Raw genomic sequence first — 288358 nt, forward strand, 5'->3', positions numbered from 1 at the left:
TTTTGTTCCCACTGCTGAGTATTTCCGACTTCTTTTGAAGGTTATAAATTTACAACTTAGTATGTTTTATGGTGTGGTGAATATTGCGGAGAATGATCTGGCCAGATGAAAATGGGATTCTGTTGGCCCTCAATGTTCTTTTCTTGAGAGACCTACTCTGCATTTTAATACATGTTATACTATCTTCAAGTTTTAACCAAAATGTTAATTTGATTTTTTTTTTCTTTCAGTCAGGAACTTTTTGATGACATATTTGTATTCCACATTTCTTCACTTGTCCCAGTGTTTTATTGGGAAAGTGTTGAGGTGTCTTGGGATCTCTTCTGACTCGTTAAGCATGGAGAATGATTGGTTGTTAAACGCAGTAGGGGAATATTAGTAGGAAAAAACTGATTTTGGTTTTATGAATGGAGATGGGTGCCTGTCGACATTTAGAAATAAGGTTGGAGCACTATACTGGTGTATGTGCTGAAGATTTGGAGGTCATCAAACAACCTATATGTAAGAGTCAATGAGATTTAAAAGAATTGAAAAGAAAATCAGATATAAGAGAAGAACAAAACAGGAGAAACAATGTCATGGAAACTAAGGGAGTAGTTTTACTACTTTAATGTATATTTCTCAGAAATTGCTTTTTGGACATTACTTCCATACTTGAGAAAATATTTCTGTAACATACCTATTCAAGTGTTTAGATTAATTATTTTTTTCTGATTAAAACATTTTGCTCATGTATCTTTTAATTTTTAATTTTAGTACAATTGTATATTTACAAGATTATTGAAAAGATAATACAGAGAGCTCCCCACACTCAGTTTCTCAAATCTATCATATTAGTATGATATATTTATCACAATTAATGAAACATAATTGATACCTGGTAACACACCAAAGTCTATATGTTATTTAAATCTCCTCAGTGTTTCCCCAACACCCTCTTTCTGTTCCATGATGACGTGCAGGGGTACCACATTCCATTTAGTAGTCGTATCACCTTAGTCTATTCTTGGTTGTGGCAGTTTCTCAGACATTTCTTGCTTCTAATGACCTTTATAATTTTGTGGCTTACTGGTCACTTGTTCTGTGTAACATTCCTCAATTGGAATTTATCTGATATTTATCTCAGGCTTAGACTGGAGTCATGCATTTTAAGAGGAGGACCACAAAGATAAATTGCCATTCTCATCACCTGTTATCAAAGATGAATACTATCAAAATAACTTATCATTATTGATGTTGACATTGATCAGCTAGCTTGTGGAAGTGTTAATCAGATTTCCCCACTGTAAAGCCAGCTATTTTCTTTCTCTCTCTTTCAACATCGTGCCTATATATATATATATATATACACACTTACACACACAGACATATATATGTATTTTTATTACACTTTAAGTTCTAGGGTACATGTGCACAACGTGCAGGTTTGTTACATATGTATACATGTGCCATGTATACATATGTATACATGAGCCATGTATACATATGTATACATGTGCCATGTATACATATGTATACATGAGCCATGTATACATATGTATACATGATATATATATACATGAGGCATGTTGGTGTGCTGCACCCATTAACTCGTCATTTACATTAGGTATTTCTCCTAATGCTATCCCTCCCCACTCCCCCGACCCCACAACAGGCCCCAGTGTGTAATGTCCCCCTTCCTGTGTCCAAGTGTTCTCATTGTTCAATTCCCACCTATTAGTGAGAACATGTGGTGTTTGGTTTTCTGTCCTTGCAATAGTTTGCTGAGAATGATGGTTTCCAGCTTCATCCATGTCCCTACAAAGGACATGAACTCATCCTTTTTTATGGCTGCATAATATTCCATGGTGTATATGTGCCACATTTTCTTAATCCAGTCTATCATTGTTGGACATTTGGGTTGGTTCCAAGTCTTTACTATTGTGAGTAGTGCCACAATAAACATACGTGTGCATGTGTCTTTATAGCAGCATGATTTATAATCCTTTGGGTATATACCCAGTAATGGGATTGCTGGGTCAAATAGTATTTCTAGTTCTAGATCCCTGAGGAATCACCACACTGTCTTCCACAAAGGTTGAACTAGTTTACAGTCCCACCGGCAGTGTAAAAGTGTTCCTATTTCTCCACAACCTCTCCAGCACCTGTTGTTTCCTGACTTTTTAATGATCGCCATTCTAACTGGTGTGAGATGATATCTCATTGTGATTTTGATTTGCATTTCTCTGATTGCCAGTGATGATGAGCATTTTTTCATGTGTCTGTTGGCTGCATAAATGTCTTCTTTTGAGAAGTGTCTGTTCATATCCTTTGCCCACTTTTTGATGGGGTTGTTTGTTTTCTTCTTGTAAATTTGTTTGAGTTCATTGTAGATTCTGGATATTAGCCCTTTGTCAGTTGAATAGATTGCAAAAATTTTCTCCCATTCTGTAGGTTGCCTGTTTACTCTGATGGTAGTTTCTTTTACTGTGCAGAAGCTCTTTGTTTAATTAGATCCCATTTGTCAATTTTGGCTTTTGTTGCTTTTGGTGTTTTAGACATGAAGTCCTTGCCCATACCTATGTCCTGAATGGTATTGCCTAGGTTATCTTCTAGGGTTTTTATGGTTTTAGGTCTAACCTTTAAGTCTTTAATCCATCTTGAATTAATTTTTGTATAAGGTGTAAGGAAGGGATCCAGTTTCAGCTTTCTACATATGGCTAGCCAGTTTTCCCAGCACCATTTATTAAATAGGGAATCCTTTCCCCATTTCTTGTTTTTGTCAGGTTTGTCAAAGATCAGATAGTTGTAGATGTGTGGTATTATTTCTGAGGCCTCTGTTCTGTTCCATTGGTCTATATCTCTGTTTTGGTACCAGTACCATGCTGTTTTGATTACTGTAGCCTTGTAGTATAGTTTGAAGTCAGGTAGCGTGATGCCTCCAGCTTTGTTCTTTTGGCTTAGGATTGACTTGGCAATGCGGGCTCTTTTTTTGGTTCCATATGAACTTTAAAGTAGTTTTTTCCAATTCTGTGATGAAAGTCATTGGTAGCTTGATGGGGATGGCATTGAATCTATAAATTACCTTGGGCAGTATGGCCATTTTCACGATACTGATTCTTCCTATCCATGAGCATGGAATGTTCTTCCCTTTGTTTGTGTCCTCTTTTATTTCGCTGAGCAGTGGTTTGTAGTTCTCCTTGAAGAGGTCCTTCATATCCCTGGTAAGTTGGATTCCTAGGTATTTTATTCTCTTTGAAACAATTGTGAATGGGAGTTCACTCATGATTTGGCTCTCTGTTTGTCTGTTATTGATGTGTAAGAATGTTTGTGATTTTTGCACATTGATTTTGTATCCTGAGACTTTGCTGAAGTTGCTTATCAGCTTAAGGAGATTTTGGGCCGAGACGATGGGGTTTTCTAGATATACAATCATGTCATCTGCAAACAGGGACAATTTGACTTCCTCTTTTCCTAATTGAATACCCTTTATTTCTTTCTCCTGCCTGAATGCCTTGCCAGAACTTCCAACACTATGTTGAATAGGAGTGGTGAGAGAGGGCATCCCTGTCTTGTGCCAGTTTTCAAAGGGAATGCTTCCAGTTTTTGCCCATTCAGTATGATATTGGCTGTGGGTTTGTCATAAATAGCTCTTATTATTTTGAGATACGTCCCATCAATATCTAATTTATTGAGAGTTTTTAGCATGAAGGGCTGTTGAATTTTGTCAAAGGCCTTTTCTGCATCTATGGAGATAATCATGTGGTTTTTGTCTTTGGTTCTGTTTATATGCTGGATTACATTTATTGATTTGCGTATATTGAACCAGCCTTCCATCCCAGGGATGAAGCCCACTTGATCATGGTGGATAAGCTTTTTGATGTGCTACTGGATCCCGTTTGCCAGTATTTATTGAGGATTTTTGCATCGATGTTCATCAGAGATATTGGTCGAAAATTCTCTTTTTTTGTTGTGTCTCTGCCAGGCTTTGGTATCAGGATGATGCTGGCTTCATAAAATGAGTTAGGGAGGATTCCCTCTTTTTCTATTGATTGGAATAGTTTCAGAAGGAACAGTACAAGCTCCTTCTTGTACCTCTGGTATAATTTGGCTGTGAATCTGTCTGGTCCTGGACTTTTTTTGGTTGGTAGGCTATTAATAATATTGCCTCAAGTTCAGAGCCTGTTATTGGTCTATTCAGAGATTCAGCTTCTTCCTTGTTTAGTCTTGGGAGGGTGTATGTGTCCAGGAATTTATCAATTTCTTCTAGATTTTCTAGTTTATTTGCATAGAGGTGTTTATAGTCTTTTCTGATGGTAGTTTGTATTTCTGTGGGATCGGTGGTGATATCCCCTTTATCATTTTTTATTGCGTCTATTTGATTCTTCCCTCTTTTCTTCTTTATTAGTCTTGCTAGTGGTCTATCAATTTTGTTGATCTTTTCAAAAGACCAGCTCCTGGATTCATTGATTTTTTGAAGGGCTTTTTGTGTCTCTGTCTCCTTCAGTTAACATCATGCTTTTTGAAAAGAGGTCACTACACTCAGCCGCCAGTTAACAAACAAGTGAAAAACTATGTTCTACCTCTTTAAGAATATATATATATATTCCTAAATCCTATATATCAGAATCATATATATATATATATATATATATATATGTAGAAAGAGAGAGAGAGAGCCAGATGCAGTGGCTCATGCCTATAATCCCAACAATTTGGGAGAGAGAGGTGGGTGGATCACTTGAGGTCAGGAGTTCAAGACCAGCCTTAGCAACATGTTGAAACACCATCTCTACCGAAAATACAAAAATTATCCAACTTGATGGCAAATGCCTGTAATCCCAGCTTTCCAGCTACTTGAAAGGCTGAGGCAGGAGAATCAGTTGAACCTGGGAGGTGGAGGTTGCAGTGAGCTGAGATTGCACCACTGCACTCAAGCCTGTGCAACGAGAGTGAAACTCCATCTCAAAAAAAAAAAACAACAAAACAATTTTCTGCATGGAATATCTGTTTATTCTCTATATGTTTATTGTTTATTCATCTAATCATTTACTTACATCAGTATGGATTCATGGATATTTATTTTATACTTGAGTTATCAACCAATACTACTTTATTTTGTTGTTTAAATTGTTTCAGCATTAGTAATTGGGACTTCTTTCAGCTGTCACTTATACGTCTTTTTTAAATATCCCACCATTGTTTATTTTTATTTTATTTTTTAGCACTTACTTTCTTTGTGGCACTATGCTCCAGGTCCGCCTTATATATTTCTTGTCAAGTCCTAGAATCAAGCATTTCTCTAAGGAGTCCTAGTGTCTTTGATTGGAGAATGGTATTAGAAACTAGTATCTGGTTTCTAGGTATGCTCACTTCCACGGTGCTGTCATTGCTTCTAGACCCTCTCAGCTGACAGAACATGAACATAGATTTATTTAGATCTTCTTTAATTTTTTTATCAGTGTTTTGTAGTTTTGCACATATACATGCCATACATATTCTGTTACATTTATATCTAAGTACATAATGTTTAGATTCTATTATGAATAATATTTTTAAAATTTCAAAAGTCAAGTGTTTATTTCTGGTAAAGGGGAAAGCATTTGACTGTTGTGTATTAAGCTTGTGTCCTAAAACCTTGCCAAATTGGCTTTGTTTTTTGTAATTTATTTGGGATTTTCTATATAGACATATCATGTGTGACTAGACAGTTTTATATATTCCTTTCCAATATTTATGTTTCATTTCCTTTTCTTGTCTTATTTCATCAGCTAGGACTGCTGGTATGATGCTGAATAGGAGTAGTGACAGGGAACATCCTTGTCTTTTCTCCGTCTTGGGGGAGAGTATCTAGTTTCTCACTGTTAGGTATGATGCTAGTAGCTATTTTGTAGATGTTCTTCATCAGTCTGAAGATGTTCTCCTCTATTTTTAGTTTGCTAAGAGTTTTTATCCTTGCTTGAGTGTTGGATTTTGTGAAATGTTGTGTCTTGTGTCAATTGATATGATCATATTATTTTGTGTTGACTTTCAAATATTGAACCAACCTCGCATATATGAAATAAAGACCACTTGGTCTTCGGGTATAATTATTTCAATACATTGCTAAATTATACTGGCTAATGTTTTATTAAGGATTTTTATGTCTACCTCCATGAGGGATAAGGGTGTACAAATTTCCTTTCTTGGAATATATTTATCTAATTTTGGCATTAGGAGTAATGCTGGCCTCATTCAATGCGTTAGAAAGCGTTCCTCTGCTTTTATATTTTGGAAGGGATTGTGGGAAACTGATGTGAGTTCTTCCTCAAATATTTGGTAGAACTCACCTGTGAAACCATTTGGATCCAGTGGTTTCTTTGGGGAAAGATTATGAATTATTATCTCAACTTATTTTAGATATATGGCTATTAGTGTCATCAATTTCTCCATGTGTGTTTAGATTGTTCTTAATCTTTCTGAAACTAAAAAATATATTTGATAAAATATAAAAGTGCCTCTAGAGATTCCCTCAAAAAAAAAAAAGCAGACTTATAGGCTTAGAAAATGGAATGAAGCTGGTAATGGTTAAAAAAAATTATACTGAGAATGCAAAATCATTTTTGAAATTCTGGTCAAATTAATAAGATAGATATCTTCCCTCCATTACTTCAATGTACCATATTTTTGTTTGTTTGTTTGCATGTGTCTGTGTGCCTCTCTGTTTGCTAAATTAAAAAAATTTCTATTTTGACAATTACATGTCATATTATGTTTTATTTTAAATTATTTCCATATGACCTTTGTGGAGAAGATTTACTTAATCATTTAAGCTTATTTTCTTTATAATAGTTTGAGTTGTTTCATGATCACATTCAACTTAATTTAACTTTATTTGAAATTGTTTCTCAATGTATTCTGGTTATTCTCATTAAGAAATAGGTGTTCAAAATACCATGTCATTATTAGCATATCTTGCTTAAAGTGAAAGCCATTGTAGCATGGTTTGCAATTTATTTTGGAGTAACAATGGGGTTTTGTGAAGAAAGATTATGTCTCAGATTTTATTTTAAAATGTTAGAATTTCAAGAGATAAATAGTCTTCTTGGTCTCAACTAGCATGAGAAGTAGAGGGGAAATATTTTCATAAAAAGGTAAAAGAGACTAACAATTGTAGTTTCACGCAACCAATATTATATTTAGTTGTTTTAAGACAATGACATCACGTAGCTGTAGGATGACAAAAAAAAATGGCATTTTTCAAATAGCACCTTTCTCCATAATTTGTTTATTATAATTATTTGAATATGTGATAATTACTAATATTGTCGTAATATTCTGCCACATTTACGAAAACACTGGACGTTACCACCTCAGCATTTTAATTGCTCACCACTGCCATTTTCTTTAGGACTGGTTGTTTTGCTTTCAGTTTGCTTCCTAGACTATCATCATGAGATCAAAAGCTGTGTTTTTTATACCACATGACAGCCCGATGCCCCACACAGGGTCAGCATTAAACAGAATTTTTGATAGGATCAGGTGAGCCAAAGGATGAATAAATGAGTACTCACGTTCAGGTGGCATCAGGTGGGAATTGTGGCTAGGTAAAATGGCATCTTGTTACAATGGTAATTTCAGTCACCTATTCCTTACCTCTTCTGGGCGGGCGGATTGATTTGCAATTGGCTTCTTGTCTTCTTTCTCACTCTACTAATACTAGATGGAAATCTCATTGACTCTTAACAACAAAGCAAGTATCTTACCATATTCACAGGTTCTACCCCACCTACTAGGGAAGTAAAAGTATACAGGGAGTGGAAATCTTGGGGCCATCTTAGAATCCTGCCCACCACAAGCAGCAAAATATTCCTACTCCAGTATGTTTCCCATAGCTACCTTGTGTCTTCCAACTTCGTGTGAGTGGTGTGTTTGTTGCTTTGCTTATGGGCAAAGATGATTTTTTGGGGGAGATATTTGATTAACCTTCTAACTTCTTTTATCTTTGACACCTTCAGTCTTCCTTCATTTACCTTTATACAGACTTTATTATAAGGCCACTTTTCTTTTCCTTTTTCCTTTAGAGTCTCTTCCCTTTGCATAGATTATTGGAACTCTCCACTTACAAAGACTAGCTTTTATGCTTCCAACTCTTGATATAAAGTTTTTATCTAGCATCAGACCTTGAATGTGAGTTGTCCATGTGTCAGAACTGTCTTTCAAAATCAAAAGTTTCACATACCATTTTCGATTATCCCAAAGGAAATGCTAGGCACCTATTTATTCCACAATTATTTTTAAAGTCTGTATGTATTAATTGTGCACATACTATTTTATTATTTACAAAGTGAGTTAAGCACAGTATTCCTGTTCAAAATATGAAAATAAGTATCATGGAAAAGTGGCAACTGTGTCTTCTGTTCCTTCATTTTTAGCACCTTGTTATTCCTTTTATATAAAACTCTGGTGTACACAGTTTTTCCTCTTTTCTGGAAAATGTGAATAAATTACATTTCCTTTGTACATTCCATGCTGTCTTGGACAAAATCAAACACTTGAGTATAGAAATGAATTGTATTCCAGTAGTAGATAGGACAATTTTTCACTCCTTTCAACTTAGGTATTGTATTAGTTTTCTACAAATAACAACTATAGACTGAACGACTTAAACAACAGGAATTTATTTTTTCACGATTCTGGAGGCAAGGAGTCCCAGCTCAAGGTGTTGGCAGGGTAGGTTTTTCTGAGCACCATCCTTTGCTATGCAAATGGGTATCTTCTCCCTGTGTCTTCACATGGTCTTCTCTGTGTTTTTGTGTCCTAAACTCCTCTTCTTATAAGGACACCAGTCATTGGATTCAGGCCCATCCTACTGATCTCCTTTAATTTAATTACCTCTTTAAAGACACTAACTCCACCTACAGTCGGATTTTGAGGTACTGGGAGTAAGGACTTCAGCATCTGAATTGAGGGGGAGACAATTCAGCCTGTAACAGTCATGATATGAATTAACTAACTGCTATTGTGCATGAGATGTCTAACGAAAAGACAGAAAAGAAGTGTAAAGAAGTGATTACTGAGATCAACAAATGTTACTATAGGACTGCCAGTCTATAGCTACCGTATATATATATATACACAATGTGATAGTGGGTGATTTGTAGTTGGTAATAGACCATTCAGAGAAACAAGTTGAATATTTTCTTACATTGGAAAAAAAAAGGGGACACAAAAGAAATGATTTCCCAGCATTTTATTAGATTCCATAAGAATTCTGAGCATCAAACTATACACTGCTATATATGAAGCCAGATCCAATGGGAATCTTTTGATTTTACATATCGATCACTTTCAAAATAAGGATACTAGCCTTATTTGCTGTGCAATATTATCATGACATGCATTTTTAATTTATTGGGTCTTTCAGTTTTTGTGCATCTATAAAGCCTAATAGTTCAGCCTCTCTGTAGGCATCTTTGCTACTTCCTATCTGAGGAAATAATGTTTTATTATAAAATTACAATTTTTTGTAATTTAGATCTCTAGTTTCTAAGATAAGAAAACAGATCTATCATTTGGGGCAAGAATAGAAACAAAATAAACTCTCCTCTTAAAGCAGGGGAAACAACTTTCTGAAAAAAAAAATTGAAGACACACCTTTCGTGTATTTTAGGAACATTTCACTTTTGCTCATCTTCTGACTGCATTGTGAACCATCATAGCTAGATCAAAATTAGTTATGTTAATAAACAAAAACAAAAATTCTGTCTATTTGCCTTACATTAAGAGATATCCTTTTGCCTGATGCAACAACAGAAACTAAAATCTCTAACGAAAAACATGCTGGCTTCTCTCACCATTGTTGTCCAATAGGAAGGAATTTGGTCAGGAGTAAAAATAACTCAGTTATGATCCATGTTATTACACTCCTCTGAGCTTCTTTCTCTCTTCCACATGTTGAATGACTTACTGGTTTATTTTTGCCACATACATAATGTTTGGCTCCTATCTCATGTGCAATCAATCTTAATTATTGGATCTCTTTCCCCCCTACAATCAGATCATTTTGATTATTACTTTAATTGTACATTCCCTAACTAACTTCTCTCTAGTTTGTTTTTAACTTCAGGCTACCTGTGGGCATAACGTTTTACAATTCAGAATGTGAATTTTACACTTAGCCTAATAACTAAATAAGCTTAGAAATTTAGGTACGGTAAATTAGGTCACTTGGTACCTTTTCATACAAGGAAAGCAAACTTCTTGTGTGCCTAGGTGTTGCTTTTGGAGAAACTTTCCTGAGCATTGAGGAGTCAGTGCTAACTCCTGCAACCATGTGAGTCTCTCCGACTCTGTGATGCCAACTTACCATCTTGCTGTAGTCGAAGAGCTTTAGGTTGAAGTGAATGGGTACCATCTTTGTTCTTAGAGGTGGACTCTAAGGACCTTGTTTGTGTAGGAACACACAAGGGCTATTTTAGTGTTAATTTGAACACATCAGAAGAGTTTACATCAGAATTTCAAAGAAACGTAGGAATCCTTGTTACCTTTAAATCTCAAATTTTCTCCATGATATAAAATATCAGTCTTCTTTTAAAAGATCAGAAATTACCCCAATGACCAGATCCAAATGCTGAACAACAAACAGTCCAGATTTACCATGAGGAATAGGGTTAATATTTGCTCCCCAATGACAAATCCCAACCCGGAACAGATTTCAGCCAGGCAGCTAGCAAAGCTCGCGGGTGAACTGCACAGGCCATGGTGGGTGCAGAGCTCAGAGCCGGAAAGCAAACAGCTGCTGTAGCCTGATTTGAGTTAAAATAGTGTGAGTGTTTAGTCTGGCGCACGGCTTCAGGGGAGATTGGCAGCTGGGTCAAACAAAGTCCTTCCATTGGCTCCCTTCCCAGGCAGCTTCTGCTAGTGTTTAGGTACTAGTGCAGTGTAGAACCCTTTTCTCAGGCAAAACCTAACATCTGACCGCACCCTTTTTGCTATTAAAAAAAAAAAAAAAAAAGCTTCTATTTTTTTCCTCCTGTCGTTAAGATAAATTCTCCAGTAGACAACCTCTCCCACTAATTGTGTATTAGCAACGTATTTTATCTTGAGAGCTTGTACACTGGGCTCTCAACGTGGTGTGGAAGGTAGCCTGTTACAGTGCTGGATTCATAAAAGGGCCTTTATGGTTTGTGAAAGAATATCTGTGTGCTTAGGGAGGAAACTTTTTGATCTGCAGAAAAGCCAGAAGACATCTAGGTAAGGCTACGATATCAAATCTACTTTTTTGGGGGAAAGTTGGGCAGTGAGACTGCTTAATCGCAACCAATGTGAGTTTAGAGGGTGCATGTTCACTTTTGTAGAAGTTCAAAATGTACTGACGATTGTTTGCTTATTTTTTGTTTGTTTGTTTAAATCTTAAAGGAATACTGTCGTCTGCATTTTTACGATTTTGTTTTCTTCTATTGAACCCATTACAGTGGATATGGAGTTTTATTATATAGCGAAATCTCTGTAAACTGCCACAGAAAGAAAGTGTTATTTAGAAGGGAAATTGACAAGTTTTAAAGAGTAATTGTACAATCATTTGAGGACAGAGGAACACTGCATTATACTAATAAGGGTTTAATTACCAAAAAAAGTTTAATGTTGCTTTGGAAGGAATATTAAGTAAGTTGTCTTTGTCTCTTACTTTTTAATTTTAGTCGCTGATTTAGCCTGTTGGGTCACATTTTTTGTTAGTGCTGAAGGCTGCCATGAATCCGTAATGAGGCCCCTTTGCACATGATTTTGGCACTTGGCCAAAATCAACTTCCCAGCGGCAAGCTTTCTCTAAAGAACCTGGAGCAATTTCTTTTTTTTTTTTTTTTTTAATCAGGAATCATGTCTGAAAGCTGCCACAACCAGTTGTATAGGCATGTCAAAATGACTTTATACAGTCAATATGAAACAAGCATTAAATATTTTTTCTCATGTTGTTGCTTTTATCTTTATGAATTCCTTGCTTGTTGCCACCTAAGATACGATGGAGCAAGCACAATCTTAAAGAAGATTTGCTGATTTTTTGTTTTTCTCAGCAGACCAGAGTAGGTATGATCATCTTATTGAGAAGTATACAGTGCAAAAAAGATTTTTCAAAACACTACAGGATAAATAACAAATGAATTCTTAAAACTGTTAATCTCTGTAAGTAATACTCAGTGAACAGTAAGTAATGGAGTTTTCTAGAAGTTTCATCGTGCGCGCAATTAAGCTTAACATTTTTATAGTGTTTTTGTCTATGTTAAAAGGTAGCATTTGGGATTTTTAAAAATGTCAGCATTTGTTATATAATTTTAAAAACGTATTAACACCTTGATATTATTTCTAACAAATGTTTTAATAGAAATGCTTGGTATATAAACATGGCTGAATAACTTTTAAGTAATTGTGTTTAATTGCTGTTTTGCAATAAAAAGATAATTTTTCATGAAAGAAATTCTGAAGCTCAAAGGTACTTAACATCCAATTTCTGGAACTATTATTAATTTTGATATTACTATAACTGAATTTTGTTCTGTAAGCCAATTTTATACTCTAGTGTTTTAAGAGTTAAATTCACGAGTGGCAATGAAATACTATAGCAATCAAATATTAACACCTCAAATTTTCTATAGCCATTTTCAATAATATCTTTAGACATTAAACATAGGTACTCTACAGAATAATTAGAAGTAGAAAAGTGTAATATCAGTTGCTCTATTTTGTTTTTTTAAAAGAAATTTTATTATCACTATCGTAAATACTATTATGCCTTGTGTGTTAATCTGTAGTAATCCAGAGTGCAACTTTACTTTACTAGAAACAGTCATATTTCTCTTTAAAATATTGATGAGAATCAGATACATTATTTTTTCAGAGTGACCTAATTAAGAGATTTCTTAATAGGCATGTTTATTCTGTATTTATCTTCCCTTTACAGTATAGAATATTGCAAATTTTGGTGATAGAAAAAATCATATTAATTTTAGGTAAATTTTAGGATTAGAAAATGCCTCCTGATTTCCTTCAGGTCATTTTTGTAAATATACAATTTATATTTGTTTTGCTGTGGACCGAATTATGATACTGTAAAAACCTTGCTATTAATTTAACCGAGGAATGGACTGTTTGGAATTTTCATACTAGTGAACATTAAAATCCACAGAAGTTATAAATTGTTATTAATAGAAATTTACCTAGATAAGTTCTCTTTGTATGTGAGTTTACAGCTGAATTCTCATTTAATGTAATCTTTGTAATTTATACAAAAGCAGTTAATAAAGGTAAATATTTCAAAACTTGGATTAAAAACCAAACATTTTCACATTTATTATCATGAAACAGGTGCAGGAAAAATAAGATAGCTTCTCTTGTTCAGCATGATTCTCACTTAAAAATTAATTTTGAATTCAATTTTAATTTTAGCTCTTACACACATCTTCTGTTTTTATTTTTTGATTATTTTGAATCAATTGTACTTAGCATTTGAAATTGATAGATTATTTTTCTAATATTTACTAAGAAATGTTTTAACTGAAAATTATAGGGTATTCTTTGTTAATTAGAGCCCATAGCAAAGTAAATGCCATCAAATATAGAACTTTTGGAGTACACAGAAGTGTTAGTTTGCGAGTTCAGAAGAAACTTACTCGTACACGATTACTGACAAATGTTTTTTAGTTGAGGTAGAAACAAGTAAGTATTAAGGACAATTTAAATTATCTTCCTTACTGAAATAGCTAAAAAATTTGCTTTCTTTTGCTATGGCAATGCGTCGTAATTATTTCCATAATCTAGGCTTTTTAGCAGAATTATTAGCTAAGTTTCCTTAGGACCATAAATGCAAAACACTGATTACATTTCCTTCATTGAGTTAACATTTTAAAAATACTATATGGAAATGTGATTACTTTTAAAAAGAAAAATATTTTAATATTTTTGTTGAATTTCTTCAATTTATAAAGAATAGCTCGAACAAGTTTTTTTGTTCATCTTTTCCCTCATACTTATATTGGAAATATTAAAATCTATGAAATTTTACAATGTGGAATCTCTTTTACTCTTCAGAAAAAGTTAAATTCATTTATAGTTGTCAATTCAAATTATGGACTTTTACCATTTTAAATGTGACAGGGTTTTTTGTTTGTTTATTTTAATTATGCAACAGGCACATAAAATACTTTCTTTCCCTCCAATTAAAAGAGACATTAAATAATTAAACATCAACTTTTATTCTGTATTGAAAAGAAAGCTTTACCATTGCAGTATTTTATCCACAATTGTTTAAATGTGAGAAATGTTTACAACAGGGTATTTTAGGTGAGCATTTATCATTTAAATGAAGTGCTTTGTTCTGAGGAGTCTAAAATTCAGCAATAAGATAAATGCATTGCTACATTAGATTGAACATCATTGTTGAATTTTTGGCACAACTTCAGTGACCTCGGCCATAAAAAACTAGTATAGTCAGGATGATTTGGAATTTGCAGTAACAAAACTAGATATAGAAGCACGTGAAGACACCAACCTTTGTTGTTTTGGAGAAAGTATGCACTAAAATAAAAGATGATACCTTTCATATAAACTGCTAATAATAATACTTTGTTATTTCATTAATACAAAAATGTGAAATATTAAAACAGTAATTATAATTTGTAATGCATTTGTAAGGCTTTTCTCATAAAATTAACTGCCATATTTTACTCTTTTATTAGATGAACAAATGTCATATTTCCAAGCAGCCAACATACAACTATAGCTTATATAACCAAATAATTTTTTAATGTTACTTTGATTTATATACAATTCATATTGTAGAAAGAATCACGTTAGCTGATTTTAAGTCTTGTTCAAATAAAAGAAGCATTGATTTGCACTTGTTGCAATTTTTTTACTTTATATTGGTTTCATTTTAAAATTATCACAAAGTAAATATTACTGTTTGATATCATTCTTAAACATTCATTTTACAAGCCACCTGACCTATTAGCTGTTTAAACAATGATGATTTATATCTTGCTATAAATTCTCCTCTCAAAGTCAAGACAAATAGATCAGTAAAATTACCTCTTTTTTAATGCTCAAAATTTTTTCTTAAAAAACTGAAAGAATTTTTTTAGTTTTCTTTTGTTTATGTGTTTATGTGTATTTGCCAACCTGTGTTTTTGCCTACATCCTGAGATATATGTCTTTTGAACTCAAGGTTGGAAAGTCTGATAGCAGGCTCTAAGTTTATTCTTATTCCATATTACTTTTTATAAACAAATTTATTGAGTTTCTTACTGAGAGTAAGTCGATATATGAATCAATATTAATGATCACATCAAATCTGAGGATTTGCTTCCTTTAAAGCACTGAATATTCAGCATAAATTTGTGCTAATTTACGTGTTTATAGAGTGATTCTAAATATTTGATTAGTATTCGTTTTAAAGATTTACTAATTCTTTGAAAATCTGGAGAACTATCGTTTGCTTAAAAAACTAATATCTACTAAAGTTGTAATTGTCTCTGCTTTGCTATTATTGAAATATTACATAATCTGTTGTTTAAAAATATCATGAGACCAAGCTATCGTGCCTTTCTTTCCATTTCTCCCACTAACATCTGAGGTCAAAGTCTTTAAGAGGAAATATCTGAAAATATTTCAAAAACATTTTCTTTCCTGTGATAATCAACTGCTTTATCATTTGCAGAGATTTTGAAAGGAGTAACTGTTTTATTTGAATGCTTAGATAAATGTGAGGAATATATGGGCTTTCTGTGGACTTCAGTTTTAAAACTAAAATAGTAAGATGGAGAGTAATAAAATGATATATTTTATAGCAACTAATTACAACTTGCTGTTCATACATAAACAACGCACTGGAAAGGTAGACAGTGGGCTTTGAGAGCAGCTTTCATTTACTCAGTCTGTAAGAACTCTTGTGAAAATGGTGTCAAAGGGATGGTGGTGATCCATTCTGTATGGTCCATGGTGCTTTAAGCTTATGCAGTCATTTACCATATTTAAATCCCCGAGTCTTGCCTCAGAGCCCCAATCACCAATCTCAGATATTTTTACAAGGAGAGAGGAGTTACACACTCATTCTTGTTCACTGGAGGATCTGTGATAGCGTTTCCTTGGCAGAAGCAGGGTTCTTCTCTGTATAGTGATTTTTTTTAAATCCCTGTTTAGGTAGTTCAGCTCGTTCAGTTGGACAAATCAGCATTATAACCAAGCTGACTCAGCCTTAGCAAGGATCACTAGTTTTTCATTTTGCCCTAAACCTGGGCATTTTCCTGAAGAATATGGACAATTGTGCATGAAAGGTCAAGTTGCTAAAAATTATAGAACATGCATGTTCTACTTATGAGTTACTAAGTTGTGTTTTGTGTTCAAAATAGTATATATAAATACATGTTTTGTGTACAGAATATTTAAACAGTGATAGAAACAGTTGTTCTGAAATTTAAGTTATGGGATTGGCTTTATTCCAATTCTACTTGAGATGTCATCCAAAATTACTTTTCGAAAGCACTGCTTTGAAAATTTCCTGTTACAGTCTTCATGAAGTATAGTGATCTGGATATGAATTTTCTGCTAGTACAGGAGTTTGGGAAAAATACAAGTATATGACTATTGCATGTTCTGTGGTATTCTAATCTGATCACATGCTCTTTCCTCTCCATTCCTTGGGCCCATTCATAAATATTCTATGGAGAGTTATTTTTTTTTCCTGTCAACAGCCAATTTTAGTCTTTATTTTAATTTATTTCTTTTTAGAGATAGGATCCTACTATGCTGCCAGGCCTGGAGTGTAGTGGCTCTTCACAGGTGTGATCATGGCCCACTACAGTCTTGAAGTCCTGGGCTCAAGAGATTCTCCCACCTCAACCACCAATTGTAGATGTATTCAGATAGCATGACATTTGAAAAAGTTGATGGAGAGAAAATTCCTACTGAAGTGTGTTATAGATATCTCTAAAACATCTTTGGTTGTCAGGAAATGAATCAATGATATAGAAACAAACAATGATTTGTAATCTTGGCAGATAAACAGAGAAATAATCAGTTCAGAATATTTATGGAATGATAACATTTTCCTGTTGATATATTTTTGTGCCAACAAATTTAATTTGGAAACTGGTATTTGTTACTAGAAGGCAGTAATCAATTTTGGTAATCAGTAGTTTTAAATGCTTTATTCAAGACCAAGGACTGATTTATTGAATGAATAGGTCTTAGATAAAATGTAAGCTATTAGGCCAACCCATATCTGGAATTTGTTTTTATTTTCAATACCCAAGTCATTAAGTGTAAATGTAATAGTATTTGCATATTTTCAACTTTCAGATTAGTCATGTCTACCTTTGAAATTTGTTTTCTCCTTAGATAAGTAACTTATGAGTAATCAAATATCTTGCAATTTCCATTTTCCATCTTAAAGCCCATGCAAGATCAAATTTGCAGTTGCTAAATCACATAAAAGTCTGGATTAATAGCAAAATGAGATTATGTAGCCCAAAATGAAATTATAAATAAAGTGCAGGTGTTTGCTAGGATTTGTGTGGTCAGATATACAAATAGAATCACAGGTAGAATTTCTCATTTCTCACTTGAGAAAAGTGCAATTAAAAGTAATTTCCAGATGTTCAAATGCACAGCTGCTTTCTCCTAAACTAAATTTTGCAGAAATGAGCTAAATTATAATGGGTTTAAAAGTCACTACGTTTTAATGGTTTTTAAATTGAATTTGAAACATCATTACTAGGTTTACCAGATGAAGAGAGTTAATGCTTATGAGTACCTGGTACAATTTTCATTTAGGTGGCAGCAGAGCCATTAACGTATTGGAAATTATAATAAGACCAAAACTTACATTGGGTTTGAAAAAATTGATTAGTATGTGTGTTGATACACTCCATGCCTTTATGAGATTTATATTATATACTCTATGACACTATGAAAGTTATTCAGCTATAGGTGAAAGAAACGTGTGTATATGTTCATAAAATGGTATGTGTGGGGGGGAGGTGTGAGTGTGTATGTGTGAAAGAGACTTTTACATTTTCTTTGCCTAATGAAAAGGAAAATATCAAGAGTAAGATGTAAGTACACTGTTTGAAATATGCAAGTCTGTTAAATTGTTTTTACATATCAAATTATAAGCAATGACTATGAACCTACATATCTGTAATATCAACTTAAAAAAATCCATCTATTTTACTCAGAGTTACTTACATGCCCAATAGCAATAAGCTACTGTCATAAATATTATCCCATTAAGTAAAGTCCTGTTCTTGACTAAGTTTTCTTGGGCTTGAAATAGGCTTTTCTTTGCAGCCAGGAATAGCCAAGTTTTTTCTAAAACTCTTACGGGAAGGCGTGTGGATGGTTAAACGAAGAATGGGAGGTAAAAAGTGGGGGCATTGCATTGGAATAGAGAATTAAAGAGCTTTTACCCTACGTAAGCTCGGAAATTTATCATTAAACAATCCATTGGTATTTCCACAACAGTTTTCAAAGCGCACTACTGAAAGAATTTCAAAAATTTGACCTTGGAAGTGATTAGAAAACTGACGCATTAGTTTTGAGTATGATCGGTAGAACCCTTTATCCTATGTACGACGTTCTTTCAAGTGACTGACTCGTGCCCTTGAAAGCATTATCCGTGGCCAGTGATTGATGGACTTGTTCAGGTCCTATGCAGAGTGCTTCATATATCTCATCTCAATCCTCTAAATAATCATGAAAGTTGATGATTATCTCATGGTACAGATGGGAGGCTAAGAGTGTTTAATTTTCCCCAAGTTCCAGTGCTAGTAAGTGTTGATGTCTGGATCTGAAGCTGTGTTAATGGTGTTTCTAGTCGTTGCTGTTATCTGTTGCACCACATTTTGAATAATCTTGGACTTTCAGAGTATGAAGGACAATTAAATATAACCCTTTGGTATAAATGTTCTCTCTCTCACTCCTCTGTAACAATTGGAGAAACAGAGTTCTAACAATATTAAAATCAGCCATAGACAGAGAGTAGTGAGAAATATACTTTTTTTAATACAGAAGGTTTCCTGAAGTACTTTTAGTATTATTCTAAATTAAGCAATAACCAATGAACAATTTTGGTCATAAGCAGTTTCTCTCCAGAAAAAAAAAAAAAAAACAGATAATATCCATGAACGAAGGTTCTATTTCTAATGTGAGTCTCTTTTGCACATCAGTGGCTTAAAATAATGAGTAGTGGAATAGCACAATAGGGGGAAACACCTCTCAGACAGGAAATTGCACTAGCTTGTTTTGTCAACATATACATTACTATACCCAGAGACATACAAGAGTTAGAGACGCACGGTGAGTTTTCACTGCGGCCATCTGTGCCATCCCGTGCAGGACTCTACTGTGGCATTCCACAGAAGCAAATCCTCAGAAGCCTTCTCAAAGTGCTTAACTGCCTTGAAACAGGTGTTTCTCACTAGACAACAATGTCCGTTTACTTTAAAATTCAGAATTTCCCCATATCACATGCTTATGAAGAAAGAAATTTGAACTCTATTATAGTCTAGTTGTTGGCAATTGTTATAAAAATTAGATTTCTAACCTCTATTGATAGCACTATACTTGAAATGAGAATGTGGGCATAAAATACTTCTTATAAACTTATTTTTAAGTTTTATGTAATGTTGGCTGTTACGAGTCAAGATATGAACACTGAAAATTTTGGGCCAAAGTCACTTTTTCAACACTGGCCCATTTGAGTTGTTGATTTTAGAGCTGGGATCATTGAATGTTATTTTTTCACACCTTTATTTTATGCAACAGAAAATGAAGACTTAAAGAGGGAAAAATGGCCTTTCTGCTCATGGTCATAATACTAGCGCCTGGAGAGTTGGCTTTGATCACAGATTTTCCTTCCAGTTTTCTATTCCTTCATTTATATAAGGCCATTTACCCTCCAAATCATTTACATCTAGTTATAAAATATTTTTTTCTTTTCCTAAAACTTTAGTAGCACAGAAATACAATTGAAGGAGATTTGGCTTCATTGGTAAATGTAGAAATAACTAATAAGAGGTATTGAATATAAACTTACCCATAAGTTATTGTTTCTGTAAATGCACACAGTTAAAATGTCTAGTTTGTAATTTCATTCTTGAGGTATGTTCTAGGGCACGCTGACATTTTAAAGAATTTTGTTGAAACGCCCACTGAGCATGCTTTCTGAAAAATGAAGATTGTCTTTTGTTTTTTTCTTTTTTATGAGCTTTAAAAAGTTTTAAATAAGTTTCTAAGATGCATGATTCTTAAGCATACATCTGGATGAATGTCTTACATATGCATCCATATGTAGTTATATACATTCATACATCTTCTCCCAGATACCAGAATATAAAAATTTCAGCACTCCATAGGACTCTCTCATCCCCATCTGACACCTGTCACCATATATATTAGGTTTCCCAGTCTTTGATTTCATATAAATAGAATTGCACAGTATGTATATATTTTTGTCTGGCTTACGTTACTCAATATTTTGTCCATGTGATTTTCCCATGTTGCATATATTGGTTGGTTGTTCTTTTTTGCTTTGCAGTATTTATTTGTGTGATTATGGCACAATTTTAATCTATTGTGCTGTGTTAGTACACTTGTTGGGTGTTTTCAGTTGTCCGTTTACATAATTTTTTAAATGCAGAACTGGTACCAGAAATATAGTAGTCAGTTGTTTTCTTTAATAGATGAAATATAAAACTAGAATCACTTTAATTAAAGTACTACAGGCAGTTATTGCTTTACATGGTCCCATGCTAACTGAAATTCATTTATATTTGAACTCTGAAAAGTGATAACTCAGTATTTCTGAGTTATCTATGAAAAAAATCCTGGAAAAAAGAATTAGTATGTGTTATCCTAAGTAGATGCTGAAGAACCAGTCCTGCAATATTTAAACTTTATCATCACCCATTTGCTCCTGTTATTTATTACATATATACAACTGTAATTATAGTTTGGACCAAATATCCATGTAGTTAAACTCAGTTGTCACTTTATTTTCTAAAACTCCTTCTGGATGGCAAAAATTTTCTGGTTTAAAGCAAAATAATTAAGCCATTGCATTTTACATAGGATAGTTAGGGATGATTCTTAAATTTTTTTTTTTTTTTTTTTTTTTTTTTGAGACGGAGTCTCGCTCTGTCGCCCAGACTGGAATGCAGTGGCGCGATCTCGGCTCACTGCAAGCTCCGCCTCCCAGGTTCCCGCCGTTCTCCTGCCTCAGCCTCCCGAGTAGCTGGGACTACAGGCGCCCACCACCACGCCCGGCTAATTTTTTGTATATTTAGTAAAGACGGGGTTTCACCATGTTGGCCAGGATGGTCTCGATCTCTTGACCTCGTGGTCCACCCGCCTGGGCCTCCCAGGGTGTTGGGATTACAGGCGTGAGCCACCGCGCCCGGCCGATTCTTAAAAATTTTAAACTCAACATTTTATGTACGATATGAGTGAAATGAGACCCAATATTTTTGACAATAGGGATAAATATTTGTTTGAAAGTAATGGGAATAGTTTTAGAGATATTTTCCAACTATTTTCTGTGATATTTTTTAACAGTTCCACCGTTGGTGTTACTATACTCAAATTTAAGATCTTTTCCTCTGCTAGGATAACACAAACATTGCTAATACAAAATTGTAAAGATTTTTAAATTTTTCCTTTATTATGGAAAAAAGATTAAGTTATTTAGAAGTTCTTAAGTCACCAATCGAATTTATTTATAAGCTTCTATTGAGTGTATCATCCAAGAGCTAATGAATATATTTATTACATTGACTGTATTGATAAACAGTCTGGGGTTGTCATCTGGATATTTTTCACACTTGCTAGTAAGCAACTGCTTTAATAAAATAAATAATATGAAAGTAGTATATTACAATGTGGTTTGCAAAGCCGTTTCACATATACATATACACATTAACATTGAGAGGGAGAGGATATCACAGTCTTCCACCCCAAACAGTAAAATAATTAGTATTCTGTAGCTAAGAAAGACTGAGCTATGACCTGCACTGAAATTATTTTTCTACTGTAAATCTGTCATCTTTTATTGCAACAAACTACATCTCTGTAAATAATGGAACTCCATACAACAGATCCGTCGTGAACTAGTGGCTTAATATATCTCTCAAAATATTTTTTAAACAAAATATATTTTTTATTTGTATCTATAATGCTACAAAATTCTCATATGATCTGGAAAGTTTTCAACCATATATGATAAATGATTTATTTATCATTTAATACATTTTCTTGGAGGTTGTGTATTAAATACATTTTAGCCCCTAAAAATGGTAATATCACTTTCTAATTTTTTTGTTTGTTTTAAATAATCAGTTCAAAGTTGGCCAAGGTCAATGATTCTTAAATCCTATTATTATTTTTTGACAACTATACAATGCCTGATATTGATTCCATTCCTGATACCAGCTGGCAGTAAGCTTCCCTCTCAGATGAAGTGATAGATGGCCTGTTCATAATTCATACATGCAGTGGACACTACAAAATTCCACTGCTAGGCTTCTCCTTAATTAGATGTATTTGCATCTAATAGGAAGAGAAGACTAACTTTCCACCATGCTTTGTCCCTGTAATTTTATTCTAGGTATTAAAAACATTTTTAAACATGCGCGGTGTCTGAAGACCTGAATTAACAAACTCGTGGACATTTGAAAATGTATACCTGTTTGTCCTACTATTATGCTACATATGTTTGGTTTTGTAAAAATATGGGTGAATTCATAGTATTGTTCTTTTTCACTCTGGATGTCACCTTGTATCTATTGGTTTTTACTGTCCCATGAAAATGGCTGGAGTTAGTCTGATCTCACCATGTAGTAAGGTCAGGTTCATGGCTTGGATTTGAGAAGAGCAGAATAAATCAACTTTGAGGAAGAAGCTGATTTAAAAAAAAAGAAAATGTCTATTTACATTGAGCTTATAAGAAATAGGTAGAGATCAAGAAGAAAACAAGTATGGAATTACTTCAGGATATTTTAAAAGGACTTCCATTTAGGTATCCTTGACTAAATCTGTCAACTTTGTATCCATTTTGTCATGAAGAAAGTGTTGAACTTTCCACTAGAAGTACTTTTTTTTTAATTCCTCAGTTAAAACATGCCTGTTATTCTTTTTGTAATACTTAAGCAATTTTATTTTAAAGATATACTACTTAGTTCATCCGTCTCCACTTCCGTTTTTTTTTTTGCAATTCTGTGTTTGTTTCCTTTAATACAACTGCTATAAAAGCAATCATGTTCATGAAGAAATAAGTATAATTCATAAAACTAGCATGCCTTGCAGAGATACAAGTAAAAATATAGTTGTGTGTGTGTGTGTGTGTGTGTGTGTTTATTTACTGAGATGAATTTAATTCCTGGAGATTATTTTAAGCTTTGGAAATGATCTCTGGAGTAAAGAATAATATATTTCACTTTTTTATTAATAGTAATTTTTATTTTGAAACATTGATATTTATAATCTGAAAATCCTATTTATTTATTTGTTTGTTTGATATATACCAAGAAACAGTACATTGATAGGTGATCATTTTTTTCACTGAATTTATTTATTTTTGGTAAGAGAAAGTAAATTGATATTTAATTATGAAATAACTAAATATGTTTTTCTTTAGACTAATTGTGAAGTGATAAAGTACATTTCTTACCAAATATAACATTTTAATGCATAGAACTTACTATCTATAATAGCTATCTTACAGTCATGGTAGTTATTAATGTAATTTATCAATAAGCCTTCTTTTGGACAGAAGGGATACATGTAATTTTTAAAAATTTCTCTTTGTCTTTTACTAAGAAAGCCTCATTTATAGAAAACCAAATGAGAATTCTGGTCATCATGGACCCTAAGAGCTCTCAAATCCACTAAGAAAATTGCCATATGTGAAATATTCTCTTGCCCAGTTAGAACTATTCATTCATTGTAGGCTCTGATACCCATTTGATAAGAAATAATATTCTGATGCATGGCTAATTTGAATCATATTTAAAAATTAAGTTAAATTTGAGCCATAAAGGATTAAAGAGATGTAGATTATCTCATTTTGTAGCAGGAGATTTTTAAAATTTGATTACAAAGAAAACCAAATACTCCTATAATAGGAAATGTTACAAAATTAACTGAGAATCCTTTTTATCCTATTTTGTTATTCTAGTCTCTGACTGGCATGAAAAAGCTACTAGTTAAATGATTCAGGAAAGAATAAGATAAACAAAGGGCATACACTGTCCATACACCATAGTAGTTCCTAACTTCTCTCTGGAATAATTAAAATCAATTTACAGTCAGAGCAGTTAACCAGCTCTCAGTAGTCTTCCATGTAGTGAATACACTTCTGTACCCTTATTAAAACACGATTTGTCAGTGCTTCTGTCCTCATGAAAATTATAGCTTGGTTGAGAATATTAAACAGAAATGAACCAACATGAGAAAAATGGAAAATAGGCTAAATTAGTTTAACTAAGCAGCTAGATTTTCTTTATCATGTGCCAATCATGGCCAAAAATTGAAGCCAGCACGGATCTCTCTGAATGGCTTTCTAGGGAAAACACATTTTTAATTACCACATGAGCCTGTTGGAAGGTAACCGAATTCAACAAAACCATTAATTGATATTCTGTTTGAAACCTTTCCTGATAATGCTTCTAGCATCTATCACCCTATTCCTATTTCTCTTGAAGAACAGAACATAGCATATAATAGGTGCTCAACAAATATATGTTAAATGAATACATGAATGAAAAACCCTAATAAAGTGAATATTTGTATCTCTAATTGAGTTTCTCTTTCTCAATATGGCTCATTTCCTCAAATGCTAAAAGATTCTTAAAGCTCCTTCTGGGTCGCTTATCTTTCAATGATTTAGTTACTTTACAAAGAAATAACATCTAATTAAATCTTAAGCATCCAGAGAAATCACTTTATCATTTTGTAATAATATCAGTCAATGAACATGACAGTTTCTGAAGATATATGTGTGGTAACTTGTGATCATTGTGCTTATATCTGGTCCACAAGGGAATGAAGATTGTTACCAAGGATGTAATAATTTAGTGTGCAATACAATTTAAAAATAGATTAAAAACTGAGATGTAAAAATGGCACTCAGCCTGTTTTTGATTTTTTTGTGTTGTATTATAGTCTCATATTTTGTTTTCAAAAGGTAATCGTCTGTCAATGTGTTTAGTCATTTCTTTGGGCATTTTTTGAACATGGTACATATAGATCATATCTTCATAAAACGAACAACTTTTATTTTTGCCATTTATAAATTCAAGTGTACTCATAATGTATATATTTGTATTCAGTTATTCAGAAACCTTAATATTTAATGAAGATGTACAGAGAAATGGCATAATCAGTAATGAATTGGTATAGCACCTATGTTGGAGCATCTTTTATTTAGTGCAGTAAAATGGAGCAGATGATTTCTATTCCTAAAAGTATTTCCCCACTTGATTTAATGGTAAATCCTCCAGATCATAGTATTACTATTCTAGCATTCATATCTGCTGCCTTTAGCTTTCTGTGTGAAAACTTCTCATCAGGAAATTTCTTAACTAATCACCAGGAAGATTTAATCAAAATCAGTTTAGTTACTAACTAATATAAGCTTAGGGGAAAGAGAGAAGCGAAGTGTATAACGATTTAATTATTTGACTACATATTGTTAACACAGATATAAAATCCATGACTTCTCTCCCTTCCTCCTCCACTAAAAAAAGAAATTGAAGATAGTTGGGAACAAATAGTTGTTAACAGCAAAAATTAAAAAGAATACTAGCAACTACCACTGCCTCTAGAGAGTGTACTGGGTTCTAGTAGACAAGTAGAGCTTTTTTAAAAGAACTGATGCTGGAGACGGTAACACCAATTCAAACCTCACCTCTACCACTAACCAGTTATCAAATCTTGACGTTTTTTTCTTACCTTTCTTTTTTATCTGTAAATTGGTAATAATAACAAACTTGATTTCATAGTATTTGTTAAACAATCAAAAATTAATAATGTTTCTTCCAATTAAATGAAGATGTATACAATTTAATCCAGATTTAGGAGTGAATATGAATGAAATGGGAAAAGAAGCATGTTCCTTTGAGATGTTACACTTTTTTAGTATAACATCATTGAAAAAAGCATCAAAGTATTCAACATGTTGCCATTATGAAGGTAAAAACAGAAAACAGAGTGGCAAGTTTCTGAGAGTATTAAAAAGTAGTAAATGTTGACTGCTTCATGTTTCTTTAAATCATCATCAACTGGAGGATATGCCAGCCATATCTTCCATGAATATTTTCTTTTGAAACATTTCTTCAAGGAACCTTAAGTACATTAATTAAACTAGGGCAAAACTTCAAAAGACCTACTTCACTTTTCTTTGTGCAAGTTCACATAAGAAAAAGCAATTAATTTAAAATCCAAGTTTCATGTATTCCCAGCTTTCCAGTTGGGAGAAGATGAAATATCCATCCTCAACTCTGCTATTTCTTTCTGAACTCAATCTTCTCATTCTCTTTTTTCTTTTTTTCTGGCATAATGGGTTATTTTGATTACCATTAAAAGGCTGAATGGTGTTGACAATTATCTTCTTTTTACTTCTGACGCTAATTCCATTGTTCAGTAAATTAAGGGAAAGGAATACCAGATGAAACTTGGTATGATTTTTAAAGTCTGGAAAAGAAATCAATATTTAGCTTAATTATTGTCTTTTATGTACAGGTCTGAGTATTTACATTTGGAACAATCCTTGAGCTTAATTCTGCTGTTTAGACGTGAAATAGAGTTCCAAAGTCAAGTTAACCTATTTCTCATTAAGATGTATTAGTTGCAGTGTATCTTGCCCTGCTAAAAACAATCTTTTTTTAATGCTCTATGTTTTGATCTATTTAAATTTTTAAAAAAACATAATAGGAGTTTCCAGTATGGAAAATCTGGTTGTCTCTAATTCAGTCTCTTTATACTAAGTCCACTAGATCCATTGTAAGAGCAGGATAGACCTTTTTAAGGTGAGTATCTTTCAGAGGGGAACACAGTATCTGATGTATGCTGATCTAAATCTAAGAAGTTTTTTCCAATCTGAGATCTCTTGCCTTACAGATACTGAAAGCATCAGTGTTTCTCTTTTCTAAAATTTTCACACAAATTTCAGTCCTGATGGTGTGATATTTTTTTTCTTTTGCCTTCAAGAGCTAACACAAGACATAAATCAGAAACAAATTAACTGAAAGGAAAACTCAAAAAAAAAAGAAAAAAGAAAAAAGAGGATGCTTTACGAAGGGAGATGATTTGATGGTGGGTGAAACTGTAGACTAGGTTAATGCAACCAGGTTAAAGAAACTAGAGGGTTGAAGTACAATAAAGGGTGTCCAGAATTCTTAAATGCAGTGAAACAAACAAACATGTAGCAGAGGGGCCTTGTCTAGGGTATGGATGTTTTTCGATTCAAACAAAAAGGAGGAAAAATAACCAAATGATCTAGCAATTCCTTAGAACGTCTGTATACTATCTATCCAATGTAATAATTAATCCAAATCATCTGTCACTATGCACTGCCACTCCATTCTGATAACAACCCTCTAACCACGTCTCATCAGGAAATAACATTTTTATTCATACAAGTTGAAGGTTATTTTCAAGACAGACTTCCTCTGTGCTGTTCATCATGCATACCTGAGCTAAAGTATTGTAGCTAGAATATAGCAGCAATTTTCCAACCGATCTTCAAGTCTTTATTCCTTCAGGTATGTTGTGTGTACTCTTTCCATTTGCCTAAATTTTCTCTCAAAAATTAAGATCACATCTCAAATTTTCTAGGAATCTTTTATGACTTTGTTGCTTTGATGTCCATGTCCCAACTGCACAGGTAAAGGTTCATCATAGCCTTACCTAAACCCTCTTTCTGGTCTTATTTCTCTGATGGTTATTTCCACAGTTAGAGCTGCAGGAAGCCACTTCTTTCTTTAACACATCATATTAACTTCCATCTATTTTAGTTCATGCTGCTTCTGCTATAAAAACTCTTACTGCTCTTTGTCTTTACCTAAAATAATTCCACTTCTGATTTTTATTAACTATATCAGTTTGGGCAACATATTAAATTGCTTCGTGCCTCACTATGAAACTCTTTGGTTCCAGATGTATTTAGAATAGTTTGAATTTTAGAAAAGTTAGAGTGGTTATGCTATACATTATGTAACATCCCCAGCAAGGTCTTGGGTGGCCAAGGACATTAATATGTATGAATAATAACATTAAAGCCAGTAAATAGATAGTATAAGTAGTTTTTGCTTTAATGTTAATTGATTCCAAACTTGAAAAGTCTTTCATGTTTAGAAATTATTGTGATTTGGAATTTCAGAATCCAAAAGGAGCCATATATCTCTAGTGCCAATCTCACAGACTTGAGGTAAAGATTAAGGGAGGCGACACATTTAAAGAACTTGCAGGCTATGTGCAGTGGCTCATGCCTATAATCCCAGCACTTTGGGAGGCTGAGGCGGGTGGATCACCTGAGGTCTGGAGTTCTAGACCAGCCTGGCCAACATGGTGAAACCCTGTCTCTACAAAAAATACAAAAATTAGCCAGGTGTGGTGGTGTGCACCTGTAGTCCCCAGTTACTTGGGAGGCTGAGGCAAGAGAATTGTCTGAACTTGGGAGATAAAGGCTCCAGTAAGCCAAGATTTTGCCAGTGTACACCAACCTGAGCAATACAGTGAGACTCGGTCTCAAAAAAGACAAAAAAAAAAAAAAAAAAATTTGCGAATGGTCAAAATCATTATCTGTAACTATTATTATCACCATCACCTGTCTGGTGTTTCATTTAAAAACCTTGTCGCCTGCAAAAATTCCTTCTAGCCAATCAGAATTTATTATACAATTCTTATAAGAACATTACAGATGTTACTTTTTGCCTGTTTGTGTGATTCGTTTTTTATATGTTTGTTTTTACCTACCCCAAACTTCAAAATATTTGATAGCAACAGTAGTTTATGTTTTCAAATCCACATCACATTCCCAGCTGCATTCCATAGCATCTCTATCTCTTCCCTCTGGATTTGTCCTCCACTTCCAGTGAAAAAAACCAGTAATATTTTGGCTTTGTGGAAAAACTTATTTTTGTTCAGAGAAATTGTGACTTCCTCCATTTTGCCTCTTACGGACAGGAACTTGTCATTAATGTGCAGTAGAGGCAAACATTCCTTCTTGGAACAGGATCTCTGCTTCTGGCTGATAAGCTAGGTGCTGCTAGAATGTAAATGCCTTCTAACTTGGGTAATAGTTCTTAGTACCTTTCATAAAGTCCTTTCTTACTTCAGATAAAATTTGAAGGAACAGTCACAGATATTTAAAATTATCAAATAAATTATACCAGAAAAACTGCTTAAATTTTAATAAAGTTTGTTTTTAGTTGAGAGTGTAAAATATGACATTTCATTTTCTTAATAAGTTTATGTGGACTTAAACTATGAAGGTCTAAGGTTTTTTGTTTTCCTCATGTGTATAGACCTCCAAAATTCTTTGCAATTTTAATTTGGGAGAGTAAAAACTTTGTTCAGGAGAGTAATTTGGTTCAGAGTATTAAAAAAAACAAAGGTAAATTTAGAACTTTTGTGGTTAACATAAACAAAAATCCCTTGATTCATTGGATTTATAATAACGAAGAGAAAATTGAAAATTAGTTAGGTTGTTTGGAGTTAGGAAGGTAGAATGATGAGAGAGGAAAATGGAATTCAACTAACTTTTTTGAGGGCATAACCTTTATTTTATTTATTTATTTATTTGAGACGGAGTCTCGCTCTGTCACCAGGCTGGAGTGCAGTGGCGCGATCTCGGCTCACTGCAGCCTCCACCTCCTGGGTTCAAGCAATTATCTTGCTTCAGCCTCCTGAGTAGCTGGGACTACAGGTGCCCACCACCACGTCCAGCTAATGTTTGTATTTTTAGCAGAGATAGGATTTCACCATGTTGGCCAGGATGGCCTCTATCTCTTGACCTTGTAATCCACCCACCTTGGCTTCCCAAAGTGCTGGGATTACAGGTGTGAGCCACCATGCCCGGCTTAACCTTTATTTTATTAATATTTGTTTCTTCCCCAAAACTTGCATGATGAGTATCAGTAACTGATAATACTAAATTGATCTTGGAAGGACTTTCTGTGAGGAAACATTACTTAGTGTTGCCTATAGGTATTTATAAGCACCTATAATAGCTCAATTGAAATGTTGCAGAAAAATTCTGAAAGACCTTTACGAGGTGTATGGAAATGAGTGAAGAATAAAGTTGAGAGAGAAAACTGATGGCATTCTGAAAGGGAAACACATTGTATGGAATTTAGTGGGTTGTTTGTTTTCTTAACCTGGCTTATTGAATAAGCTGAACTTTCCCAGCCTCCATCCTTTAAAATATGAACACCACAAATAACAGGAAAGATAATAGCATTGGTTTCCAAGAAGAGCTCTACATGTAAGCCATGCATTGGGTCTCTGAGACCAGTAACCATAGCTTTTGAAATTTCAGGAATTCTCTTTAGAGTCACCATCTTCAACCTTAAAAATATGAATCTAAAGACTGAAAAGAATAAGAAACTCTTTAGTTACCATAACACAGAAATTCTGTTGTGATTTTAGTTGTATGTTTATTTTTTAAGAGTTCAAATTAAAAAAGGCAAAATTCCCATCATTTCAATAACATTTTTCTCATGGTTATTTACTCTATAAAGAAGTTATTGACTAAAGTATTTCAATGCTAATAACTGCAACTCTAACATGATAAGTATGTATTATTTGAACTCACTATGCAAATGTAATCCAGAATAATGCATTAAAAATTTCTAAAAATCAAATGAGTCTGCTTTTAAAATATTTTTGCTGGCAGCCTTTATAGAATATTGAAAATAATAGATTTAAAGTGAATATTCTGATTAATAATAGATGTCAAACTTGCCAAGAAAAGTCAGTAGAGGATACAATTTTTGAAATCTTATGTTTACAGAAAGATAAAATGAATAAAACAGGAAAACAAGCCTTACCATTCTGGACTATCACATTTGTCCACATTAATGTCCACATTAATGTCAAATTTAATGTCTACATTAAAATGCTCAATGTAGGCTGGGTGCGGTGGCTCATGCCTGTAATTCACACTTTGGGAGGCCGAGACAGGGAGATGGCTTGAGCCCAGGAGTTCAAGACTAGCCTGGGCAACATGGTGAAACCCCACCTCTACAATAAATTTAAAAATGACCCAGGCATGGTAGTGTGCGCCTGTGGTTCCGTCTACTTTGGAGGCTGAGGTGGGAGGATCATCTAAGCCCGGAAGGTGGAGATTGCAGTGAGCCATGATTGCACCACTGTATTCCAGCCTGAGCAACACAGTGAGAGAAAAAAAAAAAGTGTTCAATGCAATTTAAATAACTTAAATGTTATTGGGGAAAAATAGTGTTCTTCAGATATCATATTTGCTTCAAGCAAAAAAATAACTTCAGTTAGAGCTAGCTGGAATAATGACAGATTTCTAGATTATGGTCAAAATAATGCCATTACCTTGTACCTGATTGCTGCATGTAATTTTTGAAAACAATACAAATTGTTTTACCTGACCTTTTGGGTATCAAAGCCTTCTCCTATCTAAATGCAATTATGATATTAGGTAAATGCAGAATAATTCTGAAGTTATGTTTTAGACTTAAAACTGTATGTATTTAGAAGCATGACCAATTTCATCTTTAGTAAAGCAATACCTGAAAATGGGGGTTTTAGTATTTTAAACATTGTCATTTGAGCTTAGAAGTAACATTTTTTCCTTCTCTTATTTATTTATGTATTTATTTATTTATCCTTTATAGGTCTTATTCAATACTAAGAATTCCTCAGGATGTCCATTTTTTTGTTTTGTTTTGTTTCTTATTATCTTTGTTTTTTTTTTTTTTTTTTTTGAGATGGAGTCTCACTGTGTTGCCCAGGCTGGAATGTAGTGGTACAATCTTGGCTCACTGCAACCTCCACCTCCCTGAGGTTCAAGTGATTCTCCTGCCTCAGCCTCCCAAGCAGCTGAGATTACAGGCACTTGCTGCTGCACCCAGCTGATTTTTGTATTTTTAGTAGAGACATGGTTTCACCATGCTGCCCAGGCTGGTCTTGAACTCCTGACCTCAAGTGATCTACCTGCCTTGGCCTCCCAAAGTGCTGGGATTACAGGCATGAGCCACCGCACCCGTCCAGGATGTTCGTTTTTAAATAAGTCACCACAGCTTCATATTTAAAAAAAATCTTTAATTAAATTTCAAATCTTGAGCTGAATTTAGTATAATATTAAACATACTTTAGTAATTACATATCATTTATTGTTGATAGTTTTGCATATGAATCTATGTATAGCTCATTTAAAAAATGGCTTTAGCATGAAGTATAAACAGTTGAACAAATAAATGAGAAAAATGCTTGCTTAGAAGGAATGGAAATTGGGTCAGCACAGCCTTGCCTTTGCCCAAGCAGTGGAGTTGAGGAAGTATTTTGTCTACACAAAAGCCAGACAGCTTCTCTAATGCCCAGTGAATTCTGACAGTATGTTACAGTTTAATGTGATGAATGATGTAAGGACCCGCCTAAAATGCTCACGCAGCTTCCCAATGTCTTACCCTGACCTACAAACCAGCTCATAGGTCTCCATGCATGTGTTGTAGAAAGTGATGTAGATGGCCAGGCGGGGTGGCTCATGTCTGTAATCCCAGCACTTTAGGAGGCTGAGGTGGGTGGATCACGAGGTCAGGAGTTTGAGACCAGCCTGGCCAAGATGGTGAAACCCTGTCTCTACTAAAAATAAAAAAAATTAGCTGGGTGTGGTGGCAGGCACCTGTAATCCCAGTTACTTGGGAGGCTGAGGCAGGAGAATTGCTTGAACCCAGGAGGCAGTGGTTGCAGTGAGCCAAGATCGCGCCACTGCACTCCAACCTAGGTGACAGAGTGAGAATCTGTCTCAAAAAAAAAAAAAAAAAGAAAAAAGAAAAAGAAAAAAAGTGTTGTAGATTAGTTGAGGATATATATAGGGAGAAGTTACTTCAAAAATGTTATTTTTTTATAAAAGTCTTTTTGACTGTGTTTCTCACCCACTTAAACACCTCCAGGGTAGAGACTGTTTCTTATTTATATATATTCAGTCTTGTATATAGAGGATCCTTTCCTCATGAATGTTTATAGAATAAAGTTAGACATTAGAAACAAGAATGAGCCTTTTGCTTCTTGTTGCCTGCAGGGCTAAGGCGAAGCTCATGGAATAAGTCTAGGATGTTTGTTTTTTATATGAACTGTGGTGTAATAGAAAGAGAGCAAGAAAGAACGGCAGTAAGTAGGACAAGAATTAGAAGCTGATAAGTTAGTCCTTCTACCTTAGCTTAGCATTTAAAGCCCATCCCACTATTCTTCAGCATATGATTCAGTTGATGTGAAACTCTCACTGGCTTTTCATAGCTCTATACATTTGCACATACTGTTCTATATGCATAAAAATTCTTTTATTCCTTTTTCACCTGAAAAAAAATATCTGCTGATCCTTTAATACTCTGACACCTCATTTGAAAAAGCTTGCTTTACTCCTCCAGGCAGAGTTGATTGTTCCTGTCTGAGATGTTACCTATCTGTATCATAGTGCTTTTCACTTTGACTTACAAGTATTCATTTACATACATGTCTGCTCTCAAGCTAAATTTTCAGCTCCTCACAGCCGGGACCATTTCTTGTTCATTTCTGTATTCCAACCACCTTTTAGTATGCCTTTCACAGTTGGCATTCTATGAAAGGCTGGTTAATCTTTCTAAGCATTAAACCAGCCTTTTGGAAAAATAATGTAATATATTTACAGAGAAATGATATATGATGGCGAACAGTAGTTTATGCTCTCTGTTGCCTTGTATTTCTCCACAAAAGTAAATAACAATGACAAAAACACAGTATCAAATTTAGAAATGAAACAAGATTTGTTTGAAAGCATTTATTTGAATAACTTAAATGAAATAGCCAGAGCAGTATAAATAGCATACTACAAGAAAATAAAGTCATAAGGAAATTTTCAAAACTCTCTGCCAGCTTTTCATAGACAATAGAAAATTAGAATAGAAAAAAAATCATTATAGGACATCCTATTCAATTACATCATGAATGGACATTGAATAAATAAATGGATGACTGAAGCCTAGAGGCTGGAAATAACATCCTAAAGTCACATTTATTAGCATCTGTGCTAGGATTAGAACCCAGATCACAATGCCAAGTCAAAAGTAAAATCCTCACTTTTAAAATGCTGTGTCTTTTTTAACTTCTATTTTCATGTAATAATTATAGACCTACGGAAAAAGTTGTGCAAATAACATAGAGAGTTTACATATATCCTTCACCTAGTTTCCCCTAATGGTAACAAGGTACATAACTATAGCACAATTATCAAAACCAGAAATTAATATAAAATTCAAGATTCCACGTTGCCTTTTTTTGTTGGGTCTCTGTCTTCTCACTATGTTGTAGTTTCTCAGTCTTTGTCTTTTATGACATTGACACTTTTGATGAGTACTGGTCAGTTATTTTGTAGAATGTCCCTCAATTTGGGTTTGTCTGGTGTTTTCTCATGAGTACTTTGTTGTTGTTTTTTTATTATTATACTTTAAGTTCTAGGGTACATGTCACAACGTGCAGGTTTGTTACATATGTATACATGTGCCATGTTGGTGTGCTGCACCCATTAACTCGTCATTTAGCATTAGTTATATCTCCTAATGCTATCCATCTCCCCTCCCCCCACCCCACAACAGGCCCCAGTGTGTGATGTTCCCCTTCCCGTGTCCAAGTGTTCTCATTGTTCAATTCCCACCTATGAGTGAGAACATGTGGTGTTTGGTTTTTTGTCCTTGCAATAGTTTGCTGAGAATGATGGTTTCCAGCTTCATCCATGTCCCTACAAAGGACATGAACTCATCCTTTTTTATGGCTGCATAGTATTCCATGGTGTGTATATACCACATTTTCTTAATCCAGTCTATCGTTGATGGACATTTGGGTTGGTTCCAAGTCTTTGCTATTGTGAATAGTGCCACAATAAACATACGTGTGCATGTGTCTTGATAGCAGCATGATTTATAATCTTTTGGGTATATACCCAGTAATGGGATGGCTGGGTCAAATGGTATTTCTAGTTCTAGATCCTTGAGGAATCACCACACTGTCTTCCGCAATGGTTGAACTAGTTTACAGTCCCACCAACAGTGTAAAAGTGTGCCTATTTCTCCACATCCTCTCCAGCACCTGTTGTTTCCTGACTTTTTAATGATTGCCATTCTAACTGGTATGAGATGGTATCTCATTGTGGTTTTGATTTGCATTTCTCATGAGTACTTTGAAGTTATGCATTTGGGAAAGAATAACTGCTATGCCCGACTCAGTGCATCCTGTCAGCAGGTACATGTTTTCAACATATCTAATTACTGAAGATGTTAACCTTCAGCACTTGAGTGAGGTGGTTCCTGTCGGGTTTTTTCCATGTAAGGTTACTATTTCTTCCTTCATAATTAATATATATGCAGGAAATAGTCTGTTTTTCTTCCATCTTTCACCTACTAATTTTAACATTAATGGTAGATCTTGTCTGTAACAATTATTAATCTTGTGTTTGCTTTATGTGATTTTGTTATGTTCTTCATTCCTTCTACATTTATTAATTGGGATTCTTTTAAAGGAGGTGGTTCTTCTCCCCCATTTGTTTGGTTATTTAATTATATAATTTACATCAGTGTGGACACATAGCTGTTTATTTATTTTAGGGGTTATAATCTCTAAATAGTATCATTATGTATTTTGTTGTCCAAATTATTTCAGCTTCTGCCATTGAGAATGCTTTTCAGGCCGGTTTCAATATCCATTCAACATGTCCCCCATTTTTTCTAGCACTTTCTTACTCCTTGCCATCACAAGATATTCCAGATTCATTTTGTATTTTTCCTGCCCAGTCATCTCTGATTTTATTCTAATGGGATAGATTAATTCTAGTCTTCTGCCTTTCCTTGTTTCTAATTTTTTTCAAACAATGAAAAATTAAGCTCTCATTATCTCCAATATGTTTACTTATTTGTTCAATCCCGGTACACACATCAAGTAGTTACAAAGTTGCTAAACCTTGTCTCTGTAAAAACAGATTGACTGATCATAGTAATGTAATAGAGTACAGTATATTCAAAATATTTTTACTAAGTGCTAATATATTTAAAGTAGTAGTAATTAGTTTGTTATTTTCTTCCCACCCCATTCAGTGTGGTGATGTCATTCATTTATAATATAGCTGGCTTCATTTTTTACTATTTGTATTCCACTCCATGTCCACCTGATATCCTGGTTTATTTTGATTTTTTTAAGTTTTGGGGGGATATGTGAAAATCACTATGGTTCTAAGATGCAAAACTATTTTTTAGAAGTGACACCCAGACAGGTGTTGTTCCCTGTAGCTCCTTCCCTCCGTGTTCCCATTACACCCTTTTCCCTACTCATTTCTTTTCCACTCCCTGCAGCTTCTGGGCTTTCCTTCCTGTATTTCTTTTGCACAAAGGAGAAGATACATATTTATTTTCTTATATTCCTTTCTTTCTTACATGAAAGGTAGCTACAATAGATACTCATTTACAATTTGCTTTCTTCAATTAAGAGATTATCCTGGAAACCACTCCAAATCAGTTCATAGAGACCTTCCTTTCTTTTTTACAACTGCAGATTACCCTGTTGTGTTGATTTAACATAACACAGTCATGCACTGCATAATGATGTTTTCGTTAACTATGAACTGCATATATGAGAGTGGTACTATAAGATTATAATGGAGCTGAAAAATTTCTATCACCTGGTGACATTGTTGCCATTGAAATGTCATGGCACAAAGCATTACTCAAGAAGTTGTGTTGATTCTGGTGTAAACAAACCTACTGTGAGGCCATTTGTATAAATGGGTAGCACATTCAATTATGTACAATACATAACCCTTGATAATAAACAACTATGTTACTGGTTTATGTATTTGCTATACTATACTCTTTCTCATTGTTTTAGAGTGTACTTCTTCTACTTATATATTTTAAAAGAAGGTTAATTGTAAAACAGCCTCAGGCAAGTCCTCCAGGAGGCATTCCTGAAGAAGACATTGTTATTACAGGATGAGATGAGAGCCCCATGCATGATATTGTCTTGAAGACTTTTCTGTGGGACAAAATGTGAAGGTGGAAAACACTGATACTGATGATTCTGATTCTGTGAGAGCCTTGGCTAATGTATGTGTTCACATCTTCATTTTTAATAACAAAATTAAAATATAAAAAGCTTATAGAGTGGTGATATAAGGAAAAATATTTTTGTGTAGCTGTACAGTGTGTTCGTATTTTAAGCTAGGTATTATTACAAAAGAGTCATAATGTTTAAAAATTGTTTATAAGCAATAAAAGTGACAGTAAGCTAAGGTTCATTTATTATTGAAGAAAAAATTATTTTTAAATAAATTTAGTATAGCATAAGTGTACAGCGTTTATAATGTTTATAGTAGTGTACAGTAATGCCCTTGGCTTCACATTCACTCACCACTCACCCACTGACTCACCCACAGCAACTTTCATCCTACAGCTCCGTTGATGGTAAGTGTCCTGTATATATGAGCCATTTTTTATCTTTTACACTGTGTTTTTACTGTATCTTTTCTATTTTCATGCTGTTTAGATGTACAGATACCATTGTGTTACAGTTGGCTACAGTATTGAATACAGTAACATTCTGTACAGATTTGTTCCAATGGGCTATACTATATAATCCATGTGTGTAATAGGCTATACCAATAGGTTTAAGTAGGCTATATTAAAGTAAGCCATACCAATATGCTTAAGTATATATACTTAAGTAGGCTATACCAGTATATTTAAGTATGTATACTTAAGTAGGCTATAGCAATAGGTTTAAGAGGTCTATACCAATAGGTTTAAGTAGGCAATACCAATAGGTTTAAGTACACAAGTATGATGTTTGCACAATGATGAAATCACCTAACAACCCATTTCTCAGAACATATTCCTGATTACTTGAGTGATGCATAACTGTATATTCAACAAAATTCCTTTCCATTAGCAATAGGTTGTTTCCAATATTTGTCAATGAAAAACAATATTGCAAAGTATATCCTTGTGTCATGTATTTTCTAATTGTTTACAATATCTTTAAGATAGAGTCTTAGAAGTTGGACTGATTTCTCTCCAAAAGGATTAGACCAGTTTGTATTTCCACCAATAATGCTGGGAGTGTGTATGAATGAGTTAATGATGCTTAAAGACATAAAAGTAGACTTGAGCAAATGGAAAAGACATATTCTGTTTAAATCTACTGGTATAGCTATTACTACAGTGCCTGTTTTCCCACAATCTCATGAACAGAATGCAATGTCACTAATTTTGGTTGATCCAAGAATTGAGAAACAATATCGCAGTGTTTTAATTTGCACTTCACTGATTATGATTGAGTTCAAATATTTTAATATGTTGGGGGGCTGGCTAGGCTCAGTGGCTCATGCCTGTAATCCCAGGATTTTGAGATGCTGAGGCAGGCAGATCACAAGGTCAGGAGTTTGAGACCAGCCTGGCCAACATGGTGTAACCCCATCTCTACTAAAAATACAAAAATTAGCCCGGTGTGGTGGCATGCACCTGCAATCCCAGCTACTCGGGAGGCTGAGGCAGGATAATTGCTTGAACCTGGGAGTGCCACTGCACTCCAGCCTGGGCAACAGAGCAAGACTCTGTTTGTATACCTTTTGTAGAAATTTTCAGTTTGTTTGTTTTTCCAGTTTTTATGTTTTTGATGTGTTTTTTGCGATTTTTAAGAATTCTTGATAAATCGTGGATATTAGCCTTTTGTCTGTGGTTGTGAATATTTTCTCCCAGTTTTTCAGATTTATTTTAACTTTGCAGATTTTATCCTGCAGATTTTTATATTTTGTATGTAGTCAAATTTATGAATTTTTTATTTCATTGCTTCTGAATTTTGATTTGTATTTAGAAAGCCTGTTTTTAATCCAGTTCATATTCATTCATATTTTCTGGTACTTGTGTTGTTTCGTTTTTGCATTTAGATCTCTAATTTGTTTGGAGTTTATTTTAGTGTATACTATCAGATATGAACCTAATTTTATCTTTTTTTCAATAGCTAGCCAGTAGTTCTAGCGCCGTTTATGAAAAAGTTTATCTTCCCCCTAAGGGTTTGAGATGCCACCTTCAACATGTGCCAAGTTTCAGTATATACAAGGACTGTTTCTGCATTCTATTTTTTTTGGATTATTTGTCTATTTATATGCCAGTACAACAGGCTAGTATCAGAGACTTCATAGTATATTTGAAAGTATAGTAGTGTTTATTCCTTTTATAGTTTTTCTTTTTAGTGTTTTTCTGGCTATTTTTTCATGTTGCCTTTTAAAATAAACTTTAGATCAACCTAACTTCATAAAATAGCTTGCTGGAGGTTTTATTGGAATTTCATCAAGTTTACAATTTAACTTAGAACTGAGATCTTTATAATGTTGAGTTGTGTTAGACAAAAACAGGATATGTCTTTTCCATTTGCTCAAGTCTACTTTTATGTGTTTAAGAAGAATTAAAAATTCCTTAAATTAATATATTAATTCCTAAATATTAATTCCTAAGTACTTAATCTTCTTTATTGACATTACATAAAGGATTTCTCTATCATTACACTCTTTATTCATTTATTAGTATATTGAAGCTACTTATTTTTATATGTTAATGTGCATCAAGCTACTTACTGCTTCTTTAATTGAGTTTGCTTTAACACTGATTTTATAGGGGTTTCATAGTATACTGTCATATCATCTGGAAACAGATATCGTTTTTGCTTCTTCTTTACCGATTCTTGTGCCACTAATTAATATCTGTTATCTAATTATATCGGCTAGTATTTCAAGTACATTGCTGAATATCCATAAATAATGGCCAAGCTTACCTTTGTCCCAATTTCAGTGGAAATACTTCTTCTCTTTTCTCACTAAAGAAGATACAGGTCTTGGACTAACATATATATGTGTGCGTGTGTGTGTATATATATATGTATATATATAGACACATATGTATTGCTTCTGGAATATGTGTGTGTTTGTGTGTGTGTGTGTGTATATATGTGTGTGTATATATGTGTGTATATATATATACATACACACACACGCACACACACACACACACAAAAATATGTGTTAGTCCAAAAGCTGTATCTTCTTTAGTATAGGTTTGAAAGTATTCCTCCATTCCTATGTTCTTCAATATTTTTGTATCATAAATGGTTGTTTAATTTTGTTGAAGATTTTTTCAGCATCTATAGAGATAGTCATAATTTTCACCTTTAGTTTTCTAATATAATGTATGACAGTAAGAAATGTTTTTACATTCCTGAGATAAATCCCATTTAGTCACAGTGCATTATTTTTAAAACATATCATTGAATTCTGTTTGTTAATCTTTTATGTGGAATTATTTATGAGTGATAGTGGTATTTTGTTTTCTTCCTTACAATGTCTTTATTTTTAGATATCACTATTATACTTGTTTCATAGAAGGAATTATGAAATTTTAATTCCTTTTCAGGGCATTGGAATAATTTTTAGACCCTTCAGGCTATATGGTTGTTGAAATTAGTTAAAAATCTCCTGTGAAACCATCTGGGCCTGTTGCTTTTTTGTAAAGTAATTCTTTGATAGCTCTCTTTGTTTTTATGCATTGATCTGCTAAGATTTATAATGGAAGTTGAGTCAATTTGGTAATATCTGTTTCCCTAGGGAAACTATCTAGCTTTTCAATTGTATTTGACTAGAGCTCTGAGAAGCAGTCCTCTGGGGGCGTGTGCATGTGTATGTTTTAATTTCTTTACTTTCAAAGATTATTTCCTTTTTGTCATTTCTTATTTTGAATGTTTATACTTTATTGCTGCATTTTCTTGATTAAGTTAACCAGTAGTTTTTCTCTCATTTATTTTCCCTAAAAATAGGATAATATATTAGATATAGTTTTTCAATTATCTTATTCTCAAATCATTTTCTTCTTTTATTTTTATTATTTCCTTCATTATGATGCTTTGTTTTTGTTTCCTTTTTTGTTCTTTCTTAAAGCTTTTTGAGAAGGGAATTTAATTCATTGCCTTTTATTATTTCTTTGTGATTAATAAAGCCTGACTTTTCTTCGTAATTAATTAATCTTCGTAAGGATTTTGTTAAAGATGCAGATGGATGGGCCCCACCCATGTATGGAGACTTAGTTTCAGTAGGCCTAGGTGTGACCTGAGGACCAGAAGCAGAATATCTAGAACTACACTGGAGAACCACTGATGCAATATTAAAATTTTACAAATGTTCCTCTCAAGGAATGTTTAATTCCTTATCCAATCATTTTGTTATTCAGATGCATTCAAACATGTTATGGTGTTTTGCTGGTAGGTGTCCTCCTTCTAGACCTGTGGTATTTTGACTTAATAATCGTGACTCATATTCGACCATTTAAAACTTGCTTAGGTTGACAATAGGCAATACCAAGAGTCTCCCTTAGATAAAATATCACAGTTTCCTAAATCTGTCACTCTTATCTTCTAAGGCAACAGAGGTCAGAGGAGCTATACTAAAATCTTAACTAACATTTTAAAATACAACTGAAGAATGTAATTTGTAACAAATTTGTTCACAATAATTTTTAAAAATCCCTTTGTATGTACACTAAGTAACTGAACATTTTAGAAAGACTATCAGTGATGAGAAAAATACAAATAACATGAAAATAAATTATTTGGAAAATTATGCTACAAAACTATAACCACTGAACTCATTCAAGCATCAAAAATATTAGTTAGAAGCCTTGCTCTAATGTTTTGGAGGTTTCCCAAGACTTTCAAACTACTAATCTCACTTCTTAATATAAGGTAGAGCAAGATTCTGAAAAGTCTTTGAGTTTTTAGTTTTGCTAAAGCTGTTGTTTCAACTGAGCCTAGGTTATACAATTGTTAGGCTGAGGTCTCATCAAATAACTGAACAAATGGACTAATGAAAGCACCTCATCTCTATAATTATCCACAGAACACAAAGGAAAAGAATGGGTAATTTCACCGTCTATATTACATTGGGCTGGTACTTTTTTTGTGAAGCTGGAATATTGAAGATGCAGTGTAATAATTCAGACGTTATTTATATATCCTTTAAGACTGATACTATCTGTACATTGCACATTGGCATTTATTTCTACAGATTTATTTTGGTGTAGCTGGTATGGGAGCCATAAAGTACCAGTGTTCATTTTTCTAGGGATGAAATCAGAAGAGTGTTAGAGAGTGGTCTTCTTCCTCAAGCTATCAGTGTGAATCTCTGAGATAACTAGAGTCTGAAAAAGAAGTTCAAATCTGTCTTAATTTTTCAGGCCAGGATTTCTCTACGAAACTAATCTTCAATTTAGATAGAAATATGACCCTTGATTTTCTTTCATAATGTTTATAAACGTAGAGCCTCTTTTGTAATTTTTTCAGAACTCCTCACCTTATGCTATTGGGGACAAAGCAAAAGTCAGGAAAATTAGACTAATTTGGAAAATGACCACATTACTATTGCTCTGGAGTAGGACACAGTTGGAGTTTATCACCAAGTCATTTTATGTCCCCTAGTAATGTTCTCATCTCCCAAATCCTCTGCTAATATTCCTGTATCTTTCAGAGAAGAGAGAAGCAACTCTATAGAAGAATTATCAGCAAAGTTGCTCTATGCAACGAAAGTATCTTAATCCACTGAAAGTAAAGCAAATCTTGTCAGTTTCTACTTTGATTTAGAAGGTTAAAAAAAACAAACAAAGTTATACATAACAGATATTAATGTTAATGAAAGGAAGAATTACAAGCTCTTTCCGTAATTTGAAATGATATGAAATGTCTGACCATTATTTTGTTATAATTCTTTACTATAAATAAGACTAAAGGAGGATCAAAAAATTTTTCACTTAAGAAGTAATCATACATTTCTATAAATATTTAAATATCAATTAAAGTACAGGTGTTTTGCTATTCAACAGATGCCTTATAAGGACATATACAACACAACTGCATTCATTTCAGAGTTTTGAATGTGTCAAAAATGTCCTGGTACCTTGCTCAGTAGTTACAACTAGTAAACTGATTTTCACGAAGATCTGAGTCAAGGTTGTTGTTACCAGATCCTTGTTCAAAGACACCAGATACTGTAGTTATAATATATTATACACATTTCAGCAGTCTTTTAATTTAAGAAACTATTTTGAGCTGTACTTAGTGCAAAGGGCAAGCGATAGTGACTGTTACATTGTTTCTTCTAGAAACAAACATTGTAGGCAGGAACACACTAAATACAATTTTAAGCAATACTGGAACTAAATTTGGTCATGTATAATTATTTTTGAAACATTAGGTTGGTTAGTTGATGTTCTAGATTTACAATAAGCAGTGTCTATTAGAGAGAGTTTCAGGGTTTTTTATTTTACTGTGGAGGGGAAAGAAAATTTGGGGGAGCCTAAGTTCTGCTATGATCATAATTAGTTGTGTAATTGTAATCATAATTTTGAGAATAGTAGTATATCAGTTACCACGTATTCCGTATTTACTTGTGGCCAGGCATGTTGCTGTATACTTTAGATTGATGATGATGGGATTGAAAAACCAAAACTAGTATTATCTTAGACATTTTTCACATGCAGAAACCAGTTTCAAAAAATTAGGTAACATCCAAGGTTAAACTTCTACATAATTTAAATTTATTTCTAATAATGACTTCCTTTCTTTGTTAAGCTAAGTTTTTGAAAATCTGCTTTGATCATGCAATGTAATTGTGCTGTAATATGGCAGGGTAGAGTCAATTCTTTGGTATTTCTGGATAATAGTAAGAAAATTACTCTAAACAGGGACATCTTTGGACTCTATCACTGAGTCCAGTGTAATTGGGAGCAACTTGGTAATGGGCTTTGATTGTACCTCGTTTTCTACATTGCTATAATGAACAGGACTGTGTATTTGATGAGAGTCACAATGGTATGATGAGATTGGAAAACATGATATTACAGATGCTGTCATATGCAAACCATGACAGAAGTACTTAGTGAACAATGACTGTAAGCATTTTATGTTGCCTTTCATTGAAAATGTTTTATAAGAAAGAATTTTTGCATTCCATGAAGTGATGATGGAATAATTACATTTTCGATGATAAAATTGTGCAGCAAATACATCGCATAAAAGCTAAAGAGATGACTATAAAATTGAGTAAAGATGCCACCTTCTCTACATTTGTATATGTATGAGTACCTTCTCCAATGTTCTCTTTTTGTCTAATTGAACTGTGGGAAAGTGTAAATATCCACTGAGTTGAGTCAATATTAATGTGGTTCCTAGTTTCTATTTTTCATTTGAACTCAGGTTATTGAGAGGATGATGTTAAAGTCTCTAACTCATAGCTTTGACTTTAAAATAACTAAAAAAATGTATATGCTCTAACTGTATTGAGTACCAACTCTGCTATATACTCTGCTTGAGACTTGAGGACAGAAATAAATGATTTCATATATTGGTTGAGATATACAAGTATATAATTAATTGATTATCCAAGTTTTTTTTACATGAAGTGTATGGTCTATAAATAGGTTTCAAGGGATTCACAGAACCCTAAAATTATATGCAAATCACTTTCTGTCTATGGATGTGAACATTTTCATAGGCAAGGTGTTCATGGATTTCATCAGCTTTTTTAGATTCTCAAAAGGTTCATTATGTTAACAAAGTTAGAAGTTATTAACCTTCTTTCTCCTTGGCAATGGAAATAACCTAGTTTGAGGGGTATATGTTTTCATATGTGATGAAATTTTGGTTCAGAAGTTTCGTGACTTGCCTAAGGTCAAGTAATTGTTTAATGACAGATCTAGAATAAGAATAGTAAGTTGTCGTGTCACCTAGTCCAGGCTTGTTACCCACCATATAGTTTTTATCTCATTGACATTATCTCATTGTTTCTTCAAACTCTAGCCATATAGCCTGAAGCATTTGTTTTCTGCATTTTCCTATACTATTAAATGGAAACATCGCCTTTTATGTGCTTTCATGTTTAATAGGGAAAAATTCCAAATTGCATTAGACAACCAAATCCTAATTCAGTTTTTATTTTGGCTCATTCTTTATAAGAAGCAAATGACAACCAGAATTTTCCAGTGTAATTTCCCAGGGGAGACCTAGTCTCAGAACATTGTTTACCCAAATCACAGTATCTTTGACATCTAATGATCATTGATTATCACAATGATAAATCACAAAAGAAAAATTCCATTGTATTTACTGTATGCTCTACCATCTAGGGCAAGGGCATAAAGAAATGATTTTGGATACTTCAACAGAATTGGGACAAGATATTCTTGTTAAGCCTCTACATAGGTATTATTGTAAACCTGAGGAGTCCATTCTCCATGCATTCAAGTCATAGGTGCTCCGGTTTTCCTTTCTTTCTTTTTGTTTTTTTTTTTTTTTTTTTTTTTTTTAATCACTGGGGTTTGGTATCTCTATGGAAATAATTAAAAACTCTCAGGAAAATGGCACTTCTCTGCTCTCAGTTCAAATGATAGTAAGTCAGTGCATTCTTATATGACTTCAGAAGCTCACTTTTAACAATGCATGTGTGTATATATGTGTGTGTATGTGTGTGTGTGGGTATACACTTGAAGGTTGATTAACTCATTTATAATTCATATATGAACACAGTACTAAAGCGTTTACTTATTTTTAATTAAAAATTGGAAGGCATGATCTTCTCACAAAAGGGAATGTATCACTCCTATTTTTTCATTAGGAGAGGAAAATTCATGCTACACTTTATGTATTTATCTAACATTTTGTAATTCTGGGGCTGAAAAATAGAAGGAAATTAGGTCAGCGTTAGCCTTTATAAAAGACACTTTTACTCTGACATACCACTGGGTGGAGTACATTGCTAGCCCAGACACTAATATTACTCTATTGAAAGGTAAGAATTTCTGTGCCAGAAGAAACTCCTGATCAATTTTGAGGTTTTATGTATTGCTTCTAAAATCTGGACATGTTTAACAATGGCTAAGTGACTAGAATATAATACCAACATTGACTATGCTCTGGCATTATAACTTTCAAGTTTCAGTCCATCATCCCTACACCTTTGGGAGATATGCCTAGAAGACTCTGAGAGAATTATGTGGATGAAGGCCATTTTATATTCTGGTCAAAAGAGCAACTGCAATTTGGTCTGAATTAGTGTTTTAACTCTACATGGAAAAGCATAAAGCTTCTTTTTGATAATGAAATCAAACTGTACCCAGGTATTGAATTTGACTTTTTATTTCATGTTGCTTTGATATAGCTTATTTTGGAGCTGAGCCTAATCTTATAATAAAATGAGCTTCTCTACAATGCCCTGTGGGACTATTATTGTCCATAGCATTTGCCTGAATTTGGCCTTCAGGACTTTATGAATGAGAATAATTTCCTAGTAGGCATTAGTTCTATATTATTTTCAGTTTCCCCCATTCCCCTCTCCTCTCTTTAATTTTTTCTCTCTAAGTGCTGGGAAAAGGAACTCTACTAATCAAATCTAAAAATCTCCAACCTTAGAAATATATTGTGCTTTAAACTTTATAATCTAATAAAATTGAGTCATTTTTACAGAACTATTTAGGATCTATAATTCTAAATATATGTCTTTATATTTCAAGTAAAGATTATGTTATATGAAAGAAAGAATTCTCACATTGATCATTCTTTTGCCTTGTTTCTTTTATTCCTTTAATTTCATTTTCCTGCTCACAGCACCCCTTTATTTTTTCTTAGCTTCCAGCTCTCAAACCTCGCCCTATAGCTTTTATGCTTCCAAACTTCCCCTCCTGCCCCATTTCCATTCTAAATGGAGTTTTCTTTCATCTTTTTTTAACAACCTCATATTCTGCACTTTACTTAATTTTTCTTCCCAACACTATTAAAGATTCTTTATTTCTCCCTTCACCCAAGTATAGCATCTCATCTATTTCTCTATACTGAAGATGTGGTTTACCCAGGGGAGGAACTTTCTCATGCACACTGCTCAGTGCTGGGATGATTTCAATGGTGCCAGCATATTTTAACCACATCATTATCATGTAGTCCCAAAGCCTTGCTCACTGAAAACACCATCTTTAAAAGGATTTAGTTTCCATTAATCAATTTCAGAACTTGAAATTCAAGCACGGAAAGCATTTATTAGAATGTTCCCTACTTGTTCCCACATTCATTTCATTCTCTTGACTATCCAAGAAAAAGGAATTGTGCAAAGGTCTTTTCTCTCTCCGTGCTTACCTCTCCTTTCTATAACCCCCGAGCCCCCCAAGTCTATTCTTTCATACAGTAGTTAAATCAGAGCATGCGGCAGGAAGGCATTGTGTGAACTGGTGGCCACACAAGTACTTTGTATTCACTAGAGGTTTAGAAGTACAGCAGCTGCATATAAATATGCATAGTTGAGAGATTCATGATGGTGCCTCCTCATTCTAGTGCTGGTTGGCTGCAGTGCAGGCACTACAAATCAATGAACATTTTCCCCATCCATCAGCTGCTCGCTTGCAAGCAGACAAAACACTTACAATGCCAGAAACCCACAGAGAGCTCCTTAGTGAACGAAACCTCACTGTCACAAGATTCAAAATAGCCTTCTCCCTCCCACCCTCAACCTCCACAGCTCTCGACCTCAAATGTCTTTTTTTTTTAATCCAACGTGGATCGCAAGTACTTAAAAAATGATGCCAGGAAAGAAACTGGAAAAAAAGGAGCAATGATAAATCAGGATTTTGAGGGTCCTCACATAACACTTGTCACAAAACAAAGGGTTCTTTGAGATTTAACCCTTTTTAGAAAATAAAACCCATCATAAAGATGAATCTGCTTATGTTGACTGTACTGCTTTACAATTGTAGAGTTTGAGCGTTGAAGCATTTAAGTATGCAAAGCATTATGCCAAGCTGTGTCAGACATTTGTAATTTATCTATAGTTACTAAATGGCTTTGGGTATTGAAGGAATTATGATTGATGATATGAGAAGAATAAATCATAGATATATCTAACAGTAGAAATCATATTTCTCCCTTTGAGCAATTTTTTGCAGAGAACTCAGATGTATTTATATTGTAACAATTCATGTAGAAACTTCAAAGCTTAACGTCACTTAATAAAATTTCATATGCAATATATTAGTGAATCAAATGTATATTTCTTGGTGAAAAGATATACATTCATTACATCTTGAGAACAAGTCTATTTCTCATTTTTAGATAGATTAACATTGGTAATAAAAATAGTTTATTCTTGTGTAGCATGAGCTATTAAACAATTTACAATGCTTTATCTGACAACTTGCCAACCCATCTTCCAATAGCAATAATAATAAATTTAATTTTTCATTCATTTAGGTTTTCACTACTTTGTAAATACACACCATAGCACCATGATACTATGTGATACATACTATATGATAATATCTGTAGTCCCTGTTTTTAAGATGTGAATGTTCTGATTGGGGATATAGGAAATACAGTTACAAAATGACCACGTGACTTTCAAGTGTTAGGAAAGTCTAGTTCAGTGTTCAGTACGTTGAAGATAGTATGTATGACATTTATTTAAAACTTATCTATCCAGTTAATATGTTTTGTTACCATGTTAAAGCAAGGATAAAAACAAATATAGGCAAGATAATTATAATTATACTTAACTGTGGCTCAGAGAAGCTGACAGACATGTCCAAATTTTATTTGCATGTGTGCAGCAAAACCGAAATTTGAACTCCTGTCTGCTTAACTTCAGAGCTCATCCATTCACTTCTACTAAGCCATGTAGAATTACAAGGCAGAATGTGATAATTGCTCTAGTGGATCAGAAGAGGTAAAGATCACTTCCAGCAGGGAGGACCAAAGAAGACATCATTAAGAAGGAGTAGCATTTGAGCAAGCCTTTGAAGAATGGGCACAGGAACAAAGGAAAAACTGCAGACAGGGGTTAGCATTGGTGAAACCTTATGACTCTGGAAAATGAGTTGCCAAGGCAGATGAAGGACACCACTTTGAATGAAGTGGATGCCGTAAATAACACTACTATTTAAAGAATTGCCAGACGGACTTCTTAGTTATTAGAAATGGAATGCAAAAATAGACTTATATTTCAGGTTTCGAATGAAAGTCAGTTAAACTCTCTGGACCTCGGTTTCTTTGTTTCTAAAGTAAGGACTTGAACCTAAAAACCACTGAAGACTCCTCTTAGGAGGTCCATTTTGCAATACTTTCATTTTCATTTTTTTTCGGAATATAAAAATGTTAGTAGTAGTGAATTCAATGTGTAGTAATTATATAACCTGTATATATGTAATTCGTCTTAAAACAAAAGGTATACCTATGTATTTACATATTCTTTTAAAACAAAAAGTATACCTATGTATTTACATATTCATATCTCTATATACAAACAAGATATTTGCATTTGACTGGCTTATATAAGCTCTCAACTTCATTTCAAGAAGGCTTTTTTTTTGGCCGTGTATTTATCTCTAGTTTGCTTCTTAGTGTTTGAGTGCAAACTGATTCTTATAATAATTTAGTCAATACATAATAAGAAAGTATACATGTACTAAGCAAGTGGTAAAGACAAGATTTGGGGATTATGTGCTCTCTCATGATATCTGTATATTTCAACCTTTGGAGGAGATGTGGAGACTGAAATATTATATATTAATTCATCAATAAAATGGCAAATTTTTGTGATGTTCAAATGCTCTTGAGTAGATTCACAAATTCCACTTTTCTATCCTGTAACCCATGCAGAAGTCAAAGTAAGATTTTGGCAATGTTTATGAAATGAATGTGTGTGTGTGTGTATGTGTGTATACACTTGAATGTATATATACATATACATATATGTTCAAGTATATCAAATACATATACATATCTACAAATATATATGTATTTGAGACATATATATATCAAATCAATATAACGTGTATGTGTGTACATGCTTGCGCATATATAGACAATTTGAGGAAACATAAGAACGTAAAAGATAATACAATAATGCTTATTTTTTTCCTGACTTCAAAGCATTTTTTTCCATTAGTACTTTTTCTGTCTAATTTCCCTTTCCAAATAAGAAAAGAGAACCCAAAAAACAGGAGTATTTTGTTTGAATTCATGGTGAGAAGAAAACCAAACCTTGTTTTTTTCCATAATTTTTGCAAAGGTTTCTAAGGGATTTTAGTGAGGACCTCTTCCTTGAATAGAATTGCCCAGGATGGAATTCCATCCTGCCATTGTTGCTGCCAAACCCATTCAGGGGAACTTGATGTTGTGAGAGTTCCAGACTCTTTCATTTTCCATCTTACACTGTCTCTCATGTCCTAAAATAGAATGTTTTGGCAAAAACTGATTTGGATTCCAATGTATTTGGAATTGACCTTTGGATTTGGATTCCAATATGTTTGGAATTTATTAGGTTTGTTTTAATGATTTGAATGAAATTGAACCTCGTTGGTAGCAAACAATGCAATGCTTTGATCATATTAATTCTGAGGCTGATCTTAAGTAGGGATAGTTTAAGCTCATTTTGGTTAAATCAGTTCATGGTCAAATTAACTAATCTTCTTAACAAATATTTACAGAGCACTAACTATATTCATTAGTGTTGAGTGTTGTTAAGATGAAAGGAAATATAAAAAGGTTTCCAACCTTCATGGCTTGTATTTTATGTTGAGAAGTCAGATTAAATCTTTGAAAAGTTAACCAATTTAAGGTCTTACATACATAAATACTAAATGAGTGTTAGAGTGTACAAGTTCTTTGGAAATTCAAAGACCTGGAATTTGTGTGAACCCCCTGATTTTGTTAACTAGGTAGTACCAGCACCGCTTTCTAATGGGAGAAAAGTCTCAAGATGAATTTGCCCTCAGGTACATTCTGAGCAGATGGAAGTTGAAAAGCAATGAAAGTAAATGAAAAAATTGAACTATTTTCACTTAATAAAGAGAAGATAAAACTGGAGCAATAGGGAAATTGCAGTAAATTTTACTATTACAACAAGAAAATCCTTCCCTTCAGAAGACACCAGTGCAACAATATAGGCTGATCTTAAGTTAGAAGCATTTAATTTCATATAGGCATTTCTGCTGGGAAGACTGGGTATAAGTCCATTTTCATGCTGCTGATAAAGACATACCCGATACTGACAATTTACAAAAGAATGAGGTTTAATAGACTTACAATTCCACATGGCTGGGGAGGCCTCACAATCATGGCAGAAGGCAAGAAGGAGCAAGTCACATCTTATATGGATGGTGGCAGGCAAAGAGAGAGCTTGTACAGGAAAACTCCTGTTTTTAAAACCATCAGATCTCATGAGACTCATTCACTATCACGAGAACAGCACAGGAAAGACCCACCCCATAATTCAATCACCTCCCGGTTACTCCCGTAACAGGTGGGAATTGTGGGAGTTACAATTCAAGATGAAATTTGGGTGGGGACAAAGCCAAACCAAATCAGCCAGAATTACCTTTAAAGGGGATATTGATTTACTTGAAATAAAATTACCAAGTTTATATCATGTAAGAATTAAGAGCAAATATTCATTTGTAATCCTAAAAATCAGTCACAGAATTGAATGCTTATATTTCAAGAAAAATGAATATTAATAAATATCAAGATAGTAAAAAAATCTTAAGTCCAGAACTTGAATAAAATGTTAACCCAATGACCCTTAAATATTCCTTTTTTTTAAGGTACTATATATAAAATATAATAAAAATGATCTGGTTGAGAAATATTGGTCTGGAAAATTAAGATAGATTAAAACTTCTTTCCCAGCCTCTAGTTATTGCAAAGATTCACGCTGATTGCCTAAGGAAGAACATTCTCTCACACTATGGCTAGAAGAGAAGTGAAAGGAAATTAAAAATAATTACAAAATCAATCACTAGGAAAGATTTAATTGTGGACAAAATAATGAGAAAATAACACAAATTAATGATTAGAAGGTAATTGGTGAGTTTTAATGTTTTATTGGACTCTGGATTCTAAACCTTTTCTAAAACCTAAGTCAATTGCACTGGTTGAAGAACAAATGCCTTAAGATAAAAACAATTTTTATATTTAAAACCTACCATTGATTTCACAATAAAGTGCCATATAGCAGGAATATGATTAGCTAAACAAACATATATTGGCTGAAAAAAGTTAATTTTGATCAAATTGTCATTCTGTTGTCAGTGTCCATGCTCTGCATACTCAGCCTTCAAATGAAATTTTGATCATCTCCAAAATTTAGGTAACAGGACACCATCTGATGTGGTTTGAGTTTGCATTCCCACCTAAATCTTATATTTAATTGTGATCCTCAGTGTTGGAGGAGGGCCCTGCTGGGAGGTGACTGCATCATGGGGGTAGTTTCCGATGGTTCAGCAGCATCCCCCTAGTGGCTGCTCATTTAGAAGTGTGTGGCACTTCCCCATTTACTCTGTCTCTTCCTCCTGCTTCAGTCACGTAGGATGTGCCAGCTTCTCCTTCACCTTCCTCCATGATTGTAAGTTTCCTGAGGCCTCCCCAGACAGGCTTCCTGTACAGCCAGTGGAATGCTGAGCCAATTGAACCTCTTTTCTTTATAACTTACCCAGTCTCAGGTAGTTCTTTATAGCAATATGAGCACGGACTAATACACCATCTAACCTATAGAATGATTCATTTGTTTCTTCATAGGCTACTTGGATCTAGGTGATAATTTGGAATGCTATTCATCTCTGATTTGAAAATGATTTGGGTTGCTTGTAATTGGTCATTTCCTAACTCATTTACTTCCTGGTTCTCATGCACAAAGCCAAGAAATATCCATCTATGTAGTCAGAGTAATTCTTTGGGTCTTAGAATCAGACTTAAAAATCAATGAGAATAGACTTATAGATATTTACAATCCTATTTGCAAGTCTCCATCATTTTATAGGTAAAACCTAAATTCTTCCTTTTAAAATTTCATATAGTTCCTTTTTATTCTGTCCTTAATGGAGAATATATTATATATGTTTAAGTAAATCCGATGCTTTTCTTTTTTCCATCAAAGAAGTCCAAAATTCATCTTTTTTGTCTTTGTTGATTTCTGTTTCCCAAGTTCTCAGAATGCAGCTTAAATGAAAAGCACCAAGAAAGGATGATTTAACAGCTTAGACAAATTTGTATTTAAGAGCAGATGAATCTGGGAGGGGTTGGATTCCGTAGAACAGGAGTTCTTGTGGGAGTATTTGTGGGGTGGGTGAGGTGCTGCAGCAGAAATAGGATGAATATTTTCAAGAAGCTGTCCAACCCTCTCTTCCTGCCCTTTATAGTCAACCAAAAAGTGAAAGATTACTTCCTCAGGTAATGTGCTCTGACTCCATAGACTAGGCCATGTACTCCCCATTAAAGCGCTCACAGCTCCCTGTCTGACATTTCTCAATGATGCCTACATTATGTTTCATTCTCCTTTACTGACAGGGAAAGTATTAAGTGGTATGTGGGTTAAACATGGTAAAAAATAATGACGATAGTGATTACATTTGTGAAAAATCTTAAAGCATATTATGGATCAGCGAAACACCAATATATTAGAATCTCTCTCTTTCTCTATTTGTATCTCTAGCTCTTTAAATGATTGTATTATAAGCAGTTCACCCTTTCTGTGATTACTAGAAATACAGCTTCCCCTTCACCAGGAAGGAAAATATGTTCTGCTGCACAGACACACACACACACACACACACACACACACACACACACACACACGCATTTTGCCAGTGGATTCTCCCACAAGGACAAGTGTAGCTGACTACATTTCAGGGAATTACATGGGGAGAGTAAGTGAGGAAGTGAAAGAAGGGAAGAGGGGACACGTAGCTGTGTGTTCATCTAGACCCACCTAAAGTTCCATTTTATCATTCAAAAAAAAAGGGTGTGGCTAAGAGATGGGCATAATTAATAAACTGTTTTAGTCTTTTGGCCATTTTAAATGAAGCAATTCATGTAATATTTAATATTCTTGTTATTGAAATTATATTACTGTATGTTTTTATATAGTTCTTACAATTGTAGTATGTTTCTAAATAGCTTGTGTAATATTGACTAAATTCAATTATTTTAAGTCCACCTTTTATAAACATGCTATTTGTTTTGTTTTATCTTGGTGTACCACTGATGTTGTTTGGCTCTGTGTTCCCACCCAAATCTCATCTTGTAACTCCCCTAATTCCCACATGTTGTGGGAAGAACTCAGTAGGAGATGACTGAATCATAGGGGTGGGTCTTTCCCGTGCTTTTCTTGTGATAGTCAATGGGCTTCACGACATCTGATGGCTTTAAACATGGGAGTTTGCCTGCACAAGCTCTCTTTTTGCTTGCCACCATCCACATAAGCTGTGACTTGCTCCTCTGTGCCTTCCACCATGATTGTGAGGCTTCCCCAGTGACGTGGAGCTGTGAGTTCTCCATTAAACCTCTTTCTTTTGTAAATTGCCCAGTCTTGGGTATGTCTTTATCATCAGCATGAAAATGGACTAATACAGTAAACTAGTACCAGTAGAGTGGGGCATTGCTGAAAAGATACCAGAAAATGTGGATGTGACTTTGGAACTAAGTAACAGGCAAAGGTTGGAACAGTTTAGAGAGATGAGAAGAAGACAGGAAAATGTAGGAAAGTTTGGAACTCCTAGAGACTTGTTGAATAGCTTTGACCAAAATACTGATAATAGTATGGTCAATGAAATCCAGGCTGAAGTGGTCTCAGATGGAGATGAGGAATTTGTTGGGAACTGGAACAAAGGTGACACTTGTTATGTTGTAGCAAAGAGACTGGCAGCATTTTGCCCCTGCCCTAGAGATTTGTGGAACTTTGAACTTGAGAGAGATGATTTAGGGTATCTGGCAGAAGAAATTTCTAAGCAGCAAAGGATTCAAGAGGTGACTAGAGTGCTATTAAAGGCAATCAGTTTTATAAGGGAAGAAGAGCATAAAACTGGAAAATTTGAAGCCTGACAATGCGATGGAAAAGAAAATCCCACGTTTTTGAGGAGAAATTCAAGTTAGCTGCAGAAATTTGCATAAGTAATGAGGATCCAAATGTTAATCCCCAAGACAATGGGGAAAATATCTCCAAGGCATGTCAGAGGTCTTCATGGCAGCCCCTCCCATCACAGGCCTGGAGGCCTAGGAGGAAAAAGTGGTTTCATGGGTCTTGCCCAGGGTACCCGTGCTGTGTGCAGCCTAGGGACTTTGTGCCACTCTAGCTAAAATGGGCCAAGGTACAGCTCAGGCTGTTGCTTCAGCTGGTGGAAGCCCCAAGCCTTGGCAGCTTCCATGTGGTTTTGATCCTGCGTGTGTGGAGAAGTCAAGAATTGAGGTTTGGGAACTTCCACCTTGATTTCAGAAGATGTATGGAAATGCCTGGATGCCCAGGAAGTTTGCTGCAAGGGCAGGGCCCTCATGGAGAATCTCTGCTAGGGCAGTGAGGAAGGGAAATGTGGGGTTGGAGCCCCCACACAGAGTCCCTACTGGGGCACTGCCTAATGGAGCTGTGAGAAGAGGGCCACCATCCTCCAGACCCCAGAATCATAGATCCACTGACAGCTTGCACTGTGTGCCTGGAAAAGCCACAGACACTCAACACCAGCTTGTGAAAGTAGCCAGGAGGGAGGCTGTACCCTGCAAAGCCACAGGGGCAGAGCTCTCCAAGACTATGGGAACCTACGTCTTGCATCAGTGTGACATGGATGTGAGTCATGGAGTCAAGGGAGATCATTTTGGAGCTTTAAGATTTGACTACCATGCTAGATTTTGGACTCACATGGGACCCGTAGCCCCTTTATTTTGGCCAATTTCTCCCATTTGGAACAGCTGTATTTACCCAAAGCCTGTACCCCCATTGTATCTAGGAGGTAAATAACTTCCTTTTGATTTTACAGGCTCATAGGTGGAAGGGACTTGCCTTGTCTCAGATGAGACTTTGGACTGTGGACTTTTCAGTTAATGCTGAATGAGTAGAGTTTGGGAGACTGTTTGGAAGGCATGATTGGTTTTGAAATGTGAAGATATGAGATTTGGGAAGGGCCAGGGGCAGAATGATATAGTTTGGTTCTGTGTTCCCACCCAAATCTTATTTTGTAACTCCCATAATTCCCATGTGTTATGGGAGGGACCTGGTGGGAGATGATTGAATCATGGAGGCAGGTCTTTCCAATGCTGTTCTTCTGATAATGAATGGGTCTCATGAGATCTAATGGCTTTAAAAACAGGAGTTTGCCCGCACAACCTCTCTTTGCCTGCCACCATCCATGTAAGATATGACTTGCTCCTTGCCTTCCACCATGAGTGTGAGGCTTCCCAGCCATGTGGAACTGTGAGTTCTCCATTAAACCTCTTTCCTTTGTAAATTGCCCAGTCTTGGGCATGTCTTTTTCAGCAGCATGAAAATGGACTAATACAGCCACCCATTTGACTTTTGCTTAACTGGGAAACCTGGAAGGTTACAAACTGAAATTTTAGAAACAGTAGCTGAAACCTCGCAGAGGTGCTCCTAGGATCTCTTTCAGTTTCCTACTAGAAAAGTGGGAAATTCATACCAATCTGTTGCCCAACTTGTAGCTCTTCTAGTCCAGATGAAGAAAAGTTTCATTCGTCTGTGGATGAAGAAACTTGAGGAATAATTCTATCTACATCAAGACTTTTTTTAGATTAAATTAAGAATGGGGGCTGTGATTCTGTGGGTACGCCATCCTTGCTCCCATGCAGGACACTAATTTTTACCTACATTTGCACATCAGAGCTGCCTAGAGAGCCTTTGTGAAATGCATGTGCCCTGGACCTAATCGTGGATGCTTCTGTAGGCCTGGAGAGGGGCTGTGCCATGTGCATTGTTACAGGAGTTGGAGGTCATGCTAATGTATTTTCTGGATCAGTAACAACAAACCAGGGCTTTCTTCTCACAGTCATGCTGTAAGACCCACTAATATTTGAATGATTCATTGTTGGACAAAATGTCCAGAGACCCCATTCTCTAGAAAAGTGACCTGCTTCCCTATGAGCTTTGGATGTAGATTGACTTAGCTTGGACTGCCTGTCTTCATATTTTCACCTATGATTCAGATGTTAAAAAAAACTAAAGCCCTAAATTTCTTGCCCATGTTTAAATAATACTTCAAAGGTAATTTTTATAACATAAAATATCTCCAGCTTCTAATTCAAAATATTTTGAAAGATTATTGTTTAAGTAATACATATTAACATACCCTGTATGCTTCTTTGAGAAATAATTTAGAGAGTATTTTCTAAAGGCAATAATAAAAAAAAACAATAGTCATAAATAAATAAATAATAAACACATAATAATCATAGGCATACAGCATCTTCATATCTGGTGTCTAACCCATTTGACTACAAGTACCTTGAAGCTCATAAATATTTTCATTAACATATGATGTATCAGCTGCGTATTTACAATGGCATAGAAATGAACTATTTTCAAATTAATATTTTATTCATACAAGGAACAGACCATAGCCTTTCTTTTATTTATTCCATAAACATGAGAAAAATGTTTTTCTTCTTGCTTATATAGACGCTATATTAGAATACATTCTAATATATATTATGTGTGTATGTGTGTATGTATGTATGTAAGATGCTATTGAAATGACTCCCATATCTGTGTTCACCTGAAAAACTCTTAATTTTGAAACCCAAGGGGCATATGTAGTCTTTACTTTATTGGACTTCTTCAATGTGTTTGACTTGGTCTACCACCCTGTTTGAAATTCCCATGGCTTCTGTGAGTCTCTCCACTCTTTTCCTTCTAATCTTTCATCATTGCTCCTCTCTGTCTTCTTCAAGGGCTGCTTTCTCCTATGAACGATTTATTATTTATCATTCTGGGATTCCTTATCCCCTCATTCTAAATACAGGTTTTAGCTGAGCAAATCAATTCCGTCATTTCAACTCTTGCTAGTATGCTGCTGTTTCTCCCAATTTTTGTCTCCAACAAAATGACTTCATACCTGAGCCACATGGCCATTTCCTCTAGATAGCTCTACTAGTATATCTTAAATCTCAAAGCCATACCTCAGCATTTTCTTCTTCAAGTTTATGGTTACTCTTATGCTGGCTCTCCTAGGTGATGACTTCAGAATGAGCCAATTTACCAAGCTGATATTTAGGAGTCATCTATGACTCCTCCTTAAGCCTCATCACCCATATCTGACTTTTTCCAATATAGCTTCCTAAATATTTCTTGAAAATTTCCCTCCTCTCCCTGTGTATTTCCACTGCCTTGTTTAGGACTCTCATCATCTCCCTTCTGAGCTACTACAAAGGCGTCTTATTTTTTTCTCCATTCCGACTCTTGCCTTTTCTTCAATCTATATTAAAGAAAAATCTTGGCATAGTAATTCAAACATACACTGAAAGTCCACCATCCCTGTATGGCAAAAATAGCACATATAGCATCAATGTCATGACTCCCTATTTTTGTATCTATGAAAAATATTACTAATTAATTAAAATATTCTATTTTGTTGTTTTAATATTTATTTAGAAAGATTCTGAGGAATTCTCAAAACAGAAGCCACCCAATCACATCATGTAAGATTTGGCAAATAAGAGTAAATGCATTTGCCATATTGATTAGGATAAACCCCATAGTGCAGCACTGTGTCATCCATGATCTTACCTTGGTCAGATTTTCCTGCTTTGTCTCCAGCCATTCCCTGCATCATATTCTGTGAAACACTTTGGTGATAGCAGTTTCTTGCTTACACCATGCTGTTTCTTCTTTCCGGGCTTTTACTTATATTTCTCCCTTTGTTTGGAGGCTTTCTCCTTACACTCCTACCTTTTTGCCAATTCCAATTCCAATTAATTTTTACCTGTGTTGAAAAGAGTCAGCCCAGTTCTCACCCTTTTCTTGAGTCCAGCCAAAAATTATGACTCTAGTCCATATTCCTGTAATAATCTATGCATATCTCTATCAATTCCTGTTATTGTTCTTAGTATATCTATACTTAGTCATTTTTCCACTTATGTGTTTGTTTAGCCTACTGATAGACACTGAGAAACACAATTTTATTAGTCTAGCAATTTTCAGACAACTTATATAGTAACTAGCACATCAGCAAGCACTGTATAGGATGAGTCAATTAACTTTGAAAGTATTGCTGCACATGTAAAATATCAGATTTATTTAGGAGAGGTATTTATTTGTCTTTTCCTAAAGCACAGTTCACAAACTTCTATCATGCACTCTTCAGGCAATCCAGTCTTCCCTTAATCCACACAATTAATTTACATTGCTAGGCTGCTGTGGGAATTTAAGTTTTAAACTCCTGTGTAAAGCATAGAAATACTAAATACATTTTCTGATGAAAATTATGTGTTTTAAAAAATAAGAATAGTTAAAGACTGTAGGGAAAACCAGCTTTTTTTGGGAAATTGTTCCCAAACACCTAAATTCTGTTTTCTTTTGTCATGAATTATTACTATACATTATATATTAAAGCCATGTATACTTTATATTTATTTTCCTTCCCAATGTTTAAAAAACACATATTCACTGTATATACTATTGATTCACCACAGAGATATGCTTTGGTTTTATATGGTTGAGAAATATCTAGTAAAAGTGTTTCAAAATTGTTTATACTGTAATTCATACTACTTTTCTGGTCTTCTTAGTCATAAACCAAAGACATGATTCGCAGATTTAAAAGTAGATATACTATCTCTATATGGGTCGAGCATGGTGGCTCATGCCTTTAATCTCAGCATTTTGAGAGGCAGAGTTGGTAGATCACTTGAACCCAGGAGTTCAAGACCAGCCTGGGCAACATGGTAAAAAACCATCTCTACAAAAGAATACAAAAAAAGTAGCCAGGCATGGTGCCATGTGCCTATAGTCCCAGCTACTTGGGAGGCTGAGGTGGGAGGATTGCTTGAACCCGTGAGGTTGAGGTTACAGTTAGCCGCAATTGCACCACTGCACTCCAGTCTGGGTGCTTGTGTGACAGAGCAAGACACCATTCCAAAAAAGAAAAGACAGAAAAAAGCAAAACAACTCTATATGTCCTGGAGAAATTTGCTGTTAAAATTTATTCTTATATATCAATATATTTTAGAGTCCTTAGGTTCTAAAACTTTTTTCTCAGTTTTCTTGAATTTTACTCATTTGGTTTTTATAAACCTAAACAGAAATAATCATATGCTGATAAAAGGATTTCCATATTGTCCGAGTCTCAATCAAGGTGTGTATATGCGTATGTTGTGTATGTGTCAGTACACATTGTTTGAAAGAAATGTAAGAAGAAAGAAGCCAAAAGAAAAAGGGCTCAGTGTCAAAATATAAATGCTCTGTAATGTGATCCAATAATATGAAAATTTGAGCAGGAACTTATATGAGCAGGATCCCATATTTTTCATGAAATTTTTTGAGAATCATGAGACAGCAATTTGAAATATTTGTACTTGATTCCCTGAAACATCAGTAAATAGCACAAAGTAGTCTTCTCTTAGGTGCCTGAATATAATTTGGTGACTACTAGATTTAGAAGGTGTTGAAATAAATTTTTTTGCCTTAAAATACAAAATACTGTGTGAACTGGTCTACTCATAGAGATGAATGGAAAGCTCCCCAGAAGTATAATAAAAAATTATGTGGAAAAGTAGTCATGTGGTAAACAGAAATAGTACCTTGTTATCTTTGTTTCAGGTTAGCCAGACACATGAATTTCATCTGCAGGAAAATGGAGAAAAGATATCTGGCCATGGGTTTGACTGATTCCTGTTCTTATTAAGTATGTATCTTCATGTGAGAGAGAAGAGACAGGAATCATTTCTTATATATTACAGCTTAATTCACTCATCCGCTAGTGTGTCCTGAGCACTTTACACATGCCAGGAATAATAAACACAGAATTGACCACTTTTGTAGAGCTTATAGTCTAGTGGCAGAAGAGGCAGATTATTCAGTACCCACACAAACAAAAGTAAAATTTTTACTGTCACAATTGCTGAGAAGTGCACAGTAAACAGTGAATAATCAGGGTGGTGGGGAAGGCCTGTCTAAGGAGGAAGCACTTCGGTTGAAATCTGGAGGATGGGTGGACGTTAACCAGGCAACAAAAGGAAAGACAGCTGTGCAGTAACTTTATTACGGATACACGCTTTCTTAGAAAGGTAAAAGCTACATATACAAAGCACATATGCTGACTTCAGACCGTTGTTGGTATTTGCGTGGGATAGAGGGGAAAGGGAATGCATTGGGTGAAACTTTGGTTGTAGTAAGACATTTGTTCAGCTTGCAGCTTACATTCTGGAAAGTCAGCCAGATAAACATTTTATCATTTAGCAAATACGTAAGATAGACAGCAATAAACGATACAAAAAATAGTAAAGCAGAATAAGAAAATGAAAGGTTAGGAGTGATGTCGTTTTAGATTGACTGTTAAAGGAAGTCCTTTCTGAGACGATACCTGAATGAAGTGAGATAGTAAATAGCGAGCTGGGTTCTTTTAGCTTTTTTTAAGAGATAGAGAAAAAGATAATGAAAGTGAGCATGGCAAAATGGTAATACCTATTCTAGATTTCATACTTACAGCCTATTTTTTTTATTATTTTTGACTCTTCTGAGCTTTTGCATTTTGAAGTATTTAAAAAGTAATTTTATAATGCATATGTTTGTGACCAGTTGGGGCCACATTCAGCCTATGTGAGCGATTGAGGAGTAGGCTAGGACTTTGTGTAGTTGTGTTTGGTTGAGTCTGCCTCAGCCGCCTATTAGGATGGATAATATTGCTATAGACAGAGGGAAGCTGGTGTCTGTTAGGTCCTGAAAGAATCCAGTTCGGCATTGACAGGTAAGAGTTACATGTGAGAGGAAACTAAAGAATTGGGTAGGCAGTAAGCCAGCAGGTCCTCGTAGATTGTTAAAAAGTTCAGTCTCTTTTCTAGGAGCAATGGGAAGATGTTGAATGCTTTTTTTTTGCAGGGGTAAAAGTGATATGATTGGTTTTGCATTGAAGAATTTAACATTTTCCATTCATTCAAGAAATTTTAAGCTTGCAGCTACCATTTGTCAGGTTCTGTTCCAAATATGTGGAGATATATTTGTAAAAAACCAGATAGGCCTTTACACTCAGAAAACTTGAAGTGCAAAGGTAGGTGAAGTTTTTGCTGTCATCTATGGATGAACTTACTAGCTAAATACTTTGAGATCTCCTTATAAGCTGCTTTGCACCTTCAACAACCCATATAATTATCACCTTTGACAAAGATTGGGCAACCATCTTCATTCTAATGACTGAGAATTTTGATAACTCACTAGTTCGTTCATCGTGAGAAAAATCTTTTTGTGTGTGTGTAAAGTGGTTTCTTATATTGTTTTGTCTGTTTCCTATTGTATCTGCAATGTTTATGTGATTATTTTCCAAGCTTAAGGATTCTAATATTTTAAGGTCAAGAAGGCCTGGGCCAAGGACAGAAGAGCCACATGAGGTGCATGTTCATTACTAAAGCCGAGCCAAAAAACACAGTCCTTCAGAGTGTCATTCGAGAACTGGAATTTTCAGCCCTTGCCAAAAAGAGCATTTAAAATTCAAGTATTAGTGATAGGTATCCTTTTAATATTTTGGAGGTAGTCTGTGTCTTCTGTACAAGAAACGTGTTCTAAGTGATTAGTTATTATTGAGGACTTGGAAGAAGTGATAAAGATCCATTCTCAGTGAGGAAACATGAGCATAGTTAATGCCATCCAGTTTAAAAGATTGGCTTAGTAATTTCCTTTGAGCAGTTCCCTCCGATATTTCCCATTCATTTGACTTCATTCTCCTGGAGTTTTGTCATTTTCCACAAAACTTAATTGATCTATCTTTAGAGACAAATGAGGTCCATTCTTTGCCGTGGAGACAATGTGGGTGGTAGTGAAATTTGATTATTGACTCTTTCTCTTTAGTTACATAGAAAATGGGACTACCAGGTTACTCTAGTATCTCAGTGGTTTATTGGACCTAAGTTGGTAGCAACCAAAATTTTATGTAAGTACTTCAAATTGCTCCCTATATTTATTGTAAAACAAAAGCAGTTATCTTAATATACGGCTCTTCTAACATTCAGTTTATCATATAATGAAAAAAGATGTTAGTGCTCAGACCGTAGTATCTATCAATGAATTCTGAAGAAGAAGAAAAAAGCCAGTAAGTATTTATGCTTTTCTTAATTACCAATTTGATAACTGCAGGCAGATAAATCTTCTTCGTTTTTATAGCCAAGTAATTAAATGTTTTTACAACAAATCTGGTGTGCCAAATAAAGACAAAATTGTTTTTAAAATTTAAAAGAAATGTTTAGTTTTCAAGGGATAATATATAAATTTAGGAGTCAATTTAGAGCTTAATATTTCTTTGAGTTTATCTTTCATTTTACATTACTAAATTTCTTTTTAGTTATAAATATTAGTATTCATATTTTAAAATTATATATTTATACAATAATATAGATGTTTGCTTTTAAGATAACCATGGGTGATAGAAACAACAAATCATATATATCTTTGCAAATGCCAGAACATTAGCAGAATTGTACCAAGTTGAATTATATCAAGTCTAGCACTGGTAGAATTACATTGAGGACAACTTTATGTGTTCCCAAATTAGAGTTGATTAAGTTGGTTTGTTTGATTTTTTTGTGTAAAGTGGTTTCTTATATTGTAAAGGAAGAGTTAAATGAGCTTATGAGAGATAAAGAGTGAAAATGCTAATTTTAGAAAATGCAAGAACTTGATTTTCAATTCTTTTATTTGTTATTACAAAGGTTCAACCCCAAGGGAAAAACAGGATTGAGTGTCTCATTCGGAGAGGCTTTCCCTCACTTTTCTGTTTGAAAATGGCGGAGCTGGGGAACTGGGCTTGAGAGTGACAGGGACCCAGGTCAAAACTCTGCTGTTCTCCTTTACAATCTTTGTCATGTTAGGAAGTTACTTAATTCTCTTAAGTATCTGTTTCCTTATCTATAAAATGGAAATAATACTTACAAGTTTTAACTAGTATATGTAAGTGTCGTTAAGTGTCCAAAACTCAGTGAAGCTTATTATGCTATGAAACTATTCCAGTCCTTTCTCTAATCACTGTGTTTATTTTACTTTTTAAATTTTTTATTCTTAATTTTATGACTATATAGTAGCTATACATATTTATGGGGTACATAAGATACTTTGATATAGGAATATAATGCATAATAATCACATTAGGGTAAATGAGGTATCTATCACCTCAAGAATTTATCATTTGTTTGTGTTACAAACATTCCAATTATATTATTTTAGTTATTTTTAAAGGTACAATAAATCTGTGTTAACTATAATCACACAATTATGCTATCAACTACTAGATCTTATTCATTCTAACTATATTTTTGTACCCATGAACCAGCCCCATATTCCCCATCACTGTGGGTTTGTTTTTAGATATTTACCTATAGTATTTGATCAGATATTTAATTTAATATTTTAAATAGAGATGGGATCTCACTATGCTGCCCAAACTCATCTCAAACTCCTGGGCTCAAGCAATCTTCCCACTGTGGCCTTCCAAAGTGCTGAGATTACAGGTGTGAGCCACCGTGCTCCCCCATCAGATATTTTGCAATCAAGCATGTGTTAAAAATTTTGCAAAGTGTCTGTTGTTATCCATTTCACAGAAAGATCAGATGGTGACATAAAGGAGAATCTCAGGTCCAAATGTCCAAAATAGCAGAAGCAAGGTGATAATTGATAGCCTTTAGGAAGCATTATGACCTCTTATTTTGTTCTTTTCCTTCGTAATCTTCCTAGTTCTTCTAAAAATGTGATCCCAGCCCCTCACTTCCCTATTTGCCTGTATTATTTCTTTTCATAGCACTTCACCACCATTGATGGTACATATTTATTTATCAATTTATTACTTTTGGTAGTATATAACGTCTGTAAAGCAAGAGTTTGTTATTTTGTATGTAGTCTTCTCTTAATAAAAATTATTAATTATTTTGTATTTTCCATGATATAATTTGGGATAATTTTTAGAAATGAGATATCCTACATTCCATTAATTGCGGTCAAAAGAAAATGCATTTAAAGAGGATATGTGCATGTGTGTTTTTCAACAAGTAAGGTTAAACTTACTTTGTAACGTATAAAATAAACATAGCTAAAAACTATACTAAAAGTGTGATTTTAAAACTGTGATTTAAAACTACAGCACATTTTACTTAAATGGAGATTTTTATTCTAGAAAGGTATTGAACATGACAATCAGACAATCTGTCCTTGGGACACTGTCACTGCTATTCTCAGATCAGCTGACGAGACCTCAGCTGGGCCTCTGCAAGTTGCTTAAGAACACTTCTAGAACCATCCTAATGGGCATGTTCCAACTGTCACTTGGAAAAAAATGATCACTTGAGATCAATCTGTACAGCAGGTCTTTTGGCAGAAAACCAGTCATATCATTCTCTCCAAAAGAGGCTTTGTGGGGAAAAGGCCTTATCGCATTCCTTGGACATGAAGTTACTGTTGGAACCATGCTCGTCTCAAACCATTCTATCACCATGCCAAAAAGCTGCAGCTTCTGAAAGGTCAGAAATGGCCTTATAATGACTTAGACCATCTTATGATCGTTAGGAAGTGAAGATAGTTATAATACTATAAAAGCTTTGGGTCTTTTACCCTTTCATGAGCAGAAACTGTGTGTTATTAACTAAACCACAACTTCCTGATATAAATATCAGAGAGACCAAAGCTAGGAGACTCATATTAACTCTAATCCTATCCTGGACTTGGATTCAAAGTGTAGAATTGGGTTATTCAAATTGTAGAATATTAAAGAGAAAATGAAGTGCACAAAAGGCTAAGAGGAAAAAATATATATTTCTTATGAACAAAAATTCACAATTGTTGCATATGCATTGTTAATAATTAATGTGGGGAAATTTATATTTTTAATTAAGCTTTATTTTTTAACCTGGTGTTTATTCTTCTGCATTAATTAAATAGAAGAATATATGTTTTGAATTTTAAAATATACTGCTAGTAGGCATTACTTGATTTGAATCATGAAGAGGAGCTGGGAGGTGAATCTCAAAACTGAAAAATTGGAGCATTTCAATAATCCTCATTTTTAAAGTGGCAATGCCAAGCTTTGCGGAAAATCAAAAGAAAGCATGTGCTGTGATAATAAAATTAGACTTTACTCATAAATATTATAGTGCACATCTTAATTCCTTTATGCATCTGTAAAATAAGTGGACTTATCTAGACAATCAAAAAGTTTTTAACTCAGTTAACCTACGAATGATACTATATTTAAAAATACTGTTTTAATAAACATGTTAAGTATAATTTCCTATGTATTCATTATAAAGAGTATGTTGGTTTTGTGTCAAAGGTGCATAGTATAGACATTGTAATATTGTTTATTTGCTCCTATGCACTTTTGTAAAAATGCTAAGGTCTATTTTGTCCCTATTCTTCAACTGTGAGCAACTTGCTTTCCTTGTAGAATATCAACTTCTTATGACCGCTTATCCTGATGAAAAAGCTAAAGCTTTTTGTAATGATAGAATACAGTTGCGTGATATTTTAAATTCTTTTGATTGTTCAAACGTTGACTTTCTAAACTAGGAGATTGTTAATTTTTTAAATAGGACATTGTTTTGAAGATACTTTTGGTTGCATCTTCATAAACAATTCTCTCTTCAGTGAAAGAGAAAGGGAGCAGAGAACAAGAAGAGAGTTTCTAAGTAATTTATATAACAAACTAGTAACTTGATTTATCTCTTTGTCCTTCAACTGTCTGCAAAATCTTGCCTTCCACATTCTGGTAATCTTGTCTTAAATTGGTAGTCACTTACACCATGTATGTCACTTTGAAACTTGCAGGTGTGTTTATTTACCATCATCTTTATTTTGGAGATAGTGAAAAAGCCAAAAATCTCACCTCCAATTAAGAAAAATATTCTTCTAATGCATTCTAATGCATTATGTGTTGTGTGTTCTCAAGTACTCTTTTTTTTTTTTTTTTTTTTTTTTTTTTTTAATTTTTAAGACAGAGTCTCGCTCTGTCGCCCAGGCTGGAGTGCAGTGGCGCGATCTTGGCTCACTGCAAGCTCCGCCTCCCGGGTTCACGCCATTCTCCTGCCTCAGCCTCCCGAGTAGCTGGGACTACAGGCGCCCGCCACCACGCCCTTCTCAAGTATTCTTAGCTTGAGATGATGGATCAGAAGAGTAGATTTCAGTGTTTAAGCACATTTGCTTGTGCAAAGCATAATTGTGTCCACCTACAGTAGTGTGTGTATGTGCATAAATTTATATATCTATAAAATAAGAATGCTGAACTATACTCACATGACTGTTCATAGAAAAATGTAGACACACTTTGTACTTTACCAATTACTGCTATTTCAAAAAACACATTTCTTTATAATTCATTCTGTGACTTTATTCCTCTTAAATATGGTTGGGTCAAGTTACTTAAACTTTGGCACAAAAAATGTTTGTCTCAGCATTCTTTTTTAATGATTTAGGCAGAATTGAAAAACTGGAGTCATAAGATCCAGTGAATACACCTCATTATTAAATAATGCTGTTTCTTGTTACAGCTACTAGCTGCTCTAGCTGGGTACCCTGGCTCGAACTCTCAAATCATTTAAAGCCTACATTTTAAAAACAGTTTTAAATCTAATCTCTTTTTTATATCTGATATGACTTTTAAGCTTACTACATTCATCCTCTGACATTCTGCAAGGGAAACATGAATTAATCATTGAGTTTGTCCAACAAGGAAAGATGCATCTTACTGATACTGTGAGCTTCCAGTGTGGTACACACAAGCTGTTTCTGAGATTATAGCACAAGCAAACATTCCCACAGCTATTGTGTTGCTGTTTGCTCAGTTCCCAGTCTCTTAGAATTCCAGGTTGTGATAGTACAGCAGTGGAATCTATGCTTATGTAGTGTTGATTCTGTTATTGTACTCACTGCAAACCTAGAGGTTACTATCTGTTAATAGCAAAACAAACTTGGCCAAGGGTTATTATGATGTATCTTCTGAAAGCATTTACCAGAAACAGTTTGTTAATTGTTACAAAAATTGTATTTTATTTCATAGTCACAAATGTTTATATATTTTTAAAAATATGAAATGTAGCCAGAGAGAAAATAATAATTCCGTTATTGCTTATAATTTGACAGATCGATTTAGAATGAGGAAGCATATTTTAAAGAGCAAATGGTACATTTTCTTTGTCTGAAGTCTGCCTAGAAAACAGATTTTATGTGACGGACTACTGGGTGGCTTCTTTCATATCCAGCTAATAGTGTTATTGACTGATTTTGCCAGCTCTGCAGCTCATGTGCTTTTTAACTTAATTTTTGTTCCCGCTTTCTCTCATTGATTTGTAAGCAGCTTAAGATCAGAATGCTGTCATCTAATTCATTGGTATCTCCCTCCATCAAGGAATGGAGTTTTATTTTATGTTAAAATTTTTTTCTGGGTACAGAGTAGGTGTGTATATTTATGTGGTACATGAGATGTTTTGATATAAGCATGCAATGGGAAATAAGCACATCATCAGGAATGGAGTATCTATCACCTTCATTGAGCTGCAAACAATCCAATTACCCTCATTTTAAAATGTTATTCTTCAATATAGTCACCATGTTGCGTTATCAAATAGTAGCTCTTATTCATTCTTTCTATTTTTTAAAAAATGTTTTTACCCATTCACCATCCCCGCCTCTACCCACAATCCCCCACTACCACTTCCCAGCTTCTGGTACCTATCCTTTCTACTCTCTCTGTCCATGACTTCAGTCTTTTTGATTTTTAGATCCCCAAAACAACTGAGAACATGGGTGTTTGTCTTTCTGTGCCTGGATTATTTCACTTAACTATCTCCAGTACCATCCATGTTGTTGCAAATGACAGGATATCATTCTTTTTTATAGCTGAATAATACTCCATTGTGTATATGTATATGTACCACATTATCTTTATCCATTCATCTGTTGATAGACACTTATGTCGTTTTCAACTCTTAGCTATTGTAAATAGTGCTGCAACAAACATAGGTGTGCAGATAGCTCTTCAATATTCTCATTTCCTTTCTTTTAGGTATATAACCAGCAGTGAAATTGCTGGATCATGTAGTAGCTCAATTTTTGTTTTTTGAGGAAACTCCAAACTGTTCTCCATAGTGGTTGTACAAATTTACATTCCACCCAACAGTGTACAAGGATTCTCTTTTGTCCACATCCTCGCAAGCATTTGTTACTGCCTGTATTTTGGACATAAGCCATTTTAACTGAGGTGAGATGATATCTCATTATAGTTTTGATTTGCATTTCTCTGATGATGAGTAATGTTGAGCACCTTTTCGTATGCTGCTTTGCCATTTGTATGTCTTCTTTTGAGAAATGTCTCTTCAAAACTTGCCCATCTTTTGACTGGATTATTATGTTTTTTCCTAGAGTTGTGTGAGTTCCTTATATATTCCAGTTATTAATTCCTTATCACATGGGTAGTTTGAAAATATTTTTTCCCATTCTCTGTGGATTGTCTCTTCACTTTGTTGATTGTATCCTTTACTGGGCAGAATCTTTTAAACTTGGTGTGATCCCATTTGTCCATGTTTGCTTTGGTTGCCTGTGCTTGTGGAGTATTGCTCAAGAAGTCTTTGCCTAGACCCATGTTGTAGAGCTTTCCCCCATGTTTTCTTGTAGTAGTTTCACAGTTTGAGGTCTTAGACTTAAGTCTTCAATCCATTTTGATTTGATTTGAGAGAGACAGGGGTCTAGTTTTGTTTTTGCATATGGATATCCAGTTCTCACAGCACTATTTATTGAAGAGACTGTCTTTTTCCCAGTGTATGTTCTTGGCACCTTTGTAAAAAAAAAAAAAAAAAAAATGAGTTCACTGTAGGTGCGTGGATTTGTGACTGAGTTTTCTATTCTGTTCCACTGTTCTATGTGTCTGTTTTTATGCCAGTACCATGCTGCTTTTGTTACCATAGCTCTGTAGTATAATTTGAGGTCAGGTAATGTGATTCCTCCAGTTTTATTCTTTTTGCTTAGGATAGCTTTGGCTATTCTCGGTCTTTTGTGGTTCCATATTAATATGAGGATTGATTTTTTTCTATTTCTTTGAAGAATGTCATGGGAATTTTGATAGGGATTACACTGAATCTATAGATTTCTTTGGGTAGAATGGACATTTTAACAATATTGATTTTCCAATCCATGAACATGGATTTGTTTTTTCATTTTTTTTTTTGATGTACTCTTCAACTTCTTTCATCAATTTATAGTTTTCATTATAGAGATCTTTTACTTGTTTGGTTAAGTTAGTTCCTGCATATTTAATTTTATATATGATTATCATAAATGGGATTTTTTAAATATTTCCTTTTCAGATTGTTCACTGTTGGTATATAGAAATGCTACTGGTTTTTATATGGTGATTTTGTATCCTGCAACTTTACTGAATTTATCAGTTCTAATAGTTTTGGGGGGAGTCTTTAGATTTTTCCAGATATAAGATCTTATCATCTGCAAACAAGGATAATTTTACTTATCCTCCTTTTCAATTTGGATGAGCTTTATATCTTTCTCTTGTTTGATTGCTGTAGCGAGGATTTACAGTGCAATGTTGAATAACAGTGATGGCAATGGTCATTCTTATATATTCCCAATCTTAGAGGAAAAATTTTCAGTATTTCCTCATTCAGTATGATACTAGTTATGGGTCTGTCATATGTGGCTTTTGTTATGTTGAGGTATATTTCTTCTATGCCCAGTTTTTTTAGGGTTTTTATTATGAAGGGATGCTAAATTTTATCAAATGCTTTTTCAGCATCAATTGAAATAATCACATGGTTTTTATCCTTCATACTCTTGATAGGATGTATCACATTGATTGGTTTGCATATGTTGAACCATCCTTGCATCCCAGGGATTAATGAGTGATTTTTGTAATATATTGTTATAATGATTGATTTTTGTAATGTGTTGTTGAATTCTGTTTGCTAGTATTTTATTGAGAATTTTTTCATCAATATTCATCAGCAATATTGGCTTGTAGTTTTCTATTTTTGATGTGTCTTTGTCTGGTTTTCATATCAGGATAATACCACCCTCATACAATGTGTTTGGAAGTATTTTCCCTGCTTTTATTTTTTAAAATAGTTTGAGTAAGATTGGTATAAGTTCTTTTTTTTAATTTCAATAGGTTTTTGGGGAACAGATAGTGTTTGGTTACATTATTAAGTTCTTTAATGGTGATTTTTTGATGCATCCATCACCCAAGCAGTGTACCATGTACCCAATGTGTAGTCTTTTATCCTTCATCCTTCTCCTACCATTTTCCCCAAGTTGCCAAAGTCCATTGTATCATTCTTATGCCTTTGCATCCTTATAGCTTTGCATCCCACTTATGAGTGAGAACATACAATGTTTGGATTTCCATTCCTGAAATATTTCGCTTAGAATAATGGTCTCCAATTCCCTGTGAATGCCATTATTTCATTCCTTTTTAATGGCTGAGTAGTATTCAATGGTATATATATATATATATATATATATATATATATATATATATGTATATATATATATATATATATATATATATATATAGTAGTATATATATATACACCACAATTTTTTAATCCACTGGTCGATTGATGGGCATTTGTGCTGGTTCCAATTTTTGCAACTGCAATTTGTGCTACGATAAACTTGTGTGTGCAAATATCTTTTTCCTGTAATCACTACTTTTCTGCTGAGTAGATACCCAATATGGGATTGCTGAATCAAATGGTAGTTCTACTTTAGTTCTTTAAGGAATCTCCACACTGTTTTCCATAGTGGTTGTACTAGTTTTCATTTTCATCAGCAGTGTAAAAGTGCTCCCTTTCCACCACATTCATGCCAACATCTATTTTTTTTTTATTTTTTGATTCTGTGAAGAATGATGGTGTTATTTTGATGGAAATTGCGTTAAATTTGTAGGCTACTTTTGATTCTGGCCATTCTTGCAGGAGTGAGATGGTATTGCATTGTGATTTGGATTTGCATTTCCCTGATCATTAGTGACGTTGAGCATTTTTTCATATGTTTGTTGGCCATTTGTATATCTTCTTTTGAGAATTGTCCATTTATGTCCTTAGTTCACTTTTTAATGAGATTGTTTGTTTTCTTCTTGCTGATTTGTTTGAGTTCCTTGTAGATTCTGGTTATTAGTCCTGTGTTGGATGTATAGCTTGCAAAGATGTTCTCGCACTCTGTGGTTTGTCTGTTTACTCTGCTGGATGTTTCTTTGCTATGCAGAAGCATTTTAGTTTAATTAAGTTCCATCTATTTTTCTTTGTTTTTGCTGCATTTGCTTTTGGGTTCTTGGTGATGAAGTGTTTGCTTAAACCAATGTCTAGAAGGGTTTTTCCAATGTTAACTTATAGAATCTTTATGGTTTCAGTTCTTAGATTTAAGTCCTTGATCTATCTTGTGTTTATTGTTGTACGAAGTGAGAAATGAGGATTCAGTTTCATTCTTCTACAAGTGGCTTGCTAATAATTATCACAGCATCATTTCTCGAATAGAGTGTCTTTTCCATACTTCGTGTTTTTGTTTGCTTTGTGAAAAATCAGTTGGCTACAAGTATTTGGCTTTATTTCTGGGTTCTCTTTTCTGTTACATTGGTCTATGTGCCTATTTTTATACCAGTAGCATGCTGTTTTGGTGACTATGGCCTTATAGTATAGTTTGAAGTCAGGTAATGTGCTATGCCTTCAGATTTGTTATTTTTGCTTAGTCTTGCTTTGGCTATGTGGGCTCTATTTTGGTTCAATATGAATTTTAAGATTTTTTTTTATAGTTCTGTGAAGAATGATGGTGTTATTTTGATGGGAATTGCATTGAATTTGTAGAGCTTTTGGCAGTGTTGCCATTTTCACAATATTGATTCTACCAATGCATGAGCATGGGATGTGTTTCCCTTTATTTGTGTTGTCTGTGAATTCATCCAGCAGTGTTTTGTAGTTTTCCTTGTAGAGGTCTTTCACCTCTTTGGTTAGATATACTACTAATTATTTTATTTTATTTTATTTTATTTTATATTTTATTTTATTTTATTTGCAGCTATGGTAAAAGGCATTATTTCTTATTTATTTATTTATTTATTTATTTATTTATTTATTTATTTATTTTATTTTATTTTATTTTTTGAGACAGAGTCTCACTCTGTCACCCAGGCTGGAGTGCAGTGGTGCGATCTCGGCTCACTGCAAGCTCCGCCTCCCAGGTTCACGCTATTCTCTTGCCTCAGTGTCCCGAGTAGCTGCAACTACAGGTGCCCACCACCATGCCTGGCTAATTTTTTGTATTTTTAGTAGAGATGGGGTTTCACCATGTTAGCCAGGATGGTCTTATCTCCTGACCTCATGATCCACCCACCTCGGCCTCCCAAGGTGCTGGGATTACAGGCGTGAGCCACTGTGCCTGGCCAGGGGTTGAGTTATTGATTTGATTCTCAGCTTGGTCGATTTTGGTGTATAGAAGAGCTACTGATTTGTGTACATTAATTTTGTATCTGGAGACTTTGCTGAATTCTTTCATCAGTTCTAGGAGCTTTCTGGAGGAGTCTTTAGGGTTTTATAGGTAAACAATTATATGATCAGCAAACAGTGACAGTTTGACTTCCTCTTTACTGATTTGGATGCCCTTTATTTCTTTCTCTTGTCTGATTGCTCTGGCTAGGACTTTCAGTACGATGTTGAAGAGGAGTGGTGAGAGTGGGCATCTTGGTCTTGTTTCAATTCTCAGAGGGAATTCTTCCAACTTTCCCCCATGCAGTATTATGTTGGCTGTGGGTTTGTTACACATGGCTTTTATTACATTATATGCCAATTTTGCTGAGAGTCTTAATCATAAAGGATGTTGGGTTTTGTCAAGTGCTTTTTCTGCATCTATTGAGATGATCATGTGATTTTTGTTTTAAATTCTGTTTATGTGGTGTATCACATTTACTGACTTGTGTATGTTAAATCATTCCTGCATTCCTGATTTGAAACTCACTTAACTGTGGTGGATTATCTTTTTGAAATGTTGTTGGATTTGGTTAGCTAGTATTGTGTTAATGATTTTAACATCTATGTTCATCAGGGACATTGTTCTGTAGTTTTCTTTTTTGGTTATGTCCTTTCCTGGTTTTCGTATTTGGGTGATATAGGCTTCATATGAATAGAATAATTTAGAGAGGATTCCCTCTTTCTGTATCTTGTGGAATAGTGTCAATAGATAGTACCAGTTCTTCTTTGAAAGTCTGATGTAATTCAGCTGTGAATCCAACAGGTCCTAGACTTTTCTTTCGTTGTTGGCAATTTTTTTTTTTAGCACCATTTCAATCTTGCTGCTTGTTATTGGTCTGTTCAGAGTTTCTATTTCTTCCTGGTTTAATCTTGGAGGGTTGTATATTTCCAGGAATGTATCCATCTCCTTTAGGTTTTCTAGTTTATGCATTTAAAGGTGTTCATGGTAGCCTTGCATGATCTTTTGTATTTCTGTGGTATTGGTTGTAATATCTCCTGTTTCATTTCTAATTGAGCTTATTTTGGATCTTCCCTCTTCTTTTCTTGGTTAATCTCACTAATGGTCTATCAATTTTATTTATATTTTTAAATAACCAGCTTTTTGTTTCATTTATTTTTTGTAATTTTTTTTGTTTCAGTTGTATTTAGTTCTGCTCTGATTTTTGCTATTTCTTTTCTTCTGCTGGGTTTGGTTTTGGTTTGTTCTTGTTTCTCTAGTTTTTCAAGGTATAACCTTAGATTGTCTATTTGTGTTCTTTCAGACTTATTGATGTAGGTATTTAAGGCTGTGAACTTTCCTCTTAGCACTGCCTTTGCCGTATCTCAGAGGTTTTGATATGTTGTGTCACTATTATTCAATTCAAAGAATTTTTATATTTAAATTTCCATCTTGATTTTATTGTTGACCCAGTGATCATTCAGGAGCAGGCTATTTAATCTCCATGTATTTCCATGGTTTTAAGGTTTCCTTCTGGAGTTGATTTCCAATTTTATTCCACTGTGGTCTGAGAGCACCTGATATAATTTCAGTTTTCTTAAATGTATTGAGACTTGTTTTGTCTCAATTATTATATGGTCTATCTTGGCGAATGTTCCATGCAATGATAAATAGAGTGTACATTCTGCAGTTGTTGGGTAGAATGTTCTGTAAATTTCTGTTAAATCCATTTGTTGTAGAGTATAGTTCAAATCCATTGTGTCTTTTTTGACTTTCTGTCTTGATGGCCTGTCTAGTACTGTCAGTGGAGTATTGAAGTCCCTCACTATTATTGTGTTGCTGCCTATCTCATTTCTTAGGTCTAGTAGTAGTTTTATAAATTTGAGAGCCCCAGTGTTAGGTGCATGTATATGTATATGCTAGGTGCATGTGTGTGTGTGTGTATGTTATATATATGTTATATGTATGTTATATGTTATATACATGTTTTTATATGTTTTTATATATGTTATATATATGTTAGGTGCATATATGTATATATATGTGTATATATACAGAATTGTGATATTTTCCTGTTGCACTAGTCCTCTTATCATTATATAATGTCCCTCTTTGTCTTTTTAATTGCTGTTGCTTTAAGTTTGTTTTGTCTGATATAAGTTTTATCAATTTGGGAGCCCCAATGTTAGGTGCGTGCATATATATATATGTTAGGTGCATATATATATATATATGTTATATATATATTATATATATGTTTTATATATATTTATATATATGTTTTATATATGTATGTTAGGTGTGTATATGTATAGGTATATATATTTATACATATACGTATATATATGTATATATATACGTATATATATACGTATATATACACATATATATAGGATTGTGATATTTTCCTGTTACACTAGTCCTCTTATCATTATATAATGTCCTTCTTTGTCTTTTTAATTGCTATTGCTTTAAAGTTTGTTTTGTCTGATATAAGAATAGCTATTCCTGCTTGTTTTTGGTGTCCACTTGGATAGAATAACTTTTTCCACCCCTCTACCTAAAGTTTATGTGAGTCCTTATGCATTAGGTGAGTCTCTTGAAGACAGCACATACTTAGTTGGTGAATTCTTATCCATTCTGTGATTTTGTGTCTTTTAAGTGGAGCATTTATGTCATTTACACTCAATGTTAGTATTGAGATGTGAGGTACTTTTCTTTCCATCATGCTAATTCTTGCCTGAATCCTTTGTTTGTTTTTTCAACTGTGTTTTTGTTTCATAGGTCCTGTGAGATTTAAGTTTTAAGGAGGTTCTATTTTGGTGTATTTCAAGGATTCGTTTCAAGATTTAGAGCTCCTTTTAACAGTTCTTGTAGTGCTGGCTGGCTTGGTACTGGCAAATTCTCTCAGCAATTGTTTGAAAAAGACTATTTTTTCTTCCTTTATGAAGCTTAGTTTCGCTAGATACAAAATTCTTGGCTGATAATTGTTTTGTTTTAGGAGGCTGAAGATGGGGCTCCAATCCCTTCTAGCTTGTAGGGTTTCTTCTCAGAAACCCTCTTAGATATTCGTCTTAAAGCCTTGCCCTTGTGAGGGTATTTTCCAGATTCTGTATGCATGCTTTATTGTTTTCTATTCTTTTATCTTTTGTCTCCTCTGACTGTATTTTTAAGTAGCCTGTTCTTCACACTCACTAATTTGTTCTTCTTCTTGATCTATTCTGCTATTAATGGACTCATGCATTCTTCATTATGCCAATTGCATTTCTCAGCTCAAGAATTTATGCTTCTTTTTGGTTATTTTGATCTCTTTGTTAAATTTTTCTGATATAATTTTGAATTGCTTCTCTGTGTTATCGTGAATTTCTTTGAGTTTACTCAACACAGCTATTTTGAATTCTCTGTCTGAAAGGTCACATATGTCTGTTTCTCCAGGATTGGTCCCTGGTGCCTTATTTAGTTCACCTGGTGACATCGTGTTTTCCCGGATGGTACTGAAGCTAGTAGATGTTCTTCAGTGTCTGGGCATTGAAGAGTCAGGTATTTATTGTAGTCTTCACTGTCTAGGCTTATTTGTAGCTGTCCAGAATTCTTGGGGAGGCTTACCAGATATTTGAAAGAACTTGGGTGTTATGACCTAAGGCGTTTCTGCTATAGGGAGCATCCCAAGCCCAGTAACTCTGTGGTGCTTGCAGACTCATAGAGGTACCAACCTGATGGTCTTGGACAAGATCCGGGAGAATTTTCTGGATTACCAGGCAAAAACTCTTGTTCTCTTTCCTTGCTTTCTCCCAAACATACAGTCTCTCTCTCTCTGTTCTGAGCCACCTAAAACTGGGAATGGAGTGACACAAGCACCCCTGTGGCCACCACCACTGTGACTGCACTGAGTCAGATGTGAAGACAGCACACTGCTAGGTCTTGCACGGGCCTGCTGTAACCACTCCCTGGCTACTGCCTATGTTCACTCAAGGCCCCACAATCAGCGGGTGGCAAAGACAGCCAAGAATGGTCAAGGAAAGGAGTTTTAAATGAGGTGGATACAGTAAATGTTGATGACATAGATTATTCAGGCAGAAATATGATGTTTCATCAAGCGGATGGAACTTATCAAGAAGAAAATACATAATTCTACTTCCTTTACTTCTTTCCAATCTTGGAAATTATGAAGGGTTAAAAAACTTAGTGTTGTGAAATGGGTATGAGGAAGAGAGATGGAAATTTTACCCTTAGTTCTGCCGTGAACTAGTGATGTGATGTTGCTTTGCTTCTCTGTAAAGTGAGGAAGTTGAGCCAGTTGATTTTTAAATTACCTTCTAGTTATAAGACTAATGCTGTTTTAATGAAGGGCATCATAATTTTTAATAATAATTCTCTATACCAGATAATAGTCTGTTACATTTCTAGAATGTAAAACTTGGGCCACTTAAGCTGAAACCTTATGATCATGTCCACATAATGGATTTCAATCTCAGCACCTATTTTTTTAATAATTTAAAAAGATGTTATTAAATCTAAAAGTCTTAGTTTTGTCATTTTGTTATTTTTTAGCTGTTATTTTGTTTTATTGTAGCAATATGGAGTGATTTTTCTTTTTTCTTTTTACCTTTACCAACTGTCAATTTAAACATTACTAAATTGACTAATCGTTTTGAATAACAATGAGTCTTTTTTTTTTTTTTTTAATTTTGAGATGGAGTCTTGCTCTGTCACCCATGCTGGAGTGCAGTGGCATGATCTCAACTCACTGCCACCTCTGCCTCCTGGGCTCAAGTGATCCTCCCACTTCAGTCTCCTGAGTAGCTGAGGTGCCACCACCATGCCTGGCTAATTTTTGTATTTTTGATAGAGATGGGGTTTCACCATGTTGCCCAGGCTGGCCTTGAGCTCCGGAGCTCAAGCAATCAACCTGCCTCAGCCTCTCAACATGCTGGGATTACAAGCATGAGCCACCATGCCCCACCAAGAGTTTTAATCATTACATTCATGCTCTACAGAGCACAAACATACTCATGCTTTTATTCTAATGCTCATGTGCCCTTTGTCACTATCGGTGTTGCCAGTCTCATGTATGTATGAGAAGGAACAGAGAATGCCTTGCCACAGTGTATCGTTACCAAACAAATACACCACTAACACTCACTGTGTATAATAATGTTAAAGCGGTTAGCTATTTTTTTAATTCTCTATTTCATCTATTTTCTGTTTCTTTTCCAGGACATCCATAAAAATTCATCAGAGAGCATTTTACTACTGAGCTGCAAAGGTAGGAAAAATAAATTTTTTTTGGTTAGAAAATATACTTCTTTCATCTGCGTTTCAATAATTTATTCCCCTTGTTAGATATACATAGAATTGATATTGCTTATTCTGACTAAGTGAAAAGTGTTATTTCTACTTACTGCTCAATTAGAAACATGTAGTGTTTAATTGTCAGTTTGAATTTTTCTTTCATACTATTACAGTTTATATTTTACTATAGACAGAATTTCCTCTTTCTCCTAAATTTTGATATTCTCCATAATTTCATCGTGCCTTGACATTGCTGAATATAATTTCTATACATCAGGAAGGCAATTCTGTGTGCGTGTGTGTGTATATATATAGTTAGAAGTTAGAAACTGAAACTCTTTTTTGTCTACCATCATTTCATATTTTTCTTGCTATTTCAAACCTATAATTTTTAAAGAAACGACTAAAGTAATCATTCATATAATATGCTGTCAGCGACTTAACAATATAAATGTTAACATGGAGGCATTTAGTTCAGCATTTGCTTTACTTAATAGAGTGCAGAAAATGTGGCCCTTTTCTCAGTTAGGGTATATGTGAAGATAAATTTAGAATTTCTAGACTAGTAAATACTTCTCTGATAATAACTTAATTATAGCTATTTCAAACCAAATTGTTTAATTGTGGTGAATCATATGCAAATTGTTCAGATGTAGGTCAACACCCACGCCCACATTCTAGCACCTCTTTCCTAATTCAAGACAACTTTGCAGTGCCTAAAAGAGCTGAACAGTGCAGATTAGAGACATAAGACAAAAAAAAAAAAAAACAATGGTAACATAAAAACCAACCGTGTCAGAATGGTAACACAAAAACCAACCAGGAGTCAGAAAGTCTCTGTAATAATGAATAGGCAGGTTGTATTTATTTAGACTTTGCTTGATTATTTCTTAGGCTTTATATGTTTGTAGATAACAGTTTCCTCACTGCTCACGAGATTTGTGGCAAGCAAACTCATGGTGCTTCTAGGATATTAAATTTTCTCATCTGTAAAGTACATGCAATAGCATCATTATTGTCTACTCATTGAACTGAAATAAGGATTAAACAAATCAAGGACTGTAAAATGAATGTGTGACTCCTCAAATCCCATACGGGAAGAACATGCTGTTTTTCTTGATCTGGTTGAGTCAAAGATCACTGATGGCAAGAATGCCTTCTGTAGCTGCAGGTGAGGACAACTGAGATACAGTGCAATTGCAGAAAGTAAATAAACTTTTTATTTTTCGAGCTGTTACATTATAGTTCTAATCTATGGATGCCTTTGTGATGCAGCATTGTATCATTTTCTGATGAATGGCTAAGGTTTTATGATTCTATTTTATCTTTATATATTGTCTGCTGTATTTTCAAATATTTTATTTCCATTTATAGATGTGTTGAAAAATCATAAAGCACATTGCATAAATGTGTTACATTTGTTTTTGCTTATTTATTTATTTGAGACGGAGTCTTGCTCTGTCACTCAAGCTGGATTGCAGTGGTGCAATCTCAGCTCACTGCAACCTCCGTCTCTCAGGTTCGAGCAATTCTCCTGCCTCAGCCTCCCGAGTAGCTGGGATTACAGGCGCCCGCCACCATGTCTGACTAATTGTTGTATTTTTAGTAGAGACAGGGTTTCACCATGTTGGCCAAGCTGGTCTCGAACTCCTTACCTTGTGATTTGGGAGGCCTACCTCAGCCTCCCAAGTACTGGGATTATAGGCGTGAGCCACCATGCCCAGACTGTTGTTGCTTATCTTTAGGTGATTATTGCTGATGTTTTTGGTATATTGACAGAAAATAGTCTTGCTGCTTGTTGACGTAAACTACTTTTTGGCTTTAATGATAATAAAATTATAATTTTGCCTTAATATAAACTTAATTTTTATTGTCACTTATCACGAGAATTTGTTCAAGGATTTGAACTTATATCTGCATATAATTTATGATTTTTGACATTTTCTAAAAATTAATTATTGAAAAAAGTGGCAATTGTTTATTTTAATTCTTAGAGGGGTAAAATAAATGGTGTATCCTTTGCGCTTCTTTCAATATGAGTATCTTTGTTGTTTTAATTATTTAAGATAAAAAAATAAGAATTATACTAAACATAAAATGATATATCCCTCAAAGTTAGCTACTACAAAAGTTTTCGTATTTATTCTTTCAGGTTCTTTCTTTATATACAGAAACATCAATATCAATATGAGCATATAATGTTTCCATATCATGTATATGATCCTCTGGATTTCTTTTGGTTTTTACCATTTTAATTATGGGCATTCTTCTAAGTCTATGTATGTTCTCTATTTCATCCTTTGTAATGGCTGCACATTAGTCAATATTTTGGATGTATCATGATTTATTTAATAGGTCCTCTAAGATTTTGTTTAAAAAATAGAACTTTAAAATAGAATAAAAAGAGGCCTCTCTTAATTACAGGTTTGGCAGGCATACAAAAGAATAATTCTCACTTGTATACTGAATCAAGAAATTAAGGAGTAAAGAAAAAGTGTTACAGTAAAGAGTCATTGAAAATAGTATTGAGTAAGTGTGTATTAGTGGGCTGGCTAAAGGAAAGCTAATAATATAGATATTCATGCAAGTGTGTTGTAGGTGTATAAAATGGAACAGCTACCCATTTCTTCAGAGTTTATCTCAAATGGCACCTCCTTCCATAAGCACTCAGATACTTTTCCCTTCATTCCCACTCTCACCAGTTGTCTTACATCGCTATAAAAATTCAGGGAAAAATAGACCTTTTCATGTTATGTCCCATGTACAAATTCATTTTGTATGCATCTTTTTTTTTCCTCACTAGGCTGTTAACCCCTGGAGGGTAATGACTGTGTGTTATTCATCTTTGAACCTAATAGATGCAGAAAAAATATTCATTCAATTAAATTGGAACAAAGTGTAAGAAAAGTAATCGGCAGGGCACAGTGGCTCACACCTGTAATCCTAGTACTTTGGAAATCCAAAGTGGGTGGATCACCTGAGGTCAGGAGTGTGAGACCAGCCTGGCCAACATGGTGAAACCCTGTCTCTACTGAAAATACAAAAAATTAGCCAGGAGTGGCAGCTCACACCTGTAATCCCAGCTACTTGGGAGGCTGAGGCAGGAGAATCGCTTGAACCCGGGAGGTGGAGGTTACAGTGAGCCAAGATCGCACCACTGCACTCCAGCCCGGGCATCAGAGCAAGACTCTGTTTCAGAAAAAAAGAAAAGTAATCAAGTAGAACTGTTAAATCTTACACAGATTTTATAAGATGCCACTATATGCCTTGCTATTAGGCCTGGAGTAAATTATAATCAATTCTCCTGATGGATGAGACACAAATAATATAAACACATGGGTTTGATATATAATGGAAATTATTTTAAATTGAATTTTAGTGATTTTTTGTGGTATTTATGTTCAAAAACCATACCGACAAGTCAAGCATTTCAGAAAAATGTTTATAAATGTATGAAAAAGTTGTTTGTGTGGTGCTGAACTTGGATATATGTTACTGCATATCAATATGAAAACATTGTGTCAGCTTCAAAGCATTGTGCGTATGGAAGACATTATTGCTATTGTTAATACTGTAATAGAATTGCCTCTGCAGATTAAAAATGTAGATGTTTATGTACAAAATAGCAGCAATAAGTAAAAGAAGAAATTATTTATATGGATTCTATTAAATAAAAAGGGAGTACTGTTTTCAGTACTTTGTGTAATGCAGATTGCTACTCATGCCATTTAAATCTCTGACATCGTCTTACCATTTGAATCATGCTTGAAAGAACCTGTTTCCACTTAGTCTGATTTCACTGGTAAAATAAATTAGAAAAAAAGCAAAAACGAAACAGTGAACAGATGTAACAATTGCAATTTCATTTAAAGAAAAATTAGAAAATAGTGGAAGTAAAATATCCCTTTGAAACAGAATGTAATGCCTAGTGAGTTCTTTTTCTTATCTCACTTGCAAAAGTCACTAGCTCCTACGCTGATTTCACATGCCTGTTACTGAGCAGGTCAATAAGTCATTGGGAAGAAGGCAAGTATCTTGGTCAGTCTTTTCTAATTTATTTATTTTTTTTAGGCTGTTGCTGAGCTTTGTAAACCCAGAGCCTGAAACTTAGTGTTTCAAATGCATATCTTAGCAATGCTTTTTTGTTTTGTTTTTTTTAAAACAACAACAACAACAACAAAAAAGCTCTGATCTCCTCATTGTTTTCTATTTTGCTACGGATACAAATATAAGTACCTCTAGCCCCTATGGCATGCAAAAAAATGAGTGTAACAACAAATATCAGATAATAGAAAATGGTGGGTACTGAGGAACAGGTGATCGTATGGTTAACATCTGTGCTATAAGGGCTACTTCTAGAATACTATAATGAACATTCTAGTCAAATGTTCTGACAAATTGTGTGTTCCAGTGGCTACCACTTCTGAAGATTTAGGAAGTTGAGTATCGGAATTTTTATGTAAAATTTCATGATTTTGAATGTTGGCTCAAAGATAGAAAGGAAAAAAGAAAGAAAAGGAAGGAAGAAAGGAAGAAAGGAAGGAAGGTAGGTCGGTCAAGGACTAGGGACTAAATTATGCCCCCTGCCTTGCAATTCATATGTTAAAGCCCTAACCCCCAACGTGATAGCATTTGGAGGTGGGGCCTACGTGAGATAATTAGGTTTAGATAAAATTATGAGGGATGTTCATGATTAGATTATTGTCCTTATAAAAAGAGATACAAGAGGGCTTGTTTCCTTTCTCTTGTTTCCCACGTGAGGGTGGAGCAAGAAAGCCATTGTTAGCAGGCCAGGAGAACCCTCGCTGGGGTGTCTCATTGGCTAATATCTTGATCTTGGACTTTCCAACTTCCAAAACTGAAAGAAAAAAAAAATACTGTTGCTTAAGCCACCTAAGCTATGGCATTGTGTTATGGGAGTCCAGCCTGCCTGGAAATAGCAATGACTACCATCTAATCCTTAGATTCCATTCGAGTTTTATGGGCTGTCCAAGTGAATTCCGATGACTGTCCTTTAAGGTGTAAGAACTTGTTTCTGAGTGATGTGCGCTGTTTAGTAGTCATGTTTTATTAGTTTCTGTCAGTGTAGGAAAGTGCCACAGACTTTTCTTGAGTTTCTTGACCCTGACACTTTTGAAGATTACATGCCAGCTGTTCTGCAGAATGAATTTAATTTGGGTTTAATTCAGGGATCAGGTTTTATACCAATTTGGATCCTAGTGTCTGGGACAGTGTCTGGCATAGAGATTGTGTTTCATAACTAATTGAGGAATGGATTATGATTGAAAATATCTATTGTGCACCTCTGAATCACCAGGCTAATGCTAAGTATTTCAAAACTTTGTAAATAAAAAAATGTCAAAAATAGAAAACACACAAGTCTAAAATCAGAAAAGAAACCCTAAAAAACACAGACTCTGGTGTCTTCTCCTAGCAGCACTGGGATCTGTTCTTTAATGTATATAGTGAGCAGGCAGGTGCTAGCCACTGTGTAAGTGAATACTAGTTTCTTTAGAGCAGGGCTTCTGAAAGTGTGGTTTGTGGTCTGCTTCCAGGTCACAAGTTGTTTCAGATTCGTGATGACATAAGAAGAGAAATTGGAAATGAGAATTTAGAAATCTTTGAGCATTTTGACAAAATAATTTTGTTTTTGGTATCTAATAATTCCAAAACCATCTCACATTTTATCTGTATTTTTATTACACTAAGCTGATTCTTAATTTACATTGTATTTTTCCATTGTATTGATCCATAATTGAGTGGAAATTTTAAAATGTAATCATTTACCACAGTTGGTGGCCATTCTTCGTTGCTTTAGGGGGATTAAAGTAGAGTGGTGTAAATGTGATCTAGACCATGGTGGGATTTGACGTAGACCCCAAAGAATGGATAAAATCCACCTAGAACATAAAGTATAGAGCTCGACAATTTATGCATAATAAAATGTTAGAATATATGTGTATGCATATATGTGTGCATGTGTGTACTTGTATGCCTGTTTGTATGTGTGAACTTTCTTTTATGCACTGTTATCTGTGCACATGTACTCTTGTGTATGTGCACATATATCATACATGTGGGTGCACATGGGTGCGCATATATATGTTTGCATGTGCATGTGTGTGTATTTGGGAATGTGCATGATATGTTCATAGAACTGGGTAATCATGATCTTGACTAGTTTTTTAGCTGTCCAGTTTTGGACATTAAATTTGAGGTGCCTGTAGAAGAAGAGAGAGGGGGCCGGGCATAGTGGTTCACACCTGTAAAGCCAGCACTTTGGGAGGCCAAGGTGGGTGGATCACGAGGTCAGGAGTTTGTGACCAGCCTGACCAACATGGTGAAACCCCGTCTCTACTAAAAATACAAAAATTAGCCTGGCATGGTGGCACATGCCTGTAGTCCTGGCTGCTCCGGAGGCTGAGGCAGGACAATCGCTTGAACCCTGGAGGCGAAGGTTGCAGTGAGCCAAGATCACGCCATTGCACTTGCACTCCAGCCTGGGCAACAGAGCAAGACTCCATCAAAAAAAAAAAAAAAAGGAGTGAGCGAAGGTCAAACTGGAGAAATGTATGTATGTACTTTTGTATGTATGCATACGTAATATACAGCTTATGCATATATCTCAAGAGCTCTGTGTGCCAGTTCTGCCTGTGCAGAATCATATGGAGGCTTTACTTTCTCATTTATTGCTGTCACATTAATTTATTGCCTGAACATATCATTTGAAACTCCAGTAATTTGTCCCATATTTCAAAATGTAGTATGGACAGAGAAGAATGACATAGCTTAAAACTGGTTCCAGATGTGTAAAAACATCTTGTGTCTCTACTACCAAAGCAAGGAGGAAAATTGTGCCAATTAAATGCCTGAACCTGTTTTGGTTTCAATTACCTGGATTATTGAGGCAGAAACGATCTTTGTGCCTGATATATGCTTATAATTGCCTTAGTCTTCAGCTTTGACTTGCTTTGGGAACATGTGCATGTTCTATTAATACCATTGTTAGAAAGGATAATTTATTTCCTTTTTTGATGGTTCCATAAAAGCTTTAAAATATATTTTACAATTCAGAGAACTAACATTTTATAAAGCCTCCATAATGGAGAATAGTATATGGAGCAAAGGGAAAAGAGTTAACTAGTATTCACTTCACAGTCATCATGTGATAGTTGAGTTACCTCTTACTCCTTTTTCGCAACAAACGTTAGTGATTCAATCTTATCTGTAGTGACCTTTGAGCACCTTCTGATTTAAGACATCCACGGAGACCAAACACACTCTTGAATTCTCCATATATTAGGGTCAGTATTGTGAAGATCAAGCCTCCAGTCAATTCAAGCACTTTCGAGTGAAGCTCAAAATGAATTAGAATCCATAGGAAGAGAAGACCCACCTCTCTATCCCCCAACCACAACTTCAGCTTTTCTATTTAGCACCCCAAACCTAAGGACTTCAACTAAATGGAGATTTTTCAGCACAGACATTATTATACACTTCATCCATAATACCTACTTAGTATTTCTATTTCAACTCAGTTAATGAAAAAGCCAGAATAGTAAGGTAGTGCATGAATAAATAATGACCATCTCAAAATACCTTTTTGGACCTTTTTTCTATGAAAGAAGTAGACAAAATTTATGTAATGACACTCCTTTTCCCTGCACAGTCAGTAAAATAGACGTCAAGTTTTAGTGGTCAGCATCACTTAAATATCTAAAATGTATAGAATCCAACATATGTAAACCTAAATTGAGCACATTAAAAATAAAAAATATTTAACATTCCTATTTCATAAAACATGTAGGTAGTCTCCACCATTTATTTTGATCTACTAAAGTGTCTATTAATTTATGAGTTAAATCAAAAAGCATTGAGCATAGACTACATATTAGGCACTTTAGCAGGCTCTGAAGACTCAGTAGGTATAAGTTATATTATCTGTCCTAGAGGGAAGTGCATTATTCCTAACCTGGAGTGAAAGCTTCAGGTGTAGCCTCTCAGAGGAGGGAATGTAAAGGAAAAGATTTCAAAAGTCAGGCATTTGGTCCAAATGGATAAGGGAGCTCCAGGCATCATAACAAATAATAATGGCACTTGAGAAATAGCAATACGATGTGTTTGAAATGTAGAGGGGAGGAGGAGGAGGGACAAGATAAGTAGGAACGTGCCAGATCACAAGAGCTTTACATGCAATAACAACTTTGAACTAAAATTTAAAGACAGCAAGGAACAAATGAATACATTTAAGAATGAGCATGAATTGATCAAATTTACATTTTAAACTGATATCTGGAAGTGTGTGCAATTTTGATAGCTGTGTAAGTTGATCAAGCAAGAAAGATAAAGGAAGAAGAGCATGGTCAAAGAAGAGAAGAGTGAGAAGATAGAGTTGAGTAGGTTAGCCAAGAAATGTATTTTAAATATCAAATTGACAGTACTTTACCATTCATGTGTGGTAGGTTAGCACAGCTGTAAATCTTAAAACTCCCAAAGGTTTGCAAGAAAAACTGGGTAGATGAAGGTGCCAATAAATTACTACAAAGAACAGATTTGAGGGGTAGATGATTAGTTCAATTATGGACATATTGAGAGGTTGGTGTGTCTAGGGTATATTCAATTAGTTATTTAAGTAGATTGTTCTGAATAGACAAATCTGGTTTCTTTCTTAGAGAAACTTAGACTGTAATCATTATAATGATATAGATGGAAGTTAATTCATTGATGTAAGTGGATTAAGTATGTATATGGCAGGAAATGAACAGAGCTTGAAACCTGGTAAGCCAGTAAATTACATAAAATTACAAATGCAGGACCAATGTGACAAAAGTCTCAACCATAATCCTAATGTCTTCGAATGTTAATGTGGGATGATTTCTTTAATAGATGCCTTGTATTTTTAAAGACAAAAATGCAACATCTAGGAAAAATATTTTTTAAATAAAAGGACGAGTACCCAAATCTTGATGTTTGTCATATTTCTGCAAATCTTATTTTTCTTAAATCCACTTTTATTTTGACTTGCAAATTTTCAAATCAGTACTGTTCAAATACGAGTTTAAACAAGAAAACATGATTAAAATTTTCTCAGCACTCAGGATATCACTCCTTCCTACCAGATTTTTTTGTTTTTTTATAATTTTATAGCACTCAACTTGCTTGAAGAACAGCCTTCTCAAAGTGTGAAGTTTTCAGTGATCTAACCCGGATACAGCAATGTTTTCCTGCATTAGCTCATCGGAAAGAATGCCAATGATATAAAAATAAATTGGAGCAAAAATAAGTTAAATATTTGACCTTAATAACATATTGCTCAACTCTTATTATGTTTATGTCACCTTCATATGAATTATCATAATTGACAAATAAGAATGATTTTATTTTCTATGCTGTAAAACAAAGTTACAGTAAGGTTAAATAACCACAGAAAGAAATGCACTCTGAGAAGGTATTTTTTTCTTTGAGAATTCTACAGGTTTTAGGCAGTTATTACATCGTAGAAAATATACTTTAGGCCAATATTTTATTTAAGCTATTGTTAGACTTTTGATTAGATCTGTAAGCATTAGTGAGGTCTCTTTGGGGTCAATATTAGTAAAGGAAAATGGAGTTGAGTGTAACAAAGATGAATCAATTTCATTGTCTAGAAGTCTTTTAGGATTCATTATCACTTGGATTTTATTATAGTTCATCATCATTGCCATATTATGCAAGCAAATCAATGAACTTTTAACAAAACCAGAGATAAAAACCTAATTACTTAATTTGATAATAGTTATTTTCTAATTTATACTGCCAAAAAATTTATATCATATTTTATTACAGAATTGTCATTTTAAAATACATATGTTGAGTCATGTCCAAGTCATAAAGAAACATATAAAGCCTCTATCTTTTATAAGTCATTTTTATAGTCACATTCAAAAGCTGAATTTTTAAAAATTTTACAATACAAACAAAATAATATACTTTGAGATAATTTGAAGATCAGTCATAACTCATGAGCACATGGGATTGGTAGATCTTTTATTAACCTAAATCCTTACCTCATTCCCCTTCAAGTCCTATCCCCCTTCTCCCTTTAAGGAAGTATTTTCTTGACCAAACAGAACAATAGCTCTGACGTGTGTATGGCCAACAAATACCAAGAGCATTTGAACGCTTTCAAAAGACAATTAAATATGTTTGTTGGCCATTTGTGTATCTTCTTTTGTGAATTGCCTATTCATGTCCTTGGCCCACTTTTTGATGGGATTGTTTGGTATTTTTCTTGCTAATTTGTTTGAGTTCCTTGTAGATTCTGGATATTAGTCCTTTGTCGGATGTGTAGATTGTGAAGATTTTCTCCCACTCTGTAAGTCTGTAGGTTATCTGTTTACTCTGCTGACTGTTCCTTTTGCTGTGCAGAAGCTCTTTAGTTTAATTAAGTCCCACCTATTTATCTTTGTTTTTGTTACATTTGTATTTGGGTTCTTGGTCATGAGGTGTTTGCCTAAGCCAATGTCTAGAAGGGTTTTCTGATGTTATCTTCTAGAATTTTTATAGTTTCAGGTCTTAGATTTAAGTCTTTGATCCATCTTGAGTTGATTTTTGTTTGAGGTGAGAGATGATGATCCAGTTTCATTCTCCTACATGTGACTAGCCAATTATCCCAGAACCATTTGTTGAATAGGGTGTCCCTTCCCCACTTTATGTTTTTGCTTGCTTTGTCAAAGATCAGTTGGCTATAAGTATACAAATGCCAATAAACATATGAAAAAAATGCTCAACGTCACTAATGAGCAGGGAAATGCAAATCAAAACCACAATGCAATACCACCTTACTCTTCCAAGATTGCCAGAATCAAGAAGTAATGGATGTTGGCATGGATGTGGTGAAAAGGAAACACTGCTACACTGCTAGTGGGAATGTAAACTAGTACAACCACTATGGAAAACAGTGTGGAGATTCCTTAAAGAGCTAAAAGTAGAACTACCATTTGATCCGGTTATCCCACTACTGGGTATCTACCCAGAGGAAAAGAAGTCATTATACAAAAAAGATACTTGCACAAACATGTTTCTAGCAGCACAACTTGCAATTCCAAAAATATGAAACCAGCCTAAATTCCCATTAATCAATGAATAGATAAAGAAATTGTGATATATGTATGGAATACTACTCAGCCATAAAATGGAACAAATCAATGGCATTCATAGCAACCTGGATGGAACTGGAGACTATTATTCTAAGTGAAGTAACTCAGAAATGAAAACCAAACATCTTATGTTCTCACTCTTAAGTAGGAGCTAAGCTATGAGGATGCACAGGCATGAGAACGATACAATGGACTTTGGGGACTAAGTAGAAAGGGTGGGAGGGGGACAAGGGATAAAAGACTACAAATTGGGTTCAGTGTCTATTGCCCAGGTGATGGGTGCACCAAAATCTCAGAAATCACCACTTACTCATGTAATCAAGAAGTTACTCATGTAACCAAATACAAACTGTTCCCCAAAAACCTATGGAAAAAAAAATTTTTTTAAGTAACACAATTAAAGAAAAAACTTTTCTAAAGGAGGAAATTCTCTTCTGCAAGAAATTTGACTTTATTTTTATTAAATCTCAACATAATTTTTATTTCAAGTTCCCGTTTGTCCTCAAGGTAGTAAAAACCAGCCACAGTCAATTCAGGCTTTCTCCTTATTTTGCCTGATGTCTAGTCTAAGTTCTAGTAGGGGACCTCAGGTCCATTCAGTCATCTGTCTACTCAGTTATTCACCAAGGATTCCATGATTCCATCTGGTTCTTAGTCACTAATTCATGATTGTCATTTCTGAGAGCCTTCTTTCTCCCATTCCTATGGCCGTCCCAGGCCTACAACTCTCTTCATGTCAGTGCAAGACTCCGTCTCAAAAAACCAACCAACCAACCAACCAACCAAACAAACAAAAACTCTCTGATGCTGTTTTGGGCTTTACATAAACATGCAACATGCCCATATTTAAGTTAAAGGAGGAGATTAAACAAAAATTATCTCCCTCCTCTTCTTCTAAACTATCAGATGTTGTTTTCAGGAGGACAGGGCAGGGGTCAAGAGAAGGTGGAACAGTATAGTTGTTTGAATGAATACTTAACAATTATGTCATTTAAGACGTATTTTTCACGAGTTTCTTGATGCAATATATAATTAAAATAAGTGTTTGCTTGTTTTAATATTGCTTTGATCTACTTTTAGCAAGAGACCTTTATCATATTTTTATGGAATATGTCTTTAATTTAGTATCGAAACATAAATCACTCCTTAAATTCAATTACTAACATATAATTCCAGCTAAGAATTTCATGAGCAAAAAAAAAGTTTGTATTTTTAATGTCAAGAACACATTAAAATATAAATGCTTTTGATATCTTAGATTTAAAATAAGGACTTTGTGTATTCATGAAAAAGATAAAAATTTCCGAGAAGACTTTGACAATAAGTTACATGAAGAAAAGTAAGTGTTCTCTTTAAAAATTAGATCTTTCCTTACTTCCAAATGAATCAGCTATCTAATGTTTTTGGTTTTTTGTTTTTCTATTTGTGTACTCTACTTATATTATTATGAGAAATTTGTGAGATTTCCAAATTTACCTCTCCCCAATATTGGAAATTCTCATAATGTTTAATGTCTGCTAATTAGATGAGTATTTAAAGTGTGTAATTTGTCATTTTAAACTAGGTTTCTGTCATTTATGCTAATTAATGGTAAATTTTAAACATGTTTTACACCATTTTCTGTGATGGTTTTCTAGCCCCCCGTCTTTCCACTTATTGCCTCTAATCCACTACTTCCACAAAGCTCTCCTTACAGCACACTCTGACTGCATTGTGCAGAGAATATCAATGATTCCCAGTTATTCACAAAACAAATTCCAAATGCATGGTCCAGATGACCTGTTCTTTACAGCCCAGTCCCAATGTCCTTTCTTGTCACTTAATTTCTCAACTCTTCCTCCCATGCCTTATAACTGTGTCAAGCTGGTATAATTTTCAGTCCCTTTCCCTATAACTTTATTTTTCATTTTACTAATTGAAATCCTACCTATGGTTTAATATTTGGCAAATATGCCCCAACATTTATGTAAAATTTTGTCTTAGTCTGTTCTGTGCTACTATAACAGAATACCATAGGCTGGGTAATTTATAATGAACAGAAATTAATTTTTTCACAATTCTGGAAATTCTAGAAAGTCCGAGATTAGTGTACCAGCATCTGGTGATGATCTTTTTGCTCATCACGGTGGAAGGTGGAAAGAAGAGAGAGAGAGGAGAGAGACAGGCATTTTAAAAGGCCATTGAAAGCATGTTCAACTGTTGTTAAGATTTAATTTACAAACCATTAGATTTCTTTAATATTTTGTGTTTTAAAATAACCTCAGGTCTACATGTCCAGAGCTTTTCAGAAATGTTTATGAAATTTGGTTGCTGCGTCACCAAAAAATAGCTTAAAGGTATATAACTTTAAGCATTTGAACAAATTAAGATTATTTAAAATAATGTATGTATGGTTGTTCTACATATATCTACATTTAAGTTTATTTTAAAAATTATGCAAACTAACTTTGCATAACCATAACCAAATAGAAGTCATTAAACCCTATTTATTTTTGTAGCATTCTTGGAATACAAGTGTTTTATTCTTGATGCTATGCTTTCTGTTCAGCCAAACATATGTTTGTTCCCAAAGAAAAAAATTGAGAACATGATAATTAAGATATGCACTCAATTTATAAGTAAATAACTGATGAAAAAATAGACCAATTGCTTTGATAATCAGTTCTGTTAGCTTATGTTTAGGGCTGTCACTTCAAAACTAGAAAATGAATCAAAAGGTTTTTCTTTTCCATCTGTTAATATCATCTATGACATTTGGATACATATCTATATTTACATTTGCATTTTTACATATACTTATGTCTTAATATAGTATTTACATTTGTTAATCAGCAAATTGTGGTAGTCCTTCTTTTAATAAACAGTGGTAGAGTTTGAATTTTTGAAGTGTTTATTAATTTATAATAGTGGACTAAAAGAAAGTATAGTTATTGATTTAGATTATCAGACCATATGATGCGTTATGAGGATCCATATTTATTAATGGTTTTGCCTTGTCAAATGTAATTCTTGTTTACTCTTAGCTGGAAAGAAGTGATGTTTTTATTATTTAGCTTAATTCATCTAAAATAAAGAAAATGGCTTTCTGGCAAGACATGACTTCGCCTTTTTGATTACAGCATTTATTTCCCGAGTCTTCAAACACCTCAATCACGCAAGGTTCAATTCCAATTGAGTGTTCAGACCACACAAATAGTACAATGTTTAATACTTGGTTTAACAAAATAAGGGCATTAGCACTCACAATTTTGATTCTTTACATATTGACTAGGCTCGTTAAGGCAAAAGATCAAAGACTCTTTTTTTAAAAAAGGGAAAAAAGAAAACCTCCATGCTAGAAAATGGGGAAAAGCTGAGTCTGAAATTAAATCCTAAGCCTCATAGGTTGGCTTTTCAACAGTTCAAATCTCAATTTTTCTTTGCTGTAACTCCCATTTGAAACAAAATGAAATTTTCCAAACCTAAGTACTGTGTTTTGCAAATCTTTTTTGTTTTCTTCATAACAGCATTTCTCTTTTTAAACAATCTATCGCCTGCTTTTATTAGTTTTTTATCTCTACTCTCTTAATTTTACTCCTTTTCTATTTAGTCTCTTTTTTCCATCACCCTTTTTCTTCAGCTTCTCCTATGTCTTCCTGCTTGAATCTAATGATTAGACCTCCTTGCGTTCTAGTACTTTTGTCTGCTTGGAATATGCATACACAAACAAAACTGTTCAACTTTCTCAGTTCCGTTTCTACTATTTTCATAATTTATGAAACCACAGTAGATGTAATTTGCGTAAACATTCTCAACATACAAATTTCGTTTCCTGTAATTCTCGGTATCAATTTGGAGTATTGTTTATTTATATCCTCAAATTTGACAAATGTTGATTATTAGAATCTTTTCCTACTTCTCAAAGAAGCGACAGTTTCCATCTTTAAATTACAGATTTCTGGCGCTTTATCTCATATCACTATGAATTACTTTTGCTTTATTTAAAAAATTTTAAAAAGAGATATTATGTAGAAAATACATTCTGGACTCAGGGAATATAGAGAGGTCTGAGGACTTAAGAAGAATAGAAACTCATCTAGCTAGATGGCACCAAACTGCATCACTTCAGGCCACACAATGTTCATTAACACCTAAAGGACTTTTTTTTTGTATATAAATTATATAGCCAAAAACAAAATAAAACATAACCCACCAAAAATATTTTGTTTTACCTCTTGGTAATTTTGGCATCAAGCACACATGCTTTAATCATAGAAATACTTTTCTTACAGAGACACGGAGGTTGCTCACTAAATAGAGCAAAGCAAAAAAAAAAAAAAACAAAAACAAAAAAAAAACACACCTTTCAGAATGAACAGGGCATTCATACAGAAACTGTGGAGGTGAAGTTGGCACTTACTCATCTCAAAGGACATTGTCTTTTGGCCAAGGCTGCCATCCTGTCTGCTTTGACACTTGGAAATGACAACTGAGTTCGTAACACAAAACTGAATGTTGCCCTTCTTAATGTGAGGAGAGAATGAAATAGAGCCCCAAAAAAATGGCATTCAAGAATATAATCGCCATGGTGGCTCATGCCTGTAATCCTAGTACTTTGGGAGGCTGAGATGGGTGGATCACCTGAGGTCAGGAGTTCAAGACCAGCCTGGCCAACATGAGGAAACCCTGTCTCTACTAAAAATACAAAAATTAGCCGGGCGTGGTGGCATGTGCCTATAATCCCAGCTACTCAGGAGACTCAGGCAGGAGAATCACTTGAACCCAGGAGGGGCGGAGCTTGCAGTGAGCCGAGATCACACCACTTCACTCCAGCCTGGGAGAAAGAGTGAAACTCTGTCAAAAAAAAAAAGAAAGAAAAAACGATATAATTATAAGAAATATTGCTGGGAGCAAAACAGACTCATCAGACTCATTGCTACACTAAGTCAATGATCTGAGTTTCAGAATAAAAAGAGAATTTTAAATTGAACACCCAGAGTAATTTGAAAAAGTATGAAGAAGACATATTTTAAATAGGTGATTGTAGATTGATGGGATTTTCTTGATTTATTTCTGTACTTGAGCTTTTTCTCTGCAGTAAAGTTTATAAAAGATAAACAGTACCCCTGTATTCTATGAAGAAACAGATAATACCCCCGCTTGAGGTTGTTTTTGAAAATTATTAATTGAAATTTAAAGTGAGAAAAATATTAGGTTTCTGGGAATAATCCTACAACATTGAAATGAATACATAAAGAAATAAATTGGTTACCACAGCTCACCTCTTTATTTTGCACTTTTGCATAACATACACCAAAAACCATATTCCATTAGTTTCCCTAGACCATCCTATGACTTCTACCTTTTCCTTACATTTCATATTGTCATATCAGATCTCATATTTCTCAACCCCCACTTCTATGTGTTTTGACCAATTTTTAAGCTGCATTTCTTTTCAGAGTACTAGGTATCTCACTATTTTATTAATATTAGACATTAATAAAATGTCTATCATCAATATTATCAATTATTAATATTGTTAATATTAACTATGTTAATATCAATATTCATTATGTGCAACTCTTAAACATGCTATATATGCATAAGTATTTGGATAGACAGATTCGATTGTAAAGGAAGAATGGACAGGATAAAGCCATGTGTACAGAGTGCAATAATGAGGTCCAGAAAAGCTGGATATTTGTCTAGGAGAGTTTCTACTGCATGACATATTCGGTTGGTTGGGATAATTTGGCAGTAATCCCTGTGCTTTTAAAGTAGTAACTACAAAATAGAAGTGTTGTACCTTTTGAATTTAGTATGTCACTTCTTTAAAAGTCTGTAAAAATTTTACAAGAATTTCAATATAAGTTCTTTTCTGGAAATGTAAGTGACATTTAAAGAAATGTCCAGACAAAATAATACACTAAGAATTTTACACACACACAAAAAAGTTCTAAATGTTTAACTCTATCCAGTACCTATTATTGCAGTTTAACAAAAATTGATCACCCTTGAGGTTTGTGGTACTGTTACTCATCACAGAGGTTGAAAAACCTTAATTGCTAGCTTATTTGGTTCAAAAGAATAAAAAGAATCAGAAAGAAAATAAATATTTTTCAGAAATCCAAAAATAATTCTTTAGTGCAGAATTATTAAATGTTAATTTATTGCCAAGTTCCTCATATTTATTGAAATAGTTGTGCTACTTTGGGGGAAATAGCAAACATTGTTAAGTGATGTGTAGTGTTTGGTTGTCAGTTTCTACATTTTTAAACAAGGGACAAATGTATCTCTTGGGGTTAGCAGAAATTAAGCTGTTTACATATCTTCTCATTGCTCAGAAATTTTGAGCCACACATATGTATGGAAATTCAAATGTTTTTATATATAAGAGTTTTAACTCCTATAGTACCTTGTAACAAATATTAACTTCCATAGCAAAAAATATTTTGTTATATTTTGCAAACCACTTGTATTACTGGAAAAGCAAGATGAATTCAGAAATAGGTAGAAATATCATGTTCTGTTTTTTATTGCTTGTGACAATGCACTATAAGTGATGAATAATTTTTGAGTGCTTGCTGTATTTCCACACCATTTTTGTCATCATAAAAGTGATTGATAATTAACATAGTTCTCTTCAAATGTGTTTTGATATAATTATGGAAATGTCTCTAAAAGACATAAAAGAATCTCGCATATTAAAAAGTCAATCACCAGGAAGTGATATTAGAGTTATAGGAATTGACAGGAGGTGGAGCCGAATGATAGTGGCAATAATGAGCGAGTGCCTCATGGAAGCATCAGGGTTACAGTATTGAAGATTATGTAGAACTTTATTAGTGAGACGAGGGTAAAAGTGGAGGGCACTTTGTATGAAGGCAAGCTCATGAATGAAAGAATGCAGTTTCCAATGATATGGCAGTGAGAAGGTAACCCTGAAGTATTTATTGGTATGTTCCAGTAAAAATAAATAAATAAATAAATCAGATGAGTATTATGGAAACAGCTTATGTATGGCTTTGACATCTAGATAGAATAGTTTTATGTTTGATGTTGTCTGAAATAGGGCACCAAAATCGATTTTTAAGCAGAGTTACAATATAATGAAAGCAGCGTTTAATATGGATTATTCCAGAAGTGACAGGCAATATATAGGTGACAGTTGGAGGGTGGAGAGAGAATCTGGAGGCAGCTCAAGCTTTGAAAGTCCACAGGAAACATTTCCAGGAATGCAGGTGTGAAGTGAATGATAAGCTTTTAGCTTTTGGTGGTGGCAATTAGAACACTGAAAAGGAGAGGATACCTGAGGCATTTAATTTATAATAACACTGTATATCTATATTTTAATCTTATAACTACCCTTATATGTTTGGTCTGACAGTTGTCGGTTTTGTTCCATGGGCAAAATAGGTTACCATTAATGTATTCCTTATCTTTCTGTTAAAGGCATTATTTAAAAATCCACATTGTCCTGCTTATGCAAAGATAGTACTACATAGTACTATCCACTATTATAATCCACTAAGAGCATGTACTTTGAATTATTTTCCAACAGTTGCAGAAAAATTTGCTGAAACAGACACATGCTCTCTCAGCCCATCCCCATTATAAACAATAGCTGGTACTTTTGAGATTCTTAGTAAGAATTGGTGATCCATTTGATGGCTTGGGACTGAAAGCTCTGTATCCATCATATAGAAGAAGGCAGCTGATACATAATGGTTGCCATCTTCCAATAGTGTTATTAATGCCATCTACTAAACAACTGAACCAATCTACTATGTATAGTATGGAAGGTAAGCTAGCTGCCAGAAGATGGCAGAAAGGTAAACTAACAGAATTTGTCTTTGAGTTCTGTGTTGATGAACACTTTTGAACTTCTCACTAATTCTGTAGATTGTCAGAATACGAGGTCCAAATTAAACTTATAGCAAATTTGATGAAGACATAGAGTTGATTCTGATATGAATCTTATGAATGATAAAGGAGTACATTTTATATATTTAAAGTATTGATTCATACTAATTAATTGGAATGCCATTTAGGGGTCATTTATGATGTTATGGGGTTCAGCAATACAAGCATGAGAATTCCTTCTATTAAATAGAAAATTTATTTCCTGCTCTTTGGAAGGATGAGGCCCATTTTGTAATTGGAGTGTGAATGTTGTAAACAATATTTGCTATTGTTTGATTGCTTTTAGAACTGTATCAAAGAGCCTTAACAATTGTGTGTTATTTTTTGCTATATAGCCTCTAACCTAAGCGTCAATATATATTGTTTTCACGTATTGTATTGATTGTATCAATGTCACATAATTTTGTCAGCAACAGCCTGGTCAATTCCATCTGTCCTGTTTTGATGACTGATTTCCTTATGTCAATAAATTGACAAGTAAGTTATCCAAATGAGCAATCTAAAAAAGATTGCTTTTAATATGCTTTTTTTCCCCTTGGACATTTAGACAACTTTATACCAAGTCTCTGTGCATCCATTATTAGTATATTCTGGCCAGCTAAGCCTCTCTGAAAAGCATGATTTTTACAAAGTAGATCTTTATTGGTTATATTGCTGTAATCAAATTATCTCTATGTTGTTGATCAGGGAGGAATTCTAGACATATAAGTAAAATATTGTATGAATTTTATTGAATGAAGCAATTAGGGCTCTTTGACCTTCTGGTTGCAACTTCTATTTTAGAAAGACATTAGAAACCCACATTTGAAAATGTCTAGGAATTTTCTCTTGGCAATATAGTGCTTTCATTTTTAAAGGCGGAGAAGAAAACTTCACTTTCTGGGTTGTACTTGTCTACAGAAAAATTGTACTGGAGCTTTAGTATGATCCTGACAAGTAGTTTAATCATCCCTGGCTGTAAAATACCTAACAAAGCTTAAGGGGGAAAATAAGACGTAAATTTTATAGAGAGTTCATTGTTTTGGGTACAATTTGTCTATTATTTTCCTGCAGATATGATGATAATTATAACATAGTCATTAAAGCGGAGGTTACTTACCTAAAGAACAAAACAATACTTCTTTGTTAATGATGAAGAGAAAGTTGTAGGTAATTTAGAGGTGAACATAAAGATGGAAGAAGTGAAGCTGTGCCGGGATCCTGGGGATGAGGGAGAAGACATCACAGGCTTCTGTAACACTCAAAATAACAAATGATGCATAAATAGTACAGCAATATTTAATAAGCATTTTGATATCTTTGATGACCACTTCAGAAAATGAACATTATTGAACAAAGTATAAAGCATAGTTTAAAAATTGAATCAAATGACAAGGACCAAGAATTGACAGTACCAGATTATACATACTAAAAAGAAAACAAAAAATTAAGTAATTATTTGAAAGAAAAAGTCTCAAAATGGATGTATCTTTAAAAAACTACGCTGAATTAATAGAAGTTGGTATAGATTCAAACCAGGAACTGGAAATTCTTTTTAATTTATTTTTTGTTTTATATTTTTTTGAGACAGAGTCCCACTCTGTCACTCAGGCTGGAGTACAGTGGCACAATCTCTGCTCATTGTGACCTTTGCCTCCTGGGTTCAAGCGATTCTCATGCCTCAGCCTCCTGAGTAACTGGGACTACAGGCGTACGCCACCACGCCCAGCTAATTTTTGTGTCTTTAGTAGAGACAGGATTTCACCATGTTGCCCAGGCTAGTCTCGAACTCCTGGCCTCAAGTGGTCTGCCTGCCTCAGCCTCCTAAAGTGCTGGGATTACAGGCATGAGCCACTACACTTGGTGGAAATTCTCACCCTAAACATGAGCACAAAGTTTATCTGATAATTGCTCATATAAATAATCTACTTCCATGCAAAAAGTTTAGATCAGTGTGAGAAACTATATTTAAATTTCACAAGTTAGAACTTTTAAATATAATTTATTATATTTTAATTATAATGTACTTATTTATAATTTAATTTTCATTCAGAGAATATCATTAAAAAACTTGTATGTGTTTCTTAAGCTCAAAGGGCACAAAATCTTATTATTATTTTGTAATCAAAGAACAAAATAGGAAAAACAAAACAATGTATAGGAGTACAAGGCATTTTTCACCTTCAATTTAATGCTTATAATGTAGTCCAGGTCTTTGAAGTAGCCTAAGCACCATGGAGCAACCACTTAATATATTTTGATTTGTGTTTATTTGTTTTTACAAATCACACGATGTGTAGATGAGTATTCTCAGGACACTGTGTCAGTAGTAATTTGTATTGGAAAAATTATTTTGCTAGATTTATTAACATTTACTACATTTTTTTCAAGAAATTGTTCATTTTGTCATAAAAGAATGTTTCCATCAGTCTATAATAGCAAGAAGAAAGAATGCAAAAACAGAAATAAAAAGGTGCATGGTGAGTGAATGAACAAACTGTAGAGTGTAAGATTTTTAGGAAGAAATTAAGGAACTGATTCATAAATAAAAGAAAATGGTAATGAAAACAAAGTGAATTGATTGCAAACATGCTGTTGATATAACCATAGAATACCGGATATCCATGGGAGAGCTTATAAATGCTACTGGACATTTGTACACAACTGTGTGTATATGTGTCTGTGTGTGTGTCTGTGTGTGTGTGTGATGAGGAGTTGGGGGAGAAAGGATGCATCATTGTATTTTTTATTCTAGGTTTGTTTTTTATTTGTATGTAGTTACCACAATGATATTCAAATTTTAGGGGAAAAATTAGAATTTTTTTACTTCTGCAAATATATTTAATACAACCCATCCAAATTTCTTCTAAATACATTTTGATACAATTTGTCGACTTATAATTCTTCAAGAAGTGGAATCAGCAGTTGGTAATAATTGCACATCTGTGGTTAATTAGCTCAGTTGGTTGAATCATGGAGCTAATGAGGCCAAAGCCTGGGTTTGATCTCTGCGTGGGCTGGTGAGTTTTGCTCTATTCCTGGGTCGTAGATTGCAGTTCAAACCCAGGCCAAGTATCTCATGGATGCATGCCACTGACCATAAGAAACTGGGCAAGAGAAAGTAACTTCAACAGGTCCAGAACACATCTTCAAACTATATACAGCATCTGCTTGTTAATGTATGAAGAGAAGCATTAGTTATGAACTCAGCACTCCTACAAAAAGACACACAGGAAACTTTCTGTGGCCTCAAATGAAACATTGAGGAATAAGTAATATTAGGAATTACCTAACGAGCACATGGGAAATAGCTAATTCATAACCACAAATAGAATCTATTTCAAATGGCAAGGGAAGCAAAATCCCTGTCATTCCCACACGTTGATTTTTCCTTGGTAGATTGTAAAGGTCTTTAAGGGGTTGGATGAAGAGTTCTGAATCAACTGTGAAATAAGACAAAGGAGGGAGGAGAGAAAGCAGATGGAAAGCCAAAATGTCACATTCGTTTTAGATAAAGACTAGAGGATGTAGTTTAGACCCACATGTAAATGGGCTCCTTAACACTAACCTCAGAATTAGAGACATTTCCCACCAACATAGAGTAAGAAAACACAGGTCTCCCCAGTGCGACCGGCCTCACTTTGTGGCCTGATAACGCTTTTTGTAGGAAGGTCATCCCCAAGGAGAAAAAGGGAAGAGAAAGGGAGTGTTGTCATATATGGACAGATTGTTTTTCTTACAAACATATAAATCAGATTGGGCCACTGGTTAACACTGAGTGAGAGAAGGAGAGAGGCCTGGATTGTTCCATATGAAAAAAAAAATCAAGAGTGGAAAATAATTCCTGCCACCCCCATCTTCAACTATATATTTTATTTTTAAATTGGATAAATGGCCAGTGTAGGATGAAAACCAAGAAAAATGCCAGAAACTGAGACTTAGACTGTATGTCCATTGTGGTAGATAGAAACTTGTGAACTTACTAAGAATGAATGTATCTCTGTTGCAGTGTGATGGTCTTTCCTCATGGTCTCCCAGATTTCTAAGGGTAGTTGGTTCCCAGTATGTCTGCCACATTGTGATCACAAATATCATGATCATGAAGAAATGCTTTGTTTGGAAATGCCTACAAATAATGATGGAAGGGCCCAATTGAAAGTAAATATTTTGCTGAAATTATCCATTTACCAATTCATTATCATTAACAATGAACTCAACATAACATTAGTCTAATGAGATAGCTCATTTTTTTTTTTAAAAAAACAGTTATGTTGTCGAATATATCCTTTAAACATTGTCAGATATATTCCCTTTAGGGATTCACAATGCACTTCGTCTCTTTAATGTTTGACTTTATCACAATGTTTTTCATACTTTGGTAAGTAATCCCATCTAACTGCTGTTTGATAATTTAAGTTTGGGAAACACTAATCAAAACCATAATGTGTGCAAGTTCTTTGTAGTAATATTTTATGATGTTTAGTTTACTAATAATGATGAATAGATAATTTATCCTTCAGTGATGTTTGCTTTAAAAAAAGCTATAAATTCATGGCATAGTAAGTTGAAATAACATTTTAGTCGTTGTGGAAATTATAATTAACAGCTTTTTGTAGATGCTGTTTTGTATTTTTTTACTCTGTTACGGTCTATAGAGAAAGACTCTTGGAGTGCATTTGCATTGCTGCAATTGTGATTTTCTTTTTTTATTATTATGCTTTAAGTTCTAGGGTACATGTGCACAACGTGCAGGTTTGTTACATAGGCATACATGTGCCATGTTGGTTTGCTGCACCCATCAGCTTGTCATTTACATTAGGTATTTCTCCTAATGCTATCCCTCCCCCAGCACCCCCCCGCAACAGGCCACAGTGTGTGATGTTGCCTGCCCCGTATCCAAGTGTTCTCATTGTTCACTTCCCACCTATGAGTGAGAACATGCGGTGTTTGGTTTCTGTCCTTGTGATAGTTTGCTGAGAATGATGGTTTCCAGCTTCATCTATGTCCTTGCAAAGGACGTGAACTCATCCTTTTTTATGGCTGCATAGTATTCCATGGTGTATATGTGCCACATTTTCTTTATCCAGTCTATCATTGATGAACATTTGGGCTGGTTCCAAGTCTTTGCTGTGAATAGTACCACAGTAAACATATGTGTGCATGTGTCTTTATAGTAGAATGATTTATAATCTTTTGGGTATATACTCAGTAATGGGATTGCTGGGTCAAATGGTATTTCTAGTTCTAGATCCTTGAGGAATCACCACACTGTCTTCCACAGTGGTTGAACTAGTTTACACTCCCACCAAGTGTAAAAGGGTTCCTTTTTCTCCACATCCTCTCCAGTATCTGTTGTTTCCCGACTTTTTAATGATTGCCATTCTAACTGGTGTGAGATGGTATCTTATTTTGGTTTTGATTTGCATTTCTCTGATGACCAGTGATGATGAGCATTTTTTCATGTGTATTTTGGCTGCATAAATGTCTTCTTTTGAGAAGTGTGTGTTCATATCCTTTGGCTACTTTTCGATGGGGTTGTTTGTTTTTATCTTGTAAATTTCTTTAAGTTCTTAGTAGATTCTTTAAGAATCCTACATGTTATTTGTGGCTTACAAAAAACTTTAACCTTAGCTTATATAGAGATATTGATTGAATTTAGATCTCAGCCTCAAGATTCCATTGAAAGTGGTTATACAGATATCTAAGTTCATTTATTCCTCTTTAATAATACATACAGTCCCATTATTATTTATACAGTTAATTTATCTTTGGGGAAGTCGTCAACAAAATGACATCACAAAAATTAATCAATTACATTCAAATGGAATAAAATGTAATCATGGAGATTCCAAATTATATTAAAAACATCTATATACAAAATACTGTTTAAAATTAGGCCTTTTGTTGCAAAAAAAGAATTTTTAATTTGTCGCCCAGGCTGGAGTGCAGTGGCAGGATCTTGACTCACTGCAACCTCCACCTCCCTGGCTCAGGCAATCCTTCTACCTCGGCCTCCTGAGTAGCTGGGACTACAGGTGCGTGTCACCATGCCCAGCCAAAATTTTTGGATTTTTGGTAGAGACAGGGTTTTACCATGTTGCCCAGGCTGGGAAAATAATTCCTTTTTTAAAAAAGCCATCTTTTGGTATGTTTGTTTATTATGATTCTACTTAAATTCTCACTGAATGCTTTTCCAGAAGTTATTGTAAAACAGAACTCTGAACATTCTTCCTGTTCTTTTCTGCACAAGCAAACAGTCCATCCAGATAATCCGGATTTTGCCAAACTCAAACTTTACTTTTACTTATTTTCAGTGAATTTTACTCCCCGCTTAAAAATCTAGTGATCTAAACCAGACTAAAAAAAAAGTGTTCTATAAAATTATACAGAGAAAATCATTTTATATTGTATGCCTCCTCTTATCTCCATTACCCTCATAGGGGCAGGCAGGCTGGAGCGAGAGAGAAATAGAGGAAGAGATAAAGGAAGAAAAATGCAATAGAATATATGTTTTCCCTGAAAAGCACACTCAGTGAACAAAATTAGCCCTTGGGTTGCACGGATCCTGGGTTTTACATCATGGCTATTGTTTATTACTTGAAGTAAGTATTATTTCAGTTTATTGATTTGTAAAAGAGAATAATAGCATCTACCCTGCTAAACTTTCAAAGGTATGAACTGACATAATATATGTAGCATCATATAAATGTACAGTCATGTAATATGTGCATATAGATGTACAATAATGTACATGATATAAATGTGTAATGGTAGCATCATCACCCTTTTTAAGAAATGATGCTGAGAAATTTTTCTAGATAGCTTTCTGTTTATAAATATTTTCAATGTAGGTATAAAGTCCTGAGGTGTAAAAAAATGACTGTAATGGCTAATATTTAATTTTTAGTATGTGCTAGACATGTTCTGACTCTTTTAGATGAATATATTTTTATTTAATTATTTCAATGACCCAATTAGGTAATTATTTCCTTTTATTCTTATTGCAAAGGAGAGGAAAGTGAACACACGTTGACTAAATGGCTTACCCCAGGTTACAATGCAAAAAGGGGTTCAGGTTATCTCGTCTACCCTTAGTTTTGACAGGCAATCTCTTCTATAGAATCCTTTCACACAATGTTCCAGCCTCTTGTGAAATTTATTACGGTAAATGAGGCAGGGCATGCTAGTATGCTCATTTTTCTGTGCAGACTCCCTTCCACAGTAACTCCATAGATTTAAAACCAACTTTTGTGCTTTTTTTTTTTTCAACTTTTATTTTAGATCCAGGGGTAACATGTACAGGTTTGTTACCTGGCTGTATTGCATAATGCTGAGGTTTGGGGCCAAATGATCCCATCACTCAGGTACTGAGCCTCGTACCCAATAGCTAGTTTTACAGCCCTTGACCTCCTCCCTTCCTCCCACCTTTAGAGTCCCAAGTGTCTATCATTGCCATCTTTATGTCCATGAGTACCGAATATTTAGCTCCCACTTATAAGTGAAAACATGTGATATTTGGTTTTCTATTTGGCAAAAAATTAACTTGGGACCGTGTCCTCCAGCTGCATCCATGTTGCTGCAAAGGATAGGATCTCATTCTTTTTTACGGCTGCATAGTAGTCCATGTACCACATTTTCTTTATGCAGTCCTCTGTTGTTGGGCCCCTAGGTAGATTCCATGTCTTTGCTATTGTGAATAGTGCTCTGATGAACATGCCAGTGCATGTGTCTTTTTCATAGAATGCTTTGTTTTCTTTTGGCTATATAGCCAGTAATGGGATCGCTGGGTAGAATGATAGTCCAGGTTCTTTGAGAAATTACCAGACTGCTTTCCACAGTGGCTGAACTCATTTACATTCCCATGACCAGTGTGTAAGTGTTCCCTTTTCCCGCAGCCTTAGCAGCATCTGTTGTTTCTTACTTTTAGACAATAGCCATTCTGACTGGCCTGAGACAGTACCTCATTGTGGTTTTAATTTGCATTTCTGTGATGATTAGTGATGTGGAGCATTTTTTCATATATTTCTTGGCCACTTGTATGTCTTTCAAGATGTGTCTGTTCATGTTTTTTGCCTACTTTTTAATAGCTTTTTAAATTATTCAATTGTATAAATTCCATATAGATCCTGGATATCAGACCTTTGTTTGATGCATAATTTGTAAATGTTTTCTCCCATTCTGTAGGTTGTCCGTTTCCTCTGTTGATAGTTTCTTTTGCTGTGCAGAAGCTCTTTAGGTCCCACTTTGTCAATTTTTGTTTGTGTTGTGATTGCTTCTGAGAACTTAGTCATAAATTTTTTTCCCAAGGCCAATGTCCAAATGGTGTCGCCTAGGTTTTCTTCTAGCATTCTTATAGTTTGAAGTCTTAACATTTACATTTTTATTTCATCTTGAGTTAAATTTTTGTATATGGTGAAAAGTAAAGGTCCAGTTTTATTCTGCTGCATATGGCTAGCCAGCATCAAGAATAGGAAGTCCTTTCTCCCTTGCTTACTTTTCAAATCAATTTTGTTGAATATCAGATAGGCTGTAGGTGTGCCACTTTATTTTTGGGGTCTTGATTCTGTTCCATTGATCTTTGTGTCTATTTTTCTACTAGGACCATGTTGTTTGGTTACTATAGCCTTATAGTATAAAGTCAGGTCATTGTGATGCCTCCAGATTTGTTCATTTTGCTTAGGATTGCTTTGCCTATTTAGGCTCTTTTATGGTTCCATGTGAATTTTAGAATAGTTTTTTCTAATTCTGTGAAAAATGACATTGGTAGTTTAATAGGAATATCTCTGAATCTGTAGATTGCTTTGGGCAGTCTGGCCATTTTAACGATACTGATGCTTTCAATCCATGAGCCTGGAGTGTTTTTCCATTTCTTTGTCTTTTAGTAGTGTTTTGTAGTTCTCCTTGTAGAGATCTTTCACACTCTGGGTTAGATGTATTCGGAAATATTTTATTTTTTGTGTGACTATTGTAAATGGGATTGCATTTTTAATTTGGCTCTCAGCTTGAGCTTTATTGATGTATAGAAATTCTACTGGTTTTTATACATTTATTTTTTATCCTGAAATTTTATTTAAGTTATTTATCAGTTCCAGGAGTCTTTTGGTGGCCTCTTTGGTTTTCCACTAGTTATAATGGAAATAATTATGATTATTAAAATAATCACTATTATAATAATTATGATTCTAATAAAGAATCATATCATATATGAAGAGAGATAGCTTGACTTATTTTCCTATTTGGCTGCCTTTTATTTCTTTCTCTTGTTTGATTGCTTTGGCTAGCACTTCCAGTTGTATGTTGAACAGGAGTGGTGAGAGTGGGCATCATTGTTTTGTTCTACTTCTCAAAGGGAATGCTTCCAGTTTTTGCCCATTCAGTATGATGTTGGTTGTGAGTTTGTCATAGGTAGCATCTATTATTTTGAGGTATGTTCTTTCAATGTCTAGCTTCTTGAGGGTTTTTATCATGAAAGGATTTTGGATTTTATCAAAAGCTTTGAAGAAGCATTTTGTTAAATTAAGTTGATACTTATTTTTTACTTACTACTAACAAGCATAAATATCTGAAACTGTAGAATAAAACACTTCTACAATATATCACTTCTATTGAAAAAAGGAATTTCAGTAATAATTTGGACAAATGATAGTGAAGGTAGTAGGAGGGGATATTTCTGAAAAAAATTCTGATACATCACAACAAGACTTTATAAGTGTAAAATTAGATGCTGCTTATTATGTACATGGAGAAAGGCATTTTGTAGTTAGTCTGAGCAATAACCTTTTGAAATGAAACATATTAATCATGCTTGCTCAACATATGTAAGAAATCTTTGTAAACACACATGCACGTGTTATCATTTCAGAAGCTCAGGCTAAATAGTTAAATAGATCCATTCTCCACATCCTAGATAAATTTCTAGGTAAATAAACTATCATCTAGATCTATCTAGTTACATTTTTAGATAAATTTATCTGGATACATTTTTAGATAAATTTATCTGGATACATTTTTAGGTAAATTTATCTAGATACATTTTTAGGTAAATTTATCTAGATAAGTTTCTAGATAAACTATCATCTTTATCAAATTCACATATCTGTAGTTAAACACTATGATCACAGATCCATTGTCTGTAAAGTAAATAATGCAAATGAAATTCGGAAGTCAATTCTGACCCCAGCTCTACTATAGACAAAGTTGTTTCCAAAAACAAGTTTGATTTCAAGTTGCTGGATTGAAAAAAAGCAAAAAACAAAAAAGTATATACTCTGCATATCTAAATATTACTTTTAGCTTTGCTAATCTAGTTCTCTTTTCTATCTTAAAATAACAAATAGAAAGATAGTCTTCTTTTTAAATTGAAAACATAATATAAAAAGTTGTAATTGTTTAATTGTATACATACACACATATATACATATAGACATGCACAAATACATTTATGTACACACATTCTTCCCTTGTCATATCACTTTCCATTTTTATTTTTCTGTAAAAGCATTTTTTTGAGACATGGGTATCACTGTATCACCCAGTCTTTAATCAAACTCATGGGTTCAAGTGATCCTCCCACCTCAGCCTCCCAAGTAGCTGGAACTGCAAGGATGTGCCACTATGCCTGACTCCATTTTCAAGTAGTAAGGAAACACAGATTTGACCAAGTAGTGCTGGGATTTGTTCATTAGAAATCCATTTCAAAAATATTTTGAAAACATGGTCAAGACACATAATGTACCTGATAGCGTACTTGAATTATTCTATCAAAAATATGCAAATAATAAATTTATTGATGTATATACATTACACCTAGCTTTGTGTTTTCTCCTTTCTATCTTCTGCCCAAAGTGGGATATGTTACTGCCTATGAGCCACCATAGAGCAAACACTAGAGTGACTGCTTACTTTTTTTGTAGCCTTCTAGATATTACATCATTGGAATGTCAGACACAGCCTTGAAATTCATACTCCATCTAGTATGTGATTTTTGTAATACTTTAGGAACAGAATAAATTTTAAAATATTTCACAGGATTGTGAAATTTTTACCCACCAGTGTCTAGGTGTACATGAAACTCTTCAGATTTTGTTTTCACCCCTTCTCACCCAACCTCCTTTTTACAACTGCTCTCAGTTATGACCAGCACTTTACACTTTTAAAAGTACACATGACTTAACTGTCATAAGCCATCAGAGGAAAAACATTTGGCCTTATGTTAAAGAACTTTTTCACATGTTTTATCATTTCTACAAGATTTTAAGCTTTTTGAAGGCATGGAACTATTTCTCGTGTAGCACTTTACACATATGCAGTACTCATTTTTTATTAAATATTAAAGGGGTGAAAGCCATCTTCACACTATTCTATGATTGGATTATCTGTATGTTTTTTCTGGGCCACTGAAGATTAAGTTGAATAAAGGAGGAGCTGGCACAAACCCTGACAGATAGTAGAAAGTTGACATCCTAACAGAGACAAAGAAAGAAGTATAAATGAAGATAATGAAACTCAAAATATAAATAAAAATTAAATATAACAATATAATAAAGAATATAAAATATAAAGACGATGTAGATTAGGGGTAAATAAATTCTATTTTTTAAAAACTGTATGGACCTTCTACTCTGGGCAGTAGGCTACATAGACATTGAATATTACAGCAATTTAAAGGATCGTATTCTTTTTTGTGAAAGACTATCTTGTTCCATTAAGGAGATGGGACACTGTGTTCAATCAAAGTGCGAAATCAAAGCCTGTAATCATGACACCTAGAAAACTAAATTTACCTAGAAAGCTAAAATTATGATAATGTTTTCTGTTTTGTAACTCCAAATGTGCAATAGTTACTAAATATATATAATAAATATATATTTAGATACATATATTTAGATAAAATAATATATAATATATTTAAAAACATATTTTTTATTTTAAAAATTATTTTAAATAGTCTTTGGTTAAGTTAATTTCTAGGTATTTCTTTGGTTAGTTTCTACATACTGAATTTTATATGTGGCTTTTGTAAATGGAATTTTTTTAATTTCATTTTCAGGTTGTTTACTGTTCGCGTATAGAAATGCTACTGGTTTTTGTGTATTGATTTTGTATCCTGCAATTTTACTGAATCAGTTTATGTACAAATCACATACATTCTTTCTTTTTAGTTACACAGGTATTTTGTAAAATAAAGAAGTTATTCATTCACAAACATAATATGAATGAAATTATCCTTGCATTACTCTAAAAATGAATGTTATAGATAAACAAAAATCAATGTTTTCACCCATATTAGTATGGTAATCTAGAAAAGTTTGTATGCAGAACATGGACAGTAAACTCCTTCTATAGTCCATGAGATGATTGCAAGTATAAATCTTACGAGATTTCCATTTGGTTCTCCTGGAGATAAGGGATGCTTAAAAACTGACGTATTCAGTCCAGTGGCCATTAATATGGGGATAATCTGGAATATTCCATTGTGGATCTGGAACAAATTTAACACAATTCACTACAGAAGGCAGTGTATGAATAATCCATGTGTTTTGCTAATTCTGCCTGCTCTTGGTTCAGTGACATGCTTTTTAAGGAGAATCTGTCATTACACATGCAGAAGACATTCAGGCCTGGGGGATATCACTACTCCAGCATAACCTCAAGTTAGTGGGGAGATTAAAGTCTGAAGTCAAAATTATTTCATCTGAAGTCAAAATTGTTATAAAATTGAAAGCACATACTTGAGGGTAAAGTGAGGTCATAGAGTGACTTTTCAAAAGCAGAATATACTCTCTATAACTGAGAAAAGACAGAGGAAGAGTGCCTGGTGGGCTGTGGTAAACAGAAAACCGAGGTGCAGCTCCTTTTGTGCACTCAGACACCATACTGGGTTGTAGACTGGATTCACTCTACCTTTCTAGGATGGCATTAATTAATTATTATTCATTTTTCATTCTTCAAAACACCCACATTTACACCTAGATATTGCTTGAGCATATTCATTTGACTGTGGAGAAACATACTTATCAAATAATCCAGTTGCAATAAGGGAATAATGAACAGGTATTTTCAGTTCTGGGGGTCATGCCCTACCCAGCAGTACTCCCAATTAATGGTTCAAATATGGGATTGGCTCTTCACTGGGCAGCTCTGGCTCAAGCTTCACTTCTTTCCAAAGGCTTTTCCACTTACTTGAGGTGATGCAATTGATGATGTCATATGTACATTTGATATTGAATCAAGAAAGCCCTGATGATGCCTCCCATTAAATAGAAATAAATGTCTTGAATATTTATGATTTTGTTATTTAAGTCTGAATAAAACCTTTCATTTGCTAAATGGTTGTTCTTATAGCCCATCCTTTCCTTTAAATCTGAAATTAGTTAATACATAAAATATAACTCCTAAGTGGTCAAGAAAGATGCCAGACTTCCTAGACTGCTATACTTAACATGCAAACCTCACTTGGCATGTAAACCAGAAAATGAAATATTGTGAATGGTTACCGTAAATGTCTTCTTAAACGAAGTCCAATTAATAAAACAACTAATAGTTTTACTGGTCTGCAACATCTTTGACTACCCAAATTTATTCATTTTAAACTTGGCATGATTTATCATTTTTAACTCAATACAGCACTAGAACCTCTTTAAAATTTCATAGAAAGAAAGGATTTATGACATATATTTAAAATTTATTGGCTAATTTTTTTTTTAATTTCAAATCAATTTATTTCAGGCCATTGTAATCTGGTTTATATGGTCCCAGAGGGATGACTGTGGAACCCCAAATTCTTAGACCAGTCAAAACCCCACTGAATCTGCCAGACAAAGATTGAATGAAGACCTGAAGGCCAAATCTCTAGATCTGAGAAGACAAAATATCCAAAAGCAGCAGAAGAGGCATTATACAAAATTACTTAGAAAAAGCCCTTATATTAAAAATTACATATTATTCAGTTTCTCTGTTTTGGAAAATTAAAAATTAAATGTACAATTTTATAGTTATTACAAAAGTAAGGGTTAAAACCCTAAACCACTTAAAACACCAGTTTTACCACACACTTAAACACAGAACTCTTTTCCCCAATGCGTGTTGGGTAGCATTATACTAGCAAAGATAACCGTACTTTATGAACTTTATACTTGTGTAAGTTGATTAGGGAAACTATTTTTAGAGTTATCAATTGAATCAATTCACATAAATTGCTTGGCACAATATCTGTACTTTAGAGGTGCTTAAAACTATTATTGTTTTTCTATTTGTGTGTGTGTGTGTGTGTGTGTGTGTTTTTTTTTTTTTGAGATGGAGTCTTGCTCTGTCGCCCAGGCATGATCTCCGCTCACTGCAAGCTCCGCCTCCTGGGTTCACGCCATTCTCCTGCCTCAGCCTCCCAGGTAGCTGGGACTACAGGTGCCCGCCACCGCGCCCAGCTAATTTTTTGTATTTTTAGTAGAGACGGGGTTTCACCGTGTTAGCCAGGATGGTCTCGATCTCCTGACCTCGTGATCCGCCTGTCTCGGCCTCCCAAGGTGCTGGGATTACAGGTGTGAGCCACCATGCCTGGCCCTATTTGTGTTTATTAACTAAAATGTTTTAACTATAACTTTTAAGTGTGTTAATACATATTGACTCATGTCAGTAATGATAAAACCTCATTTCACTTTTTGGTTGGTGTTTTAAGAACTTATGTTTATTTAAAATTCATCATTCCACTATGCAGCCATCAAAAGGAATGAGATCATGTCCTTTGCAGGGGCATGGATGAAGCCATTATCCTCAGCATATATACATTATTACCTCAAAATATACATTATTACCTACTATCATTACCTGCATTTAGGCCTTGCTTTTAAATTTCTCTTTGTGATTGACATGGTTTTCTTTCTTTCTGACAAATTAATTTCAATATCCTTATTATTGTCATCAACTACTTTATCCTCCTGCTTTTCATGCCATCTCTGCCCCTCCATCCATCCCTATCAAGTGTCACCTACAACCACAACACACCATACCACATTGTTTCTTATAGGCATTTTTTTTTTTTCTGTTGCCTAGGCTGGAGTGCAGTGGCACCGTCTCAGGTCACTTCAACCTCCGCCTCCTGGGCTCAAGCGATTCTCCCACCTCAGCCTCCTGAGTACCTGGAATTGCAGGTGCCCATCACCATGCTCAGCTAATTTTTGTATTTTTAGTAGAGACGAGGTTTCACCATGTTGGCCAGGCTGGTCTCGAACTCCCAACCTCAAGTGATCTATCTGCCTCAGCCTCCCAAAGTACTGGGATTACAGGTGTGAGCCACTATGCCCTGCTTCTTATAGCCTTTTTTATTAATCTATTTTTTCCCAACTTCTTGGTCTAAATAAATCTGAATTTTTCAACTAGTTTGCCTCATGCAATTTTCTCCTCTATTGATTCTCAAGGCATGAATCATCAAAGCGGTCTTGTCAAAAGGAAACATTATTTTTTTACTAAAATTATGAAGAAATTGAAGCAAATGTGATTTCAAAGACCTAACTTTATCCAATTTTCTACTTTTTTCCAAGCTCTACATTTTCACAGTAAAACTTCTGTTTTATCTTTTAACAACATGATAAAGAAAAACACAGATGGAAGAACATTGAGGGGGAATTCCTAAATGGGAGCAGTTAGCAGCTATGAAAATGTAGATATTCAAGAAGAAAAGAAAAAGTAAGCAAAACTGAATCATGAGACCATAGAAGAGTCAAAAAAATGTCAATTTATCTCAGCTTTCTGCAAACTACAACCCATGGGCCAAATTCAAGGTCTGTTTTTGTACAATCTACACATTAAGAATGGTTTTTACAATGATACGTGTTAGAAAAATGTTTAGAAAGTCATATTTTATGATGTGAAAATTGATAAAATGTTGTTGTCCATAAATAAAGTTTTATTGGAACACCATCACACTTTCATTTATGTATTTTCTATGACTGTTTTTATGCTGTAACAGCAGAATTAAGCAGTTGCGACAGAGATCATATGACATGCAGCATGTAAAACATGTATTATCTAGCCCTACATAGAGAAGTTTGCTGTCTCCAGATTTAGAACATTCCCCTAAGTTAATTTTCCCAGCTGATTACATCATTGAGTATCAGCTCTGGAATTTCAAGTTCAAATAAACCAAGGAGTACCTTCAGATTTTTTCATTAGAGTTTTTCTTTACAGTAACACAAGGTGGGAGCAAATAACCAGTAAGAGCAGTTACCTTCGTGTATCTGTCATTTTACAAAAAATAAACTGTTCATTTTGGGATAACTGTAGACTTATGCAGTTGTAAGAAATAAAACAGAGTTAGGTTAATCTTTATCCAGTTTCTCCAGTGCTAAAATCTTGAAAACTGTAGTACAATTGGAAAACAACGAAACAGTTGTGCAAAACAGTACAACTGAAAACAATATTATAGCCCAGATGTTAACATTGATATAGTCAAGATACAGCATGTTTCCTTTACTATTAGAATCCCTTGTGTTGCCCTTCTATAGATACACCTGCTTCTCTCTCAATCCCATCTCTGCCTTCACTCCTTAGCAACTTACCTGTTTTCCATTTCTATAATTTTAACATTTCAGGAGTATGAAAATGTAATCACAGAATGTGATCTTTGGGGATTGGCCTTTTTCACTCAGCATAATTCTCTTGAAATCAACCACATTGCTGAGTTTATCAATAGTTTGCTTCTTATTGAGTAGTATTCCAGGGTATGAATATACTACATTTTAACCACTCATCAGCTGAAGTACATCAAGGTGGTTTCCAGTTGGGGGCTATTGTGAATAAAGCTTCATGTATAGATTTTTCATGTAAATAGAAATTTTTATTTTGGGGGAATAAATTCCCATGAGTCAAATTGCTGGACCATATGTTAAGTGTTTGTTTCATTTTTAAAATAATTTGGCAAACAATCCCCAGAGTGGCTGTATCATTTTACGCTTTTGTTAGTAATATATGAATGATCCAATATACTCACCTACATTTGGTGTTGCCACTACTGTTTTGTTTGTTTATGTTAGACCTTCTAACAGGTATGTGGTGATATCTCATTGTGGTTTTAATTTGCATTTCCCTAATGTGCTTGTTTGTCATCCATATAGCCTCTTGGGTAGAATGTGTCTTATATGTTTTGCCCATTTGCCATTTAGACTGTTTGATTTTTTGACTGTTGAGTTGTGAGAAGTCTTTATGTTTTCTAGATACTGGTCCTTTTTCAGATAGATGGTTTGAAAAGATATTCTTCCAATCTGTGGCTTGTCTTTTCATTCTCTTAATGGAATTGTTGGGTAGGAAGTGTAATTTCTCCTCGACGCTCATAAATTCATAGTTCAAACAGACTTCAGTAGCAAAAGACAGATTAACAAGAGAAAAACAATCAAGTTTATTAATATGCACAGTGCCTATCACTCGGGAGAAACTTCAATGAAAGGTAACACAAGGGAGTGGCTTAGAAATCTGGTTTATATAGAATCTTCGACAAACAACAATATATTTTAGAGAAGTGACATGACAAAGAAAAGCAGTTTTAGGCTTCCAGAGGCAGGAAGCTGTGGGAAGTTAAATATATAGAAAAAAACTAATGGAGTAAGGTTTGTTTGTAGATTCCTCTGGTGCCATCTCTCAGCTGATAAGAGTTGTTTCCAGAAAGAATTTATACCTTCTCCTTACATGGAAAAGGGGGAGGATAGACAGAGCTCTTCCTTTGTTGGCTGTTTCGTGATTGCCTTTAGCTCAACAATATTTGTGTCACAGAGGCACATTTTGGGGTGACATCTCTGGTTTCCTTCAGAGTATTTTATGGAGCAAAAGTGTTTAATTTTGATGAATCAACTTACCAATTTTTCTTTATGTATAGTGATTTTGTTATAAATTCCAGTAACTCTTTGCCTAGTTCCAGGTCCTAAAGATCTTGTTTTGTTATTTTCTAAAAGTTTTATAGTTCAATGTTTTACATTTAGGCCTGTGATCCATTTTGAGTTAATTTGTATGTAAGATGTGTTATGTAGATCAAAATTCTCCCTCTCTTCCCCTTCACTCCCCTCCTCTCTTTATTTGTCTCTCTCTCTTCCTCTCTCTCTCTCTGTCTCTCCTGTGGCTGTCCAATTGCTGTGACACCATTTGCTGAAATGACTATCTTTTTTCTATTGAATTGATTTTGGGTCGGTCATGGCTGTAATCCCAGTACTTTGGGAGGCCGAGGCGGGTGGATCATTTGAGGCCAGGAGTTCGAGACCAGCCAGGCCAACATGGCAAAACCCCGTCTCTACTAAAAATACAAAAAGTTAGCCAGGCATGGTGGCACACACCTGTAATCTCAGCTACTCTGGAGGCTGAGGCAGGAGAATAGCTTGAACTTGGGAAGTGGAGGTTGCAGTGAACCAAGATCGTGCCATTGCACTCCAGCCTGGGTGACAGAGCAAGACTCCGTATCAAAAAAAAAAAATGGTTTTGTATCTTTGTCAAAAATCAGTTGTTTCTTGGGCATGTATATATGAGCCTCGTTCTAGATTCCCTGTTCTATTCCATTGATTGGTGTGTCTGTCTCTCTGCCAATACTGCCACACAGTCTTGATTAGAGTCACACAGTAAACTACTACTATTTTTATTATTACTAATTTATTTTACATATATTATTAGGTCTAATGTTAGTATATTATACTAGTTAAAAATCAGTCTTTACATCAAATAGACTAATTCCTGCTGCTATATATTTTTTCCCAAAATTGTTTCAGTTATTCTAGTTCCATTACATTTCCAAATACATTTGGAATACTTTTACCTATATCTATAATAAATCTTGCTGGGGTTTTGGTCAGAATTGAATTAAACGTGTATATCAATTTGGAGAGAACTAACATCTTTGTCGAGACTTGCAATCCGTGAACATAACAATATCTGTCTCCAGATCTCTTAGGTTTCTTATCAGCATTTTGCAGTTTTCATCACACAAGTCCTGTACATATTCTTTTATCTACACCTAACCAGTTCATTTTTTTAGCAATTCTAGATAATATTGTGTTTTTACCTTCTTGGCTTATTGCTGATCTTAGGGAGAAAGCATTTAGTTTTTTACCATTAAGTATAATGTTAATTATAGGATTTTTTTTGTAAAAGATCTTTATCGAGTTGAGAAAGTTCACCTGTGTTCCTAGTTGTCTGAGAATTTTTAGTCATGAATGGGTGCCGAATTTTGTCAAGCGCTTTTTTTAAATTTTTGCTTTGATTGATATTATCATGTGATTTTTCTTTTTTAGCCTGTTGATGTGGTGAATTGTACTGATTGATATTTGAATATTAAACTGGCTTTGCATCCCTAGAATATACCTCACCAGGTCACTGTGTACTAGGTTGGTGCAAAAGTGCTTGCCATTTTGGACCATGAATTTTGAATCATTAAAACTAGGCTCAAACACATCTGTATTAATCAAAGTAAGAACCATTACAATCAACACAATTTTGCCAACAAGAAATAAGTTTGTTTACTCCTGTAGCATAAAAATCTGTGCTTTGAGATTCGAGGAACTTTTGGAAAGCACTTTCTGCATCCTGCTGGTTGTGGAAGCGTTTTCCCTGCAAAAAGTTGTCAAGATTCTTGAAGAAGTGGTAGTCGGTTGGTGAGAGGTCAGGTGAATATGGTGGATAAGGCAAAACTTCATAGCCCAATTAGTTCAACTTTTGAAGCGTTGGTTGTGCAACATGCAGTCAGGCATTATTGTGGAGAATAACTCGGCCCTTTCTGTTGACTAATGCCAGCTGCAGGGATTACAGTTTTCAGTGCATCCCATCGATTTGCTGAGCATACTTCTCAGCTATAATGGTTTCACCAGGAATCAGAAAGCTGTAGTGGATCAGACCAGCAGCAGACCACCAAACGGTGACCATGACCTATTTTGGGTGCAAGTTTGGCTTGGGGAATTGCTTTGGAGCTTCTTCTCAGTCCAACCCTGAGCTGGTCATCACAGGTTGTTGTATAAAATCCACTTTTCATCACACGTCACAATCTGATCAAGAAATGGCTCATTGATGTTGTGTAAAATAAGTGAAGATGACACTCCAAAACGACGATTTCTTTGATTTTCACTCAGCTCATGAGACACCCGCTTATCGAGATTTTCACCTTTCCAATTTGCTTCAAATGCCAAAAGACCATAGAATGGTCGACGTCGAGTTCTTTGGCAACTTCTCATGTAGTTGTAAGAGGATCAGCTTCTCAGTTGGTCATTGTTAACTCCCAATGGCCGGCCAATATGCTCCTCATCTTCAAGGCTCTTGTCTCCTGTGCAAAACTTCTTGAACCATGACTGTACTGTAGGCTTATTAGCAGTTCCTGGGCCAAATGTATTGTTGTCGTTGATGTATTACCCATTTTGAACTCAAATAAGAAAATTGCTTGAATTTGCTTGTTGATTAATGTTATTTCCATAGTCTAAAATAAACGTAAAATAAACAGCAAGTAATAAGTCATTAGCAAAAAACATAAAGTGAGAAATGCCCATTAAAATGATGTATAACATAACCACATTTATTTAAGAATGTATTTCTTTTTTTTTTTTCTTTTTTTTGAGACAGAGTCTTGCTCTGTCGCCCAGGGTGGAGTGTGGTGGCGCGATCTCGGCTCACTGCAAACTCCACCTCCTAGGTTCACGCCATTCTCCTGCCTCAGCCTCCCAAGTAGCTGGGACTACAGGTGCCCACCACCACGCCCAGCTAATTTTTTGTATTTTTTTTTTTTTAGTAGAGACGGGGTTTCACCATGTTGGCCAGGATGGTCTCGATCTCCAGACCTCGTGATCTGCCCACCTCGGCCAACCAAAGTACTGGGATTACAGGCGTGAGCCACCAAGCCCGGCCAAGAATGTATTTCAATACAAATGGCAAATTCCAACCATGTACTCACCTAATATAATTCTTTTTTATATATTGATGAATTTTATTTGCTAATATTTTGTTAAGAAATTTTGTGTCCATATAGATTCCTCCTCTTACACTGTCTTGTCTGATTTAAGTATCGCAATAATGTCAACTTCATAAAATAAATTGCGAAACGTTCCCTCTTCCCTATTTTCTCAAAAAGTTTATGTAGAATTGGTGATAAAACTTTCAATAATGGCCAGATGCGGTGGCTCATGCCTGTAATCCCAGCACTTTGGGATGCCGAGGCAGGTGGATCACCTGAAGTCAGGAGTTCGAGACCAGCCTCGCCCACATAGTGAAACCCCATCGATACTAAAAATACAAAAATTAGCTGGGTGTGGTGGCGGGCGCCTATAATCCCAGCTACTAGGCAGGTTGAGGCAGAAGTATTGCTTGAACCTAGGAGGCAGAGTTTGCAGTGAGCCAAGATTGCACCATTGCACTCCAGCCTGGGCAACAAGAGCGAAACTCCATCTCAAAAAAAAAAAAAAAAACCTTTCAATATTTGTTACAATTATCCAGCTAAATTATCTAGGCCTGGAGATTTCTTTTTGAGAGAGTTGTTAAATTACATATTCAATCTCTTTCTTTCTTTCTTTTTTTAAAATAGAGACAGGGTCTTGCTTTGTCACCCAGGCTGGAGTGTAGTGGCATGGTCATAGCCCACTGCAGCCTCAAACTCTGGGGCCAAAGCCATCCTCCCACCTCAGCCTCCTAATTAGGTAGGATTACAGGTGTGCATCACCACAACTAGCTAATTTTTAAATTTTTTCGTAGAAATGGTGTCTCACTATGTTGCCCAGCCTGGTCTCAAACTCCTGGCCTCAAGTGATCCTCCTGCCTTAGCCTCCCAAAGCACTGGGATCACAGACATGAGCCACCATGCCTGGCCTTCAGTTTTCTTAATAGTTATAGGACTCATTTCATTATAGGGATCAGTCAAGTGATCTAATTCATGTTGAGTGAGTTGTGGTAATATGTGTTTTTAAATAATTGGTTCATTTCATCTAAGATATTCAATTTATGTGTTTAGTGTAGTTTGCAGTGTTCCCTTATTATGTTTTGCTGTGTGATATGCCCTGTTTCATTTCTGATATTGATAATTTGTATATTCTTATTTCTCAGTCTTGCTGAGGGGATGCCGATTTTATTAATCTTTTCAAATACACATGTTGTTCATCGATTTCTCCCTGTTGTTCTGTTTTCATTTTTGTGTACTTGTGCTCTTATTTTCTTTCTCTTCTGCTTTAGGCTGATTTTGCTCTTCTTACTCTTGTTTTTTGATATTAGACCTTTGATTATATATTTGAGACTTTTCCTCTTTTCTAGTTTATACATTTATTGCTATTACTTTTGCTGTGAGCACTGCTGTAGCTGTGTCCCACAAATTTTGATATGTTGTATTTTCATTTTCATTCACTCCAATTTATTTTTCTTTCACTTGAGACTTCCTCTTTGACTCATTAATTATTTAGGAGTGTGTTAATTAGTTTCCAAGTATTTGGAGATTTTCCTGTTATCTTTCTGTTATTGATTGCTATTTTGATTATATTGTGGTCTGAAAACACTTTCTATATGATTTCAGTTATTTTTAATTTGTTGAGATGTGCTTTACGTGCTATATAATGTGACCTATCTTGGAATATGTTTGTTTGTGGGCACTTGAAAATAATGTGTATACTTCTGTGGTTGGGTGGTATGGTTAATAAATGTCAACTAGATTCTGTTGATGAATGATTTGTTGGATTCTATATCCTTGATAATTATCTGTTTAATTGTTCTGCCCATTATTGGGAGATGTGTGTCAAAGTATACAACTATAAATGTGAACTTGTCGGCCGGGAGCGGTGGCTCACCCCTGTAATCCCAGCACTTTGGGAAGCCAAGGCGGGGGGATCACGAGGTCAGGAGTTGGAGACCAGCCTGACCAACATGGTGAAACCCCGTCTCTACTAAAAATACAAAAATTAGCCAGGTGTAGTGGCATGCACCTGTAATCCCAGCTACTCAGGAGGCTGAGGCAGGAGTATTGCTTGAACCTGGGAGGCGGAGGTTGCAGTGAGCCGAGATTGCACCACTGCACTCCAGCCTGGGTGACAGTGAGACTCCATCTCAAAAATAAAAATAAAAATATAAATAAATAAATAAATAAATAAATGTGAACTTGTCTGTTTCTCTTTTCTGTTTCATACTCTACATATTGAGCAGCTTTGTTTTGGTGCATACACATTCAGGGATGCTATGTCTTCTTGCTGGATTGTTTCTTTTATCATTGTGTGATGTCTACCTGTGTCTCTGGTAATTTTCTGTCCTTGGAAGTCTATTTTATTTGATATTATTAAAGACACTCCTGTTTTCTAATGTTTGACTAATATGCTTACTTTAATCATTTTACTTTCAACCTGTTTATATTGTTATATTTAAATTTTCATTGTAGACAGCATATAATTGGGCCATGGTTTTTAAATCCACTGTGCAAATCTCTGCCATTTCATTGGTATATTCAAACAATTCACATTTACTTCAATAATTTATTTATATGATTTAAGCCTGCCATTTGAATAGTTATTTTTTGTTTGTTCTTTCTGTTTTTTATTTCTCTGAGTTTTTTCTCCTGCCTTTTTGTGGGTTACTTAAACAAATTTTAATATTTTTAGAATTTTGACATATCTAGAATTTTTTTTTACTAAATTTCATTATGTAATTTTTTAGTGGCTGCTTTATGTATTATGTTACATATACATAACTTATCACAGTCTACTAGTATCCTCATTTTACCATTTCAAGCAGTTAAAAAATCTTACCTACTTTTGTACCTTCACTCTTACCCATTTATAATATAATTGTCTTAGATATTTCCTCCACATGCGTTTAGCACTATATCAGACAGTGCTCTATTTATGTTTCCACAATCAAACATAATTTAGAAAACTCCAGAAAAGGAAAGTCTGTTCTATTTATCCATATTTGTATGTACTGAATTCTTTCTTCCTTTCTAAACTTCCAAGTTTCCCTCTTTTGTCTTTTCCATTCTGTGTGGACAACTTCCTTAGCCATTCTGTCAGGTTAGGCCTGCTAGTTGAAAATTATTCTAGTTTTCTTTATCTAACAATGTTTTCCTTTCCCCTTCATTTCTAAAGGATATTTTCTATGGATATAAAACTCTAGGTTGATAGTTCTTTGCTTTCAGCAAGTGAAACGGTCATGTCCTTTCCTTTTGGCTCCCATGGTTTCTGATGGGAAACCGGCTGTCTGAATCATTTTTCCTCTATAGATAAGACTGTGTTTTTTCCTGCTCTTTTCAGATTTTTTCTTTAAGTTTTTGTAAGTTTGACTATGATATGCTTTAGTATAAATTTCTTTGGTTTTATTCTGTTTGTGGTTTGCTCAGCTTCTTGAATCTCTGTCCTTTTTGCTATATTTTGGAAGTTTCCAGCCACTATAGCCACTATTTCTTTGAGGATATTTTAAGCATTGCCCTTTTTCTCCTCTCTTTCTGGGATTCTAGTGACACAGATACAAATGTTTTATTTTTTGTTATAGTTTCACAGTTGCCTAAGTCTCTGTTTTTAAGTATAGTTTATTTCTGTTGTTCAGATTAAGTTATTTCCATTATTCTTTCTTCCAGTTCACTGATTCTTTCTTCTGCCTTCTCCACTCTGCTGTCAAGTACATCCCTTAGTTTTTGATAATTTCAATTATTTTATTTTTCTGTTCTAAAATTTTATCTGATTATTCTTTGTATCTTCTATTTCTTTGTCAAAACTTTTACCTTTTTCGTTTGTTTCCACTATGCTTATAATTGCCTCTTGGAGCATTTTCATGACAGCTGCTTTAAAATCTTTGTCAGATAATTCTAACATCTCTGTCATCTCAGTGTTCGCATGTATCAATAGCCTTGTAAAAATTCAGTTTGAGATCTTCTTTCTGTTTTGGGTGACAAATGATTTTCAGTTGAAACCTGGACATCTTAGGTATTATGTATGAGGTTCTAATTCTTATTTAAACCTTCTGTTTTATCTGGCTTCTTCTTACACCACTCCAGCCGGGAAAAGGGAGCATGCCACCTTGTTACTGCCAGATATGGATAGAAGTAGCTCCTGCTCTTCAATGAACCTCCGTTGGTTTCTGCTACCAAACTGACCTCCACTGATATCTTCCTGGCGAGAAAAAATGGAGTAGTTTGTTGCTGCTCTTATTGTGGTCTTCACCAGTGCTTTAGAAGTTGAGGGATAGCATGGTAGCCTCATTACAGCTGGACAGTTTCAAATGTTCTCAATCTCCACCAAACCTCCTCTCATACTACCTCACTGGAGAGGGAGATGGATACCTCATTATTGTTGAGTTTGGGGTGGAAGTCTAGACTGCCCATTTAGTCAACATAGACACTGCATGTAGGGTAAGAGAAGAATCTTGCTAACCCCCGGCAGGGATGAAACTCCTAGATTCCTGTTCAGACTTCTTTTACACTACTCTGGGTGCTGGAAGGAGAGGGTGTTGGAATACCCTGGCAAGGATCAGCGTCTGGGCTTGCCACTTTGCCTTTGCAGGTGTACATGGGGATGGGATCATAATTCTTTTTGTGGTGTTCAACGAGAGCAAAATGATATTGCTTTCTGTCTTTCTAGGCTGCCCCTTTCTTGTTCCTTTGACTAGAGAGAACAGCCTTTTGTTGGAACTTTGTTTTTTTGTCTGAACCACTTGGCATTTCTGGGTTGCAGGCTTCTTCAGCTCTGAGGTTTTGATGTATAAGGTAAAAATTTTAAATCCATGTCATTCCTTGAGTCCTTCAGTCTCTAGCTAGTTTTTCATCTTCTCTCAGCTTTTCAGAGTCTCTTTAAATTTCTTTGATATGTAATGTGGAGAGATTTTAGTTGTACCTAGAAGGGGAATTAGAAAAAACTATGTCTACTCCATCTTTCTACAAGTGAAAGTCTCCCATTACTTTGCTTCTTTTTAAAAATTGTTTTTAATTGGGAAGACAGCATACAATTTTCACATCAGATTCTTTCAGGAAGTTCAACAGAATTATACAAAACTAATCATGAATTTAGTATTAAAAAGGAAACCTTCAGACAGAGAAAACATCTCTAATTTATTTTTTAATATCCATTTTACTTCCACTTTGCAATTTCCATCGGTTTGTTTCTTGACAAGTTTGTCTCTTTTAGGACCTGCAACATCTCTGTTTAGTAGTGAGCTTTTCTCATTTAAAAGTACTTACTGAAAGACTCCCACATGGGAGTCACGTCAGTTTCCTTCACTGATGTTCTCCTATGCCTATCAGAAGGCCTGGCACATACTAGGACTTAATAAATAATCTGCTGAATAAGTGAATGAGAACTGGAAATTTAAATTTTTATGTCAATGAATGTGTCATCTACTTTCTTGTTTTGCTGAATCATGGGGCTTAAGTTTCTGCCAAGCACTCTTTAAATATGTGCTTAGGACACTAGCAGATTTGTCCAGAATTTTGCAATCTAGAAAAAAAGCAATTTTAATTTTAGCCCGTGTGTAAATTTTTAGTTTATGGTTTAGAATTGCATTATTTTGAATTACAAATGGGGAGGATGACATGATGGTTCTCACGTGTGTGTATGTGTGTGTACACATTCACTCCTATCGTTGCTAAAGAAAGTCACCTGAAGGACATGGCACAAAAACAACCGCAAACCATTTTTAGTTATGTTTCCTAGATGCCTGAATCTTTTCTCAGATTTTTTTCTATTAGACAAGTCACAGTTTGATTATCTTTGAAAGTCATTGTTATGTATTGTGCAGTGTATGTGTTTACACATGGAAAAGGGGCAACATTAATCCATTATTTGGGGAAGACACTGAATATAATGTTAAATTTTTTGCTAACAATCATACTTTAGATAAAGATTCTCCAATTATTGCAACATTTTAAAAAAATAAAGTTAAAGGACATGGTTCTTTTTAGTGCCACTCAGTATGTTTGGTTTCTGTACTAATAATGCTTGCTTTCCTGTTTGGCTTTAAATTCTGCTTAAGGAAATTGTGAAACATTTAATTCACTCTACTTTTGTTAGAAAGTATAGAAATGTTCGTGCATGGGATTCATTGCCTGCTAGAATGGAAATTCATTGGGGAGGGGAACCATTTCATTTTACTACCTAAGAGCTGTTGACACAGTCCCTGCATCTTTCAAAGGCATCTTTCATGCCACACGGGCAAACTGTAGCCAGTGAAGAAACAGAAAGAGCCCTTCTCACATATGTCAATCTCAGAAAACTTGCATAGCAGCTGTGCTAGGTACTGATGAGGATTACTATAGACCCAGTTGCAGGGTTTTATGTGGATAAAGAGACAACTGGCTTTCTCAGGGGAGCACTTTGTTGGAGATTGCAGCAATAGTGCATCCCTGCTGTTGCTAGAAGACATTGTGACCATGTAGTACAAAATCAGTGCCAGATAAAATCAGAAAGTAACAAAAAGCAAGAAGAAAACTCGGAGTTTTTTTAAATCTTAAAGTGAGAGACGAAAACAAATGTTCTGGGCTTGTTTCATTCACTTGTAAGGAAAAGGAGACAGATGAAGGGATGCCTTTAACTCAGAAAACTTGAAGGGCTTTCAGTCTTTTCATTTGAGAACCATTTGGGTGTGTTGAGAAAAAAAGTTGCAGAGTAGGCATGTTCAGACCTTTATTTGCTACATTTGGTAGGAAAGATTTTTTTTTTCCCCTCTTAACTGCAAGAAGCCAGAGTTTTCTGTGCAAACGAAACAGGCGTTGCAAGAATCAGATTCACTTTGGACGACTCTTCACATTCCAAGTCATCATTGCGTTAGGCAGCACAATTCCATCTCTGGTTGATGGGCAGAAAAAGTGGGCAGCTTGCCAGGTAGACGTTTCCATGACTCCCAGCCCCCAAAGGTGATGCGTTTTTCAGCTAATTCAATGAAGAGTGGGCTGAACTTTGGGTCTAAACGAGACAATAGCTGCCTTCGCAGTATCAGCAGAATGGTTGATGGGAGTGCACTCTACATTTGGCAGAGAATCATGTGACCTTACGACTGAGATTTTGTGATGGTGCCAACGGAGACTTGGAAAGCAGCAACCATCCTGACTTTTTTCTTCTTTTCTAACATGGCTCAGGAAATGGTGGATCTTAATACTTGACTTTAGCCAGACTCAGCAAGCGACTGAGCTTTGAAGCACAACTTCGCCTTTATTCTGGGTTTTTGGCAGGCCACCAGGAGGCTGTCCCTTTCACGCCTGATAAATTCTGCTGCTTATCTCTAAATAGAAAAAAAAAAAAGGAAAATAATAATAGAATATTGAGGCATAACAAGTGAATTCTAAAATTGTATGTGCTTTTTGTTTTTTTTGTTTTTTGTTTTTTGTTTTTTTTGCCTTTTCTGACTGGTGATTTGTATTTTTGTTTTATTTATTTATTTATTTTATAGGTTACTACCTTTCTGCTTGTAGAAGAATCCAAGTAGTTGGGTCTTTTTTTTTTTTTTTTTTTTTTTTTGGTTTATAATGAACAGGCATTTGAACTGGGCAAACAGGACGACAGCAGCAGTGAGCATGAGATCATTGCATTGCAGCACTGTAGCAAACTGGCACCCTGCCTTTGCACCCCTTTGGTTCAGGAGACAAACGTGTGCAATCCTCATTTCTAAAGTCAGCACAGCCTGGAAGGATTCCTGGTCTCTCCCACCTTCTACCATTCTGCTGCCAGTGACGGCAAGGATTGGTGTAGCTTCTGCGCAGTGCTTTGTGCCTGGAATACCGAGAAGGAAGAAAAAGAAGACAAGCACCCTGGTCCTTTTCTAAGAAATTACAGGCGCCCTTGAAGAAAAAATCTGAGTGTGTCCTACTACATGCAAGAGTGCTGGAAAAAAAAAAAAAAAAAAAAAGAGACGCTCCTGCTCAAAAACAAAAACAAAAGCAAACAAACAAAAATCCAAACCAAAACAAACCAAAAAAGCAAACATTGGCTGTATAACTACAGAGACATCGGGCTTTGTAAATCAGCTTTTTAAGGCAACATAACCAAATGAGCCTTCTTTATTTTTATTATTTCAAACCATATGGCATAATTAGCAATATATTGCACTTGGTGAAATCGCACCTTTCATATCAGGTATAACTTTTTTTGTTGTTTTTCTTTTAAGGGCTACTGTTATATAAAAGGGAATCCTTGAACTTTCAATTTACTCTTATTTAACTCATTGCCCACTTTACTCTTATTAACTTTTTCCTTTTCCTCTCTTGCTCTAATCTTGATTAAAATAGAAACTTAAGGAAAGATAGAAAAATCTCTATGAAAAAGACAATACATGTTTTTACGTGGGGTATACACAGAAGTTTTGGAAAGATATTAATATATCTGTGCTTTTTGTGTCCAGTATTAGTTTTTGCTATCTAAGAAAAGTGAATGTTTAGACCTAGTGGGTAAAAAAAGTAAATCTTTCATGTGACTTATAATTTGAAATGTGAAAGAAGAAACTTTTTAACTTGTAGAAAAGGGTTATATTAGAATATGCATTGAATGACTGATAAATAAGATTGCTTTTGGGGAAGTTATATTCAAATTATTTACAAAGATTTCAGTAGAACAAAAATAGGAATGAGAAGAGCATGTTCTCAGTTGCTAGGTAGAAAAGAAGCTTCTTTCATAATAATATGCTCTTTTAAAATACATTTTAAAAGAAGTACTTGTCCTAGAGCAGTTGCAAAAAGCATTGGAAATATCAAGTGTATTAGAAAAAGTACATGCAAACTTGTTTTAAGTTCAGAGCAATGTATTGGCTCAGCAGATAACTGCATTGCATTATAATTATTTTGTCTGTTTGTAGAAGTAAATTGCTAAGCAATTTAAGCATTTTATTAAAAAAACAGTTTTGCCTGGTTCAGTGTGAAAGGATTAGCAGATGCATTCCAGCTATTTTAGTTTTGATAAAAAATGTTTCTAAACAAGTGTAAAAATAATTTTTAAAAGAGAATGCTTTTGAAAAATTCAGCAAGTATCAATGAAAACTATAATTTGCATACTAAGAATTGACGTTATAATATTTCGGTAAAAATATACTTTGGTAATCTGTTATGCTTTTAAAATCATATTTTCTTATATTATAAATATGTAGGGTAAACAATGAAAAATATAGAACTGATTAATTCTGCCTTTGTGTTTGCTATTCTATGAACAATTACAGGAAATTGCAAAATCCCTATATACTGATAACATTCAAATAAAACGTTTTGTTGGTTATTGTTCACTAATTATTTACAAAATAGCTCTTGTACCTCCATGCTGCCTCAGCTAATGGTACACCAACTTTCACTGGCTTAATTAATATTGATAAACCTGTTTCCATGTTTCAAGATCCTTTAGTTTAAAAACATTATTTTAAATGTTATTTTTAGCAGCCATTAATCTCTACACTCTTAATTATCTTATTAAGCTCCATGCCAAATCCAAATCTCTTTTCAGCTTTCGCTACTTCATTGTGCAAAACCTAGTCGCTTCTCTAACAGCCATCGTCCTTTCACTTTCAAAACTGTTACTGTGAAAACAACACGAACCAAAATGAACGCATAAATGCAAACTATGAAACCACTTTATATGTCATATGAGTAGCCTGGGTGGGGCCCTATGAGTCTTCCAAGGCTTTAAAAAAAAAATACTTTAAAAGGTTTTGCCCATTTTGATATCGTGTTTTCTTCTCGATCGTCTACCCTCATTCCCACTATCCACTCAGATGCTCCTCCTAGACAGCAGTTGTCTGATATTTCTCCTTTTGTGGTTGTTTTAGGGAAAAACTTAAAATGGATATGAAAAGTGAAGAAAGTGATCATAGGAGAAAACCATTTCAGGTAAAAATAAAAAACAAAGAGCAAATAAGATTTACTGTTTTTAAAGAAAAACAACATTCTTTTGACTGTGTTTTGTTATAAGAATTAATTTCATATTCTTTATGAGTGTAACTGTTGAAATTTTATTGATGGTTTTCATTTGAAAATGTGTGCTATGACCTGCCTTTGTGAAAAATTTCTTGTGGTCAATTGGGCAGTTTGTGTCCCATTGAATATATGTCTGTGTATCCATACGCTTAAGATAGGTGCAATACGGTTTACTAGAAAGCTTTATAGGAAAAGAAAAAAATTATATTTTCTTATTTGTTGTACCATATAAAAGGAAGTGAAATCAGGAGGAGGGGAATAAGGTCATGCTTTTTCATCTGTTTTACATGACCTGATAAGACAATGAAACCAAAACATGCTTTCTTATAGTTATGGTAAAACTAAACCCAATGCTGCCTCTTATTTCACATTTGCATTTATAAATATATGTTGAAATATTTTTACTACAACTGAATGTATGATTGTTGATTATTTACTATAGTTTTTAATAATTATGAGGACAATTTAAGAATAAATAATGGTTTAAAATTATGTAGAACACATGATCTATATAAAGGCTATAAAACGTATTTATTTCAAAATATGCAAAATCACTAAGCAATTAGTATGTAGTATTATTTTACACAATAAAGATATAATTAGGAAATGCTAAGTGATTATAGATGTGAAATGATTAATGATTGTACAACTTATCATTTTGTTGCAGTTGAGTTTACAATCTTAAAAAAACGTGTATGTGGCTGGCTTTATGTTTACTCGTTTGTGTGTTTGCTTGTTGTCTGGTGGTTTAAAACATTTTTTAGTAATATTTTATTTTTGCCCAACCTGTTGACCAGATGAGAGTCGTATGTAGCCATGCATTTTAAGTGTATCTTTTTTGAACAATAAGTTTAAATATATTTTATTTAGGAAAGAAAATATCCTATGTCATGTAATACATCTGGAGTATAAATGTTAGTGTGGAGTATTAGTAATCATGCCATTATCATGCCATTTAGTTTAGTTTTATATTAACTCATCCAAATATTGTAAATTTTAGCACCATTCCAACTATAGACACAGATGTATATATTTAAGGCTGATAATAACTTCCTGTATTCTCTACCTAGTGAACAAGATCTTACTGTTTTATGAGAAAGTTATAATGTTACCAATTCCTTGAAACCAGTAACTAAACTAGTTTTATAAAAATTAAAATAAGCACGGCCTAACTCATACACAATTAACTTAATAGTTAATTTGGTTTTAATTATAGGCTCGTAATACTACATTCATGCCTCACAATTATATAATTCATACATGCATGTATGGATTCTTTTTTCTTTTAAAACTCATCATCAATTAGAATAGTTTAATTCCAAAATATTTACTATTGAAACAAAAGCAGTTCGTGAAAAATTTTTCAATAAACTACTTTTTAAATTCTCATGCACATAAATTTGTATTTAGTTTTGAATATTTATGAAGGCCTTTAATGGAGAATATGCATCCTTAGAACTCAGCATTTAAAACATTTACACTAAAGGATCAATATTATTTTTGACTCTTAATTGCATCAGATATTTACAACAAATTCTATATTAATAGGGGGCCCATGCAAGATGTTGCCCATTGGCATAAACCCGTAGATCCGATCTTGTGGTGAAGTGGACCGCACAAGCTCGCTTCTATGGGTCTGTGTCAGTGTGGTAATCTGACAAAATGCTATACACAGTGCCGTTCAACAATAGTTCAGTAAAATCCTGTTAAACTCCAGTAGATTATATGCTTTTGAAGTCATTATATTTTCCTTTGTTTTTAATGTTTATTTTAATCGTTGTCTGTCTTACAAGGCAGGCTTCAATTCTCAACAACTTGGAAGCGTTTATATCACACCCATTCAAGTTCGATTCCATGTACAGTAAATTGCATAAGAAAGTTGAACCTTTATAGCAGGGTTTGGACCAGGATCTGAATAGATTCTGTTCAGAAACTTCAGTGCATACTGTAGTGCTTAGTGTACCTCTTCAACTTCAGTAAGAAAATTAAAGACTACCATTGGATTTATATGTTTTTATTGAGCCTATTTCTCCTGAAAAAATGAGGCTGAATGCAATTGACTTTTACTATTAATTGCGACTAGAACTATGGCAGGTTAGATGGTCAGAAGACATTTTACGTGACCTATGCTGGAAACCCAAGTGTTTAGGTTAGTCCTATGAGAAACAGTTAGCAGCAAAGTTTACTGGTAAAATGTTAGAATATTATATCTATATCCTTGCCAAGCCCTTAGGTGTATGGCTGCCATATTTGGAGGAGCTGACTGAAGATATGATAAGGAGTTTGAAGCAACATTGGAAGCTGTGTGCATCCGGGTTGAGGTAGTAGGTTGTATGGTTTAGAGTTACACCCTGGGAGTTAACTGTACAACCTTCTAGCTTTCCTTGGAGCACACTTGAGCCATCGAGGAATTCTTCATCACTTTAACCTGATTGAGCCAATTTCTGTGCAAGAAAGTAATGTGTCATGAGTATCTTGGATCATTGATTTGGGCCTTATATTACATTAAAATGATCATTTCAGCCCTATTAGATTATTCCATTTGTATCTGCTTATGAACAATGTCAAAATGGTATTTCTAATGGGTTGTCACTCCATGTTCAAACATTTTAAGAAAATTGTAGGTAGTGACTTAAATTGCATTAATATTAAAGCTTTTTATCATCTGTAGATTAACAAAATTCAGACCTTAATTTTCAAATTGATCATTGGTCTATTTATATTGGCTGCTTAGACACTACAATAAAAAATGTCTGCTAGAGTTAATAGCTCCCATAGCACATTATTTGCGTTTTCCTTATGACACATCACTTTCTACCTTATGTTATGGCTATTTATGTGCTTGCTGATTTTTTCCACACTAGACTGTAAGCCCCTTGAGGGCAAAGTCCATGTTTTATTTTTCACTGTATCCCCTCCAATGCCTTACTCATAATGAGCACTAAATATTTATTGGATTAGTAAATGGAGTATAAGACCTCACTCTGTGATGAGTTTCTATTGAATATTTGAATGAGTTATGGCAGTGGTCAAACATCTGAGTTTTATTTATTGCTTCTAAAACTGTTTAAATTTAATTCCTGGACTGCTCTGCATCAGTAATACATGTGTCGATTTTTGACTGTGTTGAATGTGTTCATTCATTCTAAACAGATAATTTAAAATTTTGAAGTACTTTTTATCTAGAATAAAAATAATAGAGTAAATTCATTTTTACTAATTAGTTCATGACAGTTTATGATCCTACACTTAGATAATTTATATTTCTGTTGAATTTAAATACCTTTCTTTCCAGATGAATCGTTTTTAAAAGAAAAACGATGCTAAAAGAGCATCAATTTCAACTAAATATTCTATTTTAAGTCTCATTTAACAATATGATTTTTAAAAATTAGATTTGTGTCTTTTGTGTATTTCCCTCGTCTCCTGCCCTTTATTTTTGTACAGCTATATCTGTTGAATAAACCAGAAGCAACTAAACCAGAAACATGTCAATAAATTAATAATAAATATGTACATAAAGTATAATTTGAGAATGTGAACACATTTTTGTTTAAAGGAAAGGCACTTTATAATATTCTTTGTGTTACAAAGCAAATGGGACTCTTTGGAACCTTAGTTTGCTGTCAACTTTAGCAGCTGTTAGTGGTGTAATTTGTGTAGTGAGGCTATCTTACATAGATCATCTTTCAGACACAGGATTAAGTAGTTGTTGATGTTAGAACTTTAATTTAAGACTCCAAATATGAAACATGGAATACATTAAAGAGATGTTTAGATGCAAATATATATTAAGGACCTCAAGATACTGGCTATGTGGTGCTGACCTTTCTAGAATGCTCAGGCATCCAAAATATCTTAATACCTAGAACTTGCTAACAATGTAGTGAAGAAGGAATGGCTACCCCCAACATGTAGAACATGTGAGCCTTAGAAAGTGAATACCAGTCACTTCAAGCAAAATAATTTGATTGGTCTACAGTAGTAAAGACTCTTTCTCTCTGTGAAAGAAAAATATTTGCAAGGACTAATCAAGAAGCAATGAATAAGAGGCAGTAGACATAGACCTAAAACAAACAAACAAAAAGACATGAAGAGATGAAAAGGAAAGTGACTCATAGCAAATAGGAACACCATTGTGTCTAATGATGGCAGTTCAACCCACGGATGAGGGAAAGGGACAACTAAATGGGTAAACAATTGTATCTTTATAAATAGTTTTTTCCTTGAGAGCCTAGGATCCCTTTCCTATGTGTTTCTGTGTATGTATCTCCCAATACTAGGTGTATTTATTTAGAAGCCAAATCTATTGATGGGCTAAATAGAATATGATTGCCAATAAATGTCTATTTCCTTACAGTGTAATGGAGTTAAGTGCCTCACAGAGGTCAAGTAAGATGTGCAGTTTAAGGATAATCTTACAAAAGTACTATAATGAATTGTTAGAATTACAGCCTCTTTTATATACTATCATCTAAAGTGAATGAGTATAATAGAAGAATAATTGAAGAATGGTGAAGATGTCTCTATGATTCATTATGTTAGTTATGTAGAAATCATAAGAAAAAATCTGACCAGGTGTGGTGGCTCATGCCTGTAATCCCAGCACTTTGGGAGTCTGAGGCAGGTGGATCACTTGAGGTCAGGAGTTCGAGATCAGCCTGACCAAAATGGTGAAACCCCGTCTCTACTAAAAATACAAAATTAACTGGGCATGGTGGCACACACCTGTAATCGCAGCTACTTGGGAGGCTGGGGCAGGAGAATAACTTGAACTCGGGAAGCGGAGGTTGCAGTGAGCCGAGATCATGCCATTGCACTGCAGCCTGGGCGACAGAATGAGACTCTGTTCTCAACAACACAAAACAAACAAAACAATAAGACAGAAAAAAATCTGCAAGGTGGAGGATATAGTTAGTACCAATGAAGAAAATTTTTAAAACTTCTCTGTAGGATAAGAACACTACGTGGAAGAATTGTATGTTTGCCTTTGATTCATAATAAATTTTGCTACTCCAGGTATGAGGGCTGTGTAACTTGCTGCATGTTTATAAATAAATGGCAAATGTCAGATATACAAATTGATAGGATTTTTTGAGAAACCAAGATATAGGACCACTGCTGATGTTAGTTATTAAAAATAGTTAAATTATGTCTAAGAAATCAAAGCGAAAGATTGTTCATATAGAGGGCTTATGTTCAGCTATGGGGAAACAACTAACCAGACTGAATAATTTCCTTAAGAATTTTAAGTGGTCAAGTTTAACTGTAGACTGGCGTTTTCACATCTGGTAACAGAGTATGACAATTCAGGAAATTATTAAATATCAGTGAATCATACTTCGTTTAACCAATATTTCTTTTGATATTTTGGGGCACAAAGTTGGATATATCTTTATGTTCATACTGGTTGATTTACCTCAAATGCTTTGTGGGATGAGGCAGGAAGGTGTTTTAGAGTGGGAAGGGATGGAGGGAGAGAAGAAGGGAAGGAGGGAAGAAAAGTAAAATCAAGTGCAAAGCAATCAATTGAGCCTCACCAGAAAAGTCCATTATTAGTTTATAAGAACTAATGAGAGAAAGTAACTATGAGAGAATCAGATAAATTACTTGGCAATTGGACTGGGTCTTTTTGAAAAAAATCCAATTGTCCATGAACTATGTTATTAGAATAAATGAATGATTTCTGTAAATAATAATTTAGATTCTCTTATTCCCTATTATCAAATGCTGACTAATGAGCACAGGTGATTCCTCAAGATTACCCAAATGATCTGATACAGGATTCCGTCTTCCTGAGCATTATTTCACACCCATGGCTAGTTTCTCTGCTACAGGATAGAGGAATAACTCCTGAGGTAACTTATCTTAACTCTACCTATACTTGACCTCTAAAACCCTTTGGGAATGCTTGTGAAAGATATACCAGAAGAATACTTTACTCTTACTTTAATGCCTACTGCCCAAGCAAAACTAATACCTGTTATTATTATGTCATTTAACATGATAATATCATGTTCATCTACAAATCCTTTACTGATTCTCTAAGATAGAATTTCTCAGTTTTGAATCCTCAAGGCCCTTGCCACTTTCATTCCCACAGGGATTTCTCTGACTTCTATTAGTAGTATTTACAAGTGTCCAAAGGGACTGTGACTTGCCTTTGTACCTCTTGTAATGTACATGCTTTACTTTTTTAACTATGGATATATTGAATCAATGCCTGTCATCTTGAGTTGAACTTTAGATCATTTATGGGCAATGATGAGAACTGCTACACACCTTACGATAAACTTGGTTTCAGCAGTGAAGTCATGGGTTACCCAAGACATCTCTAGACTCTCCAGAATGTATTGTCATGGTATTAGGAGTATTCTAACGGTGCCTAGGTCTGCAGCCCACTCTTGATTAAGCATGTGATATACCAGTGGAAATGATTTAGGCAACCAGCCAATCACTATAATTTGTAATAAATCTAAGCCCCTTTATGTAAGAAATCCACGTCTGTTTCAAACTGACAGCTCCTACCATAATGTTTAGCTTATAGGATCCATTCACCACTCCATTTTGGTGAATGAGCAAAAATTTTTTAAACAAAATAAAAAAGTGTTATATATTGGAGCAATTCTATATTTAAGTAGACTTCTTCAAACTTTTAAAGTTTAGAATTTAAAATAAATTAGAAATATCACTTTTGGGGGGAATTCTGTTTGATGATAATTCTTGATCTCTTAAAATTGTGTGTCCCTTAATTTTTAACCTTATTCTATGCTATGTGAAGGCGTGAATTAAATCATATTTCTCTCCTACATCCAATATCTCTTAAATCCCAATTTTGTTTCTCTTCATCTGAACTCTTAGAGTACTTATTTGACAACAATCATAGTCAGTCTGTGTTTCTAATTACTTTTTATATGTTTATGTAGTATATAAGATTAGATCATATGCTGTATAATTTGTGTAAATTTGTACACAATAGGCACTTAATAAATTGTGCTTTATTGAAATTAAAAATAAAATTGACACTTATTAATGATAAGAACCTTAGAGATCAAATGGCCCATTTTCCAGATGACCAAACTGAGGCCCAGTTTCTTTAATGATTCTGCCAAGGTCAATCTACTAGTTATGGACGTAACTCAGATTTCAAACCATTTCAGTGACCTATCCAAGAAGAAATATTTTAGAATTGCTGTCATTAGATTTTTAGTTAGTACTCCATTTTAATGTGTCATTAAACAAATTTTAATAAAGTTGATTGAAATTAGAGAATAGACTTTTGTTTCTGAAAGGCTATAAATCACATAGTAATTTAGCTTCAAGCTCAAATATGATAGACATATAATTAAAATGATTTAAAATAAACTCATCCTTTCAATTATTTCTTTCCAAGTACCATTGCACCCTCATTCTTCTAGGCAAAGAGAGGAAGTTATCTACCTCAGTTACATTCTGATATTTCTCCTCCTTCTAGAACACTTCTCCAAGAGAGGAGAGTATGGCCTAGCAGTTGGTGGTGTATCTTAAGCAAAAAGGAAAAAAACAAACTATATATTGTTCAATCTGTTAGCACTGTGTTGCTCAGAAAAATGAAAGTTAATATTAAATGGTAACCGTAACTAAATCCAACTTCAAGTTTCAATTGTTCATGCCCTCCATGAGATAGGCAAGATATTATGTAAGGTGCTTTCACAGGGATCATAAACTTAAGTAACTTCTGGGTCCAGGTAGTATAAGCCAGACTTTTAAGACAAGGGGAAGTAATGGGGACTGTGGTAGACCAAAGAAGGCATATTTACCTTTAAGATATTTCAAAATAGGCCAACGTCGTGGCTCACGCCTGTAATCCCAGCATTTTGGGGGGCCGAGGTGGGCGGATCGCCTGAGGTGAAGAGTTCAAGATCAGCCTGGCCAACATGGTAAAACCCCGTCGCTACTGAAAACACAAAAATTAACTGGGCGTGATGGTGGGCACTCGTAATCCCAACTACTCAGGAGGCTGAGGCAGGAGAGTCGCTTGAACTGGGAGGCAGAGGTTGCAGTGAGTTGAGATCACGCCACTGCACTCCAGGCTGGGCCACAGAGCGAGACTGTCTCAAAAAAAAAAAAAAAAAAAAAAAAAAAAAGATATTTTAAAATAACTCTTGTTAGTATGAATTTGGATCCCAAGGGCAGCCAGTTTTCCATTTCTGATATGAAGGTATCAGATAGTAAAGCAAAATTTCAAAAAACTTGTTATTTTGATGAAGCTAACAGCATCTTTTCATAAAGTTAAACTAGATAATTTGGGATCGTTTTACTACTCTCAAGTCATTATAAAGTTCATATAAAAGACAACTTCTATGCTGACATTGTTATTTCAAATACATATGTATGTTGCATGACAGTCGACATGGTTTCTTGAATTTAACTGACTAATGAAAAATATTCATTCATCAAGCAATAATTAGCAACCACAATATTATTTTGATGTCATTTTAATAAAAGAAGTGTAGTAGTAGTAGTAATTGTAATATTCTTGGTAGGAATATATAATTTTCAGTTTGTATTTGCATATAAACCTCAATGTACAAAAAATGAAATTCTTATAATTCTTATGCTCAGGTAATTGATGCTATAGATGGATAAATATATAGCATTTTCAAGTTAGAAAAAACAAAATGTTAAATAGAATGAAGACTAAGTTCAAGTATTCTCATCTCCATATAAAGTCGGGCAACTGAGTAGAGTTCAACAGTAAAGAAACATTGGTATTGTTAATTATATTTTATTGTGTTATAATTAAAAGACCAATTATACATAAATCTGGAATTAGATCAGGTTCCTGTCCATAAATTTTTGATATAATTTAATCCAGTGAATCTAAATGTGTAAAAGAGAAATGACAAAACCACTTATGAAAACACAGAGTTTCTAGTAGTAAAAAAACATGTATTGTCAATTTTGTTGTCTGTTGTAGAAGCCTTCTTATTTAATATAATTGGGATCAATAGTCAATGAGTTAATAAACTCAGATATTAAAATAAATTGATCTTAAAAACAAATACATACACACAACCTACATTTTATTTAAATTTTAAACACTTGATTATATATTTATTTGCCAATAATTTTATGTAAACCAAGAACATTTTTTTTGGTTTACGTTGTTGGTTACAGATTATAGTCATCCTTCCTTTCAATAAATCCTATAAGGCATCATATATGATTTCTAATTTTTCATTGCGTCATGAATGTCTTTAAGTAAGTTCAAATCCAATGCAAAGAAATCTAAGAGCAGAATTCTACTTTCTCCAATTTTTTTCTAAGCTTCTGAAATTGTCTTTCCCACATGTTATGCTATAGCATTATGGGTTTTTTTTAAGTGACTGAATTTTATTAAATCTTCCCTAAATATTCAACTTAGAGGTATAGAACAACGATTCTCATTTTCTTTACAATTATATTTCAATTTGTTTATGTGATATTTAATTAAATTGTGTAATTCAATATATGCAAAACTGGCATAAACTGGTTTGGGAGCAAACGTAATGGACTCCAGGGAGGCATGTAAACCACTTGGTGGGAGCAGACATGTTCAACTGGGTGTTCCAGAAATCTTGATGGCGACGGAACTGTTCTCTCTGCACTGTCCAAAACAATAGCCACTGGCCACATGAAGCTATTGAGCACTTGAAGTACGTCTAGTGTGACTGAAAAATGAATTTTAAATTTTAGTTAATTTTAGTTGACTCAAATTTAAATAGCTACATGTGGTTTGCAGCTAAGGCAGTAGGCTGTGCCGTTCTAGAGAGTAGTTCACTTGCATTTAGCATTTAGCAGCCAGGATATCTGTTAAGAATATCAGATAATCTGCAAAGTGGCTAATGGTTAAGAATACTACTGTAGTTGAATTAAGATACACTTAGGAAATGCAGATTGATTTGGAATGTGTTTGTTTTGCTTTTTTTGTTTCATTTTATCATCTTTTACATTTGTCTTTTTTTCTATTTGAGTCTAAATTTAGTTTTGAGGAATTTTTAAAACTTTATTCGAAATAAGGAAGCCAATGAGTAAAACGTTAAACACTACAGAGATTTACAGCTCTTTATGTAGCATTCAATTCAACCGAAAACTAATCAGAAAGTAATGACATTCCTTCTCATATTGGCAAAAAGAAAGTTCTTAATTCAGGATAATAGATCCATAGGAACCATAGGATGAATTTGTTGAGTCTTTAGAACCTTTGAAATATTTATATTAATAGTTTAAATGTATGCGAATGTGCTTGTATTTGTTTTGTTTGTTTGTTTGTTTTTGAGATGGAGTCTCACTCTGTTGCCCAGGCTGGAGTGCAATGACACAATCTCGGCTCACTGTAACCTCTGCCTCCCGGGTTCAGGTGATTCTCCTGCCTCAGCCTCCTGAGTAGCTGGGATTACAGGTGTGTACCACCACACCCGGCTAATTTCTGTATTTTTAGTGGAGATGGGCTTTCACCATGTTGGTTAGGCTGGTCTTGAACTCCTGACCTTGTGATCCACCTGCCTCAGCCTCCCAAAGTGCTGGGATTACAGGCGTGAGCCACCACACCCTGCCCAACGTGCTGGTATTTCTAAGAAAAACCCAGGCTCTGTCAGATTTTCAAGAGAGTGCATAATTTCCTCAGAAAGTTAATAATAACTCCATGAGGTTACTGTTTAATACTTTTTGAGGTGCCTGAATTTAATTCAGTGTAAACTGTGATAGAATCGAAAGCCTTCATTTACAAATATTGTAAATCTATCAATCCACATATATGTTAAATTATAAAATGTATACATGTTATTAAATATGTAAAAATTTTATGTATTGCACAATATATAATTTATATGTAATTAATAATACATTTATAATTTAATTACTTAGATAAACCTATGGAACAATGTTGACATAAGAAAAAAGGTAGCTTAATTCTTTGGAAGGACTAAATTAAATTGGATAGGTAAAATTGCTATTATATTAAGTTTGAACATTTAACTCTAAATTACTGGACGTATCATAAAAATGTAGACTGAAGCCACGCATGGTGGCATGCGCCTGTAGTCTCAGCTACTCAGGAGACAGAGGTAACAGGATTGTTTGCGTCCAGGAGTTTGAGGGTGTTGTGAGCTGTCATCTCCAACCTGGGTGATGGAGGGAGATCCCATCTCTAAAAAAAGTAAAATAAAATAGATTGAGCCATCTCTCAGTTTTACAATATAAGTACATTTACTTTTTATTAATGAATAACTGGGCTTATTAAAGTGGTGCTTTACAAGTGAGGTTTATGAAACATAAAAAGATAGTCATCAGTTTCATGCTAAATGAGAGAACTTGCCTCATGTGAAAACATCGGGAAAATTAGAAAACTGTACTTTTATATGTTTTTAAAATAAAATATTTGTTTTAATGTATTTGTATGTTTCCCTTTTTAATCACAGTTGGTCCTTGAACATCACAGGGGTTAGGGGTCCTCACCCCCGTATGTAGTTGAAAATTTGGGTATAACTTTTGACTCCTCAAAGGCTTAAGTACTAATAGCCTACTTACTGTTAACATAAACAGTCTTACTGATAACATAAACAGTTAATTAACATATATTTTGTATGTTATATGCATTATATACTATATTCTTACTCTAAAGTATACTTGAGGCTGGACACAGTGGCTCATGCCTGTAATCCTAGCACTTTGGGAGGCCAAGGTGGGAGGATCACCTGAAGGTGGGAGTTCGGGAGTTCGAGACCAGCCTGACAAACATGGAGATACCCCATCTCTACTAAAAATACAAAATTAGCTGGGCGTGGTAGCTCATGCCTGTAATCCCAACTACTTGGGAGGCTGAGGCAGGAGTATTGCTTGAACCCGGGAGGTGGAGGTTGTGGTGAGCCAAGATGGCTCCATTGCACTCCAGCCTGGGCAACAAGAGCGAAACTCTGTCTCAAAAAAAAAAAAAAAGTATTCTTGAGAAGAGAAAATGTTATTAAGAAAATTGTATGAGAAAATATTCCACTGCTCATTAAGTTAAAGTGGATAATCATAAAAGCCTTTATCTTAATTGTCTTCAAGTTGAGTAAGCCAAAGAGGAGGAGGGAGAGGAGGAATTGGTCTTGTCGCCTCAGGGGTGGGAGAGGCGAGGGCAGAGGCAGGAGAGGCAGGCACACTCATTGTAAGTTTTATTGAATAAAATTCACATATAAGGGAACCTGTACAATTCCAACCTGTGTTGTTCAAGAGTCAACTGTAACATTTTTAATCTATCAACTACCAATTCCAAAGACATCAAGTAGGATGGCTTCCACTGCAATAGTATTAGTCTTCTTATAAAAGTGAGAAAACCAGGGTCAGGGAGTTATACATATAAATTCCTTACAGCCACATAAAAGGTAAATCCCAGACTGAAGCAGATATATCTTACTCCAAAGGATTTGATTTTAATCATCTTGTTATAATGTCTCCTGTGACAGAGAATTAGAAACTTGAAAGCATTAGGTATCCACAGTAAAAATTTGCAAGTAAGGTTTTTCTCTGTTTTATTTAAAATGAATGTGCAGCCTCCCCAGTCCAACTGACCAGCTTCCTGTGCTTTCAGAGACCTTTTCTAGACCAGCGTTACAATTTGGAGATCCACACAATAAAAGTTCAAGGAGCTGTTTTCTCTTTCTGAGTTTTAAAAATATAGACTAGCATATGGTTACTAAACCTAACCTATCTAAAAACAGCAAATATATTTGCTTCTAACTGGGGATTTATCAGGTTAATGTGGTAATATGTTTATTTGAGGATTAAAAAAAAATTGTGCATTATCACTCAGTCTTTTAACTTCAGATTATTTCCATTTAAAAATTCTAAGTATTTCAAAACATGGGAGAACAATAAACTTTATGTCACAGACTACTTGAGATTAACTGACTAATATTTGGGAAGCATCTATATAACACAGTTTCTTACATAATATAGGGGCCCAGAGAAGACTCTGTTTTTCCTTCCCCCGCTTCTGATGATTAAGAATCACTTGACCCTCACTTACTGTTGTTTTCCTTCCTGCTCTGGGTTTTAAGACCTTTTAGAACAATGACCCTCAGCTGGGCATGAATGGGAGGGGAATGTGAGGTGGGAGGTGGGTGTGGTTGAAAAAGTCTTCAATACTATTCAGATTTTACCTCTGCATGGGCACCCATTTCGGTAAGAATCCATTCTGTGATATTATTTCAGAGGCGAAGGAAAGGCTACCCCTCCTTCAAAATAGCTTGGTCTTACATTGCACATTTAACTTAGAGCACAATGACTATCCCTTGTTCTCCAGTAATATAGTGGTTGAACTCCACCCTGGAGTCAGGATCCCTGAGTTTATAGTGAGTCTGAGTCAACACCAACTATAAAAGCTGACCTTTTCATCAGTGCTTTGTGATCTTTATCTGTAATGTGAAAATTATAACACCAATGTTGCAAGATTTTTGAGAGAATTAAAAGATTATATGCACATGACCTTTAGCAACCATGATGCCTAGTAGGTAATAGGAGTTGAATAAAAGGTAATTACTATCATTAGGCATATTAACTGAGGCAGTGTATTGTTCGCTTATAAAGATTCCGCATGCTCAGTGCTGCAGAATTTATATAGGCAGAGCCATCGCAAGAAATGTTGGGAGGTGGTTTTTTTTGTTTTTGTTTTTGTTTTTTCTCTTATCTTCAAAACATCATGGCACTGCTGCCTGGATTTGCTGGTTTGAATAGGCCACATTTCAGCTATTCTTTTCATTGTCAGGTCATGGCAAATAATAAGTCTCACCTTTTCTTTCTGAAATTGCATTCCCTCTTCATTCATCTGAAGTTAATTCTTTTCTTTTTTGTATCATGCTTATTTTGCAAACATGAACAATCTTGTCACTACCGTGTATATGCAAATAAAGTGAAATGATAAATTTCTTAAGTGTCTCCGTTTTTCTATCTGTAGAATAGGAGTCATAATCCCTTCCTGTTGCACTTTTCCAGACAGTTGAGAAAATAAAAACACATAATGTAGAGAAAAGAGCATCAGTATTCTCATAAATAGAAAATTAAGCCATTTAGACTATGTACAGGAAGTTTGATAAGTAGACTTCCAGAAAAGAAGTGGCAAAGTATTCTTTAATTGTTCATTCCCTAAGAAAAAGCTGTCTCTCTCAATCTTTTGATACCTCTGTCTTTCTTTCCCTCTCTGTCTACCCGCCTCTGTTCTGTGAGCCTAGATCCTGTTAATATTTTCTCTCCTCTACTATTTTCATGTCTGCATGTAATTTTTTTTCATATCTAGCCAAGTGCCAAAATAACATTATGTTTGATATATAAATTAATTTTTTAATTAAATCAATTAATGAGAACAGCTAGAGAAATGTAGATTTTAGTTCACATGAAACTGGAGGGTACTGGCTACGTTGTAATTAATATATTAATAGTTTGTCAGTCTTGGTCATTGTCTTGGTCAGAGGATGCCATAGGAAGCTAGATCAGTCCTGTAATTTCTTCCTATTTTTTTTTAAATAAAGCAAATTATTTCCGTATGAGCTAGGTATGCACTCCATACCTGTTTGATAAGATTGATTACATTAAACATTTCTCACAGGAAAATGAGTCTATATTTTATGTTTAATTTTAATTTTCACTTTGTAGAAACTAAGTTCAGTGTGCCATGCTGGTCCAGTGAAAGCATATGCAGTAATTTCATTGTAACCAGTTTTCACTTTAGATAGTGGCCAGGAGATGTTTGAACCGGGTTATGAGTTTGTGAGGTTGTGAGCAGGGTTCTTCCTTCTTTCCCTAGGCTGGATAGAGTACTATGGCAGGGTATTGGATGGTTTCCCAAAGCAGGATAACTTCCAGGGAGGAAGCAACACAAATGTCTGAAGTTCAGTGGTATAATGCACTTTTATTACTCCTCTGCTCCTGGCCTACAAATCTGTAGAAGAGACATATGAGGGCCTCAATACTCTCCAGGAAATAGCATCTTTTTTTTACCCTCCCCCCCTTTTTTTTTTCTTTTTTGAGATGGAGTCTCACTCTGTCACCCAGGCTGGAGTGCAGTGGTGTGATCTCGGCTCACTGCAACCTCTGTCTCCTGGGTTCAAGCGATTCTCCTGCCTCAGCCTCCCGAGTAGCTGGGATTACAGGTGTGTGCCACCACACCCGGTTAATTTGTTATTTTTAGGAGAGATGGGGTTTTGCCATGTTGACCAGGCTTGTCTCAAACTGCTGACCTCAGGTGATCTGCCCGCCTCGGCCTTCCAAAGTGCTGGGATTACAGGTGTGAGTCAACACGCCTGGCCGAAAATAGCATCTTCATCCACTTTTATCTAAGCTTAACATCTATTCTGTTTATGGTGTTGTCAGAGATTTGGGGAACTGGGATAATGAGTTTGTCCATTTCAACTGTTGATTATTTTACTAATGGCTATGAAAGTGCGATGATGTTCAGAGCAGGTCTTTTCACATTTGATGGATAATTTGGGGAGCAGGGAAGATAGACCTTATTTCCTTGCTTAGAGTTTCATTTCAAAACATGGATTTTAGATATAGGACTGCCAGTTTTAGCAAAATAAAAATATGAGACATGCGGTTAAGTCTGAATTTTAGCTAGACAATAAATAATTTTAGAATATTAGTGTGTCCAATATGTCATATTGTTTTTACTGCTTGTTGGAAATTCAATTTTGACTATACATCTTCTATTTTTATTTGGCAACTTTATTTAGATAGTATTTTCCATAATGAAGTGTCTTACTCCTGTTTCTCCATATATTTCCACTCACAGTAAGTAAAGGAATAGAAACTAACGAATAAAATTCATGTATGAAATATCAGGGGAAAAATACAAAATTAAAATAATTTATATTAAATTAATAGAAAATCAAAGAAAATGCTCTTTTTCTAAATGCCAGAATCATATAAAATTTGTATTAGGCTATGTTTATTTTATATGATTAAACAAAATGGTTTAGCAAATGACATTTAATAAACAAAAGCCAGTTTATAACATTAGCATAAACTTCAGAGGATTAAAAATTTGTTACAGTGTCGAAGCCATATTTCTGGTGGGTTTCTGTGATATTCTATGTGGTCATTGCATTAGTTACTACAGAGTATTTTTCGGTGCAAGTTCTGGAGGGAAAGTTTTCTAAGAAATGAACATTCCCATTAAAGGAATTTCACTCTTCAATTAATAGAAAGCATCATTTGTTTTTCACATGATCTGTTGCTATCGGTTCCTTTAAAATGTTTGTTAGCTTTTTAAACATCTGTTGCTGTAAGAAGATAAATCTTATACACATTACTTGTGCTGTGTGTTTGCCCCAGAGTCAAGTCAATGTTTTACATGGCGCCTAGAGATCTGTGATAACAGCTCACTGGCTGTGTTCCTGCACATCATAATCTAACCCTTTCCCGTATCCTGATCTCTTCCTTCCTGACCATCCTCACCATCCTCAGCTCAGTGGCTCTCCCCATTTCCTGTTTTGCTCAGACCCTCACCAGAGCCAAGCTCTCCAGCCAGGTCTTCTCCCTACATTCATCAGCCACCGCCCTCCGTCCGCCCGGCTGCGGCAATTCTGTCCTACTTTTGCAGCCTGAACCCTGAGCAGAGAATAACAAACCTGGAAACTTTCATAGTGTCACCCAAAGTCACACCGCACACACATGTGCTTGGCCACGTATTCACACATAATGAATTTTTTTTAATTTAATGAGGGAATTGTTATGTAAATTTGGCACCATTTCTTTTTGTTTTATATGGATGGACATGAGCACTTAAAGATTAAGAGGTTATTTTCGGCCGGTCGCGGTGGCTCACACCTATAATCCCAGCACTTTGGCAGGCCAAGGCAGGTGGATCACCTGAGGTCAGGGGTTCGAGACCACTGTGGCCAACATGGTGAAACCTCATCTCTACTAAAAATACCAAAAATTAGCCGGGCTTAGTGGCAGACACCTATAATCCCAGCTACTTAGGAGGCTGAGACAGGAGAATCGCTTGAACCCGGGAGGCAGAGGTTGCAGTGAACCGAGATCGCGCCACTGCACTCCAGCCTGGGCAACAAGAGTGAAACTCCTTCTCAAAAACAAAAAACAAACAAACAAAAACACCCAAAGAGGTTATTTTCAAACTTGCATAGTCACACGTCAAGGCAGGAACCCAAGCCCAGCCATCAAATCAAAGTTTTGAGACTTAAGTTCTTCCTCTGTAATACAGGATCATATGGTCCCAGAGTTAAAATAGAACTTAAAATACCTAGCTGAAGTGCTTATAGTTGTCAGAAAATGTTTGTTTCTTCCCTGCAATTTTCACTAAAGTGAAGAAGACATGTGAGAGACAATTTGTGAGACCTAATTCTGGTTGAGGCTAAGAATTCCATTCGTTTTCCAGTCACTGACAAATTTATTTAACTCTTTTGCTCTTGGACATGTTTCTTTGTCACACAAGGATGTTCTGTGATTATATGTTTCTATAATCTTTTCAGTTTAAAATTTGACTTAATAATTAGCATATAGCAAGTCAATAATTTTTTTTTTTTTGCAAGTCAACAATTTTCAAATGAATAAATGCATGGGTAAATGGTGGTATCCCTTGCTTTACTACAAATAATACAAAATATATTATTTTGCAATTGTTTAATGACACATTTGAGAGTGACATAGGTATTTTATTGTTTCTGTGGATTTTTGTTTGTTTTTCGAGATGGAGTCTCGCTCTATCACCGAGGCTGGAGTGCAGTGGCGCCATCTCAGCTCACTGCAGGCTCCGCCCCCCGGGTTCACGCCATTCTCCTGCCTCAGCCTCCTGAGTAGCTGGAACTACATGCGCCCGCCCCCACGCCTGGCTAATTTTTTGTATTGGTAGAGACAGGGTTTCACCGTTCTGTGGGTATTTTAAAGTAAACTCTAGGACATTTTTAAGTAGTTGGATTTTTAAAAATTGTCCCACATACTAAGTTACATTTTTTACACAGTTGCAGCACAGTACTTCCCTTTGATCCTCGTTTGAGCCTCTGGCTTTCTTTAGCCTGCCTAAGCTCTGTCCTCTCTCTCTTTACTCCTCTATTCAAAGAGTAGTATGTATTTTGTAAAGATTTTGTAATCTTGCCTACTAATAAAGTTTACATTCCTCAGCAGGAGAGTAAGGAACTTTACAATCTGCTTCCAATGCACCAGCATAAACTCGTATCAGACTGTCTCTTCATCTCCTGTGTCCACCATTTCCCAGCCCCTACGTGTACACCACTACTTTATATTTCACTCACACTGGGGCTCCATGCACCAACGTAGCACATGAGCAGTGGTGTGTAGCAGAAGGCAGGAAAGTCCATAAGCGTAGGCTTTGGAATGAGGAAATCAGAGCTCAAATGTAGCTGTAGCTGTATCATTTTGTAGCTACACGGCTATCTCTGTCTCCATCAACCTCACTTGTTTTACCTATGACTGAAATAATATGCCGGGCACGGTGGCTCACGCCTGTAGTCCCAGCACTTTGGGAGGCCGAGGAGGGCAGATCACAAGGTCAGGAGATCGGGACCATCCTGGCTAACACGGTGAAACCCCATCTTTACTAAAAATACAAAAAATTAGCCAGGCGTGGTAGCGGGCGCCTGTAGTCCCAGCTACTCGGGAGGCTGAGGCAGGAGAATGGCGTGAACCCGGGAGGCGGAGCTTGCAGTGAGCCGAGATCGTGCCACTGCACTCCAGCCTGGGCGACAGAGCGAGACTCCGTCTCAAAAAAAAAAAAAAAAAAGATAATAACACAGTATAGAGCTCCTATAGTATTAAATGATATAACATAATTTAAATTATGTTATGAAGTGTTTGGTACAGGGAAGGCAATAAGTGTAAGCTGTTGTGATACAATAAAGATGGACATGAAAGTTTTTGCTTATTTTGGTTATTCTGTCTAAAAAGTTTTGAATTACTTTTATTTGTGGCAAAATTGCATAATATTCTTTGAGATCTGCTAACCTTTATATTCACATTAAAATGTAATTAATAATGATTATGTTGCATGCCACTCTCTTATTTCTTAGTTGACATTGTATCTTTTCCTAGTCTGACTTTTCTCTAGATTAACACTTTAAAAAAAAGTCATACGCAATCAGAGTGAAGGGAATTTGTCAGTCATTTACTCCAATATCCTCATCTAATAATTAACAAAACTGAAGTTCAAACTCGTTGATAACTAACATATTTTTATGAGATTGTTGTATAATGTCTGCCTTCGTAGTAGTCTGTGAATTTCCAAAAAGTAGAAAACCACGTCTGTGTGAATGGCTTAGTATCAACAATGATTGATATAGGGTGAACTCTCAGTGATGAATATTTCTGGAATAAGAGAATGTTGTGGAACTACTTCTGGCCAGACTTCTTAATTGTAGGCTGGTGCTTTTTGTGTTATACTATGTTTCTTTTCACTCAAACCTCATCTTGTTTTGCAGATTCACTTATTAAAAATCTCTCCTGAAAGTTTTTGTATATCCTGGAGTGGCCCACGTAAAACTGATCGTTATGAGATCCAGGAACTCTCCTGGTTGTATAATGTGATCACCTGCTTTTGGAGGTCTAATGATGCATACCCCAGAGACAGACCAAGGAAAAAGTAAAGCTGAAGCAATAACTTATTTATTTATTTACTTACTTACTTACATACTTACTTACTTACTTACTTTTTCCTGGCTAAGATGATCTAGACATGTGGATCTTCTATCCTTGGCATCAAATTTGGTGGTCCTTTCTTGTGTCTAACAATTAATTGTTTCAACCTTAATTTCACAGTAGTACCAATTTTGTGTTAACTTTGGCTGTCTGCAGACTACTTTCATTCTTGTTGCTTATTTCTACTCTTTAGTAACCCGGAGAGAAGCAGAAAAGTTTATAGGACTTGTGTTCTATAAATGAGGGAACTAAGGCTTTGTCTGAATTCAGATACCCTCTCTGCCATCATACTGTTTTTACGTTGTGCAGTTTTGCCTCCCTTCACTGGGTTGGTGCTGCCTTAGAACTATGGTTGAACTAAGGATGAGGTGACTCCCACCTGTAATCCCGGCACTTTGGGAGGCCAAGGAATGTGGATAGCTTGAGGTCAGGAGTTCGAGACCAGCATAGGCAACATCGTGAAACCCTGTCTCTACTAAAAATACAAAAACTAGCTGGGTGTGATGGTGCATGCCTATAGTCCCACCTACTTGGGAGGCTGAGGCAGGAGAAGTGCTTGAATCTGGGAGGCAGAGGTTGCAATGAGCCAAGACTGTGCCACTGTACTCCAGCCTGGGCGACAGAACAAGACTCTGTCTTAAAAAAAAAAAAAAAAAAAAAGGAAACTGGGCCTCAGTTTGGTCATCTGGAAAATGAGCCAGATGGTCTCTAAGGTTCTTACCATTAATAAGTCTCTTCCAAAAATACAAAAAATTAGCTGGGCATGGTGCCACACACCTGTGGTGCTAGCTACTCTGGAGGCTGAGGTGGGAGGATTGCTTGAGCCCAGGAAGCAGGTGTTGTAGTGAGCCAAGATCATGCCACTGCATTCCAGCCTGGACAACACAGCAAGACTCTGTCTTAAAAATAAATAAATAAATAACTATGGCTGAGATATTTTACCACAGTGAAAGAAATCTAACCATTCTCCCTGTAAGTTCTAGCAAAGTTCCTAGAGCAGCCTTGGGCTATAGGACCACTGAATTCCCATGCTAAAGTCCCCTCCACACCACCCCCCATGGAGTCCTGAAGTTAAACAGCTGGCTAGTTCAAATTGTGGTTTAGGGCTGCAAGGTCTGTGTTTAGTAATTAGCACTTGAACCTAGCAATAACCTTCAATGAGTCTCTCATTTTCCTGCTCTGGGGAGAGAAAAAATCAGTACAGACTAAGTGTACTCTAGTGTCAGAAGGTCAGAGTCTGGATCACTTGTTGGATGTAAGGAACTAAACAAGTTCTTTCATTTCTTTGTGCTTCAGATGCCTCATCTGCAAAGCAGTGTCAACCTCAAAGTTTCTTGGAAAGGGTAAATGAAATTATAAATGTAATAGCACAGGGCCTGACTCATAGGAGTGCTCTGTAAATATTAGCTCCTAATCATTATTATTATTCATTAATTGGCAAAAATCAAGTTACAGTTTCATCTAATCTGAGTTGATCACATGCATATTTTTCTTTATTTAAAAAAAAAAACAAATTTCTTTACAAACATGAAATAAATGGGGTGGAATTTACTTTCTTCATTTATAATTAGATGATTTCAGTTAATTTGATTTTCAGCAAAAGCATCTTTGTCAGTTTTGACCATGTTGGAAACTGAACACAGCTCATCTGGCATTATTGGCACCACACTGGAAATGTATATAATCTTATGGTGAAAGTACAATTACAAGTGTAATTCTGTCTTGATGTTTGCTTGAAATTCATCTCTTTTGGGTTATATGTTAATAATGAGGGCGGAAATTTGCTGTGAGCATTTACATTTGATTTAGACACAGGCTAATATTGTTTGCCTGCAATATATTTAACATTCCAAAACTGCTTTCTGATTTATCTTATGTATCTTAAAACTTACAGCTATTAATTCTTCTCATTTTTCCACTAAAGCTAGCATACGGCAAAGCAAAATATGAATATATTCTATAAGTTGTAGAATTTCTTAAGATTTATCTCTACCATTGGATGAGGCATCATAGGCCCTTTTCCTCAAGGAAGTGGAAAATATTCTGTGCCAGTAGTTGTCAGTAAAAAAGGATATCTGTCCCTAAAGTTTATTTCATATGAATATTAATATTCCTTATATGGCCATCATTTTCAGTGTTTCATTTTCCAAATGCACTTTCTAAAAACATGTTAAATTATGGTCCATTACTAACCACTAATGGATGATTTTATGACTGAATTCTGCACCAAAAATGATTATTTGCTGTGTGAGGACAGATTTGCAAAACAAGATGTGGTAGCATTTAAATGGCCACTTATTTTTAGTAGAAGACTGCCCTGACTGTGGCCTAAAACTTAGATTTCCATTTCATGGCATCATTATCTTCAGACCCAGATGGGCGTCTCTTGCACTTAAGGAGCATGAGGAAAACCAATTTGATTAAAATAAGCTGTTTCGTATCATTAGGAAATTTGGAGATGGAAAAATAAAGATTTCTGTAATAAATGTATGATCTGAAGCCACGTTCATCCTCCAAGGTAATTAGCAATTCTGTATTTTCAGGAACCAGGAAGGCAACAGATTTTTCTATGGGATGCTCTTTTTGTGGAAAATTGTGGGTATAATACTTGATGGGTCAAACTGAACAAAGTGAACTGTTTGATTTATGGTGTGAATATTATGAGAATTATTCTGTAGTTCATTTCTTCCCATCAATTCATGAAATCAATCTTTTAAGCTTATTTTGCAATCAAAATTCCTAAAAGAAACCTAAGGATCTTATCTTATAATAACATCACAATTCTTTCTATATTATTTTCATTCAATATACTGCATATCTAGATCCATTAAAGTAATTTTAAAAATTTCTTCTATTGATATGGCTACAGTCTATTTCAAATATTGGCACCTGAAGATAATTGTGAAGTCAGCAATGATTCAGCAAAACAGAATTTAAATAGTGCTGAAAGCATCAATAGTACCCAAGGAGATGTGCATCTTTTCTAAAAAAATTTAAGATCTAGGATTTACCCATACTTAAATAAACTTTAAGTATTTATTTTTTAACTAATCTCCACTCAAAGCTCCTTCAAACGCTGTTTCCATGTTGTTTACAGTGTAAATGAATAGGATAATGAAAATAACTATTAAATAAAATAGAGGTTAAGTGACCTGCCTGCAGCCACAGAGTTAGTTCATGGCTATGCCAAGAATCAAACTTAGATTTTCTGGTTTGCCCATGTTCTTTTCACTGCTTTTTTAATGAAGTCAAGGTTTTGAGATAACTGACCTCAATACATAGTTCAGTATCTCCGTTTGTCAGCACAAAATACACTTCATGCTGTTGTGGTGTTTAGATAAAATATACAAAATATAAATGCTAATGAGATGCCCAATATGTGATGATGAACCGCAGAAAGCAATATAATGTGACAAATATTTATTAAACAGCTAATTCTGTCAATATAAATATTTCTGAGGAGAGCATTCTTTTCACCTTCAGAAAGCCATATAATACCAACAATTTATGAGGGGTGAAACCAATCAATGGTAAAATACTTTCGGATTTTTAAAAACTAATTTAGTAATTGGCAATATATTCAGGAACATTATTAAGTTGGTTTTTTTGCATCACAAAGATTGAGTTCTGCTATTTCTGTTGATAGAACATGTACTAAATGATAACACTGATAAATAAGGGTAAGTTAGGTAATTTTTAGAAGTGCGGTTCCAGGAAGAAAACTTCCTAAATGACGGAAGAAAAAAATAAGTTAACTTAGATATTTTTCTGTACAATTTAGAAACAGACGAACCACAGATTACAAAGCATGACTTCATGATCTCTGGAACAAGGCTATGACATGAGGAATTTAAGAAGCTCCCCTTACATACATTGTATCAGACTCTTGCCCCTCCCTCCAGGACCTTGTGCTGCCTGTTCCATTGCCTGAAATATTTATGTGACCCAAAGAAGACTGGGTCTTAGATGTCAGATTCTCCAAGAATCCTCCCCAGACTCCTGGTGTCTGTGGGAAGGATGGTCCACTGCGCCCCTTAGAGTCTGTACTTTGTCAGCCTTTGTCACAATATAATCAGCACATCGAATGCGGTGGGCTGTTTACCTGGCGTCATTTCGCTGGAGAGACAACTTCCCAAGAACAGGAACTGAGTGTCCAGTGGTCTAGCTGTGTTTCACCCATAGTAAGTGATCAACTCTGATTGAATGAAGGGATACTCAAGTTAACTAGTCCCTGTGCAAGTCCCTATAGCGTAGAGTCACAGGCTCTCTTTTGAAGCTCTTTACTACACTTTATTTCACTCAGATGACAGGCAAGGAAACAGACTCAGGCAGGCTAAGAGGTCACACACCATAAATGGCAGAGTGAGGAAATCAAGCCCATTCTCTTTCCTTGCTTATTCTTTCATTCAACACATTTATGCTGAGCATCCTCTATGTGTCAGACATTATGTCAAAGCTGAGAATCCAAAGATAAATAGGTTAAGATTCCCTGAAGCTCCCTGCCTAGTCAGAGATAGACTATAAACAGTAATTATAATTCAATATGATAAGGGCTTTGACAGAACCATGTACTCTGTGCTGTAGAATTTTTAAAGAAGGAATCAGTGTCTGTGCATATTAAATCGCTCTATTTTATTTTAATATTCTTTTAATACTCTTTTATGTCTGACTTTAGTATATAACTACCCTCATTTAGAAGAAGGTAGGCAAAGGCCTATTCAATTTAATGAAAGTTTAAATATTGCAATGTTATTTCTAAACTAATTAGTTTTCATGATTGTTCATATTGTACATTAATTTGAATATCAAACAGAAGTCTATATAAAGCCTAATCCACAATAGTTTTAAGTGGATTGCTTAGAAAAATTAGTATTATCATTTATATAACTTGGAATCCAAAGAAGATTCTCTGAAGAGAATGATCTTAAGCACATTACCAGAGTAGATGAGTGAAGAACTGGGGTAGGAGTACAATATGGCATGGAGATGGCTTAGGGTGAATCAGGAACTAGCAACACCCTTCGAGAAAGCAGCTGTGTGCCTGAGTTTTGATCAGAAGTTCATCTGCTGTTGTTAAAGATCTTTTAAAGAATAACTGGATGAACAGTTATTTTACTTCTCATAGTTGCCTGGATGAATAGATTTATTTTACTTCTCATAGTTTTTAAATTATTCTTCAGACAAAAGAAAATAGCCATGGCAGATTATGGCATTTAATAATGGTAATTCAAAATATTCTATCAAATGAATTAAAAAAAAAGTAAATGTCAATAGGCAACATCAGTTTATTTCCATTTCTTAATAATCACCAAGCTATTCAAACCGAGAGCAATGAGAAGCTCATAAAAAACAAGCCATGAATCTACCAGGAAATTCGAGGGAGGGGATCTTGCTTTATCAATCTGTGTATCTCCAGTGCTAAGCACGATGGCTTATCTCATACGTGGTTGAAAGGCTTCAATCACAACAAGAAGACTCCCAACTGAAGACTTTTTTTTTTTTTTGAGATGGAGTCTCTGTCGCCTGGGCTGGAGTGCAGTGGCATGATCTCGGCTCACTGTAACCTCCAGCTCCCAGGTTCATGCGATTCTCCTGCCTCAGCCTCCCGAGTAGCTGCGATTACCATGCCCAGCTAATTTTTGTATTTTCAATAGAGAAGGGGTTTGGCCATGCTGGCCAGACTGGTCTCTAACTCCTGACCTCAAGTGATCCGCCCGCCTCGGCCTCCCAAAGTGCTGGGATTATAGGCATGAGCCAACACGCCCGGCCTAAGACTTCGTTCTTTAAAAATAAGTAAACAAACCAAAAATTGAATAGACATAAACCAAATGAGGATAAAAGAAAACTCTGCTTTAAAAGCCTAATTCCAAAAACCTATGAGCTGCAAGTCATCAGTGATTAAAAGCTAGGAGGCACACTGGGTGTTTAAAAGTAGTACCTGTGCCCTTCTAAAGCAGCCAAACCAGTGAAAATGGGTAGAAGCCAATAAGGGGGCATTCACCCCTTTCAAGCATCTAAGGAATGCACATTCAACACATTCCAAGCGCACCTCCCCCGCTGCAGGCTGCTCAGGCCAGTGGCCTTCCACCTCTAGCCACATTGCATAAAAATTAATAGGAAAACAAAAGAGATGCCTTTCTGGATTTGTCACATTGCTTCACACTGGTGCCCCTTTCTCTTGTAATCAGGATAAAGAAAGTCTCTGCCGGGCACGGTGGCTCGCGCCTGTAATCCCAGCACTTGGGAGGCCAAGGCTGGTGGATCACCGAAGGCCAGGAGTTCAAGACAGCCTGACCAACATGGCGAAACCCTGTCTCTACTGAAAACACAAAATTAACTGGGCATGGTGGTGCATGCCTGTAATCCCAGCTACTCAGGAGGCTGGGGCAGGAGAATCACATGAACCTGGGAGCTGGAGGTTGCAGTGAGCAGAGATCACACCACTGTACTCCAGCTTGGGCAACAAGAGCAAAACTCCGTCTCAAAAAACAAACAAACAAACAAAACATTGCAACCCCATTGTGAAAAGGGGGAATGTGTGAACCCAAAAGTTCTGACAAAGGAAGTGGACGGGGCAGCAGGAATAGATGAGGTAGCCCGTGTAGAAAAACTCCAGAATTTGCTAGGTATTTTTTTGCTTCTGGTCACTATTTAGAATTCTTTGCTTAAACTCTCACTTCCAACTTATTGAATATATATTGTCTCAGCTCAAGAATGGAGAAGAAGGTGTTTAACTCTAGATTAGACTACCCAACCTGTGGTTTAGTAGGGTAAATAGAGTTCATAAACAAAAAGCCCTGTCCTTACAAGTGTTCATCAACCACCTGCTTGCTGTGTCCAAATCAAGCCAGTCAGGAAACTCATCCCACCCTTGATAACCAGAAGCAGTAATTCAGCAAAGTGGACTAATTGTACTATGTCACTCATTTTTACTATACAGATATCTGTGGATATCTCTCCAGAACTTCATGTATATGTAAGTGACTTGCTCCCAATTCTTTCACATTTTATCAATATCAGCTGTGTTTTGCTTAAAAAATGAGCCTCACATAACTAAAATTTCTACTGTAATAAAGCAAGTTAATTGTAGTGAAATCTAATTATCTGTTTACTATGATTTCATTATAAATCTTGTGGTTTTTTTTTTTCTTACATTGTCCTTATGTATTAGCACCTGTGGTAAGATATATTGATCACAGTTTCATCAGATAGGCATACTGCTTTTTGTTTGAAAAAAATCTTTATCTTTCAGCTTCATGTTCTAGGAGGAACCAAATGTAACATTTACTTTTCATTTTGATTGCATATTAACTTGAGGTCATAATCTTGCTTTAACAATCCATCTCTTCTAATTATAGATATAGGAGGTATGGAAGTATGTGTTTGCCACAGAACAAACTCTGGATATATTTCCATCTTGCTTAGAAAACTTTATGTAAATGTTTAAATAAAATATTTTAGGATAAATGGTTTTTATCATTGCCTATTATGTCATTTTCTATTAAAAGTGAATTTTATACTTAATTGACTCTGATTCTTAAGGCATTAAATTCTAGTCCATTCTTCTTATGAGATAGGTTTAGTAAAATAAGTTAGTTTTATGGGATCAAAAGCTACAAACAGGCTGGGCATGCTGGCTCATACCTGTAATGCCTGCACTTTGGGAGACTAAGGCAGGAGGATCGCTTGAGGCTAGAAGTTTGAGACCAGCCAGTGCAATATAGCAAGACCCCTGTCTCTATAAAGAAAAAAAATCAAGTAAAAATATCTAGAAATATACTTTCCCCAAAATGTGTATATTTCCTTATGCCATTCTGCCAATTAAAAATTGTCAGTTCCTGGATGTTACTTGGATGGTGTTTTCCTAATACTAAAGCTACTTATTCTAGGCATTTGTGAGTTTTATCATTCTCAGGAAGAATAAATTAACTCAAGTGTCTTGCCTTTACTAATAATCTATAGAAGATATAATACATGACAAAACGAGATCTCCAAAGGCAATTTATCTATGTATGTCTGTGGGTCAGCGGAGAGACATCAAGAGTTAGGAGGGAGTGTACCTGTAACACTCTGAATAAGATTTTGATGTTAAAACCAATGTGGCTTGTTAGTCCGATATGTGCCGTCTATGCCACTAAAGATGGTGCCTACTCCTTACCACTCATACTTGCCATATTCTTTACCCATTTTTACTTGACTTTGTATCCCAAAGTTCCTCTTGTGGGCTATGTGTGGAATGTGATGGCTTTTCAAAACATAAATTGGGGAACAAGTGTGAAAATAAATATATGGAAAACATTTTAAATATTCTAAATATTATAATTTAAACATCAAAAGAGTTATTGTATATGTTCAAGATTGAGAGTTAAAAAGTGAATATAAAATTCTAAATAATAATAACTATTTCAACATGAACCTAAAACTGTGCCTGTTGAACGGTGCATAGAATATTAAATAGAATTAGTAAAGAGTTACTTGAGTAGTGAATTACATCTTGCATTGTCAGCCTATGATATCTATGTCCATATATTTTGTAGCCTAGATTCATAAAATGTATATTTTTTAAAATCTTAACACTTTTCATCAAATGGAATGATTTGTTTTTAATTTGATTATAGATCAATTTTTAATTTGATTCTAGAGCCTACTTAATCATCGCTTTAGGTTCTTAAATTTCTTTTATAGAACATAGGTGAGCAGATTTTTAGGGTTTCCTTTTAGATGGTTCTGAGGTTTCTGTCCATGTTCAATACTATGAGTTTATAACTTTACAATATTCTTTTGTCACTTGCCTAAAAGCAGGTTTGTTATTTTTCTTTTTCTCAAGGAAAGCTTTAGAGAGAGAATCTAGATCTTTTAAATTTGAAAGGCATTCATGATACCCAGTTACTTCCTCTAATGATTGACTACTGTTGTGAAACCTAATGTTAATATTTAAGAAGTGGAAAATTATGGATTGTATTGTAAAATAGTCAATTAAAAGAAAAGTATTTTTGTGTGTGGGAATCTAGCAACTTTCATCCCATAATCCTTAAATCAAGTTTAATGTGTACTAAAAATATCAAGTTTTACCTTGAACTATTAAGATTAATACAAGACTCCCATGTTTTTTCAGATTTTCCCAGTCTTCAATGTTCTAAGGGATTTACTCTGAGACTACTTAAACCTTAACATTTTTGATGTTCTCATTTACTCACTGGCTGTTACAATCTCAAACCTTGTGCATCAATACTAGGAGCTCTTACTTAAAATGATTAATTGTAATGTTTTCAACAGTGAGCACTAATGTTTTTCCTTGGGGGAAAAAAATCTTCCTTATATGTTTATGTGGTTCTCTTGCCTCTGTAGTTGACTTAGATTAATTTCTTTGCTAATTTTCTTGTTCAGTTGGATAAAAGAAAGCTTCGGGCTTTGTATTTCTTGAAAACCAAGAAAAGTAAGTATTACACATAAGAAAATATTCAATTTTACACTTCTTCCCTTGGGCAGTTGACCCGTGTGCACATGTGCATGCATAGCAATCTTTTGCAATGAACTCAGTTTACATATGAGATCTGTTTTTCAGTATTGTAGAAAGATATCTAATGTATTTGAAAATACATTGTCAGCACCTAGTGTTCCAAAACATAGATTGAATTTAGTGTGGGAATACCGCATAGTATTGGAAGAAAAGTAATTAAAATCATTTAGAAATTGTTTTGAAGAATGCATTGCTGCAAGGTGTCATAGCCATATAAACATGACACCACCATCTTATGGAATGTACAGAAAAGGGGTGTCTCTTGTGCCAAATAAACATTCTTTAATTAACGCTTCACAATATGTAGTGTGAACTTTCCTAGTCTGTGTTTATCCCTCCTGGGGCTGCTACTTTTAATGCCTCAAAAACTGTTGCCTGTATATATTCTCTTTCTGCTGGATCTTGGGATGAAGAATTGATTACAGGTACATTTTCTCCTTGAGTCTCTCTAATAAGCTGAACTAAAACTACACTAATACAAGAAAGCAACAAGAAAGGGCTTCTTATGATGAATTAGTTGTGCTTATATACATATAAGAGTTAGTGAGGGCCACAAGAATAAACTGGCACAATAAACTATTTGTATTTGAACACTACTATTTGTATTGAACTATTTGTATTTTAATATAATAATTACTTTGAATTCCATAATTAATATACCTATACGTGAAACATTTTCCGCTCAGGAAAGAGTCATAGACTTTGGGGGGAAAATGTTATTTTATTTTATTGTGAGGGTTTGAATAGGCATTTTGATATTCATTATCTATTTGCAGGGAAATGACAAGTTTTCAAAATGAAACAGTCTTTGTTACCTGTCTCTTTTGAAAGACTTACTCTCATGTTGTTTATTTAATTGTTTTGTCGGCATTAATCTTGCTTTTTTTTAAATAATGCATATTCCTTTTAATTATGTCTACTTATTTAAATAAAACTTTTAAATTGTGAATAGCTATGAATCACCGTATCCATATAACTAGAATATGAAAATCTTAAAAAATTAATGTGCTGATAATTATAATATTCCTGTTTCTTGCATTTGTTTTACATTAATACACATTCTGAAAAAGAGGAAATGCTTATCTTGGGAGTGGCTTAACTTGTTTTGGGCACTTTTTCTCAGTGATAGTCATATATTTTGGAGCAGCCAAAATTCACATCTCTTTGCCAGTGTAGACACAAAATGTCAAGTTATTATGCACTAGTAGAAGGACATATTTTCTTCACACTTTATTAATTAATCTATTTCGTGAATTTTTCTTTTCAAATGTCTATCACTGTAATTACCTTTGTTTATATTAAATTCAGTTTCACTGGATTACTTAGAATGCTGATATTCAAATAGTTTTTTGAAGCTCAGATTTCAGGCTTTGTTCAGTTCTACTTACAGTATTTATTACAATTAATCATTATTCCACCTGCCTCTGAGCACCTTTTACCTAGTAGTAGCAGAGGTGAGTCCAGTCTCGTGCAGGAAGAACAAGGATGTGTTTGGCAGGTAAGCTGATTAGTGAGTCTACATCAAGTGATTGAGTCAACAGTTCATACCAACATAGCTAGAGCAATGCTTTTTGAACTATGGGCAGCTGTCCTTCCTCTTGATGCATGCATCTTTAATCATTTCCAGCATTTTCTTTTCCATTTGTTATTTTCACCAGGGAAGAGAGAGCCTTATAATATTAGTCTGTTATGTTAGCTTTCCATGGATGTACACATTATTTAAATCATATGTAAATTAGATCCATCCTTCAATAAAAATTTTAAAACTAGTAAATCATCTCCTAATAATTTTTCAAAATTTAAATTACTGTTAATTTCAGATAAGGCTAATAGGCAATGGTTTTCTTGTTCTACAATACTCTTAACCTAGAACTAAGCCGTGTTCTCTAATAACCAGATCTCAAGGTATATGAATTTTCTTTCATTATTGGAAACATGGTTAGAGTGACCTAAAGCTCCAACTTATTATTACATACATGGAACCCAATCTAGCTAGTTCTTTCTTATTTAAATTATCTTTCCTTAGAGCCCTTTCATTGTTCCTCCTGGGGAGGACTTAAAGGTTTTCTTGGTTCTAGTCACAATCAGAAAATATATAATGAATTTTTTACATATAAGGTGAAAGAAGTAGAGGTACATTATTGCTTGAAAACAAGGTGTAGCACATTTCTAAAAATTACTATGTTAAATAGAATCAGCATATGTAAACAGAACACCAGCTAAACTACCCCCACCTAAACTTCAAATGAAGACAACTGAGTAAAATGAATAAGATGTTTTCTGACGTAATCACTGAAGTCTCAAAGGAAAACAGGACAGTCACAAAATTACCAGGTCTGATGAGTTAACTACTTAAAAGTGTGATTAAAAGCCAATGGAAATGATAGGAATGGCAGCAAAAAAGCATCCTGAATGTAGAAATAGAGGTACATTCAACTGGCCAACTGGAGTAGGATTTCTGTTATCCAAGGCTGCGTTAAGTGATTAAGAATGCACACCAGAAGGCATGGTTTTCACATTATCTCAACACATCTGCTCAGTGGATGAGTAGTGGATGATATGGAGGTTGTCTGGTAATCTTAAATGGAAGAGGATATAAGCCATGAAACAGGAGAGTGAGGAATGTGATAGAAATATGTTTGAACCTCACATGTTGTTAAGTTCTGAAGCCCTTAGGAATTTCATCTTTTAAAATTATTATTATGTTCCATTGTTATTTCTCCTCAAGAATAGACTGTGACTTTTCTTTCTTATCTTCATATTTTTAAAAATAGTCTCTAACACGTTTTGTACAAAATCTCTAAGGAAATTTTAGGGTTTCTTTAAATTCTTAACTCAGTATTTTTCAAGGCAAACCATTCCGAATAAAGGAACACAACATTTCTGACATATTTGAAGTATGTGAAAACTCTAAATTACGTGGATCCTAATGAATCATAGTTGCAGTTTAGGTAGCTATCCTAAAAATTAGGAAGGTCAAATACTACCTCTTTGTTTGGAAATTCCACCTCCGTGATTTGTTCATGATAGCCTTTTTGTGAGAAGGGTTTTGACTGTAAAGAATGAATGAATGAGTAAGCAGTTTTTATTAAACAAGCTCAACTTTGTTCTGTTGCTGCTGTCTCTTTGTTGTTGTAATGTATGCTTCTAATTCATGCAATACCAACATGTTTTCCCTCTCTTCAAGAAACAAGCTTTACTAAAATACTTTCACTTCTAAACAACGTGATATATATATTTGAAATTTTCTTTGAGTTAATAGAGGCCTACTTTCGAGTGTTGTCTAGAATATTGATAAAAATCTTTTTAAATACCCTCAAAGCTGCCTGAACAGGGGATGAAGGGTAGTCAGAAATAGAAATATGCCTTCTATTTTCTCATACTATTTATTGAGTATTTTCTAAATAATAAAGGGGAAAAGAAGATATAAATATTATCCAAAAGAAATACAAAGGAGAAATGCTTGATGTGATGGATACCCTGTTTACCCTGATGTGATTACACAGTGCATGCCTATGTCAAAATATTTCCTGTAATCCATAAATATATATACCTACTGTGTACCCATAAAAATTAAAAACTAAACAAATTTTTCCAAGGTATATGGGCGTATACTTTCACTTTACAGTTGTAGAAGTTGGATGCCTGAGGTTTGGATAAATTACTGCTTTCACAAGTCAGATTCCTTTAAAACTGGTTGGGGTTTTTGAGAATGCAAGAAGTCCTCGGCTGCTGCTACTCAGGACAAAATCATCATGGTGCATGGAAGAAACCAGTAAAAGGACCTGTAAATATTAGATTTTTCTGACTTGTTCACTTGCCTCTTCCTCCTTCCCATAAGTGTACTCTTTTTTTTAGGGTCTATGTGCAAGCAGTTTTTTAAAAATATAATCATAAAAGTTGCTTTTTCAAAGGAGTCTAAAATGCATTTCATATTTGTCATTGTTTTCTTTAAATCTAGAACTCTTTTGGAAGGGATATGTAACTTGAGATGGCATTGTTATAGTTTGGAAACTGTATTCATCTGCTTCTTCAACTCAAAATAACAGTGCCTTCAGATCCTGAAAACTTAACTACTTGTCTTTATTTATTTTTACCCCACTACAGCTTATGTACCTTAATCAATAGGAGTTCAGACTTTATCCTCGTTTTTGCTGCATTTCACATCTTCAAAAATCAACAACTCTGTCAATGAATTCCAGACACATAAAGCCAAGTTTAAGAAATAGTCATGAATTGGGATTTTTTTTTCTCCATTTAACAAAATTTACTTTAAAAGTAGCAGGGAAAATAACTCCAAATCAATCTGTTACAAGGAAATGTTATTTTATGTTTGTATGGCGCTTTTTGTTTTCAATGGTTTTAAAGTTGCAAAATTGATGTTCCATTCCACTGTGGTAGTGTAATGCATTTTCAAAGGAAGAAACCGAAGCCTTGAGGTGTTAAGTATCCTGTCTGTAGTTGCACAATGAACATGGCAGAGACAAAATTAGAACTCAGTTTCTAAGTTTTGTTTTCTTTCATCTGTCTCTCTTTTACATATTAAATTCTCAAATTAGAAGTGTGATGTGCTTTCAAATTTAATTTAGACCCCTAAAAAATACTTTTTCTGTGATACATTTATGCTTACTTTTCTATAGTCTAAGTGATTATTTTCAAAAAGTTTAAAAAAGTAGTTAGAAATATGAATGATACAGGAATGCAAAAAGAAGCCTCCAAACGGATAGATTTTATTCTGGTAAAACTAAAACGCTCATGGAAGTTTTGTTATAAATTTTTTTCCAAGAACTGACTTTATTCCTCTGGAAATGACATCATGATGTATCACTAAATGGTCTACTTTGTCATGAAACTTGAGACTACCACATGGGATAGAATATTTAAGTTCCTGAACTTCTTAATGACTTAAGTTTTCTTGAACATTAAGGTATTCAGTGACTACTCTCACAGGCTTACTAGATAATGAAAAGTCTAATCTTATCTTCAGTCATATAATGTGTAGTCGGATAAGAAGTGAATGGACAACACAATAGTTAAGTAATGAGCCAATGGAAAAATGAATGAATGAAACTGACAAGCAAAGACTTTAATGAATTCATATTAGATATTATGGTTTTATGCTTGATACATTATAGAATTCAAATAAAAATGGAAAATATCTCTAGGATATCAATTATTCAGTTATGCCAAAGTTATTCAGCTGCTTTAAATCATTATAACCTTCTCACTTCTACAATGTTATACAAAGGAGAGAATTCAAATAGAGGAAAAAGACACATGGAAAAAAGTATTCATTTTAACACTATACATTTGATCCCCAATATTTTTGGGGGGTGGGGGGGACGGAGTCTCACTCCTTTGCCTGGGTTGGAGTGCAGTGGCACTATCTCGGCTCACTGCAACCTCTGACTCCCGGGTTCAAGCCATTCTCCTGCCTCAGCCTCCCAAGTAGCTGAGACTGCAGGATCGTGCCACCACACCCGGCTAATTTTTTGTATTTTTAGTAGAGACGGTGTTTCACCATGTTAGCCAGGATGGTCTCGATCTCCTGACCTCATGATCCACCCGCCTCGGCCTCCCAAAGTGCTGGGATTATGGGCGTGAGCCACTGTGCCTGGCCATGTTCCCAAATTTGAAGCCTTAGAGATTCTCAACATTTGCGAATTTGTTAAACAAATACATTCCTGCGATGAAATTTTTCACAGCTACTTAAAATATTGATTAGTCCAATAGTAACATAAAAGGAAGAACATGAGCTTTGGGATCAGAAAAACCTATATTTGCGTCCTCTGTCACTTGCAAAATGTTCCAAATATAAAGAAACTCCTGGAATCTGTGCGCACTGTTAGTTTCTTTGTAGAATCCTCCCTGACCTGACACAGACTACTTATCCTATGGTGTACTGAGATTTAACACTGTGCTTGCAGAGAGACCAATTTAATTTTGAGAGGTAATCTGAATGAAGACTTAAGAAAGGAATGAATGGAATCAGATAGGCCACAGTCAAATTCTGGCCACTTACTAATGGTACCACATTGGGTACATTACTTCTTTGAAGCTCAGATTTCTTGTCAACAAATTGCTAATAATTATACTGTTTACCCAGTGGATGATAAAATGGCATTAAATGTACTAGCACCGAGCTAGGTATGGATTTGGTATTAAGTACATAGTAATTGTTAGCATTGTTGTTGTGTGTCTTATGCTAATCTAAAACTTTTACTCAAAAAGATTTTAGTCGGTCATTTATGCCCAAAGTATTACTTCTTAGTACACCAAACACCCTGTCTGACCAAACCCCCAATCCAACTGCCTGGCCATTTTTCCTAGTAACATTCCTTGTATAAGCCAGCATTTTTGCAGTTCTAGTCATTTCCCCCAAACTGTGTGAATTCCCACCCTGAGCCTTTCCTCCTGCTCAGCCCACAGACTATGTCTTTTCTCCCTCTTCTAGATTTTCCTGTTGAACAGTCCTTTTCCTTCAAGGTTTAAGTCTAGTGGAGCTTCCTGCTGGAAGCCTTCTATAAAGCACTCAGTATTTACTGTCTTTTTCTCCTGTGTTTTTATAGCACTTTGTATTTGATAGAATGCTTCACACTTTCCATAGATCATAATTTCTATATCTGACTCTCTACCATATATTAAACTTCTTGAAGACAGAAGCTATTTCTCCCTTCATTTTTGTAATTCTTTTAGCAACTTGGTAACTTGCGCTCAGTGGATATTTATAAAATATACGTCAAATTAAATTCAAGTGACTGAAAGCTCTAGAAATAACCTCGTGTAACCCTTCTTGACACAGATGTGCTATTTGAAGTGCCCATTTGAATATGATTTTTTAAATTTTTACATATTGAATTTTCACATACATAAAGTTGGTTCTAAAAGGCTGAAAGTATTGGTATACTTGACACAGAATCACTCCCCCCTCACATTTCATTTTAATTTATTGCACAGATAGAAAGCTAATGGGTACAATTATGTGGATATAATCTTTCCATCTGGGCTAGTTCATGAACAAAGCATATTAGGTAATTTACAAGCTCTATCCTGGCTTGCTTAAAACAGTATCTGTAACATTTTGGGAAATTTTACTAGTTCAAGAGAGGGAGAGATAAGTGAATTGATTTACATGGTCGATTTGGAAGACTTATGGATCCTCTGGAAAGAAAATAAACTCAAGAGTTTTCAAATATAATGTCTTAGAATTCTCTCTTTAGAAAGGAAGAAATTGTAGTTCTTTAAAACTGATTAACCATGAGGATGGTAAGACTGGGGGAAAGGATAGGCCAAAACTTGGCCTGAACATGAGTGTCAGCTGATCTTGAAAGAGTTTCTAATTTTAGTGTAATTAAAACAAAAATTTTTAATAGCTTCACCTATTGCCACATAATATTAATTAGGCCTCCAAAGACAAGAAAAGCTCCTCTTTGAACCACTTTTACAGGAATCTCCGTGCCCTCTTAGAGTTTCAAGTCTGCGACTTGAAAGATTTAAACTACAAAATTCTGTGTGTATGTATGTGTCTCTCTCTCTGTCTCTCTTTCTCTCTCTGTCTATGTGTGTGTGTCTGTCTCTCACACAGGCACACACACAGACACAAACACACACACACACACACGCACGTAATTTTCTCCCAAAAAATTTACACCCAAATTAATGGCGTGTTCCTTTTTGACAAAGACTTTGGCTAAACCCTCTTGTAAAACATTCTAAAATGGCTAGTGATATCTACCTACTGACAAGGAGTCAGTGTAATCAATAACCCAATCATACACTCAAAATGCTTAACTATAATCTTAGGATTTTTAAATATCCTGATCATTTTCACTTGGTACTTCATATTGAATGAATATCACCAAGATCCAACTTGATAGGCTGGGCGCAGTGGCTCACGCCTGTAATCACAGCACTTTGGGAGGCCAAGGCGGGCAGATCACGGGAGTTCAGGACTTTGAGACAAGCCTGGCCAACATGGTGAAACCCTGCCTCTACTAAAAATACAAAAATTAGCTGGGCGTGGTGGCAGGCGCATGTAATCCCAGCTACTGGGAGGCTGAGGCAGGAAGTCACTCGAACCCGGTAGGCGGAGATCGCAGTAAGCCGAGTTCTAGCCACTGCATTTCAGTCTGGGCGACAGAGAGACTCCGATTCAAAAAACAAAACAAAACAAAACAAAACAAAAAAACAAAGATCCAACTTGATTAAAAAAAAAAAAAAAAAAGGTGGGGCTGGACTGGCCGGGCGCAGTGGCTCACGCCTGTAATCCCGGCACTTTGGGAGACCGAGGTGGGTGGATAACCAGGTCAGGAGATCGAGACCATCCTGGCCAACATGGTGAAACCCCGTCTCTACTAAAAATGCAAAAATTAGCTGGGCATGGTGGCTGGTGCCTGTAATCCCAGCTACTCGGGAGGCTGAGGCAGAACCCGGGAGGCGGAGCTTGCAGTGAGCTGAGATAGTGCCACTGCACTCCAGCCTGGAGACGGAGCTAGACTCCGTCTCAAAAAAAAAGTGGCTGGACTTGCCAGAGTTTGGTTGGCAAAGAAAACCATCCAATTTTAAAGTGATCAAGGTCATTGTAGACTTTGAAAAATCTTTATTTCTGTTTGTATACAATGGTGAACTTAAACAATTCGTGAGAATTTTGCAAGTCAGTATAAGCTCCAATTCTCCTTCTTCAGAAATGGAGAAGAACTTGTTTAAATATTACATATTTTTCTTTAAATAATAAAGAGACAAATTAATTCCTATTAAGTCTTAATTTGGAAGTATTGTTTGATTGTGGAAGATTCTAGAATGCATGTTAAGAATCTGATTTTGTCTATGAGCTCCTTCCCTGTTTCACTCCATGGTTCTCTCCAATTCTACCTTCCAATATTCTCATCATGTTATACTTTATCCAAAAAGACTAAACTTTTCGCCCTTCTCTGAATATACATTTTCATTACTTTCCACCAAACTACTTTTAAATATCTAAAATTCTACCATTTTCCAAGGAGACTTATGTGCTATTACAAACAAAATAGGCATATAAACAAATAACTAATATAAATGAAAGCTGCCTTAATCATTACCAAACCATTATTAGGATTAAAAAGCCCTTACTAAATAGTAATCAAACATAATTTTAGAGCTAGTTTAATGGCAATTATATTTCAATACATACTTTAAAAATGTATGTTGTGACTCTTTAACACCTAGCTCTAAGAAATTAAAACTATTATTATCACAATATTTTATATATATGACTAACAAAAAACTTGCAATATTAATAAAATGCCATGTTTCTCTACTCTTTAAAAAGAGTTAAGCTAATATCAATGTACTAAGTAATAAGAGTAAAATATGTTCGCAAATAGACATGGAATATTCACCTATGTTAGAACTTTCTCCTTCAGTCTACCAGCTCAAATCTATATGAGAAACCTATTTTTAGTTCTTGTAAAAGAATAAAGCCCGGCACCCATTTTTAGTTTAGCAAGCTCATAGTGACACATAGAGCATTTTTCTATAGCGTTTTCATAGCATATGTTGTATGGATCACATACTAAATATTTATTTTGTAATTTACAGTCTAGAGGAATTATGAAAAAAGAAACTGGGTAAAAAATATTAGATCAAACTTTGATAATAATAAGTTTAAGTAAGAAACTAACTTTTGAAATTTACATGTTAGCTGGGCATATTTCAAGATATCATCTTTTGGGAAACACCTAAAACAAGTTGTTTTCTAATAAGGTTTACCCCCCACCGCCCCCGTTTTTTTTCTTTTAGCTGAATTGTTATGTTTTTTTCTGAACAAGTATTTGTGTGACAGTTTCTACTGCTATTGGTTCAGTTGACATTCTATCATAAATAATAAAAATTCTTGGATATTTTTACTCTTACAAATATAGTAAATCTTCACTTATATTAATATATGTACATTGTACATATATAATATATGTACAATGTACATATATAATATATGTACATTGTACATATATAATATATGTAAATTGTCATATGTTACAGATGCTTTAGAAACATTGTATATTTGAATAACTATACATCACAGGACCACAGAATTCTGGAATATGTGTGAATTAAAATCATTAAAATGTTTATAAACTGAAAACTCAGTCATGTGAATTTACTTATGAAGAATACCTTAATATCACAGTAGAGAACAGAGTATGGGAGATGTTTAATTTTAGTCCAGTTTTAAAACAATGATATGTTTAACTGGCTGCTTACTTTTAAATGATATATTCATAAAGTTTAGCAATGTTCATTCACAAATTTTCCCTATAAATTTAACTTTCCCTGCACTAATCAACTATATAAGTTAGTAGACTCTAGTTACTTCTGGATTGCTTGGTTCATATCTTAAAAAGGAGAGATTTTTTTAAATGGTGTTTACTCAGAAAGTAATGACATCTTTTAAGGGAGAAAATTTGGCATTTTACATTTCAGAAGCAATAGTATTGGCAGATGTATATCAGGATTTTAAAAATTCCTTGCAAAAATATGCATATTCCAGCCAGCTGGAAACAACATGAGACCTTTATTCTACGGGAGATCTAGAGAGGTTGTGTGCCTCTCTAGATCCCCTTCCTCCACATCCTACAGTGAGTTAATAACCAGTGGTGGGCAAGAATGCAGATCGCCTGCCTTTTGGGTAGGTGTAATTTTTCATTACCTTGAAAGTCTTAAAGGTAATCCTCGAATATTGAATACTTTATTATTTATTAAATCACATTTCTAACTGTTCCAGACCATGTTTCTATAGCCTGTGTACACAGTGATTGACACATAAAAATCAGTCACATTTAACAAGTGCATGAACTTAAACATCTTTATATGAATTTAATATCTAATTGTGAATTGCTACTCACTATGTGATCACCATCTGTCATTCAGCATGAACTGAGAACTATACATTATCACTATTTATTGGTTCAATCTTTTTCAAGGCACAATGCCTAAGGAAGTTACTGATTATTGATCCACCATAATTGAAATGCCCACACATTTGAAAAAAGATGGTTAATGAAAATAACTTGTTCCCTGTATATTGATTTAACTAAAGAAAGTAAAATGCATTTGTGATTCGCTTGTACATTGTTTTTCTAACCACAATAAAAACTGACTTGAGAAGTTTGTCAGACGTATATATTTATTTCACAAATAGGTATCTTTTTGATGGCTTTTGTGAAGAAAATGATGCATTGGAATTGATATATTGTGCATAATATAAATGCCAATAATACACTTATTCTTCTAGATTTTTATTTATTCTAAGTTTATGCAATTATTATGTAGGGCTGTTTACATCAAAGATTGACTGCCTCTGGTTTTGCTCTGGGGAGTCTTAGCTTTTGCCCTATGTACAGCTCTGTGCTTCTAAGGCAGAGCAAAAGTTGTTGGTGCTCGTGGGTTTCTCTCCTTCTTGTGCCAGAATCACTTCCCTGCAAGACTGCTTATGGAACATTCCTAACCCACATTTGTTTCTCCCAGGACTCTGGCTCCTTTGAGGGATTTGCCAGCCTAGCTGGATGGAGGTATTCCAGCTCTGCTTTCTTTCAGATAATATTTCTATTCATTTTATCTAAATAAAGGATTATGTTAGCTAAAAACGATTGAACTTGAGATATGAGTAGGTACCTTTCTAGTATCTGGTTTTGTTACAGGTTCTTATGGTTGATTTTCTGCCTGTAATGTAGTATTTTAATAGAACCGTCTTTAAATAGCAACAACTCCTAGGAAAAAGTTTCGAGGAAACCTATGTAAGCTTTTTGAAAGAAATTGGCATTTAAGTGCTTAATTCAGTTAGCAACTCATAAAGTCTATATTGACTGGGATGCAAATAGCCTTTATAAGCATTAATTTCATGACATGAACATTTTGTAGAAGTGAATGTAGAGTTTGTAGATCCTTAGGCAAATCTTCACTGTCAGTTGAATTTATTTAAAGAGCTTTTCTGGTCACCTTTGAACCTCAATGATTTCTCCAGATGTACAGAAGTGAACAATGTAAAAATCTTGCTGTTTCAGCAGAACTGATTCCAGCTGGCTGGGAACTGGATCTGCAAGTCATTGGTTACAGCTGTGTTTCGATTTATGTGATGGTTGAAAAAATAAATTACCCGATTAGATGGCTGGAAAGAGGACTCTTTGTTTAGCCCTTGTGTGGGGACTGAAAGTGTTTATGGTGCTGTTTTCTACGCAGTCTTTGCAAAGTAAGCTGGACAAATAGACTTATTCAATGCTTCTAAGAAATGTTGCATATTCAGCTTTAATTCTTTACTAAAGAAACTGTATTTTTTTATAGTGCTGTCATCCAGCAAATGTTTTAAAGGTCTAGCATTTAAGAGAAGCAGTACGTTTTCTGTCCTACTGAGCACTGCATTTAGTAATTGAAAAGCAGTTTTCTTTTGTTTAATGTGTACTTTAAAACATGTCTTTGTCAGGCACGGGAATGGGAATACATTTTCTCTTAAACTCAATACTTTATAATAGCAAAGTATCTGAACATAAGTTCTAACTTAACCCTTTTCCTCAGTGAGTTATGGCTAGTGTCACATAAGAGAAAATACATTAATTAAATTGCTGTATAAAGAAATATAGTCAAACATTACTGTAAAAAATTAACATGCCTGTGGGCCACTTAGGCTATTAGGCTTTTGAATTTGTGAATGTTTTCTTTGTTATAAAAGTAAAGTTTTGTATGGAGAGCTTGGAAGAGCGTTAATCAGCATATAACTTTCCAGGCTAGTAAAAGTCAAAATGCTAACTCTTGGAGCTTTGGTATACAGAGCCTAACAAAATACCTCCCCAAAAAGACTAATATACTAACACTATCTTGTGTGAGGAGTTTTTTGTTTGTTCTATTGCATTATTTTTTTAAGGTAACTTAACTTGGATCATTCTGTTTCCTAAGTTATAAGCTGTCAGAACCAATGAATTGTTTACAGCTCACCCAGTTCCACTGTGGCATTAAAAAAGTGAGCGGTGGCTCTGGAACAGATAGCTACGATGATATGTCTTCATCATTATTTTCTCAAACACTGATTTGCTAAATGATTTCAATATTTTTTGGAAGTTTATTTTTTTCTTTAATGCTTTCTAAACTCCTGAAAAGGGCCCACATTCTTCAGTGAACTTGAGACTGAGGCCAAGCACTTGACTAGGTGTCACAAGGTCTCCTAAGTTCAGTAGCAGTTCAGTGTGGGGAACACCCAGGAATGTGTTATATTTTCCAAGAAAATAGACAATTCTTTGCTATTTCCTTTCTTAAGCAGCTATATATTATGGAATTTAAAGATGCAGAATAAATAAGCATAATGTATCTAATAGGAGACAAAGGTGGGATTGATCTGTCTTGAATTGAAAGTCAGTTTTGCTATGTTACGCTATTTTCTTGATCAATGAAAGTATACCTTCTAACCCTTAACAAAATCAATACAATTGATTGGAAAAGATAGAACAAAGCATGAGAATTCAGAATACACTTGAAACTTCATTGTTCAGAAATATTTAAATGATGTTTATAATGCTTAGAAGCATTTTCCACTAACTCCATTTAATGGAAGCTTCTTTAACCAAGATTGAAGACCTAAGTAATAGAGTTTGAGAATATGCTATAGTGGCATCCTTCATAGAATAACATGTTTTTTTTTTTTTAAGTTAAACTCATCTCACATTACTTATACTTCTAAAAGTGAGAGCAATTTCTATTACTGAGCATAGAGATAGCAAAGTGAAATTCAATCTTGAAAAGAAAGTGTATAAATTAATATGAAAAACTTAGAAAAGAAAAAAGTATCTATAAAGAGAGAGCAATTTTTAATTTAAAATAATTTACTCTATATTTTGTGCTCCTGCTAACTGTCATAATTAGTAGATAAAGCATTTTCTTTTCCTATGAAAAGAACCCTACAAAATTAGCATATTTTTTACATGAAAGAAAACTCTAAAAATCTAGAATAAAAATGATTATGCACAGTCAGTATAATACCAATCCATTAATAACTTTATTCCCCTTCAATTAAGGAGCACTTGAAAAATGAATATTTTTTGAAACCAAAAAAGATGTTTTTAAAGTTTTTGCAAGTTGATAGAGAATTTTTAACCTATGATTCACCTGTTTTTCTGGTTTCCTTTGTATTCCAAATTTCAGAAATCCACTTAAGGAGGTTTTATAAACTATATATCTTATCCTGACAAATTTTAAATGCCTTATTAAAGCTACAGTGTGTCTATTAGATCAATGAATCCTAAAATGTTTTTTTAATCCACATAGGCTAATTTTTGCAGTCATCCAGTGAAATTATGAGGTTTTCTCCCCAGTGCCTATGCCATAACTGTGTTTACACATTTTTAAATCTTAGAAAATTACTATCTAGTTATAAAATGAAAATATTTTATGTAGTATATTTCAAATAATTAAAAATTTCAGTGGGAATAAAGTAATCTACATAAAAGATCTAGTATAACATTTTGAAGTTGCCATATTATGCAGCTAATGTGAAATGATACAATTTTTTTTTTTTTTTTTTTTTGAGATGGAGTCTCACTCTGTTGCCCAGGCTAGAGTGCAGTGGCCTGATCTCGGCTCGGTGCAACGTCTGCCTCCCGGGCTCAAGCAATTCTCCTGTTTCAGCCTCCTGAATATCTGGGACTACAGGCGCACACCACAACGCCCAGCTAATTTTTGTATTTTTAGTAGAGATGGGGTTTCACCATATTGGTCAGGCTGGTCTCGAACTCCTGACCTCAGGTGATTGACCTGCCTCAGCCTCCCAAAGTGCTGCAATTACAGGAATGAGCCACCACGCCTGGCCTGAGATCATACACATTTTTGAAATTCAGCTACTAGGTGAGACACCACAGGGATATAGGAAGAGGCTATGTTATTAGCTTTACTGGGGATAAATGTTACTGGACAGTTATTATGAGGGTTAAATTAGATAATTATGTCAACAGATATCTAAATAGCAGATAGTAATTACCAGGATGTGTTTCCAATTGTACTGTCCTTCCATTGCACAGGATTTTAGGGCTAAATTGGGCTTTGGAGATAACCTAGTCCTCTCTCCTCATTTTAAAAATAAGAGAACTTAGGTTCCAAGAGTTAAATGACTTATCCAAGATGATAGACATTATTAATTACAGAATTGGCACTAGAACCAGTTTTTCTCACTCTTAGATCAGTTATTTTTCTACTTTCTCACTTCGTTTCATGGTGTTGTACATAGCCTACCATATGGAAAATAGTACTTTTCTATAGTTACGTTACTTAAAACATAAATTTTTATTGATCCTGTACCATAATATTCACAGTCTAAATACAACAGTGATTCTGAAGTCATTTGAAGGCTTCTCACTTATATTCATTCTTAAAAAGCCAGGATTAATTATTTTCTCTCTCACCTGTTAGGAAGCACATCAACCCAGCAGAAACATTACTTATTAGTATGTACAATATGGAGAACTATTGAAAAATACTCTTCCAGATTTGTGTGTGTATATATATATATATATATATATTTTATTTATTTATTTTTTTGAGACAGAATCTCGCTCTGTTACCCAGGGTGGCGTGATCTCGGCTCACTGCAGCATCTGCCTCCTGAGTTCAAGCAATTCTCCTGCCTCAGCCTCTAGAGTAGCTGTAACTACAGGTGTGCACCAACATGCTCGGCTAATTTTTATATTTTTAGTAGGATGGGTTTTCACCATGTTGGCCAGGCTGGTCTTGAGCTCCTTACCTCAGGTGATCCACCTGCCTCTGCCTCCCAAAGTGCTGGGATTACAGGAGTTAGCCACCGTGCCTGGCCTCAGATTTGTATATAATTTGTTAGGGTATAATTTTTGTGGTCTCCAAATTGCCCCTTATTATCATTCCCTGCCTTTTCCCTGAAAGAGAAACACTCCACCAGCATCCTCAAGACCTAGTTGTTCCTATGTGTGGTTGCACAACAAAGTTCACATCACTTTTAACTCAAGACCTTCCTCAAGTTCCTCTTCTTGCTCTGTTCCCTCATCTCAGTGTCATCTCTGTAGTGTGCTTTGAATGAGGTCCCCTTGTGGATACTGGTGACTAACAGACTAGACTGGAAAGTAGGTTGTACACTTCCGGAGAGCAGAAGAGGGGAGAGGGCAAGAGGAAAGAAAACAGGGAAGGGAAGCCATGAAAAAGAGATTGCTACAATGAATTACAATTTTTTTGTATTACTAAATGCAAGAATGAACATTAGATTTTTACATGCCAGGATCATTCCTAAAAGGAGGAGAAATCTCTGATTATTTGTTTTTCCATGGTAGTTGTGATATTCTACACTTACATATATCAAAAGAAAGAGAAAGAAGGTAATTTCAGGTTGGCAAACCTATTGCATCCTGGTCATAAAGTGCCTGAATTTAACACTGAGTCATTTTCTTGTCCAAATACTAAAATCTTGAAAGAAAATATAGGTCAAGTTTTTTTTTCCTTGTTAAAAACCAATGATCTCTTTCATCGTGAACCTTTTAAAGTAATAACTCATATAAATTTACATTTTACATTATTTAATTTGGCTTAAAATAATTATTAGTTCTAGAATCTGATTTGTAAATCAAAATTGTCATACCAAGGTACACACACACACACACACACACACTCACAAACACACTCATATCATCTGGGATTTTTTCTCAGTTAATTCTGCAGAAAATTCCTAACCAGGGCTGGGAGTGGTGGCTCATGCCTGTAATCCCAGCACTTTGGGAGGACGAGGTGGGCAGACCACAAGGTCAGGAGTTCGAGACCAGCCTGGCCAACATGGTGAAACCCACATCTCAACTAAAAATACAAAAATTAGACAGTCATGGTGGCATGCTCCTGTAATCCCAGCTACTCAGGAGGCTGAGGCAGGAGAATCACTTGAACCCGGGAAGCTGAGGTTGCAGTGAGCCAGATCGTGCCATTGCACTCCAGCCTGGGCGACAGAGCAACTTTCCATCTGAAAAACAAAAACAGAAAAAAAGAAAATTCCCAACCAGTTCATCCTAGTCCACAAGAATCTGATTTTTGTCTCCCTTGTCCTTTAATTACTCTTCCTTGTCTCCTAAAAAAAAAAAAAAAACAGTTTTGTATGCTCCTAACTGCTGATTGCTCCTTATTTTAACTGGATTTTTAGAAAAGATTTTTTTTTTGAATTTTTGCTACTCACACTACTATTACATCACTTCTTTATTGAAAGCAGAAATATGTAATATGTGTTGTTTGGCTCTAAAAAGAGAATGACTGTCATTTCTGGAAAAGTTAGACAAATAAACACCTCATATTTATTCGGAGACTTTAGCTTGAGTAGTTTTTTTGTGTCTTCTGATAGTATTGTTATCAACTATTTCAAAGTTAGTATCTATATACCCTTTTTCCTTAAGTAATCATGCATATTTCCAGACTATTAGTAAATAAAAATAATAGATACTCTTCAGTCAAAAGAAATTCTCTTTATTTTAGATCTTCAAATAAATCAACATAGTTTCATTCTCTTAAAAGAGACTTGAAAGAAAATATTGAGATCCAATAATCAATTATGCTATAAAACTTTTCACAAGGAAAATTTAAGTCAACAGTCTCCTATAAAACTTTCTGCAGGGTTGGAAATGTTTTATATCCAGACTGTTCAAAATGGTATCCACCACCATGTGCCCTTCTACACATTTGAAACATGGCTAGGGCAACAGAAAAAAAAATGAATTTTCACTTTAATTTAAATTTAAATAGCTACACGTGGCTGGTCACAGCTTATTGGAGAATGCAGGTTAAGTAAAACAGAAAAAATGCAAGTAATAAACAATAAATTCTGCACATCCATGAATTTTGAGTCAAAATTTGAACTGTAGTTGATTTTTTGTCTTTTGTCTTCTATCCTTCTTACTCCAAATCTCACTAAATAATTTAAATATGATCCCCTTCTTAGCACTGATTTCAAATGGCGTTTATAAGAAATAAAAGATTCCTGCCTTAGTAGTCAGGTAGAAGACAGGTTGTATTAAAGTATTTCAGAGTAGTCAGTTATTACTTCCTTTAACTGAAAATATTTTTTGACATTAAATTCATATCTATCTTTCTTATTTTTTAGAAAGTTAACAGAACAAATCTCCAAAATCACAAAAATAGTTGATCTAGCAAGGCAATACTTGCATTATACTACTTAAATTAAGTGTAAAACAGCATCAAAATTTTACTTTGTAAATATTTTAGCCATAGTCAAAGTATAAACTCTGATTTAGGGATGGTTTTGTATTGATGATAAGATGTTAAGAATTAGAAGAGACCTTAAACCTGTATATATGACAGTGGTAATTGGACTAATTGATTGCAACATCTTCTTTCAAATAAATATTGATTTAATCAAGTCTGCATTCCCATTGGCCTTAACGGAAGTCCTATCAGACGCCTGTGCACTCGGATCTAGCTAACCTCTATCTGGATATAAATATTTTAAATGCATGGCCATTCAGTTCTAAGTATGAATTTTTTGCGAATATTTATTCCTCTTGATTTTCTAAATTCCTCAGTTAACATTGTTATGCCTTCTGTAAAGTTAAGGCCTGTGTGTGTGTATATCTTTCTATGTAATAGAGAGATAGCATGGATTAGGGGAAAAAAAAGTTGTATTTGCATTTGTTGTTTCTGATTCACAGAGCTAGGAGTGCAGTGTTCATGTGGAGTCCACAGAGCTGGGATATCAGTAGGCAGTTGCTGTAAGCACATGTTCAATTATTAAAATAGTCAACATTTTATGTCTGATAGCCATAGCAAGGTCATGACATTAATTTATCCAAAGTATTGTGGGCAACTGTCTAGAAAAATAAATAGCATAAAGGACACAGATGCCAGAGAACTAAAAAAGAAAAAAAAAAAAAAGGTGGGTCTGAGCAAAGAGAGATTAAGAGATGACCAATTTATTTAATCCACATAGAACAGGAAGAAGTCAGCAGGTGTCTCAACGTTAATGACAAGTATTTTAAGCTATGCTGCGCATGCGTTAATTTTTGCTTTAGTTTTTCATTAGATTCTAAGCTTGTTGAATACTACTCCTATTCTGCCATGTCAGAAGCTTAATTTCATATTTTATTGTTGCTTCAATGCTTAGGGATTCTTTACTACCTGTTTCTTTCTCTCCTTTTTCATTCTTCCCTTCCCTCTTCCCATTTCTGTGTTTCCCTTTCTTCTTCCCTGTTATTATTTTCCTTCTTGCTTTTCTCTCTCATGAGAGTATATTCTTAATTCTGTTTCCTTCTGGTGCCAACTTCTTTTTCTATTTTTATTCTTGCATTTGAGAGGTTTCTTTTTCCTTTTGCTTTCAAATCAGGAGCCTGTAGGAACTGATCTTAGAGATACATACCCTACTACCGATGCTTCTATCTCTTTATAGGTTGTGTGATGTTTTCTTTGGAACCTCTGCGAATGGTTGTCCTTCTTGTTTGTTGCCACAGATCTGTTGCCAATCTGCTACCTTAGTTGAGCCTGCAGTGCCGCACTGCATGCTGGGATCTGTCTGTGTGAGTAAACTGAAATTTCTACAGCACCAGACAGCGTTAGAGTTGGCTTGAGAATTGCCGTACTTTGCTTCCCTTTGTATGTATTTCTTGTATGCTGCCGAGTCACTGATGGCTAGCTCTGTCTGGCAAGTAATTCAGAAATGCTGTTTATGTAGAAAGGAAAGGTAGGGACTTTACCACACTCTGTCATTAAAGGGAGCAATTGAAGAACAAAGGAACTGAGTAAATACCTATATATTGCCTTTTGTGTTGCGAAACACTGTAGCACAAACACATTTGTGTTCAGCCAAATGTTTTACTTCCTTTTGTAATAACGCATATAGAAGGTTGTCTCCACATATGTACAAGAATCCATATTTTATTTAAACGTATATAGTCAATTGTTCATATTTATAGGCTGCAAACATGTCTCAATCTCAAAGACTTTTACATATCCACTCCCACACAGCTATTTGTTATTATTTTAAAAGTTCTTAAATTAAAAAAAAATAAAATATACTAATATCTCTGTTGGTTGATTTTATTAAGCAACTTAGGATTTCAACACAGTTTAAATCATATTGATGACTCAGATCCTGGCAGGTCTTACAATTCCTGTGAAATGAGAGCACAGCTAATAAAAATATTAAGCAATTACTTTTATTAAAATCATAGGGTTTTTTTCATTATCACATAGAAATGATTGATCTATACAGATTGGTCTCACTCATGTGTCTTTTGGGCTGCTTGGGAGCTTCATGTAGAAGTGGAAAGTCCCCTTTGCTCTTCCTTCGACCAAGGTGGGGAAAATGAAGGCATAGAATACAATCTAGGGCTATTAAAGAATTGCTGGCATTACTTCTCTCTATCACGTGTGAGCCTGGCTGCCTGCTTCCTGAGGTAGGGGATCCAGGATGAGACTGTGCCGGAGCCTGTTTCCACAACTGCATTTGGAGATCCGTCTTATTGATTAGCGGGGGAAAGGGGTGGGGATCAGGAGTGTGAGGTGAGGGGAGGACCAACTGACGACTGGCTCAATGAAGCACAAGACATTTTCTTCCGGAAAGATGTCAAACAACTGAGAAACAGCCAGAGAGGAAGTAGAAAGGTGGAAAAATGAGGAGACCCTGGAAGAAATGAAGGCATTTCCTATGAGACAGCCTTGGGGCTTTTTTCTTTTCTTTCTTTTTTTTTGCTTCCATCATCTGACCTGCAAAGGCTAGAGTGACAGCGTCATGCAAATGCTGCAGTCCAGCAGGTCTGGGAGAGGGTGGATGCTAGACTGTGAGTTAATGTTAATGATGAGCGCAGTGAAAATACCAGCCGCTGCCACCCCCTGCTCACAGAAGCGCTCTGAGTCAGCATCAGATGCTTTGCCTCGCCTCTCGCTGTGTATCTGTGTGCCTGTGTGCGCGCGCGTGCTCGCTCGGGCATCCGTGTCTAGCCGAGGGGAGGGGGTGGCGTGTGAGTGCGTGGAGGGTAAAAGCCAGTCAGTCAGTGAGAAGCAAAGGTACGTTGGAGAGCAACTAAAATCTGACTGATTTCCATCTTTGGAGCATCAGATGTATTCCCTAAGGAGGATGGGTCTCCGTGATGGGGGTGGTATAATTATGTTAATGTCATTTTTATGGAGGGGTGAGATTTTTCATTCTGATAATTGGTTGAATGCTATGGTCAAAAATTGTAAAGCCATATTCAGTTTTAGGGAAAAGCATGGACTTAGATCTAAGGGCGGTTTTATTTTTTCGCTTTTTGTGAGTGCTGCTTTTTTGTTTTTTTGGTTTTTGTTTTTTAACTATTTATTTTAAGCCATAAGTGATTCAGTATGGGAAATCAAATGATAAACAGAAAGAGATCTTATATAATGATGCATTACATCATGGAGCAGAATATTTAAAGTCTTACAAGGCAGAGTAAAGATCTGGACAGGGGGTGGGGGGTGGTGGTTGGAAAGGGGTGTGGTACTAGGGTGGAGGAGGGGGGCCAGTTAGCAAATATTTTGTGCAGTATAGCTTTCCTTGCAGCTTACTTGGAAATGGATGATTCACCTGTTCTACAGGAAAACATTCTAATTCTTTCCATTTTTTTTTTTCCTCCTCTTTTCCCTTTTAAGATCAACCACCTCAGAAGAGCCAGATTCCACTTCTGTGGCCAGGACTTTTATATTATGGCTGGTCCGATTGTTTTACCCTGCGTTCTATGCTACTAAACCTTGGATCATTCCTAAAGTACAAATTCTGTTCTCGAACCACAAACAAGGCTAAAAGATCGGAGGAAATTCAGTGAATATACAGGATTGGGGTTGTGTATTTTTAAAAGTATTGAGCTTTATAATAATGTAATTATTCAAGAAATAGAATCATGGTTTTTTTATGATGTTGCCAGCATTTTAAATTACATGTTTATTAAGTGGCATTGCTCAAATAACTACAGAGTATGCGTGGAAATATTTGCTGTCTGAATAGTTTGGAGATTCAAAGAGAAAAATCAAGCTTCAGAGGTATTAAATTATGACATGCAGAAAAGTTTTTGTTTTGTTCTTAACTGCAACGGTATATATTTAAATCCGATTTAAAGTATTATATGTCCTGGGCCCACCTTACCAGTTGTGCTGTATAACAGTGTAATGAGAAGCAAAATTTCAATTAGGGTCCCATTAACTGGCATATAATCCTTCTTTAATGTAATAGAGGCTATGGTGTTGCTGTACAAATCTGCTAGAAGCAGATTTTAACCCATGTTTAGTCTCTTTCTTTGGATCTAATGGAATGACTCTTAACTGTTCATTGTCTGCATTGTTTCTCATATTCTTCATTATTTTAAGGTCTGGAATTAGTCTATAAATGGTCGTCATGATTACTCAGCTCATCCTAACTTTTATATATCATATATATTTCTACTGAAGTATTTTAAATAGTATTTAGAGGTAAAAGTCTAAGTGAACCCAACTGTAATTTCTAAGCTATCCTTATTTCTGGAAGAAGAATTCTACCGCATCAAACCAGACTTTTCCTAGTCCCTGAGACCCTAACTTGTGAGGTATTTTAGTAACATCACAAGTCAGGCTCTTGGGACCTAGGCGGAGGGGAACCAGCAGCTTTGGACCTTATTGATTGTCTGCAGTTACCACCAGAACAAAAGAACATACATAGATTCTGCCTAGGAGAAAAGAACAATGCTTTTCTTTATCATCAGCAATGTTTTCACCATGACCCACCCCCAAAAATACTATTGTCAGAAACTGTACTCTAAAGTGATTACACAGTTGCACTGAAATGGCGTTTGTATTATAACGATCATACAAAAGCAATATAAGAAACCTGTGTAAGAAGCAAAATTAAAATATAAGTGTTTTAAAATGCTCCTTTTGGTGAATTTTAAGGTGGCTAGTATAAGAGGGTATCTCTTCAGTTAATGAAGAGAGGGGATTATATTTATAACTTGTCATATGCATTGAAATATATACATTAGCTACTTAAATAAATCCTGTATGCCTCCATATAACTATGGCTCAGACTATGTCATATACAGCTATAATCATGCTTGAGGCCTAGAAATAACATGATTTACAATCTTCTTTATTGACCCTATTAGATTTTACTACCGATTTAAGAAGAATGCTGTTTTATACTTTGTATTTATTGCCAGGGCTTTTCTGAGTCTTCTATCCAACCAACATACTTTATATGTCTTAACAATTCTAACAATTATTTTGTTACGAGAGTCCAAGAGTGAAAGTTTCACCAATAATCTGGGAAAATATGTCTTTTTAAAATTTTTTACAGTTTACTGTGTACATATCATGGGCCTACGTGAGATAAAACAGTAAACGCCACCTATGAAGTCAAACTGCTTTGACTAGCAACTGCATATGAACTGCATAGTTTTAGTTTTATAAGAATTTTAGCTTTATCAGAGGTAACTATTCCAACCATAAGTAATATGTCATATTTGAAAGTTTAATAGCCATTGCCACATCAGATATGTCTTTCTTGGAGATAGAATCAGTATGCTAAATCTATTTAAAAATTTTACAATAATGTTACAAATATCAAGATTCAAAATGGAGATGACAGACTTTCCTTAATAGAAGCAACAAAGTGGCTTCATTCTTTTAACTATTGCCTTAGATGGGTGCCATAAATTATGTGTCTTCTGCATTGTTAAAATAAATTTATGAATGTATTTTAGAATACTGTATGGAGTCTTTGTTCATCTTTTTAAAAATTTCTTATAATACCTACTTGAAATATTACAGAATACAAATCATCTATTAGTCATAGTTATTAAAAATTACTATAACAATATCATAAACATACACATCTATATAAAGCATGCAGAATATGTTTAAGCATGTATGCACACTGTACCTATTCAGATTCTTTATTTATATCATCTACTTCATTTATCTAGAAGTTCTGAAATTTTAGGTGTGTGTATGTATATGTATAAATATAAGTTTTAAAGCTCCAAATGAAAGGAGGTATTATAAACAGTAAAGAGTTTTGGTAGTATTTATCTTTGATTTCTTTTGACCTCATTCTCATTGGAATTGAGTATTTTTTAAAACCATAAGTTTCTTAATACAAAGAAATCTATGTATGTGTGTCTACATGTACACGGAAGCTTGATTACATTTAATAGCAATGTTCACACAATGGATCTGAAAGTACTTCTTGTAAAAAAGAATATCACATACAAGTATGTGTTTACTGACATCTGTTTTAACATGATCATAAATAATATCTATGAAAGGTTCCATCAAGTTAGTTCCAAAACAATGTAAGGGGTAGATGTTTATTGGCTATAGTGATATCAGATATAGGTTATTCAAACGTGAAAAGTTTTTAATGTTATCATATTCATGAACCACACTATATATTAACTTCTGTCTCATAAAAGAAATATACCAAAACTGAATTGAGAATGCAGTCATGTTTGTTCATTTTCACCATAAACATATAAAATGTTTTTTACTGATAATCCTGCACAATTGGAACTTCTCTATGTAACCCTCCTATATGAACAGTCTTTCGAGAGCGTCATTGATAAAGCTTTTCTTTTACTTCATAAAGGTGTATATAGATTTAAGTGGGTGACTTTGTTTATGTAGGCTACTTTATGCTGTATGTGCATAGACAGATGCCACTTTTTCTGCATTTCTATCTCAGCTGTCACAGGATAATATTGTTTTAGGGCTTTATGATATGATTTGGAAAATCAGATCATACTAAGCTTAAAATAAAAAGGAGAGATCTACAACAAAGAGCGAGAAAATGATGTGTGTTGCATGCAAAAAAAGCAGTGATATTAACAATTCGATGGCTTCCTGGTTGGGAGACCAGCCTGAGCCAGACGCATATATTAAGGGCTGTCTGCTGCCGATGTGAGCTTGCTCAATGCGGTGGAAATGAGGAATCATCTCCTTTCTGACACCAGCTTATTTGTACATTTTAATTTTGAAATAGCCAATCACTGTTTTACATAAATATACTAACCCCTGCCTGATTCATTTTCTTTCCCATCTTGTTTGTTAATTTACTGTGAACTTCAAGTTCCTTTTTTTGGCAAAAAAAATCATCATTCAACTTCAACATCTACCAAAGACCAATGAAGTATTAGCTTTTCTTTTGTCTCTTTTGTATTGCTCAGATAATATTGTGATATTCATGCTTTTAACTTTTAATCTCTGTAAGGAAAACATCAATTTTCCAAAATAGCATTTTTTAAAGCCTTTTAGGATCCATCAAGGAAGCCACTCTGAAATTTTGCCAAATCTAAATATGATTATATTTCATTTCAGGGTTCATGGGATCAATATCTTTTTCAGTATAAAAGTCCCAAACACTTTAGTATTCCAGTGGAGCTACAGAAGAGGTGTAGAGATATTCTTAAATCATTTAAGCATTAGGCTACATTAATAGTGTCTTGAAGAGAAATAAGTATCTCAGGAGAATTATAGCACAAGTTAATTACTAATGAAATTAGAAAGGGTATGTTCTGCCTTAAACTCCTCTTCAAATGGACAAGCTGGTACATGTGCCTAGGCTTGGTCTAATACACCTTAAATATATAAATGGTTTTACAAGCTGTCATGTTTGGATGAGTTTGAGAAAAGCAGTATATAAAGGGTTAGCTAACGCCCAAATTTTCTTGCCATTTACACATGCAATGCAGCCTACATTTCTGTAGGCAGCAAATGCAGGCATCATTTTGATTGCTTGAATTCTTTTGTTTAATTTTTTACTAGACATTTAACTTAGCACTCAAATCCCACTGATCCCTTAGAGACTGCATTTGGATAAGGAAAACAAAGTTCCTAATATAGAGAAGTTTAAAAAAAAAAAAATCCTGGGCCCTTGTAAACATTTGAGAAATAGACTTTTAGTGTAGCGCTGCAAATACATATTTAGTGTGCAGAAACTTAGGTACCTTTATTATCTATCATCATCCTGGTTTTCTTATCTTTCAGTGACCAACTATACAGTCGGTCACATATTTATTTCCTATATGTCTTTATTTCTTGAAAGGTTTAGTAAAAACAGTGTAAAAATTGAGATATCTTCATAAAATGATTCACACCATTTCTTCAATGAGCTAGCTTCAATTTTCATTAAATGTTGCTTTTCTCCACATCTCTACATGTTAAATGTGACTTTATGATGTACATTATCAGCCAATAATATTAACTTGTATGTAATAGTTTACTTGTAGGAATTTGAAAGCAGGTGGAACTTGAAGGTAATTGAGATTAAGTGAATTTAAGATTAAATAGCTTCATTTTATATAAACAGTTAATTTCATGCATATTTTATGGACAACTTAAAAGTGAAAAATTCTGATAAGGTGAACTAAATTTTTCATTATTGATATAAGTAATGTGACTTTAAATCTGTTACCTTAATAATTAATTTCTAAACAAACAAAACAGGTATAAAAATAATCATGGACTATATTCATTAGGTCAAGTAAATAAGAATAAAAACTTCCTAGGTTTTGTCTTGGCCATATAAGGTTTTTGAGGTGTTTTGGGTTCTTGTGTTGATTGATAGATTTAACTTTGCCTCTCTTCTGAGAAGTTTCTCCTCTTTGTCAATAGGTGTCTGATGATTTGTGAGCCTCAAGTGACTACTCTGTGGAATCATCTGTTCTTGCCTTTGAATTCGCTTTCCCTAGGCCATGGGTCAACATTAGTAGTTTATACATCCAAATTGGTAGGTCTTTATGAAATTCTTCTATGTATTTGTTCTAGACATATAAGTGAAGTATAAGAAATTATAGATTTACATTGTGGTTGTTTTTACAGCTTCTGGACATCTTTGAGAAAATACTTGGGTGGCATTGAAACATTAGCCAATGGAAGCATTTGATTTTGTAGAATTTTGAAATGCAGTGCCTTACTCGTAGTACACTTCCTAGTCTTGGGGGTGGGAAGACCAGTCTGTAGCTAACTTATTACTGTCTTATACATCATGCTAAAGCCCAGCCTGGGCATTTGTAAACCTCGGGGAGGTTTCTACTTTAGACAACAGTTTTTGTTGAGGGATTACACCACAGTCAGTTCCCTCCATTTCTCCCTCTCTTCCTGGCCCCCCTCCCACCCAACATGGAGCCTTTTCAACTTCTTCAAAGAAATGGAAAAAAAAAAGTAGACTCTTTATTAATGGCAGAAAACAAACTGGCTGCTGTACTTCCGAGGCAGCTCTCTAATAATAAAACAGAGTAGGCACTGCAACAAAGAATTCTTCAATGTACTAAATATATAGGGAAGCCTATTTAAATTCACCAGAGGGGCTTAGAGGACAAGCAGCAGAAAGTTTAGAATTCAATTCAAGCCATGCCAGAAAATGAAAATGTACTTAAAAAAGGATTTCTGAAACAATTGTTCAAAGAAATGTCAACTTTTAAGGTTCTTTCTAGAAGAATGAAATTTGTACTCTAATTTATGTGGTGACTTTTTCAATTAGAGAGGAAAAGTGATTAACAGAATCTCAAAGGAATTGTATCTTATGTTTAAAGAAAACGTGTTTTCTTTCCATGGGATGTTCTCTAGTGAGGGCCACCTAGTGCACTGACTAAAAACAACCAAATATATTTATGGGACAAAGAGATAATGTGTTTTTTTTTTTTTTTTTTTTTTTTAGCAATTAGACATATAACAAATGCTCATCTTACTTTGAAAGAAAAATATTCAACTTTATTCTTTCTAGTTCATTTTCTCACATTCAGCTCTACGATTTAAAATATTTTAATTGTAACTCTGAAAGAGCAATTTGCTGATAAATAATAGGACTGTGTGTGTTTCTAAATTTAAGAGATAAAAATGTGATCCCTACCTTATGTCTTAGTGATTGAGTCAAGAAATTATCGTTGCCCATTATTTACCTATCTATAAGACATGTGTTTCTATAAGGAATACCCACATCTATAAGAATATATATTTTATTAATCACAATGTTCACTTTCTTTATAAAAACTGCTTATAAAGATCCCAGCACTTTGGGAGGCCGAGGTGGGCGGATCACGAGGTCAGGAGATCGAGACCATCCTGGCTAACACTGTGAAACCCCATCTCTACTAAAAATACAAAAAATTAGCCAGGCGTGGTGGCGGGTGCCTGTAGTCGCAGCTACTTGGGAGGCTGAGGCAGGAGAATGGTGTGAACCCGGGAGGCGGAGCTTGCAGTGAGCCGAGATCGCGCCACTGCACTCCAGCCTGGGCGGCAGAGCGAGACTCCGTCTCAAAAAAAAAAAAACAAAAAAAAAACTGCTTATAAATTTTATTCAAGTCCAGGATGGTCTTGACTGATGAATGAAATTTCATACAGGCTTTCCTTAATATCTTCTTTTAGAAGTAACATAGATATTGGAAAAAAAAGATCGTTTTTCTTTGTCCTCAAGGATTGCAAGTTTTAAAGAGAATGGAGGCTTGGACTTGCTAGTGACCATCTTTGTTGCCATTGTGGAGAGAGTCTACCTGAGAATGAAACCCACATGGAATTCATCAGTTCCGCAGTATAATTTGTCAGCTTAAAATAAGATATTTATTTATTAATGCATCTATTCTTCCCACCCTCCCCCAAGTTCTCTCTGCTGGCTCTGCCTCTCCCTCTCACCTGATATGTTCTCCCTCTTTCTTTCTCTTTCTCTCCAGTGTTGACTTCATTCTCAGGTAAGCTTTCTGAATGTGGTGGCAAAGATGGCCACATACAGCTTCAGACTTGCATCATGCATCATCCTACAGCCTGCGAATCCAGGAAAAATAAACAAACAAAAAGATTCTCTTTATGCCAACATCAATTTCAGTTGTCAGAAAATCTTGGATTGGCTCTGTTTTGGTGACATGCCCATATGTGGATCCACTTATTTGATAAACAAGGACTACTCTGATTGGATGGCCAATGTAGGGAGACAAAAGAAGACTAGCCTATCAAGGTCATGAGGAATGAGTGAGGGTCTGTCAGTGGTAGAAAGTGAAAGGAATTTAAAGCAGGCGGGAATGTAATGGAACACACAACCACCACTACACATTTTTTAATTACTGAGTATAATGATGATTGATAGGCTTTTGAAAATGTTTGTCTTGGTAAACTCACTGGTACCTATCAATGTGTAGGCAACATTAGTTTATTTTGCCAAATGTCCTCTTACAGCATGGAAATTATAAAACATCTGCTGCAGCAAATCTCAACCTTGAGTGTCATGAGATTAATTACTTTTATTAACACTTTCCATAAGCATGTAATATATGACATATACCAGGAAAGTCAGCATTTGGTCTCATTTAGGAATTTGAAATTTTAAAAATTATTTAAGATTACTAGAAATTGTTTGGTAAAGAAGAGATGATTATTTTTTTCTGTAGCCTATTGTGTCTATCCTTAACCACCATATGATCAGACCATTTCCTTACAGCAAATTTTATATCCTCCTCACTTTTACCTCTAATGTTAGAGATAATTAGTGCTGATTCTTGGAAATTTGTATTTTTGTTTATGAATTAATTTCTTCCTCTACTACTATTATACATATATATATGCATTATATATACATATGTGTGTGTGTTTGTGTGTATGATGTATATATGAAGGCTACAGTTATAAAATAAGGATGTTAGATTCTTATTCCATATCCTTTACCTTGTTGCTCTTTTGTTTATCATAGTATGACCTGGGTGGTTTTTAACATTTTACTGTCAAGAACTACTATTTAGGAATCTTTCTCAATGAGAAAGAGATTAATTTACTATGAATAATGGTTCTAATGCAAAACATTTTGGGCTTTTGTTGTGATGCAGATGAGCAAAGCCATAAATATAATTTAGAGAGTTTGAAAATGTATTTTAACATTCACAATTCTTCTTACTAATTAATCAAATTACAAAATTATGCTGTGGCTTCCAGTATATTAAAATAAGTTGTCATATTTGGAACATCTGTTTATGGTCCTATTATGAATATGTATTTCTAAAGGGCTGAAATATAGATTGCCATAAATAATGTTTGCAATTTAGTCCGTGGAAAAATGATACCTACTTCCCTTCACAATGCTTATTTCCCACGAAGTAAATCTTCCAGATTGTATTTTATCATTTTCTTATCAAGACGGAGGAAAAAAGACTCGGGTCTTACTTAAGCCTTGCTGATTGGTTAAGAAAAGAGATGGCTGTCATCGGCAGCCTTGCCAGACACTGTACCGTGGCTCCAGACAGTCAGCTGGTACTATCGCTTTGTCTCAACTATAAATCACAGTCTCGTAATGGCCAAGGCTGACACCTTGACATTTTCAAGAAGAGTAAAAGACCTGATTTGAATGGAAATCAATTTCATTTCACAAATCTTGGGTGACTACTCCAAGCCTTTTCTTGTGTCTTCTTGAGACTTATTTGGGATTTTCATGATCATCAGAGGATTATTTGAGTGTTATATTATGACTTTTTAAAGCTATAAAACCATATTCTTACTTCCTTCTTCATTCCTAACATGAGAAAATTGATTTTTAAAGTTTTATGTAAGAAAAATCACTAATAAGCACTGATAGTTTTTAAAATGGCAATAGCAGCCAATGCTGTTTAGTTTTGCAAAACTTTTGTAAAATATTCTCTGATTTAAAAGTACAAGCTGTGTACACACGTATCCAGATTAACCTTTGATTACCTGATAATAAATATTAGCAATTATCAAGTGATTTTGCACTTCAATCAAGCAGGTCTCAATGAAACTTAAAATCTTTTGAAAAGTATTTTCACTTTTACGTTCTTAGACATAACAAGAAAGTTTTAAGCTTTAAATTTTAAGTATTCTAGAGCCAATGATGACTTAAAAGTACTTAATTATGTTAGATGGGACCTTGCATTAAATTGCATCAGATCTTTTGACCATTCGACCCAAGTGACACAGAAATAATTTCATACTTTACTAGTATGAAAAGAAATTCGTTTTAGGGCTTTTAGGAGCTTGGCATTGAATGTTTAAAATGTTTAATATACTTATTCTGTTACATCTTTCTCCTTTAGAAGAATACTACCATTTCTTTAAAAGCATGGAGGGGAAGACATTTCTTCTTTCCTGGTGTTTTGTCTTGATCCCTCTCCAAGAGTGATCTAAGCTCAGTAAAGCCTTGGTCTTCTAGACACAATATTAATGGAAAATGTTAACCTTACCTATCTCTCTTTTTTAAGTATGGAGGGATTACCACAATGCCTTGTGATGATTTCTCTTCATCTTCATTGTTAGTCCTCAACTTTGTCTCAAATCATAATTTTAAACAGATAAACTTTGATTGTTAAATTCATTATTTTGTAAAGCCCTAGGAACCAGTGAAATTACACACAGTTACAAACAGGATTCCCAACCCTTAAATCTTTTTATTCATTCTTCTATCCATCTACTCATTCATTCATAATCTATACAGAACATGATCCTACTGAGGTCATGAGTTCGAGACCAGCCCGACCAACATGGAAAAACCCCATCTCTACTAAAAATACAAAATTAGCCAGGCATGGTGGCACATGCCTGTAATCCCAGCTACTCGGGAGGCTGAGGCAGGAGAATCGCTTGAACCCAGGAGGCAGAGGGTGTGGTGAGCCAAGATTGCGCCATTGCACTCCAGCCTGGGCAACAAGAGCAAAACTCCATCAAAAAAAAAAAAAAAAAGAAAAAGAAAAAGAAAAAAGAACACGATCCTATGCTACGGTAGGTGGGAAATACAAAATAAAATTAGAATTCCTTCTTTACAAAATACGTTCTTATGAGAATTTGTTTAAAAAACAAAAAAGTTATCAAGTCAGAAAGTGATCTATCCACAAAGGAGATGTAAACACAACGTTCTGATGTTTTGGGATTCTAGAAAAGGCATTTTTTGTTGTTGTTGTTTTTTTTTGGTTGTTTGTTTTTTTGATGGAGTCGCTCTGTCACCCAGGCTAGAGTGCAGTGGCACGATCTTGGCTCCCTTCAACCTCTGCCTCCTGAGTTCAAGCGATTCTCCTGCTTCAGCCTCCAGAGTAGCTGGGACTACAGGCTCCCGCCACCACACCTGGCTAATTTTTTGTATTTTTAGTAGAGATGGGGTTTCACCGTGTTAGCCAGGATGGTCTCGATCTCCTGACCTCATGATCCGCCTGCCTCGGCCTCCCAAAGTGCTGGGTTTACAGGCGTGAGCCACCGCGCTTGGCCTGAAAAGTCATTTATTTTAGTCATTGAAAATCAAGAACAATTCCTTGGTGGAGGCTGCATTTAGCTGGTCCCTAGATAGGAAGGATTTCTAGAGAAAGTGATGGAAGGGCTTGGGTTTCTGGGAGACTATACAGTATATACAAATGTGCAGGAACAGGAAAGCTGGGCTATGTTTGGCAATGAATGTTGTTGCAAAGTTAGGTGCATTGTTGGAAAGTTAGTAATTGAGTGCCTAATAAAAAGTAAGCTGAAATCAGTTGATGGAGTAGCTACAGAGTTCAGGGAGGTTCTCCTGGGGATTGTGCAATTTTACAATGGAGTAGGCACTGAGGACCTTTTAAATATTTGGGGACAGACGCAAGGATGTAAAGTGCAAGATTAATCTGTTTCCAGTCAATATGGCTTAATACTCCAATCCAGAGGACCTGTCAGAATTACTGAGCAAGCTTTATGTAGACACACCATTTTTCCTACCCCTTAAATTCTGACTCACTAGGTCTGGGGTAGAGAATGTGCAGGTGTGTTTTGTAAAAGCTCCTAGATGACTGGCTAACACACAAATTGAGAAAGAGTTGGATAGAGAATGCTGAAATGAGAAAATATAAGGGATTATTAGATAGAAATAAAGACTATTGCAATGTGTAGGAAGAACAAAAATGGAGATATAAACCAGGGTTTCCTAACATGAATTTCACATGCCCCTAGACTTTTGGGGTTTTATATTCCTATGAGAGTGCATGTAATATTTTGAGTGTATGTCTATTTTTTTTCTGGAAAAGGTGATCTAACCATGTATATAATATTTTCAAAGACTAAAATCACCCAAAATTAAGAACTACTAGGGCCAGTTAGTATGAAGTAAATGGGAGAAAGTTCATGAATCTACAATTGGAAGTATTTCATGACAGAGTAGATTGCATAGGGATGAAATTTGTGGCAAGAAAGAAAGGCAGAGATTTCATAAAGTTTTTCTACCTGTTGATACTAAAAGAATTAGAATCATCATATTCCTTTTGTGAATTAGCATTAACTTCCTCTTAGACTTGTATTTCAGTTAATAGAACTTTGATATTAGGCATGGTGTGAATGTGGCACCATAGGAAGTTGTTGAAGCAGTAGTGAAAAATTTAGAGATGACTACATAGCTTCAGAAATCATTCTTCTAGAAACATAGTTGAACACTTTTGAAGTTAGGGATCAGGTTGCTTCCATCTTGTTGCTCTAGTAGAAATGCAAGGAGAAAAATAAAGGCACTTCACTCCCTTTTAAGGAAACAATTTGGATTTTTATAAACAGAATCTACTATGTCCTTAGAACTTAATCACAAGTTACACAAAGTTTTGGAGCGGAGGGGTGCATGAAAATGCAGTCTTAATTCTAGGTAGTTATTTACCCAGCTAAAAATCAGAAGAAAAAAAGCAGTAGATATTGAAGAAAAACTATCAACCTGTCATAATGAACATCAACAATTTTGAAGCATCTGATAATAAATGAACCCAACCATAATATGAGGACATTTATCTCAACCTTCTCCTTAAATAATATATTTTGCTTAGAAAGATGTACAGATTTCTTTATAACATATCTTATGACACATTTTAACACCTGTCTTACACAGGTGATTCATATCCTGAAAAGATTAGAACACTTCCATGTTCAACTGGAAAGATAATATTACTGGTTGCAAATGCAGTTAAACCTATTCCAATGTTACTAAGCCTACTAGTCTTGAACCATTTTAAAACAATTTAAGATATTTTCACATTATCTAAAGATAACTAGGTTTTTTACAAAATAAAGTCTGGGGAAGGACAAAAGAAAAAGTAACAAACTCTTACAGATCGATGATAGCAAATGTTCATTTTATAAAATTATAAAATGAAAAATTCCAGACTAAATAGAAAAACAAAAACAACTATGAGTCTCATCAGCCAGAGAATATCTCCTATTATCATACAATGTAAACTCATGTGCTCTATCTCTCTCCACCATCACATACATGCACTCAATATTTTTATAATCTTTTGTAACTTGTTTTTCAATTGTTATATACTGAATACTTTGCCACATATTATTTTATCATATGCTTATTATGTTATTGTTTTATGATACACTAATATAATTTATTTAACCAGTCAGCTCACAGGTGTACATTGAATTTACTTCCACCTTATTTTTAACTAATATAAACACTACTATGTTGATAAATACACATACATATAATTATATGTAGTGATTCCCTGGGTATATTCATTGGAACAGATGATAATGGCCTGAATGAAGGTGATGGCAGTGGGATTAGCAAGGCAAAGAGGGATCAGAGAAAATTTAGAAGGTAGAATTAACAGAGTCAAGTGATTGACTGTATAGTTGAATGATATCTGGAAAACTTAAACCAAAATAATTACCTCCTAACATTATGCTGTTGCTCTATTGTTCTCCGCTCATTTGATCTATAACATTTCTTTCTTTCATGGGAAGGAAGATGCAATCAAGAATAGAATAAACAGAAGATTTGAAGTGAGTGGTAGCTTATTTTTTAAACTTATAGCAAGTGTAATGAGCTCTAAACAAATTGGTCTGGTTTGGAAGAGATAGACTCACAAGAAAAAAAAAAAGGTTTTACTTTTAATTTCTAAAGTTCATGGCCAGAAATATTAGCCTAATCCTAGAGACCTGGATCATAGAACTTATCATAGTTAACTATCAAATAGAGAAGACTTTAGGATATGATCTGAAGGTAGTCATCCATCATATAGAACACCATGATACTTTCTAGACTGGGGTCAGTGAAGAGACTAGTGTCCTAGAGAGAGAAGAAAAAATTGAATATAGGCAAATATTCCTTATTTCACTCCTAGTTTTACACTAGTGGTCGTTAGTGTCCTAGAGAGAAAAGAGAAAATTGAATATAGGCAAATATTCCCTATTTCACTGCTAGTTTTACAACCTCTAGGGGAGGGAGTGAAAATCAGAGATGTGTAATTCCACCTTTATTATACACTAAATTCTCATACATTCTAGAATATTCTAGTCCATTTTAATATTGTACATACAATAGTAATAACTATTGTTCTAGATTTTCTTTTCCTTTTCAGTGAGTGAATTAAGAACCTTGAAAACTGGAATGTTTTTTTCATGGAGCTTATCCAGGGGTAGCATAGGACATAGTCTTTTTTGTTTTTCCTAAGTTTCATTCAGACTTTACTTTTTCTTCTGTCTTTATGCAGATAATCAAGTACTTGATCCTTAGCAGATAGGCTCATTTATTCACTTACTCAGTCAACAAATACATTAAATACCTTCCATATGGAAAGCAAATTATTTTAAGTTGTAAAATTAATTTCAGCTATAATTTATTGTATTACTTTTTTTTAATGTTAATTGAACATATCAAGGCCTTTATGCTGGTTGGAGCATATGCTTCACACAGATCGCACTTAGTATTTTAAGATTATAATTAGAAATAAACAAAGCAGGCCAGGCGCAGTAGCTTATGCCTGTAATCCTCGCACTTTGGGAGGCTGAGGCAGGTGGATCACCTGAGGTCAGGAGTTTGAGACCAGCCTGGCCAACATGGCGAAACTCCATCTCTACTAAAAATACAAAAATTAGCCAGGCGTGGTGGCGCATGACTCCCAGCTACTTGGGAGGCTGAGGCAGGAGAATTGCTTGAACCTGGGAGGCAGAGGTTGCAGTGAGCCAAGATCGCACCACTGCACTCCAGCTTGGGTGACAGCGAGACTTTTAAAAACAAACACACTACAACAACAGAACACAAAGCATAAACACACAGAGACACACCTACCCACAAGCCTGTAAGAAATATTGATGATGGTGCTAAAGAAAATGTGTGAAGAAACAGTTCAGAAAGACTGTCGTGGCACATCTTTTCAAAATCATTGACTAAACACACCAAGAGAAAAAAAAGAATGATTTATTTGTTAGTGCTTCTAGTATCTTTCCCAAGAATTCAAGTGGAACAGAGAATCCAGTGAAATTTGGTGCTTTGCATCATTACTAAACTCATATCTGCAAGGTAATCATGTGTGATAAGGCTAAAATGTAAAAGCATTTAAATCAATAGCTCTTTCAGATGTTCTTCTGATAAAATTGCTTCATTTACTTTCCTAATTAATTTATGTAAGTGAAAAGATTAAGAGAAAAACTTATATTAGGAGTAACAGGATCCAAAGAATGTATTGAACTTCATTGTTTTAGTTGGCATCTTTGCAAGCCTTTTAATAATCTGATCTCAGAAACATCTATCTTAGAAAGGGGTATACTTTCTGGCTTCATTTACTTGAAAATAAATTAAGTTAGGGTCATAAGCAGAGGTTAGGTTACTTCTACCTGGAAATTAATCAGAAATTTGATTTTGCCCTTTGTATTGCTTTTCTGCCCCCACATCTCAACACACCTTCTGTCGTACAATCCTAAAGCTCCCTTTCTTGCATCGTGGCAGTTTAAAGGAATTTGAAGTTGTGGATTTCCATATTTACATAATTATATACTGAATATATAATATAATAGGGTAGGGTAAAGTGTTTTTAAAAGATGTGACATCTTAAAGAAAATCCACAGATATCATAAGTGAGTCTAATTTATTGGCAAATTTCAGGCTATGTTCTTAGTCATATTTCTGCTAGAAGAAACCTACTTTCCATTTTGTGTTTTCTCATTTGCATTACTGCAAAGTTATTCATGCATATGAAAAGGATATTATTCATCTCTGTATTCCTTTCTCTCCTTATTCCAAACCCAATGGTTTTATGAGTTATACATAAAGAAACACACTGCTATATCTATATGTTTATACGTAGATATCTATGTGATTCAAATTTGGTATTACAGCTGGATAGCAACCCCAAGTGATAACATTATGTGCTACATGTGTCTTATTACATCATTAATGACATACCAAAATTGTCAAATATGTTGAAATCCAACAATTGTAACTGACAAGCTTTAGCATGATTTGCCTCCATTGGGAATGAAAAAGAGATAGAGAATGTATTTCTGAATTCTTCCTCAAAGTGCATATGGCTGTATGATAAGCTCTTGTTTCTTACCTGCTAATATTTTTAGTGAGATGCTGTTGTCACAGTATTCATGGTAACTGGTTTCTGAAGTTTTTATGTGCATAAAGCCATATCATCTCCTAAATTGAAATTCCAGTGATATTCCAGAAGGAACTATGAAGGTGAACTGGCAAGAAGAAAGATGACCAACTTGACAGGGCTTTTTCCTTTCTCTAATGTTTGATTCTTCTTATCTCAATATCCCAAGGAAATTATTTCACTTGAAAGTTTAGGCAGAATCCACAGAAAAAAAAAATTTCTCTTTTCTACCCTCCAGTTCTACTCCTACCCCTTAGAAAAGCAAATGGTATTGCTTCAATTCTTGAAAGTTTTTCCTTAAAATATCTTGGCATTTGCAAGGCAGAGGAAAATAGGGTTGACAGTGAATTTCATGGACACAAACCTCATTCATGACAATGATGAGGTATTCAAGATTTCTCACCCTTTGTGTCCTGCTTTATGTGTATTTAGGGATGGCATGAAGGAGGAGAAGGAGGAAGCTTATACTTTTTTCTTTAAAATTAATTCCCATTTAGCCGTTAAAGAGTGGAATCGTTTTTAAGCCCGGAAGACATTGTAATTGCATTTTCCTTTTCAATAATTGTAGCAGATATGAAAGTGAATAGACAATGGCAGTCACATACAGAATAACCTGGTTTCCTAGATGGACCCACTTGTCGGAGATCAAACGGCTACAGCACATTTAGGGTTACACTCTCTTTCCCTTCCTCCTTATTCTCAACTGCAGTGGAGCTTGTTCCAAAGTTGCCATGGTAACACTATATCTGGCTGCTAGCTCTGTCGTAAGTTATTGAACTGAGACTGGCTTTTGGTTTAGCAGATAATTAGGTTCTGTCTCACAGGTTCATTTTCCTGTGACTGGGACGTGAATATGACCTACAGCTGGCCTCAATTTCAGTGTCACAGACAAAACTTTAACCCTTCCAAGCTCCTCTGGCACACTCCTAAGCACCGCTTGTGTGGTAGAGGAAGTCCAGTGTATCTCACCCATACCTTGAGGAGGATTACCAAGTCCTCATTTTATTTTTTATCTTTAGCATAACACTAAAGAAAATATAGTGAAGGTTGTACACATAGAGCATTTTCAAAATAAAAAATATAACAACAATGTGATATATAGTTATGTATTTTATATATACTACATGAAACTTTTTGTAGTCATATTATTTCCTTGAGTCTCTAATAATTTTTAAGTCACACTGAAATTTCTTTTGTTATAATTAGGAATCCACAGAATTTCAATTTCAAAACCTCTATTCTCAGAAATATTAGGTGGGTACTTTTATTCTCAGCTTTGAGAACTGTCTGCCAGTTCATTGACACTCCTCTCTCTGCTCTTATATACCCTGAATTATAGCTGACATTAAAAGGTTCCATTGGAGTCACAGGCAGACCCATATGACAGGGAACACCGCTACCACTCTACTAAACGCCAAAATGCTCACTCAGGGCTTAAATCTTTCTGGCTTGGAAAACCAGCTACTTCTTTTGCATGTTGTATTTGGAAGATTTCAATCAGTTAAATAGCTGCCCTTTGTTTAAGACAAAGACAGAAACATAACTTTGGGAACAGATATTGAATTCACAATATCCATGGCAACACAGAGAGCTGTGGAATTACTAAGAGAAGATGTACCTTTGTATGTCAAACAATGGGAAAGACCTTCAAGGAAATCTGTTTAAAATTTTTAGTGTATATCACCTAGAAGCTTAACATGAAAAGGTAAGAAAGGAATAGGGAGAGTTGAGTTTACCAGAATTAAAACAGGAGTTAAAGGAATTCCATACCCTAATTGGCTGAACGATCACCTAACCATGTTAATAGTGACAGGTAAAATTTGTGAAAGGGAAGATTAGAAGATTCAACAATTGCATATTGGACTTACGATGTGTGTGTGTATGTGTGTGTGTGTGTGTGTGTGCGCATGTGCACAGGCATATGTCCCGCATAGACTGTACTCTATTTTAATCCGTGCCTTTCATTCTCAAACTCTAGATGACAAGAGCACCTCAAAGGCAGCAGCCTCAAGGAGCAGCCATGGCCCCAGACTTGTCGCACGGATGCAGAAAACTTAATGGAGGAGGCTGAGGTCAGAATGGGAAGAGTTTTTAAAGAATAAAAAGAGGAGCTAATATGTGAGGAACTGATTGCTGTGCATTATTTTCCACTGAACAGACCTTCTTTTAACTTCTAATCTCAAGCACATAGCAGCTGTTGTTTTCATATTAAAGATCAGTAAGTGTTTGTTGAATGAATGTATAAATTCTTCCCCAATCTCTGTTCCATGTAATAAGAACTAAGTTAGCATTCAATTATAAAGAGGACTTAGAAAGTCTGCAGACATTTTTGATCAAAAATCCTTTTAACTGTCTTCTTATGGTTCCCGGTAACACCTAAGCCCAAAAAACTCAGGTCATTTCTTGCCTGTACTGTTGCAATAGCCTCATAATAACTAGTCTTCTCCTTTATCAACCACAGTCGTCTCCACTACACAAAGAAGAGAGGGTGCTAATCTAAAGTGTAAATTATTTTAAATCAGCACCCTTCTTGTAATTTCCCAGTGGTTTTTCCTGTCATAAGAATAACATGCAAAATTCCTTGCTTGCAAAGCCAGGTATGACCTTGCCCCGTCTACCTTACTGGCATCGTCTCTCATGACTCTTCCCCTTTTTCACTCTCCATCTCGCCTTTTCCCAACCATGCCTGCTAGTGAGCCTTAGCCCTTGTGTTTTCTCTGCCAGGGATGCATGACTGGCTTCTTTACTTTATTCTGATCTCTCTGCTCAAATGTCATCTTTTTAGAGATAGCTTTCCTAAACATCTTTAAAAGTACCCCATGAACTGTGAAACACCTTTCCTGCTTTAAGTTTTCTTCATAGTACTTATCACTTCCTGATATTATGTTAGACAACAAGCAAATAAGTATATGCTGTTCCCACTAAAATATAAGCTCCATTTGAACAGGAGCCTTGATTATTCCTGAGTATACCCCTAGTGCCCAGAACCTAGTAGGGCTTTAATAAATATTAGATTCATTTGTTGAATGAAAAAATGAATGAATAATTGAATAAAGATATCCAGGTAGAGTATCCGGGCAGCCCAACCTATGTGAAGCCAGTACAAGAATGTTTCTGTGACATAGTGAATGCAATTATTCCTCTAAATGATGAACTTGCATGAGTACACAAGGATAAAATTAAGCACGTAGTTTAGATTTCTGCAAGTCTCTTCCTCAGATTGAGGAAAAACAAAGAAATTGAGCTTATTCTCACCTCATTCTTACATGAACTAAATCCAGAATAAAGCATCATTTATATACCAAGCACATCCCTACCTCAGCCACTCATGGAATACTTTATCTGTAAAGGGACAGATAGTAAATATTTTTGGCTTTGGGGACCGTAGAGTCTGTGTCCCCGCTACTCAGCACTTCTGTTGAGGTGTGGAATCAGCCCTAGACAACACATAAACAAATGGGTGTGGCTGTGTTCCAATCAAATGTTATTTATAAAACTAGGAAATCAGCAGATTTAGTCCACAGGCTGTAGTTTGCTGACCCTTCAATTAGAGTCTTCCCCAAATCCTCTTCCCAAGTTATTGAAAGAATGCCCATAGGACCATAGCTCCCTCACCTGGTTCTTTCAAGAAATGAGACAAATTCAGGGATGGTTGGAGGGTGGAACGCCTACCTGTGACATGACTATTGAGCCTGATTTCTTTCCTTTTATCTCTTTAAAGTGAGTCAGGTCTTAACTTTAAACTGTCTCTAAAGTGGCAATAACTGGGCCATGTCAAATACTCCCAATGACAAAATTTCTTCTTGGAGAATGAATGAGGGTTGCATACAGTGGTGTGTTGGTAAATGTTTAGCAACTGGCTCTCTTACTGATTTCTGTAGTGTAAATTCTGCCATCCTGGCCATCTGAAACTACCAATATGAATGATGTCACTTGATGTAGAGTTGGGAAAAGACAGTCTCTTGAATAAGTATGAGCTGGTTCCAGCCCACTGCTGAACACATATTTAAAAGCTACAATAGCTCTGCTCACTGCCATTGCAGAGTCTGGAGGAAAGAGTAGTGGGCTTGATAGGAGTAATTGGCTGGATAATCTTTTGCAATGCCAATAAATAATGAAAAAGTATATAAATATAATGCTGTATAGAAAGCTCTCAAGTTCAGTGTTTGGTTAAAATACATACTCAGTAAATGGTAGCTATTATCGTCTTAGTTTAAGTTATTGCAAGCATTAAAATTAAATGTTTAGCTACAGACTCAATCCCATTTTAATGTCATTGTGTTAATAAGGCCTCTTAACATTGAAGCAACAAAGATAAAGGAATTTTTTTGTAGCTATTCACGATTCTGCCCAGCTCAAGGTAAAGATAGCAACAAAATACTCCAACCAGAATAAAAGAAGTCTCCACTTGACTGCAGCTCTTCACAACACTTCACAAGGGTCAAGCTGTGTTAGTTTCCTTCAGTGTTAAACACAATGCGTCTTAAGAGAATAGTTCAATTATTGATTGAATAGTAGGTTCAAGTTGACTATAATCCCAACGAATACACTCTAAGACCAGGGATGGGCCGACAGAAGGGTAAAGTTTTCCACTCAAGTCTCGAGGCAAACACTCAGATAGAAGTAGTAATATGGATGCCTTCTATTATTTGGTCACATACAATACTGTTCCAGCCCAGTTGTGCAAAACTGTTGAAATAAAAGGCAAAAATATTGACAACAGTTTGGGTAACTGGATTCCAAAATGGGCATCCATCTAAGAGAAATTAATGAAAAAAAAAAGCATATGGACCTTGAAATACATTAATACACAGTTTAGGTTTAAACACTCAGTTTTTGTTAGAAAAGACTAACCTATGCTGTTTTGAACACTACAAAAGTGCTTTCTGAACCATTTACTCTCCAACCTCCTCCACCCATTCCGCTCCATCTATAACGCTTTCTGCACATCTGTAAAAGGTATGACTTAGTGTTTGGTCTGTGAAATAAGGTTAAAAAGGAAGCGTTTCTTTTTACATTCTAGCTAATGTTGATATTTTTCTCATGCTTCTATTAGCACATAATTCAGATACATTAGTTTTGAAGTTTTGAATCTTCTCTGCTTCTTGAGGGCTCTCTGTTCTAGATCAACATTATCTGTGGAACACCAGCCAAGTCCTGGGCAGAACCCTCTCCGTTGTCCAAATATTACTGAATCAGTTGAGTTTTCTCTGTTGTCAATGAATTATTCCACACGTTTCTTTGCTACATTTTTTTTGGCTTTCTGTTCACAGTAAATGATAGCCTTTGTTTTTAAAAACTTCTATTATGAAAATTCCAAATATATGCAAATTAGAGAGAATAGCATAATGAACCTCTATGTGCTTATCACACATATAGGTTCAACTAATTAAATTATATCAATTTATGGCCAATCTGGTTTCATTTATAACATCATTCGCTCATTCCTAACTCCCTGGATTATTTGATTGACATGTTTCTAAAGTTCCTTTTAATCTGTAGGTTCCCCCTCTCATTTAATCTTTTGCAACTTATTCATTGATGAAACTGGGTTATTTGTCCTTTATTGTTTCTCTCATTCTGAAATATGCTGTAATGTCATTAACCATATTCTTCTTTCCTGTATTTTCTGTAAGCTTTGAGCTAGGCAGAAATATTTTAATCAGATTCCTTTTTTTTTTCTTTTAGCAAGATTTCTTCATAAATAATATTGTATGTGTTCATGAAAATAGAAATAAAAATAGAAATAGAGAAGAAATAACAGAAAAAGGACAGAAATTGTTAAAATTTTTTTATGAAAACAGATAGATAGTAAATAACATTGTAACAAATCCCAACAGAACATAGAGAACCTGACTTTATTGACGTTAGTGGGAGGAGGTTTGTGATTTTAAAACTATATATTATGGTTATGTCATCTAAAAATCAAATATTCAAGCACGTATATTAAAATTAGTCATCATTACATTTTTCCAAAATAAAAAATAAAAGTAAACCAACATTAACCATCAGTGATTCCATCAACTGAGCAAGTTTGAGTAGCATTACCCTAGTGAATATCAGACTATCGATTATTCTATTCATGTACCTGAAATTGGATAACAGTATGAAGAATTTCCTGAACAAATACAAGATACATATTTAGACCTTCTCCAATCTAGAGGAATACTTGCTTCTTGTCAGAATGAAGAATGAGGAGTATTGTTTTAGAACTGGACTTCTTTGATGACCCTTAAGTAAACCAATATGGACCAGATAACAGAAGCATTTCAAAGCATCAGAATTTGGGGGGATTCTTGTGGTGGAGCACAATGAGGCATTCCAGCCTACTCTAAGAAAATAGTTCATCCCTGTCAATATCCTGGGAAGCAGAGTTCAGATAAAACTATGAAGACACAATGTAAAATGTCAGTTGTCTTTGCAAAACATAAGTATATGTGTATTCTTGGGAATGGGGGGAAGTATGTAATTATTTGTGGCTTTTCAAAAATGAATGGCTTTTGAAAAGCCACCTCTGTAGTGCCTTTTTGATTCCTCTTACGAAAAAAACAAACCTGGAAAAATTAGTAGTCTTTAATTTACAGTTAGTTAGCACATTATGACAGAACTTTAATCCCATATCTCACTAGGTAGAAATGAAATAATACATTTTCCCATTATATATTGATTGGAGTTAATTAAATATAGTTAGTATTCCATTTACATTGATGCTTTTTGTTCAAATCTATGGTATTATATATAAATGTGCCAATTATTCAGTAAAATATCACTAAAATTAGACCTATATTGTTTTGAAGCTGTTAGAAAATATCTTCTTTGAATTCTGAGAGCTGTATTATATTAGTTTAACTAGTTATCTTGAAATTCTGAAGTTCCTTGAATCTATTTTAATTTTCTATCAGGAATTGGAGAGGTTTTTCCAGAAAAGTGTTACTTAAATGCACCAAATGCAATGTGGGAATTTTGACCCACTTCTTGTATTTCTATTTTCCTGCTGTTTTTGCCCCCAGAGGAAGAATATAAACATTTTGCTTATTGTAACACATTGCTTCATTATGATATATTATTGTTACCATTTTTTTTAAAAAGAATGTTTCTAGGTTTTAATTAAGCTCCTTCACCTAATATGTAATTTTAAAGTTATTATTTCATATAATATCTAACTTGCCACAGTTAGGAACCTGGAGCAGACTGAACCTTTGAACAAAATGATGCCGTTATTATGAAAACAGAAAAGCATAGACCAGGTGTGGTGGCATATGCCTATAATCCTAGCACTTTGGGAGGCTGAGGTGGTTGGATCACTTGAGGTCAGGAGGTCAAGACCAGCCTGGCCAACACAGCAAAACCCCGTCTCTACTAAAACTACAAAAATTAGCCTGAAATGGTGGTGGACACCTGTAGTCCCAGCTACTCTGGAGGCTGAGGCAGGAGAATCGCTTGAACCCGGAGGCAGAGGTTGCAGTGAGCTGAGATTGCACCACTGCACTCCAACCTGGGCGACAGAGTGAGACTCTGTCTCAAATAAATAAATAAATAAATAAATAAATAAATAAATAAATAAATAAAATCATAGCTGTAGGCAACTTCAAGCTTATAATTTTGCAGAGCAATAGCAGTAAGATACTCTGTACAAAGTTAAGTCAAGGATTATTGCACATCTCATATAATGGGATTCTTTTTTTAAAAGTTTTATTTTATTGTAGTAAGAATACTTAGCATGAGATCTACACTCAACAGGTTTTCTAAGTGTACTGTTTATTATCATTGATGATAGGCACAACATTGTACAGCAGATTTCTAGAGTTTATTCATCTTGCTTAACTAAAACTTTATGCCCATTGAATAGTAACTCCCCATTTCCCCTTTCCCCCGCATCTGACAACATGATTACCCTTTGGTTCTACAAATTTGACTATTTTAGATACATCATGTAAGCGGAAGCAGAAAGTGTTTGTCTTTCTTTGACTAGCTTATTTCACTTAGCGTAGTGTCGTCCAGGTCATCAATGTCATCCCACACTGCAGAATTGCCTTTTTTTTTTTTTAATGGCTAAATAGTATTTCATTGTGTATACATTTTTTTATCCATTTCACCTATCGATGGGCATTAAGGGTGTTTCCACATCTTGGCTGTTGTGCATACTCCTGCATTGTGCTATTCATGGGAATGTTAATATCTCTTTGGGATCTTGATTTCAATTCTTTTGGATATATAGCCAAAAATGATATTGCTGGATCATATGGCAACTTTTTTTTTCAATAGTTTTAGGGGTACAGTGGTTTTTGGCTACATGGATGAATTATATGGTGGTGCAGTCTAGGCTTTTAGTGTATCTGTCACCTGAATAGTGTACATCATACCCAATATGTAATTTTTAACCCTCACTCCTCTAGTTTTATTTATATATATAAATACAATTTTTTTGAAATGCAGTTTCTCTCTTGTCGCCCAGGCTGGAGTGCAATGATGCAATCTCAGCTCACTGCAACCTCTGCCTCCCAGGTTCAAGCAATTCTCCTGCCTCGGCCTCCCGAGTAGCTGGGATTACAGGCACCTGCCACCACGCCTGGCTAATTTTTTTGTATTTTTAGTAGAGATCGGATTTCACCAATTTGGCGGGTCTCGACTCCTGGCTGGTCTCGACTCCTGACCTCAGGTGATCCACCTACCTCGGCCTCTCAAAGTGTTGGGGTTACAAGCATGAGCCACCACATCCGGCCTATTTATAATTTTTTGAGGAAACTTCGTACTGTTTCCCATAGCTGCACCATTTTGCATTTCCACCTACAGCATTCAAGAGTTCCAATTTCTCCACATCCTTACCAATACTTGTCTTTTTTTTTTTTTTAATAGCCATCCTGGCAGATGTAAGGTGATATTTCATCACAGTTTTGATTTGCATTTCCCTGATAACTAATGACATTGAACTTTTTTTTATATATCTGCTGGCCACCTGTATGTCTTCTTTGGAGAAACATCTGTTCAAGTTTCTAGTTCATTTTTAAATTGGATTATTTGCTTTTTGCTATTGAGTTGTTTGAGTTCCTTATCTATTTTGAAGCTTAACCCTATATCAAATGGGATTCTTATATTTTTGTTTCATATTTTGTAATATATCAGGTCCATGAAATTAGCTATCTTAAGTTGCTTTTGTGTTGTTTCTTATGACAATTTTCATTAGAATATTAATACAAACGTGAAATGCAGCTTTTACCAACAAATGGGCTAGTTTTTATTGAATCAATAAAACCCATATTTTGATAGTTTTACTCAAGAACCTAAAATTCAGTTGAATATAAAGAAATGGGGTTGTTTGTTTTTTTTCTTGTAAATTTGTTTGAGTTCATTGTAGATTCTGGATATTAGCCCTTTGTCAGATGAGTAGGCTGCGAAAATTTTCTCCCATTTTGTAGGTTGCCTGTTCACTCTGATGGTAGTTTCTTTTGCTGTGCAGAAGCTCTTTAGTTTAATTAGATCCCATTTGTCAATTTTGGCTTTTGTTGCCATTGCTTTTGGTGTTTTAGACATGAAGTCCTTGCCCATGCCTATGTCCTGAATGGTAATGCCTAGGTTTTCTTCTAGGGTATTTATGGTTTTAGGTCTAACGTTTAAGTCTTTAATCCATCTTGAATTAATTTTTGTATAAGGTGGGCGAAGGACATGAACAGACACTTCTCAAAAGAAGACATTTATGCAGCCAAAAAATACATGAAAAAATGCTCACCATCACTGGCCATCAGAGAAATGCAAATCAAAACCACAATGAGATACCATCTCACACCAGTTAGAACGGCAATCATTAAAAAGTCAGGAAACAACAGGTGCTGGAGAGGATGTGGAGAAATAGGAACACTTTTACACTGTTGGTGGGACTGTAAACTAGTTCAACCATTGTGGAAGTCAGTGTGGTGATTCCTCAGGGATCTAGAACTAGAAATACCATTTGACCCAACCATCCCATTACTGGGTATATACCCAAAGGACTATAAATCATGCTGCTATAAAGACACATGCACATGTATGTTTATTGCAGCACTATTCACAATAGCAAAGACTTGGAACCAACCCACATGTCCAACAATGATAGACTGGATTAAGAAAATGTGGCACATATACACCATGGAATACTATGCAGCCATAACAAAGGATGAGTTCATGTCCTTTCTAGGGACATGGATGAAATTGGAAATCATCATTCTCAGTAAACTATCGCAAGGACAAAAAACCAAACACCGCATGTTCTCACTCATAAGTGGGAACTGAACAATGAGAACACATGGACACAGGAAGGGGAACATCACACTCTGGGGACTGTTGTGGGGTGGGGGGAGGGGGGAGGGATAGCATTAGGAGATATACCTAATGCTAAATGATGAGTTAATGGGTGCAGCACAGCAGCATGGCACAGGTATACATATGTAACTAACCTGCACATTGTGCACATGTACCCTAAAACTTAAAGTATAATAATAATAAAATTTAAAAAAATTTTAAAAAAAGGCCAACTTGTGAAGCTAAAACCAGCAAAAAAAAAAAAATTGTTATTATTCAAGAGTAAGAAAGAAATAAAGATTTGTTTTTGGATAAACAACAACAACAAAAAAGAAATGGCAATTACTTAGGGAGGCTTGGAAGGTATATTTCAGAAACCAATGTGACAGCACTTACTGATAATTACAGTGTAAAAAAAAGTTTCTGTTTTGAATGTTCATGTAAATTTGCATTAAATTTAATTGTTGTCAAATGTGTAGTTTATGTTCTAGTGTGACAATTTTTAATTTTGTTTATATTCATTTATGATTCATTTGAAAGGGTTTTTGTGTAAATTGATTGATTTGTAACAAAATGCCAATTCTCATGGTAGATTATTAAAATTCTGTGTTAGTGATAGAGCTGCTTTTTATAAAAAGGATACTTTCCATTAACATTTGAAAGTAAGTATTCCTCACTTTATCCTGATAATGATAATGACAAAAACTTGTATGGGAGGATGTGAGCCAACACTACACAACTTCTAATGTTTTGTCTTAGAGTACTTCAATTTTCTATCTTGTAAACTTACATTTGTCCAGCTAATTGAATTACATTAAGTGATCTGATATTTTTAAGCAAAACAAAATAACAGATCTTTGTAAGAGCCAAATCAAAGACTTTGGCCTATTATACATGTAAGCTAGGCTTTATTTGTTGTCATTTTAAAGAAATAGTAATGGTGACCAAAAAATAGCAGAATATTTTTTTGTGGGGGGGTGGGGGTGGAGTCTAATTTTTTATATTTTTAGTGGAGACGGGGTTTCACCATGTTAGCCAGGATGGTCTCGATCGCCTGACCTCATGATCTGCCCAACTTGGCCTCCCAAAGTGCTGGGATTACAGGCGTGAGCCACTGCACTTGGCCAAAATAGCAGAATTTTTTTTTTCTTTTTTTTAAAGACAGAGTCTCGCTCTTTTGCCCAGGCTGGAGTGCAGTGGTTTGATCTCAGCTCACTGCAGCCTGCGCCTCTCGGTTCAAGCAACTATCCTGCTTCAGCCTCCCAAGTAGCTGGGACTACAGGCATGCACCACCGCACCCAGCTAATTTTTGTATTTTTGTTTGTTTTTTTTTTTTTTCTTGAGACAGGGTCTCCCTCTGTCACCCAGGCTGGAGTGCAGTGGCGCAATCTCCGCTCACTGCAAGCTCTGCCTCCCGGGTTCACGCCATTCTCCTGCCTCAGCCTCCTGAGTAGCTGGGATTACAGGTGCCCGCCACCACGCCTGGCTAATTTTTTGTATTTTTAGTAGAGACGGAGTTTTGCCGTGTTAGCCAGGATGGTCTCGATCTCCTGACCTTGTGATCCGCCCACCTCAGCCTCCCAAAGTGCTGAGATTACAGGCGTGAGCCACCTTGCCCGGCCAAAATAGCAGAATCTTAAGAGTTAGAAGACACTGTTAAAATCACCCACCCTCTCTTAGGCTGAAATTCCTAAGCAATACATCTCTCTGGCTTATAGCATTTTAATTAAGGAATTAACATTGTCTAAGGTAAGGAAGTTACTACTTTCGTAGGCAACTAATTTTTTGCATAACTTATTTGCATAAGTCTAATTTTTAGGAAGTTCTTTTTCTTATTTGAACCAAATTTTATCTCTGGACTAATACCAAATATGTCTATATGACAGCACTTTGAATATTGGAGGTCTGTTTTCATGCCCTTCTCCCCAGACAAACCTTTAATTTGTTACAATAAATTTTTAAGGATCTCTGGAATTACGGCATTATTGTTATGCATCTACATGGACTTATGATAAAGTTTTCCAGACCACGAAGTCTGCCCAAAATTTTGGAGTTTAACTTAACGAAATTAGAATCCAGCTACAAAGTTAAAGAGAAGACCACCTTTACTTCTGACACCCAACCACAAGTTCCATATTGCCCCAAACCACCTTCAGATTCCATAATTTACTAGAAATACAGAACTCACTGAAACTTATTATACTCACAGTTTTATTTATTACAGGGGAATGATTCATAAAATCAGTCAAAGAAAGAGACATATAGTACAGAGTCTGGAAGGGTTCCAAATGGGAGATTTGTGCTGTCTTTAGGATGTATTCCTCTTCTACTACTGATGTGTGATGGTATATTTCTGGCCCATTTTGTGTTGGTATAACAGAATACCACACACTAGATAGTTTATAATGAACAGAAATTGATTTATCACAGTTCTGGAGGCTGGGGAGTCCAAGACCAAGCAACCAGCATCTGGGCCTTCTCAGTGTGTCATCCCGTGGCAGAAGGTGGAAGGGCAAGAGAGGGAGAGAGAGTAAAAGAGGGACAAGAGGGTCAATCTACGCCTTTTATAACAAACTCACCGCCATGATAACAGCATTAATCCATTCACTTTGCCCTCATGGACTAATCGCCTCTCATTAGGCCCTACCACTTAACACTCTGGAATTGGATATTTAACTTTTAAATGCATGCTTTTTGGGGGACGTATTCAAAACACTGCAATACACATGAAGAACTATCAAACAGGGAAGCTCAACTGAGCTTCTGTACTCAAAGATTTTGTTGGAGTTTCAATACATAGGTATGACTGATTGATTAACAATATAGCAAGTTGTCCAAAGAGCCCATGATGAATAAAAAAGACATTCTTATCACCTGGTGAATTTCAAGGGTTTACAGGTTACCTCCAAAGAACCAGATACAAAGACTGGGCCTCTCTTTGAGTGAGGCCAAATTTCTTTCTATGCTGTATCATTTGCTATTTTCTTAGCCCCACATACTCCAATTTCTTCAGTTTATATGAGATACAGTTTCTGAAGTTCAACATGTCTTGGATGTGTTTCTCTAGATAATCTCTAACATTTCAATTTCCTCTTTTGAAATACATACTTCCTATTGCTTGTCTTCAGAAGCTATCTCTAATTTAAAGTATTAGAACCCCACTAGGAAGTGTAAAATAGTACTTTAGGGTCAGCCAACTTGGAGAATCCTGACATTTAACAGCTGTTAAAACTTGGAAACATTAGATGTTCTTTCTGAACTTCCAGTTCATCATAGATAACAGTGTTACAAATAATACCCACTTCATATTTTATGGAGGCTAAATGAGATCATGTGTAAAATTTTTCATGCATCATAGGAGCTTGATAGATATTAGTTATTTTCTGGGACAAATACTGGACAGTCTGAATTTGTGTGTGAAAAGTATCTTAAGCACTGCTTGCTTATCAAGTCTTCTAGACTAGATGTATGCATACATTATTAAAAACATAATTCAATTCAGTTCATTAAATATTGATCTAAGTTCAGCTGAGAAGTGCACAGCATTATGCTAGTGACTGAGAGAGAAGAAGACAGTTTCTGCCTTTCTGGAGTGATAACATTTTCATAAATATCTCTGATGTAAGTAGATTGGAGTAGGTGTTAAATTCAGATACAAAACTAGTACAACAATGGAAGTCCAAGACAGAAAAAAAACATCTGATTGGGGTCATTGGAAGAATGCATCTCCAAGAAGGTAATATGTCCCTGAAGGCCCAGTAGTGAGTAACTTTGAGAATTTCTGAGTGAATTTACTTGGTAAAAAAGTAGATTTAGCAACAAGATATAAATAAATTAATCATGAATATAGAAATAAACTTTAAACAAAATTATAACAGAAATAAGAGCTCTCTAAAATAATTAGCAATGTTAAAAAAACAAAATAATTTTAGCCATGAGTTTAATCTTTGCATGAAAAATATTTTATTGATTTTTATTGGAATGCAAAGAGATTGCTTCTGTGCTTCATGCTTTAAACATCCAGGAAACTTTACCCAAGTCTGAAATTGATTACGTCAGTTTTTGATTTCAAGGAAAATATGTTTAGATTTTATTTGAGGTAGTTTGTTTTGAAAACTATGAAGGAATTAAACATAAATCATTTATTCCTCAATTTATTCAACAAATATTCATTGCATGTATGCTGTGTGCCAGGAACTCTTCCAGGCTCTGGGAAATATGTCTCCAAGAAAGCAGACAATACCCCTGCCCTCTGTGGAAGACTGACAAATATACAAGTGCATATGTATATATAGACTGTCAGATGATGTAAGTATGATGATGAAGAAAATGAAAGCCATGTAATGGGTGATGGAGCAGGGCATAGAAAGGTGTCATTTGCTATTTTATAGAAGTAGATCAGGGAAGACCATGTCATGATAGACATCTGAGCAGAGACCATTCCAGGTGTGGGAGCATGTCAGAGAGGTATCCAGGGGCAACAGTTCCAGGCAGAGAAAACATGAAGAGCAAGGTGCCCAAGGCCAGAGCATGTGTGCTTGGCATTTTCCAGGAGCAGCAAGGAATTTAGTGTGGCTGAAGGAGAATGAGCAAGGGAGAAAGCAGCAGGAGAGTGCACATGAAGCCCTGTGTGCCGTTACGAAGACTCTGCTTTTTTTTTTTTTTTTTTGAGTCGGAGTCTTGCTCTTCCACCCAGGCCGGAGTGCAGTGGCGCGATCTCGGCTCGCTGCAAGCTCCGCCTCCCGGGTTCACGCCATCCTCCTGCCTCAGCCTCCCGAGTAGCTGGGGCTACAGGCGCCCGCCACCGCGCCTGGCTAATTTTTTGCATTTTTTTTAGTAGAGACGGGGTTTCACAGTGTTAGCCAGGATGGTCTCGATCTCCTGACCTCGTGATCCGCCTGCCTCGGCCTCCCAAAGTGCTCACCCTCCCTACCTTTAGCGTCTGCCTCACCTCTTGTCTCTGTGTTCCTCTATACCTGTGCTGTCTTGTATGGTCACCACTAGCCACATGTGTCTACTGAGAACTTGGAATGGGGTTAGCCCAAATGGACAATATGAGAAAAATGTAAAATATCTCAATACTTTTCGTATTGTTTCATACATTGAAATACAAATATTTTGAATATATTTGATTAAGAAAAATGAATTCCATATTTCTTTTCTTGTAATTAACATTTTTGTTTTGAGATAATTCTAGATTTCCATGCAGTTGTAAGACATAACACAGAGAAATCCTGTGTACCCTTCATCCAGTTTTCCCAATAGCAATATCCTGAAAAATCTTAGTCACAATATTGCTACTAGAATATTGACAATGATACTATCTTATTCATATTTTCCTAATTTTAATTGTACTCATTTGTGTGTGTGTGTTTGTGTAGGTGTTTAGTTCTGTGCAACTTTATCACATGTGTAGGTTGTATCTACCACCACATCAAAATACAGAACTGTTCCTTCATCACAGATTCCTTATAGTTCCCTTTTATAACCACTCTGCCCTCCTTCCTGTGCCCTGTCCCTGCCCAGCCCTGACCCCTGGCAACTACTGGTCTTTTCTCCATTTCTAAATTTTTATCATTTAAAGAATTTTGTGTAAATGAAATCATACAGTATGTAAACTTTTGGGATTGCCTTTTTTTTCCTTAGCATAATTCTCTGAAGATTAATCCAAGTCATTTTAACAGTTCATTCTTCTTTTTTTGCTGAGTAGTATCCCCTGGTAGGGATGTACCACAAATTTTATTTAACTACTTGCCCATTGAAATACCAAGTTGGTTCCTGTTTTTGCTATAATCATTTCTGTACAGGTTTTTGTATAATCATGAATTATATTTGTCTAGTTTAAAGGCTCAAGAGTCCAATTGCTAAATCACATGGTAACGGCATGTTTATTTTATAAGATTGCCCGATTGTTTTCCATGGTGTCTGTACCCATCTGTTGCATTTTGCTCTTTTTCACTGTGGCTATTAGACAATTTAAAATTACGTACATAATTTTTCACATTTGTAATAATTTTTCACATTTCAAAAGAACAGCACCCAGACAGTTCTTGTTCTCAAGAACAGGACTTGAGACAGTCCTGTTCTCCAGTACCAAGCTCTTACCACCTCAGGCTTTCCCAGGTGCCTCGATTTCTAGCTGGAGTGTGTTCTCGTTATCCCCGGACAGATGCACAGACTTCTACAGCACAGTGAGTGGTTAAAAAAAGAATCTAAAACTAAGCAACCTGGGTTTGGATGCTGGGTCTATCCCTTACTGGCTCTGTGATTTGTTAAGGTATTTAATGCCTTTGTTCCTCAGTTTTCTTATCTGTGAACAGGGTGACTGTAGCAGTACTGATGTCTTTAGGTTGGTTTGAGGGTTGAGTGAGTTAGTATATGTGAAATTGGGTCCCATTGAAACCCTTCTAACCCTTTACGCAAGAGTAGGTTTAAATCCTCCTATAGACTTCCATTGCAGTCAATGTCCTTGTTAAAATTGTAATTACATGATTGTATTAGTCTGTTTTCATGCTGCTGATAAAGACATACCCAATACTGGGCAATTTACAGAAGAAAGAGGTTTAATGGATTTACAGTTCCACATGGCTGGGGAGGCCTCACAATCATGGTGGAGGGCAAAAAGGAGCAAGTCACGTCTTACATGGATGGCAACAGGCAAAGAGAGAGCTTGTCCAGGGAAACTCCTGTTTTTAAAACCATCAGATCTCGTGAGACTCATTCACCATCATGAGAACAATGCAGGAAAGACCTGCCCCCATAATTCAATCACCTCCCACCAGGTTCCTCCCACAACACGTGGGAATTGTGGGAGCTGCAATTCAAGATGAGATTTGGGTGGGGACATGGCCAAACCATATCGATGATTGTTTCATATTTTTCTCCACTACTGGAATCTAAATACCTATGAGGCCAGTGACCTCATCTATCTGATTTAGTGCTGTATCCTCATTGCTAGCACAGAACTAGTTAAGAGAAGGCACTTAACATATCACTTAAGAATGAATGAATGAATGAATGAATGAATTTCCTTCAATGTAAACATTTACTATTTACTTAAAGTACTATTTTGTTTAATTTATCCTTTCTTAATGTTTAAAAGATCATGTATTATTCATGTTTCTGTGATTCAGAAGACTAGGCCTCTAAGTTATCTGAACAGTTTTTACATGAAGATCCCATGTATTCTGAAATAAAAATTGTTCCAGTGTAATGACAAAAATCAAATGAAAAAATAATTAGACATATCTATATGATACTATTTGATTGTTAGTTTTGTTTAATGTGTGTGGCTTAAATAATCATTTTATTGTTATACTAGGATTCCCTAAGGTTGACAGAATCCATGTTACTTAACTGCTTCCTTTGGCTTTATGGGCCTTTTGAAGTCTTAGCCCCCAAAGCATCAGTAGGTGATATTGACATTGAAGTACTTCTTTATCTCTCTGCAGATAATTTTATCTCATTATTTCAATTATTTATGGCTTCAATTAGGTAACCTCCATGACATTCTTAGGAAATTCAGAAAAAAACATGGCACAACTTCGATGATTTTCATTTAGCCACTCTCTAAGACCCAAACTGTGTACCAACCATCATGATCAACAGCATATGCTTTTACACACACACACACACACACACACACATGCACACACACACACACATTTTGTTAGTTATCTACCTTTACTTCCTCATCTACTGAGGGCAGTTTCTTTAGTAGAAAGAACACTGACTTATGGTTATTCTGAGCTAGGGTGAGTTAGGCTCTTGCTCTACCATTTTTATTAACTCTGAAGTCTTGAAAAGACCAATTAGCATGTTTCAGCCTTCATTTGCTACATACTGGGAATCATACCTGGAGGAATCACATTGATGACAAAACACAAGAGTCCATTTATAGAACCCTAATAATAAATAGCTCCATATTTGGATAGTACTAGTCCACGTGCTGAATCTCAGGGACATACTTACAGATGTACGTTTCCTCCAATTTCCCCTATATGCCCTCAAAGGCAGGTATCATTGGGCCAATGTTATACATTAAATATGCTGAGTATCAGAAGTGAAATTTAACTTCACACAGTTATGTGACAAGACTGTGCTATAAAACTATGACTAAATCCAAACTGATCCATAGGAGGGTAAAATGTCGGTTTTCTTCATTAAAACTTCTCAGCTCAAATTTATACTAAAGCATATCCAGGAATTTAAAAAAAGGTTTTGATGATATTTGCTTTCTAGTTTAATAAGTTTTAATACTGAATAGGTTAAATTAATACAAAATAACATAAAATGCTAATATTTATTGAGTATTTACTTTGTACCCAGTATGATCTTAAGTAATTTACTGGGATTATTTTATTTTAGTTTAACAATGCAGGTAGCTACTATAATCGTCCCTATTTTACACTTGAGGAAACAGGCTAAGAGAGATTAAATTAGTGGCCCAAGGTCAGAAAGCTCGTAATTATTGAAACCAGGGTATGATTCTGGGTAACGTGAGGGTTCAAGCCTTTACCAGTGATGCATGTTGCCTCTTATTTCATTAATTTAAATTGGTCATTTGGGTTAATCACATAGAAGATGACGTTCCCTTTTGTTTTTGTATGACTTACATTCTTCAACATTTTTCATCCACAGTGTGATAAAATAATATCATGTTCATTCTCTTCTATACCTTTACATTTGTATTTCCCTCTGGCCTTTATAAATAAAACAAACAATTTCAATAGCAAATCCTTGCGTGAAGTGAGTTAATGAATCTGACTCCTCCCATTTTCCTATTGCAACCCAAGGACTTTGAGGTTCATCATAATATCTACCTATAGGCCAGCAATAATTTTCATGATTGGGTAACTCTAGTACTATAGATATGAAAATGTAATACTATATTTTTTAAAAAATTACTTCTATTTTAGTAGATCTCTATATAACTACCTTCTGGAATAACAATATCATGTGGATTATTTTTTCTAATTAAAATATTAAATCCTTATTTAAAGACTGCTGTTCATTTGGCTATTTATTTACACATTACGTGTGAGCCTCTGTTTGGAATTTGTTAGTTTCTATACATCTGCTCCATGAGCTATTTGTATGTGAAAGTTGCTGCTTTATAAGAACATTTGCCTTTACGTGTTGCTATTTTATTATTGCTATATTTAATTGGAATGCCTCTATTGTGTAACCAGAAAGAGTTTTCCAAACTTGGGAATGTTTGCATCACATAGTATAGAGACGTTTATTTATTTATTTAATTTCATTTCCCTAAGATATCAACTTTGATTAATAATTATATACAGGCTTTGTTCTTCTTATCTGGGTGTCAACAGTAATTGGAATCCATATCCATATCCTACCTTGCAATCATGCTGCAAAAGGCCAATAAATTCCCGCTGAGTGTGTTACTTGTTAAATTTAGTGCATTACATTCAGGGTAATGAATAAAAGCAGTGGACCGTTACCGTCTGGCTGGCTGAGGAAGGTTAGAACAGCCAGACTCCCCTGAGGCCTTGAGCCAGCTTAAAAACGGTGACAGGCAGAATCAAGGGAGTCCCCAAGCATCACAGTTCAGTTTGTCTCCCTTAATTTCCTCTTCTGTAGAGACTCAGGCTGTAGGGAGGTGAGGTAATCTTATCCATTAATTCACCACACTTTCATAAAATGCTGCGTGCTCTGGTTTCATTAACAAGCAAATACAGTTTAGATAAATAGTTATGTATTTACATTTGAGTAGGGAAGTGAGAATGCTACTGAATGTAAACAAGTGGCTACACCTTCATGCAGTTCATTTTGCATATCCACATATGTCTATTGTGTATTCATTTGTCTGTATTAAAAATGCACATAGATATTTTTGTGAGTGAATAATCAATAAAGCAAGCCCCGTAGGTATATATGTCTACCTACCTCCATCTCATATTTATTAAATACACATAAGCAGTCACTGAAAAAAGGACTGCAAGATTGCTAAGGCTACTTACAACTGTTTCTTAATAAATAAATACATGCTTCATATAAAAATATTATTTTTAAAACTGTAATGTAAAAATTTCAGATGTATGGTAAATATGCAAATGCAACGATATTAGAAAAAACTGGTCTATATTCTCAGTTTACTGTTTACAGTTGTGAGAACTGAGTGAGAGTCCTTATTCTCCCAGTGTAATAATTATTACACATTATGCTTCCTGCCAAAACTAGCTGACTGCCTTAGTCCTTTGAGCTGTTGTGAATATCAATATCAATTCAAAAGCAACTATTTAATAACAACTTTCTTAAAGAAAGGAAGAAAATATAATTTTATGAAATGACCACTTTTATTATTCTTGAGTGTCTCAGAAAATTTAGTGTAAAGTGTCCTTTGCTATCCAGGATATAACAGCTGGTTCCAGATAACATGGTATGTCTCATTAGAGAGATACTAGATCTAATTATGCAACATATAAGCGAGATCATTATAGAAACATTATCTCGATGAGGTAAGTAAAGTACATGTGAAATCTAACTCTGCTGTTTGAAAGAATTTTTGAAAGCAAATGTAAGGAATTAATGATTACTTAAGTGTATGAAGAAAGCTGTTGCAAACTACTTATGAATCTTTGACATGTAATGAAAAAATATAATAGAATGATAAGTACCCTGATTATTTGTGCTAGAGATAAAAATGAACTTCTGGGCAAATATCTTTTGCTACCGACAAATTTTTTTTCTAAACATAGTAAAAATGAGTGCCTTTTCATAGCATTTCTACTGTGTCAGAAATTCTCAAACTTTAGAGTGTAACTGAAACACAGAGAGGGCTTATTAAAACAAAGATTGCCGGTCTCCAATCTCAGATTCTGTTCAATAAGGCTAGGTAGAGCCAGAAAATTTGCATTTCTAAAATTCCCAACTGGTGTTCATGTTGCTGGCCCAGGTCCACTATTTGAGAACCACTGCACTATGTGAAAATTGCTAAAGAAGACGCTTAACTTACATTATCTTCTTGATTATTTTTCTGTAAGATGCAAGTCCATGGATTCTATTCTGTTAGGCATTTTGCTTTCTTTCCTTTTTATTTTTTAGAGACAAGGACTCACTGTGTTGCCCAGGCTGGTATTGAACTCCTGGGCTCAAGTGGTCTTCTCACTTCAGCCTCCCAAAGTGCTGGGATTACAGGTATGAGCCACCATGCCCAGCTTGCTTGATATTTTTCAGTTAAGCTCTCTATCTACCTTTGAAAATCTAGATTCCCTTACAAATAAATCTATCTTCAAAATATAGTTAAGACTATATGCTGGTCGGGCGCAGGGGCTCATACCTGTAATCGCAGCACTATGGGAGGCTGAAGCTGGCGGATCACTAAGTCAGAAGTTTGAGACCAGCCTGACCAACATGGTGAAACCCCGTTTCTACTAAAAATACAAAAATTATCCAGGTGTGGTGGTGGGCACCTGTAATCCCAGCTACTCAGGAGACTGAGGCAGGAGAATCGCTTGAACCTGGGAGGCAGAGGTTGCAGTGAGCTGAGATCGCGCCACTGCACTCCAGCCTGGGTGACAGGGCGAGACCCCATCTCGACAAAACAGAGAAAAAAAAAAGAGGCTATATGCCAAGCATTAGGCATATTTATAATAGCATATTTATAAACAACAGCACAAATAATAAAATGAATAGATATTACCAGCTTAATAATTGACTTAGCAAGGAAGAGGCCAGGAATAATTAGAGGTTTCAGCTCTACAATGCTAATTTTGCTTACTCTTATCTGTAGACGTTGTCTTTTTCCTAAGAAGACTGAGTTTGTTTACTAAGTTTATTAACTCTGTTCATATCAATTTTAAATTTATCAAAAAGTAGCTACTGGGTCAAATTCTTGATATAGAAAAACGATTATGATCTGTTTTCCAAGTTGATTTTAACTAAGCGATTTGACTAACTCTTGTCTCCATCTTCACAGCAAAACAGAGCGTGACACTCCCAATCATCTGCATGCTGGAAATGAGGAAATGGTTATTGAATGATACAAGTGCTTTTCGATCATTTAGAAAGTTCTGTTTCCCAAGATCTTTTTTTTTTTTTTTTTTTTTTTTGAGACGGTGTCTTGCTCTGTCACCCAGGCTGGAGTGCAGTGGTGCAATCTCGGCTCACCACAACCTCCACCTTCTGTGTTCAACCGATTCTCCTGCCTCAGCCTCCCGAGTGGCTGAGACTACAGGCATGTGCCACCATGCCCGGCTAATTTTTGTATTTTTAGTAGAGACAGGGTTTCACTATGTTGGCCAGGCTGGTCTCAAACTCCTGACCTCGTGATCCACCCGCCTTGGACTCCCAAAGTGCTGGGATTACAGTTGTGAGCCACTGTGCCCGGCCTAGCAAGATCACTTTTTAAGTATCCAGAAAAGCTCTTTCTTATGTTGAATTATGTCCAGAGGCATAACTAGACTGAAGGTTTAGACTCCATTCATTCTCCTATGTTTTTGTTCTTAACTGCATTCTGCAGTCAAATCAGGAGCTTTAGAAAATACTGATGCCTGGCTCTCAACCAGAGAGAACTGAATTGAATTGGTCTGGTGAGTAGACACAGGTCATTAGGATCTTTAAAAAATCTTCTCATGTGATTACAATGTGTAGCTGAGAGTTTGAGACCAATGTTTACCGTTATTTACAGGTGAATTCATTAAAAGAGCTAACAACAATGAAGTTAATGTACGCATCTCACCTCTCAAGAGTATTAACAGGCCAGGCGTGTTGGCTCATACCTGTAATCCCAGCACTTTGGGAGGCCAAGGCGGGCGTATCACCCGAGATAAGTTCAAGACCAGCCTGACCAACATGGTGAAACTCCGTCTCTACTAAAAATACAAAATTAGCCAGGCATGGTGGTGCATCCCTGTAATCCCAGCTACTCGGCGGGCTGAGGCACAAGAATTGCTTGAACCCGGGAGGCAGAGGTTGCGGTGAGCCGAGATCCTGCCATTGTACTCCAGCGTGGGCAACAGGAATGAAACTCTGTCTCAAAAAAATAAATAAATAAAAATAAGTATTAACACATGGGAAATCATAAAGTTTTCATTCTGAGTAGTGTGTCTTTGAATGTTTTGACCACGCAGAGATGGGATTATCATGGTAAAATCCACTCTATGGATTTACCATAATCTTGGTGGTAACGTGTTAACAGAAGCAATATTTATTATGAGAGTTAAAGTTTCATTTGGTTTAGGTTCATATTTTCTTTCTCCTGTCGGTCTGCAATGGCTCCCTAACAGAATTCCAGAGAGCATATGATGTGCTAGACTCTGTGTAGGGGGCAGGAACACAGTGGTAAACCAACGTAAAGGTAAGTTTCTAGAATAATTAGTAATATGTTTAGAATAAATACAAATATGAAAATCATTGGAAAATTAAAAGATTTAAATGTTTAAAAAAGATTTACAAATCAACAATAATTTGATGTTAAAATATAGATTATATTGACAAAAAGTAGAAAGGGAATGTGGATGTGAAGAGAGGGAATAAAAGGAGTATAAAAGGAAAGATGTATTAATATTTTTGTCCTAATTGGGCAGGGAAAACTGTGCTGCTTCATTCTTGGCTTTGATACTAACACAGGTATAAAGTATAAGAAATATATGTAGACATTTTAAGGAGACATACAAAATAAATATAAAATATAAACATTGTGTATAATTATCAAATAACTAGTCAAGAATCATATAATTTAAATAACTAAAATCAAGGTAATAAAAGACAAAGTTAATAACTGTTATTTAAAAAGATTTGTACCCTACAAACAGAAACTATACATTTTTCAAGCATCTATGATTTACCAAAATAGACTAGTATTAGTTAAGAACAAGATAATAAAAATAAATAACAGAAATTTCAGGAATTACATAAGGTCACAACTTAATAATACAAAAAAATAATCTTTTCATAAAAACATTCCCCAAAAATATTAAAAACAAACAACAAATCAATAACAACATTAAAATAAGCAAAACCATTTGCCTAAATAACTGTTGTGACAAAAGGCAAACTAAACCATAATTGTAGGCCATTTAAGAACCTACTAAATTACAGCACCACGTTTCAACACTGACGTATTACCAAAGCTGTTCTTAGAGACAAATTCATAGGCTTTAACAGTCTATTAAAAAGAAGTGTAAAAGAATCATGTCTTTATCACAGGAACTTAACTGGACTACAATAAAGCAAAGATGAAACTTAGAAACAGAAGGAACACAAATTTAATTGCATTAGAGAAATTGGAAAATCAACAAGTAAATCACGGAACTAATATTTTTAAAGAAAAAAATTCTTTACTATTTTAAAAGGAATAAGAAGCAAAAAAATGAAAAAGAATACAACATGCAGAAAATTTTTTAAAAATACTGAGGGTAATATTTAAGAAGGTAATTGCAAATTTCTAGAAGAAATGCTAGCAAATGTAATTTGTATAGGATGTTAAAACAATACTTAATAATGCATTACTACTTTATCTTAGCAATACATAGATGATTTCAATAATCAATTTATAATATTTGACTATATATAGCAGCATTCTATCTCTCCATGTATTCATTCAAGTTTTCTTATAGGACTCATAAATATGTTTTAATAGACTTCTGGCAAGTTTATACTTTTGTGAAAATTAGAAAGATTTTTTTCCATTACATTTTTTACCTGGTTATTGCTGAATTGGAAGAGTCACAAAATTCCACACACACAACTTGGATGTAAACAAAAAATACAGCACACATAATCTGGTCTTTTTCTGAATTCCACGTCCAAAATTTGGCAGAAAAAAAAAAGTGTTCAATCTCCTGTGGATCTACTCTGATCTACTATACTAAAAAATACTTAGTCTTTTTGTGTTGCATTTTTTCCCCCTTCCCCATTATCTCCTCCTAAGCCTTGCCTGGGAATTGCAAGCCCACTAGAGATCCTATTCTGTCACTAAGCAAAATCTGATTTACAATTTTGGCTAAGGAGAGGGAACATATTAAAACATATCAACAATTTTAGAATCAATATTATTAAATTTCATGTAGGTTTTAGAAATGTTTTACTTGTATACTTTAGACTTCATTTTATAAAATTACATTTTTAAAACTTTTTACATTTTTAGGAAATACATGTTAGCTAAAAAACTGTGTTTTGCTCCCTGCTACGTTTGCTTATCCTATCCTTCATTACTCCTTGGATTTTAGTCTAACTGGTCTTGGGACATGCCTCTTCCCCACAAACACCCACCACCATACCACATTGCTGTGACACATTTAGCTTATTAATGTGGTAAGAGTGGAGCTCACTTACAGAATTTTTGCAGACTAGACATTAGGCTACAGGCCTTCACCATGGAGCAGAAAAGTGGTATCTCAAACCTCATCCACAAAGGTTGATCTAGTCCAAGCCCCTCTCCAGGTTCATGTTCATGTACAGCTTTGTTCTTATTGTAACAAGCTACATTTTAGAATAGGCAACGAAGACCATTACCAAGAGCAGTAGGAGGGGCAACCTTCGGCTGTTTGTTTTTCAGGATCTCAACTTGTGAACTTACTCTTCTCTTCACAGAATGGGATAACTGCCTGGCACTCACCAAGCTACACTTGAAGAGGATCAATCCATGTCATCATGTCCCCAATTTCATAGCACCAAGTATTTTGTTTATTCACAAATGCCCTATTATGGACATCTAGCAAACAATGATACCTCAAAAAAGGAGATGTGCATAAATTTTCATGGAATAAGGTATAAAGCCCAACTCTCAATACATACTAATCATAACAGGAGTCTAGGAAATATTCTGAAATAAATGGGAATGCAGAATGTGTCAGGCCTCTGAGCCCAAGCTAAGCCATCATATCCCCTGTGACCTGCACGTACACATCCAGATGGCCGGTTCCTGCCTTAACTGATGACATTCCACCACAAAAGAAATGAAAATGGCCTGTTCTTGCCTTAACTGATGGCATTATCTTGTGAAATTCCTTCTCCTGGCTCATCCTGGCTCAAAAGCTCCGCAACTGAGCATCTTGTGACCCCCACTCTTGCCTGCCAGAGAACAACCGCACTTTTTCCTTTACCTACCCAAATCCTATAAAACAGCCCCACCCCTATCTCCCTTTGCTGACTCTCTTTTTGGACTCAGCCTGCCTGCACCCAGGTGATTAAAATCTTTATTGCTCACACAAAGCCTGTTTGGTGGTCTCTTCACAGGGACACACATGAAATTTGGTGCCATGACTCAGATCCGGGGATCTCCCTTGAGAGATCAATCCCCTGTCCTCCTGCTCTTTGCTCCATGAGAAAGATCCACCTACAACCTCTGGTCCTCAGACCAACCAGCCCAAGGAACATCTCACCAATTTTAAATCCGGTAAGCGGCCTCTTTTTACTCTCTTCTCCAACCTCCCTATCCCTCAACCTCTTTCTCCTTTCAATTTTGGCGCCACACTTCAATCTCTCCCTTCTCTTAATTTCAATTCCTTTCATTTTCTGGTAGAGATAAAGGAGACACGTTTTATCCGTGGACCCAAAACTCCGGTGCTGGTCACGGACTAGGGAAGGCAGCCTTCCCTTAGTGTTTAATCATGGCAGGGACGCCTCTCTGATTATTCACCCAGGTTTCAGAGGTGTCAGGCCATGCAGGGATGCCTGCCTTGGTCCTTCACCCTTAGCGGCAAGTCCCGCTTTTCTGGGGGACGGGCAGGAAACCCGACCTCTTATCTCTGTGCCCCAACCCCTTATTTCCACACCCCGACGCCTTCTCTGCTTTTCTGGAGGGCAAGAACCCCCCACCCCTTCTCTGTGTCTCTACTCTCTTTTCTCTGGAATTGTCTCCTTCACTATGGGCAAGCTTCCACCTTCCATTCCTCCTTCTTCTCCCTTAGCCTGTGTTCTCAAGAACTTAAAACCTTTTCAACTCTCACCTGACCTAAAATCTAAGCTCTTATTTTCTTCTGCAATGCCGCTTGACCCCAATACAAACTTGACAGTAGTTCCAAATAGCCGGAAAATGGCACTTTCAATTTTTCCATCCTACAAGATCTAAATAATTCTTGTTGTAAAATAGGCAAACGGTCTGAGGTGCCTGATGTCCAGGCATCTTTTGCACATCAGTGCCTCCCTAGTCTCTGTTCCCAGTGCAACTCATCCCAAATCTTACTTCTTTCCCTCCCACCTGTCCCCTCAGTCCCAACCCCAAGCATCGCTGACTCTTTCTAATCTTCCTTTTCTACAGACCCATCTGATCTCTCCCCTCCTCGCCAGGCCGAGCTAGGTCCTAATTCTTCCTCAGACTCCACTACTCCACCCTATAATCCTTTTATCACCTCCCCTCCTCACACCCTGTCTGGCTTACAGTTTCTTTCCGCGACTAGCCCTCCCCCACCTGCCCAGCAATTTCCTCTTGAAAAGGTGGCTGGAACTAAAGGCATAGTCAAGGTTAATGCTCCTTTTTCTTTATCCTAAATCAGATAGCATTTAGGCTCTTTTTCATCAAATATAAAAACCCAGCCCAGTTCATGGCTCGTTTGGCAGCAACCCTGAGATGCTTTACAGCCCTAGACCCTAAGAGGTCAAAAGGCTGTCTTATTCTCAATAAACATTTTATTACACAATCTGCTCCCAACATTAAATAAAACTCCAAAAATTCAATTCCGGCCCTCAAACTCCACAACAGGACTTAATTAACCTCGCCTTCAAGGTGTACAATAATAGAAAAAAAGTTGCAATTCCTTGTCTCCACTGTGAGACAAACCCCAGCCACATCTCCAGCACACAAGAACTTCCAAATGCCTAAACCTCAGTGGCCAGGCGTTCCTCCAGAACTGCCTCCCCCAGGACCTTGCTACAAGTGCCAGAAATCTGGCCACCAGGCCAAGGAATGCCCGCAGCCCGGGATTCCTCCTAAGCCGTGTCCCATCTGTGCGGGACCCCATTGGAAATAGGACTGTTCAACTCACCTGGCAGCCACTCCCAGAGCCCCTGGAACTCTGGCCCAAGGCTCTCTGACTGACTCCTTCTCAGATCTTCTCGGCTTAGTGGCTGAAGACTGACGCTGCCCGATCGCCTCGGAAGCCCCATAGACCATCACGGACGCCGAGCTTCAGGTAACTCTCACGGTGGAAGGTAAGCCCGTCCCCTTCTTAATCAATACGGAGGCTACCCACTCCACATTACCCTCTTTTCAAGGGCCTGTTTCCCTTGCCTCCATAACTGTTGTGGGTATTGACGGCCAGGCTTCTAAACCTCTTAAAACTCTCCAACTCTGGTGCCAACTTAGACAATACTCTTTTAAGCACTCCTTTTAGTTATCCCCACCTGCCCAGTTCCCTTATTAGGCCGAGACACTTTAACTAAGTGATCTGCTTCCCTGACTATTCCTGGACTACAGCTGCATCTCATTGCCGCCCTTCTTCCCAATCCAAAGCCTCCTTTGCGTCCTCCTCTTGTATCCCCCAACCTTAACCCACAAGTATAAGATACCTCTACTCCCTCCTTGGTGACCGATCATGCACCCCTTACCATCTCATTAAAACCTAATCACCCTTACCCCGCTCAATGCCAATATCCCATCCCACAGCATGCTTTGAAAGGATTAAAGCCTGTTATCACTCGCCTGCTACAGCACGGCCATTTAAAGCCTATAAACTCTCCTTACAATTCCCACATTTTACCTGTCCTAAAACCAGACAAGCCTTACAAGTTAGTTCAGGATCTATGCCTTATCAACCAAATTGTTTTGCCTATCCACCCTGTGGTGCCCAACCGGTACACTCTTTTGTCCTCAATACCTTCCTCCACAACTCACTATTCTGTTCTTGATGTTAAAGATGCTTTTTCCACTATTCCCCTGAACCCCTCGTCCCAGCCTCTCTTTGCTTTCACCTGGACTGACTCTGACACCCATCAGTCTCAGCAACGTACCTGGGCTGTGCTGCCACAAGGTTTCAGGGACAGCCCTCATTACTTCAGCCAAGCTCTTTCTCATGATTTACTTTCTTTCCACCCCTCCGCTTCTCACCTTATTCAATATATTGATGACCTTCTTCTTTGTAGCTCCTCCTTTGAATCTTCTCAATGAGACACACTCCTGCTCCTTCAGCATTTATTCTCCAAAGGATATCGGGTATCCCCCTCCAAAGCTCAAATTTCTTCTCCATCCGTTACCTACCTTGGCATAATTCTTCATAAAAACACACGTGCTCTCCCTGCTGATCGTGTCTGGCTAATCTCCAAAACCCCAATCCCTTCTACAAAACAACAACTCCTTTCCTTCCTGGGCATGGTTGGATACTTTTGCCTTTGGATACCTGGTTTTGCCATCCTAACAAAACCGTTATATAAACTCACAAAAGGAAACCTAGCTGACCCCATAGATCCTAAATACTTTCCCCACTCCTCTTTCCATTCCTTGAAGACAGCTTTAGAGACTGCCCCCACTCTAGCTCTCCCTGACTCATCCCAACCCTTTTCATTACACACAGCTGAAGTGCAGGGCTGTGCAGTTGGAATTCTTACATAAGGACCAGGATCGCGTCCTGTAGCCTTTTTGTCCAAACAACTTGACCTTACTGTTTTAGGCTGGCCATCATGTCTCCGTGCGGCGGCTGCTGCTACCCTAATGCTTTTAGAGGCCCTTAAAATCACAAACTATGCTCAACTCACTCTCTACAGCTCTCATAATTTCCAAAATCTATTTTCTTCCTCACACCTGATGCATATACTCTCTGCTCCCCGGCTCCTTCAGCTGTACTCACTCTTTGTTGAGTCTCCCACAGTTACCATTGTTCCTGGTGCGGACTTCAATCCGGCCTCCCACATTATTCCTGATGCCACACCTGACCCTCATGACTGTATCTCTCTGATCCACCTGATGTTCACTCCATTTCCCCACATTTCCTTCTTCCCTGTTCCTCACCCTGATCACGCTTAGTTTATTGATGGCAGTTTCACCAGGCCTAATCGCCACACACCAGCAAAGGCAGATTATGCTATAGTACAAGCCACTAGCCTGCTATAACCTCTCATTTCCTTTCCGTTGTGGAAATCTATCCTAAAAGAAATAACTTCTCAGTGTTCCACCTGCTATTCTACTACTTCTCAGGGATTATTCAGGTCCTCTTCCTTCCCTACACATCAAGCTCAGGGATTTGCCCCCACCCAGGACTGGCAAATTAGCTTTACTCAACATGCCCCGACTCAGGAAACTAAAATACCTCTTGGTCTAGGTAGACATTTTCACTGGATAGGTAGAGGCCTTTCTCACAGGGTCTAAGAAGGCCACCACTGTCATTTCTTCCCTTCTGTCAGACATAATTCCTCGGTTTGGCCTTCCCACCTCTATACAGTCCGATAGCAGAGCGGCCTTTATTAGTCAAATCGGCCAAGCATTTTTTCAGGCTCTTAGTATTCAGTGAAACCTTTGTATCCCTTACAGTCCTCAGTCTTCAGGAAAAGTAGAACAGACTAATGGTCTTTTAAAAACACACCTCACCAAGCTCAGCCACCAACTTAAAAAGGACTGGACAATACTTTTACCACTTTCCCTTCTCAGAATTCAGGCCTGTCCTCAGAATGCTACAAGGTACAACCCACTTGAGCTCCCATATAGACGCTCCTTTTTATTAGGCCCCAGTCTCATTCCAGACACCAGACCAACTTGGACTGTGCCCCAAAAAACTTGTCATTCCTACTATCTTCTGTCTAGTCATACTCCTATTCACCGTTCTCAACTACTCATACATGCCCTGCTCTTGTTTACACTGCCGGTTTACACTGTTTCTCCAAGCCATCACAGCTGATATCTCCTGGTGCTATCCCCAAACTGCCACTCTTAACTCCCTCTTAAAGTAAATAAATAATCTTTGCTGGCAGGACTATGCTGAATCTCCTTAGGCACTCTCTAATTAGATGTCCTAGGTCCTCCCAATTCTTAGACCTTTAATACCTGTTTTTCTCCTTCTCTTATTCTGTTTTTCAATTCATACAAAACTGTATCTAGGCCATCATCAATAATTCTAAATGACAAATGTTTCTTCTAACAACCCCACAATATCACCCCTTACCACAAAATCTTCCTTCAGCTTAATCTCTCCCACTGTACGTTCCCACGCTGCCCCTAATCCCGCTCCAAGCAGCCCTGAGAAACATCGCTCATTATCTCTCCATACCACCCCCAAAAAATTTCACCGTCCCAACACTTCAACGCTATTTCATTTTATTTTTCTTATTAATATAAGAAGACAGGAATGTCAGGCCTCTGAGCCCAAGCTAAGCCATCATAGCCCCTGTGACCTGCACATACACATCCAGATGGCCGGTTCCTGTCTTAACTGATGACATTCCACCACAAAAGAAGTGAAAATGGCCTGTTCTTGCCTTAACTGATGGCATTATCTTGTGAAATTCCTTCTCCTGGCTCATTCTGGCTCAAAAGCTCCCCTACTGAGCACCTTGTGACCCTCACTCCTGCCTGCCAGAGAACAACCCCCTTTTTCCTTTACCTACCCAAATCCTATAAAACGGCCCCACCCCATCTCCCTTTGCTGACTCTCTTTGGACTCAGCCCGCCTGCACCCAGGTAATTAAATCTTTATTGCTCACACAAAGCCTGTTTGGTGATCTCTTCACAGGGATGCGCATGAAAGAACGTGCCACAGAAAATGAGACACCTCAATGAGGGTAGGTTTGAAATACCAATTTAAAGCAGACTTTCACCGTTTGGCCAGGCTATAAACATTAAAAATCCATAACTAAGATCTTACTATATATTCAGGCATTTTAAGAACTCTGCATATATAATTACATTTGACCCTTCTAATGCCTTTATCAGATAGGTTCTATTATTGCTCTTTTTTAAATAAAGAAGATAAACTTTGAAGAGATTAATAAATTAATAAATTGGTCCTCCATGACACAGATTAATAAATAGCAGAATCTTGATTCAAATTCTATTTTGTCCTCGATTTTAACTTCATAATCATAATGTTATAATGTTGTTTCATGTTGTTTTATGTTACTTTAATGGATTGCAAAAGGTTAAAACCCAATTTATGTTAGTTTAAGAAAAAGCAGAAATCATAGAGGGTACCGTTAGGGTACTTCCCCCTTTCTATGAGGGGTTTCATAGAAACCAAGTACAGGAATGCAGCTGGGCCTCAGGAATATCAGAATCCAGGGAATAAAGACTGACCAAACTTAGTTTCCACCTCTGCCCCAGCCACCTGACCCCCTTCCACCACACTCCACTAGTTCCCTCCACCTCCGCTCTACCCCCCACTGTCTTACTTCCATCCACTTAGTAGAAAACATAGTTACTGTGAGCTTTATATCTTTTAGTCCAAATATTCAATGCCCAAAAACAGTTGCTTGACCTTTTTTTTTTTTTTTTTTTTTTTTTTTCTAATCACAAACAACACTAATTGTGGGGATGGAAAACTTTGGCCAGGTATAAGTCATTGTCCATTCTAAAACAATTATCTATTCAGTCTCTTAAATCAAGAATATTTTGAGAATGTTTTTTATATGTCTGACACTGTCTTTAGTACTGTGAATCCAGCAGTGAACCAGACAAACAAGATCTTATATTCTATAGAGAGAGACAGGGAATAAGTAAGTTAAAATATATAATAAATATCCAAGAGGCAAATATATATATAAGATAAATACATAAGCTGATTTCAAATAGTACTACATTAAAACAAGGTAATATATAGCAAATGATTGATGGGGCAGAGGAGTGGAGGTCAATATTAGATATATAAGAGAATATTTATCTGAGATAACATCTGAATAGAGACCCAGATGACAAGAAAAAAACAGCTATCAAAAAATCAAGAAAGGTGATGGCAGGTAGAGAGGATGAAAGGTACAAACGCAATGAACTGAGAATATTAGACAGCCAGGATGGCTAGAACCTAGTAAGCAAATGGGAAAAAATGTGGGGAATAAGTTAGAGGCAGGGAGGCAGATAGGGACTAAAATTACATATGGGAGGCTCTGTAAGGCATTTGAATGTTATTCATGTGGAAAAAGTTATAGCCAAAGGGAGGATGCTATGATTTTCTCAAGTTGGGTTAGGTACCCCTTGGGTTATGTTTTAATTTGACTGCTTTTGTTGCAGCCAGAAGGTTGTAGAATGAGGTGGAGTATTTCCCATGGGAGCTGTGGTTCTGGGCAGATAAAACAATGCACAATTCTCTTCTCTTCACAATTCTGTTCAAGTACTTCTGTTATAAATCCCCTTAACAGTCAGTGCCCTCATTGTCAATCACAGTGGCCACTGCTCTTCCAAAACCAGCTTTATCTAGGTTTTATTTTCTACCAGTTTTCAATATCTTAAATTTTCTTCCCTTTTATACAATTTTAAGGCTGTTTAAAAGGGCTAGCTCAATTGGAATATGCATAACTTTCCAATGTTGGAAAGTGATCTTTGCTATGCTGATCATTGATTGATTACCTGACAGTCAACACCTATTTGAATCACTGTCTCTTGCCTCTAAGCATTGGCTTCCAAGTAGATTTCACTGGGCTTTGTATTTTAAAGTTTCCTATTTTCCAAGCTCTGTTATTTGCCATGCTTCTTTTCAGTTTTCTTAGGAAAAAAATGATTGGATCCTGGGGGTATTTGCTAGATATCTGGCAAGGAGCATCACACAGGTATAAAAGCAAGTCAACCTAACTGAGGAAAATTGAGTAAAATGGAAAAGGATGCCAGTAGAAAGGAGAGAATCTGGGAGGAAAAAAAAAAAAAAGGGAAACTATATACAGTCAGGTAGTAGTCATATCAAAAAACAAAGGAATGCCCCCAAAGAGTTATGAATTGCTGCAGGAGAATTAATGAGATGGAAAATTTCTCAAGGAAAAAGAGCCAAGTATATATAAAGGGGAGAAAAGCATAAAATGAAGAAAAAAAAAACAAATAAGGCAAAATAAAAATTTTAAAAAATTCCAAGTGCAAGGTGAAAGAGTAAAACAAAAGAAAGGATAAATTAGGAAATGGTGCATTGCATTAAAGCAAATGTATTCTGTTTTCTTTATTCTTATCTTTAACTGGCTTTGCATTTCTCGGGTAGCAAAGCCAAACTGAAAGGATAATTTTGTTTATGTATCCAATTTGCATAATTGTGCAATATAAATTACAATGCTAATTAAGGACAGCCCTTGGGCTTCTGGAATTGGGTCAAAGTGGCTCCCCAAGTGCAGGGAGGTTGGGGCATTGGCTCTGTCCCCTCTCCCACTGCAGGGAAGCTGGGCAAGAAAAAAGAACCTCTCTGACAGTGTGTGAAATCTTGTCAGAATTTGTTGAAGACCCAGAACTGTATGTCTCACTCCCAGACTTGGCTTTTAAAATTATTTTTGTGTGATTCCGCAATGAAGCTCTTGAAAGCTAAAATTTCTTCTAAATGTGGTGTTGGTTATCATTTTATGAGTCCCCTCCCATTTTTTTTTTTTTTTAATTCAGAGAATTTTGGTTGAAACACTAGATAACTGAGCATGAAGCTGGCATGCAATATTTTCTCACTGGACTCTTGCCAGAATTGTCTCAAACCAGTGTATGATATACTCTGCTCAGGCTTTTGTGAGCCGGGGGAGATGACAAGCTGATTTCTGAGCTTTAGTTAAATCCATGTCCTAGAAACTAACTAAACAATTGCACCATAACTACATCAAATTCAGTCCCAGAGCATTTATTCCCTGCACTGTTCATAATAGAGGATTGAAAGGAGTAGGGTTCTTACCATCTTTAGCATGGGTTTTTTCAAGGAAAGAATTATTTCTGAGTTACTGTTGTGAAGGCTGGCGTAACTACTTTGGAGGAACCTCTGTTTAGGCCTGTTTTGAAGGTGGTGTTTGGCAAGCCTTTGGTAGCCATTGAAACTTGACCTCAAGCAAGTTGTATGCAAAATAGAAACAAGCAGCTCTCAATCACTCAAGTACTTGAGCCCAGGGGTAGGGAGGGAGACCTATTATCCTGTCTATGTCGTCTCTATTCACGTTCCTTTTTCTCCTTCACCTTTTGAGAGAGTGTAAGCCCCTTTTATAAGAGATTGATTACCTCACTTGGGTAACAGCATAACAGTCAAGGCTGCTAGTTGTGTACACATGATTTTGACTTTGAAATACCAAGAAGCTCTTTCCACTGGGATAATTATAGGAGTAATTGGAAAATACGTGGCCTGTGTTACTTTGTTTGCTAGAGCAATGTTTTCCAAACTCTTTCATATCCAGACATGAAAAAACAAAAAGATAACTGTGTGATCCTGGGGTGCTATAGTCTGAATATTTTTGTATCCCCTTGGTGGTAAAGATAACCCCCAAAATAATGGGATGAGAAGGTGGGGCCTTTGGAAGGCAGTTTAATCATATTAGTGGAGCTCTCATCAATGCAGTAAGTGCCCTTATAAAGGAGGCCTAAAAGAGACTCTTTGCTCCTTCTGCCATGTGATATTTCAGTGAGAAGACAGCTATTTATAAAGAAGTGGGCCTTCAAGAAACTTGGAATCTATAGTCCCTTGATCTTGGACTTTCCAACCTCCAGAACTAGGAAAAAAATACTGTGTTGTTTTTAAGCCACTCAGTCTATGGTATAGCAATCTGAACAGACTAAAACCTAGGGTAAACTAGAGGAGAATTGGGACTGTGGGCAGGGCTGCTCATGTTCCAAGGTGACTGGATCTGTGGCTCTGCCCAACTCAACCTTCGAATTTCCTGAAACTAAGGGTTTAGTATCTCGTGGCACATCAGTATATCTCGAGCAAGGTTCCACACTGTAATCCATGCAGCAACAATGTTCAAGTGATCATTCATAAGGAGTCCACGGTCAAATCAGCATGGGGTAAGTTGGGTTAAACACACAGACTTAAACATGTTTATCACAAGAATTGTGATATTAGCAACCCTTATTTCTACCACTTCTTCTCTTTTCCCTATGGAATCCACCTCTCTGCACTTTCACTTTTCTCCACATGGTTTGGGTGGAACTGGCCTATCCTTGGCTATAAAGGAGGGCACTTGACCTGTTCTGGTCAGTGAGAGCAGCTTATCCCCCAGGCCATAGGGACTGGTTCAGGCTGACAGTAGACTAGAGCATGGCAAATCAGAGTCAGACACAGGAACAACGGAAAAATTTGGCAAATTCTTGGTAGGATTTTTTGAGCATGTAGATAAAACTATGAATGAATTTTCTAAGTTACTCCTCATATCCGAGATAATATACCTCTCATTTTGCTGAAGCTAGTCTGAATTGAGTACTATTTTCAACTGGAGAAGTCTTGATTGATATTTACTTTTATTTCCTAAGATTCAGCTCTAATAGATCATGTTCCTGCTTAAAAGTCTCCAGGACTCACCATTACATAGGGGATAAAGTCTAAGTAATTATAACTTAATATATAGGTTTTACCTATAATTGCAGTAAATATGGGGCGGGTTCTCTCTTACTGGTTTATTGATGACAGTGTTAGCTAAGAGTAAACAGGGTGGTTAGAGTCTGTAGTCTAGTTAAGTATCCTTTTAATACATTGGTTGAGGGGTCCTCAACAAACAGATTGCTTTTTGCTCCTAGAGTTGATCATGCTTTTGGGTAGACTTTTTTTCCTTTCTTCTGCAATTGTTCAGGTGGATTTAGTAACTCCAGCCTTTCTCTCTGGTGTATACTTTGTTACTAATTACAAAGGCATAATCTTGATAATGTAGACATTTTAGAGAATACTCCTTCTGATGGTTGTATATGTATTGAGAACAGTTACTGTAAAGCAGTGATTCTTAAAGTGTGGTCCCCGGACCAGCAGTATTGTCACCTGGGAAATTGTTGTTAGTGATGTAGAGTCTTGGGCCAAACCTCAGACCCATTGAATCAGAAAATCTGGGGATGATGGCCAGCAATTTGTATTTTAATAACAAGGTGATTCTCTTGCGTGATAAAGTTTTCAAACAGTTGACTAGAAAGGTCAAAGCCTGGAGAATATCTTGGTTGAGGACTTCCTAAAACCTTCTATCTCATTACCCCAATATACTTTCCTCATGCCTTTTTAATTGCTATTTCACTAGAGTTTTTACTTCTCTCGGGAGCTCATCCTATTTAACCGGGTTTTTAGTTTTACAATTTCATGCCCACTCTGCGTGGATCTATTGTCAGGTTCTCACTTTTCTTGATAGTTTTCTTGGAAAATTAAAAGATCAAGCCAACTGGATTTTTATTATTTCAACTGCCATTATATCTTCTTCAGGGTGTTTTAAGATTATCATATATACTTGCTCCCCCCTCCCAACCCCTTTACCATCTTGTTGATTTCAGACTAGTATTTAAATCATATTTCCTAGACAGGCAACTTATGCCATTGTGAGATACAAAATAGTTCATATAACATAGCAAGGGGATATCATTCTAGAATTAAACTCATGTTACAGAAATTTCATCACGAAGGTAAAACACATTTGTGTAAATTGAACTTTGACTATATTTGCATCACAAGCAGTAGACCAAGACAGACACTGTTTAATCATTTAGAGCATCAGCTATAAAGTCAGACTTCCTGAGTTCAGATATAGCCCACCACTTGCTGATTATGTGACCTTGGGCAAACCCTCTGTGCCTCAGTTTCTTTTTCTGCCTGAATAAGGAAAATGCTCAGTAAATTTTAGTTAATGCTACAGCTTTTGAGGCAACATCCTGAGAAAGATGCCCACACGTAATAGCAAGGCAAGGTTTGTCTAAACTAAAATCCTGTCTCTGTGAACACACATAAAGGCTTATATTTTGAAGACAAAGAGAATTGGTTGAGAATGATTAAACCTATACTGGTAAATGAAAATAACAAACAGTTCTTACAAAACTTGCAGTATGTACTCAAACTTAACATAACTTTAATTGATATGCTATCAGATTTAGTTTAGTTCACATTAACCCGAGCCCAGAGACTTACACCAATTTTAGTTAAGATAATAGTCTCTGTTTTTTCTAATCGAGTCTCTTTTTATTTGACTAGAAGTTCTTACTTTCCTTTTCTGAAGGCCTAATTCTCTTCTAAGTCCACTAACTCAGATGTTATCATCATGTTTATAAATGGATCAGTCCCAGGTGTTGTTACTTCCATGCCTGTGAGCACATATTATCGTTTGTAAAAAAAAAAATGTTCTAAAGTTTTTAAATAGCTAAAAATTCATGTTAAAATTCTTGCTATACAGCAGCCCAGAAGAGAAGAGGTATGGCTTTTCTCCACTATGGCTATGATGCCTGCCAGGAATTATTAGTTGTTCCAGTAATGTCCCTAATACCTGTCTGAATAATCTTTGGGTGACTGGGTATAGAATTTTGCACTCTATAGCATACTGGCTAAATTTGCTTCTTCACAGTTATACCCATCATATACTGTCTGGTCTTAAAAATTCACTTACATATTACATGTATACCTGCATTTGCTTATTTAAAAACTATTAAATGTCAGGTACTGTTCTAGGCATCAAAAACACAAGGTTTACTTAAGTCCCTGCCATTATGATGCTTACATTAACAGTGAAATAAACTGTAATCATTCTAGAAGGCAGAAACCGAAAGTTTTCTTGTCTGCCTTTTTCTTAGTAGAGTGCTGGAAACATAAGTAGGTGCTTAATAAAGACTCCTGGATTATTAAAATGCATACTATACTTAAAGTATTAGGAACTTATGGCCGGGCACAGTGGCTCACACCTGTAATCCCAGCACCTTGGGAGGCCAAGGCGGGCGGATCACGAGGTCAGGAGATCGAGACCATTCTGGCTAACAAGGAGAAACCCGGTCTCTACTAAAAATACAAAAAATTAGCTGGGCTTGGTGGCAGGCCCCTGTAGTCCCAGCTACTCAGGAGGCTAGGCAGGAGGATGGCATGAACCTGGGAGGCAGAGCTTGCAGTGAGCCGAGATCGCACCACTGCACTCCAGCCTGGGCGACAGAGTGAGACTCCATCTCAAAAAAAAAAAAAAGAAAAAAATATATTAGGAACTTCTGAGGAGCCTAGTTGAAGAAGGAAGCTCAGCAAATGCAGGCTTATGGAGTGGAAGATTATTTGAGCAGCAAATCACTTTAGAGAATACCTAGTAGAACTGCTTACTTTTTAGGTGAAATAACAGAAAATGCCTGTTGTTTTAGTAAGGGAGAGACCACCCTTCATATTGTCTTATGCCCAATTTCTGCCTCCAAAGAAAGAAGAAGTAAAAACTAAAAGGCAGAAATGAAATCCACAAGCAGACAGCCCTGCGCCACACCCTGGGCCTGGTAGTTAAAGATCCACCCCTGACCTAATGGGTTATGTTATCTATAGATTGCAGACATTGTATAGAAAAGCACTGTGAAAATCCCTGTCCTGTTCTGTTCCATTCTAATTACCAGTGCATGCAGCCCCCAGTCACGTACCCCCTGCTTACTCAATCGATCATGACCTTCTCACGTGGACCCCTTAGAGTGGTAAGCCCTTAAGAGGGACAGGAATTGCTGACTCGGGGAGCTCAGTTGTTGGAGAAGTGAGTCTTGCCGAAGCTCCCGACCAAATAAAGCCCTTCCTTCTTTAACTAGGTGTCTGATGGGTTTTGTCTGCGGCTTGTCCTGCTACATTAGCAATTAAAAATTAACTGTACCATACAGTCAGTTGACTATACCATACAGTGTACCAACAGTAGACCCCCCTGCCCGCTGCTGACATAGTGAAGACTTGTGGGAAGTATCAGAAAGAGAACTGGAATTAAGGGGGAAAATCAAGATTTGTGACTTTAGCCAAATGTCTTGGGTTCACGAAACCCACATAAAATGGCTCATTTTGGGGGATATTGTGAGAATTAAAGGAATAGAATATTTGAAAACACTTTGGTACATTTTTCTAGGCAGAACAGAATTGAGTTTTGGGGAAGGTGTCTTGAGTTAAAGATGGTGATGAAAATAATGAGTCATTGAAATAGAAGGAAACATCCTAATTTACAGTCATTAAGGACTGCCATGAAATTCCACCCCATGAAAATCTGAAATGGGTATATATACCTTCAGGAATGTGTAGCTTGATCATCAAGAGATTCAAGTATACTGCCACAACACACTTATAGTTTAGACCATGATCGTGTGGTAGAGACAGTTAAAAATATTTAATCTCTCTTATTCTCAAATAATGAGTATAGGAAACAAATAAGAATTTAAATATTTCTGAAGATCATCATGAAAATGTCTAGCATATTTTGTAAACAACAATTTCTTGGATTATTAGATACTTTGCTGTTTGCTTTTCAGTAGGCACAAACATATTGTGAGATGTTCTGTATTTATGAAGTTACAATAAACTGTGAAAATAACAGAATGCATTCTGGGTAAGCTAAAGCAGTAGTCCAGATATTTCATTAAAATTCAGATCCATACTTTGGGTTGTATTCTTATTCAAAAATATATTTAAAAATATTATTGTAAGTATGTTTCTTATCGCCAATTTTTAATTTTCATTTGTAGGTTGTGGAAAATGCACTAGAATCAACAAACATGGGGACTAATTCAACTCGGATATCACGTCTTCAGAGAAGTTTTTCCTGCCCTCCTCTCCCTGTAGAATTAAGTATTCTTCCACTGTGCCACCCTCTAACTTGTGCTCATATCTTCCTCTATTGTAGTTATGTGTTCACATCCCTGTTGTTTTTGTACCGGCTTCTCCCAAAGGGAGACATTTAGTCTTATTCTTCCTGGTAACTTTAGCACAGACCTGGCAGATTGTTGACACTCAACAAATGTTTATCGACTCAAATGCGTTCAGTTGAGCATTGACCTTTGATCAACTCTGGGAAAAGTCTGCAAAGCTAGTTAGGACATTCAGAAATTCATTTCATTTCAATCCTAACTAAATAAATTATTGAAGTCTCAGAACTTCTCAGTACTTGATTTAGACACATAGAAACTTGGGTAAATAACACCTATATTGTTATATTCCTCAAAAAAAAGTTTATCTTTTCATGAAATGAATCTGCTGAGGATATTTATAGAAACTGAATGTAAGGGAGCAGAATAAAGTGGTATGTGTGTGTGTGTGTTTGTGTTTGTGTGTGTGTGTGTTTGTGTGTGTGTATGTAATTTGAAGAGTAGGTGGGAGAAGGTTGTGATAGGATAGCAGATCTTGTTTATGATAGTCACTAGCTAAAACAGACACTGCCTGATGCCTTTCCAATATCCACTTCCCTTTTCTTTTTTTTTCTTTTTGGAACAGAGTCTCACTCTGTCCCCCAGGCTGGAGTGCAACAGCACGATCTCGGCTTACTGCATCCTCTGCCTCCTGGGTTCAAGCAATTCTCATGCCTCAGCCTCCCTAGTAGCTGGGATTACAGGCTCTCGCCACCACGCCCAGCTAATTTTTGTGTTTTTAGTAGAGACGGGGTTTCGCCATGTTGGCCAGGCTAGTCTTGAACTCCTGACCTCAGGTGATCCACCTGCCTCAGCCTCTCTAAGTGCTGGGATTACAGGCGTGAGCCACCGTGCCTGGCTCTCTTTTCTTACTTAATGTCTGTGTCAATTAAATAGAAATGTATCAAGTTAAAAACCTTGCTTCGGTAGCTTCCAGTGCAAATAAAGGTACCCATGCCACCCCATTCTGGCCAACAGTAAAATTGATGGAAGCCTCTGGTTGGGGCTTCAAGGAAAGCTTTATCAAAAGATAAACTCACTGGCTTTGTCCCTTAGTTCAGTGGTCCCCAACCTTTTCGGCACCAAGAGACCAGTTTTGTGGAAGACAGTTTTTTCCATGGACCAGGAGGGTGCCGGGGGATGGTTTTGGGATGAAACTGTTTCACCTTAGATATCACTGGGCATTCAATTCTCATAAGGAGCCTGCAACCTAGATCCCTTACATGTGCAGTTCACAATAGGGTTCATGCTCCTATGAGAATCTAATACCACTGCTGATCTAACAGGAGGCAGAGCTCAGGCAGTAATGCTCACTGGTTCCGTTGCTCGCCTCCTGCTGTGCAGCCCAGTTCCCAACAGGCCACAGACCAGTACTGGTTCGCAACCCAGGGTTTGGGGCCCCCTGTCTTAGTTCCCTTGCCTTCCTTCCAGATGGATGCCTGGAGGAACAATCATCCCACAATTGTGAAAATTGAAGCCATATTTTAAAGTTGGTTTCAATTGTAATACAGAAGAAATCTGGACCTTGATGACATTTGAGCTACAGTACTAATCTTCATCTTCCTATTCATGAGCTTGTTGCAAGAGACAAGACTTTTACTGATTTAACTCATTGTTGGGATTTCTTGGAACTAAACACAGTCATAATACATTTTTTCCTTCCCAGGAAAATGGTAGAGCATGACTTTTCAAATCTAATAAAACTCATGTGTAGCTAAAACCACTCTATTGAAACAATTCCATCTCAGCCCATGGTACAAGGGATTTTCCTGAATGAAAAATGGTGTCTGATCATTTTGTTGGTTTCTTTGTTGGTTTTTCCTGAAACTTAGGGTTAAAGAATCCAGGAAAGTTGTCTTAGATAGAGTTATAATTTCTGTGGACATCAACTGATAAATGCAATTACAGTTTGTATGCCTAGGTTTGGCAAAAATCATATAAGCAACATCCCTCACATAATATTGTTTTAATTAAATTTTATTTCTTTCTTGGTATGAAACATACTGCAGAAGCACAATCAATGAACATTGGATAGTTTCCTTAAATCTTGCTCTTTGTCCTATTTATATAATTTATTGTGTCAGTGGTTCTCAAGTGGTATGCTCCTGCAACTCATCATCTGAAAATCCTTCCCAGATGTGCTGAAAAATTTTCATTAATTTGTATATTCTATTTTATTTTTATAACTAAGTACACATGCTTGTGACTGGAAGAGAAAACACCCCTCATTTAATCCCAGAGGAATATTTGGCCTTGATTCATGCCCTGCTCACTCCACCCCATTATTAAGATAGAGATCACTGAAGAAATCCCTGCTCTATAAATGTAGCTGATCCAAAAACAAAATGGAAATTCATTATTTTAAAGATTTCTACAAGATCTTTGTACAACTCTATTTTTTTTTCCTATTAAGAATTACATGATTCTAGAATAAGTTCCAACCCTAAGTATCAACACTGGAACACAATTTTAAAACAGGAGGTGATTATCTCTATAGTGAGATTTAACTACAGAGGTGATAGCTCTCGTTAGTGAATTTCAGGACTAGAAATCAGGCCTGCTGTCTCTTAGCTTAGAGGAGGTATAATAAGAAGAGGATTAGAACTACTGTGTATATTAACAAGAAGAACTCTATTATGTTCAGCTATCATTATATATGATATTATGTTTCTTTTTATGAACTATAGTTCACTGTCTTTAAGCATAATGTTTGCCCAAGGTGGGGGTGTTGGTGTGTGTCTGTGTGCATAAGCATGTGTGCACATGTGTGTATGTATATTTGATTCATTCATTCTGACCTACTGAATTTACTGAAGGAATAAGAAGAAATACCTTGAACTGAGGCACCTGGCTTAGCTCAACATCTGTACCATCTACCTTTGAGTATCCATTCCTTTACTATGAAGCATGGATGCTAAAACTAAAATTGCATTTGCTAAACTACTTTGTAGCTAGATTCCTGGGTGAGATTAGATTTGGTCAATTAGATGTTCTTGTGTAACATTTAGAAGGTGATAGTAAGGCAAAGGTCATGTGACTGGCTGATTTTGTTTATGTTCAATGATCTTTATTGGGGTACACTTTATATATAATAATAAATAATGCACACATTTTAAGTGTACAATTTGATGAGTTCTGACAAATTTATGTGCATGTATAACCAGCATCAATATCAAGATATATAATGATCCCCTCATTCCAGAATAGTCTCTTGTGTTCTTTCCAGCCAATGCCCCACCCCTGGATTCTGGCAACAATTGATCTGCTTTTTATTACCATGGATCATATTTGTCTTTCCTCAAGATACAAATAAATGAAATAATGTAGTGTGTCCTCTTTAACTTTGGCTTATTTCTCTCAGCACACTATTTCTGAAATTTGTCCATACTGTTGATATGGCAGACAGAATTTTAAGATGGTTCCTAAAATTCTTGCCTCCTGGTATGTATAATTTTCTCTCAGTTTTCCACTGAACACTAACCTAGGTGCTATTGTAAAGGGATTTCTCAAGTGTAATTAAAGTCCCTAATAAGTTTATTTTAAGTTAGAAAAATTTTCCCAGGTGAGCTTGAGCTAAGTGAGTGACCTAAGCAGGTGAGTTGTTAGAAAAAAATTAAGAGATATTTGAAGCGTAGACAAAATTCTGTTGGCTTTTAAAAGGAAACTTCCATGTGATGGAGAAAGCCAGATGATAGGGAACACAAGGTTACCTCTAAATTGACAACCAGCAAAAAAGCTGAGACTTCAGTCTTATCATCATAAGGAATTGAATTCTGTCAACAGCCACGTGACCTTAGAGGAGGAACCTGAGCCGCAGATGAGATCATGGCCCTGGCCAATACCTTAAATTCATCCTGGTGAGATATGAGCAGAGAACTCAGCTATGCCATGCTCAGATTTCTCACCTTTAGAGCAGTAAATTAATAAGTGAGCATTATTTGAAGCTGCTAAGTTTGTGGTGATTTGTTACACACCAAGAGAAAACATATACTGTATATATTATTAGATTTCTCCTTTATATTGGTGGGTGTATTTGTTATCTATTACTTCCTAACAAATCGACAATAATTAAGTGTCTTAAGACAACACATATTTATTACCTCATAGTTTCTGTGGGTCAGAAATCTGGGCATGGTTTATGTGAGTTCTTTGATTTAAAGTTGTTGGCAAATCTGTAAACAAGGAAGCAGTCAGGACCGAGGTCTCATCTGAAAGTCAACTTGGGATGGGTCTGCTTCCAGCCTCACTTAACATAACAGCTGGCAGGATTCAGTTGCTCTTGGGTAGTTGGATTGATGGCCTCAGATAACTAGGTAGCTATTAGCTAGATTTCACCCTCAGTTTGTTGCCGTGTGGGCCTCCCTAAGGTGGCAATTTACTTCATCAAAACCAGCAAGGGAGAGAGTTGGCTACAATCTCTAGTAATGTAGCTACAGAAATGACATCCCCTTAGCAATGAGATATTTTATTAATTAGAAAGAAATTACTCAACAGGAGGGGATTACACAATGTAGTGAATACCAGGAGGCTGAGATCAGAAGGAGCTAGTGTAGAAGCTGCCTACCACAGTGAGTAGTATTCTATTACATGAATATACCAGAATGTCTGAATCCACCCAACTGGGCATAGACATTTGTGTTCATTCAAGATACAGACTATTATTATTTTAAAAATAAAAGTTACTATGAACATTTAAGTATAAGCTTTTGTGTGGGTGTGTCTCATTTGTTTTGAATGAAATTGCAGGGTCACATAGAAAATGCATATTTAATCTTATAAGAAGCTGCTTAAAATGCTTTGCAATGTGATTTTACCATTTTACACTCCCAACAATGTATAGCAATATATCATAGATCTAGTGGTTTCATATCTCCACAAACACTTGATATTGTCACTCAGTTTAATTGTAGCTACTTAAATAGGCTTATAATGGTACTCGTTATGATTTTAATATGCATTTCCCTAATGCTTATTAGGGACTAATTATGTTAAGCATCTTTTCATGTATTTAGAGGCCATTTGTGTACCTTCATTTGTAAAATATCTGTTTAAGTAGCTTGCCCATTTGGATTGCTTTACATTTATTATAGAGTCATAAGCGTCCTTTATATATTCTGAATATAACTCTTTTATCAGACATACATATATATCAAATATTTTTTTCTAAGTTTGTGGTTTGTGTTTTTACTTTTTATACTGTTTATTGAATAGTAGATTTTATATTCATTTTATCCATTCTGTTATGATCGATATTTTTTGAACTATGAAAATATTGCTATGTAAAAATAAAAAATATATTTTCATCCTGAGTTTCATAATTTTAGCTTTCACTCTTATGTCTGTGATTCATTCTGAGTTTTCTTGTATAGTTTAAAGTCAGAGTGGGTGTTTGTTTGCTTATTAATATATTTATAGATATTTCTAATTCTTTCTAGCACCATTTATTAAAAAGTCTCTTTTTTTACCCATTGAATTATTTTGTTTAAATTGTTATGTCTAAAATCAAATTACCAAATACACATTGTCTATTTTGAACTATTTATTCTGTTTCATTGATTTTTATGTGTTCCTTTACACCAATATCGTTGTCTTAATTACTGTAGATTTGTTGGAAATACGGGAGTCAAATTTAAGGATTTCAGTTTTGTCCTTTTATCAAGTTGTTTTGGCTGTTCTAGGTCCTTTGCTGTTCTAGGTCCCTATAACATTTGGAATTCGGTTGTCAATATTTCCCCAGAATAAAGCCTGCTGGGATTTTGAACAGGATTGTATGGAATCTATAATCAATTTAGTGAGAATTAATAACATATTAAGTACTCTAATTGATGAACATAGTATCATCTTCCATTTATTTAGTCTTTGACTTCTCGGAAATGTTTTATAGTTTTCAGTGTGTAGGTCTTGAAGTTTGTAAAATTCTAAGTGTTTTATGGTTTTGACTGTAATTGTAAATACCTCCCATTGTTCATTGTTAGTACATAGAAATAAAATAAATTTTGTATTAATTTTGTCTCATGCAATCTTCTATACTCACTTCTTTCCAATAGTTTTATGTGGAATTCTTAGATGCTTCCACTTACATCATCATGTCATTTGGTAATTAAAACAATTTTACATCCTTTTCTTATATCCGTATGTCTTTTTTTAAATTTTGCTTTATTGCACTTCAGTACAATGTTGAATAGGAGTGTTAAACACTGATTCTTCCCTTATTCTTAATGCTGAGGAGAAGTCTTTCACTTTTAAGTGTGATGTTAACTGTAGGTTTTTATAGCTGCCTTTCATCGGATTGAGAATGTTCCTTTTTATGGCTAGTTGACTGAGATGTTTTATCAAAAATGGAATTTTGTCAAATGCTTTTTCTGGAATGGTCTGATGGTTCTTCTTCTTTATCCTGTTAACGTGGTGAATTATAATGATCGATATTCAAGTTAAACAGTGCATTCCTGGAAAAGCCCTATAGGGTTATGATATATTCCCTTTTAAAAGATTTGCAGGATTAATTCGCTAATATTTGTTCAGGATTTTGTGTCTAAATTCATGAGAAATATTTGTCTATACTTTTCTTGTAATATCATTTTAAATCAGGGAAATGCTGGCCTCATAAAATGAATTAAAGAATGTTCCACTCTCCTATAATTTTCTGGAACAGTTTGCATAGGACTGGTATTATTTTTCCTTAAAAGTGTGATAAAATTCACCAGTGAAGCCATCTGATCTGAGGATTTCTTTGTGGAATCATTTAAAATTATAATTCCAATTTTTAAATTGGAATTTTAAATTGATTTTAACTCAGATTTTCTATTTCTATTTCTTTTTGAGTCAGCTGGGTATTTTTTTTTTTTTTTCCGTTTAAGGAATTTGTTCATTGAATTTAATTTTTCTAATGTATTGGCTTAAAGCTGGTTATAGTGTGCTCTTCTTGTCCTTTTAATGTTAGCAGAATTTAAATTGATATGTCCCCCCTTTTTTTCATTTCTGATATTGTTAACATTTCTTCCCATGCGGACTCAGTGTATTTTTCTTTGTGTTTGTGCTGCTTAGGGTTCATTGTGATTCTGTATATTTAAATTTTTCTTAAATTTGAACAAATTGTTCATTTTATCTGCAGATATTTGCTCTGCCACCCCTTCTTCCTGGGCCTTAAATTATACAGCCATTACACTGCTCAGTGTTATCTCACAGCTCACAGAAATGCATTTCATTTTTTTTCACTCGTTTTCTCTCTGGGTTTCATTTTAGGTGGTTTTTATTGATAGTCTTCAAAAATTTACTAATATTTTCTTTTGCAGTTTACGAAGAGTTTTTGTCTGCAGTGTCTAATCCTGTGTGGTGAATTTTTCGTGCGAGATATTCTAGTTTTTATTTCTAGATAATCTAGGTTATTCTGTTTAAATTTCTTCTATCTATTAACATCATGTTTTCTTTACATAATTGAATAACACTCTAACAGCTATTTTAATATCCTTGCCTTCTAATTCCATCACCTCTACCATTTATTGTTCTGTTTCTATCGCCTAGTTTGTCTCCTCATTATGTGTCTCATTTTCCTATTTCTTAACATGTTTAATAATTTTTGACTGGATGCTGGATGTGTGAATTTTACTGCGGTGATGGTCAGTCATAGTCATTTTTGTCCTCTGTTGAAACCTAGTAGTGTGTCGCCTTTGTTCTAGAAGGCAGTTAAGTCACCTGCATTTCATCTTGCTCTTTTTTGAGGTTTGTTTTTACTTTTTTTTGGATATGGCTGCAGCAGCCCATATTCTAGGTATAATCGAACTCCACTACTAAAGATGGATTTTTTTTTTTAACATCACTATTGAATTTTGAGAGTGATCAATGAGGATGCTCCACTCTGGCTGGAATAAACCCAAGGATCCCCAGTCCTGTGTGAGCTCTGGGAACTGCTCACCTCACAACTCTGAGCCAATTTCTGCTTATTCTCATGGGGTTTTATCCTATGCAGATATATCTCACAGCTAAGTCTCAAAGGGGCCTCATTAAGATTTCTGATGTTCTTTTTCTGTATGACTTCTTCCTCTTTGAAACTCAGATTTTTATTCCAAATATGGTTGTATTCTGGGATTCCAGGTAGACATAACATTTGGGGCCACAATTCAACCTACTATGATACCTAATGAAAAGTGTCATTTAGTATGGACCTCTTAAATTTCACGTTACAAACTACAGAGAACTGTGACTGTGAAATTCAACTTTTCAGAAGTGACCATAATAGCCTGAAATAAAGTATATCTCTGTCTTCAAATGCTTTTACTAGATTCCTTGCGCACAGATTTATGTGGTGTACTATAATCATCACAAAAGAATGACACAGTACTCTCTTTCAGTATGTTTACTGTTTTTCCAGGGAGATAAATCATGAATATACAAAAAAATCAAACCCAGTTTAAGAGAGCAAATTAATAGACAACCAAAGGCAGTAATTGAGGGGTTATAAAATAGGTGAGTGCATAAGTTTAGAGAAGAAAGCTATCTGAGGTCTGGATTCAATTGAAAAGGTTTCATAAGTAATAGGGAGCTAGAGAAGGAGGTTGGAGAATAAAGAATGGAATGGACCACATTCCAGGAAGTTGAAAGAGGAGATAAACCACAGTGAACTAAGGGTTGAGGTAGGCAAGGGACTGGTGATCAAGAGGAAGAGGTGGAAAATTGAGTAATTCGAGAGCAAACCATGAATTAAATGTAGAATAAGAGCTTGACTTTTATTCTACACTAAGTAAAAATCCACTGATTTTTGAAACATGGGTTATGAGTGAGCTTATCTTTTCTAGCTTATTTTTTCTACTGTCTCTCTTCTTCCTTCTATTTTGTTCCAGGATAGTCTTTCCAAAACTCTACTCTGCACATCAAAAATTCCTTCCAATTTTTTTTTTTCTTCAGCTCGTCCCTCAAACTCATTATTTTCTCCCATTTTTTTTCCCTCTAAACTGTTTTTCTGAAAATTATCCTAGAGCTTCTTCTGTCATTTTGATGTGCATATTCACAAACAAGTGGGCCTTACACAAAAGTACAATCACCTGCTAGGCACTTTTTTTCACTTAAACCTACAGCCTATTTAGATGTCAATTATAGTTGAATATTCCTTTGATTAATAGCTAAGGTTTCTATATTTTATACAGATTTAATCCTACTGTAATGACATGCAAAGCAGATTTAAGTTTATATTTAGCAGGGATCTGTTCAAAATGTGAATGAAATTCTGTCTGAGCTGGAACCACGTTGTGCAGAGCCCGAGGTTCTTTGCTGGTGAGGCCCTTAACCCCTCTGGCTACAGAGTTATTTTTCTTTGGCACCCAAAGGTGGAGCAGGGACAGATGATGAAGGGGGCAGCAGTTCAAACATGCTATTCTATCATGTAAATATTCTCTAAGCACTAGCGCTGGACTATTACTCTCAGCAGTTTATTAGTTCATAGGAAAAATACAAGTAAATGTGGAAATAAACATTGCAGGCAAAGTTGCTTTTAATAGTGTATCTAGTCTTAATATTCCCAATTTAGTCATTTCTGGAAATCAACACAAGTGAAGATTACAAGCTCGTTGCTATATCTTTACAATGATTATTTCTAACACAGTGAAAACAGATTGACGGCATCATCTACAGAGTAAGCTGTGGTTAGTTGTACGTTTCCATTTCCCTTTCTGTGTCTTTTCCACCATAAATCACCTGACTGCAAATAGCCAAGTATCATAGACACGCTTTGTTTTCCAAGCCTTGTACATTTTGAGTAGAGCACTTTTAAAATGTCCCACATTGTAGAGTATAGCATAGCATAAGCTTCAGGAGAAATACGACAGCATCAGTTGGTTGCAGTAGGAAAACCATCCCAGAGCCACGATTAATAGAGAAAAGACACAGACAAAATTAAAAATTTTGTGGACTTGCTAGACAAACTTTTTCTGAAATGTCTTCTCACCTTTCAAACAACACAAAGAAAAGTATGAGTGGCCTCTGATTCTGGATGAAGAAGAAGAATATTGTAGCTAATTTACACCAAAGTCATCCACATCTCTCCAACACCCAATCCTTCCTAAAAGGTAACTAAACCTATCCAGTAACAGTAAACTTGCTCCTAGGTGGACTCATCTTCCATTTCACTCCCACAAATGTCAGGAAGGATTCTAAGGTTATGAGGAAGAAAACTTATAACAAAAGGTAAGGGGTATTAGAGTTGCTGAGCCTAGAGAAAGGCAGAAAAAGCACAGGTATAAGAATAGCCTTAGGATGTGAAGGAGCAAGGCACTTATTCCCATGAGGATGAAAATTGTGTCTAAATTAATCTTGCCTCTGGCATGAATTTTAAAGACTCTGGTACTTTTACAAATGCGGCTGCTGCTATTATAACTTAGCTGATGCATGTATAGAATAAAGGGTTTAGGTTAGACAGTTTAAATAATTTGCAGATTTTAGACTTTACAATGGGAGGCCAATTTGTTTCTGCGAAGGGACAGATAGGACATAGTTGATGCTTTGAGGGCCATAGTCTGTCACAAGTACAGAAATCTGACATTGGAGCTGGAAGACAGCAATAGATCATGGGTGTAGCAGGTTTCTGCAGACCACACATTGCCAACTCCTGCTCTAAATTATTAACATTCGTTGCTAGAACTGAACCAAAACATCGTTTTGGAGAAGTGGCTGATGTGGAGGTTTATTGACAAAGGGGAAGGCTAAACTCCGACTCCCATAGCTCCTGTTAGTAAACATCTTTCTAAGAAAAAAGTTCACTTGCAATGCAAAGGGAGCGTCAGGTACATATTCCATAGGCCTCCTTCCAACTAAACTGCTGCCCGCATGCTCCACCCCATAGCAGTGTTGCAACTTGCATGGCACACAAAGATACGGAAGGTGTTTACTTAACAAAGGGAATAATTTAAGTGTCCTTTCTGAATGTTGGGGATATTGCTTCTCACAGCCAAATCAAAATATTTTCACAGTTTCAGTAATACTGAATTTTAGTAGTGACATTACATCAGTGGTTCTCAAGTAGGGTTTGATTTTGCCCAGCAAGGGACCTTTGAAAACACCTGGAGATATAACTCCAAAATTGTCATAGCTGGGAAGGGGTTGTTACTGGCATCCACTGGGAAGAAAGCAGGAGCTAAGATGTTTAGCGGGAATGGGTGCTGCTAAGCATCCTACAATGCACAAGGCATCCCCCCACAACAAGGACTTATCCAATCCAAAATGTCAATAGTGTTGAGGTTGAGAAGCCCTCCAGTAGTACTTTAATAAATTCTTCCTTTTGCGAAAATAATTACAACATAAAACATAAATTCATTTTTGGGAGGAATCTTGAGAGCCATCACTGCACAACAGTTTTCAGAGCAAAAGCTTTCCAAATAGTTTGCAGAAGGAACTCTCATGAAAATATTTTGCATTTTGCAAATTAATACAGGAAGTAAAAGGAAGTCTAATATTTAAAGATCTGAATGCAGTATCTTTGAGAGTATGGCTTAAAATTCTTGCTTTGAAGAAAGGTGCTGGAATTCAGAGTGTTTTGTAGTTTAATTTCTCTAACCCTAGTGTTGGATATAAAATATAGATATATTTAGTTTTTCTATTATGAGCATGGTATAGTCTGGAATTATATCACGCCTGAGCAATAACTTACCAGGTTAATGCTGAGAACTGGAACTATGGAAGAGAGAAGGCTTAAAGTACATGATAAAATAGAAGCAATGCTTTTGTAGAGTTGGAAAGAGATTAGTGGAGACTTGGAACTGCCTAAGAACTGTATGTTTTTCTGTAGGGAAAGCGGTAGCTAAGATGTAGTTGAGGCTGGGCTGACAGAATCAGGTCAAAGTGTTCTGCTCCATTTTGATGTGTCTTAATATGGAGTTACTCAGATGAAGTTAAATCTGTGTAAGTCCTGAGTTTGGGTAAAGGAAAAACACTTCAGTGAACATATGGAGTTCCCTTCAGTAGTTAAGTTTAGTCACATATATTAATCAAGGTTACCCCAAATAATCAGAAGCTATTAAAACTTATTGAAGCCTCCAAATTATTTAATGACAACAGAGTTAGGAGGCAGGAACCAACCAATAAATTCTACATTTAAAAAAATCAAACTGGTTATTTGTGGAAATAAATATGAAATTCCTGCTACTGGTTTATTTATTTATTTTAATGTAAAAATAAACTTTTTACTTTAAACTTAGATATACAGAAAAGTTTTCAAGATAGTACAGAATTCCTAGTACGTTAGTATGGCACACCTGTCACAAGTTATGAATCAATATTAATACAGTATTATTAACTAAAGTCTATACTTTATTTAAATTTTCTGTTTCCCTAACATTGCCTTTTCTGTTCCAGAATCTCATGCAAGATACCATATTACATTCGGTCAGTATGTCTTCTTAGGTTTCTCTTAGCTGTGACAGGTTCTTAGACTTTCTTTGTTTTTACTGGTGAGATATTTTACAGTATGTCCCTCCATTGGGATTTGACTGGTGTTTTCTCATAAACTAGGCTGGGGTTTTGTGTTTTGAGAAGAAGACTACAGAGATAAAATGCCAGTTCTAGAAAATCATCTCCAGGTTACACACTATCAGCTTGACAGATCACTCGATAGAAACCTCACATCATCTAGCGAAGGTAGTGCACATAATTCAGTTTTAAAGTGAACTTTATTTATATATTGAAATTATATATAATAAATACCACATATTATGTAAGATGGTTTGGGAAAATGTTTAGACAGATATCTTGCTTTAATTTTTAAAAAATCATTCTGTTTTCTTGAAAAGTGTTCACTAAAATATTTAACTGAAACCACAACTGTTTACTGCTGTTAACACCTAATCCTAGACTAACTTACAGCTAGTCTTATTTATAACACTCTTTAATTTACTTCTGTGAAATAATATTGAAGGTCATATTTTTTCCTAAAGTGGAAAAAACACTACTACTCCTCCTAATAATATTTTTAGTAAAAGCATCTTATAATTTTTAGAGCATTTTCACATATATTATGTTTCTTGAGTCTCATAACAATCCCATTAGATAATCAGTGGATATTATTTCTTTAGTCATAGTAACTGTGTTTTTGTACTTTGCTATCAAATATGACAAGTATTTATATATTGTATGTGTCTTTATTGCATGAGTGCAAAGATATATTAATAGATAAGGAAATTTACCACTCTTCCTTCCCTGAAAAATTTACATTTGTACTTATTATGTGTCTATATATATTTGTAAGAGGAATCTATCCGTTCAATAATTTCCATTATAAAGAAAATATTGGATTTTGCCGGGCGCGGTGGCTCACGCCTGTAATCCCAGCACTTCGGGAGGCCGAGGCAGGCAGATCACGAGGTCAAGAGATCGAGACCATCCTGGCCAACATGGTGAAACCCTGTCTCTACTAAAAATACAAAAATTAGATGGGAGTGGTGGCACATACCTGTAGTCCCAGCTACTTGGGAAGCTGAGGCAGGAGAATCCCTTGAACCCCGAGGAGGAGGTTGCGGTGAGCTAAGATCGCGCCACTGCACTCCAGCCTAGTGACAGAGTGAGACTCCGTCTCAAAAAAAAAAAAAAAAAAGAAAGAAAATAATGGGTTTTCCTATTTGCTAGCAGTTAGTAAGATTTTGCATTTTACTAAAATTAATTTTCAAGCCTAGTGTGCCAATAAAAATAAACATTTTAATAGGCAAATGCCAAAATTATCCTGACACCTATAAACCAAGTTATCAGCTGAAATAGATGAAATTATTTTAGAGATTATTCTGAACATCTGATTGTTAGATTTCTAAAATATATTTAAATATTATACTGTAGTTAAGTTACTGTATAGGAATAGAAGAAATAAGCTATTATTTTTCTTTTCTTGGCATCTGCTCCCTCTAATTTGGACATTTCATCTGTTGTAATTACTTTTCAAAAGCTAATAAAACTAGTATTTGCTTAAAAAAAGGTTTATTAAAACAATTTTTATATGGAAAAAGACCAGACTTTTCTTAGGACAATTTATATTAATAATCCACAATTGTTTAATGTTTGTGCTAATAAAAATAATCTTCAGGCAATATTATGGGCTAGATGGGTAAAGAAACTCTCCCAGTACAGAGTGTCTAAATATGCTGATAAAAATATTTTTTAAAAGCTTTTCATAAAGCTACTTGACTGATGTAAATTAATCTTAGCCCAGAAACAAAGATAAAATATGATATCATAGGGCCAAGAAATTATTAAAGCCTATTCTAACCCAAAAGGCATCTACTGATCTCTGGTGGCTTAGAGCCTAGGTTTTAAAGGGACACTGAATACAAAGGACAAGAGACAGCATGTGGGCCTTGTGTGGGAGGTCAAGTTTGCCTGCCAATATGGGACACAGAAAGATTAGCCAGGCAATAGGGGTACACACACACATACAGACATACACACATGGAAGCTTATATAGTTTATCTGACTTGGGCGAGGCTTGGCATAGAGTAGAAAAAAATAAAGACTCGCTTGAAAATTCATGATCATAAACTTACATTCAAGCACATATGGGTAAGTTAAAAAAATCCTTTTTGAAAATTTAGTTTAACATAGTCTTGGATTGTGCCTATAGTTACCTGACTGAAGCAAAAGTAAATATTTCATGGAGAAATTCACTCTAAACACAGTCCCTAAATAATTCTTATGTCACATGACTCCATTATACAAAGAAATTACAAAACACATAAGAAACAAGCCACCGATTATGAGTAATCATTAAAAAGTCTGGAAACAACAGATGCAGGCGAGGATGTGGAGAAATAGGAACGCTTTTACACTGTTGGTGGGAGTGTAAATTAGTTCAATCATTGTAAAAGACAGTGTGGCAATTCCTCAAGGATCTAGAGCCAGAAATATCATTTGACCCAGCAATCCCATTACTGGGTATATACCCAAAGGATTATAAATCATTCTACAATAAAAACACATGCACACGTATGTTTATTGCAACACTACTCACAATACCAAAGACTTGGAACCAACCCAAATGCTCATCAATGATAATCTGGATAAATAAAACGTGACACATAGACACCATGGAATACTATGCAGCCATAAAAAAGGATGAGTTTATGTCCTTTGCAGGGACATGGATGATGCTGGAAGCCATCATCCTCAGCAAACTATCACAAGGGCAGAAAACCAAACACCACATGTTCTCACTCATAAGTGGGAGTTGAACAATGAGAACACATGGACACAGGGAGGGCAACATCACATGCCAGGGCCTGTCGGGGATAGAGGGAAAGGGGAGGGAGAGTATTAGGACAAATACCTAGTGCATGAGGGGCTTAAAACCTAGATGACAGGTTGATAGGTGCAGCAAACCACCATGACACATGTATACCTATGTAACAAACCTGCATGTTCAACACATGTATCCCAGAACTTAAAGTAAAATAATAATAATAAAAAAAAACAAACCAACAAACCATTATGAACAAGAGTTACCAGAAACAGTAAATTGCATGCTCAGACCCATGAATATTATAGTCATTGGTACTGGTAGATGCAGAATATAAAATCTATGTGTCTTACATATTTAAAGGAATGAATAAGAATTTAAAGTATAAACAAGAAATACAAGGCCATCCCATCTGATAAAGCAGTTTTAAAAGTGTTACCAACATAACTGGAAGGAATTAAAATATGTTTATGGAGGTAAAAATTTAATAAGCAAGTTTTGTATCAGGTCAGAGACACTTGAAAACCGATTTAGTATCATGAGGACTTCCATTTTTATAATATAGTGGAATGGGTGCCAGGCCAGTCATGTCACCTAAAACATCTTGCAATAACACATGAATTTAGATTGTCAAATCAGACTCAAATGAATCAGAGATCTAACCCAGTATCAAGAATTACTAATTATTTTATGAATACAACTAAATTTAGGGCACAGGCAAAGTGAGAAGAGACCTGGGATCATTATTAGAGCTCCCGGTTCTTGCTTTCTATATCAGATGCACTCTGAACCCAGACTCATATGTGAGGTCTCTAAATGTGTGCAGAAGAAAATATTTCAGATTATGAAACATTTCCATTTTATATTCATACAGTTACATGGCCTTTGTGACATCTTCCATTTCCTGTGCCACATAAATCCATAGATTCCAAATTTGTTTATGATAAACCAGTCTATGCAACCAAGAATATACTATTACAAGCTTTCCATAAATAACAGCTCTCCTGATAACAAATACAATTTGCTAGTTTTCAGGAAACTAGCTAGTTTTCAGGAAATTCAAACTTTGGAATTTGGAACCACAAACTAGTTCTCATATGGGTTTATTGCCCAAATTTATAGTCCTTGAATGGCCCGAAACAACCCAAGCTGTGGACTTAGTTGAAATCCTAGACTAGTACAGGAATATTACTAAAACAAAGACAAAAATGGTATGATAGACCCTACATTTATTCCAGACTCCTCTATCTCTCCCAAAGAATTCACAATTAGCATTCCAACAAAAATAGTCAGAAAACTATTAGAAATCAACAAATCCACAGGTAAACACATCAACCATGTGCTAGAAAAATTATGGTTGGAAGAACAGAAAACAGGATTCCAGCCACAAAATTGATAAAATTGAATTACTGAATACATAATATAAACTATATGATTTAATATATTTGAGATATTAATAAGAGGTTTACCTTGAATAAAGAACTTGTAAATTTACAAATGAGCTATTAGAACTCTTAGACTTGGAAAATATAGTTGAAGTGAAATATTTAAAGGATTTAATAGCTGATTAAGTTTGGTTGTAAGGAATTAAAAAAACTGATAACATTTTAGAGAAGTTATTTGGAAGCAACCCAGAGAAAAGAGGTGGAACATAGGAAAGAGAAGATAGATGACAAGGAAGCTAAAGACAGCAGGAAGTGATCCTAAGACAAAGTAAATATGTGAGTAAATCTAAACAAATACTGACTGTATGAAACGATGATATTAGTATCGTAAAGGGACAAAAAATAGTTGAAAATAATAGCAGAGAAATCAAAAGGCCATTTCTTGGAATTGTTTGGGAGTAAAAGACCCATTACTTTTATCATTTGGGAAAGTTAAGAATGCACAGATACTTTCTAGGATAACAACTAAAATAATAGAAATAAAAACTCCAAACTAGTAGAAAAATACGAATAAGAAACCATAATCATTTTTCTAAAAAGGACAAAACACAAGCAAAAAATAAAACCAGGACAAATTGTTTACAATAAGATAGTAGAAATACATTTTTAAAAATCAATATTTGCAATAAATATGAAAAGATTAACTGCCTCAAATTAGTGCTGCCATGCGGAGGAAAAAGAATGCTTATACACTGTTGATGGGAGTGTAAATTAGTTCAATCATTGTGGAAGACATTGTGGCAATTCTCAAAGACCTAAAAACACAAATATCACTGGACCCAGCAATCCCATTACTGGGTATATACCCAAAGGAATATAAATTGTTTTATCATAAAGACACATGTACATGTATGTTCATTGCAGCTCCATTCACAATAACAAAGACATGGAATCAACCAAAATGCCCATCAACAGTAGAAAGGATAAAGAAAATGTGGTACATATGCACCATGGAATACTATGTAACCATAAAAAAGAACAAGATCATCTCCTTTGCAGGAACATGGATGGAGGTGGAGGACACTATTCTTAGCAAACAAATGCAGAAACAGAAACCCAAACACAGCATGCTCTCATTTATAAGTGGGAGCTAAATGGTAAGAACACATGGACACATAGACTGGGGCCTATCGGAGGGTGGGAGCAGGGAGAGGATCAGGAAAAATAATGAATGGACACTAGGCTTAATACCTGGGTGCTGAAATAATCTGTACAACAAACCCCCATGACACAAAGTTTACCTATGTAACAAACCTGCACATATATCCCTGAACTTAAAATAAAAGTTAAACACACACACACACACACAAATTAGTGTTGCGAGACAAAATCCTTAAGTTTTTTATGGATCTCTTATAAACAGAACACATAAACATTTATGAAAATAATAACAAAACTTTCAGGCAGAAAAAATATGAGTTCATTCATTAAACAAGTATTTATTTATTCTCTGGTATGTGCCAGGCACAGTTTGGCCTTCTGGAGACATCACTGCATAAAATAGTCAAAATACCTGACATCGCGGAACATTAATTTACAACTTGTGGAAATGGACAAATAACTAACTAAATAAATTACATTGAGTATTAGAGGACTGAAATAAATGCTACGACAAAAGATAAAACAAAGCCAAAAAGAAAGTTTTGATGCTTTCTTTGGAAATGGGAGAAATGTATACACTTGGATGTTTATGCTGAAAAAATAAAAGGCTAAAAATTTATGTGCTAGACACCTAAGTTTTCAAAGTAACTTAGAAAAAGAACAACAGAATAAGCCAAAATAAAAATATAGCAATAGAAATCACTTATTTAGGGCATATTATATGACAGGCAAGGTTCTAAGGATTTCCCTTATGACCTATAAACAACATTTATTAATCTACTGCAATTTTAAACTACAGCAGTAAAAAGGAAACCATTTATAATAGTAGCAGCAAAAAAGGAATGCACGTAGAAATACATCTTACAAAATGTGTTAAAATATTGTGCAAAAATTACAAAACTATCATGAGATAGCAAAGATTTAAATAAATGAAGATATTTATCATTTTATGAATTAAACCATTCAATATCAATAAGATTCCAGGTTTCCCCAAAATGAATGAACTATGGATTTAGTATAATGTTAGTCAGAATCCTAATAGAATATTTGGGGTAGAAATTGTCAAGCTGACTTTACATTTGTATGAAAAGACAAAGAAACAGCCAGGGCCATCTTGAAGAGGGCAAATTTAGAAGACTTAATCAAACATCAAGGCTCGTTAAAGGCTTAGAGCTTTAATGAGCCTTGATGTTTAATTAAATAAGAGTGTAGTATTAGTAAAAATATAAATAAAAATAAATAGAACAGAATAGAGAAATTAGAGCCACACATATATGGTCATTTGATTATGATTACAAAGTTCCCAAAACAATACAGCATAAAATATAGTCTTTCCAAATAATGATGTAGGATAAATTAAACAATAATTTAAGTATGGGGAAAATATAAATCTTACTTGTATGTTATAATAAAATATTAGTTTCAGTCAGAGTGTAATTCTGAATGTGAAAAACAATACAATAAATCTTCCAGGACAATTTTGTTCTGAATTTGGGATTCCTAATGGTTATAAATCAAGAATCATAAACTGGACTTAGTTAAAATGAAAAACTTCTACCTATCAGAAGCTACTGAGGGCAAAAAAAAAAAAAAAAATTTGGCTGCTGTATAAGCAAACATGTTTGCAATAATTTTATTTGACCAAGGACTTCTGCTTAAAATAGATGAAAAAAATTCTATAAGTGAATGAGGAAAACATAATTCAGTTTTAATAAATGACTTGAAGTCTTTAGCATTTCACAAGAAAAACATGGAAAGGACCAACAAGCACAAAGAAAGGTGCTTTAACATCTTCACTAATAAGAGAATGTAAAACAGTAGTTGCTGACGAGACCAGATATCAAGTGTTAGTGAGGATGAAAAATAACTAGAACTTTCACACAATAATACTGGGAGTCTCTATTGTAATAACCACTTTGGAAAACACTTTGGAAAAACTTGACTAATACGAAACATATATCTACTCTATAACTCAGTAATTCAGCACCCAAGTATATCCCTAACTTAGTTGAGTGATATACCTACCACCAGATATGTACAAGACTGTTAATAGAGGCTTAGCTTATAATCACCTAAAACTGAAAAATCATCCAAAGGTCCATCAATAGTGAAATGGATAAATAACTGTTGGTATATTCATGTAATAGAATACTAAGTAGCAATAAAAAACAAACTGAATTCAATAACATGGATGAATAAAAAAGGCCGGGCGTGGTGGCTCACGCCTGTAATTCCAGCATTTTGGGAGTGCGAGGCGGGTGGATCACGAGGTCAGGAGTTCGAGACCAGACTGACCAACATGGTGAAACCCCGTCTCTACTAAAAATACAAGAATTAGCCAGGCGTGGTGGCTGGTGCCTGTAATCTCAGCTACTCCGAGGCTGAAGCAGGAGACCCCATGATCCCGGGAGGCGGAGCTTGCAGTGAGCCAAGATCGCGCCATTATACTCCAGCCTGGGTGACAGAGGGAGACCCTGTCTCAAAAAAAAAAAAAAAAAAAAAAAAAAAGATATAATGTTGAATGAAAGTATTCATACAAAAGAGTATATACCATTTAAATTTATTTATATAAAATTGAAGTACATGCAAAATGAATTTGTGCTAATAAATGTGAGAATAGTAGTTATTGTTAGAGCAGGTATTGATGGGGAAGAGGAAAAGTGGAAGCACTTTGTAATGCTTGACGTATATATCTCGATGTTAGTGTCAATTGCAAAGATATATACATATGGAAATATTTATCAAAATGTAGCATAATGACTTATGTGCTTTTATACATGTTTATCATACTCTAAGAAAATATATTTAACAGGGTGACAGAGATAACAATTGCAATGCATAGCCATGCTCTAGACGCTGACTCAAATATCCTTTAAAATATATATTTATGAGACAGTTTAAAAATTAGATACTTACTGGATACTTGAAGATATTAGGGAACTATTAATTTTGATGTGTAACAATTTAAAAAGAGTTCATATATCTTTATTTATTATATCTTAAGTTCTGGGGTACATGTGCAGAACGTGCAGGTTTGTTACATAGGCATACATGTGCCATGGTGTATGCATACACGTGCCATGGTGGTTTGCTGCACCCATCAACCCGTCATCTACCTTAGGTGTTTCTCCTAATGCTATCCCTGCCGCAGCCCCCCAGCCCCTGACAGGCCCTGGAGTGTGATGTTGCCCTCCCTGCGTCCATGTGTTCTCACTGTTCAACTCCCACTTTTGAGTGAGAACACATGGTGTTTGGTTTTCTGTTCCTGTGTTAGTTTGCTGAGAATGATGGTTTCCAGCTTCATCCATGTCCCTGCAAAGGACATGAACTAATCGTCAAAAGAGTTCTTATCTTTTAGAGATGCATACAAAAATAAATATAGATATAATAATGTGATGTCTGAAATTTGCCTTAAAATAATATGGGGGGTGAGGTGGGTGCAGGTGAAGTATTCTTGGCCAGGATTTCATAAGTCCTGAAGCTGAGAAAGAGAAACATTGGAGAGCTTTATACGGCTCTAATCTGTATATCCTTGAAATTCTCTGTAATAAAAAATATGTTTAAAAAAACTGTTGAGAAAACCAAATACCATATGCTTTCATTTAAAAGTGAGAACTAAGCATTGGGTACACATGGATATAAAGACGGAAACAATAGGCCCTGGGGACTACTAGAATGAGGAGAGTGGGAGGGGGCAAGGGCTGAAAAATTACCTATTGGGCATTATGCTCACTACCTGAGTGATTTGATCATTCGTACTCCAAACCTCATCACACGATATAACCACATAACAAACCTACACATGTACTCCCTGAATCTACAATAAAAGTTGAAATTACTAAAAGAGTAATAAAACTGTTGGGAACTATCAGCATACATGTTTCTTCTATTAACTACTTATTATTAAAGAATCAAATTGAAATTCTAGAACAAAAAACAAACAACAACTGATTAAAAGTGCAGTGCATGTGTTTCATAGGGCATTAGGTGGAGCTAAAAGAGATTTAATATTTAAGAATACATGGCTAAGAAGAAAATGTCTGAACGGACACAATGGGCAAAGTGTCTATAACACACACACAAAATGCGCATTATTGGCAAGTAGGGCACCAAGATGTAACATATGTGCAATTGGAGTTTTAGAAGGAGAGATTAGAGAACATGGGGTAGAAACACTATACCTAATGTTAATGCTAAGAATTCCCCAATTTACAAAATAAATAATACAAGATTTAATAATAACTACAATCTTCAACCAGGATACATATAGAGGAAGCTATCAAATCATAACTGCTGTAAACCCCAAACCAAGTAAAAATCCCAAAGTGGGGGAAAAAGACATGCTATATGCAAAACGAATAGAAACAAAAACAAAAACAGACTGACTTCTCAATGGAAATAATTGAAATGAGCAGATTGGAGAATGTTAGGCTTAATGCTGAAAAAATGTACCAAACATTCTATATTCAATAAAACTTTGCTTCAAAAGTAAAGATGAAATAAAGACATTTTGAGATAAAAGTTGAATTTGTCACCAAAAGACCTTCACTAAAGGTCATATTTGGCACTTGGAAAAGACCCACAATGGCAGCTTGAGGTAGACAAAAGAGCGAAAAGCAATGGAAAGTTAAACTATCTGGATAAACTTTAATAAATATTTACAGCATAAATAATACTGATGACTTTTGGGGTATAACGTAGATAGCATATTAAAGTACAATAAGAACACATAATTAGGGAGGAAAAAATAGAAGTAAAATTCTGAAGTCTTTTCATTTTTCTAGAAATATTTTAGATTTATGTCAGACCTTATAAGAAAAGTATTTGTTTTGCAATCTCTATGTAAAACAAAAAAGGAAACAAAAAAGCTCAAGTAGACCTAGAAAAATGAAATAGCAAGAGAATGCAAAAAAATTCAAAAGGATGCAAAAAAGGAAAATAAATTAAATTTTAAAATAAATAGTATATTTGAAAAATTAAACCAAATTAATTATTATTTTACTCTTAAAGGAAATAAAGGCTCCAATTAAAAAATTGTCACGGAGGGAAAACACCAAAATGCATGTAACTTACAAGAAATATAACTTAAATATTAGCAAGCAAAAGAGATGCAAAAAAAGAGAATAGAAAATGTGATCATTCAGACAGTACCAAAATAAAGCTGGTTTAAGTAATACTAGCGAAGAAGAGTTTCATGCCAGAAGCATAACTGATAATGAGAACATTTCATAATAATCAGAAACAAAATCTACCAAGAATATATAGCAGTTCTAACTTTGTAATGAGTAATGAGTAAAATTCAAAACATATGAAGTAAAAGTAAAACAAAAAGGAAAAAGAACCAAATATGTAATCATAATGAGGGATTTCAAAATTCTTCTCACCCCATAAATATATACACCTACTAAGCCCCCACAATAACTTAAAAAACCATCCTTTTCTCGTGAACTGATAAATAGGCATTTAACCTAATATGCTAATCCATGAAACTAATCAACAAATTTGAAAGAATAGCAATCTTACAGAATATGTAAGCAATTAGTGGAAATCAGCCAGAAATAAGAGCAAAAGATAACTAGAATGTTCCCACATGTTTAGAAATTGTCCAATACATTTCTAAATGGTCCTTGCATCAAGAAAGAAAGCAAAATTGAAATTAGAACATATTTTGAATTGAAGACAATAAAAATATCAAAACATGTAGGATGTATTGAAGACTATCCTCACTGAAAAGTGCATTGCCTTAAATTTCTACATTGGAAAAAAACTAAAGTTTAAAAATCTGTAATCTAAGCATTCAATTCACAAATAAAATTCAAATGAAATAAAATATCTAATGAAATCCGAAGAGTACAGAAAGAAAGGAATAATAAGACAAAAGCAGAAAAATATCAATTATTTCTGGAGTAATTGGGGCTTTTAAGAAACTCTCAATAAGGATATGTTAAAGTTGATGTAGGAAATAAGAAGTTAGATATGAAATAACTAACAATTCTTCACATTTAAAAATAGTTCATATATGATAAAGGTTAAGTACCTTCATTTCTGCTCTAAAAAGGAAAAAAAGGTAAAAATAGCAAAAACCAATGGGAAAACAAACAAAAAGAAAATAACCAAACCACAAACCACAATATGGAACATCAACAAAGCTAGAAGTTTGTTCTTTGATAAGACAAATAAAATTGGCACTCTCTTTGCAAGATAGATCAAGAATAGAAACAGAAAACACAAATTCCTAATATTCAGGAATGGATAAAGTAAACTCAATATAGATCCTAGAGACATTTAAATGATAATAAAACATATTTGACATGCATTTATGCCAATAAATTTCAAAATTTTAATGAAACAAGACAAATTCCTAAAAGTACAAAATTTGCCAATGGAGGCAGGAATGAATTAAAATCTAGTCAAAAAAATCTTTTTTGTTATTATACTTTAAGTTCTAAGGTACATGAGCACAACGTGCAGGTTTGTTACATAGGTATACGTGTACCATGTTGGTTTGCTGCACCCATTAACTCATCATTTACATTAGGTATTTCTCCTAATGCTACCCCTCCCCCTGCCCCCAACCCCACAACAAGCAACAGTGGGTGATGTTTCCCACCCTGTGTCCAAGTGTTCTCATTGTTCGATTCTCACCTATGAGTGAGAACACGCAGTGTTTGGTTTTCTGTCCTTGTGATAGTTTGCTCAGAATGATGGTTTCCAGCTTCACCCATGTCCCTGCAAAGGACATGAACTCATCCTTTTTTACGGCTGCATAGTATTCCATGGTGTATATGTGCCACATTTTCTTAATCCAGTCTATCATTGATGGACATTTGGTTTGGTTCCAAGTCTTTGCTATTGTGAATAGTGCCACAATAAACATATACATGAATGTGTCTTTATAGTAGCATGATTTATAATCCTTTGGGTGTATACCCAGTAATGGGATCACTGGGTCAAATGGTATTTCTAGTTCTAGATCCTTAAGGAATCACCACCCTGTCTTCCACAATGGTTGAACTAGTTTACACTCCCACCAACAGTGTAAAAGAGCTCCTATTTCTCCACATCCTCTCCATCATCTGTTGTTTCCTGACTTTTTAATGATCGCCATTCTAACTGGTGTGAGATGGTATCTCATTGTGGTTTTGATTTGCATTTCTCTGATGATCAGTGATGATGAGCATTTTTTCATGTGTCTGTTGGCTGCATAAATGTCTTCTTTTGAGAAGTGTCTGTTGTCTGCATAAATGTCTTCTTTTGAGAAGTGTCTGTTCATATCTTTTGCCCACTTTTTGATGGGGTTGTTTGTCTTTTTCTTGTAAATTTGTTTAAGTTCTTTGTAGATTCTGGATATTAGCACTTTGTCAAAAATTTTAATCTGTAATTTAAAACTTTCCTATAAAGATAATCCCAGGAATAGACGGCTTTACCAGGCAATTCTACCAAACTTTTAAAGAAAAACTAAAATGCAAAAGGCTGATAATAACACATGTGGACAAGGATGTGGACTACCTGTATTTCTAATAAATGAATATTGGGAATTTAAATGGGTACAACCACTTTGGAAAACTGGCAATTTTTAGTAGAAAGCATTTGTAAATGAATTTTGTACACATCCATTAGAATTCAGTGCCATATTGTTTTTCCTGCATATAGTTTGATTCTTTTGCTACATTTTTAGGAAGAAACCCTTGCCATAATTCCACCTAGAGTACTTTTTCACATCCCACACAACTTTTTTGAAACAGCACCATTTTGGATGTTTTTTTCATCTATCTCAATGCATTACTATTATTATGTTTATAAGCTACAAAATTTATATTTCTAGTTGTAGTTTCCTGTGATTAGTAAATTATCATTACACATTGTTAAATTTCTACTTTATCTTGAAGTCATTCATATTAAAGAATTAATTTCACTTTAGAAATTAAATACGGCTGAGGTTTGTTTAATGAGGCCATTAAAAGGCACATGCAGAAAAAAAAAATAGATCCTGTTGCTGTTCTTTCTGTTCATGGTGATGGTGAGCAATGAAGTGGTTTGTATAGGCAGAAACTATGAGAAAAATATGTTTTTAAAATATTTTAATGACATTTTAATATATGACATGTTAAAACCCTCTATCACATCTTCACCCAAAATGTTCAGGAAAATATTTATTTTAATATTTGCATTTCTTGGGTACATTTTTCGTCAACATAATGATCCCTGTTTCAATGTCAGGAGGTTAAAAATAAAATATGCCCACAAGAAGCCGTCAGTATCATGATTACTACTAGAAATAACAGTACAGAAATATTTCTTAGAAAGCATCAAAGCAAGGATAGCTTGATTTTTAAATCCTCAGGCAGTAGTGTGAAAACCGTAGCATCACTGGCTAACCAACAGCAAATTATCTAGGCTTTAAAAGAAGGAATAGACTTTTTCTTGCTGACTTTTAGTTTACAGCCCTGTTCCTACGTCCACAGCTCTTTATTCCACAACTTTATCAAATTCTGCCTTTAAAAAACAATCTTTGTTTTCAAACTCATCATGGCCCGAAATTACTAACACTAGAAATAAAATCCCAGCTGATGTCAATGTTTTAAAAAATATAAAGAGGCTTTTCTTAGAGACCCTGGATGAAAAATGCCTATTCAAAGATTCGGGACGCTTCAATTGACCCTCTCTGCATCCCTTATATGTCTCAACAATTCTGGGAAAATCTGTTATTAAATCAAGTTATTTTTTCCAATTGAATCTCTAATTAAACGCTTTGATACAAAGTCAAGGGTTGCTGCAAAAATTTGTGTACTCTTGAAAGTCTCTGAAGTAGTAAAACTGTAGATTCATGAAATTATTACTATTATCATTATTTTAAAGTTATGGAATTTCTTTGTTTATTGTGCTCATGGACTTTCCAGAGAGTTAAAGTTTCCTTAGTTTTAATTGAGAGATTTGTATGACAAATCAAATCTCACTGACCTTCTTTGAGCCTTCTTTCTTAGAAATGTGAATGATTTGGTAGTTTGATATTGAGAATCATATCTTACCTTCTTAATGGATTATTATGCCTTCTGTTGTCTGAGGTGGACAGACAAATTGATTGCTATTTGGAAGGATTTTAATTTTTTGTTTTCTTATTTCTAAGAGCAAATGTATTCTCTGAAGACAGAAAAATATGTGAAACAATATTCGTTCTTATCTTACTTGAAAATTTAATTAATTGATGAGTGAACCTTGCCATAATATTTACTTGCTAATCTTATTTTAATAACAGGCCACTAAAAAGCACAAATCTATTCATTTCAAGGTAATAATAAATAGTTCACTTTAGAATGTGTCAAGGTATGTCCTAGTTCCTTAAATAAGTTCTTAAAAATACATTAATGAAAAACAAGTCATTGTTTATTCTGAATTCAGTAGCTACTGAAGAAAATAACTGTATTTGGTTGCGATGTTCCTTTGCTCCACAGGTCCCTGTTTCTGAAGTGTTTGCTGTCTTCTTTCTGGTCATCCTACATACATCCATTGTTAAAGGGCCAGCCCTGGACTCCTCCCTCCATTCCTGGGTAGCTTGCCATACACAGAGCAGTGCATTCCAGGACTTTGTACTGTTTGGTGTAATAGATTTCCTGAGTTCGTGTCTTCTCCCTTCAATTGGAAGGCAACAACAATTTATTTTGCTTCTTTTATATTTCCTGCATCACCTACAACATCCTGAACATTTTGTCTCTCAGAGGTTTACATAATAAAATGAATACTGGCCGGGCGCGGTGGCTCATGCCAGCAATCGCAGCACTTTGGGAGGCTGAGGCGGGCGGATCACGAGGTCAGGAGATCGAGACCATCCTGGCTAACACGGTGAAACCCCATCTCTACTAAAAATACAAAAAAGAAGCCTGGCGTGGTGGCGGGTGCCTGTAGTCCCAGCTACTCGGGAGGCTGAGGCAGGAGAATGGCGTGAACCCGGGAGGCGGAGCTTGCAGTGAGCCGAGATCGCGCCACTGCACTCCAGCCTGGGCGACAGAGTAAGACTCCGTCTCAAAAAACAAAACGAACAAAGAAAATGAATATCTGTTGACTGATTGTGTGACGCCAAAACTCCTCTATGATGACACCAGGATGATATGATACTGTGATTAAATGAATCTCTGTGTGTCAAGAGAAGTACTGAGCTCAATTCTAATACAACGCATATAGTCCAGTGCTTGTATAATATGCTGCTTAATATAGATTTCTTTTCAATTCAACTAAATTTAACAAGTATTTACTGAGCACCTACTATGTGTCAGACGCTATATAGGTAGGTAATTGGTAGACAATAGAGTATAGAACTGACAAAAATCTCTGCTCTTATAAAGCTTATATTCCATGGAGATTAGATAATATCTGGTTATATCTGACAGAATCATTCTGGACAAGGAAAAGATCAAGTGTGGAGACCCTGCGTGGAGAGTGTTGAGACTAGCAAGGACGAGGTCACAGATAGAGCGTGAGATTACATAAAGCCTTATGGGTGTTGAAGGGCAAATAGAAGCCATTGGATGATTCTGAGCAGAGGAATAACATAATATGACTTTAATAGCACCTGTAAAGATACTGGATTGGATTTAAGGATTACTTAAAATTTCTCCTATAAACGAAATTCTGTGGCCCTGCGACTTTCTCTTCTATGTGGGGTTCACCCTAAAAAATATATTAATTTATGATCCACATAACATGACAGTCTTTCTACTCATACCACATATGTTTTATACATGTTCATCATACATATGCAAAAATAAGATAATTTCCTTTTACATGCTTACCCAAAGAAAACTAAAACCTAACTTACAGATATTCAAATGCTTTATATATGCCATTATTCTTAGCTTCACACAGAACTAGTTCTCTCTCTTAAACGTGCTGATATTTAAACATAGGTGTGTTTCCAGAGAAGCTCTGAAAGTAAGCCAACATGATTTTTTTAATTATTATTTTTTATGATTATAGACATAGTTATTTTCTATGCATATGTTTCTAACTTAAAATACAAAAGCAATCCTTCCTGTCACCAATTAACATGTATGTCCTTGTGTACATGGATATATACAAAGCTAATTGCATGTGTGTGAGTTTGTTGGTTATTGTACATATACATATTATCCCTTTATGCTGAGTCTTTAATCAATAACATCCCAGTTGTAACAAACATACCCAGAGCCCAGATCTTGGTTTCTACATACCATTTTTTATTGAGAGACAGCAGATACAGCTGTTTCTAGGGTTGGGACAAGAAAAATACAAGATGAGCCATCAGCATCTCGTAGTACCAAAAAGTAAGAAAATGCTCAAAAACAAAAATATGGGGGTGTTGTCAAAGGGATAAAGAAACCCACATGAAAGATTTCAATTGCCAAAGCAACAAAAAATGTAACCAAAAAAATAGATAATGCATTATTGGTTTGTAAAGCAAAGAATAAAATAAATACACCTGATTCCATAGTGGTATAAATAAATGATTGATAAGCAAATAGAGAAGGAGACAAATCTTCTTTACAGAATTTCAAACAATATATATAGGGGGTGGAGCTTAATTCTCATACCACTCCCTACTCTTGACGGTGGGCTTAGTGACTTGCTGCCAAAGAGTAGAGTAGGGAATGGGAAAAAGGCAAGTTTTCAGTGGAGTAACCTGGTAAACGCTACTTTATCCAAATAGTTAAGGTTAACATTGTTAGTGATTTCATGTGACTATCATCTAACACCTGATATGATATGACAAAAATGGTGCTTTACCTCGTTAGTATTTTTTAAGACTCATAATCCCAATCTTATCTGAAAAAACATAAAACAAATACAGGTTGAGGAGCATTCTACAGGATACCAGAAAATTACTGCTCAAGACTGTCAAGCTCATGAAAAACAGACTGAGAAATATTCACAGAGCAGAGGAGAATGAGGAGACTTGACAACCAAATGCAGTGTGGTACCCTTGATTGGATCCTAGAACCCACAGAGGGAATTATGGCATTAAAAACTAATGAAATTCAAGTCTGGAATACAGTTAAGAATAATGTATTAATGTAAGGAAATTGGCCGAGGGGTACATTTTGCAACCCCTTTATGCTATCTTTGCAACTTTTTTGCAAATCTAAAATTATTACAAAATAAAATGTTCGTTTAAAAGGTAAAATTATGAATTGCCATTTTTTATTACAAAGATGCTTTTGCTAGAAATAAAGATGATTGTGTTTGTTTGAATCAAAATGCATGGAAAATACATGAATACATTCTGCTTAGTTTCTTCTTTTTCGAGCACTACAAAAATGAGTGCCGAATCTCTCTTTTCATCCCTTAATGTGGTTCCTTCACTCCCAATATGTATCTGAAATTAGTAGGAAGAGACAAAGGAAGCACTGGCATTTTTACTTTCATAAACATTAACAGACGCAGAGTCAGGAGGTCTTTCCAGTCACAGCCGGTGGGTGGTTTCAGTATTTTCTTCCCAGCATGGTCTTACGTGAATAATGGTGGCAAATTATATATGACTTTATTAAGCACCTTTCTCTTTTTGGAAGAAAACTGCTTTTCATTACACGTAAAATAATAATAGTTATATTCATAATGACACCAACCATCCATCACAAGGACCATATTCCTTTTTTTTTTAATTTACTATAGAAATCACCTCAGATTATGTGTTGAGCTTGTTGCAAAGTCTAAATGCAACATAAATTGTCTCCAGCATGACCTTTCACAAATGTGAGTGCAAAGTAAAAATAAAATCCTGGGACTAAAAGCCTCAGCTCACAATCTAGAGAAAATTTCAAGTAAAAACATAGATTAAAATGGTTTTTTTTTTTTTCTGAAAAATTGATAATTGAAAAGAAAGGATGAGAAGTGCTGCTGAAATTTGTTGGTACTAGAAGCTAAGCACATTTATGAGACAGATTCAAGGCATGATTTTTTAAATCCCAAGTAATAGTAATAACAGTAATAATTGTACAAATCAAGCGTTGGTGAAAAAATCACTACAAAATTTATTACCATACTTTTAACTCTCAAAAATTACACTGTTGTTACTTCACTCATATTCTTGACACTCTGCAGAGGGTTCTTCCTTGAAGAACCTAAAATATGGTATATTAGGGGATCTTTGGGAATTGAATTGCTAGAATTATTTGTGCTTCCTATTGCTTAAACTGATGCTGCTGTGAACAATTAATTAACCAAGTTAGCAAAATAAATTGAGCCTTTAAATCTTTTCTTTATTTGGCTTATATGTGTTATACTTTTCTTCGGTAATAAATAAGTAGGGATTTTGTAATGCAAATTAGTAAAAAGTATTTTATTGAATGCCTTCCATTCATTTGACTGATAAAATAGTGGTAAATAGAAATATTGCTCATTAATGCCCACACTTAGCTATAATTCTAATTTGGGGAACTCTGAGTTTAAAACCAAACTATACATATTTGGAAAGAAGATAGCCTATGGCCTTAAAAATAAACGATGTGAACTGACTGTCCTGTGTCTTTTTATTGTTATTTTCTTGAGACAGGCCTGTTGCTACAACTTTCTTTTTCCAACTAATTTTCACAATTGCCAATAAAATATCTTTATTATTTTAACTCTAAATCAAGTAAGAACAACATAGTTTTGTGCAAAATCACAGAAAATTCAACATTTGGACATTTCATCATGACCTCCAGTGCAACTTGTATGATGTTAAATTCATCATTTACTAATTTCCTTAAAAGCTACAAACCTGTAAACAACACCATATTCTATTCTTTAAAGTGAGAAATCTTTGCAATTTTTTTAAATCCCCTTTTTCTCAATCTTTTAAAAAATAATTAATCACCAAAGTTGCTCATTTATCTTTTGAGATATCTTTTGGAATCACAGCTTCTTTGCCATTTTGTCCACAATCACCATCATCCAGTTACTCACGTCTAGATCTCTAGGTGACCTTCCTGTTCTCAATCTCTCTATCAGAGAATTCATCCTGCAAGAACCTCTATTGCCTACCAAACTACAGCCAATGCCTTCTGCTAGAATTTCAGGATAATCACATTGCCCTTTACTTACTTTTCATTCTAGCCAGGTTGTTTTTCTCTGTCCCCTGGATATATCACACAATTTTAGTTTTTGCTTCTCTTGACTCTACCTAGAAATTTATCTTAACTCTCTTCTATTTGAACTCTCATATCAACCCTTTTACCATTCTGTCTACTCACACATACATAAAACAGAAGAATTATATCTGTATTTACAAAAGAAAGCAACAAAAAACATTTTGAGCTTATAGGAAATTCAGGGAACATTGTTCTCAGGAAATTTTCTTATAGAAATTAGCAAAGAATCAACTTTAATCAGCTAAGATATACATTGATACATGAATGAATCATGCACAGTGCTGAACATGAATAAACCAAGGAATTATATTTACAGGAAGAAATATCAGTGTTATAAACCTGATAAGGCCAAAATGAGATAATAATATTTAGTTTTAAAAAGGGAAGAGGAAGGTATACATAGTATATGTACACTATTTTCCTAATCTTCCTGGCTAAAAATCTAGAGAGAATTTGTTATCAAAAAATCAAAGAATACAATTACAAAATCAAAGATCAATAACATAATCAACTAAAATCATGCAGTAGAAAAAAAAGAAAGAGGAAAGAAGCAACGTATAGTGACATCATTGCTTATTGCAGAGAGTTCATAAACCCTGCCTGAAATACAAAAAAACTTAGTGTATTACAAAATAAGCAATCAGCTATGGCATATTTATTATGAAGTTAATGAAGCTTAAACTGGAAGGCTCCTCTTTTGCACAGACCCCTTCTACTCTTTGCTGTGACTCCTTTCTTAATTCTAAATAATTTTTTTCACTTGCCTGGTTACTTTTATTTTATTACTTTCTATTCTTTTCATTGAAGAAGTTCTCTCTAATTGTGTAATCTTTAGAACTCACAAAACCTGAATCTACCCCTGATTTTAAAGATACCTCAGAAAAAAAAATAGCACAGTACACACACACACACACACACACACACACACACACACACAGGAAAAACAATAAGCAAACAAAAGAGTCAGTAAATATATAAAAAGACATTGCTTGAAAAACAAAATAAACAGAATAATTATTTATAAGAACAGAACTAAGTTGAAACACAATTTTTAAAAATTATACATCGACAACTCATTGAAATAATAACACTTTCATTTATATCATTATAAATATTCATCTACATAGTGTGTACCAGAGAATCTCCTAAAACCAACTGACTGAGAGAGATTGAAAAAAAATGATGGGAAACATATAGCAAATTCAAACCCAAAATAAATCAGGAGTCACAATATTAATATTTCAGAGAAGGTAAAATCTAAAGGAAAAAGCACTAAACAACATAAAGTGTACCACTATATAATAATGACTTAATCCATTCAGGCTGCTATAACAAAATAACTTAGACTGGGTAGATCATAAGCAATAGAAATCTATTTCTCAGAGTTCTAGAGGCTGGAAAGCTGAGATTAAGACACAGATTCAGTACATGATGAGGGCGTTTCCTGGGTCATAGATGGCACCTTCTCACTGCCTCCTTGCATGGTGGAAGAGGCTAACGAGCTCCCTTGGGCCGCTTTTATAAGGGCACCAATCCCATTCATGAGGACACTGTCCCATGGTCCTACCTCTTAATACCATCACCTCGGGGGTTAGGATGTGGACGTATAAATTTGGGGGAGGGGACACAAATATATCCACCAAAGCAATGAATAAGGATAAAATCCACAGTCAACACCTAACAGATGAATTTCTATGCAGGAAAGGATATAGCATCAACAATCATACTGAAACTAATTTTAAAAACACTTGAAGAAAGTTATATGAATACATTAGTAGTAACTTTTATTTTCCTAAGTGCATAATAGATCAAGCAGTCATAAAATCAGTACCTATATAAAAGACTGAAGTATCATAATTAATGAGATAGTAATAATTAGTATTAATTTAACTTTGTTCCCTGAATATAAAGAGCAAGTTTAGTTTTCTGGTATCCTCAGAACATTCACATTAGGACACACACATGCACACACACAACCCTTGGGCTGAAACCAGAGTAGTAAGTACATGAACAGCCATTATTATCCTGAGGGAAATGTTGTTATTGGAAACTGAAGTTTTGAGGAAATTAGTGACCAACCCATGTGGGTCTTCACAAGACATACAGCTAAGCCTGAAAGTCCTGCACAAAGCTGGGAATATCTAAGATAATCTAAACTCAATGAGAGTCTTAGTTATAACAACAAATATGCCCACAAATGGAACCAGAAAGAGACCTGCTTGTCTCTGCTATAGCCCTGGATGGGGTAAGAATAGTATTTTCCACACATGATAAGCATAGGCCTACCTCATCAATTTATACTACCTGAACAGGTCAGGAACCCCTCACGTTGAGAAATCAATTTAAAGTTCTAGGTTGTTAGCATTCTTTGGTACTAGCAGAGGCAATTTCAGTTCTTCTCTGGAGATTCTTAAGCTACTAGCTCAGGATTTTCCAAAATTAAAGCTAACACCTAGATTTAATTATTATCAAATACCAAATACATGTCCCCAAAAACCCAAAAGCAAAACCAAAACAAAACCCAATTATCATGGTCCAAAGATAATGGAACCGCAGAAAACAATTTGGTATATCAGATATTGGAATAACTAGAAAAGATATTTTAAAACTAAGTATAAAATATTTAAGGCAATAAAACTGAATGAGAAAAATAGCCATATATCAAGAAACTACAGTTGCTAAAATATCCAATTACTTATGAAGAACCAGAAATAGAGGGCCAAGAATATAGGTACTAATGGTAAACACAGGATGCATCCTGGCATTAGAAAAATTTCAAAACATAAAATGATAAAGAAATCCAACTACAGGACTCTGTAAACCAGACTTTGTATGGCAAAAACAAATCTTTTCCCTCCGCTGCTACTACACAAAAGTTCAATCCTGCTACTTTTCTTCCAAGAGGAATTGGTAATCACCTATCTGGGAGAATTGCCCTTTGAAACTGCAATCTAAATGCTAGCCTTTGCTTACTCTTGACAAATTTTATCTAAAAACTGGGTAAAGGTCATTTTAACGTTACCAATGAGACTAATGATAGACCTGTACCCCCTTGGCTATAGTCACGGCTACTATTACCGGGGATATACATTTTCAATTTTAAAAATGGTTTATGAGTGTGTTATCTGTCCAACAGTTACATCTGTTAGCAATGTACTATATAAACTTTACAGTTGGTAGAAAAACTTTAATAAAGGCTTTTGTATACTGAGATTACATGGGAAAGGAAAATAATATTTTAGTGTTGAAGGCCTTCTGGGCCTCTTTTCTTTTATTTCTCTGAGTCAGCAGCATGTGCAGGCTCATGTATTTGAGTGGTTAGCCAAACTCTGCCAACATTTTGCCCAACGTGAAATGCCCATGTAACAAAGAATCTACGTCCTTTTTAAATTTAAAACATGTTGGTCCATGTCTACAGATTTAAAAGCAACAATACAAATTGCTCAAATGGAAAATCCTTAATTTAAAAATACAATCAATGCAAGCCACAACTCCTGCATACAATCTTTGAGGAATTCTCCCCTTCCCAAGGATCACATTTAATGAACTGGCAATAGCTGGATTCTGAATGATACTCCCAGAAGTAGCACTGTAACTACGTCTTGAAACCTCAAGTGTTTAGGTTGGCTTTTCTTGAGATAGTTATCTAATAAGTCGGCTGTTTCTGATTTTCTTTCATCTCCTATCATGGAAGTCTAATGGTCAGATATTCTGTCTTCCTGTTTCTGGCAGTAGCACTTTGAGCATTTTACCTGGTATGGAATTTGTAATCTTGGTGTGACCAAGAGCTAGCTGTGCCATTGAGAGTCTAGCTCTGCCACCTTGTGTGTTCCAAGAAAGCCCTATCCAGGACAGCAGTGCCAGGGTGCATCCCAACCCGACTGCTCTGGGGATGACAGTCTTGCTGTTTTCCTGCAGGCTTTCCTTCCTTGTTTCTTCCCCTTGTTTTGGTGTTCCCATGTATTGTGCAAGCTATCAGACACCCTTCTAATATGATCCTTTCAGGCCAGACTACAGTCAGTTTCTGTCACTTGCAATCAAGAAGCCTAACTGATATAATATCTCAACTAAAAAGTCAACTCTCAGTTATGAAGATTGCATATCTTTTCTCAGCCATTTGTTCCAGGCAATCCAAGTGAATTTACTGTATGTAGGTACCATTTCTCTTTATCCTCATCACTTCCAGCAGTCTCATTTCTGAATTTGTATATCAATAAGGAGAGTGCAAAATTAAATTAGTCTAACATCTGCCTAGCTTCTCTTTTTCATTGTTGTGCAGTATATATACATTGTTGTGAAGTACATAGTACAACGGATATGGGCAAAACCAGAGATAGCAGTTATTAGGTTTAAATCCATTATCTAGTGTTCTGTGAATGTATTTCTCTGGGGCAAAATAAAAAATATTTGGAATAGTTTCACTCTGAAGTCAGCTGCTTCAGAAATTGCAGACTGTGTCAGATTGAACTCTCAAAGGAAAATATGAAGCACAGAAACAATGGTAAATGACAAGTAATAGAAAAAGTTGTATACATTCAGTAGAAGTAAATAAACTTTAGCGTTTTCCAAATAAGATTTAACTTTTTAAAAAGTGTTTACTTGGTGTGAAGCATTGTGTCAAGTGATTCCAATCAGGGTTTCTCAAACTCAGTTCTGGTGACAAGTGGCGTGGGAGAAAACTTTCTTACGGGAGCTTTCCTGTGCATTTTAGGACTGCCGGCAGCATCCTTGGCCTCTATCCATTAGATGCCAGTGGCACACAGGCAGACACACCATTTACGATAAACAAAAGTGTTTTCAGGCATGGCCAATGTCACCTTGGCTGGGAGTTGTGGGGTGTGGCGGGGAATCACCTCTTGTTGAGAACCACTATTTAGATGACGTAGTTATTTAACCTTCAAAACAAACCCATGAGACAGGGATGATCATTATCTTTTACTTGTAAAAGAGTTATCATTACCCTTTTACAGGCAAAGAAAAGGAGACACAAATATGTTTCATTAGTCAACCACAAAAACAGCTAGTAAGTGGAAAAGCTGAGATTCAAACCTAGGCAGTCTGACTCCAGAATTTTTGTTCACATTGTTTGTCGGTGGTACCCAAAATGGTTGGGCTCAAGGGAGAGTTAAATCCAAAGATTTATTAAATTTATCCAAATACACAATTCAAAAAAACTTCATACATTCTGCTTAAATACTCTGATTTTTTTTTTCAGGAACCCCTTTAAATATTCAGTGCCAGGGAAAAATGCACAATACTTAAGCTCATATTTAAGTCATTGTTCCTGGATTTTAGATATGCTTAAAAGAAGCCTGGGTAGGAAAAAGATATGGAAATATGACTTTTAAAAGTAAACATTAGTATCTTCTAAAGTTAAACTAATAGCACATAGTTCCCATCCCTCCTTTAAACATGCTATAGATCTGAGCTATGAGCCGACTCAGTCCCATCCCGTACAAGCCCACCTCACATTCAAGTCCATGCTTGTCTCCAGACAGCTCAGGTAGAACCAAAGTAGCCCTTGGGTTTTGGCTTAAAGCAGTCTGAGTGGGAGCACCTACAGAGCTTATGGGAGACAAACTTTGAATCTATGGTATTTTCATTTATTTTTTAAATTTCAAAAGGCTTGGTTTCCCCCCTTACCCCCTCCTTCAAAAGCATAGGCTGTAGGTACAAAAAGGGAGTGAAATATGGAGAAAAGGGAAATGTGGGAAGAGAAAGAAGGTCAGGAAAAGAAAATAAGAACTGAATTTTTTACTCAAAAGCATTTTTTTTCTTTTAGAATATGTTTAAATTTGTAAGTATGATTTTTAACTGAAAGTTGAAAATTATAACTTGAGTCAGCAGAGTAATTACCTACATTGTGTCAGGAATTCTGCTTCTAGGAAACAAATGAATTCATAAAATGTCACTTTTCTTCCTAGACACACAAAAATTTATACCTGCAACCTTAATATATTGAAACATACAACTTGCAGACATACTGTGTAAGTGTGTAACTTTCTAACTTGGCTAGGACAGAGGAGCAGGCTGGATGGAAATTGAGCTGTTCTTGCAAATTTCGGAGAACTAGTTCATCAGAGGTGGAAATTCCAAACAGCATGCTGAGGCTAAATGGAATTGAGGGCCTATGGATTCAATGCAGGCCATAATTGAGTTTTATTTGCCCTTTCAAGGACTTATGCAAAGCTTTATTCCCTTAGCACAGTACACACAAGGTGACATTTTTCAGCAGTCTGACTTTTCAATTATGGATCTTTTGGAAAGCTAATGATGTCAATATTGTTAATACTGCCAACATTGTGTCAGTACATTGAAGAACCTGTGATATTAAATATGCTGATGTAAAAATATATGTTATTTCTGCTCAGCCGTGTGCAAACAATCTGGCTGAAGTGCTAGAATTATAGGGAAATCCTCTCCAGAGATAAAAGCAGAATGGAATTCTGTTGAGAGCAGTTAAAAAGCCCTCTTGTTTTAAGTGGTTTCCTGAAGTACCGAGGCCAAAATTTTAGAAGCTAATTACATGGAGTCTCTCACTCAAGACTTCTGGTTAAAGTTAGAATACTCTTACCATGTTATTTGTACTTTAGGGGATGGGGAGAGCATCATAATGTCTAAAGTTTTAAAAAATTTATACAAATAGAATTTTTGAGTAAATGATTGATGATATTAAAAGGTTTAAGAGAATAACAACTCTTCAGGCAGCAAAGGGTCTAAGACCAAATATTTTCCATCACACAATTACTATAACAAAGCCAGGATCATATTCTTCATCTTTATTCTTCACAGTAAACCCTCATTTATTAGTTATGAGCATTGGTGATTTTTCAGTGTGATGGGTTCCAGATGTCTAAATACAGTGACAACCCATTGATAAAAGGAATTATAGTGACCGCAGTAACAAAAGCACATTCTCCTTAAAAGTAAAAGGAATAACAAATGTGATATTTGATTACATATTTAAGATAATACCCTTCCAGATTCTTTTCTCCATATTTTTATGGAGAAATCTTATTTCAAAATCTCTCGCCTACTATATCTCTTCTAGACAGTAAATTCTAACAATGATTTTATTTCTCATGTATAAAAATGTCTATCTGATATTTCCAGAGAATAAAACCTTTTTGGCATGGAATTAAAATGCATGCTAAACTGAAGAAAAATTTAATTTGCTGGTAATGTCCAAATGAAACAAAGTATTTGGTGTTGAATAGGAAATCTGTAGTGGTAACAACTAACAATAGGGCAGAAAGGTTTTTATTATAAAGGAAACCCAAGAAATAACTTCTTAGAGAGGTATACTCCTACTATCTTAGAATAGTAATATTCTAGTATTATTTTAGAGGTAGTTAAGAAAAGTATGTGTCAAGAACTACATAAACATTATTCCATAGGCCATCACTATAATATAAATGTTAGAATACATTATCTGAGACTATTATTTAATATAATCTTTGTCATGTTTCAGTAAAAAACTTCACTTATATTACGATATAAAAATAATTAATATTGCCTTTCAATCTATATCAATTTTAAGGTGATCATCTCATATATAAATTTCATATAATAATGATAATCAGTGTTTATAAAATAAAATAAAAATAAGCATGAATTAGGAAAAGGAGACTTTTCTCTAGGTTAAGTTCTGTGTTATTTGTATTTGTTGATCCTCTTGTACATATTTTGCAGTGAAAGTGAGTTTTATGATGTTTAAAATGATGGTGGAAAAGTGAAGAATAAGCACCCATCTATATAAAGAAAGACTTAAAATTTATCATTATATAGCAAAATTCAAAATGAGTATTACCTTTAAAAGTAACTTGTAATGATAGAATATTTTTATACTAGGTTGAAAACAATACTTATCTTTTTTTTTTTTAACTACAAAAATGAGAAGGGTGATAAGTAATTCAGGTCCTCGAGCCAAAAGCAATATAAAAGTTTTGACATAGAAATATTTTTGTAGGAGGGAGATTTTGGAAGAAAGGGGCAGATGCACATGAAATTATGGTTTAAAACTTTGCTAATCCTCAAACTTAAAGGTGATTCAACTTTAGAAATAGCCGAAAATCTAGTAAATATTTGAGCACATTAACTGGGTAAATTTTTATCCTCTTTTATTTTGTTGTTAATGGGTGATGAGACTAATACTAATTTTTGCATGATTTATAAAGTGCTGCTAAATATGACTCTAGATGACTCCAGAAAGTATTTGAAGTCATAACATAAAGTGAATTTCCTCTTTGAATAATTTGTCTCTTTTGAATCAGTTTTCTGTTGCTGTGTAATAAATTCCACAAATTTAGCAGCATGCAACAGTATCCACTTATTAGTTCATGGTTCTGTAGTTCAGAAATAAGGACATGGCATCATCAGTTCTCTGCTGAGATCTCAGAATACTAAAAATCAAGGTGTCATCTGGTGATATGAGTTGGCTGTGTCCCCACCCAAATCTCATCTTGAATTGTGGCTCCCATAATTCCCTTGTGTTGTGGGAGGGACCCAGTGGGAGGTAATTAAATTATAGAAGAGGGTTTTTCTCATGCTGTTCTCATGATAGTGAATAACTCTCACGAGATCTGATGGTCTTATAAAGGGCAGTTCCCCTGCACATGCTCTCTTGCCTGCTGCCGTGCAAGTCGTTCTTTGCTCCTCCTTTGTCCTCCACCATGATTGTGAGGCCTCCCCAGCCCTGTGGAACTGTGAGTTGATTAAACCTCCTTTTCTTTATAAATTACCCAGTCTCAGGTATATCTTTCAGCAGTGTGGGAAGAAACTAATACATCTGGGGTGAATTTTTTTATGGAGCTTGAAATCTTTTTCTAAACATACATGTTTTGGGCAAGTTTTAGTTCCATGCAGTTATAGCACTTAGGTCCCTGTTTCCAGCTCTCAGCCAGAGGCCACTCTCAGCTCCTTGCCAAGTGGCACCTCCAAGTTCAAAGCCAGCAGCATAGTATTACTCTTTCATCAAATCACCCTCACCTTCAAATCTCCTTGGCCAAGAATACAGCCAAGTGGACTCCCTGATTAGGTTCATCCCTCTCAAGATAATCTTCCTATATTAAGGTCAAATGGTTTGGAATCTTAATTACATTTGCAAAATCCCTTTGGCATATAACACATCAGCAGTGAAGTGATATCTAATCATATTCACAGTTTCCACCCACACATATGGGTAAGAGATTACACAAAGGAGAGGGTCATTAAAGTCATTTTGAAATTCTGGCTGCCACAACCCTCCTAACTGAGCTTTCCACTTCCTTCAACCTCTAATCTGCTGCCAAATAGTTTTTTTTTCCTAAATGCAATTATGAAGAAGTTATTCAATACCACCATCACTATCATCTATACCATTAATGTTTAAAGTATTTTGTTGGTTTTCACTTGTTCATTCTTATGATAGCACATTTGGGTATTGTTTCTTCAAATGTTTTCTGCCTCTCAAATCTTCATACACAGTGCTCTAACTCCATTTACCTAGTTTTAGTACATTTTGAAGACCTATTTCCCCTCCAGACTCCCTTATCCTTAGAGTTTGTATTTCTCCAAACCTACTGCCTGTCTCTCAACTTCTGCTTGTTTCTTTAGGTTCATTAAGATTCAGCTTGGAAATCATATCTTTCAAGGACATTTTCTAGTACCTTTCCCCATCCTTAGCCCCTTCATTTTAGAGAGATGCCTCTTCTCTGCAATCTCAGATAACTTGCATGATTCTCCTAACTTCACTCTGTATTTTAATTGCCTGCTGTTTGCTTTACTCCACTGGATTGTGACCCTGTTGAGGAAGAAAGTTTCTAAAGTTTCTTCCATATCTCATTTATGGTGTTTCTGATGTCCAAAATAGTTCCTGTGACCAGAAAAGAAAATTGTTAAAATTCATGAAACTCTGACACTTTCTAATTTTGAGACCATTTCTGTAAATGACAAATAATTTGACTTTTCTGTATTCTGGTTATTTCAGTTACCTTATGGGTTAGACAAAATCCACAGTGTATTAGTCCATTCTCACCCTGCTATAAATAAATACCCGAGACTGGGTAATTTATAAAGAAAAAGGCTTTAATTGACTCCCAGTTCCACATGGCTGGGGAGGCCTCAGGAAACTTACAGTCATGGCAGAAGGCAAAAGAGAAGCAAGGACCTTGGTTACATTGCAGCAGGAGAGAGAAGTGCAAGCACAGGAAATGCCAGACTCTTATAAATCCATCAGATCTCATGAGAATTCACTATCACAAGAAGAGTGTGGGGGAAACCACCCCATGATCCAATCACCTCCTTCCCTCTACACGTGGGGATTACAAGTTCCTCCCTTGACACAGGAGGATTATAATTTGAGATGAGTTTTGGGCGGGGACATAGAGACAAACAATATTACACAGTATATTGGCTTTTATAATCAAGTGAAAGTTTAGGGCTAATTAAATAATGGTCTAGGTAAATGGATATTGTTTAGGTAACTGGAAACAGGGTCTTAATTTTATATATATATATATATTTTTTTTCTTTCTTTCTTTTCAGTTAGTATAACAGAAAATGCTGGAGCATGGATCAAAAGGCAGAGCAACCATAAGGACCCTGTAATGGGACACAATTAATGAGGCAAAAGTATAAACTTCTAATAAAATTACAAACTCAAATAGATTGGCATTGTTTTTGCATTGAAGTATTATACTTATCTTGGCTGTGCTTTATATCCTAATTTATAGTTTTCTATTTTATTTAATTCATTATTTTAAAAAAGTTTCCAATGTTAGAAAATTTCTGTAGGAAACTTTAAGTCTGCCGGCCATGCAAGAACATTTTTATAGTTTCTTTCATCAACATTAATTAAATGGCTACAGATGCCCTGTTAATTTTCTTATGAATTGCACACTTATTATACCATTTTATAGGCATCTTATCAGTCATGAGTACACATTGAAAGGTTTGCATTAGTTTTGCTAACAAAGTATTTATCCTAAAATGCAGATGGTAGAATTATAGATATGATTCTTAAGGAAAATACCGTGCTTGAAAAATGAAGTATCAAATACAACACACTCTCTCTCTCCCTCTGTCTCTCTCTCTCTCTCCACCCACATTTAAAAAACATATACATTAGGGAAAAAATTCCTGTTGATACTGGAGAATGAGAACATATCCCTTTATACTGAATCATTTTGAATGCAGAAAATAGGATATGTTTCTGAACAGAAAAAATACTTTAAGCATTAATTAGCATGTATAAATTAATTTATAAGAAAAAACTCATCCAGTGTTTACACAACACTTCAATAAGCTGCACTAACGGAACCATATAAACCCTTTGCACAAGTGTAGAAAAATACTTAATGGTTTTCATTTGACTTCTCTCTGAATATATTATCAAGTCTTAAAAATAACACTGTACCTTTTGTTGAGAAACATACAATAGTCCTGAAATAGACATTCATTTTCTACATTTCACTTTTAAGCAATTAACAGTTTATATTAGTTGTCAAGAGTTTGTGTTTTAAAAAAAATTCTAAGTAGAATAAACATTTATAGGTGACTTTTAAACACTGGAAAACATTTATTTGAGAATCGATCATGTTTTTTAAAAGTGGTGTATCTGACAAAAAAAAAGTGTCTTTTTCCTTTTCTATCTCGTTTTTATATATGAGAAATAGAGTTGTTCCAAGGATCATCTTAATTGTCATACTTGCATTAAAAATAACTTTATTTGGATTACAGTTTTTATCATCTGCTTTTTTAAAACAGAATAACATTGACCTTGAAACTTTCACTTTTACAATGAGAATGACAGTTTTCTTCTGGGAGATATTCACATGTAATTATTAGTTGTTCTTTGCTTTGAATTTATTAAAGTACATTCAAGGAAGTCTATTTCAAGACTCAATTTTTTATATTACATTTTTAAAATTCAATGTAGAAAACATCAAAAATGTGAAAATTATACTGATGTCTTTCTGACCCAACAAAACACAAAATGCTACTCAGTACTTCTCAGCCTTGGCTATTTACTGGAAGCACCTGGAGACGGAGGTGAAGCTCACGAAGGTCCTGATGCTCTGGCTGCCCCTTGGATCATTTATATCAAATTGAAGTGTGGGAACTGGCAGCAATATTTTTAAGAATTACCTGAAGTTTCCAATGTGCAGACAAACTTGAGAAATACTACTCAACTAGTGGCTCTGAATTTGTTTTACATTCTAATTACCTGTAGAGGTTTTTAAACTTTGTTTAAAAGTCAAAACCACACTCCATACCAATTAAATCAGGTAGAGTGAGACACAAGGAACAGCGTTTAAAAATGTTTCAGCTGATTACAGTGTTCAGCTAAGTTTGAGAACAAGTGCTTTAGGTTGGAAATCAGTTTAGGCATATTGCTGTTCTATGTTTGTGGATTGTTTCAGTTTGTGATAGGGAGGTGGTGGGGAAGATGACAAGAAGGGAACAAATACTATTGCATTTTTTAACCAACGCTATTTTGTAGATTCTATGTATTTAAAGCAATTTAATAAAAACTTAGCCTATATTAAATGTGAAACACATTAACGAAAGATTTGCATGAAAATATAAAACTGTTTAATGAAGATCTGGTAGCTTTCCCTCAGAATTGCAAAGGAGAATGTAAACTGTTGTATCGTGATTCCTTTATCTCTTCCACAGAGAAAATACACCATAAAAGTAAAAAGAACATGCTAAAGCAACTGTTAGTAAAATATGTATTTCCTTTCTTTCAAATTGTGCCCTTTGTTGAAAAATTGCAAAGTGATAGATGGCTTATTTGTTTATATTGTTAGGTTGTATAAGATGTACTCTTTTCAAAAACTGTTCTAACAATTTGGTCTGAATTGAGCTTGGATTCTTCCAAATTTTATTGCCATATACATTAAGTTTCAATCCAAGCTTTAATACTTACTGTTATGCCTTTTTCAAAAAGCATTCTAAAGAAAAGTTACAGTCAGGTCAATTTGCTAAAATATGCTAGAATAAAAAGCCAATATAATCATGAACTTTTGCTCCATAATCATTATGTTTATCCGTGTATATGTCCAAATAATATTTGAGGTAGTTCACAGTCAACTGGGATAAAGGAGGGAGAGATGCCCAATATTGTCTTTGTGTTATTCTTTCTGTAGCAAGTAAACTGTCAATTCATTACAGTGTAGAGATACACAAATGCTAAAATATGGAATACATTAAATGTTGAATAAGTTTTTATTATCTAGCGATAAGGTCTGTGAAAATTATATATTGAAACTTGAAACAAAAGCAAGAGTTTTACTAAATAGTTATTCTTGTTCTTAAATTTCCATTTCTACATGTGACATCAAAATCGCAATCCAGTCTTCAAAGGGATGTTATAATTATGTAGGTACAGATATAGAACTCCTACATCTCCCACTCACATACCCACACACACCCACCTAAACATTTCTTAACAATAATTTCTCTACAGGCTTTTAAAATTATGAAGGTAATTATATTTCCACCTCCTGATTTTCACCATATTGCAGTGATCAAACATTGTACAAACAGGATTAAAGCATTTATGTTTTAATCAAGATCATTTCCCTGCTGGAGCTATCATTTGCGTCAAGGGCAAATGTATGAACACAGTTTGAAAATCATCCAAGAAGCTAGAATCCGTGGAAGAGCAGTTAACCAAGATTCTACATCATCAGCCAAGAACAACGTGTGTTCATGACTCTTTGTGGTGATTTATTCACATACTGCCTGGTTTACAATGGATTAGTTTTTCTAAAGATAAGTTTCTACACCAGATGACTTTCTAAAGCCTTGTTGAGTATGCAACTCAATGAGTTAGGAGTTTCCTTTGTTAGCAAACCTGTCTTTTCTTGACAATGAAAACTCTCACTGTGAGTGTTAAACCTAGTCTTGTCTGCTGTGAAGTTCTAGTTGAAATCTTGTCTCAGCTGTGAGGCATACTGGATATAAATTAGTGAAACACAATGCTTGAGGAACAGTAGTAGTACTTTGAGTTAATGGATTAACCAACTCTAAGTTTAACTTCTCTGCTCCCTAGTTTTTGAAAACAGAATAGTCATCAAAGATGGAGTTATATATACGGCTCCTGAATATAGATGTAAGGAATTCATAGCCCAACTCAATCTAATTATGTGGGAAATGTCTTATTTGTAGAAAGAACATGAGTTTTGTTTGAGATTACCCGACAGCTCCATTACTTACTAGCTCTCTGACAAGGGGCAAATAATGTGACTTCTTGAAGCCTTAGCTTATTCATCATAAAATGAAAATAATAAAACTACCAAAGAGTTTGTGGAGGCAATTAAATAGAATAAAGCTTGTAATAAACCTAACAGGGCAAATTACACATAGCAGTCACCAAAATAATATCCATTTTCCTTCTGTGTAACTGTGAGGAAAGAACTCTGGGTCCCAAGAGTAGGCTGACATGAAAAGTGACAAGATAAATAATATTATCATAATAAAAAACTATAAAAATTATTTTTTTTCAACTTTTCTCTCTAATTACCTCTCCTTCTATGACCCCTTTGTTTTTCTCACTCATTTAGAAGATTGTACTTCCTTTTATTCAGCCTAACCATTCTGCATACACAGATACATACTTTGGACATCATGCTTGAAAATATTTTTAAGCAAATGTATGAATATTAGACCAAGATACACACTTATAATTGTATATGAATTATTTGACCTCTTAAAATGTATTTTTACACCAATCGGTAACAACAAATGTGATAAATCCAGAAAATTAAGAGCCACCGCACATTACTGGCTTGTCAAAAAGCACATATATTCATGCTTCTGATGTGGTTATATAAACACATCACTGCACTGTTTCCAAGCAGAAATTTGTGTGGCTTGGCAGTCCTAGAAGGATTGAAAAAGTTAAAAAGGATTATCACAGTATCCATTATGAAGCTCTATTTGAGATGTTTTGACATAACTACTATTTTACTTATTTGATTAACAAAAACTAACACTCTTTTTTTTAAATTTTGACTCAAGAATATTATTAGATTAGTCTTGCTTTTACTGTAGGTATTTGCAGAAACTCATTCAACTTTCTAGAAACTTTTGCCCAGAATAACTCAAAAATGGCTGCTTTAAAAGAAAATTTGCTGAAAATTTGTTCAGCATTATCACCCATAAAAATGGTTTTGTAAGCCGGGCGCGGTAACTCACACCTGTAATCCCAGAAGTTTGGGAGGCCAAGATTGGCAGATCTCTCAAATTCAGGAGTTTGAGACCAGCCTGGGCAACATGGCAAAAACCTGTCTCTAGTAAAAGTACAAAAATTAGCTGGGTGTGATGGCGCAGGGCTGTAATCCCAGTACTTAGGTGGCTGAGGCACGAGAATCCCTTGAATCCTGGAAGCAGAGGTTGCAGTGAGCCACGATCATGCCACTGTACTCCAGCCTGGGCGACAGAGTAAGACTCTGTCTCAAAGAAAGAAAGAAAGGAAAAAAAGGTTTTGTGATACCATGTTCTACATACCAGTTATGATGGTGATGTCTCAATTCAGACATGTTCATTTTGTTAACTTTCATTTTATTTTTTAATTTTTATTTATTATTATTATTTTTTGAGACCGAGTCTCGCTCTGTCACCCAGGCTGGAGTGCAGTGGCGCCATCTCGGCTCACTGCAACCTCCGCCTCCCGGGTTCACGCCATTTTCCTGCCTCAGTCTCCCGAGTAGCTGGGACTACAGGCGCCCGCCACCACGACTGGCTAATATTTTGTATTTTTAGTAGAGACGGGGTTTCACCGTGTTAGCCAGGATGGTCTCGATCCCTTGACCTCGTGATCCACCCGCCTCGGCCTCCCAAAGTGCTGGGATTACAGGCGTGAGCCATCGCGCGAAAATAAGCCTGTAAATGGTCATTTCAAAATGCTTCTATCTGATCATGGAAAAAAATTATACAAATCCCAGTTAAAGGACATTCTATAAAATACCTGACTGACACATCTCAAAACTATGAAAGTCGTCAAAAACAAGAAAAATCTGAGAACTCTCACTGTTGAAGCAACATGACTGCTCAATATAATATGCTATACTGGATGAGATCTTGGAACAGAAAAAAGATTAGGCAAACAACAGAATAAAATATGGATTATAGTTAATAATGTGTCAATATCGTTTAATTGATAATAATAGATGTACCATACTAATATCTTAGTAAAAAGAAATCTGGATGTGGGGTGTATGAGAACTCTCTATATTATCTTCAGTTTTAAAATTAATTCTAAAACTATTCTAAATTAAAATTTTAATTTAAAAAAATGCTCCCTTTTTGAAATTCATGTTGGGAATTTGGTGTCAACTTGAAATCCCATAATAGTGCTCAAATTCAAAGCAACGAGCAACTTTTAATCATTCAGCATTGAAAATTTCCTTGCCCTTAAAATTTGCTGTCTTGTGCAGATAACATATATAAGCAAGAAATATTTGACGAAATGACCCAAGAACAACATACAATTAAGGGATAAAATGAAGAGATAAGACAAAGAAGAACTCTTGGCATTGAGAAGTAAATGTGCAAAAAAGTTAACTGTCTCAGAAAAATCACGGATGTAGAAAAGGGTTGTTCAATAGAACTTTCTGTGATGATGGAAATGATTGCATGTGCTGTATAATATGTAGCCACAGCTACCTGTGGCTATAGAGAACTTGAAATATGGCTAGTGTGACTGGGGAAATGAATGTTTTATCTTCTCCAGTTTAAATTGAATTGGATTTAAATAGCGACATATGACTAGCGCCTACTGTATTAGTGTGGAATTAGTGTTTGAGCTAAACACAGAAGCCCAAGTAAAACTTCAGTAGATAGCCCATTTCAGTGCAAGGACACACTATAGTTAATAAAAGACACCATGCTTGTGGAACAGTGAGTAGATCCATGAGGTACTACATCAATCAACCTTCAAATCTATCCCACCTCTGTACTTCCTGTTCTTTGATCCAAAACTCATTTTCTATGTAAGCCAATTTTAGCTCTTCATATGAGCTATGCATCCAAATTTAATCTTCTCTTTAAGGGTTTTTGTTCTAGTTTAAACTTGGTCTTTAGAAGAGAAAATTGAGAGAAGCAAAATCATAAAAGAGAAAGAAAAGGTATATCTGATCCATGAGGGAGAACTTCCTTTTTTGTCTCTGATGTTCTAATCTGATTTTATGCCGTACTAAATTGTGATGAGTCCCATTTAGCTTAACTTTATTTTTATACTCGTGCGTTGCCAGCCAGTTTTTCGATTAGTTAGCTGGAGTTCTTATAAAAAGGATATCACGACCGGGCACAGTGGCTCACGTGCCCTAGCACTTTGGGAGGCCGAGGATCATGAGGTCAGGGCGGATCATGAGGTCAGGAGATCGAGACCATCCTGGCTAACACGGTGAAACCCCGTCGCTACTAAAATACAAAAAATTAGCTGGGCTTGGTGGCAGACGCCTGTAGTCCCAGCTACTCGGGAGGCTGAGTCTGGAGAATGGCGTGAACCCGGGAGGCCGAGCTTGCAGTGAGCTGAGATCGTGCCACTGCACTCCAGCCTGGGCGACAGAGCGAGACTCCGTCTCAAAAAAAAAAAAAAAAAAAAGGGGATATCACTTTCATCTCTCCTTACAACTCTTATCTACTTCCATTGTAAAAAGCTTGAAGAGATGAGTTGGATATGAGATAAAGCTTCTTCAACAGGTGCAGGCACTCAAGAATCTTAGCTATAAGTCAGAGAAAGATGCATCAGGTAGGTGAGAATTACTTCTACCATGTAGTTTTCCATCAACAACTCTAAAATTGCCTAGAAGCCTGAGCCTAAGAAGAAGATTATAAGTATTGATTATTCATCTTCCCATGAAAAACCATTAAGGATAATTCCATTTACATGTTTATATCATTGACCACCAAAAGTTCAATCCTCAAAGGTCATCCATCATCATCTGAGCACTTATACCTAAAGTCTCTATGTACCTCTCCACTAATGTGACCCTCTATCCCAACCCTCCCCAGTCCTGCAGACATTTCCATTAAAGCTCCTAGGAATGTACTGTCATCAACAAAACTGCCTGTACACTCGCAATCTTTTATGAGCGTTAGCTTCACTTTCTTGCTTTAATTGAAGTCTAGTGATTTCTGAGGTCACTTATCTCCTTGAAGATCTCTCAAGCAGAGAATAGATTTACTCTATTCTCTGAGAAACCTTCAAGGTGGTATCATCCTTGTTTCTCATTGCTGGTCAATGGGTTGGCAGATCTATGCACTTCCAGAATACTTATCAATCCTTGTCTCTCAATCAAGCCAGCTACTTTGAAGCACATGCCATCAGATTACACCAACTCTTACCCTTCCTTGTTTATTTTCCAAATTCCCAGTCACTTTCACTCATTGAAAATTTTAGTGACTGGTTCATGTGCTTCTCTTCAAAACTACTTCAGTTATTAGTCTCTGAAATAATAAATTGTAAATAGAAAATTAATCTATTAATAATATCTAGGTTGCTTAGTCACTTTCGGTAACATATTTTTCTAAAATCCCCTTCAGTCACACTATTTTGTAATCATACCCTAAAACTTGGCATTAACTGTAACAATATTTGCAGTTTAGCCATCTCTCTGAACAGAGATTCTTATTATTCCAGGTTTCTAGTATCCCATCCCAAAAATTTTATGAGCCCATCAGAGCTGCCAATCCATTGGTCATTCTGTCATTTTTTCATCATGCATTAATCACCTAATATCATTATTATCCTCTTTACCTAATTTAAGTCAATGTTCAATCACTATGATTACTCTCTCGTCTTTACTCACAACTCCCTTACCTATAGTTACTCCATCATACTTCTTGGAAAAATCCTAATCAAGGTTAAACCCTATGTTCTGCTGTAATAAACCTTTACTTAGGAAGTGTTGAAAAACATACAACTGTGTTGATTGGGCTCCCTTTTAATTCATAGGTTACACCGCTAAGGTTGTTCCTTTTTAGAGTCTGTAAATCATGTTACTCTTACTTTTCTCATCTTTTAAGTGATTCTTTCAAATCCTTACGTATGTTCTGTTGTGAAATACTAAACACTTGCTTTTATTCCAACTGGTAACTTCAATTTCTATTTGCTTGAAGACAGAAGCTATTAGGAGAGAATCCCTTTATTGCTTTCCCACTATATTTAGCAAACTCTTGGTATGTAGGCACACTGTCTTCTGTGTCATGCAAGAACAAGAGACTAAAATGCTAATGCCTATTCTTCTGCTTCTGCACCTGACCTCACCTCTTCTTTCCTATACAAGGACTTTGCTCTTAATCATTATTCTTCATTCCTAAATTATCTATTTTTTCTCTACTGTATCTTTATGATCAGTTCAAAAATTACATATATGCATAATATGAGCAACTCCCACATGGTAGCCTCTTTCACTCATTGTGGTATTCATTCAAGAATCCCCTCCACAGAGAGGCCTCCCCTGACTACCCTATCTAAATACAGTGTCTAAACTTATCATTTTCTCTTGCTCTAGGCTGTTTTATTTTCTCTTCATAGCTCTAGTGATTACTGGAAGGTAAACCTACAACATTGGTGGTTTAGATGGTTGACTCTGTTTTTAAAGTCAGGGATCAAAACTGTTGCATATTGGCACCTCCATTGTCTCATTCAATTCCTGGATCACAGTAGATTTTGATTATTAAAAAAAGCAAAAGTTCAAATTAATTGACTAGTCTTAGGCTTAAAACCATGGACTTAATATAATGTTACATTTCATGATACTATTGTTAGTGTCCTGAGGAAATGGCAGCCCACAAAAGAACACCATGAATGACAGGTAAAGGTCCTCGGTGCTACAGTTAAGATGGAAGTTGGTGGAATTTGACAGAAAGGGAGTGAAGCCCTCTTTTCCCCATGTGAGTTTAAGTCAAGTGAGAGAAAGTAAAGAGATAGGCAAATGAAGCGCAAACATTATTTTTATTAAACTAGATAGTTTATGTGAATAGCCACAATGGGTTTCCAAATACAGAAGCTCAGAATTATCCAGACTTTCCATTTGTACTCAGAGTGAGTAAACAAAGATTCCTCCCTGTAAATAAAAGGGAAAAGAAATGTAAGTTTCCTACAGGCAATAACTCCATGATCAGTTCTTACTAAAAATTCTCCAACTGGAATTCAATTCTCCTACTCCTGGAAGATGCCAGTGAATTAGTAAAGAAAGATCATGAGTTTTACACTAATGAATATCACTCTACATGAAAACACAA

At 35.2% G+C, this 288358-nt stretch overlaps 1 long non-coding RNA gene and 2 other non-coding genes across 13 annotated transcripts; all 3 read left to right on the plus strand.

The window, feature by feature from the left end:
- The first annotated feature begins 1708 nt into the window (after positions 1 to 1708).
- LOC106634210 (uncharacterized) lies at positions 1709 to 242278 on the plus strand. Of its 11 annotated transcripts, XR_010111143.1 has the most exons (9): positions 1709 to 11214; positions 78932 to 78980; positions 128731 to 128791; positions 155490 to 178489; positions 179703 to 179890; positions 184689 to 184803; positions 197364 to 223758; positions 227284 to 227332; positions 236118 to 242278. It is a non-coding gene; the product is annotated as an uncharacterized LOC106634210 (long non-coding RNA). The 11 variants fall into 11 exon arrangements; XR_010111137.1 differs by lacking the exons at positions 155490 to 178489; positions 179703 to 179890 and having other exon boundaries at positions 1723 to 11214; positions 197364 to 221395; positions 221864 to 223758; XR_010111139.1 differs by lacking the exons at positions 155490 to 178489; positions 179703 to 179890 and having other exon boundaries at positions 1723 to 11214; positions 197364 to 218214; positions 218313 to 223758.
- Positions 130447 to 130527, plus strand: MIR99A (microRNA mir-99a). The gene has a single exon (NR_106554.1). It is a non-coding gene; the product is annotated as a microRNA mir-99a (primary transcript).
- Positions 131196 to 131262, plus strand: MIRLET7C (microRNA let-7c). Its single transcript, NR_163088.1, has one exon. It is a non-coding gene; the product is annotated as a microRNA let-7c (primary transcript).
- Positions 242279 to 288358: the final 46080 nt, after the last annotated feature.

Source organism: Pan paniscus, chromosome 22 (genome assembly GCF_029289425.2).
Source record: "Pan paniscus chromosome 22, NHGRI_mPanPan1-v2.0_pri, whole genome shotgun sequence".
Lineage (NCBI taxonomy): Eukaryota > Metazoa > Chordata > Mammalia > Primates > Hominidae > Pan > Pan paniscus.